Below are 288,358 nucleotides of genomic sequence, written 5' to 3'. Positions count from 1 at the left end.
ATAATGTCTGTCTCTGGGCCAGAGGTGAAAAAGGCTTACTGTCCACTATAGAAGACGCAGGTTCCCTAACCTCAGGATTCCTCTCCTGTAATGCAACTCACTGTGTGTGTAGACATCACCTGGCCCTCATTAATCGCCTTCTGGGAATGATGGTAGGGTAACTGGTACAAATGCTGATCCTCTGGCTACTGCTATTGCAGACAAAATTCTTTGTCTTTCTCCCAAGGTGTTCATGTCTTTTTCTATGAATCTGTGGTGGGCTCACTTGTTGTCTTGTGATTAGGATAAAAATCTCAGACCCTTCATGGTTCTTGACTGTCTCTACTCAAGAGTATGTGATTATCTCCTCCCATAGCCCAGCAACACTATCCACCCCCGCCCCCCCAAAAGTGACCTTATAAGAGAGGACTCATTGATTTCCAATGATCCAAACATCTTTGATGATGTATTGGATTGGTCAAAAATTTGTTCAGGCTTTTCCATAACATCTTCCAGAAAAGTCTCAGTGAACTTTTTGGCCAACTCAATACTTCTAGGTAATAAATCCCAGGTAGTGGCTTCTCTTCTCCCCCTCTTAGATAACAAATCAAGCATATGAGAATCTGACTCTCATTTGTTGTTGTTCAGTCACCCAATCATGTCTGACTCTTTGCCACCCCATGGACTGCAGCATGCCAGGCTTCACTGTCCTTCACTATCTCCTGGAGTTGGCTTAAACTCATGTCTATGGAGCCAATGATGCCACTCAACCATCTCATTCTCTGTCACCCCCTTCTCCTTTCCTTAGGTAACCTAAAAGTGTCGCTCAGATTAAGAATATCTTGAAGCAGAGCTTCCAATTTAAGATGGCAGAATAGAAGGATAGTTTCCTGGGTTGCCTTGCTCGGTGCCCTTAAGGAATATGAACTCATTTTGATCCAAAAAAAATAAATAAATAAACACAGAGAAAAATCATTCAGTCTGGGTTGTTGTCATTGTAGAGCTTGATATGCCTCTATCAACAGCAGACTGGTCTAGTGTCAAGAGGTACAGGATTTCAGGAAAAGAGCTGTTCTGGAATGAATAACACTTACTTGAAAAAATCTTAGAGATTTATTGCTGAAGCTATGCTTTTAGTTTGTTCAGAAAAAGTGATCAGTAGAGTGTACAAAGGATGATAATTTTATTTTTACATAATGACTAAAATACTGTGCATTTTCAAGTTTGGGGTAGAAGAATTTGGGTTTTCAATAGTTTTCAGTAGATTTTAGGAGTGTTTTCCTAAGTTGCATACAAGAGATATAACTCTTGAAAGGTTGAACCCAAAGGTTTTATTCAAACTATTCAAAATTTCATGCACATATCTAATCTCTCCCAAATTTTCTGCTTAGCTTACTTGGGACACTGTGTAAAAAATAGCCAAAGTATGCAGGCTCCCAGGCAGGGTCTGGTCAGTGGCGCGTTGGAGCACAGATTTCAAATATGGGTGCGTGAATTTCCTTCTAATTTTGCAATCAAATTAATGGTGATGGATGCAGAGAACGAGCTGGTAGATGGCTAGGAATAATGGAAATATTGGCTGCAGCTGGGCCGTCCTGGCCGATTTGCTGTAGAACCACAGACCAGTGAGCTTCAGAATTTCCAGAGAGCTTGCTGTTTTTGTCTCACACCCCACCTCTAGAGTGTCTGGGGTGGGCCTGAGAACTTCATTGGTGTTAGTAGTAATTAGTTCCTAGATAGTGCTGATACTGCTGGTTTGAGGAACACACTTTGAGAACAGCTGTCTTACACATTTTCTGAGGGACAAACAGCGCCTCTGGTCTAAGATGGAGGAGGGAAGAACTCATTAGAAAGATTAGTCTTACAGAAAAACCTGAATGAATATTTTGGCCAATGCAGTATTTAGTTTTTTTTCATATTTGCCTTGTCCTTGTGTGCCTGCTTAGTCAGGTCCGACTGTTTGCAACCCCATAGACTGTAGCCCACCAGGCTCCTCTGTCCACGGAATTCTCCAGGCAAGAATACTGGAGTGGGTTGCCATTCCCTTCTGCAGAGGATCTTCCTGACCCAGGATTCAAACATGCATCTTCTGCATTGGCAGGTGGATTCTTTACCAACTGCGCCACCTGGGGGACATATATTTGCCTGAGGAAAGATATCAAGTGTAGTTTCCCAGGGGACTCTCCTTCTGCTTCACGCTGATTTTTGTTTTCCATTATATTTCTCGAAATGAAAATGAAATCCTGCATAACATATTCTGACTTTAGTTGCAACTGTTTATTCCTTTTTTCTGCTTTTCTTCCATCACCTTTTTCCTTCACATGTGAAACCATACACACTCATCGTTAGGTGATTTTTCTGGATAAAATAAATGCCTATGATGCAGAACTACTCTGAACAGCAAACAAGTGACCACTTTAATTTCTTATGGAGAAGAAAGGAAACTGTCTCCCGTTGCTCTTAGTTTTTATTTGTTGGATTTCCGAGTGTTGTTCATCAACAAATTGCGTGGTATTTAAGGCCAAGCCCCCATCTGGATTCGTACTTCTAGTAAGTGTTTGCTTTTTCTATAATAACAGTCTTCTACTTGGCTGTTGTGTTTTTCTCATCATGATGAGAAAAGTTTTCATTCCAATGTAGCCATATTTGTCATATTTGAAATTTGTCATATGAGGCTCAGTACACTGTAAGTCCCCTACATACGAATAAGTTTCATTCTGAAAATACATTTGTAAGTACAATTTGTTCGTTAAGTCCAACAAAGTTAGCCTAGGTGCGCTACTAACACAATTGGCTATATAGTATAACAATAGGTTTATAATATATTTTTTCCACAAATAATACATAAAAACAAACAAAAAATAAAGAAAACATTTTTGATCTTATAGTACAGTACCTTGAAAAGTACAATAATATAGTACAACAGCTGGCATACAGGGAGGGGCTGGCATCAAAAACCAGCCAAGAAGAGTTACTGACTGGAGAAGAGTAAGGAGGTGGGAGATGGTAGAGCTGAAGAATTGTCAGCAATGGGAGATGGAGGGCAAACTGCAATTTCACTCTTGCCTGATGTTGATGGGACAAGTTCTGGTTCCTTGTTGGAACCACATGCATGTTCCCATCTTTGAAAGTTTGCAACTTGAAGGTTCATATGTAGGGGACTTACTGTATTCTTATTTATTTTTTATTGAAGTACAGTTGATTTACCATGCTGTGTTACTTTCTGGTGTACAGCAAGGAGATTCAGCTTTATATAGATATGTATAAGCCCACCTTTTCACTTAACTATCCTGTATGCTTAATCTTGCTGAGTTTTATTTTCCTAATCTATAAAATAGTCATGAAATGCCTATTTCACAGGGTTTTGATAATTAAACGAGTTAATAGATATAAAGAACATGGCTCATGATAGGTATTCAATAAAGGAGGCCATTATAAATGAATTACTGGTATTTAGGATGGGATATTTGGAAGAACCATTGTTAAAGATACTTGAAATTGGATGAGAGAATATTTTGTGTGTGATGAGTGAATTGGGGCCAAAGGATGAAAATTATACCAGGGAGAATTACAGTCAGTGAATATAAGGATGAACCCTCCAAGAACCAAATCTAGGCAAGCAATGGGATGGGCTTCTGCATGAGGCAGTGAGTTACCTAACCCAGAAAATATTCAGAGAGAGGCTGCAGAATTTGGATCAGATTGTGCAAAATGATTCCCACTTTAGACAGGAGGTTGAAGTCTATGATATGAGAAATTCCTCAAATTCAGTTATACTGTAAATTCACCCCAGTGTCTTTTGGAAAAGCACCCTCTGTGCTCCTATTTCATTTACATTACAGCCAGTGATGACTCTGGGATTCCAAAGAATTTAAATTTCCACAAAGATCCAAGGGGTTTCAGAGATTACCAGAAGGAAACTCATCAATGTCAGAGTTTAAAAGCCAACACACAAAATGAGACAACAGGTATCCATTTCTTTTCTTTGCTTTAAAAAGAGTAATAGGTGCTTTGCTTACCCAAGGGCCCAAGCATTGAACACACCCAGTTAAGCAGTCTAGGGTTGACAGTGCTAACAAGAGCACTTTTTCTGAAAAAGCACATCAGGACATGGCAACTGAGTCCGGCAGCCCCGGGAAGACGCACATTACTGTGGCTGGAGGTTTCTGGTACAGTGATCAGCAGTGAAATGATTAACAGTGTTGGCATTTAAGTGATCATAATTAGGTTTCAAAGTTAACAGCCCATTGAGATAAATAGTGGAAGTTCACACCTCTCTCAGTGCTATTGTTTATCAGGCTGTCAAGTTGCAGATTCAGGAAGACAACATTAATGTGGCTTTGGACACTAATTGCCCAAAGCCAAGTTACATCCACCTGGGAGGGTCCTTTGGGCATTTGTTCAACTAAAATGTCAGGCAATACGCAGTGCTGGGGTTTTGCACTGCCTACCAGCGTACAACATCGCATGGATATTTTGATGCATAGAAGGCAAATGATATGAAAATATGTTGGAATGTTTGAGAGGAATCTCCTTTCATGGTATATTTTCCTCAGTTTCTCCTCTCCAATAATAGTGAAACTACTCACTTAGACAAAATGGTTTCTGAGAGAAATTTAATGATTTAAACAACAATGGCAAAATCCTTTACTCACATGAATTAGATTTCTTAACCCATGTTATTGTCCACAAGGAGTTATAGGCATATTCCATCAATACAAAGACATGGTGAGCATAATTAAATGAATTTTCATAAAATTCTGAACTATTTGTTCACAATTCAGTTTCCACGCATGATTGCATGCTGCCCAAGTCTCAATAAGGGTGGAGATTGTACAGGTTCAGTTTGCAAAGGACTGATTTTCTTTTTTCAAAAGACCTTCAGTAATTAAAGACAGAAAAACTGGGCAAAAAGAACCCCTAAGGCTTAAAAAAGAATAGCATTGGTTGTCTTTAAACTTTCTTAAAAGATCAAAGTCATTGGTAGTTCATTATCGTCATCAACATGAAATAATTATTTAACTAGTTAAAAAATTACACCATCAAATAAGCCAAAGGAAAACTGAAGTTTAAAACTTCCCACTTCTTACCGTTTCACCTTGAACAGAGTTTTCCTTTTTTATTTTTTTTGCTTTTTTCCCCCATCCCTCTACTGACAAGTTAGAAAATGGATCATGGTATGCCCTTTAGCTGAGGCTGCCATGGGACTTGACAGTGACCAAAGACATGAGGAGGGGGGTCCCAGGCTTAAAAAGGCAGGAGAAAAGGAAAAAGAAGAGAGGAAAAGAGAGGTAGAGGGACTTCCCTGGCAGTCCAGTGGTTACGATTTCACCTTCCAATGCAGGGTGTGCAAGTTTGATCCCTGGCCAGGGAACTAAAATCCCACATGCTTCATGGCCAAAAAACCAAATATAAAATAGAAACAATATTGTAACAAATTCAGTAAGGACTTTAAAAATGGTCCACATCAAAAGAAAAAAAGAGAGAGAGAGGTAGAAAAGTAGAGTGGAAGAGAAGCTCAGGAGAAAGAATATAGAAGAAGGGATTAAAAGCAGTTACACTGGAGGACAAGGAGAGATCATCCATTAGCTCAGGTGCCGGGCCTCTTGTTTTCTTATGTCTCAGAAACAGTTGTCTCGCTTCTGCTGCTTTCAAGGAGCTCTTCTTTGGGAAGTGTTTCATGAAAAGAATTACACCAAATGGCTCTACTCTTTCTGAAAGAATAGGAGGTGTTTTCATTTCTTACTATTTTCCAACTGTTACACCCTGCTCTGAGGTTGGTCAGTACAGGCAATTTATACAGACAATTGAACCAGGGTGAGCTGTCCGGGATGCTCAGATTCACACTGGCGTCTCTCGTCTTGTGACTGGGGAAGAATCATGTTTTCTTGTTTGTGGAAATAGGAATAAACTATGAACTCCCTGAGGCCAGGTGTTGCGCCTTATTAATTTTAATATCCTCCATTTAAGCTCAATGCCTGGTACATGGATTCTTTTAAAGGGTAAATGCAGCATTTATGACAGATTTTCCTGGTGGCTCAGATGGTAAAGAATCTGCCTGCAATGTGGGAGACCTGGGTTTGGTGTCTGGATTGGGGAAGATTCTCTGGAGAAAGAAATGGCAACCCACTCCAGTATTCTTGCCTGGAGAATTCCATAGACAGAGGAGCCTAGCTCGCTTCAGTTCACTGGGTTGCAAAGAGTTGGACATGACTGAAGTGACTGACACTTTCTCTTTTTCACTTTAAAATATTTACATTAATCCTCATCTTTCATTAGGAGAGATGAAAAGCCACTGGATAATTATTATATTAATACTTATACATGTCACTGTGTAGTCTGAGGGGTCGCCAAGAGTCGGACGTGGCTGAAAGGGTTTCCCTAGTAGCTCAGCTGGTAAAGAATTTGCCTGCAATGCAGGAGACCCCAGTTCGATTCCTGGGTCAAGAAGATCCCCTGGAGAACAGATAGGCTACTCACTCCAGTGTTCTTGGGCTTCCCTGGTAGCTCAGCTGGTAAAGAATCAGTCTGCAAGGCAGGAGACCTGGGTTTGATTCCTGAGTTGGGAAGATCCCCTGGAGAAGGGAAAGGCAGCCCACTCTAGTACTCTGGCCTGGAGAATTTAATGGACTATAGTCCATGGGGTCGCAAAGTTGGACACGACTAAGCACCTTTCACTTTTACTTTTCATACATTTCATACCACACGTTATATATAAAAAAATTTTAATTTTTTTTTCCAAAATGCTTCCACAGTACTTTGGGACGCTATTGAATGTCTTGTGATCTGAATGCATGTCTGTGTCTAGAATAGGAAGAAGGTGCACGCACAACATAAGCCATGATGTGATGGTCAGTTTTGTGTGTCAGCTTGCCTAGGATACGGCCAGTTATCCAATCAAGCACTAATTTGTGTTGCAGTGAGGGTATCTTGTAGCTGTGACTAAAATATATCATCAATTACTTCAAGTATGAAAGATTATTTTATATATTCTGGGCAGGCCTAATTCAATCTGGCTGTTTTTTTTTTAATCGGAGTATAATTGCTTTATAATGTTGTGTTAGTTCCTGCTATACAACGAAGTGAATCAGATGTGTGTATATATATACACACATATCTCCCCTCCTTCTTGGACCTCCCTCCCACCCACCGCCCCCCGCCCCCCCCCCATCCCATTCATCTAGGTCATCACAGAGCAGCAAGCTGAGCTCCCTGTGCTATACAGCAGCTTCCTACTAGCTATCTTTTACACATAGTAGTGTATATATGTCTAACCTAATCTCCCAATTCATCCCACCCTGCCATTCCCCTATAGCTGGCTGTATCCTAACCAAGTTGACACATAAAATTGACCATCACATCATGGCTTATGCTATAGCTATCCACACATCTATGTCTCTATTCCTACCCAGAACTAGTTTCATCAGTGCCATTTTTCTAGATTCCACATATTGTGTTAATACACGACATTTGTTTTTCTCTTTCTGACTTACTTCACTCTGTGTGACAGACTCTAGGTCCATCCACATCTCTGCAAATGACCCAATTTCATTCCTTTTATGGCTGAGTAATATTCCATTGTACCACAACTTCTTTCTCCATTCATCTGTCGATGGACATTTAGGTTGTTTGTAAATTGTAAAAAGTGCTGCAGTGAACAATGGGGTACCTGTGTCTTTTTGAATGATGGTTTGCTCAGGGCATATTCTCTAGTGGGATTTCTGGGTCATGTGGTAGTATCATTTTTAGTTTTTAAGAAACTTTCATACAGTTCTCCATAGTGGCTGAGTCAATTTACATTCCTACCAGTCAGGCTTTAAATGCAAAACAGGCTTCCCTGAGGGAGAAGAAATTCCCCTTGAGGATGTGGTTTCAGCTCCTGCCTGATGGTTCCAGCCTGCCCTTCTTGGTGGTCTGCCCCAAGATGTCCAATTTGCCTAGTCAGCCTCCATAAATGCATAAGCCAATTGCTTTTGATACATTTCTTTCTTAAAAAAAGCCCATTATTGAGATATCATTTACATACCATATAATTAACCCATTTAAAATATTCAGTTCAATGGGTTTTGATTATTACATTATTAACTTTTGAAAATTGTGGCTGAGTATATATAACATGAAATTTGCTGTTTTAACCATTTTTAAGTAAACATTTTAGTGCCATTAATTACATTCACAATGCCATGCAGCCATCATCACTATTTTCAAAATTTTTCATCACCCCAGAGATTCTAAACATTATGCAGTTACTTCTCTTTCCCTTCTCCTTCCCAACTCCTGGTAACCTCTAATCTACTTTCTGTCTCTATGAATTTGCCTATTCCAGATATTTTATATAGTAGAATTATACAAAATTTGTCATTTTTTGTCTGGCTTATTTCACTTAGCATTAATTTTCAAAGTTCATCCCTGCTGTAGCATGTATCAGTACTTCATTCCTTCTAATGGCTGAATAATATTCCTTTGTGTGTATGTATATACTGCATTTTGTTTTTCTTTTCATCAGTTGATGGACACTTGGGTTGTTTCCATCTTTTGGCTGTTGTGAATAATGCTGCCATGAATATCAACACTCGAATATCTGTTCAAAAGTCCTTACTTTCAATTCCTTTGGGTCTGTACTGAGGGTCATATGGTATTTCTATACAATAAATCTATATATCTATATCCATCTCCTCTATCTATCAATATTTCTCTCTTCTAGTTTTCCTCCTCTAATTGAATCTTGGCTGATACAAAGGCATGTGAATGGGGGAAAGGAGAGAAAGAACACAACACATTTGCAGAAGTGAAATTAATCTCTGGGTATGTTTACTATATTTGCTCCAGTTAAAATATGTTTTCAGATGTAACAGGTACAGTTAAAGCTCTTACAATCCCATCCTTCACTCTCTCACTCCCCACCTCTCCTCTCCCAGGGTAAAGAACATTCTACAGCTGGTGTGTACCCTTCTCTGCGTGGATACATTTTCAGATACATGTAGATGAACATAAACTGCTGAGTATTATATTTTGAGTTTTAGAAATTTACATAAATTTCATAGTACTTTATCTTTTTAAAAAAAATTATTTTTAAATGGAGGATAATTGCTTTATGATATTGTGTTGGTTTCTGATGTAACTTACTTTTTGTGCTACTATAATATATTAAATATTCATACAAATATAAATCTAGTTCATTTATTTTAACTTCTGAGTAACATCCCATTGTAAAAATGCACCATTATTTTTCATACCCTTGCTTATTGGTTCTAATTTTTCACTATTTCATATGATGCTAAATGGATCCTTTTGCATGTTTTCTTATAAAACTGTGCAAAAATTTAGCATACAATGAAAGATGGAATCTTGATCTTTTATCTATGTCTAATCTGAAGTCTCAGAGAAGGCAATGGCAACCCTCTCTGGTACTCTTGCCTTGAAACTCCCATGGCCCGAGGAGCCTGGTAGGCTGCAGTCCATGGGGTCGCTAGGAGTCGGACACGCCTGAAGCATCTTAGCAGCAGCAGCAATCTGAAGTTTGGGCTTCCCCGGTGCCTCAGCTGTAAGGAAGCCACCTGCAATGCAGGAGATGCAGGTTCAGTCCCTGGGTTGGGAAAATCCCCTGGAGAAGGAAATGCAACCCACTCCTGTATTCTCACCTGGGAAATCCCACAGACAGAGGAGCCTGGCAGTCTATAGTCCATGGGGTCACAGTTGGATGCAACACTAAACAATTGAATGTTTATGATATCTGTTGAGTTAATTCTAAAACTACTTTTTTTGGCAAAAATTTTATTTGGCTCCTTTTTCAAATTCACCTTTCTTTATTTTATAGATTTTCCTGTTCTATCATTATGCTGTTTCCTCCATTCTGGGCAAAGGCAATTGTATGAAAAAAGAGCGTACATTAAAGAAAAGAAAGTTGTATTGGAGGACTTGGTAACTGACTAAACATAGGAAGTACAGAAGAAAGAAAAGTACACGTAAAACAATGAACATTTACTGAGCGCTTAGCATGTGTTGGGTTCTGGGCTGAACATATCACATGCATGAACTCATTCATACTTCATGCAGTAAAAGATTTGACCCTTGACAGATGACAGATTTAAGGATAATAAGAGTGTATGTTTACTGGGAGACCTTGGGCTATGCGAGATAAGCTATGCTAACATGTGACTCATGGTCAGGGTTTGGGCTTCATAGTATCAGCCTGGGGTTTTCCCCAGTGGCTCAGATGGTAAAGAATCTGCCTGCAATGCAGGAGACCCAGGTTCAATCCCTGGGTCGGGAAGATCCCCTGGAGAAGGGCAATGCCAACCCACTTCAATATTCATGCCTGGAGAATCCCATGGACAGAGGAGCCTGGCAGGCTATAGTCCACGTGGTTGCAAAGAGTTGGACACAACTAAGTAACTAACACTTTCACTTTCTTTCACTTGACATTACAAGAATGAATGTCATCACCAAGGTTGAGAATATAGGGAGAAAAGATAGAGGCTGAGAACAGAATCCAAGATCTACTGATGTGAATAGATGAGATTGAAAAAAGGAGCCAGTTAAGGATACTGAAAAAGAAAAGTCAGCAGGAAAGGAGGAAAACCAGAGAATTATGCCAAGAACACCAAGGGTGAAGAGTCTTTCAAGGAGGAAGGCGTGGATAATAGTGTCAAACTTACAAAGATATCATGAAAGTTCGTAAGTAAATAGTGTCTACTGGATTTGGGAACCAAGAGGCTGTGGCAAGAGCAGTTTTTTGTTTTGTTTTGCTTGCTTGTTTGTTTCATTTTGTTTTGGTTGGCTGTGGCACATGCAGGATCTTAGTTCCCCAACCAGGGATCGAATCCTTGCAGTGGGAGCGAGGAGTCTTAACCATTGGACCTCCAGGGATGTCCCAGGAGCAGTTTTAGATGAGTGGTGGGGGCAGAAGCAAGGCTGCAGTGAATGGAGTAGAAAGGAGAGATGAGTGTGGCAGTGGGGAGGTAGACAGCTCTTTCTTTGTCATTTGCATTGTTACTTGTCACTTTCTTGATTCCTTGGAATGTGAGTTTTTGTCTCCGGGGGGACTGTTGTCTTCATCAGGATGCACAGTCTGTCACTGATCCCTGGGACTGGCTCAGGAATGAGCCCAATGCAGATGCAAGTTCCTGTTTCGTAAGAGTTGGTGTGCTGAGGAGCAGAATCATGGTGGGGTGGGTGGGGCAGCTATACCAAGGGATCGACGTTCCTGGTGGCGTTCAGAGCAACCCGGCTAGGCAAGGTTCATGGGATACAATTGTGCTTGGCAATTAAGCTCTGAGTTAGACAGACCTAGTCTCAAATCTTGGCTCTGGTACTTTCTGTGTGCATGCGTGCGTGCTAAGTCACTTCAGTTGTGTCTGATTCTTTGCAACCTCATGGACTGTATACCTCCAGGCCCTCTCTGACCATGTGATTCTCCAGGCAAGCGTACTGCACTGGGTTGCCATGCCCTTCTCCAGGGGATCTTCCTGACCCAGGGATTGAACCTGTGACTCCTGCGTCTCCTGCACTGGCAGGCAGGTTGGTTCTTTACCACTAGTGCCACCTGGGAAGCCCTTTCTGTATAACTTTGAGCAACTAAGTTTCCACTTTCTTATCTATACAAAAGGTGTATTAGTTTGCCAGGTGGTCATAACAAAATCCCCACAGTATGGGTGACTTAAACATGTTTATTTTCTCACAGTTCTAGAAGCTAGAAGTCCACGATCAACGTGCAGGCACATTTGACTCCTGAGGTCTCTGCCTCCTCTGCTTGTGGACGGCCGCCTTCTCGCTACATCCTTGCATGGTCCTCCCTCTGTCTGTGTTGCCTTATGTTCTAATCACCTCTTCTTATAAGATACCAGAGACATTGGATTAGGGCCCACCCTAATGACCCCATTATAACTTAATCACCTCTTTAAAGTCCCTATCTCTAAATATAGTCTCATTCTGAGGTATTGGGGATATAGATTTCAATATATGAATTTGGGTGGGGGACATAATTCGTAACAAAGAGGATAATCTTACAACCTACTGCATATAGTTTGAGGAAGAATAATTGAGAAAATATATAGGATATATTTAGTACAGTATCAAGGGCTTGTGCTCAGTCACTCAGTCATGTCTGACTCATTACAACCCCATGGACTGTAGCCCGCTAGGTTCCTCTGTCCATGGAATTTCCCAGGCAAGAATACTGCAGTGGGTTGCCATTTCCTACTTCAAGGGATCTTCCCCACTCAGGATCAAACCTGGGTCTCTTGCATCTCCTGCTTTGGCAGACAAATTCTTTACCACTGTGCCACCTGGGAAGCCACTGCTGCTGCTAAGTCGCTTCAGTCGTGGACGACTCTGTGCGACCCCATAGACGGCAGCCCACCAGGCTCCCCCATTCCTGGGATTCTCCAGGCAAGAACACTGGAGTGGGTTGCCATTGCCTTCTCAATGCAGGAAAGTGAAAAGTAAAAGTGAAGTTGCTCAGTCGTGTCTGACTCTTAGCGACCCCATGGACTGCAGCCTACCAGACTCCTCCATTCATGGGATTTTCCAGGCAAGAGTACAGGAGTGGGGTGCCATTGCCTTCTCCGTGGGAAGCCACAGTGACTAATAAATAAATGACCTAGATGAAAATAAAACATGCAGATTTATCAAGGATGTGCTTGCCTAGCTCCAGAAAGAAGTAGAGAGGAAAATCCAAAGTTCACATTCTGAGTCATTTTTCCTGGAATACAGCCCCCTAGTCCTCTTGTCTCAGAGAAGGCAATGGCACCCCACTCCAGTACTCTTACCTGGAAAATCCCATGGGGTCACTAAGAGTTGGACACGACTGAGTGACTTCACTTTCACTTTTCACTTTCCTGCATTGGAGAAGGAAATGGCAACCCACTCCAGTATTCTTGCCTGGAGAATCCCAGGGATGGGGGAGCCTGGTGGGCTGCCGTCTATGGGGTTGTACAGAGTTGGACATGACTGAAGTGACTTAGCAGCAGCAGCAGCAGTCCTCTTGTCTGTAGGTGGGTCTCCTCTCAGCTCTGGTCCTGTCTGCCTGCTTCCATTATGTCCCTCCTGTCATGACTGTTTTCCCCCTTGATGATGAATTCTTCAAAGGCAGAGATAAAGTCTATCTTGTCTATATCATGAGTATAGAAGCAAGACAACCTGCACAAACATATTTATTGAATAATGAATTGAATAAATGAATGACAACATTTTTCTGAGATAATGCAATGACTCACCTCCCACCCCCCTCCCAGCCCCCACCCCAACCATCTTTACAGCAAAGCAGTACATTAAAAAAGCGAAGATTTAAAAAGAGTAAAAACATTGCTTTGATTCATGGGTGTTTTGAATCTCTTTTATTGAGTAAAGTTGCTGTTTAAGTTTCCCCCTTGGAATAAAGGAAACCCTGATACATTTGCAGGGCACGCAATCCAATCATGGTTATGCTTTCTTAATATTTAGCTAGCTTTCTGTCTTTCTTGCCACCTCACTGGAGCCAAGGCTGAATTTTAATTTTGTCATTTTAGACCTAAATTTTAGCTATAGCCTTTACACAATTATAAGTATGTAGAACTACCCCCCACCCCACCACCACCAAAAAAAAGAGAAACATCAAAACTCAAAACACGCTCTATGTAAATTTGCCTTCTCAACTTCGGCACCTGAGCTCAATGAGGCTCAGAAGAATGGTTGCAATTTGGTTAATGTTTTCCTTCTGACATAGAATTTTAATTTGGAATTGTATTTCTGAAAAGGTGGTACAGTTTAGGAGGCTGACAATTTAGGAGGCCATTTACAATGATGCCTTCTCTATTAAGGGTCGTAGGAGGGCTTCTTCTCAGGGATTAACTGGGCTGAAAGTTCACCAGGGTCAGAGAGCAACAAATGTCCTTGACATTGAGAAGGTCTGTTTGGAAATGTGAGAGAGATTCAGAGCCCCAGTTGTTGTTTTTAATGCTGTTAATGGGAGACAGAATGCTAATTAGTCAGATTCACTAAGTGGCTGAGTCATGCTGTAACCCTTCTTAAAAAAAGAAGTGCCCATTTTGAGATGCTAAATGAGGCCATAAAGGCAGCCAACCATACTGTTCCTAAAACAGAAGAGAGTACCAATGAGGCTGTTAATGTAGCCAGTGAATTGAGTTTTTTGTGTATATCTGCACCTATATGCATCTCTATCTATCTCTGGGTCAGTTTTCACATCTAGGGTCAACTCTAATAAGCACTTAAATAAATCCTGTAGTAAACTTGGGTTTCCAAGACATTTAATCAGAATCAATTTATTCTTAAAGAAAATCTACTCACAGCTTTTATTTGAAAAAAAAATCCTAAAGCTTAAGAATTTAACAATTTTCTTCAAATATGAACACATATACATGGAATCTAGAAAAACGGTACTGGTGAAGCAATTCGCAGAGCAGGAAAAGAGAGGCAGATGTCCAGAATGGACTTGTGGACACAGAGCGGGAAGGGAAGGGTGGGATGAGCTGGGAGAGTAGCGTTGACATATATGCACTGCTATGGGTGAAACAGACAGCTGGGGGAAGCTGCTGCATAGCACAGGGAGCTCAGCTCCATGCTCTGTGACGACCCAGAGGGAGGGACAGGGTGGTAGGAGGGAGGCTCAAGAGGCATACATGTGGCTGATTCACCTCATCGTGCAGCAGAAACTAACACAACACTGTAAAGCAATTATAATCCAATTAAAAATAAATTAATTAAAAAGGAACTGAACAATTTTATTGAAAATTGTGGGTTTGGGGTTATCCAAAGAGGGGTCAGAAGGGTAGAGCCAGAACATTCTGAGACAGACAAAGGAATGAGACATGGGACTTTCAGGATTCAGCCACAGTTTCTTGGGAAGGATTTCTTAGATGGGCTTTTTTTTTCACTTCTTTCAGGAGAATCAGATTTCCAAGCTAATTATTTGCTTTTTTTTTCCTTAACAGCCTCTTGCTCTCTCTCTTGGTCAGTTCAGAGGTTACCAAGATAAAGTATTTGAACTAGAATTCTTTCTAGAGGTGTTGATAGGCAACCCTGAGTGGTGTTTGTTTTTCACAACCGAGACTATGTTTCAGTGTCTCCTATCCCTGGTGCCACAGGATTGCTAACAGGAAAACCAATCCAGGGTTACCGGTGCTTGCTAACCAGAAACAAAATACACTGGAGAACGTGCAAAAGTGTAGCTCTGAGGAGACAAGCAGATCATCAGGGGTTGTCATTTCTCCCAGCACACTGATTAGTGACACCGAGAAAACAATGGCTTTTGCTTGGGATGATCTAGGCGAAGGGTATGATTAAGAAATACCATTTCACACTGGCCAGAGTGGCCATCATCAAAAAACTACAAACGATAAATGCTGGAGAGAGTGTAGAGAAAAGGGAGTCCTCTTGCACTGTTGGTGGGAATGTAAATTGGTACAGCCACTGTGGACAACAGTATGGAGGTCCTTAAAGAACTGAACACAGAACTTCCATATGACCCAGCAGTCCCACTATCGGGCAAATCCCCTGAGAAAACCATAACTCAGAAAGACACATGTACCCAAGTGTTTGTTGCAGCACTACTTATTAATACAAAGCCAGGACATGGAAGCAACCTAGATGTCCTAGATGAATGGATAAAGATGTGGTACACATATACAATGAAATATTAGTCATAAAAAGGAATGAAATTGAGTCAGTTATAGTGATGTAGATGAACCTAGAGCCTGTCTTACAGACTGAAGCAAGTCAGTGTTGGGGGCCAGAGTGAGGTACTCCGCCCGTGACAAAGGTCATGAGGAAGGAGGCTCGACATACGCAAAGGCGGGATCGAGCCTCAGGAGTCCCCCTGGAACTCCTCGAGCATCTACCCCCATAACCAGAGCCTGCCTACTTTACTACTTTGTGCTCTTACCTACACCTCTGACTTTACGGGGGGCTGTCCCCCACCACCTCTTTTGGAGAAGGAGTTAACTTAGAGCTCCAGTTTATAATAATTCCTGGGCGTGATAAGAGTGTTTTAACCTACAAACTCCTCTGAAGGTTCTCTGGCCTGCCTGACAGGCTTGTCCGGCCACATGTGATCGCTCACAGCACAAGATGCTTTAAACCTTCTAAAAACAGGTTCCTTAGAAAAGTTAGAAAACTATTAGTATAAGTATAATGGGCTAATTAGAAATTGTGTTGGTGAAGGGTTTTTCATTTGTTGAGCCAATGTTTGTTGCTAAGTCTCCACATCCCCTGCCCTTACACACATTAATGAATATATAGAATTAACCTTTGATATTAATCACGTTAGACCTTAGGCTAAGTAAATTCTTTCCTTAACTAAAACCCACTACACCCTCACCCTGTAGGAATGTAACTTTATTTGGGTGGCGTCTGTTTTGAGAATAATCAGCCCTGGAGAAATAAGTGTCCTGACTGACTGACCGCTGTCACAAGGAGAGGGTCGTAAATTGTCAGCAGGCCCCCCTGGCCAGAAGATGATGTAACACCCCTAAGACCTCTGTATACATTTGTGTGAAGCACCTGACTTTAATAAAAGTCAGGACTGCTGTCCCCACGTGACTTTTGTATAACATCTTAGTGTATAAAAACAGACTCTGGAAAATAAAGAATTGGGATCAGTTTCTCGAAATACTGGTCTCCCCATGTCGCTCTCTCTCTCACTCTGGTTGAGTCTCCATCTGGAGCGCGGAACCCACCATGCTTACTAATTTTGCCTGGGCTTCTAAGATCCGACCGGGGAGGCCTCAGTGTCTCCTCTCCTTCGGGAGTACGGAAGGATGCCTGTGGCCTACGTAAGTGGTGCAAGCTTCTTGTCTTGAAGTTTTATTGGTCCCCCGCGTAAACCAAGCTACTCAGCCTCTTTTCTCCACTGAATTTTCCTACTGAGCTATCCTTATTCTATTACTCTTTATATCTTTAATTAATATCTAATTGAAGCTATCGTATCCTGATCCTCGCCTACGCCGTCTCTCCTTCGAATACCCTGGATCAGCCGGGGCTGGTCCCCGGCAAGTCAGAATATGGAATCTAGAAAAATGAACCTATTTGCAGGGCTGGAGTGAGGCGCAGACATAGAGAATGGACTTTTGGACACAGAAGGGGAATGAGCGGGGGATGAATTGAAAGAGTAGGACTCACATACATACACTACCATGTGTAAAGCAGATAGCTAGTGGGAACCTGCCGTGCAGCACAGGGAGCTCAGCTCTGTGATGGTCTAGAGGGCTGGACTGAGGTGGGAGGGAGGCTCTAGAGGGAAGGGATGTATGTATTCATATGGCTGATTCACAGTGTTGTACAGAAACTAACACAACACTGTAAAGCAATTATATTCCAATAAACATATGTTTTTTTCCTTTCTCCCTCTGTATCTTTAATGCTCTCTTGGGAAAGGATATACATTCATTTTATCAAAAGCAAGAGAAGATAAAAATATGGAGCTGGGACAAGCTAGCTTTAGTGACAATAGATGGGGGCCTGTGCCGTGGGGAGCTGATTTCAGGAAATCACCCAGGAGAGAGCCTCCAGTTGGTGTCACCACGCTGACCTCCTGCACCGACCACCACTTGGTGTGGTCCTGAGCATCTTCAAGTTTCCTCTGATGGGAAAAGAATGCCTGGAGAGATGAACCTGCGCTGGCACAACTGGGGATGAAAAAACAAAGCAAAACACATTGGGCCTATTATACTCTGTCCTTGTATAAACCATTTGGGTTCTGTTTAGAGTTAACTGAGGTTCACAGTCAACATTATTCTGAGTGAAGAGTGATATACTGAAGTTTCAGAAACATCATTTAGCAGCCAGTAGAGCAAAGAGGCTGAGGAGGGAACACAGAGGGGGAGAGACTGAAACAGAGCAGGACCCCATGGTCCTTCCCCTCCCATGTCCTCTGCCTGCCTCTTGTCTGTGGAAAAATCTTAGCCAAAGAATAAATTTCATCAGAGAAGTGAGAACATGCAGAAACAAAGAAAAACAGTCAAAGGAGAGCAAATTGTCAAGGACCTTTGGTTCCTCCTTAAGGGATGTTGAAGCTGAAGTTCCAATACTTTGGCCTCCTGATGTGAAGAGCTGACTCATTGGAAAACACTCTGGTGCTGGGAAAGATTGAGGGCAGGAAGAGAAGGGGGAGACAGAGGATGAGATGGCTGGATGGCATCAATGACTCGATGGACATGGGTTTAGGTGGACTCCGGGAGTTGGTGATGGGCAGGGAGGCCGGGCATGCTGCAGTTCATGGGGTCGCAGAGAGTTGGACATGACTGAGCGACTAAGCACACAGCACACACACACAGGCCCTGCCTGACTAGTGCATCCAAATCTCTGGGGGTGGGGTCCAAGAAACTCTTCACATGCTTGCTAGTAGATTCTTTTGCTTTGTTTTTTTTTAAACTTTTCCATTATATGTATTTTACATTGATACATCTATCACATACAAAGATGAAAATTATCCTCCACTGTCATCTTTTCTATACATTCAAAATACAAAGAAAAGGACTACTTCATTCAAAATACAAAGAAAAGGACTACTTCAAAATAAAACAAAGCAAAACTTAAGTAAATTATGTCTGTTTTAGCATTTAAGAGGTCAACCTTTCCTCTCTAGCTTAGCAAGTTCATGGTTAAGCTTGGGCATGGAGTTCTTCCACAGTGGATTATGGTTCTTAATAAGTCCTCCACCACGTGCCGATGGACTGCAACCCTCCACGGACATAGCAATTTGTGATTCAGGAGTGAAATGAGTCTGGGTTAAAATCTCTAGTAGATTCTGAGGATGCTGCTGGACAAGAAACCATGGGGGAAATGCCAAGTTCTTTGGTCACCTGCTTGGGCACCTGGATGCAGCCTGGCCTTCCTGCCCTGCAGACGTGTACTCTGTAGGGTTAACTTTCCATTCTAAAGCAATGAGGGAATGCCTTTCAACCATCAGGGTTCCACTTGGAAAACCACAACTTCCAGGGAATAAATCAGGCCACCTGGGAATAGTTTAGTCTCTTTACTTGAGAGGAGTGTTTCATCAGCTTCATTTCATCAGAGGATCTGGCCTGCATAGTAATAATAATCATTTTGATGACAACCAGCATTTGTTTAAGGAGGGATGGATGATGGCAGGGTATGGAGGACTTAAGTGTGGAGCAGCAATAAATCCTCTCTCTTTGTCTTTGTGGGCTAGGATAGTACTAATCATTTTCTTCTTTCCTTCCTCCCAGGGCTCTGCCTGGGCAGAAAAAAGCAGGCAGCAGCTTAGTGGGGGTGATTTTGGCATACCACAAAGACCTCCGGGAAGGCCATTATCCTTCCTGTCTGCCAGTATTCCCCATGTATGGGTCCCTCTGAAATTCTATTGCTTTCTTTTACCCATCAAAAGCTTAGTTGCTTAAAATATGAATTTCCTCTGAGTGGGTTGTAATTGAAGAGTATCCTTTAAATGACTTTGAAGAGGAACCCAAATATATTTATCTTAAAATATACATGTTCTATACTTGTTGTTGTTTAACCACTAAGTTGTTGTCCTACTCTTTTGCAACCCCATAGACTGTAACCCACCAGGCTCCTCTGTCCGTGAGATTTCCCAGGCAAGAATTCTGGGGTGGGTTGGCCATTTCCTTCTCCAGGGGATCTTCTCGACCCAGAGATTGAACCCGAGTCTCCTGCATTGGCAGGAGGATTCTTTACCACTGAGCCACCAGAGAAGCCCACATGTACTATAGTACCAGCATTATACATATTATACTAATGCAAAAATAACAATGAATATATAATTGCATATGAATAATACATTTCCCCCAATCTCCAACTGACTGAGTGGCAAATCTTGCTTCACAGAGTCCTGCTGTAAAACTGAAAGTCTTAATCTGAGGAAATCCATGAATGGGCTCCAAATGGTGAATCAACTACATAACACATATGCAAGTCAATGGGCGTTTCTTTTCTGGAGAGGTGTACCTATGGTTTTCCTAGAGGGATTTTTAAACTCAAAACATGTTATATAGTCACAGGTAAGGGAAAGAAGGATCTCCAAATAGGATTTCACATGGGGTGAGGAGGGAGAAAGACAAGAATGGAAGAAATGGAGTTATTTTTAATGAGCAGCTGCTGTAAGTTAAATACTGTCTCTGAAACCCTGATTTCCCTTCTCTCACTTGATTTTCACTTTTCTTGCTGAAGGAGTCATTGTTATCACTATTTTATAAATAGGCAAACTAGGACTCAGGGAAATTAGATGATTTTCTCAGGTCTTAGGATGGATGGGATGGATGTGAGATTCAAGGAGGGAGAACAATGGGTTAATGAATTCAAAGGGCTTCAAACAGGGAGATCAGGGATCTCAAAGAGACACATCCCTTCTTCTGGCCTCTGAGACAGATGCAGCGCTCCCCTTATCCGGGGCCAACTCTTCCAGATACGCTGCAGGTTCTTCCCTGTCCTGTCTCTTCTGGGACCATCTCTATCAAATGTTTTCTCTCCCTTGTACACCTTCAGTCTCTCCTGCTGCCCTGAGGATCCTCAATAAGAATAGAAGCACAGATGTAGTGAACGGAGGGGTGGACGCAGGGTAGGGAAGGTGGGATGAACTGGGAGATTGGGATTGACGTCTGAACACTGCCATATGTAAAACAGATAACTGGTGGGGGCCTGCTGTGTCGGGCAGGGAGCTCAGCTCGGTACTTTGTGGTGATCTAGAGGCGTGGGATGGGGCTGGGGTGGGAGGGAGACCCAAAAGGAAGGGGATATATGTATACACATTGCTGATTCACTTTGTTGTTCAGCAGACTCTAACGCAACATTGTAAAGCTACTATACCCCAATGGGGGGAAAAAGTGTCAGAAAAGGGCAAGGAATGGGTAATGAAAATAAAACCAAAACCTCTCCAGGTAATTCTACCCTCTCTGTTTCACTGTCCCCTCCCCAACTAAGAACTTTACTCTCTATTTATTCTTTACCCTCCTGCATCCCTGATTACAAAAACTTTCCCTTGAAACTGACATGCTTTTCCTTCTCTCAGTTTCCCTCTTCTGTCCTCTAGTACTTTTAAAGCACAGCTCTGTTCCTGTAGCTTTGGTGCATAAACACCTTCAATGAAAGTACATACGGTAAGATTCGTTGCCTACCCCTCTTTCTATCATGAAAGTCTGTAGTAGAATGTCATTTTGTCTTCCTGGGCCTGACAGAGAGCTGGGAACCACATGATAATGCAGATACGGTGAAGGAATGACTGGTTTCCATTGTCAAAATTCAGAGATTAAACTCCATGCTTTATATGGTGAACGACTATGGTGGTCTTTCCAGAGCTAAGGGGTTTCTTAGGATGCAGAACTTTTTGCTCGAAAGCTGGGCCAAATTGGTTGTCCTATGCCTTGACTTGATGGTCCAGACCAACTTGATTTGGCCCCAGGAAGCTTTTCCAAGCTGAATGGTATTAGTTCCTCACAGACATCCTGTGTTTCTAAAAAGAAAACAAAACAAAGCATGTCCTTGAAGATGGATCATTTGCTAAACCTGCGTTGTGAATGCAGGGCCTCAAACCAAGTAGCTTGAGAAGCCCAGGGGTGGGGGAAGAGAGGCTATTTTGGTTGTACTTGGCTCTGTTTGCAACTAGAGGTCATGGGAATGGAACTGACCCAGAGGGATATTTGGATAGGAGTGGGGGTGGGGGAGGGATGGTGAGGAAGGAGTCTGCTGTGGTGCGGGAGTTATCCACGTGTGGTCCCTGGGACAGCAGCGACGGTCTTGCCTGAAAGTTATCAGAAATGCAAATTCTCAGCCCTGCCCCTCCCCCTGCCCTCCTGAATCAGACATTCTGGGGGTACGCCCAGCAATCTGTATTTTAACAAGTCACCCACGGCACTGTGATGCACATACAGATGAGACTGCCGCTGTCAGGAGAAATGAACACTTCCAGGATTCAGAAACCTGGATGGTAGTGCCAACTGTCACACAGATGATCTGTAGCACTGGGGGGCTTCCAAATCTCTTGGTATTAACTGAGGGGGTTGGCATGGATGCTCTCTAAAGTGTGAGGGAAAGTCCTACCCTGCAATAGCTCTAACTTCCTCTTTTAGCCTCTGAGCAACTATCGTCCTATCACATCTCAGCCTGTGTCAAACCTTGATTTAATTAACTATTGTCTGCCCACTGCTCACTGATTGTCTATTGCTACGTGGGGTGCTCTCCTGGAGGAATGCTGTGAAATGACTTAAGCCGATTTGATCAACCCTATTAAGGTATTTTGGGGAAATATCAGAGGCCTGGCCTGGGTCCTAGATCTCTCTTGGATTGGGACAATCATGATACCACGTTCTTTTTCGGTCACGCCACACAACTTGCAGGAGCTTAGCTCCCCAACCAGGAACTTAATCCGTGCTTTCTGCAGTGGAAGACTGAGTCCTAACCATAGGACCATCAGGGAATTCCCAACACCAAGTTTTAACACTATTGTTTGTTGTTTCTAAATCATGTCTGACTCTTTTGTGACCCCATGGACTATAGCCCACCACGCTCCTCTGTCCATGGGATTTCTAAGGCAAGAATACCAGAGTGGGTTGCCATTTGCTACTCCAGGCCATCTTCCCCATCCAGGGACTGAGCCCGTGTCTCCAGCATTGGCAGGCAGATTCTTTACCATTGAGCCACTAGGGAAGCCCCTTCGATGATAGCAAGGCTCAGATCTAATGCTGCCACACATAGAAACATTTAAAGTCAGGAGACACAAAGGAGTCACATAAGCTGTTCTATGAGCTTGAGACAGTCCCAGCTCTGGGTCCCTTTGAGTGTTCCAACAGCAGTTTGCCTGGAGGGTTCACTAGAGGCAAAGAGGCAGTCATTGAGCAGCAGGGTTCAGCTAACATTCCAGCCCAATTCAGACAAGGAGACTCCTCAGAATCAGCGGCTAGACCCAGGACAATTTCCGAATCAAGCCTCAGGCTGGGCTCCTAATTGCACAGGCTATCAGGCTCAATGGATTCTTAGCCTCGTTCACGCATGACTGGGATGCCTGTGTACTATTTCAGTCAATACACACATCTTGATCACCACTCATTTCACCAATGAAAAATCATTTCTCATATCCATTACTCTAACAAAGAAAGCCTCTGGAGTCTATCAGCCATAAAGATAGCTGAAGTGTTGCTGGAGCCTCATATGGGAGGTGAAGTTTCCATTAGAGACTTTTAGATTCTAACCACCCCAACAGAGAGAGCCAATGAGGGGGCTGACTCTGCCTCCAGCAAGATAAAAAGTACCTAACAAATACTGCTTATGGCTAAATATGCAGAGAAACACAATGTTATAAATTTCAGAACATGTGAAAATGCTGTGTTTTTAGGTCCGCAATCTCTGGTTAAGGTTAGGAATTTTCTATGATTCAACCTAAGGACAAAGTCCTGGAGCACTTGAATACCTTGTGTTGTCTCTTTTTGTCTCATCCTGGCTTTGCTGGTCTCCTTGAGTATCCCACCTTTATCTCTTCCCCAACATTGACCTTGGTTCTCTGCCTGAGATGGTTCCATCTCAATCTTTTTTTTCTGCAAAATGCCAATTTTATCTGAGATATCAACTTATAAAAGGGACACTAGACTCCTCAAATATACCAGTGTTCTCCTGGGATATCTTTTTTAAAAAATTATTTTATTTTTTGGCTGTGCTGTATCTTCTTCGCTGAACATGGGATTTCTCTAGTTGCAATGCATGGGCTCCTCATTGCAGTGGCTTCTCTTACTGTGGAGCATAGGCTCTAGAGTGCTGGCTCAGTAGTTGTGGCACACGGGATCAGTGATTCCGCAGCATGTGGAGTCCTCCTAGACCAAGGAATCAAGCCTGCATCCCCAACATTGGCAGGCAGACTCCCAACCACTGGATCACCAGGGAAGTCCATCCTAAACATCCTGTGCTAACTGCCTTCTGAGCACCATATTGTATTAATTCCTTTTTCCTGGCCTGTATAGTCTGTATAGTCAAAGCTATGGTATTTCCAGTAGCCATGTACAGATGTGAGAGTTGGACTAAAAAAAGGCTGAGTGCCGAAGAACCGATGCTTTCAAACTGTGATGCTGGAGAAGACTCTTGAGAGTCTCATGGACAGCAAGGAGATCAAACCAGTCCTAAAGGAAATCAACCCTTAGTATTCACTGGAAGGACTGATGCTAAAGCCGAAGCTCCAATACTTTGGCCATCTGATGCAAAGAGCCAACTCATTGAAAAAAACCCTGATGCTGGGAAAGATTGAAGACAAAAGGAGAAGAGGGTGGCAGAGGATGAGATGGTTAGATAGCATCACTGACTCAGTGGACATGAATCTGAGCAAACTCCGGGAGATTGCGAAACCTGATGTGCTGTAGTCTATGGGGTCCCAAAGAATCAGACACGACTGAGTGACTGAACAGCCTGGCCTGTAGGTGGTGTGCTCCCCGACAGCCTGAGCAGGACCCAGCTGGTTGCCAGGACAGAACACAAAGGCAGCAAATAGTGCCTTATGTTCCACAGAAAATTGGAGAAGTTTTCTTGGGAGGAAAAATGAGCTTAACCTGAGTGACAATAATGTCCCCAGTGGACAATATAAGGCAGTTTACAGTTGGTGCTAAATGTTGAGATATGGTCTGTAAGTGCCATAAGCAGTTAAGGATAGAAGATTGAAGGTGAGGCTAATGGAAAGCCAATTGAAGACATTTAGGAGATGGAGATTTGGGCCCTTGTCCTAAGTTTCCTGGAGACAACACAGGCCACTCTGATATCATCCACTGGGCTCACCCTGGACCATTCGCTGTGGGGCAATGAGGCTTCCATGCACTGAGAGAGAACTTTCGGCATCACCAGATGTATGCAAGGGCGACAGAGAAGGGGGTAGGAACAGCAGTAGCAGTTACACCAGTGACACCAGAACTGATATCATCTGGGATCGCTCAACCAATTAGCATACAATCTAGTGTAATAAGAAATCAGAGAGAAGAGAGAGCATGAGAACACAAACCCATGCGCCTATCAAGGATAAGCGAGGAAGCAAAAGACCGAGACTGCTGGCTTTGCCTGTGGGTAGATCTCTCTCATTTGCCAGCAAGAATTCCATCCAAGAAGGAAGATGATGTGTCCCAGCCGTTTTGGAGTCCGGCGTATTATCTGTTGCAGATTTTGATATCTTACTTAGGCTTGTGCCAGTCTGATTTTAGGAAGAGTGTACATTATTTACATGAAAACAAATATGAGCATTCGGAGGCATTTTTTCCCCTGCGTGCAATTCCTACTAAAGAATTTACATTCTTCTAATTTGCTGCTTTACTGCATCACTTAGTATCCGCCTGAGATGAGCACAATGTCCCCAGTTGGGAAGGTGCGGAGGAAATTCACCCTTTTTGCACCGAATCACTTGCTCTTCTCCTGGAAGCTACCAAACTCTTGCTCACTTGAAATGCCCTTTTCTAAGCACCAGCCTCTGCAGATATCAGCTGACCCCCAAATTATAATGTAGGCTGGGGAAGACGTTTGATTTTAACATTTCATCTTGAGCGTCCTGTGCAGTATTTCTCCTCTGATTGAAAATGGTCTTCTCGATAACAATGCAGAGGCATGTGTTTTATCGACGCTGCAATTGATGGATTCATCTTGCGAATGGGGGTTCTGAGTGAATTTTAGCAACACACAAAACGTGAATACCATCTGGTGGGGCTGCTTCCTGCAGAGTTAGGTTAAACATCATGAATAGCATTAATGTAAACCACATGTATTAGTGGTACCCACCCTACCAGCTCAATAGACTTACAGACTGAAACTGAACCAGAAACGGTCTTCGGAAACCAGACACTGAACTTCTGAGTTCCTCTAGGAAAAGGAAGACGCATTTAGAATCTTGGTTTAAACACACTGGAATTCTAACACCCATGCTTTTGCTTGCTGCGTTTTGATTTTTAGGACTAAGAGGAGTCCAAGAGGCCAGCTCTGAAGGCAGCTTTTGATGTGATTGTGGAGGTCTGTCACTTACCAGTTCAATTAAAATTGAAAAACATACAGAAAATCCTTGGAAATCTTTGTGGCATCATGGCCCCAAGCATTTGCAGCTGTGCCCATCGAGCTTAAGCTGAAAGAACACTGGCTCGTGACGAGTTTTTGGGTTTACTGAGAATAAATTGGTGGTGTTGATCATCACTGGGACAGAGCAAAGGCAATGGAGAGCCTGCTGGAATCGTGTTCATGGAGACTGATCTTTGTAGCAGTGTTTTATTTTCAAGTATCAGTAGGGAACAAACCTCTGCTGTGTGGTTTTTGCTCAACATTTTCTTGATATAATATAGCTTGGCCAGATTATTATAATCTCTGAGGACTGTATGAATGACTGCAACCTAGAATTTGAAGTCTTTTCCAAAGGGTTTGTTTTTAACCATTGTGTCTGTCTCCTGCTGCTTAAATCCCTCACAGATGCAGGGAGATGGGAAGAGGATATTCTTTGCTCTCCACTGTCTATCCCTCTCTGCCTTCTTATTTATTGTCTTTACTATATACCTGCGATGCAGGAGACGCAAGAGATGCAGGTTCGATCCCTGCTGTCTAATCCCTGGCTCAGGAAGATCCTCTGGAAGAGGAAATGGCAATCTGCTCCAGTATTCTTGACTGAAAAACCCCATGGACAGAGGAGCCTGGTGGGAAACAGTTCATAGGGTTGCAAAGAATTGGGCACGACTGAAGTGACTTAGCACACACACAAGCACAGAGGTCAGAAACTCTGGGTTGTTGGCCCCTGCCTGACTCTCTCTTTCTGCAAGGCCAACATTCATGCTTTATTTCAGCACCAGATGCCTGGAATTCCATTTTTTTCTTTCCTGAACCCCTGCAATGACCTTTGGCTAGTCTCCTTGCCACCATTTTTGCTCCCCTAGGGTTCGTTCTTCATGCAGTAGAGAGAATGAATGTATTAAAATGAAATTCAGGCTTCCTCTTCTCCTCTTTTGCCATTTCAGGGATGTTATGAATGCTTTAGTATGAAATTCTGCTCATCTGCTTTTGGCAGAGCTAGCTTCTTGTCCTTCAAATCTCACCTCAGTGGACACCTTCTCAGAGGGGTCTTCTCTGATCAGCCTGAAGTGTTTACATCCTCATCTTACTGTTTGTCTCAGGCCCTGTTTTTGTCCCTTGTAGCTTTTATTGCAGTTTGTACCTGTTTTATTTGTCTTCTCCTATAGTATTCACCTTCTACAAAAGCAGGGATTCCAGTAGTTTTTGCTTCCTCCCCATTAAATCTCTCCTACTTAACATGGAATCTTGCTCGTGCTCAATCGCTTTGGGGTTGTGTCCGACTCTTTGTAACCCCATGGATTGTAGCCCACCAGGCTCCTCTGTCCATGGGATTCTCCAGGCAAGAATGGGGTTGATTGCCATTCCCTTCTCTAGGGCATCTTCCCGACTCAAGGATTTAACCTGAGTCTCCTGCATCACAAGCAGATTCTTTACCATCTGAGCCACCTGGGAAGTCCTAGGGAGATGATCTAAATGAGAAGCAAAGGGAGAACTGCCCTTCTCCAGGGACTGCACACAAACCCAGGATTTGGAGCCGCATCTGGCTGCTCTATCTCTGACTTATATGTGAGAGGGGTGGAACCACTAAGCGTTCAGGTCCGCAGACCCAAGATCACAAAATATTCATGAAGTCTCCCATTCTATGCACTTCTACCATCTCTGCAAGCAGCACAGATCAGAAAACTCATCCCCTTCTTATACCCGGAGAACAGAATAGATGTAGAGAGAGATGAAATCGTTTGCCAAAGGTCACAGAGTTCATCATGCTTGAGGACAAGGACCAGGAACTCAAACATTTCTTTATTCCAAATTCAGAGCTTTCTCTAGCAGATGCTTCTGCCTGAAAAGCTGGTGTTTCAGTTCTTGTATGCTAAGCTCTGTTGCAGCATTTCTTCTGATGTATGGCCCAAATTCTGCTTCAGTGGGTCTTGCTCAAAACTCATTTCTTTGGTGAACCATCTTCTAATCTCAAATGACCACAGGCTCTCCTTAGATGGAAGCTCCCAGACATGGTCTTTGAAAAATTACATCATAATCCTAAAAAGAAATGAAGGAAATTGAAACCAATCTTTGTGACGTACTGTTTTTATTTGGTTGCTTGTGCTATTTAGATGAGGGGGTTACAGGATAAGGACTATATCTTTTCCATGTTTTATACCATGCTTAATAAGTTCTCAGAATATAATAAATGTTTCACAGGCCAATGAAAAATTCCAATGCACATAACCTACCAGAGAGGTTATAAAATTATTCATGGCTGACATTGATGAGAGGATCAGAGCTTTTACCCTACAGGGAGAGGACTGTGACTGAGAATCCAGGAGTTATTCTCAGGAAAACCAGATATAGCGTATTTCAATAAAACCAATTTCCAGCATGAGTTTATTAAGACATATAGAAATGTACATAATAATAAAGTGCTAATTTATGTTACCCTACGATAAAAATAATAATTGGTGCTGGTTATTTATCACATGATGCACTCATTTTGGAGAAGGAAAAGGTGACCCACTCTGGCATTCTTGATTGAAAAATACCAGAGAGGAACCTGGTGGGCAACAGTCCATGGGGTCAAAAGAGTCAGACACAACTGAGCGGCTAAGTACACACACACACACACACACAAACACACACTAATTTTAATATGATTTTCAAAAGAGGATAGATATTACTGATTGAGCAAGATAACACATGGGGAGGAGAGCATGTATATAGTAAATATCACATATATGTAAATGGTTATCTTGATGGAATTATTTCAGATGTCTGAACAACCGAATAAGCATTGTGAAATTAGTGGAAAATAAACTTTCAAAGATGTTGGACAAATAAAATTTGAAATGGAACCATCTACCCTCTATGACAGTTGCATGGAATGTCAGAGAAAATATTACCTGGATTGAGAGGTAGGAGAAAAGATTATCTGGAATAGGAGGGAGGAGAAAATCCTTTAGTAATTTCTGAACATTTGCTTCCTTATTAGCTGTATTTTCTGGAAGTCAATTTTCATCGCAAATAAAACCAATTACTCATGTGCGTGTTACTGAAAGGTTTATGTGCTTATGTGTCCTGTAATAGTTCAAGAATACTATAGAAGGTGAATGCAAAGAAATTTGGGGGTCAAGGAATGAGTATATAGAACCACTGGGAAGCAGAGGCTGTGAGGGACTGAAGGTGAGGTCAATGGTCAAGGCTGGTACAAGTGGGTGAGAGCAGACTGACCTGGAGGAAGATGTCCTCAAGTAAGAGCGAGGTAGGGGCGTGGACTCTCTCAGTTTTGTGAGAGAGACTGCTAAGTTAATAAATGTAAGGTGCTAGAGGGATGATTGACTTGTTTGATCATATATTAGGTGTCAGGTATATATTTCACCTTGGGGCTCCCCAGGTGGCTCAGTGGTAAAGAATCTGCCTGCCAATGCAGGAGAAGCAGGAAAAGCAGGGGAGTTTGGTTTGGAGTTTGGTTTGATCCCTGGGTCGGGAAGATCCCCTGGAGGATGAAATGGCAATCCACTCCCGTATTCTTGCCTAGAGAATCCCACGGACAGAGGAGCCTGGTGGGTTACAGTCCATAGGGTCACAGAGAGTCGGACATGACTGAATGACTGAGCATACATACACACACACATTTTACCTGCATTTCTGTGTATCAAAACACCTTATGTGAACACTCTAACAGACAGGAGCAATTATAAGATGCTCTGAAATCACATTATGAGGGATCTCTAACCTAGTCCAAGAGGATTAGGTTAGGTTTCCAGAAGAAGGTGAATGTCTTAAATCAGAGTGGAGGGGAGGTGGGGAGTAGGCTGGAGAGAGGAGGGCATTCAGAGGGCCCATCAGAATGGCAGAGAAATAAGGTGAATCCCTCTCCCTCAGACTGTAGTCCTTCTCATCAGGGTTATCTTCGAAGTAATTGCCCAGCGAGAGAGTCATCCCATACTTAACCAGAAAAATTGAGTGTCCCCTCCAAAGTTAATGGTACCTATTGTTCTTGGTCATCAATATATCTGGTCTCCTCTCCAGCCACAGAGAAGGCTAAATTTCCCTTATCCCCAAGACATAGCCGTGGAATTTGCTTTGGCCAATGACATGTGTGCAGAAGTCAGCTGGGTGGAGGCACATAAATGATAGTGTGCTGTTCTCCCTAATTCTCCTTGTGTCACCGAACCAGGAGATCACGCGCTCCAGACAGTACAGTGACAGGAGGGCAGAGCCTCTGTCCCTCTGGATCGTCACTCAGTGTCTCAGAGAGGCTCTGGGGGGTCCCCTTGACTCATAGCAAGTTTTGAGTGAGAAATAAATTTCTGTTCTGCTAAGCTGCTAAACTTTTTTTTTTGGAGAGGGAATGTTCATGACTGCAACATAACACTGTCTGTACTGTTTGACTTTATCTCTGTTTAAAACCTTTTTGTTTTTAGATTTGTGTCTTGTTTTCATATTCTTTGACTCAGTTTTTGCCATAAAGTATTGTCTAAGGGCTCTTCACAGCATCTAGATTTTTGCTGGAATTAAATGACTTTCGAAAATAGCATACTATTATTTACAAATCTTATGGTAAATTTCAGATGGATGTGGAAGTGTCAGTTGCTCAGTTGTGTCTGACTGGACACCATGGACTGTAGCTCACCAGACTCCTCTGTCCGTGGAATTCTCCAGGCAAGAATATTGGAGTGGGTTGCCATTGCCTTCTCCAGGGGATCGTCCCAACTCAGGGATTGAATCTGGGTGTCCTGCATTGCAAGCAGATTCTTTACCAACTGAGTCACCAGGGAAGTACAAATTTCAGATGGGAAATGCTTCTATTAAAATCCTAAATGGGGGCTTCCCTGGCAGTCCAGTGGCTAAGACTCTGCAGTCCCAGTGCAGGGGGCAGAGGTTCGATCCCTGCTCAGGGAACTAGACCCCATATCCTGCAACTAAGAGTTCACATGCTGCAACTAAAGATCCTGCATGCCACGACCAACACCTGGTGGAGCAAAAAAAAAAAAAAAAAAAAAAAATCCTATATGGATAATATACTGCAAAAATACTCAAAACTATACTGTTACTTTCTATGTTTTCATGCTTGTTTTTTAGTTTTTGATTTTGTTTTACTGGTACAACACATTCTACATTTTTCCTGTTGTCACTAATTAAAAAAGAACTTAATTTTCAAGTAACATGACAGTCATATTTATTAGGAAACGTGAGTTAAATCCATATATCCTTCTGGAACTATTTTTCTTTTTATAGAGAATGTTTCCACTACATTGCTAGATCTCACAGTCTGCATTAATTAAAATATGCATTCATACACTTCACTGAAGCCAGAATTTCAATGTTAGACTCTTTTGGATGGTGTGAGAAGGCTGGACCCAAACTTGCAAATTTGGCTCAGTTTATTACCTAGAATCTACTATCAGTTTTGTTTCTCAAAGTAATTCAAATGCAAAGTTAAAAACAGGTTAATGAAAATTCAGGTGCAACTACATCAGTAAACTAGATGATTAAGATGGGTTGTTGACCTGAAACAAGGGCAAAATTTTCAGTGAAATTCTGTTATTATGTAATTTGAGAAGGATAAAGGGAGCATAATCTTTTCTGGGGTGTTTTAATTTGGAGACCCAGAGAAAGAGTAGGAAATTATAAGATTTCCTCCTTCCTCTGTCCAAGGGATTCTCTAGGCAAGAATACTAGAGTGGGTTGCCATGACCTCCTCCAGGGGATCTTCTCATCCCAGGGATCAAACCCACATCTCTAATGTCTCTTGCATTGGCAGTAGGGTTCTTTACCACTAGCGCCATTTGGGAAGCCCATAGAAGAGCTTGCTTGCCACCAAACATAAAACAGATTGCTCATTCGACTTTTTCTTTCTTCCTTCCTTTTTTTTAGAGGAAAAACAAAACTACTTTTTATTGTAATATTTGATGGTATCTTATTGTAATTTGAAACATATCATGGGATTTATAAAGTGAGCTGCGACCCCTGATAACTTTTAGGAACCTAAAGGACTTGTTTGAGATATCTTCAAACCTTTCTGTGACAGCATTTACATAAGAGCTGTATTTCTTATTATAATGTGTTTATCCTCCTGGACCCAGAGAGTTTACTTACTAAGAGATGAAGTGATTTGTGTGCTTTATTGATGAGACTCATCTTATCTATGTTCTATGACGATTCAAGGATAGTATTCGAAATAAATTTCCAGTGTACCTTTTTTTAGTACTTGTTTATGCCTTTCTGTTCCATTTATTTGCAGGCTCACTTTCTAATTTTAAGAAATCCATTCTTTCCTTTTTTGGAGGCCCTGTCCCATGATTAAGCACAATGCTATGTTCTATAGGAAACAGTGGAGATAAATGTTGAGATGACCAAGATGGTGAAGAAATTGGCTGTGTATCATAAACTGGAAAAAACAGTCTTTGTCCTGAGTCTGTCTACACTTTTTGTTCCAGATTCTGTCACATTTCTGCACGTTAGTTCTTCACCTTTCTCTCCCACCCCTATTCCTGCCCTCCCCTCCCTACTTCTCCCTCCTGATACAGCCCTACCTGACGTCCACTATCATGCTCGTTCTGCCTCTTAGCTTCTTGACGGAAATAAGATGAGATGTTTTAAACTTCTTTTGACAGAAAGAGGCATACTGATCATCCTTTCCCAACTCTTTGTCATGCAGGTTACAACATTACTTCTCCAAGTCAGGCGCTGACTGAAGAGAAACAGAAAATGGGAATGATAAGATCTACTCTGGAAAAACAATTTAGCACCAGACTGTTTCACGTAGCACATATAGCTTACTGCTATATACAAATGTCTAAATTACGTGGTGAGAGAACTAGAGATTAAAAATTGTGCCTCAGAGATAATAAGTGAAAAATAAAGTAGAATAAAGATTCACTTGAGAGCAGAATTATGCCATTACCAGAAAAATTAAATTCTGTATCTTGAGATTCAGCTTTCCCTTGTGGGGTTCATCCTGAGCGCACTTGTTTCCCTTTCGTTCAGTTTCTCTTTCCTGATCTGTGTCCTCTGAGAAATCAGTGTCTTCAGGTAGCTTGCTAGCAGAGCCACTGGCACTCTGAGCAGGAAATCAAAGTCAAGCACACAGACTGGATTGTCGAAGATGGAGTTTGTGGGTGGTCTCCGCAGTTCTTCTCCAGTGATCATTTCCAGTGCATCATGCGGTCTGTAATAGCTACTTGGTGGAATAGAATCAAAAGCTTCGAATGCATATATTCAGTTATTTCAGGGTCTATGCATGTTTACTTTTTTGATTCACATATATATATAAACACACACACACATATATATGTAAACACATGCACAGTACCCTGTTATCAGGATACTGTACAGGGCATGCTTGAATTAAACAGAGCGAGATAGATGGTCCTAGTGACAATGAACACTACTTTCAAAACATGGGCAACTCACTTACCATTAACATGGTTGATAGAAATTACTCAACTATTGGGGTAAGTCCCCAAATGAGGACACCTTGTATGTTTTCTTTCTGTTTTCACCTTTGCATACGAGTTGTTTCAATATGCACCAGGACAACAGAGCCATGAATCCTCTCAAACAAGTTATATTGGGGTTTTTATGGTGATGGGGTTTTTGTACTTGAAAGGATTCTTGGCTGTGCTGTCCTATATTGGGGTTTAGAATGTACTATAAAAGTGTACTTATTTGTAAATGTTAGGTAGTGTATTTCCTATTCTATTTTACTTTCACTGATGGTGAAAATTTATATTTCTTGAGCACAGCTGAAATTGGAGAAAGGTAAGGCTTCCCAGGTAGCTCAGATGGTAAAGAATATGCCCACAGTGCAAGAGACCTGGGTTTGATCCCTGGGTCAGGAAGAGTCCCTGGAGAAGGGAGTGGCAACCCACTCCAGTACTCTTGCCTGGAGAATCCCATGGACAGAGGAGTCTGGTGGGCTCCAGTCCATGGGTTGCCAAGAGCTGGACACAGCTGAGTGACTAACACACACACATTGAATGCAAAGGGAAAATGAGGTGGAGAAAAATTTGCTTTGGACAGAAATTTCCATTTTTTTGGTCATGGTAGAAAGGAGACCAAGAAGGATTATGAGCACATGGATAACTTACATCTTTTATTATGACCATGAACTTATCCACCTTATTTTTTTATAGGAACATTCAGGACTTATTTTTTATTAGGGGAGTAAAATATGTTTTATAGGAAAAAAATACAAATCAGCACATCCAAAAATTCACCTCAGTTTAAAAATAGATTGGGATTAGATCTGCACTAAAAGATCTGTGCCACATATTAAGAGTTATCCCTGAGGAAAGATTGTTAGTTCAGTCATTTCATTTTTATGATTCCTTTGGAGAGAACTAGAAACTTGCTTTAAAAAGTTGTATTAGACTTGTGTCAGAGATAACTGTAAATTGCTTGAAAAAGAAGAAAAACAACAACAAAAAATTTCTATAAGCTTTTTTTCCCTTTAAAGAACCACACTGGAATGGTAGACAGCATGACATGGGTGTGTGTAGACACACCCAGCTCTACTGATATTTGATTCTCAAGGAAGAGCCTATAGCAGCAGATTAGCAAATAAATGTGCATTTGTATATTTTAAATTACAATAAAATCTTTAAGGTACTTTGTGTCTTTTTTCTTTTTAACTTTAATTGACTGGGACAACTTGTCCTAATCTTCTTTCTACCTTTCATTCTGTGCATGATCAGTGGCTCAGTCGTGTGTGGCTCATTGTGACCCTATGGACTGTAGCTCAGCTGGCTTTTTTTTTCCCTTCTGGTCCATAAACACGATACAGCTTGCTATGTATTTAGAACTTTGATATCTTTTATCAGTGTTTTGTAGTTTTCAGGTATGTTTTGTTAGATTTAATACCTAGTGTTTTATCTTTTTTGAGTGACTGAAAAAGTATTAGGTATTTTTTTCTGTGTCCATGTGCTCATTGATGGTATAGTGGGGTAGTGTGTGCTCAGTCCTGTTTGACTGTCCTGTTTACAACCCCACCAGGCTCCTCTGTCCATGGGATTTCCCAGGCAAGGATACTGGAGTGGTTTGCCATTTCCTTCTGCAGGAGATCTTCCTGGCCCTGGGATTGAACTTGAGTCTCTTGAGTGACCTGCTTTACCATTAGTGCCTCTTGGGAAGGTATATAGAAAAACAGTTGTTTTTTGTTATGTTTATCTTTTCCTGTTATCTTGCAAAATACACTTATATGTTCCAAAATTTTGGGGGGTAGATTTTTGGAATTTTATCCATAGACAATCATGTTTGGTACAAACAAGGACAAATCTATTTCTTCTTCCTATCTTTGTCTTTTTCCCTCCTTACTTGCTTTATTGCAAGAGTTACCATTTTCAGCACTATAAAGAGAATGGTGAGAGCTGATATCCTTGCATTGTTCTTGCCTTAGGAGAGAAGCATTCAGTTTTTCATCATTAAGTACAATGTTAATGGTAAGTTGTTGGTGGGTTTTTTTTTTTTTTTTTGGTACTGTTCCTTCTTAAACTGCAGTGTTACTATTTCTATTTTTCTGAGAGTTTTTATTATTAATGAGTGGTAAATTTTGTCAAATCCCTTTTCAGTCTCAGTTGATATGATCACATGAAGTATAAGTGGTTGTTTTTCACCCTCAACTACTGGGAGGGAATTCATTCTTTAGGACCATGGCATATATATGGCTATTGCTGTCTGCCCTAAAGCTGACAGTCTTGCAATAATGTCTGGTCATCAGGTCCTTGCAACTCATTCTGTATCTTTCTTAGGACATTTTCTAATGATGTTCTTTCAGCTCCTTTTGCTTTTTAAGCTCTCTTGGGAGTATAGAAAAATCTAGAGGCTCTTCTATACGAGTCTTGGGTGTTTATTGTGGTAGCATAATAAGGGTGGAGAAACCAAAATTATATTGACAAGTCTCAATTCAGGCCTGTTCTTGACATATGTGGGACATGAGGTGTCTTAAGTCCAATTATAAAAAAGCTATTAAAGAAACTAGCAAACTCTTAAAGATATGTCCAAACTCTTACCTTAATAAAATAGCTCTATAGTGACAAAAAATGAATACAAATGTGGTTTGTATATAACTGAAAGTCAGCAAAGTATCTAAGGTCATTGAATTTAATTATTATTTTGCATTTACGTGTGTGTGTGCGAAGTTGCTTCAGTCGTGTCCGACTCTGAGACCCTATGGACCATAGCCCATCCAACTCCTCGGTCCAGGGATTCTCCAGGCAAGAATACTGGAATGGGTTGCTATTTCCTTCTCCAATTTTGCATGTATGTGCGTTTTATTGATAGGCTAGTGAGGTTTACATAAGTAAAGATAAAAGCATACATATTTATATATTCAGTTTAGTTCAGTTCAGTCGCTCAGTTGTGTCTGACTCTTTGCGACCCCATGAATCGCAGCACGCCAGGCCTCCCTGTCCATCACCAACTCCCGGAGTTCACTCAGACTCACGTCCTTTGAGTCGGTGATGCCATCCAGCCATCTCATCCTCTGTCGTCCCCTTTTTCTCCTGCCCCCAATCCCTCCCAGCATCAGAGTCTTTTCCAATGAGTCAACTCTTCGCATGAGGTGGCCAAAGTATTGGAGTTTCAGCTTTAGCATCATTCCTTCCAAAGTATATGTTTATTTCATAAAACTTGCTTTTTGTATGTTCATTTCAGTAAAATCACTAGTTATGTTGCTATTATCAAGATTTTCAAGTAACTTGTATTCTGTTGATAACAAGGATAAATTTTACAGCATTTGCAAATGCATAGTGCTTCTTATGTAGTTTTTTATTAATTTCAATTTGTATAAACTTATGCTGAGACAATAGTAAATAAAATCAATAAAAATTTTAAGGACATATCTATATTTCTACTTCTGTATTTTGGTGGAACCCTACCTTTTATGCTGACAAAAATAACAAATTGTAATATGCAATGTTATTGCCATATTTAAAGGTGGTTATTGCCATATTTAAATTTGTGTTTACTGCCTAATTGGGTTGTTTTACCCCTTGAAGTTTAGCCCCTTTGAAATATGCCTTCAAAGAGGCTAAACTTCAAGACTCGGGTGTCAATGCTTTTTACTCTAAGGGGAAAATATATCACGAAGGGCTATTTTTGAAACAGTGGAGGTTACTAGCAAGTGAAATCCATACACAGGTGGTCAAGAAGGGCAGGCTGGAACTGTCCAGCACTAGCTGAAGATGAAATCCACAGGTGGAATTTCTTATTTTTCTTCTTCCTCCTTTTTTTAAAAAGCTTTTTTTTCTTTTTTTGATGTGGACAATTTTTAAAGTCTTTATTGAATTTGTTACAATATTTCTTCTGTTTTACATTTCTGGGTTGTTGGCCACAAGGCTTGTGGGATCTTAGCCCCCTGGTCAGAGATTGGACCCGCACCTCCCTGCATTGGAAGTCTTAGCCACTGGATGCCAGGGAAGTCCCTCTCCTTTTCTTATGGTATTTCAACTGATTGAATCAAGTCCAGTCCCATAACTAGAATAATATTTCTTACCTAAAATAACCTGACTATAGACTTTAATCACATCTACAAGATACCTTCACACAACATGTAGATTAGTGGTCGGGTAACTGGAGTCTTCTTGACCTCCATAATTGTACGAGCCACATCCCGTAATAAGTCATCCTGTAATAACTCTTCCTGTAGTATATATAATATATATATATGAGAAGAGTATATTTATATATTTTTCCTCTTGATATATATATATATATATTTCTCCTCTTGGATCTGTTTCTCTGGAGAGTTCTGACTAATACAGCAGTTTTTAGAAAGTATATATATTACATTTACTCTATAAAGATTCTATGGAAATACAGAGTACATCGCACCAAAACCCAACTTTGGAAGTGAATTCATTGAGTCTCATTTGTGCACTTTTTTTGCTAATCTCTGTGCTCTACAAGGGAGACCCTGACTCTCGTTCACCTTTGTACTTGAAAGTTCAGCACAGTCTTGCTGATAGAGAATGAATTCAAATGTCAATAAAAGAAAATGACAATAGTTAACATTAACTGAATGCCTAAAATATTCTAGGCAAATGTACTAGGAACTTCATATGTAGCCGACTCATGCAGGTTTGCTTGGGACTGAGGGGTTTCTGAGATATGACACTTTGAGTGGTAAAACTGTAAAGATCCTAGTCAAATTGGGATAGTTCATCATTCTGCCACATGTATTAACTTGAAGCAAACTGTAGAGTAATGAAGAGCCATTAAACAATAAAACATTGTGCACTTATGAAAGTATTGTCCTTAAAGCACAGGAGTACTGAGAAAAGTTCACTAGCTGTCTTTAGTCCCACTAAATTTCCAGGTCTTCAGTGAATTCCTTATAAGCTACAAGTTCTTTACAAATGGCTTTTATGGTCTTCCCTTGTGGCCCAGCTGGTAAAGAATCTTCCTGCAATGCGGGAGACCGGGGTTCAACCCATGGGTTGGGAAGATTCCCTGGAGAAGGGAAAGGCTACCCACTCCAGTATTCTGGCTGGACAATTCCATGGACTGTATAGTTCATGGGGTTGCAAATAGTCAGTCATGACTGAGCGACTTTCACTTTTTAAAAACAAACTTTTTATTTTATATTGGAGTATAGAAGAATTGATGCTTTTGAACTGTGGTGTTGGAGAAGACTCTTGAGAGTCCCTTGGACTGCAAGGAGATCCAAGCAGTCCATTCTGAAGGAGATCAGCCCTGGATTTCTTTGGAAGGAATGATGCTAAAGCTGAAACTCCAATACTTTGGCCACCTCATGTGAAGAGTTGACTCATTGGAAAAGACTCTGATGCTGGGAGGGATTGGGGGCAGGAGGAGAAGGGGACGACAGAGGATGAGATGGCTGGATGGCATCACCGACTCGATGAACGTGAGTTTGAGTGAACTCCGGGAGTTGGTGATGGACAGGGAGGCCTGGCGTGCTGCGATTCATGGGGTCGCAAAGAGTCGGACACGACTGAGCGGCTGAACTGAACTGAACTGATAGTTGATTAACAACGATGTGTTAGTTTCCGTTGTACAACAAAGTGATTCAGCTATACATGTATACATATTTATTCCTTTTCAAATTCTTTTCCCAATTAGGTTGTTACAAAATATTGAGCAGAGTTCCCTGTGCTTACTTGTGAAATCTAAAAAAAAAGGTAAAAATGAATTCATTTGCAAAATAGAAACAGACTCACAGACTTAGCAAATCCAGCGTTATCACTGGGAAGCAGGGTGGGGGGACAGTTAGGGAGTTTGGGATAGACATGTACACATTGCTGTATTTAAAATGGATAACCAGTAGGAATCTACTGTAAAAGTGCTTTTTTAACATAACAAAATCTGTGTTTCCTCAAAATGTACAATAGGACAAGATTACAGAGCACTCACTTTATTTCGTTATTTGGAAATATAGTTACTATTGGTAGAGGTTTCTCAAGCTGTTACATTATCTCATTTAACTCTGACAACAGACTTTTTGGGTAGAAATTACTATTCTTTTTTATAGATGAGGAAATGGAGGCTTGGAAGAGTGAGATAATCTGCTTCAAGTCACAGACAAATAACAAAGCCATGAACAGTACAATTGTAGCCTTTGCTCTTTCTAAGGACTTGCCTGATGGCTCAGCAGTGAAGAAGCCGCCTGCAATGAATGAGACTCAGATTCAATCCCTGGGTCAGGAAGATCCCCTGGAGAAGGAAAGGGCTACTCACTCCAGTATTCTTGCCTGGGAAATCCCATGGACAGAGGAGCCTGGTGGGCTGCAGTCCATGGGGTCGCAAAGAGTTGGACACGACTTAGCGATTAAACAACAACAAAGGCTGCACAAACTGGATCTCAAATAATAAATCTGATGTGAAGAGGGAATGCCCAAAATGTATATGTCAGTGGTTCTCCAACCAGAATCCCACCTCCCGGCTCTGCCAGCATAAAGGAAGGCGCTGTCTGCTCCCTGGTCCCTAATCAATGGGAACACATATTAGGTTCTCCAAAGGGTGCTCTGGATTGTGCTTTGGAAGCAGGACAGAGCAGGCTCAGTGTTCTAGAGCAGGAAGGTATTTTTGCTAGTTAGCAGAGATCTTAGCTTCTACTCAGTCAAATAGCTTTGATTTCCATGAGTGTCTGGAGAGTAGTAAAGTGCCCCAGCACTCTTGAATTCTACAAATTCCCTTTGAAAATCTCTAATAAATTTACAGTCTTTGCTTCAGAAGTGTTGGAAGGTTTTAAGTTACTGGACCTTTTTAACCACTTCAGCAAGTCCTCTGGGAATATGACCCTCACATAAGAAGACATGCACATCCAGTGCTCAGATTTCCTGCTGCAGGGAGCTCGCTTGACTGACAGCCCCAGTGGCTGAGCTCTGAATTGGTCACTGTGTCAAAGCCACTGTCCTCATGGATTGCTGCCAACCAACAACCGAGTGGGTCACGCGTACTAATACAGACCTGTTCCCTCCAAGTAGGGGACTTTTCTGATGAGTGATGTTGGTTTTAGAATTTCTGACTGACCTCCTTCAAACTTTAGAGGCTAACTGGAGGCTAAGATTCTCCATGTCCAACTCTCCTTTCTTCCCTTCCTTCTTCACTATGGTCAGACCTGAATTGCATTTTTTTTTTTTGGCCACGCTGCGTGGCATGTGGGATCTTCATTCCCTGACCAGGGATCGAACCCCCACCTCTTGCATTGGAAGCTTGGAATCTTAGCCACTGACCACCATGGAAGTCCCTCGAATTGTATTCTCAAAGTTCTTCTTGTCTCTGCTACTGCCTCCTCCATCTCCCAAATAGGCCTTTTCCTCAATACATGTTTTTTTCACGTCTATACCTATCATGGTGTTTGCTTCTCAGAGGACCTAAACTAACACATATTGGTACTGAATACCCACTGTCTTCAGTTTTGAAGACTTAGCCAAAGTTCTAACCTGAGACAATAGGAAAAATTGCATTTAATATCCTGCTATGTATGCCATGAGTTCAAATTTTAGAGTATTGGATTTCATACCAGATATCTGAAATCAAAGCATTTTGGGAGGAGGTAAGAGAGTAGACTTGTGTCAATGGAGCACTTGAAGACCAATCATTTAGTCTGGATAATTCCCCAGGCTTCCGGCTCAGTTTACTTGTATAAATGGAAATCATACCAACCGTAAAGAAAAGGGAGTAATGCTAGAGGATGGTTGACTTGGGACACTGAAGCGAGTTATGTGGCTTCTGAATTTCTCCTTCTCTTACGAATAATGGTCTTGAGTACAACCCTTCTGCATTATGCTGTCTTCACCTGAAATGTGTAAAATTTTTTCATTCTACTCAAGAGAAAAATATCATCACTCCCATTTTGCAGATAATGAAACTAAGGCTGAGAGAGAAGACTGTAACTTGCCCAAATTAACCCAGCTAGGAAAGAATTGGATCAAAGTTTGGATAGGAGGATCAGTGGCTACAATCTTTACTCTTTTCATCCATTTTAAACCCTATTCAGCAATCTTTAAGGTGTTTCTAGTTATTAATTTTATGGATTTGTGCACCTGAAATTAAAAGGTAACACTTTGCCTAAAAGCACATTTTAACTGTGCATGGGTTTTTTTTGTCAGTGAAGGGAACTACCTTATTGGACAATTGTAGTTTATTTTTCATTGGCTGCTTTACTGAGCCTCATCAAATGTATTTGCTTTGCAGAGCTGCAGTGGATTAATCTTGAATAAGTAATTTGGAAATGTTTTTATTCATTTCTATGGAAACCATCTATCTGGATTTTCATATATCAAGATCATAGAGATTTGTCCCAGTCCAATTGCAATCTTAGTTACAGCAGTGTCGGCTTACATATTAAGGGCATAGTTTTGCTCTGATGGCCCTTCAGAAATCTGTAATTGGTGTGGAACACAAACACGAACAGAATGTGTCTTAGGAGGTCCTGTGAGTTAGGCTTCAGCAGATTAGCTGAGTCTTTCTTGATGGAACAAGCCCTTTGGAATTTATTAACACTCTGCTTCGTCCATTAACTACTCATGTCTTAAAATCCACTTGGTCTGCGTTTGCTAGCGTTTTAAAGAGTCAAACCTGAATCTGAGACTTAATTGACATCCATAGTGATATACACCAGACAAATTCCTTCACTTTTTATCCCCAAACAGGACATTTTTTTCCCCCCACTTTGGGATAACAATACTACTTTTATATATTTTCCTTCAGCAGAGAAAGCATATATATATTTTTTCATTCTTAGAATACATCATCCTGCTTCTAGTTTGACTTTACTCCCTACCCCTCAGTGGTTTTAGGGCTTTTGGAGCTATATTATCTCCTTTCTTCTGAAGATTACTGAGAGAGTTGTGTGTTTGTGTGGGGGTAGAGATTGGAGGCTGTGAAGGGCAGCCTGCCTGGAGATTATGAACCATGTTTAAAGAATCATTACTGTGAGAGAGGGCCTATAAAGCTAGGAAGTATGGTAGAAATTCAAGCCAAAGATGTTAATCCTGGGAGAGTGTGTAACAGATATGCAAAAAGATACGTCTCTTATCTATTTGCTATCTATATATCATCTACCTATCAATCTTTTTATCTATCATCTATCATGTCCATTTGCCTATTTATCTGCTTTTTCTGTTTTTTCTTTTTCCTTTCATGTCCGATAATTTCTTAAATTTCTTAAAATATTGATTAGCTACAACTGATTTATAATATGTAAAGCAGCACCTAGTATGCAAAAGTATTATCAACCTAGAAATGCTAGGCTTTTAACATAGGAAGAAGTCATACTCATTTTCATGAACTCTGTTTATATACATATTTTTAAATTTTTACCATACTTACTGCTATGGTAGCTACATCAGCTTTCTTTTGGTATGTCCTTGTATTTAATTTTTGTCTCCTGTTAGGATCATATCGGAGAAGGCAATGGCACCCCACTCCAGTACTCTTGCCTGGCAAATCCCATGGACAGAGGAGCCTGATAGGCTGCAGTCCATGGGGTCGCTAGGAGTCGGACACGACTGAGCAACTTCACTTTCACTTTTCACTTTCATGCATTAGAGAAGGAAATGGCAACCCATCCAGTGTCCTTGCCTGGAGAATCCCAGGGACGGGGGAGCCTGGTGGGCTGCTGTCTATGGGGTCGCACAGAGTCAGACACGACTGAAGTGACTTAGCAGTAGCAGTAGCAATAGCAGGATCATATAATGAGCTGTTTTTAAACCAGTCTGATAATCTTATTCTTTTATTTGGAATATTTAGTCCATTTATTTTTAGGTGTGTGAGTGCTCAGGCATGTTTAACTCTTTGTGACTCCATGGACTGCAGCCCACCAAGTTCCTCTGTCCATGGAACTTTTCAGGCAAGAATACTGGAGTGGGTTGCCATGCCCTCCTCCAGGGGATCTTCCCAACCCAGGGACTGAACCCACATCTCCTGTGTCTCCTGTATTGGCAGATGGATTCTTTATCTCTGTGCCACCTAAGAAGCCCCATTTATCTTTACTGAGCTTACTAATATATTTAGTTTTATATCTCTCATCTTATTTTCTTTTAATTTGGTCTGTTTTACATTTTCTTTTCTCTTTCTTGCTTTTTATAGAATTATTTTCATTATTCTATTTTCCTCCTATTTATTTGTTAATTTTACATTTATTTTTAAAAATTTATTTATTTTTAGTTGAAGCATAATTGCTTTACACTGTTATGTTTGTTTCTGCCATACTACATTTATTGTCAGTGCATGCTAAGTCTCTCCAGTCGTGTCCGACTGTTTGCGATCCTATGGATGGTAGCCCGCCAGGCTTCTCTGTCCATGGGATTCTCCAGATAAGAATACCTGAGTGGGTTTTCATGCCCTCCTCCAGAGGATCATCTTGATCCAGGGACTGAACCTTGAGTCTCCTGCATTGGCAGGAGGGTTCTTTATCACCAGTCTTCCCTGGTGGCTCAGTCAGTAAAACTGACTGATCTGCCTGCAGTGTGGGAGACCTGGGTTTGATCCCAGGGTCATGAAGATCCCCTGGAGAAGGAAATGGCAGCCCACTCCAGTACTCTCACCTGAGAATTCCATGGATAGAGGAGCCTGGTGGGTTACAGTCCATGGGGTCACAAAGAGTGACTAACACTTTCACTTTCTTGATCACTAGTGCCACCTGCTAAGCGTGTTGTTATTATTAGCAGCAGTAGTTTAATGGTTAACCTAGAGATCACAACCTGACATGACTTATTAAAATTATTTTTTATCTCTTCTCTAATACTGCTAGAAACTTAAAACATTAAACTCTGCTCCAACCCTGGGTCGGGAAGATCCCCTGGAGAAGGAAATTTCAACTCACACCAGTATTCTTGCCTGGAGAACCCCGTGGACAGAGAAGCCTGCCAGGCTACAGTCCATGGGGTCTCACAGAGTCAGACATGACTGAGTAACTACACCACCACCACCTGTCTTTCAAATTATTCTTGTTATACATTTTAATTATCTCTACATTTTAAATTTCACAATAATTCCCAATTATTTTTGTATGGCCAATATTTATTTATAGTTACCCACATATGTATCATCTTCTGTCTTCTTCATTGTTTGTTTTTTCCATGTTTCCAACTGTGATCATCTTCTTTTTCCTGAAAATCTCTCTTTGGCATTTCTTTTAGTGTAGGCCTACTAATGATAAACTTCTTCAGTTTTTATTAGTCTGAAATTCTCTACTGTTATTTTCAATTTTGAGAGGATTTTTAAAATCAGATATAGAAATCTGAGTTGGCTTTTATTTTCTTTCAGTGCTTAAAAATGTTATTATAAATTCTTTTGGCTCCTATCATTTCTGTTGAGAACTAAGTTGAAAATCTCATTGTTGCTCCTTTGAAAACAATATAACTTTCATCTCTAGCTGTTTTTAAGATTTTTTGTATAAAATAGATAACCAACAGGATGACTTATATCACACAGGGAAGTATACTCAATATTTTGAAATATCCTATAAGGGAAAAGAATCTGAACTATATTCAATATTCTGTGATAAACCATAATAGAAAATAATATAAAAAAGAATATATATATGTGTGTGTATAACTGAATCACTTTGCTGAAACTAATGCAACATTATACATTATACTTCAATTTAAAAAGAAAAGAAAAGCATACAATGACAAAATATTTTTGCTTTTCAGGAATTTCACTCTAATGTACCACGTGTGTTGCTTTGCATTTATCCTGCTTGGGGTTTGCTGAGCTTCTTGTAACTGTGAGTTGATGTTCTTTAACAGTTTTGGAAAATCCTTGGCCGATATACCTTAACATATGGCTTTTCTGTCATCTCTCTTCTTTCTTTCTAGAACTTAGTGATACATATGTTAAACATTGTAAGTGCTTACCAGAAGTCTCTTTCTCTTTGTCCTTCCTATTCTTTTTTCTCTTTATGCTTCCTTTTGAATGTTTTCTATTAATCTTTCTTCAAGTTTATTAATCTTGTGTTCTGCTGTGTCTAATTTTCAGTCAACTCCATTGACTGAGTTCTTAATGTAAGATATTAATTTGTTTTAGTTTTAGAATAACCATTTGATTCTTTTTAAATTTTTATTTTATATTGGAATAGTTGATCTACAATGTGGTGTTAGTTTCGGGTGTAGAGAAAAGTGGTTTCGTTATACGTATACCTATATTTATTCTTGTTCAGATTCTTTTCCAATGTAGGTTATAACAAAGTATTGAGTAGAATTCCCTGTGCTCTACAGTAGGTCTTTGTTGATTATGTAGTGTATATATGTTAATCCCAACCTTCTAATTTATCCTTCTCTCTAACCTTTTCCCTTTTGTAACCATAAGTTAAAAAGCAACATAGATCCTAGTACTCTGGTGAAATTCTTCATCCTTTCATTTATTTTGTTCACTTTTCCTATATTTTATTTAACACATTGATTACAGCTATTCCCTTGCTAACTCAAAAATCTGCATCAGCAGGTCCATTTCTATTCTGTTTTATTCTGTTGGTTATAATGCATATGGAGCTGTACTTTTCTCAAGTCTAGGAATTTTTGACTAAATGCACTGTTTTGTGTATTAAATAATGTACTATAGTGGCTGGATATAATTTTATCTCCCATTGGAGCATGTGTCCTCTTTTTCTGTTATGCAGATAGAATGAGGAGGTGGCTATCTCAATTCAGTCATGGATATAGCTTGGCTAGGGTCCCTCTTCCTAGGACAGGCTCTCCCAGGCTTTTGCTTGAGAGCCTGTTCTTGTGTCCTCAACCTTGAAGTCCAAAGAAAATCCAGCTCTTCCCTTTAGCCATTTTCCATGTAACTATTCTTCCAACTCATAAAACTTTAAAATTTGCAGATGTCCTAAGGGAGTGAGCAGTCATATATTTGAAGCAATTCTTTTCATCTGGCAAGTCTTGAGATCGTGGGAAGTTTTTCCTGCTTTCTAGAAGTTTTGACCTAGTTCCCCATCTTTCTGTACAACACCAGAACTCCAGAAATTTCTTTCCAGGCAAAGTTGGCTATGTGTTTAGGGCTCCTTGGGGTTTTCATTGTGTCACTTCAGTTCTGTGTGACAGCTAAAGTTGGCTGGTTTCTCTTTCCCATTGGATTGATCCTCTGCCTGGGCTAGGGTTGATCAACATGTGGCCAGGACTTGAAAATGTCCCTAGAGAAAAAATACTGGCCATCATAAATTCACCTCAGAGCATGTTTCCCTCCCTAGAACTTGAGTTCATTTAGTCCTAGTTGCTTTTATAGCTCTCTAATGCCTTGAAAAATATGGAAGTCTTGGCCTGCTGTGGCTTAATTTGCTCTATCTAAACATGAAAATTCCTTGACCTCTCACTATTTCATTTTCTTCATCAATTATTTATTTATCTAGTAGTTTTCTATATGAAACTGGCTTAGTTGTTATTTATTGTATTTTCAGAGATTGTCTTTACAAACATTAACTGAAAAAAGATCCATTCATTTTCTACTTAGTACTGACTTTGTATACTTCCTTTGACCCAGCCTGACTCCCTGGTTCTCCTAGTTGGACATCAACTCTTTTCTGGAATTCCCACTTTGCCTTATGTGTATATCTTTAGAGGATGAGATGATTGGATGGTATCATTGACTTAATGGACATGAATTTGAGCAAACTGTGGGAGATAGTGAAGGACAGGAAAGACCGGCATTCTGCAGTCCATGGGGTTGCAGAGTCGGACACAACCACGTGACTGAACAACGACATTGCATGTATACCTTGCATTGTAGTTACTTAGGGATGTGTATATCCTATGCAGGGACCATCACAGAGCTTTGTCCATGGTGGAAGGAATACATGAACAAAACAACAACAGCATAAAACATAAAAATGCTCTAGGGATACCAAGAGAATTCTTACATACTTGTCACTGATGAAGAGATCACCCAAGAAGCAGTATTTGTATTGTTTTCTGAGCCGGGGGCCAGAATTACACCAGTACCATCCCATTTGTGTACTGGGGCAAAGATTTTCATAATAATGGGATGTTTATATGAAGAAACAAGAGTTTCTGCATACAAATTCTGGCTTTCACAGTCATTAAATAGCGGGGACATGGTTAAAATGACAAAGGCAACTAGCTTGCACACACACAGACCAAGACTGTTTGCAGGGTTTGTCATATTAGCAACGGTTAGATTGTCTTTAAGAAAATCCATATACAACTTACATTTTCAATATGAGGTGGAAATAACTCCACTACTCCAGGGATTCTAATACTTCTAAAGTCAACCACTGCTCATTCATGGAGCACCACATTGGGAAAAGCATTGTGGAGAAACATACCATTTCAGGCATTGTCCATTGTCCACCAAGGGGATTAGTTAAAACAAGCCACAAATACATCATAATACATCATCAATATAATAAGATATGTGATAGGTAAACTATGTGAAAAATATAGATAGTAAATATTATAATAAATACTGTAAGGATTTAGAAAAGAAGATGACCACCCTAGTGATGATCTAGGGAGACTTGGATTATATTTTCTCATCAGACACATAGCCTTAAGGCCTTTGGCTTTAAACTTCTTTCTTTCCTTAGAGTTGGTTTAACATGGCCAATCATGTTGGAAAAGAAATGAATAAATTTGACATGGCATCCCATCCCAGCTGGTTTTAATAATCTGAATTGCTTTTAAGACAAACTTGTGAGAACAAGTAAAGAACTTCCTGCCAAACTATATGAATGTCATCTGGCCTGAAGTGAGAGCTTGGTGGTGGTCTAAATCCATTCACAAGGAGGGTACAATTTACCACAACTATTCTGGCAGAGCTTGGAGGTGGGGGAGTTGCAGCTTTGCTCATTACATGTTAATTGAGGAGAGGGATCAGAGATGGCTGAATAAACAACATCTCTGGAGAGCTAGAAACTTTCATGTATTTCAAAGAGTATGTTATGGTGAAACCATATTAGTAGTTGAGAAGAACATGAATTGTGGAGTAAAACTGGTTTGAGGAATCAGAAAGAACACAAAGGAATGTTTGTTTGAGGATTACACGTGACACCAGTACATAAATCGAAATTTGCCAGTGTTTGAATGTTTGTTCAGCATACTATGATTATTAAAAATTAGTATAGAGACCCCCTTGTCACATGGAAACATGTTTATGAAATGTTGAAGATTTAAGAGATCAAGATATAAATTCAGGGACCTTCCTGGCAGTCCAGTGATTAAGACTTCGCCTTCCAGTATAGGGAGTGTAGGTTCGATCCCTAGTTAGGGAGCCAAGATCCCACATGCCTTGTGGTCAAAGCCCCAAAACGTAAGCCAGAAACAATATTGCAACAAATTCAATAAAGACTTTAAAGAAAGATATAAATCCAGTTGTACAGAATGCAAAAGTGCAAATGAAAAAGATGGGGAAGAGTCTGGAGCCCAAGAGACAAGTCATTGTGTTAAACGTAATTTTCTTTCATCCCTCCGTATTTCCCAAAATGTCCATAACTCGATTATATTAATCATTTAAAAACACAGGACTTTTATTCGAGAAATATTTCATGACTTCATGGTTTTTTCAAAGACATATTGCTTATTATCTCTACCCTCAAGGAACACTGAATCTAGTAAGGGGGTAAGACATAAAATCTTATAAATAGTATGGAGTATAGAAAGTAAGAGAGCCAAGGGAAGTCAGATGAAAACCATCACACAGGACTGTTGTGATCACGAAGGCTTAATGAAGGCAGTGAAGTTTGAACATGACCTTTAAAGACAGGATGTTAATAGATTGTGTTGAGCATGAAATGGCATTCTCTGTGGAGAAACTGCACAAGCAAAAGGCAAAGATGGGAAAGCATAGCTGTGTATGTGGAAAAGCAAGGATTCACAATGCTCGATGAGCAGAACAGCAAAGAAAAATGTGACTGGAAAGCGAGACTGAGGCCATATTTTAAGGTATCATTGCCAGGCTAGAAGTTGGATTTAGTCATTGCATCGTAATAGCTGATTTGTGTGTTTTTATTCAGGGTTTACAAGGTGCAAAGTGTTTTCACATTCTTTACATATGATTTTTTCAATAATGTTCTGAAGATGAGATTATCACTCTATCTGCAGATGACAAAACTGAAGTTGGAGGAACTGGAGGATGCCCCAAGTTCACAGAGCAAGTTCCTTCTGCTCATTCTTCCCAGTGGTTCATTCTCAACAACCATATAGCATTTGCCATAATGCACGATTGTTATTCTTCATTTTCCCCTCCAGCACATCCTAGTCACTTATGAAAAAAGCAGCCAGTTCACCAGGATTTCCTACATGATTTAAATGATTGATCTAAGAAATTAACTTTGTTAGCAGGAAAATATGATGGTTGTAGGATGGGCTTAGATTAAAGCCTTAGGTTGAATCCTAGTTCTGCTGCCTATGAGCCGTATATCAAATAGTTTATCCCCTCTGAGCGTGTGTCCTTACTTTTCATATATGATTAACATTTGCTTTATAGAGCTGTTTAGAGGAGTAAGTAGGAAAACACATGAAATGCCCAGTAGTGTGCCTGACCCATAACAAACACGAAGTCAGTGGAAGTGTTATGTTGTTATAATATTGCTCATATAACTTTGAATCAGTAACTAAATCCTATTCCTTTATTCTACTTTCCTAATTTAGTTCAATCAGTTTCCAGATGACCCAGATTTGAGGGTCTTGACTGGGAGTCAGGAGCCTGCCATCTCTCTAAATGTAGGGTGACTTCATCCTGCAGCCAAATGTTCCCCTTCCCCCTTGCCTTTTCTCATATGTCACTTTGTTGTACAAAGGGGATTTGGAAGGTCAGAGAGAAAGAGTCAACCTAATAAGTGAAAAATGGAAGGAGAGATCACAATCAAGGACCACTTTACCTGAAGTGATACAATTATTCTGAGCCTGAGTAGACAGTCCTAAACGTCAAGTCACTCCAACCATCTTGTTTTCAATAATATCAGTGAGCTAAAAACATTAAGGTAATGCTACTTCTGCTAATGTTAAGAATTGACATTTACTGAGTCTTTAATATATACTAGGCAACAGCCTCAGAGAAGGCGATGGCACCCCACTCCAGTACTCTAGCCTGGAAAATCCCATGGGCGGAGGAGCCTGGTAGGCTGCAGTCCATGGGGTTGCTAAGAGTCGGGCACGACTGAGCGACTTCACTTTCACTTTTCACTTTCATGCATTGGAGAAGGAAATGGCAACCCACTCCAGTGTTCTTGCCTGGAGAATCCCAGGGACGGGGGAGCCTGGTGGGCTGCCGTCTATGGGGTTGCACAGAGTCGGACATGACTGAAGCAACTTAGCAGCAGCAGCAGCAGCAGACAACTGCCTAGAATAGAATAGGCCACTCAAGCTTCAATTTGTAGACGACTTTTTCCTTAGTCCTACCCCATTGTGTTGTATTCTTGACACACATTCTCAGTCTGCATCTCTAGATAGAACTGAACATTTTGTTTATGCACCAAACCTGAGAGTCAACCAGTGTAGGAAAACTTTATTAAGAAACCCAACCCAATATATGGCTTCTCAAGTGATGCGAGTGGTAAAGAATCTGCCTGCCCATGCAGGAGACATAAGAGATGTGGCTTCGAACCCCTGGAGAAGGAAATGGCAACCCACTCCAGTATTCTTGCCTGGAGAATCCCATGGACAGAGGAGCCTGGCGGGCTACAGTTTGTGGGGTCACAAAGAGTTGGACACAACTGAGTGACTTCACATGCACATACAACCCAATATAAGGCCCGTATCTAATGCGCAAGGCACAGTAGTGCTCTACCATTGTACCAAACATACTAAGTATTTGGATATTTTCTCCTCATATTGACCTTTCTTCTTTTTTCTCACTGCCATTTTATTTTCCACCAAAATTTCAGCATTCTCTAGGTCAGGTGCTTCTATGGAAGTCAGGCTTGATCAGTCATGTTCTTCCTTCTACTTCATCCACAGGAACTCAGTCTATTAAGATACTCACCAGTGTGTATTAATTGGCTTTGCTATGCTTTACTAATCCAATTTTAGCTGGTTTGCTTGTTCATTTAAAAATATTTTGACCTAGAGAACCAAGTTTAATCAGGATCCTGGAATTTATAGTGATGCCTTTGAGGATATGCTCAATAAATACTTGATACTTACCATGTTGATAGTGATAAGTGATATGTCAGGCAGCTGGGAAATTGGAAATTTGGCCCTCAAAGGGGAGAACAAACACAGATACTAATTTTAAGACCACAGACACAGCCTAATTAATTTTTAAAAATCTGGTCCTTATGTTTTCTCTTCCGGTTTTAGTCTAGTCATGGACTTAAGGAGAAGGAAATGGCAACCCACTTTAGTATTCTTGCTGGGAAAATTCCATGGGCAGAGGAGCCTGGTGGACTACAGTCCATGGGGTTGCAAAGAGTTGGATATGACTGAGCACACACACATGGTCTTAAAGTAGGTGGACCCTGGGATTAGGAGAAAGCCAAGTATAATTTCTTAACTGATCATGATAACTGGTCAGCACTAGAGCTTTTGAGGCTTCAGACTATTGGAAAGAAGTTCTGCAACAACTGGGCATTGGCTCAGGAGGAGAGGAGGCTGCTATAGAGAAGGGCCTTTCCTGCTATGCTACAGTAGCATGGTGAGCTGAAGATTCAGTGGGTAAAAGAAAGTCTATTGCTTTTGCTTCTGTGGAATATTGGGGAGAGTCAAATGGCCCTTTAATTACCAGTTTAGTCATCAATAATGGAAGATTTGCCAGGGAAGGATTAAATACTAGTTTGCAGGCTCTTTGCCTGGAAGTTTGCCCAAACCTGCAATCACGTGCCTCAGTTTCTCCTACTGTCTTCCAGAGCCCCATCCTTTCCTTGCCCTGCATGACTTCCGCCTCCCCCCCCACCAGATTTCTAAAAATAAAATGAACCACTGTATATTTAGAGAGTTGACTTAATTAAATATGTGATTCACTTAGGGTTAGGGTTTAGGGTTAGGGTTAGGGTTTCTAAGGGGTTACCCTTTAGAAAGTGTGCAAGTATTGCTTCATGCATAAGGTGCTTCTAATAATTTCTATAAGTACTGTTATTAGATCTTGGATAAGTATGCCTCATTGTAACATTTTTACAATGGAAAAACCAGATTCAATTCATGATTTATAACTCACAACACTTTTTCTGAAACATTCTGTAGTTTTTAGCATTAATACTACATACATATATGTAGGGCCAGGAAGCTAAATAAATTGATAAAGTGTATCTGCAGAATAAAAATATTTATGCATTTACAAATTACAAACCCTCAAATAACTTAGTGGGTAGATTTATACACATGCTTTATAAGTCAGAATATGAGAGACAGTTGAATTAGTACATAAAGTTTTTATTTAAAGTTTTCCCCTTCCAAGCAAGCTTCATTTACACATTCTAATACTGTACAAAATTTACATTCTCTGTGATTTATTTATTTATTCACTCTTCACTTTCTAATAGCTTACGCCTTTCTGAAATACAGAAAGCTTTGCTTATAGTTTTCATAAATGCTTTTATTTATTTTGGCTAGAAATAAAAAATAAATGAAGAACAAGTCCAAGGAAAGCAAATACCCTTGTATAAACTGACTTTCGGAAGAGATGGGGACTATTGACAATAAAAGGTTTTGAAGGAGACCTTGTATTCTTCATGACATCAGCTGGGAATTTTATCACAAAGTACTGTAACCTTTCTTTCTATGTATTCATATGTGATCAAGGAAAAAGAAATGAAAAGCTGATTCCACTGGATATATATATTTATATATATATATTTTTACAACGGATCCTTTGGATCTGAACATACAAATAAATACAAAAACAACAAGGATTGCACTTTACTGTAGAAATGGCATTGGATTCCAGTATACCCATCCATCTTGACATGCTCCACAGTGAAACCTTGTCACCAGGGCAATTTTAATTGGTGGCTTCCCTATGTGGTTATTTCTGAACGACATACTTTTTGAGGGATTTGAAAACATCTCTGGGTGATTCACAAAATATTTTAGGCTTTGATTTGTTCCTAATTATTGTTGTGGCAGCTCTGAAGAGCTTGAGAATCAAATCCACGTTTCTGCTAGTTTTTCTCTATTGTAGGTCACACTGATATTGTCTCATGCTTTTCTGACCTTCTGCTCCTAAATTCCTTGTGCTTCTCAAGACAGCTAGTGATGGCTCGCTTCATTGAGCCCAGGCATCTCTGCTGACAACAAAGAAATGTAATGAGTTGAGGGGAAGGAGGGTTCATCAGGTGCTTTTCTAGAGCCACATCTAGAGTCTTTTCTAGAGCCAAAGGTGTGGAAGAGGGAGAGTATTGTTTGAGGAGTTATAGTTAGCTCCTTAGGCTCTTTGCGGCCCCATGGACTGTAGCCTGCCAGGCTCCTCTGTCCATGGGATTCCCCAGGCAAGAATACTGGAGTGGGTTGCCATGCCCTCCTCCAGGGGATCGTCCCAATCCAGGGATTGAACTCATGTCTCTTAAGCCTCCTGCATTGGCAGGCGGATTCTTTACCACTAGCTCCACTTGGGAGGCCCTGTTCGTTCCTTATATGCTGCCCCAAATGAGAAAGCCTGAGACTCTATAAACTGAATAGTGCATTTTGTTTTAATCTTTTGGATAAAACTGAGGACACAGAATTTATGACTCTGGTTAGCCTAGAACTGACAGGGCAGAAAGAAGTTGCTACAAGAGCCAATATCTTTTTCTTCTCCGTCCCCACGAGGTGCTGTAAGGGGCAGAAGGTACATAAAATGAAGTTCTATGGAAACAAAAACATTCCTCTTCAGTCTTACATGATTTTCTATAACTGTGTTGCCTACAGAATCTGTGAAGCTGCCACAGGTTAGGAATATAGAATCAGTGGCCATTTCTGTAATGTAGTATGAGTGTTTGGGTGGGTCAAATTTGGAATCATTCATGAACACAATATCCCCAAAACTTCAACATAGATCACATGCAGGTAAACTACAATGCACAATACTGATCTCAGGTCTCTCGGGGGGCACTCCTCTGTATTTTCTTTCTCCTGTTGAAAGTCGAGATCCACGTGAGGGATTTCGTAAAGCTGAGACAAGTTAAAACCAGTCTGCAATGGACGAGTCTGTCACCACAGGAAGTTTGATGTGATCCGAGTTACAGACAGAGTTTCCGTTCAAGAACAGGTCTTTTCCTTTTGTAGCTTCTTGTAAATCACCAGACACTAAAGTGGGTTTCGGCAGATGTACCATTAGAATGCATTGTTCTGGCTACAATAGGGATGTCACTTGTCACTGCTTCCTGGAATGTGTCGTTCCGGGGTTTCCTGGTGTTATTTGTTGTAAGGTACGCAGGCGGGCAGGATAACTGTTGCACAGGCTGGCCCTGCCAGCGGTTCTGCCACATCTCCTTCGAGTTCTGTCCAGCTGCCTTTTTCTGGACAATAGCATATTGTGGATGACTTGTAGGCTCCCTGGAATAGAGAGCAGAGAGCCTTAGGGAAGGCTATTCAGAGAAGTGCCATGGCAACCTTATTTATCACATCTACATTGGGATGGTTTACAAATCCTTTATGATAACTTAGCCCATGTTGGAAATTATCCCTTGTTTAAGTTTAAAAAAAGAAATAATTATCTTAAATATTCAAGTAATTGAAGTAAATTGGATTTTAGATTATCACCTCACTTTTCCATTTCTTATCTTACTACTATAGAGAATCAGAGACAGAGGGTTCAAAACCAGTTTAAAATAAACTGGAAATGAAGGTTTGTCAACTTATTCACATGTTGATTTATTTGTTTTCAAGGGGCCACACGAGAAATAAAAAAATGTCTTTGATCCTCTTTCCTTTGTCAACCTCAGCGGCTAGTGCTTGTATAGTTCCCTTTCTTAACCAAAGCAGCCTTTTTTTTTTTTACCATAGGCAAGGGAAAAAACCCCAAAATCCCAACCAACATAATCATTTTCTGGTTCCAAACATACATACGTTTGCAGCTAGCAATGTACGCCAGCAAATAAGGATGTAGATGAATATCTAATGATATATGTCAGTACAGTTCGCTTCCACAAGACTATAACTTTTAAGGCTCTTCAAGACTTTAAATAACAATCTTGTTGGATGCAAAAGAAATGAGGCTAATTAATATTATTAAAACCCCAAATTAATCTTATAAAACCAACACATATATATAGGAAAATACAGTCATCATTTCAAAGGTGGCTGTGTAGACCATTAGACTTATGTGTCTTCTGATATGTCATTTGAATTACATAGCCCCCCTCCTGTATATTCTTGCTATTAATAAAATAAATAAATAAATAAAATTTTTTTAAAAAGCTGAACTCAGGTCCTTACCAATAACAGTCTATAGGAACTATGGAGACAGAGGACTGTTTTAAATATCAACACAAGGAAATCATTAGCCAATATCAGAACGTTGGGTATTCTATAAGATAACTGACCTTGCTGTTTCAACAAGTCAACGATATAGGACAGAACGAGAGGCAGGCGTAATTCTCCAGATTGTGGGGGATGTATGAGATATAATAGCAAAATATAAGTGAGGCCTTTTGAATCCTAATTTGAACACGTCAATTTGAAAAGCAGCTTTTTTTTTTTCCAGATCAACGGGATAAACTTGAAAATGGATAGGATATAAAGGAATTACTGTTGATTTTATTGGGTGTAATAATAATAATGTGTTTATATAAACAAGTGATTTTTTTAAAAAGAAATACTGGAGCATTTAGGTTGAAATAATATGTCTAGAATTTGCTTCAAATTGCTTCAACCACATATTTTTAGAAGCAGGAGAGATAAAGTCAGCATTGCAAAGCACTGATAGATGTCGAAGTTGGATGGTGCACTGAAGAGGGCCCACTGAGCTCTCAGTTCTTGTGTATGTTTGGAAATTTTTATGGTGAAGAGGGGGCAAAGTGGAAAGCAATGGCAAATTACATAATCCTAAGGAGAATCTGCAGATAACCGAACAATTATTTTCCATTTTCTATGCTTTGCCGGTCAGAAACTTTTCAGACTTTCCTAAACAGATTTAACAGACATCTGTAAAACCACTTCAGCCCGACTTTTAACTGGAAAGCATGAGGATGGGAGAGAAGCAGAGACCTACCGCATTTTGTGATACAATTGACCAGAGAGCAAGCCAGTTCTACAGCAACCACACTGATTCTACTTTACTGCTTAAAGTAATTTACTGTGTGCATATAAACATGATGCTCGTAAAAGGTATTTGTGTGGGTGGTAACACATTTGGAGGGACATGAAAAGTAAGCACAAGCAAAAAGGAGGAAGAGGAGGTGAATGTAGACACGTACCATACTCCAGCTGTAGCCTCCCACCAGGTAAATGCTGTCATCAAGCACTGCACAGCCAGGACCACTGCGACCCTCTAAAATGGGTGTCTGGAGAATATTCCACTGGTCACCTTTTGGGTCATAGCATTCCACCAGCATTACATCGAGATGGGAGAAACCTAAGTGACATAGCAAAATGGAATCATCAAAGAATAAGCTCTTGGGGTTCCAATTTAAGGCTAGGGCTTCTTTTAAAATAAATGACCAGAGCCAAGAAATAGACAGCTATACCTTTGAAGACGTATGTATAAATTTGCGGGTGAAATCAGGAGTTGTCAGAAAGATCTAACAAGCAAACAAATAAAAAATCCTCCCAAACCCCAACCTTTGATATTTTGGATTAATTTAAAGCAAAAATGCCTGGCTAGATGTCGTTGGAAAAGGTTGATTTACCTTGGAGTATCAGTAAAGATTTATTTAAATCTTATTAAAAAGCTTTAGCAATATGTAAACTGTGAACTTCCAGATGTTCAAGCTGGTTTTAGAAAAGGCAGAGGAACCAGAGATCAAATTGCAACATCCGCTGGATCACTGAAAAAGCAAGAGTTCCAGAAAAACATCTATTTCTGCTTTATTGACTATCAAAGCCTTTGACTGTGTGGATCACAATAAACTGGAAAATTCTGAAAGAGATGGGAATACCAGACCACCTGACCTGCCTCTTGAGAAACCTGTATGCACATCAGGAAGCAACAGTTAGAACTGGACATGGAACAACAGACTGGTTCCAAGTAGGAAAAAGGGTTCATCAAGGCTGTATATTGTCACCCTGTTTATTTAACTTATATGCAGAGTACATCATGAGAAACGCTGGGCTGGAGGAAACACTGGCTGGAATCAAGATTGCCGGGAGAAATATCAATAACCTCAGATATGCAGATGACACCACCCTTATGGCAGAAAGTGAAGAGGAACTAAAGAGCCTCTTGATGAAGGTGAAAGTGGAGAGTGAAAAAGTTGGCTTAAAGCTCAACATTTAGAAAACTAAGATCATGGTATCCGGTCCCATCACTTCATGGCAGATAGATGGGGAAACAGCAGCTGATTTTATTTTTCTGGGCTCCAAAATCACTGCAGATGGTGACTGCAGCCATGAAATTAAAAGATGCTTACTCCTTGGAAGGAAAGTTATGACCAAACTAGACAGCATATTGAAAAGCAGAGACATTACTTTGCCAACAAAGGTCTGTCTAGTCAAGGCTATGGTTTTTCCAGCGGTCATGTATGGATGTGAGAGGTGGACTATAAAGAAAGCTGAGCGCCGAAGAATTGATGCTTTTGAACTGTGGTGTTGGAGAAGACTCTTGAGAGCCCCTTGGACTGCAAGGAGATACAACCAGTCCATCCATAAAGGAAATCAGTCCTGAATACTCATTGGAAGGACTGATGCTGAAGCTGAAGCTCCATTACTTTGGACACCTGATGTGAAGAGCTGACTCATTAGAAAAGACCCTGATGCTGGGAAAGATTGAGGGCAGGAGGAGAAGGGGACGATAGAGGATGAGATGGCTGGATGGCATCACTGACTCGATGGACATGGGTTTGGGTGGACTCTGGGAGTTGGTGATGGACAGGGAGGCCTGGCGTGCTGCGATTCATGGGGTCGCAGGGTCAGACACAACTGAGTGACTGAACTGAACTGAACTGAAAAAGCTTTAAAATAGTAATAGTTAAAGCAAGCATTTTATAGACTGCTTATAATCTGGTTCTTTCCTAAGTGTTTTATATGAAGGAACTCATTTAATCCTCTCAACCACCCTATAGATATTCTACATTATATTCATTTTATAGATGAGAAACTGAGGAACAGATGGAATTTTAACCTAAATAAGTCATATAGCCTGTAGCTAGGCTGAGATTTGAAACCAAATCAATAGGCTTCAAAAGTCACTTTTACAGACTAAACTTTATTGCTTTTCTTAAGTGAATATTCAATTCTCTCAAAATCTTTTACTTTTTTTAACAGTCTAATTATGTAAACACCTGTGATGATGTGCTTTAACTATTATAAACTTGAAAATACATACTTAAAAATGACACTTATCCAGTACTTATTACATTTAGGGGTAGATATGTATTGCTAAATAGCACAAAAAATGTCCATATCTAACCTGTGGTTTAAGAAGGGTATATGATTGGAAAATAAATGCATGAACAAAGGTGAAGTTGCTTAGTCATGTCCAACTCTTTGTGACCCCATGGACAGTAGCCCACCAGGCTCCTCCGTCCATGGGATTTTCCAGGCAAGAGTACTGGAATGGGTTGCCATTCCCGTCTCCAGGGGATCTTTCCGATCCAGGGATGGAACTCGGGCCTCCTGCATTGCAGGCAGACTCTTTACCATCTGAGCCACCGAGGAGTCCCATATATGGGTATATGATTGGAAAATAAATGCATAGAATGGCCTTGTGTGCTATGCCCAGATGGCCTGCATTTCATTTCATCAGTTTCAAGAATCATGGAAAGTCAGAGCTGGAGGAGATTTGAGAGACCAACTTGACCGTCTTCTTCATTTACAGATGAGAAAACTGAAGCTCAAAGTGATTCCACAGTGTTCTCAATATCACAGCTCTCTCTGCTTTCCTGTGAAATTTAGTGCTACACACATGCACACAAACTACAAAAAACTTGCTGCAATATACATAATAAGGAGGGAAAAGAGCCATATGTGGTTCCAAAAATACTATGTTACTTATTAAGTAAGCAAATGGGAAGAATTTGAGGATCATAGATGGTTTGATATTCAACTCTTCAAAGAAGTAATTCTAAATTTAGACATGAAATTCTGTTTTCTTTAAGAAAAATCACATTCATTTCTTTGTGCAGCTCTAAATTAAAAAAAAAAGTTCTTTACGATGATTACAAAAACAATTTTCTGGAAAAAAAATGCATTACTATAATTTGGTGATAAGGGATAATTTATTTTACTGAATTCATTTTTACAACCAATTGTTTGTGCTTTTCAGTTATTAATGCTCTTGTTTTTTATTTTCTGTAGACATCATTATTCATTTCTTTAATGTGTGTGGTAACTTCAAAATAATCCTATCTGCAGGAGAGCCAAAATAAGTGCTTGCCCAAGGGTACTGCTAATTTGCAAAGAGTAGATTTTATTTGGTCAACATGTTTTATACTTGGTTAGCTATGATTATCTAACAAGAAACCCCCTTAGCAAGAAACATGAGATGCAAATGTTATTGTGATTTAAAAAAAGAGGACCTTTCAAATGATTTCCTCCAATTGCATATAAGCGATCATTCATTACAGCCAAAGTGTGGATGGCGCGTTTTGTGTTCATATCTTGTTTTCGAGCCCAGACATCCATGACGGGGTCATAGCAATATAGCCACGGGACATACTCTCCGTTGTGTACACCCCCTGTGAATTAAACATAGACACACAAGTCAAGAAACTGCCTTGGAACTGAACTTTGCAGCAGAAAGTGGAGGAATGACTTGCCTGAAATGTATATTTTCCCATTGTGCACTGCTCCTGCATGAGCCGCCAGAGGCTGTGGCAAAGAAGACACATAACGCCATTCATTTGTTTCCAGGTTATAGCACTCCACGCTGGACAAGTAACCAGTTTCATTCCGTCCACCAATCACATATAAATGTTTGTCCAACCGGCATGCGTAGAAACTGGCTCTTCTACAATGAAAAAAAAAAAAAACAACAACACCCCTCTAAATACAAAGTAGCCCAATCAGTCAGGGAAAGTGGGGGCGTCCTGCTTCAGAAAGGGGTGCTGTGTGTGCTCAGTCACTCAGTCGTGTCTCTGTGACCCTTTGGACTGTAGCCCGCCAGGCTCCTCTGTCCATGGGATTCTCCAGGCAAGAATACTGGAGCGGGTTGCCATGACCATCTCCAGGGGATCTTTCTGACTCAGGGATCGAACCCTTATCTCCTGTGTCTTCTGCATTACAGGAAGATTTGTTACCTGCTGAGCCATCAGGGAAGCCCCAGAAAGGGTACAGAGCTTTGGACATTACACATATGACTCCTTGCGAAATCAGAGACCTTGAATAGTAATCATCCGTAATCCCCATCCTGGTTAACATTACTGACACTAAACTCACAGTAGAGGGGAAATTTACAACTCTTTGTTTCAGCTCTTTTTATCTTGCTTTTATACACTATTCAAGTGTTCACTAATGTTTGGGATATTTGGTACCTTGTAAAGATATCACAGCTCAGTAAGACAAAGTGAAAAATGAGGTAGATAATGTAACAATAATAAATTGTCTTGACATTCACTTTCTTTATGGTCCTTCAAGGGTCATTGTTCCCAATTTATAAGAGAACTACATCATCAAAATTTTTCTTCAATTATCTTTTTTTTTCTTTTTTCCCCCAGTATGACTGCAAGTAGAGAAACTTTTCGGACTGAATATAGTGTTGAAATTTTGCTCTTAGGAATTTCATCTGTGTAGCTTTTGATGTTCTTACAAAGCCATAGAATATTTTTAAATCTCTTTTCAAGAAAGACTATTTATTAAATTACCCCACCTTCCCTCAAAGGCAAAAGACACGCAAGTTGTATTGAAAGGACTGGAGACAGGAAGGCCTTTCTGGGGAGAACACAATCTAGGAGTCAGAGACTGAGGACCTGAAGTAGAGTTCTAGCAGAAGACACGGAAAGTGGGGATGCGAGATATAGGAGAGGAAGACGTAAAGCTTAGCAACTAATAACATACAAGAGCTGAGGGAGAAAAGAAGTTGGAAGAGGACTCAAAAAGTTAGAGTTAGGATGACAAGGTCGCAATCTTAAGCAACACTTTAATCTTCAGCTTCTTTTTTTCTCATTGATGCTACTGGAATAATATACTTCACAAGGATAACATGTGGGTCAATACTGGAAAAGGATAATTGTGACGTGCCAAGCCCTTCAGAGGCTTCCCAGGTGGCTCTTCCCAGGAGGCTTCCCAGTGGTAAAGAATCTGCCTACCAATGCAGGAGACTCAGGAGACACAGGTTTGATCTCTGGGTTGGGAAGATCTCCTGGGGGAGGGAATGGCAACCTGCTCCAGTATTCTTGCCTAGGGAATCTCATGAACACAGGAGCCTGCACGGTTATGCATGGGGTTGCAAAGAGTTGGACACAACTGAGCATGTGTGCACAAGCCCTTCAGAGAACATAACTTATGTTTGATGAATTAATGGTCTTTATAAAATTTTATAAAAATTATTTATAAAATTTTATAAAAATTGATGCCAAGACTCTTGGACAAAGTCAATAGCAAAATAAAGAGTCCTAGAGGTTTTGAATCAGGTAAACCTGTATTGTTTGAAGATTTTCCAAGCTGTGTTTATAAAGTGTCAAGACCTCTGGGAAGCAGTATATAGCATCTTGATGAACAGTTAGGACTCTGGAATCAGATTGCCTGGCCATATGACATATTGTAAAGTGCTTGTCATAGTGTCAACATTTTGTTCACTCTCATGAACTGTCAGTTGACATTATCTGGATAAAAATTTTTAAAAAACCAGCCATTGTGATGTTTGCATGTAAACTTCTAATAGCATTTTCAGTGATGACTAAATTCTTTAATTTTTAAACACAATTTAGTACCATATACATGCACACTTAGTCGTGAGGTCACGTCCAACTCTTTGCCAGCCTATGAACTGTAGCCTGCCAGGCTATAGTTCATGGATTTTTCTGGCTAGAATACTGGAGTGGGTTGCCTTTGCCTCCTCCAGGGGATCTTCCTAACCCAGGGATCAAATTTGCATCTCTTGTGTCTCCTGCATTGCAGGAGGATTCTTTACCGCTGAGCCACCGGGAAAGCCCATATACATATGGCATATGTTATAGATGGTGATGTATTCAGTTTTTTTTCCAGTTTTATTGAGGTATAATTGGCAAAACTATAATAAATATAAAGGGTACAGTGTGATGATTTGGTACATGCGTACATTGTAAAATGACTTTCACAATCAAATTAATTAACACTTCATCAGCTCACATATTAACCTCTATTTTTGTTTGGTGAGAACACTTAAGATCTACTCTCTTACCAAATTTCAGGTAAACAATAACTATTATTAACTATAGTTAGCATGCTGTAATTAGATCCTCAAAACTTACTCATCTTGCAATTGGAAGTTTGCATCCTTTCATCAATCTCTCCCTATTTCCCTCACCCTTATCCCCTGGCAGCCACCATTTTAATCTCTATTTCTTTACTTTTGACTTTTAAAATATGATTCTACATATAAGTGATATACAGTATTTGTCTTTCTCAGTCTGGCTTATTTCACTTGGTGTAATCACCTTCAGTCTCATCTATGTTTGTCATGTAAATGGCAGAATTTCCTTCTTTTCTGTGGCAGAATAATATTCCAGTATATATATGTGTGTGCAGGCTTCCCAGGTAGCACAGTGGTAAAGAATCTGCCTGCCAATGCAGGAGATGCAAGAGATATGGGTTTGATCCCTAGGTTGGGAAGATCCCCTGAAGGAGGAAATGGCAACCCACTTCGGTATTCTTGCTGGGAAAATTCCATAGACAGAGGAGCTTGGAGGGCTACAGTCTATGGGATCACAAAGAGTTGGACATGACTGAGCGACGAGCACATACTTGCATATTTATATACATACCACATTTTCTTTATTTGTGTGTCAACAGACAGTTTGTTTCCATATCTTGGCATTTGTGAGTAATGCTGCCATGAACATGGGAGTGCAGGTGTCTCTTTTAAGATCTTGATTTTGGTTCCTTTGGATACACTGTATATGCAAGAATGGGATTGCTGGAATATCAAGTTCAGTTTTTCTGGATAGTCCTGGACTTGTTAGCATCATTGTTTATTTGAGAGTAGTATTTTGGCTATTTTTTTTCCTATATTTTCTTGACAGAAATGTGTGCTGTAGAAAACTCAGAAAGATGATGAAGAGAGCAATAATGGAAAAATAGAGAATGTTCCAAAGGAGAACGAAGAACAGGTGAGTTGGATTTCACTAAATAAAGTTTGCTGCTAACCTGGGCCACGTCTTCTGAGGGGTATGTGAAGCTCTGAAATTATAAAAAAGTCTTTTAAATAAAATTTTATATATATATATAGTGAATATGCACACACACACACACACAATGCTTTTGTTTAGTTGTAAGTCATGTCTGACTCTTTGTGACCCCATGGACTGTAGCCACCAGTCTCCTCTGTCCTTGGGATTTCGCAGGGAACCATACTGGAGTGGGTTGCCATTTCCTTCTCCAATATATTATAAATATGTATACATATATGTTGTGAATGTGCAGTTTTTTGGAGGCATATGTTTGGAGAAAAAGATTTTGAAGGGAATTTTTAATCAGATTATTATGGGAATTGAAAACCTGAAAATTTGAAATTTCTTGGTATAAGGACGTAAAAACTCATCTAAACATAAAATTAGGTTTAAAAACAATAGCAAAATTAAGTGCACATAGGTAGACCCCTAGTTCCTTCCATTTTTCTAACCAGATTTCAATTGCTCTCATTGAATATGATGGGTCAAGGTTGCTTTACTAGTGCTTTTACCTTCTCAAGTTAAAATATTTTGTTGAGAAGACTGACATGTCTATGAAAATTTGTGCTAAACAGATATTTCTTTGCATCATTGACACAGGGTAGGTCAATATCCCTCTTCTGTATGAATCCATTGCAAGTTTTGGAGCCTCTGAAACAATTAAGTTAGTAATCTTACTAACAAACCATCATCAGTGGGCCAGTTCCATAATTTGGACCATGTTAGTTGCAATATACTATATTCTAAGTTCTTCTGTGTATTATATGTACTATATTCTGGTCTAGAAGAGAAAAAATGCTAGTCATAACAAGCATGAAACTCTCTATTAAATTAAGTTTAGGTAGTGGAGAATCAGAGAAAGATCTTCTTCTGGCAGTGTGAACTCCTTTTATCTTGTCCACAGTTTAATTTCTCCCTCTTTCTGATCTTGCTCCTTCCTTCCTCTCCTCACCCGAGGGAGCTGTCAGAACTGTCTTTCTATCCCCGACATTCCCAATGTGATGTTCCGTGTGTACTCCTAGCTTTATCCACACAGTGTCACTGTTAGGTTCCGAATGGGGGGAAAAAAAAATCAGTAGGTTTCATTTCCTGATGAAAAGTGCATTTTTGTGTAGAAATTTTAATAGCTAAGGTTCTGAGTCTCTGACTTATTCCCTTGCATGCCCAAAGTGAGAATTCATGAAATGCATTATAGAAACACTGGGTAGTTAATGGTCTATCAGCAACTGTGAACATTTGCTTGCGGCTAAAATTTCACCACACCAGGTCTCTCCTGGGAATGCTTCCTGCCCCTCCTCCCCACATGAAGAGCACACCTGATTAGGCTACGTTATTTGGGGGCAAAAGGAAGCTTATTGAAGACTTTTTAATGGAATGACACTATCTGTATTTCAAGTTGTTTCTCTCTCCCTCCTCCACCCCGCCACCTCCTGTCCCAATGCCAGAGACGATATTCAATGAATTGCGATAATTTTAAAATGACTATCGATGCCCTCTACAAATACACTTTGAACCTGTGTATAGGACAGATTTTTACAAGCTTTTTCTGAAGCATAAGGTGGTCAGTTCATATCCTCAAGAGTCATATTGAGAGGGCTTCCCTGGTGGCTCACTGGGTAAAGAATCCATTTGCAGTGCAGGAGACATAGGACATGTGGGTTTGATTCCTCAGTTGGGAAGATCTCCTGGAGTAGGCAGTGGCAACCCACTCCAGTATTTTTGTCTGGAGAATCCCATGGACAGAGGAGCCTGGTGGGCTTTAGTCCATGGGGTCTCAGAGTCCAACAGGACTGAGCCACTAACACTTTCTTTCACTACCTCTGTTTCAACTTTTTTTTTGCTTTATTTATTTATTTATTTACATTTTATTTTTTTTAATTTTATTTTATTTTTAAGCTTTACAATATTGTGTTAGTTTTGCCAAATATCGAAATGAATCCGCCACAGGTATACATGTGTTCCCCATCCTGAACCCTCCTCCCTCCTCCCTCCCCATACCATCCCTCTGGGTCATCCCAGTGCACCAGCCCCAAGCATCCAGTATCCTGCATCAAACCTGTTTCAACTTTTGACTTTTACCATCAGGTTAAAAATACCAGATTTTGTCAAACAGAATATTGTTTCTCATTGTTTCTTGTAAGGCTGCTAGAAACAAAATATTTAAATTTGGAAACTTCTTTGATGTACATGCTTCCTGCTTTTCACTTACTCTGTGAAACTTAAGCTTTGTTAATGGTGCCTCCCAAGTGGTTTTCCTTTCTCCCGAGCTCCCTCTATCCTTCCTTCCCTCCCCACCCTCTCTTTTTTCTCTTTTTTATTTCCTAGACTAGCTGCTGCTGCTGCCGCCAAGTCGCTTCAGTCGTGTCCGACTCTGTGTGACCTCATAGACGGCAGCCCACCAGGCTCCCCTGTCCCTGGGATTCTCCAGGCAAGAACACTGGAGTGGGTTGCCATGGCCTTCTCCAATGCATGAAAGGAAAAAGGGAAAGGGAAGTCGCTCAGTCGTGTTCAACTCTTCCCGACCCTATGGACTGCAGCCCACCAGGCTCCTCCACCCATGGGATTTTCCAGGCGAGAGGACTGGAGTGGGTTGCCATTGCCTTCTCCGCCTAGACTAGCTAGCAGGTAGTATTTCCATAAGAATAACACCTAAAATGTCTACTTTTTTTTGAAAACAAAATTGAAATCACCAAAGCATTTTTATTGATCCAATCGTTCATTTTTGCCCTCTTCTTACTGAAGAATCAAATCCTAAATCTGAGACCAAAACAACTCTTGAGCTTTACATTTATCTTTGTACTTTGTCTAACCCCTTCTGTCGGCAACCTCTTGGTAGCACACATACAATTCATGAGTGGACCTATGGCTGAGTAAGCCTGGAGGTCATGTGCCCATTTCCTTGATGAACTGGGAGGGTGTTCTGCACGTTCATTATACTCCTTTGGAAGTTCTGATTAGGCAAGATATCTGAGGAATTTGCCCAGCCAGCTCTGTAAGAGTGGGTGACCCTAGAGGTGACTTTCAATGTGTTTCCATTATTCTTAATCTGTTTGGTAACTTCTCAGCACAGTAACAACTTCTCAGCAGTTTGGCAGCAGCTGAGGGTATGAGGGGGAATTCCCTGGTGGCTCAGCAGTAAAGAACCCGCCTGCAATGTAGGAGATACAGGAGACACAGGTTCAACCCCTGGGTCGGGAAGATATCCTGGAGGAGAGCTTAGAAGTGCACTTCAGTATCCTTGCTGGGAAAATCTCATGGACAGAGGAGCCTGGCGGGCTACAATCCATGGGGCTGCAAAGAGCCGGAGATGACTGAAAGGACTGAGCACACGAGCAGAAGGGAAGGAGGGAGGTGGGGAACTTCCGGTGAGTCTGATTCATGATCTATACAATGCAGAGCTAACTCAATTAAATATCTCAAGAAATCTCTTTTCTAATCTGAAGAGCATCTCATATATTTTCAATTTTTTTCCTTCTTTGTTTAATCACCAATTAAACCACACTGGTAGCTAACTGTACTTGCTTGGGTGAATGGAAGCTTGGCAATGACAGAAGAATTTCATTTTAAGTTATGGATTGCTGCCCAGGTCAACCAACCCATAGGAGATATGGAGCTAGAAGATTGACTGGGCATTTGTGAGGTCTGCCTTTTCCCATTCAGCTCGGGAAGGAGCTCTTTATTTGGTCTATCGAGTTGATTGTTCGAAATCTAAAAAAAAACTTCTTTTACTAGGGACCTGACATGATATACCATAATGACTTGGAAAGAAACGTTAAACAGTCCATCCTGTCAACGGTGGCTGCCGGGCGCCGACAGACCATGGCAGGTCTTTTTATCAGGTCAATGAGCTGCTAAAAATTGTCTAAGTAGGACCCTGCCCTGATAGGCTATAGTGCCTCCGAGGAAGTCATTATAGAATATCAAGTAAACAATACACATTTAAAAAAATTACTAATTAGGTTTTGCAGCAATACTTCTCATCCTTAGGGGCTCTACAGTGAGATAATTGACCGCGACGTGAGTTATGCCTCCCAAACCCAAGGCAGGAAGGTTAATTATTGTGGTGAACAGCCCCCAGCAAAGGAGACCATGGTGATGAGAAGCTGACATCTCAAACATGTTTTGATGTATATTTAATTTTTTTTAAATAAAACTTTTGGAATAGTTTAGATCAAAGGTTAAAATGATACAGCTAACAATAACAGCAACCAGAAAATAACCCCAAAAGGAGAGAAATAAGGTATGTTGGAGAAAGAAGCTTTCTCCAGGAAAGAAGCTCTTCTCTTAGGAAGCTTTTATATATACATGTATACACAACAGGAGGATTGAGAAATTTGTCAAGATATTAACTGAGCCAGAATAATCCCTTGAGGTACCTTTGAATTAGACAGTCCTCTCTGTGGTTCTTAGACTATATTGTGCCTTGAAAATGACTAAAATGTCGTTTTCAGTGTATAATGTTTAGTCCCTTGAAAGAGAGTTTCAATATCCTTATATGGAATGGGACATTAGATACTAAGTTTACAGCAGAAATTCTTACTCTCTTTTGGCAGTAATGTACCTTTTTGAGTGAATGGTATGATTTGAATTTTTTTAACTTGGAATTCATGATTAAGGATTTAACTTGATCTCAGTGTAATCTGTGGTGCTGGAGAAGACTCCTGAGAGTCCCTTGGACTGCAAGGAGATCAAGCCAGTCCATCCTAAAGGAAATCAGTCTTGAATATTCATTGGAAGCACTGATGCTAAAGCGAAACTCCAATACTTTGCCCACCTGATGCGAAGAGCTGACTCACTGAAAAAAACTCTGATTCTGGGAAGACTGAAGGCAAAAGGAGAAGTGGGTGGCAGAGGATAAGATGGTTAGATAGCATCATCGACTCAATGGGCATGAATTTGAGAAAATTCCAAGACAGTGGAGATAGTGAAAGACAGAAGAACCGGTGTGCTCCAGCCCATGGGGTTGCAAAGAGTTGAACATGACTTAGTGACAGAACAACAGTGTAATCTGATTGAATGTTTAAAAAAGGGGATGTTAAGGTTATGAAGGAATAAGAACAAAAATTATTTCTTGGTTCAATTGAGAAGAGAAAATACGTTGCAGCTTATTGTTACTATTATATCAGAGAATTTGCTCATGAGGATGTTGAGACATTATTCGAAAAGAACCAAGTGTTCAAGATTTAGTATGTGATTTGCATGTATATATTACGACATGGCCTCCTGCCTAAGTAATAGTCAGGAGAACTGAATGTGTACAAACACAGTTGCCTTATTGTCCTTCGATGTTAGAAAACTTTGGTGAGATAAACACTGCATACATTAGAAATGAGAAGACACCTTGCAAAACTGACTTTTCATTAGATAGCAAATCACCTATTTTTAAACGTCTGATGGGGAGATGTTTGAGGAAGTAGACATAAGGAATTCGAGGTAGTGAGACTTGGAAACTTTAATATGGAAATATCTGCATCAAAATACATACATTGTGAGAATGGTGTTCTATATTTCAGTGATAAGATTTGAATAAATTACAACTGTGAAGAGTGGAATAGCCATGTAATTGTAGCTCTGCTTGTCAAAAAAACTAGTGCAACATGGAAAAGGAAGACAAGCCATGGATAGGCATTATGCTAAGTGAATAAGTCAGACAAAGATAAATGCCATATGATATCATGTACATGTGGAATCCAAAAAATGCAACAGACTAGTGGATATAACAAAAAAGCAGCAGACTCACAGATACAGAGAACAAACCAGTGGTTACCAATTGGCAGAGAGAAGTGGGGAGGGGCAAGATAGGGATAGGGTATTAAGAAGTACAAATTATTAAGTATAAAATAAGTTACAAAGATCTATTATACAACACAGGGAACATAGCCAATATTTTAAAACTACAAATGGAGTGTAACCTTTAAAAATTGTGATTTTTTTATATTGTACACTTATATAATATTACACAGCAACGATACTTCAATAAAAAAGTAAACTTTAATGTGAAAAAAAAAAAAACCAAGGAAGACAAGTTATATAAATTCTTTCTTCCTACATTGGAACAAATACTTGACCTATTATTTTTCTCCATCGAGTTAATGAGGCAGTTAATCACAGTTGGCCAGGCCAGTTTTGTATTTCGCCTCCAGTGTCATTCATTGGCTTTGCTTAGCATACCTTATCATGGGAAATCATTCAGTATCCTTCCTTGAGGTCAAGCGGCCACAAATGTTTCAGACACAAGAGATAAACACTTACCGTTCTTGCATGGGCGGAAGTTGTATCCAGCTATTAAATCGGGGGTCGTATCGGCTGACAAAATTCGTACTGTGTTTTCCTGTAAAGATATATTTGAGACACTTAAAACTTAAGACTCCTTTGTTGTTTTGCACATTGAATAGTGTTTTATAAGATGCCCCTGTTCTCTGGTTTAACAAACAGATGAAAGTTAGGGGGACTATCTAACATGGTATGAGAATGAGGAGTCAGAACAAAAATCTATGTGCCACTTTAAATATTTTTCTCCTTTTTCTTCTTTTCTCCTCTACTTTTTTTGGGGGGGATGAGTTAGTATAAAAATAGTGAAGTGAAAGTAATAATAAACATAAGTCAACCATAATAATAAAAGCAGATATGTTTATCAAACTAGTTTTATCCCAAAGTTAGGGTAAAATTTCTGTGTTTCTGTATTTGCGTTTTAAAAACATGAAGTTATTATCTAATCATAATCAGTTCCAGAGACTACCTTGAGTGATATCTCTGGTTAAAGTCTTTTTGATTTTTTTAAAATCAAATTTAAGAATTCTAGCAGTGGTAGAGACCACTCTGTCTCCATGGAAATGATAGCTCTCACTACAATAAGAGTTTGCACACGAAATCAGTTGTAGCCTATGTGTGTCAAGTAAGTTCTGCTTTTGCATTTGGGGAGCACACAGTTGCTGTAGCAGGTAGGTTTGCTGAAATGTGAAACATGAGACCTCAGAGCTGGTTATTTAATAACCAGGTTATTTCCTCTGTTGAGCCTAAGAAGCATAGTAATGTCTCCAATGTGTCAAAATGAACCTTATTGTACATACAGATTGACACCAAAGCAAGAAATACAAGCAAAGAGTGTGTTACATTTTCTTTGTACCATTTGAGATGATAATCATCTAAAATACCTGAGGTCTTAACTCTAAAAGTCTGTTTTTTGTTAATATATGTGGAACTAACCCTTGAAATATAGGTACTAAAATTCACTGCAGGAATAAACAGATAGGAGTGTGTGTGTGCGTGTGTGTGTACATGCACTCACACAGGCATGAATACACCACACAATTATTAATTGCACAAATACACACTGAGTACCCACTATGTGTCTTATCTATTCTAGGTCTGGGACTATATTGGTAAACAAAAAAGACAAAGTTCCAGTACTTACAAGGAAATAAATACAAACTTGTAAATTCATCAAGTGAAGATGAATGTTATAAAGAAAAATGAAGGGGGGATCGATAAAGGGAAACTCAGTTTCAGTACTATGGGCACCTGTTCACAGATACACTCTGAAAGTCATGCAAATATCTGCAGAATTAGAGTCTCAGACAGTAGGCAAAGTGAGCATAACCTCTCCCTGGGCTGGCCATGGGTTCAAAACCAGCAAGACTGCAGGGGCTACTTGGACAGAAGTCAGAAGTATATGAAGGTCTGGACACAGTGTGCCTTGTGGACTGATGTTGATTTTTGTCTTTTCTTCTAAGAACATTAGGAAGTCACTGGAAGGTTTTGAGCCAACAAGGAACGTGGCCTCACTTCTCTCTTACCGTGACCACTCTGGCTGCTGTGTAACAGAAAGACTGCAGAAGGGCTGCTCTGGAAGTGGGTGCCATCACAACAATCAAGGCAAGAGCTGGCTTGAATGAAGGTGGAGGCAAGATATGGCCATATTGGGATCTACTGTTTGGGCACAGCCAATACAATTTTCTGATAGACTGAGCATTGGTGTAAGAAAAGGTGAATAATTAAAGATGACTGTCAGAATTTTAGCCATAGTATCTGGTCAGAGGGGTTTCTCTGGTGGTTCAGTGGTAAAGAATCTGCCTGCCAATGTAGGAGACGTAGATTTGATCACTGATCTGGGACTATCCCCTGGAGAAGGAAATGGCAACCAACTCCACTATTCTTGCCTGGGAAATCCCATGGACAGAAGAGCCTGGCGGGCTGTAGCCCATGGGTTTGCAAAAGAGTTGGACGTGACTTAGCAACTAAAACAACAACAATAACGACAACTGGTTGGAATGTCATGCAGTTTGCTGAGGTGGGGAAGACCAGGCAGGAATAGTTGAGGGCTAGGGAGGGAAGCCATGAATTTTGTTTTGGACTTAATCTGCAGAATCCTATGGGATCTCCAAGTGAAAGTGGCTCATAGGCCACTGGCTAACTGAGACTGAGTTATTGTTTGAAATCATAGAACAGGATGAAAATCTTTAGTGAGAGGGTATGGAAATGGAAGATAAAGAGTCCTGGAAATGAACTCTGGGGGAGAAGAAGAAAAATCAGCAAAGGAAAGGAACTGTCAGAAGTAGGAAGGAAAGTGTGGTGGGAGTTTGGAAGCCATGTCAGATAGAGGAGTGAGGAATGGAGAACTGACCATGGGATTTGGAAACTTGGCAGTGACCATGACAAGCCTTGTTTACACAGTGGACAGGAGGGGATGAAAGCCTAAGGGGGGACTCCTCAGGAGAGGCTAAGATATAAGAAAGCAGAGGCAAGAGGACAGGCAAAGCTTTTAGGGCTTTTGGCATAAAAAGATGAAGATGATAGCTGGAAGATGCAGCATCAAGAGAAATTTTTATTTGGTTGTTGGTCATGTTTTTAAATTCAGAAGTACTCCAAAGTACTTGAGGAGGCAAAAGGGAATGAGGAGTAGACTTCAGGTTGGAGCAGAAATAATAATAGGAGGGATGGCTGCTGCTGTGCTAAGTCGTGTCCGACTCTTTGCCACTTCATGGACACCAGGCTCCTCTGTCCATGGTGTTATCCAAGCAAGAAGACTGGAGTGGGTTGCCATCTCCTTCTCCAGGGACTCTTCCCAACCCAGGGATCGAACCCAGGTCTTCCACATTGCAGGCTGATTCTTCTACCATCTGAGCTACCAGGGAAGCCCAATAAGAGGGATATATTTACCTAAAATATATGGGTAGTGGGGCTTCTCTGGTGGTCCCATGGTCAAGATTCGTCTTTGCATGCAGGGGGTGGTGGGTCAATCCCTGGTCGGGGAGCTGGGACCCCACATGACTCGAGGTCAAAGAACCAAAACAAAACAGAAGCAGTATTGTAACGAATCCAATACAGACTTTTAAGATAGATCACATCCAAAAATCTTAAAAAAAAAAAATCTGGGTAGCAATGGATTTGGTAGTAGCAAGATGAAGATTTTACTGTTTGATTGCTTCTATTCTCATTGGACTATGAAGCAAGGCTATCAGCTGAGAGTCAGGAAGGAGATTTTGGAGAAAGAAGTATCCGAGGAAAGAGAAGGTGTCAAATAATTAACCCAGAGGGTGGAAGAGTGTATTGACCAGGGAAATTTAGTAGTGTTGGCTAGTAGCTAGCATGGCTGTATGATTTTCTATGTCTCCATTTAGTTGCTCAAGGGCAGGAGAGAGATGGAAAGAGTTGGGCTGAACCAGGACCAGGGCTTTACCAGGCAAGAATAATAGGAGAGATGGACACAAGGGCTGCAGGTTTGTGCACTAATGTGACTATAAGGGTGGGCGATAGACTATAAGCTCAGTGAGGAGGGAAGTATGGACATGAGGAACTTCCCTGGTGGCTCAGATGGTAAAGAATCTGCCTGCCATGCAGGAGACCTGGGTTTGATCCCTAGGTCGGGAAGATCCCCTGGAGAAGGGAATGGCTACTCACTCCAGTATTCTTGCCTGGAGAATTCCATGGACAGAGGAGCCTGGTGGGCTACAGTCCATGGGGTCACAAAGAATTGGACATGGCTGAAGTGACTTAGCACGCATGGACATGAAGGGATGATGGACAATGAAAATGTGAAGGAGGTGGCATCTCCGTAATAATACTGGGGAGCTGCTACATACAAGGGCAGCAGGAAGTAAAATCTGAAGACACCCTTTAAAGTGGTGAGTTTAAAGCATGTGAGAGTGAATAGAGAAATAGAAAAGCTACCTGCCTCCAATAATATGGAGCATAAGAGCAAAGGTGGGGGACCGAACACAGTCCTCATTGGACAGAGTGGCTGGACTAATAGTCCTCCCAGAGAACAGTCATACTTTGATTAGAAAAGAAGCTGAAGGGACATGTGGGGAGAGTTTAAGGATTATAGGGATATTGTTGATATGCAATCATGAGTTCCAAGGATTGCATGGCAGGGTTTGGATTGCCTGGTTGGGGGTCAAATCAAGTTTTATTTGGGGATTACAGAAAGAGTTGGGGATTACAGAAAGATCTAAGAGTGCCAGAAGTAAGTATGACTCCAAAGACTTGGATTTCACAAAGGGAGGCTCCAAATCAAGGAAGGATTATGTCTAGAGTTGGTTTGTAATCAAGTTTTTGTAGAATTTACAATCATTTCCCTGTAGAAAAAGTCATTCTTGATAGTCATGTTCCAAGATTAATTCCCAAATATATCCAAAGATGAATGTTTTTAAGAGGAATGTAGAATACACCCACCACGAATAAGAATGTTTCTCTGTGATGCTTGGTTTAGAATTTCCATTTGGAGGAAGACATGTGTCTCCTTTCAGCAATGGGGCGTAGGACCTGCACACGCTGAGCACTGGTGGTAGAAATCAGCAATCGGCTTTGCTTATTAGTGGTAAATGGTAGTGACCGTCACTCAGAGAAAAGGCTGAGCTAACCACTCGTGTGATGTTGATGGGAACCGAAGAAAGAGCTTTCAGAGGCAAAGTCAGTGGTATGGAAAAGAGGCTAGGATGAAGGATGAGGAGATAAAAAGAAGAAAGATGTTCTGAAGTTGGCAAAGGCTGTGCAGAGGGGATAATAAATCTCAGAAGGAATGAGTGAGGTAGAGTGAGGAGAGTGAGATAAAATGAAGACAGTTATTCCCTCCTGTGCCTTTCATTGACCCTACTTAGACGCCTGAGGGGGTGGCCACAGGCAATGGGATTCTGGATTACTCTTCACTTCTTCAGTTTCTTCTCATCTTTTCCATTTTCTTGTAAGTCTTCCATTTCTCTCTCTTTTTTTCTTACGATGTCCAGTCACCAGACATGATTGCTGTCTATCTCTGGAGTGATAAAGTGGGGGCAAGGAGTGGCAGTTTTTAGCCAGTGGTAGAGGGGAAGGAAGAAGAAAGGAAAGGAAACCTCCCATGGGCAGTTTTTCTGGGGGAGTTAATATTGGTAAGTGACAAATGTAAACTGGTTCTCTGTAAGTTGGGGCATGACAGAATATAGGCATTTATATTAGAGTATTACAAAGCAGTCTATCACTAACGTCATTAGGAACAAGACCCCCCAGCCTTCCCTTGTCATGTGTTAATTTTCATCTGGCTTTCAAAAAACAATTCTGCACGTTCTTTCTTAGATAAACCTGCCTGCTGTGCACTCTTTTCTCTTACAAAAGTTCCACTCTGTTCAAATCACTTCCAGGGAAGAAGAGGTTAAACAGGAGAGTTCATCGTGGATTATATATCTACCAGGGCTTTTTTGTTTGTTTGTTTGTTTTTGGTAACATATGGAATCCGTCATTGCAAAGAGAAGTTAGAAAAGACATAATAAATAACATTTTTTGTTCCTGATCCAAATCTGTTTCTCCCCAAAGCCCAGAAACTGTCTTTCTAACCCTGAAAGATATGAGCCAACAAGGCAGATCTTGGGAAAGACTGTCCCTTTCTCTTCAAAGAAATATTCTTGGAGGGTAGCCTGGGCTGTTTTCCTTTAAGATTTTCTAGAATGAACAGATGTAACAATTTTCTATAATTTGCCTTGGTGCAGATGCTAAAAGAGAACATTCACCATAAAATATATGCAGTATATGTAATTTCAGCTGGCTGTTCTGGGGTTTTAAAGTAAAAATGTGTACCTGCAAGCTGTTTTATGGTTTCTCAGTCATAATGATCTCTGTTACAGAGAAGGCTACAATGCAACCCCTCCTTCACCTGCAAGGTTTCCAAAAATATCTTGATACTTTTGCGTGTTCTGCAAGGCGCAGCAAGGTGCAGTGTTCTCCCCATGTTGGGTTTGGGAAGGGTATTCAAATGTTTAGTTTCTCTCTTTGACACAATTACAGAGTAATTGCATCAACAGGGAAGATGGTGGATAATCTGTGGACGAAGCCCTTGCAAAAGATGCTGTAGCCCGAATAGGCTTTAAGTAATAAAGGCTGCAGAGGAACTTCAGCTAAGGTTATCTTCAGCACGATGGCAGATGATGTTTACTTATTGAAACTGTGTGTTATTATCCTGATAAAACGGGAGAAAATTGGTGGAGAAGGTGGTGAGCATTCTTCATAGCTGCCACTTGCTACCTGCCTCCAGGGAGTCTGGGCTTATGCTGGGGGCATTCCTCAGGGGATGGATAAGGAGATGGGGCTGGGCGTCACGGCGAAGCCAAATCCCCAGACAGTCCATGAGTGAACGCACTGCTGCGTACCGTCCTCTGTCAGCTCAACGGTTGACCCTCCCTCCAATCGTCAGCCCCCATCACCGACTACTTCATTTGTCCCTGCTGCACAGAAATATGTTTTCCACGGTAATTACAAGATGGATTGCCACCAGCACCTCTCATCACATACTTGTTGAGCATCTACTACTAAGTGGTTCAATAGTTACCATTAGGGTTCCATTGGTCCTCTCCGCCCAACACAAACAGGAAGTTTTCCACCTCCACGACGCAGTGATGGGCACTGTTGTAGGGCATGACTAGAATTGAGAAAGGAAAAAAAAAGGACATATGAAAATTTTCATCTTAGGACTTGGTACCCTGGATCATGAGTTATGTGCTTTCACCAAAATGCACAAAACATGAGACTAAGTCAGAAGGGAGAAGAGCACACAGACAGCAGAGCGGGGCACCCCCCAGTCCACAGGGCTCAGCAGTGTGTTTCCAGCAACTGCCAACCCCACCCCTTTGGATGAATTTTACATAATATTATTCCGCAGATCAATCAAGAACAACATGTCGGGCTGCTTTCGATTCTTAAGTTCTCCTCACCTGCCTGCTGATGGGGATCGCAGTCTAAAACCATGAATGACACTCCCCAACGGTCAGGGCTGGGGGTTCCGTCTCGGAAGAAATCCCCCAGCATCCACTCAGAGCCATTAAGCTGCTCTGCCCAAACTTGGCTTGCTGGCAATCTTTCCATAAACAGACTCAGGGTGCTTGGCTGTTTTCTATTCCACAGCAATGAGCAAGCTGAATTTCCATACAGTTTTAAGTTTTTAAATTAAGGTCCTGCTGATTTAATGCCTTCTCCAAATGTATACGCTTAATTTCCTGTACAATGTCATTAGCAGCACAATCACACATTTTCTATCTATCTGCTTAAGAGCTCTTCTGGAACAAAGATAAAAACTGTCAGGAATGTCACAAATATCCATTCCCCTCGTCTTGCCCTGCTCTGCCCCGAATGCAGTGCCTGTAAAGAGGGGGAATATGATTCAGAAAACCCACCAAAGCCAGGTTGCCCTGGATCTGTTCTCATGCACGTGTTCGTTGGGGAGACACACAGGACCAGAATGGGACACCCCTGTTAGCCCGTGTGTGCAGTGCTGTGTTCGTCTCTGCTATTATTATATCACATGGTGACTGTAAACGTGCATGGCATTAGCTGTCACACCACCGGCAGTGTGGTTTGGGCCCAGTGACACCAGTAGGAAAAATGATGTCCTTGTTCAGCTCATCATATGGGCACCTTAAATCTAGGTGAGGACAAATGGGGAGGTGATATGCATGTTCAGCCAGGGAACTTATTGCTTGACACGGATCAACAGAGCACTTAAGAAACCAGTGCAGTGGGAAATCAATATGAGTCAGGGCCAGCTCGTACTCTGTACTCTTTTGCCAGTGGTGGGAGAAAGATAGGGAGACAGAGAGAGAGAGACAGAGAGAGAGAGAGAGACGGAGGGAGAGAGATAGGGAGACAGAGAGAGAACGAGCCTATCTTATAACCCAGTTTATCTGAGATGATACATATCTCTCATTTCACTTTGTTTTTAATATCTTCTATTTGTCTTAGAATGTACTTATGCTGGCTAAGATATGTATACAAAAATAAGGAGAAACTGGCAGAGCTTTGAATCCTTATAACACAGCTCCAGAAAGAGCAAATCAGATAGCTTAAGCCTCTTATTAAAGGATTTTAGGAGTTTTTCATTGTTTGTATTAGTTATTCACTTTTACTGTGAATATTCACTGTTTCTGAACTAATAGCCACAAGGGAGATGGCATTGGCATGGAAATCCTGGATTTCTGGGATTGAGTAAAAATTGGGTGTGCCCTGGATTTTCATGGCCCATGAGTTAAGTCAAATGATTTAGGGAGTTATCTAGGGAAATGTCCTTCTGTCCCTCAACCTTCAGTTATCTCATTGGAAAACACTTTAAACCACACAGCTCCTGCAGGCTCCACTCCTCAGAGTCCATCGGGGCAAAGTATATGTTGAGTTTGTGGAGCAACTAAAATTGGGTGACTGGTTATGCACTGAACACCTTTTTTTCTTTTCTTAAATTAATTCATCATTGTTTTCATTATGCTGCTGGTTCCAAAATACCAAGCACAAAACTATGCTACTCATATCTTATGTATACCGTGTGTACTGTGAATGACCTGGTACTATTCTGGTTTATCATAATGTCATCTGGTCAGGGTACACTCAGCACAGCTTGTTTCACCTGGATGCATCTATTCATATGAAACATAAGTGTAAGAACAGAGGCCACTGGGAACTCCCTGGTGGTCCAGTGATTAAGACTCCGCACTCCCAATGCCGGAGATCTGGGTTTGATCTCTGGTTAGGGAACTAGATCCCGTATGCTCTCATGTTGCAACTAAGACCCTGAGCAGCCAAGGGAAAAAAAAAAAAAGAACTGACTATAACCAACTTACTTACAACAATATTTATTTTACAGTTTTGGTCAATTCAATGCCCACATTTTATCAATAATAAAAATTGTATTATCTTCTTTTTAACTGGAAGTCCAGCTTTATATTAATAATAAAGCACAGACTCTGAAAATAGAACACTAGTTGTGTTTTGTTCTTGTCATTTACTTGCTCCCATTCAGGCAGAAATTAAGTGAAGGAAATAATACGTGATTTATTCTTAAGCCTCTTTCTCATTTGATTACCCCTATTGTTAAGCTTTGTGCAAACAAATGAAATTATTGCACTAAACTATTGAATCCTTCAAAATAAGGGAAGACAAGGTCTTTGAAATGCTCATATAAAGGCTACTTGAAGATATTCTCATTTATCTACCCAGTTTTTTACTCTTGTTTTAAAATCTTGCATGCTATATTTCTTGGCTCTTTCAGCATCTTCATTCCTGAATTATTGTTGTGAATCAAGAAACTATACATACACACAGAAAGTCCTTTGAGATGATTATCAATGTAAAACTCCAAATCTATTAGAAAAATGTTGCCATGAAATCAGTGTTTGAGTTTTGCAGAAGATCTCATTGCTTTGACTTCTGATTAAGCCCGAAGGAAAGCAAAATAAAGAAAGCAGTGAGCAAGACAAAACATCTGTTTAAAATGACACCGGGTACGGCAATTATTGATTATCTTAAATAACAAGAAAGACGTGCCCACTTCCTTCCACATTTCTCTAGGGGTGGACACTGGCCTCGCCCTGCCAAGCAAGTATCATAAGAGAAGTTTGTACTCCCTGTTCATATACAGCCCGGTGTGAGTTTTTAGCGTGTCAGTCAGTGAGTTAGAGGGAAAGGGTAAAGAGAAGCTAATCAGGATGAAATGAGATTAAAGGCTGTCTAATTTTACAGCGACTGTGATCCATCAGCCACTGTGAAAGTGACAGTGGAAATGAATGATGGAGACAGACAGGTGGGGCTGTACATTTCACTGATTTATCCTCAAATGCACTGGGCCTTATTTTATTGAGTGAACATGACCGCATTTATCATTACTGTCATCTAAACCCACTTCCCTCCATTTAAAAAGGTCACTTTACTCACAGGGAGTAAGAGAGAGGCACTTTCAAATCAGATTTAAAATCTAATAACACGTGTTTATAAGGCCCTTTGTGAGAAGTCTCAACTTCATTAAACAAACTCAAAATGCTATAAGGAAGGAGAAAAACAGCCAGAAAACTGAACAAGAAGAAACCTCTGGTCATCTGAGGGGTTCATTCAGTCTCTAAATGTGAAGCAGTTTGTATCATTTTTGTTTTCTCACTCCAAACCCTTGCTATTCTATTCTAGTCTGGGAAATTTCATAAACCATTTGCATTTAATATTTTTTCATTAAGAAAGTAGGAAGCAGGTGATTCTATAAAATAAACTTGGAGAGGATATTAAGTCAGACTATTTACTCTGAAGAATGACTGCTCAGCACACACTGAATAGATGTTAGTCATTGTTACAAGTTGAATCCTTGCCACAATTCACTTACATACCTGCTAATTGTTTTCTCATAATTTTAAAGCCAGAAAAATCTCAGTAACACAAATTCTTTTACCCTTTTCTGTGCAGTGCAATGAAATGTCCTGGGATGTTATTCACAGAATTGGTCTTTGTGGATGTGAAGATGAAAGTCAAACTCTCGAGTATTTCGTGTTACTTTTCACAGCAGGAACCACCATTAACCAAACTTTGCGACGTGCCAGGCATTGTGCGGGTTCTCTATACGTACATGTATATATAATTATATTTATATATGTGTGTGTGTTTGTGCTCAGTCATGTCCGACTCTGCAGCCCCATGGACTGTAGCCCACCAGACTCCTCTGTCCACAGGATTTTTCTGGCAAGATTACTGGAGTGGGTTGCTATTTCCTCCTCCAGGGATCTTCCCAATCCAAGGATTGAACCCACATCTCCTGCATTGACAAGCAGATTCTTTACCACTAAGCCTCTGGGGAAGCCAATATTTGTGTATAGTTACCTATATTATATTTCTGAAAACATAGCAAAACTTGTGTTTTGTTATTACTGGCTCTTATTCAGGCAGAAATTACATGAAGGAAATAACACATATTATAATACATGATAAAATATAAGACATGATAAAATATATATTTTATTTGCCTATAGCTTTCATTTAATACAGCTAACTACAAGGGTCGCATTAGTGATTCACTTTATTTCTGTAAGAAATACTGAGGCCTTGAGAGGTTAAGTCACTTGTTGAAGGTCAGACTCAGCTAATGAATGGCAGAGATAGAATCCCAACACAGGGCTATCTGGATCCCAACCCACGCTCTCATCCATTTCACTCTACTGATTTTCAATAGGTATGTTCATCCAACCAGCAAGTAATTACCGAGTACCTGTGTGTTCAATGATGGTGTTCCTGAAAGTTCTGTATAATTTTTTGGTATCGAATCATATTTTAAATATTTATTCTTTTCTTATTTAAAAGGATCCTTAATTAAAGCAAGTTGACACTCCTTTATATTTTTTCCCTATAAATCCACATATTCAAAGAGTGGATTTTCTGAAAGTAAGATACATATTTTTGATGGAGCCAGAAAAACACTGACCGAATCAGCCAGGCAAGGATGGGGAGAGTCTATTGGCAGAGGGTTTTTATCTTTTGAACAAAAAGGGCATATTTCAACCTTGCAAGCAGATTCAAAGTACCGTGGGCCCAGAGGCCCTTTTCCTGGCATATAAAATGCACAGGGATCTTGTTGCCTTTATGAAGATCTTAATCTGCTAGAGATCCACATCTCGGTTTTCTCTCATATTTTATATCTAAGGAACATATGCCTCTTTGAACAGTAGGTATCCTTTGCAACCACAGATTTGCATGAACATCCAAACAAAAGACTGCATAGGGCTATGCCAAGTTTATAGGATGACTGAAGGTGTGCTTATTGAATGTTTATCATTTCAAGTAACATTTATGAGCGCTTTGATTTCCTTTTGGCCTCAAATACATAAACTTGCAAAACCGTCAAATATGACATAATTTTTGGAAAAAGTAATTATTGGCCATGTTTTGTAAAAGTACAGTCTTGTAAAAACTAATGATCTGCAGGAAGAATAAGTTTTCCTCAAATCCCTCTCAACCTTTCAGTTCCCTACTGCAGAGGCCAGCCTTGTTGTTTTCTTGGATTTTTCTTCCAGAGAAGTTATATATATGGGTCATTTTCTTTAATACAATTGGCATAGCATTCTATGGGCATACTATTCAGTACTTTGCTTTTTTTGCACTCAAGAATACACTCATTTATTCATTCCCCACCAATCAAAGATCTGTTTGGCTGCTACCCTATGCCAGGCAATGCTCTACTTGTTGGGGAGGTCATGACAAACAGGATCAAGGAATATTGTGGTCAGGGAAAGCATGTAACCAACATGGACACAAATAAACAGGCACTTCTATTTCAAAAGATAAGTGTGTTGAATAAAACTGGGTTTCCCTGGTGGCTCAGATGGTAAATAATCCGCTACAAATGCAGGAGACGAGGGTTCTATCCCTGGGTTGGGGAGATCCCTTGGAGGAGGAAACGGCAACTGACTCCAGTATTCTTGCCTGGGAAATCCCATGGACAGAGGAGCCTGGCAGGCTACAGTCCATGGGGTCGCAAAAGAGTCAGACACGACCTAGCGACTAAACAACGACAACAAGGAAGAAGAATAAAGCGGGGTCCATGGAGAGGAAGGGAGAGAGTGAGGAATTTTGACAGTGGTCAGAGAGGCTCTTTCTGAGCAGATGACTTTTGAGCAGAGACCTGACAGAGTGAGCAAGGCAGCCACAGGGGTGGATGCAGGTATAGAGGCAGGAATAACAAATGTGGGGTACAGCAAGTACACCAAGAAGCCCAAGGACAGAGGATCTGAGATAAGGTCTGGGAGGGAGACCGAGGCCAGATCTGTGCGATGGTGCAGCCTTGGTCAGAGGATAAACCCTGGATTGCCTACCATCCCCTTCTTTTCAACAGCTGCACTGTGCTCCATCTGAAGGGAGTCCTGGGATGTGTTCCATCCCCTTCTGATTCACTCACTCAACGAATATTTACTAAACATTTATTATGTGCAGGCACTTCTCTGCTGATAATAAAGCAACGAATGAAGCTGACAGTACCCCTGCTCTCCGAAACTTCACTGACAGGAGCAGAAGAATCTGTACAAATACACGATGGAACGCCCAGGAACACAGCCAGGTGAGGATGGACAGTGTAAAGAGGAAAGCTAAAGGGACCAAGTGTTAGAAAGTGAGTGCTTGGCCGTGGCTCGACCTGGGGTCATCAGGGAAGGCCACTCGAGACTGTCACGGAAGGTGAATTTTGAAGGGTGAGAAGGGGTCATTGTGAGAAATCTAAGGGGAAGGGGTTCAGTCAGAGATTCCAGAGCATTAATGAGCTGGACGTGCCTGAGTAACCTTGAGAAAGCCTTCATGTCTAAATACGCCAAGGGTGAGGGCCAGAGAGGCATGGGAGATGTCGGGGGCATGCAGAGGCAGGGTAGGTGGGTCTTTACAAGCCAGATTAGTGGTGTTGATTTTATTTTTAGCATGATGGAAAGGCACTGGAGAGGTTTTAGCAGCAGCAGGACGTTATCTATGTTTTGAAAACATTGCTCTGGCTTTTATGATGTTGTGAGAGTGAACGAGGGAAAGAAGAAGATGAGGCAGGATGCTCCTTCTGTGGCCCAGGTGAGAGAAGATGGATGCTGGGTGAGAGAGGGGTGAGAGGGCTGGAGAGTAGGGGCGTGGTGAAGTTTGCCGCTATTATTACAAGCAGGTCTCTGCTGAGTGTCCATGTGGGTACACAACACGCATACACAGGGTTTATCTGTAGGATTAATTCTTCCAAGTGAAATTTCTGAGCCAAAGGATGGGTGTCTTACTTGTTGATGGATGTCATTATATGGTACCCCTTTTAACATCTGTACCTTTGCCAACATGGTAGGTGAACAAATTGCTATCTAGTTAAAATTTAAATTTCCATTTGTTTAAATATGAAAGAGCTTTTCCCATATATTTCAAATCCATTTGTATTTTACACATTTCTCTATTGGTTTTTGATTTCTTGATATCATAAGTTGCCTCTAAGTATGTGATTTCTGTTCTTAAAGTGTTCTATGGAATTATCTAAATTGGCAAAATAAATGATATTTTGGAAGTATGGCATTGCTGGAATATGTATTTGTGTGATATTTACTCCTTGAAGCAAATTCACATAGCAGTTACATGCTGTTGATAAAAAATATAACCTGAAAGAAAGATGCCTCATTTTAATGACACTGAATGAGTATTTCTTGCCATTGGATTGTAGAAAATTTTTTTTTACATTTTCTTCATTTTTATAGTAAGTGTAATCAAGAAACATAAATCTTTTAAAATTCACTAGTTTAATCCTACCATCCTGTCTTTCTGCAAAGATCTAGCAACTTAGCCAGTGCTTCTCTGGAGACAGAATCAGACACACAGTCAAACTCTTGCATTAAATGGAGCACATGCCTGATAGATATTATTGAATAAATAACACATGAAAAAGGCTCTGCTACTTTTTTCTATTGTATTTGGATTGTATTATCCCTGCTTTATTGTTTAGTCTCTAAGTTGTGTCTGACTCTTTGCGAACCCATGGACTGCAGCCCACTAAGCTCCTCTGTCCGTGGGATTGCCCAGGCAAGAATACCGGAGTGGGTTGCCATTTCCTTCTCCAGGGGATCTTCCTGATCCAGGGATCGAACCCACGTCTCCTGCATTGGCAGGTGGATTCTTTACCACTGAGCCCTGCAAACTACCAATAAATGGACATGGTTTGTGTATTGGGGGATGATTTAATTATGGATGGTCTGTCTGGAAAATTAATCCCGTAAGAAATTCACATGGTCTGAATCCTGTGATGAGTTGGTGGAAGTTCTGAATTAACCCAAAGATGGCCAACACTTTCTCCCTCACTCCCAATCTGTTCTGCACACAGAGATTCGGGTTCCCATAGTCTCACTGGAGACAAACTTGTTGACGTGAGTTTGAGATATATCAATCTGAAAATAAGGGTCCATGTGTTAAACTTTGGAGACTATGCAAGAACCAAAAGAGTCTGTTTCTCTTTCATAATTAAAAAATGTATCTGAGGGAGAGTTTTCCTGAGTATTACTTTGTGATCTTCTCCTCTGTGCCACTGCTGTAAATGCATGACTTTATCCTACACTTGCCGAGTCATGAAACAGTGTATTAGAGACATGGATGGACCTAGAGTCTGTTACACAAAGTGAAGTCAGAAAGAGAAAAAAAAATCATATATTAACACATATATGTGGAATCTAAAAAATAAAACAGATGAACTTATTTGCAAAACAGAAATAGAAACAAACGTGGAGAATAAAGGTATGGACACAAAGAGGGGAAAGGGAGGGTGAGAGATTGGGAATTGGGAGATTGGGATTGACATATATACACCATTGATACTATATATAAATAGATCACAAACGAGAACCTACTCTATGGTACAGGGAGCTCTACTCAGTGCTCTGTGGTGACCGATGGGGAGGAAATCCAAAAGAGAGGGAATATCTGTATCAGATAAGATCAGATCAGATCAGTCGCTCAGTTGTGTCTGACTCTTTGCGACCCCATGAATCGCAGCACGCCAGGCCTCCCTGTCCATCACCAACTCCCGGAGTTTACTCAGACTCACATCCATCGAGTCAGTGATGCCATCCAGCCATCTCATCCTCTGTCGTCCCCTTCTCCTCCTGCCCCCAATCCCTCCCAGCATCAGGGTCTTTTCCAATGAGTCAACTCTTCACATGAGGTGGCCAAAGTACTGGAGTTTCAGCTTTAGCATCATTCCTTCCAAAGAAATCCCAGGGCTGATCTCCTTCAGAATGGACTGGCTGGATCTCCTTGCAGTCCAAGGGACTCTCAAGAGTCTTCTCCAACACCACAGTTCAAAAGTATCACATATAGCCAATTCACTTCACTGTACAGTAGAAAGTAACACAACACTATAAATCAACTATACTCCAATAAAAATTAATATAAAAGAGTAAAATAATTTTTTAAAATGTCTTTTGTGTGTCACTCAGATCTGTGAGCTCCTTGAGGCTAGACTGTGACATCCCTATAGCTTTATGGCCACACCAGTGTCCAGTACATGGGATAATACAGCCTCAAGCATTGCTAGGGCTTTTATGCCTATTGCAGAAATTAGAAATGTTAGTGAATCAATAAATGTTAGTAGCACAAAAGCGTGAATATTATGAGAGAATGTGGCAATTACTTCTTTGGCAGGTGTAAAAAATGTATGAATGCGAGAAGATGTGAAGGAGGGAGGAAGTGAAAGAATTAAAAGGAAGAAAAGGAGAAAGATACATGCCTTAGATCAGGATTTTACATTGTCTAGGAGGATGTCACCCTACACCCAATACACATGTTAAACAAAGGAAATTTGTAAGTTCTTCAAAGACTGTGACATATTTCTTTAGGAACTATCATAAGCCTAATTGTGCCAAGGTCAAAGGTTTTTCAATAAATGTTGATTTACAGTTTTAGTTCTGAGTGCTTTAATGGAGGGAAGTGCTAATAACCAGCAAGACTGAGGAGTCTGAAAAAATCAGGCTTCTCTTAAGCTATTCAACCAAAACTAACTTTTCAAATTATGACTCTATCGTTATAATATTAACTACTGTATTTTGAATAGTTCTTGATATGTTAGTTAGAATAGTTTTATTTTTACTTTTGGAAGGTAAAACATCTTTGGGAATGAACTCTGTGTGCATACGTGCTCAGTCACTCATTTATGTTTGACTCTTTGCAAGCCCATGGACTGTATCCTGACAGGCTCCTCTATCCATGGGATTTCCCAGGCAAGAATACTGGAATTTCCTCCTCCAGGGGATCTTCCCAACCCAGGGACTGAACCCAAGTCTCCTATGTCTCCTGCATTGGCAGGCCTGCTCTTTACCATTGAGCCACCTGTGAAGACCTGGGAATGAGCACTGCAATAGCTTCAAAATATTAGTTTTTGCCCCCCTGCATTTCTAAAGTGTGTTTTCAGAGGCATGCTAATGAAACATGCTAGTGCTTTGACGTCTCCTTTTTCCTAAGTGCCAATAAGTGTCTTCCTGATTTTGTCTTTCTGGAGGACTGAGAAATTGCACTTTTCTTTGGTCTACACCCAAAAAGACTCACTAAAAATAGAGTCAACTCTATAAATGAATTAAAGCCATAGAGCAGCTTATATTATTTAAACTTGTGCAAATACTTGATGAAGGTCAAAGGAGCCAGGGCTATTTATACTGTGGATGATATGGCAACAGGACAGCAAAAATGATTGTGCAACAGCTTAAATTCTCTTGGGTGATGGCTCTATTGTTGTTCCAAGTTATTGATGGCAAGAGGAAGGAAATGGATACGGTACATATAATGAGAATTTGTAAGGACGTATTTTCTGATGTGGATCACACACACTCATTATTGGAAAGTGAACTCTGGTCAGTCAGTTAGTCAGTTCAGTCGCTCAGTCGTGTCCGACTCTTTGCGACCCCATGAATCACAGCACGCCAGGCCTCCCTGTCCATCACCAACTCCCGGAGTTCACCCAGACTCACGTCCATCGAGTCAATGATGCCATCCAGCCATCTCATCCTCTTTCGTCTCCTTCTCCTCCTGCCCCCAATCCCTCCCAGCATCAGAGTCTTTTCCAAAGAGTCAACTCTTCGCATGAGGTGGCCAAAGTACTGGAGTTTCAGCTTTAGCATCATTCCTTCCAAAGAAATCCCAGGGCTGATCTCCTTCAGAATAGACTGGTTGGATCTCCTTGCAGTCCAAGGGACTCTCAAGAGTCTTCTCCAACACCACAGTTCAAAAGCATCAATTCTTCGGCGCTCAGCCTTCTTCACAGTCCAACTCTCACATCCATACATGACCACTGGAAAAACCATAGCCTTGACTAGACAGACCTTTGTTGGCAAAGTAATGTCTCTGCTTTTGAATATGCTATCTAGGTTGGTCATAACTTTCCTTCCAAGGAGTAAGCATCTTTTAATTTCATGGCTGCAGTCACCATCTGCAGTGATTTTGGAGCCCCAAAAAATAAAGTCTGACACTGTTTCCACTGTTTCCCCATCTATTTCCCATGAAGTGATGGGACCAGATGCCATGATCTTCGTTTTCTGAGTATAGTGAACCCTGGTAGTTCACTATAAAACTTAGGAGATAGCAGCTCATTCATTCACTTTTTTCATTCAAAAATACGTATTGAGGAATTAGTTATTCTGCTACACTCTGGGATGCCACTCCTGTATTTCAGAGCTCACAGTGCAGAGAAAAAGAGAATGTGTAAATAAAGAAGTAAGACACACGTGTTCTAGGAGAAGAGAATGGAAGAAGTGGGATGGAAATAAGTATAACCTCAGGGAGAAAGTGAGACTTCAGATAAATCATAAAACCAGGACTGTTGGGGTAAATTATTTCCTTCCCTTTCTGTGCAAAGCAGCACTTTGTAGGTCAGTGTCTGGCAGACAGTTGTTCAATAAATGACAGCTTTGTGTTAAAAAAATAAAAGACCTATCTCAGGCCATTGATGCAAGAGTTTCTAAAAGTGGTTCCTAAGCTGGGTCCTGGTGGTGGTATGATTTTGTGCACATACATACATTTTGCCTATGTATACACAATGACATGGAAGACTATTAGTGAGTCAGGATTTTTTTAAACAGAATGGTTGTGGAACCACTGGGCATTTTCCATCCACAGAAGAACAGAATTCTCCCATCCGGCTCCCCAAAGACAAAGCAAAGGCTGGTGGAAATACTTTGGGCCAGTTGTTCCTGTGTCTCCTAGGGATTGCTGGGGACAAGGAGAAGTCTGAAGACACAAAGCTGGCAGACGCCGTCAGTGCTCAGAGTGCTGAGAAGAGAGTGGGGGCAGGAGTAGCCCATATTTCTGGATTTGGTGGAAAAAATAGCACCCAGGACCTCCCTGTGGGCTGAGCTGTGGGCCTGCTTGGCTAGAACTGCCATGAAAGGTTTCCCAACCAAGAAGATTAATTGCTAGGGCAAGGTGACCCTAACAGAAGCCATGTGGTGGACAGTGGGACACCTTCAGCAGGTTCATAACTGGGACTTCCCTGCAGGTCCACTGGTTAAGACTCTGCACCTCCAAGATAGCGGGGTGGGTTACATCCCTGGTCAGGGAAATAAGATCCTGCATGCTGCATGGCTTACAACCAGAAAGTAATAATGATCATAATAAAAGAAAAATAAATAAAAGTTTTTTAAATTAAAAAAAATAAAAAAATAAGAAAGAGGTGTACAACAGTGTCTGTAAAGACAGCTCATGAGAAAACAAAGTCAGCTTTACAGCATTTACCTCTTGAAAGTCAGGTTCTAAAAACACCAGGCAAATAAGAGCTTTCCTCTGTCTTCCTCCCCTTCTGCTCTATCTCTGGTTGAACCAGACTACTTGCATGGTTGATTTCCATCTAAGGGTGAGTCAGTCTTTCTCACCTTCATGTCAACCTCAGTGTGCAGGAAAGATTTAACACAGCAGGCCTGAAACTGCTACCCTTGGAAAAGTCTGGCCTTTCCTAGAAAGGTTGCTGCTGCTAAGTCACTTCAGTCGTGTCCGACTCTGCGACCCCATAGACGGCAGCCCACCAGGCTCCCCCGTCCCTGGGATTCTCCAGGCAAGAACACTGGAGTGGGTTGCCATTTCCTTCTCCAATGCATGAAAGTGAAAAGTGAAAGTGAAGTCGCTCAGTTGTGTCCAACTCCTAGTGACCCCATGGACTGCAGCCTACCAGGCTCCTCCATCCATGGGACTTTCCAGGCAAGAGTACTGGAATGGGGTGCCATCGCCTTCTCCGTTGGCTAATGTTAGGGAACTTAGATTTCAAGAGCAGTTCACTACCCTAGCTAAGAGTGGCTATCTGTGCCCAAATTGTACAAACAATGAGATTTATGCTGTTTTTCTTTTGGGAGTATGGAATTTTGGTATGTGCTAGGCATACGTCTACCTGACTAGTCCCCAGTGAAAGCTTTGGGCACTCAGCCTCTAATGAGCTTCTCCAGTAGACAACGTTTCATAGGTATTGTCATGATTGTATGCTGGAAAGAATGGGTGCAACTCGTGTGTCTCCACTGCGAAAAGCCTGGTTTCCTCTGGACTTTGCCCCATGCATCCTTTCTTATTGCTGATCCTGCCTTCTATTTCCCCCCTGCAATAACTCATAGCTATAAGTAAGACTATATGTTGATTCTGTTAGTCCTCCCAATAAATCACTGAACTTGGGGAACCACAGGAGACAGAGAAACTTCAAGTATATTTAGAGAACAAGGTTTTGATTGACTGTCCCAAGACACCTGGGGTTGCTTTAAGACCTTTTCCTGTAGCCACAGGGAGAGATGAGGCATCCAATACAGAGGTTTTAAAAAATCAGTGGTTGGGATAAAAAGTTGTTTTTGGTTAGTCCCATATGTGAAGTTCTCTCAATAAACTGCAGATATAGGTACGTATGACACGACTGCTTCTGGGCTCTGGGGAAGTGTGGTCAAAATCAATGTGCAAACGCAGCACAGTCTCATTATAGGTACTAGATTTATCAGAGCTTTTTACATTATGGCCCTTTTTATTTTCTTGGGGAGCTTGCAGTTGCTATATTATTTGAAACACTAATACAGAGACACAGGAGACCATCTGTAAGGAGTGCACAGTGGTCCAGGAGCTTTGTGGCAGAGAAATCCAGAGAAGGGAGAAGTCACTGGGGCTTGCCTCCATCAGGTAGTGATACACCATCTTTAATCTCTCCCTAGCCATTCCATCCTTCTGCTGTGTTCACAGAGTGCTTTGCCTTATCTTAAAAAATAAAAAAAGTGACAGAAAATGAATACTTCTTTATCCTGCTGCTCCTTCCAGGTATCCTTAGAGCACCTCATCCCCTGGGCCATAAACACAGAGGTGGACACAGTGAGTGACTGGTCAGTCTCAAGATGGCCCCATGGTCCAGCCAGCCCCCTCAGCGGGAATTTCACCCTGGCTCTAACAAGAAGAAATCTTTCCTTTCTGGCCACAGATCCTGGAGTTTCTTGTGAAAATGGAGAAGCAAACCTGAGTAAGGAGAAATGAGAGGAGAACAGGAGCCAGGAGAAATGAGACCAAACTTTGACATTTTGTTTCTGAGTTATCCATAAGGTCAGAGCAGCTCTCCTCTCCTGTTTAGATGGTCTATAAACCCCTTTCCCCACTGGCCTTTTAAAAAGCCTTCCAACAGTCTCCTTTACCCCTTTTAGTTTAAGCTTCACAGGGCTCCCGGAATGATCCTTCAAAAACCAAGTCAGATGATGACATTTATTTCTGGTCAGTCTTTTCCTTACTTGTCATTGACCTCAGTAAAGTTTGAAGTTTTTGAAATGACCTACCAGAACCATAAGGCCAGGCTGTTGGCCACCTTCAACCAACTTTTCTACCACTGTCTCCTTCCCCAGTGGTGCTCCAGCCACACTGATCTCCTTGGGAATTTCCCCTATGACCCCAACACATTCCTGGTTGAGGACTTTGCTCTTGCTGTTTGCTCTGCCTTATATGTTTTCCCTTCATGCATTCCCATGGCTCACTCCTTCACTTCATTCAGTGTCCCTAGAAAGTGAGACCTTCCCAGGTAACCATTAAAAAAGGCCTCCTCTGTTATTCATCACTCTTTTACCCTCTTGTAGTATTCTCAATAGCACTTGGAAATGTTTATCATTAGACAGATCTTTTGTTTATAAAGTATTTCCATACTAAATATATTAGTTGCATAGACAGAAAACATACTAAAATATTCGGTTCCTGGCTGCATTAATGCCTTGCTCATCACTGAATCCCTAGTGCCTTGAAAAAATATCTTGCACACAGAGAACACCTGATAAACATTTGTTAACTTGATACAAATCATTAAGTTATATTGAATTGGATTTCTGTAACTTTCAACCAATACTTTTACATTTCAGATGAAGAAAGTAAAGCAATTTAGTTAAGGCAGACTAACAATGCAATATGCATGTGGCTTTAGCTCCTAGGTTCAGTCTTGGAGACTTATGTGCAATCTGCCTTTTAAAATGGAAGGCAGTAAATTGTCATACAGATCTAGGTTTGGTATCATTTAACTGTGTGAGTTTAGAAGTCGTGGTTTTCTTCATCAGTAAGATGTGAATTATAATATCTACCTTATAGGGCTATTGTAAGAATTCAATTAAATTGGATAACTTACAGAATGCACCAGGCTCATTACAGACAAACGATAAAAGTTAGTTCTTTTATTGTCCCCTTTCCTTAGTTCTTCCTTCAAATATTCTTACATTGTTTAATTTTATGAAGGACACAAAACCCCAAAGAAGCAAAATTCCTTCACTTGTGATAACTAGTTGACAAAAGCATGAAACTGTTAGAGCACGAACTTGATAGAGAATGGACTTTAAAACACAGTTTTGGTTTATTGGGGGTAGAAATGTATGGTCCTCAAAAGATTCACATTTGGCTGTGACTAGGATGAAGTGACACAGGTCCCCATATTATCAACAGGTATGCTGATGATCCTTGTGTGATTTAGCCTAGCTTAACATGTGTTCCGTGAGGATAAGAGATTTCATTTAGTTTTTACCTAACATATATCACACATGGACATCACCAGATGGTCAATACTGAAATCAGACTGATTATATTCTTTGCAGCCAAAGATGGGGAAGCATGATACAGTCAGCAAAAACAAGACCAGGAGCTGACTGTGGCTCAGATCATCAGCTCCTCATTGCCAAATTCAGGCTTAAATTGAAGAAAGTAGGGAAAACCACCATGTCATTCAGATATGACCTAAATCAAATCCCTTTATGATTATACAGTGGAGGTGACAGATAGATTCAAGGGATTAGATCTGATAGATAGCGTGCCTGAAGAACTATAGATGGAGGTGCCTAACATTTACAAGAGGCGGTGACCAAAACTATCCCCCCAAAAAAGAAATGCAAGAAGGCAAAGTGGTTGTCTGAGGAGGCCTTACAAATAGCTGAGAAAGAAGAGAAGCAAAAGCCAAAGGAGAAAGGGAGAGACATACCCAACTGAAGGTAGAGTCCCAGAGAATAGCGAGGAGAGACAAGAAAGCCTTTTTAAGTGCACCATGCAAAGAAATAGAGGACAATAACAGAATGGGAAAGACTAGAGATCTCTTCACGAAAATTAGAGATCTCAAGGGAACATTTCATGCAAAGATGGGCCAAATAAAGGACAGAAATGGCAAGGTCCTAACAGAAGCAGAAGAGATGGTAAGAATACATAAAAGAACTATAAAAAAAAAGTTCTTCATGACCCAGATAACCATGATGGTGTGGTCACTCACCTAGAGACAGACATCCTGGAGTGTGAAGTCAAGTGGGCCTTAGGAAGCATTCCTAAGAGCCAAGCTAGTGGAGGTGATGGAATTCTAGCTGAACTATTTCAAATCCTAAAAGATGATGCTGTGAAAGTGTTGCACTCAACATGCCAGCAAATTTGGAAAGCTCAGCAGTGGCCACAGGACTGGAAAAGATCTGTTTTCATTCCAATTACAAAGAAAGGCAATGCCAAAGGATCTTCAAACTGCCGCACAGTTGTGCTCATTTCACATGCTAGCAAGGAAATACTCAAAACCCTCCACGCTAAGCTTCAGCAGTATGTGACCGAGAACTTTCACATGTATAAGCTGGATTTATAAAAGGCAGAGGAACCAGAGATAAATTGCCAACATCATAGAAAAAGCAAGGGAATTCCAGAAAAACATCTATTTCTCTTTCATTGACCACGTTAGAGCCTTTGACTATGTGGATCACAACAAACTGTGGAAAATTCTTAAACAGATGGGAATACCAGACCACCTCACCTGTCTCCTGAGAAATCTGTATGCAGATCAAGAAGCAACAGTTAGAAGTGGACATGGAAAAACGAACTGGTTCAAAATTGACAAAAGAGTACATCAAGGCTGTATATTGTCACCCTGTTTATTTAACTTACATACAAAGTACATCATGTGAAATGCTGGGCTGGATGAATCACAAGCTGGAATAAAGATAGTCAGGATAAATATCAACAACCTCAGATATGTAGATGATACCATTCTGATGGCAGTCAGAGAAGAGGAACTAAAGAGCCTCTTGATAAGGGTGAAAAAGGAGAGTGAAAAAAACCTGGCTTAAAACTCAATATTCATAAACTAAGATCATGGCATCCAGTCCCATCACTTCATGGCAAATAGATGAGAAAAAAGTGGAAACAGTAACAGATTTTATTTTCCTGGGCTCCAAAATCACTGTGGATGGTGACTGCAGCCATGAAATTAAAAGAGGTTTGCTTCTTGGAAGAAAAGCTATGGCTAACCTAGACAGTGTATTAAAAAGCAGAGACATCACTTTGTTGACAAAGGTTCATATATTCAGAGTTACGGTTTTTCCAATAGTCATGTACAGATATGAGTTGAGCACCAAAGAATTGATGCTTTCAAACTGTGGTGCTGGAGAAGACTCTTGAGAGTCCTCTGGACAGCAAGGAGATCAAACCAGTCAATCCGAAAGGAAATCAACCCTGAATATTCATTGGAAGGACTTATGCTAAAGCTGAAGCTCCACTACTTTGGCCACCTGATGTGAAGAGCCAACTCACTGGAAAGGACCCCGATACTGGGAAAGACTGAAGGTAGGAGGAGGAGGAGGTAACCAAGGATGAGATGGTTGGCTGGCACCATCGACAAATGGCCATGAGTTTGAGCAAACTCTGGAAGATAGTAAAGGACAGGGAAGCCTGGCGTGCTGCAGTCCAAGAGGTTGCAAAGAGTTGGACAGGACTTAATGACTGAACAATAACAACAACAATATATATTAGACACCTACTTCATGCTATGTATAAAACAGAGAAGAATGCAGTGGCTTATGTCCAATGAAGGAAAAATTTATGTCACATGAAAATATAATGCAAAGTAGAATATCAGTTCAGTTCAGTTCAGTCACTCAGTCGTGTCCGACTCTTTGCGACCCCATGAATCGCAGCACGCCAGGCCTCCCTGTCCATCACCAACTCCCAGAGTTCACTCAAACTCATGTCCATCGAGTCGGTGATGCCATCCAGCCAACTCATCCTCTGTTGTCCCCTTTTCCTCCTGCCCCCAATCCCTCCCAGCAGCAGAGTCTTTTCCAATGAGTCAACTCTTTGCATGAGGTGGCCAAAGTACAGCTTTAGCATCGATAAAGGACAGAAAAAGTAGAGGATAGGTAATGACATAAATCCAAAGTACAGAGAAGGATGAGGCAAATGAGTAATTTTTTTTTAAGTTGTCTTGTAAAATAAGAGCTAAAGGAGATTTGTGATGGGTCTTTAAGGAAGGATGGGAAATGGAGCGATGCTGAGGAGCTCAGGGAATTCCAGTCAATGCCATCTGTGTGCAGAAAGGCACGGTGGCTGGGGAACTGTTAGGGAGCTTGGTTGGGTTAGAGTGTAAAGCAAGGTTTGAGAAGCAATGGGATGTCAAGTTGGGAAAGCAGAGTGAGACAAGGTCATGAGGGTGCCTAAATACCAAAGAGTCAACTACTCTCAGTAGAGAGGCTGTGAAGATTTCAGGAAGGGAGTAAAGCCTTAACCAAGTGAACAGGGAAAGGATCTTGTCCTTAGATCATGTTAACATTCTTTCATCACCTGGGCATGTTTCTGCTAAAATAATAGTAAGTCCCTTACACTCGAACCTTCAAGTTGAGAGCTTTCAAAGATGCGAATGTGTATCTGGTTCCAGCAAGGAACCAGATGCTGATGTTGTGCCAACAACATTAGGCTTGAGTGAAACTGCAGCTTGTCTCCATCTCTTATTGCTGATAATCTTTCAGCTCTACCATTACCTACCTCCTCTAATTCTTCTCGTCAGTAACTCTTTTTGCCTGTTCACTCAATGCCAGCCCCTGTATGCCAGCTATTAAAATGAAAGTACTATTGTATTTTTCAAGGTACTGTGCTGTAATATTAAAAATGTTTTATCTTGGGGATTTGTTTTTTATGTATCATTTGTGCGAAAGGTAAGTATTATAAACTTATTACAGTACAGTACTATATAGACAATTGTGTTAGTTGGGTGGTTGGGGTAAGAGGTACCCAACTTATGAATGCACTCTTGGTACAGAACTTGTTTGCATGTAGTGGACTTACTGTAATTAAAAAAAATAGCCATCATCTTAAAGATCATAAATGCAACAAAAGAGATAAAGTCTAAAGGGAGCAAAAAAGAAGAGTGTAAGCATCTTCAAGTGTCAACCCAGAAAATGTAAAACATAACCACATGTAAAGGCTAAGAGCTGAAGACCAAGAAAAAGGGAGAAATCAAGAGAGGGAAAAAAGACCATTAACTTAAACATGACCATGGCTATTATTTGTGGACAGGGAATAGGCAAGAAGAGTTTTCATAATAACATAGGGGAAGAAAAGAGAGAGAGTAGTCCTCATAACTAAAAAAATTAGTTATTACTGTAAACAAGACTGTCCTTCAAGCATTCAACTTACTGTGGCTTCTCCTTTACTTCAAGTTGATAAAATGGAAGTGGCATAGTATCTCTTTGGCAGAATGATAACTACTCTAAGCATTGTCACTCTACAAAGTATGAGCCACAGTTTAGTTCTTACTCTCCAATAAAATAGCTAATGAATCGTCGTCGTCCCTCAGGAAAAGCATGTGAGCATCTAAGGCTGGCAGTGAGGCCTAAAGCCATTATTAAGCCTTTCTCTTTTCCACTACCCCCTAGCTGTCAAGTCCTTGCTTCCCTCCTGACTCAGCTTAGATACCAATACTTGCCTTTTAATAATTTCCTGGCACACACACACTCAACTCTCTTATTCCTTTCTCCATTCTTCATACTTGTGTAGAAAAACCAAATCTTGGTTATATCCAGCCACACACAACTCCAGCATGTGGCTGGAGATATATTTTTATGACAGCATTTAAAATTCACGTTATTGTTGCCTGAAATTCCTACTGTGTTCCCCTACACCATTTATTATCAAACTAAGGTCTCGGACCAAACTGGGCCTACCACCTGTTTTGGTAAACAAAGTTTTATTTAAACACAACCATAACCACCAGTTAATATATTGTCTGTGGCTGCTTTCTTGTTACCATGGCAGAGTTAAAGAATTGCAACAGATACCTAATGGCCTGCAAAGGATGAAATATTTATAACCTTGCCCTTTAAAGAAAAACTTTTCTGACCTTTGTCCTAAATGACTATTTTGTAGCTTGCTCTCTCTCAACTCTGTAACATCTGCTCCCTGATTTACTTTTAGCTGATAACATTGCTTTCTATTTCACTGAGAAAATGGAAACATTTAGAAAAGAACTCCCACAGGCTTCCAGCATTGTACCTATCAAATTACCTGCATCAGTATTATCTATACCCTACCTTTCCTTTTGCTTCCTTTTGTTATTAAGGGTGGATGGACCATCCACACTCATTTCTAAAGTCAGGCCCTGCATTTGCATCCCATTCTCTCTCAACTATTTGAGGATATTTTCTGAGCAATCTTATCCTGTCTTGTGTCTTTCATTGCCCTCCCTCCACCCCTGACTCCCGCCCCAGGCTCTTTATCAGATCTCTCCTACCAGCAGAGAAACAAGGGCTGCTTTGCCACCTTAAAAAACATTCTTGGATCAATATCCTTGTCTTCCTCCCTATCCCATTCCTCTGTTTTCCTTTATATAAATAATTATTGAAAGAGTTGCCTTTACTCCAGGTTTCCAATTGTTCCCCTTCCATCGTCACTTGAGCCTTTTCAATGAGGCTTTTATGAATAGCTTCATCATTTCACTGAAGCATCTGTTGTCAAAGCCCATGTTGATCAGTGAAATGTCATTTCCCATCGCTCATCTCATGAGATCTAGCTGCGTCAATTTGCATCGACCACTCTCTCCTATACCTGTGTCCTTCCTGGAGACCATTCTCTCTGGATCCTCCTTCAACCTAAGCGGCTGCTTTCTAGTTTGACTCACGACTGGTTGCTGCTCATCAACTCAATCTGTTAACGTTGACATGCCCCAAGAGCATGACGTTGAAATCTCTTCTCACGTCCATCCACCTCACTGTCTTGGTGATCTTCCAGCCACATGATTTTATTCACGTCAATACAGCTCCACTTGGGTACCAAATGTGCTCTCAAACTTAACATGCCTCCAAATAAACCCTGCCTTTTCGCTCCAAATGTTTCCATGGAAGTCAGTGTCAATTCCATCTTTCTACTTGCTCGGGACAAGAACTTCAGAGGCATCCTTGACGCTTTTCTTTCTCTTGTAATAAGCTTGGTAAAAATAAATTATTCATTTCTCATGGGATAAAAGGTATCCTTTTAGACTTTTTCTTTGCCTTCTCATAAACACATAAAAATGGTATGCATATGATATATCTGCTTTTCTAATCTTCTCCTGTCACCTTAAATGTATGGTATTTTCATTAAGAAAAATATAGATTTTTCCTTAGTAGTTTTTAACAGTGGTATGTATATATTTTATTTTATATTATTTATATATAATAATATAATATATATTATTTATATATATAAATTATATATATATATATTTTTTTTTTTTTTTCCGGTATGGATAAACTAAAACTCACTCAACATCCCCTAATTGTCAAACACCTGAGTTTGGTTCTTATTAATTGCTCTTATAAACAACACAGATGTGAATGTCTTTGAATGTGATATGTAAATGATTATTTCCTCAGAACAAATCTTAGAAGTAGTATTGCAGACATCAGGACCATTATGTTTCTTAAATGTTTATTTTTTTGTAATTTATATATAACTGTATAAAAATAAAGAAATAAATTTTCTGGATTTCTAGATGAGCATAATGTACTAAGATATAGTGATGAAAATTACCCACCAAACTATGGATGATTTAATAATGTTCTTTCACTGACTACATTTGAATTGCAGTTGTGAATCCAGTGCATGTAGAAGACGTTATATATTTGATTTCTAGAAAATGTTCCTTGTGGCTGTGGATTCAAGGTCCTTGTGGTAGCTCCGTGGCTCCCTAGGAGTTCATAGACTGGCAAACCCAGCTTTGGTTACTGATTTAGAGAAGCAATTCTCTTAGCATGTGATCATAAATGGAACCTATTTCCTCTCCCATCCAAGTTGCTCACTTCTTGACATAACAAACTGTTACAGTAGGAATATTAATTCTGGTACTAAGCAGGCAAGTAAAAAGAGTTCTCATTAAAGCAGAGTAATTATACCTATGTAGTCAGAATAAAGTAGGATTTTAACTGAGGGCTGTTTAAGTTAACTTCCTCGATCGAATCTTTTTATGTGCGGTGAGGGTTTCCCTCTGGAATTCATGGCAATCGCTTTAGCATTCCTCAGGCATTTGAAGACATGTGGAAGGAGTGTCTGTGGACTGCCATGGCGGCAAACGCCCACCGCCGCACTCTGCTCAAACACTTCTTGCACTGTTGCAATTCTGAACTCAACCACTAGATGGTGTACACTGTTCTCTGCTGGCCCCCCAGAAAAGCATCAAGAACTCTGCTCAAATATGGGGCTCTAAGTAAAGCCAACAAAAACAAAGAGGAAAACCAACATCCATACAACAAGATTTGGGGGATCTCTTTAAAACTCTGGTGTCCTTTCCCCACCCCGCCCCCCACCCCCCTATGCAGGCCATGCTGAGTTAGAGAATAATATCAGTGTTATTTTCTTTACTTCATTTCTCCTAAGTAATTCCAAATATCTGAACTGGACAGAATCTATCTCTGATTCTCTAGCTATTTGTGGAAACCTCCTTTTGAACTTCATACTTCAGTGCTGAAGGCAATCTAAATAGTTTATTTCCTCTTTTAGAAACTCATATGGACCAATACTTAGCAGAGACATCCTATGCTGTTATTATCAAAGACAGATTTTTTCACATAGATCAGATTTTTCAGTAACTTAAAAGATCTTCAGGTTAAGTCCTGTGGTGTTTATGTGGCAGAGATGTAATAAACTAGAATTTACTGTTGTTCTGTTGTCTATAGGAAATTTTGACCCAGGCATCAACATAAACTTGCATTTCTATTTACAGTATACACACAATTGGAAAAATGATTTGGCGTTCTTTGCTTTTTAGGGAATAATTCCATACAAGAGGCAAACATTTTTAACTGGTAAATTACTTTAAGAAGCAAACATTTTAAAGAAGCTGAAAGAATAAATAAAATCCTCTTCCTTAAATTTCTGCCAGGTTTTTACAAATACGTAGGCATTTAACTATTGATATTTTTTTAGTAGCTTCAACTTATCTTTTATTCTTTGGTGAATTTACCTTGAGTGGTCTTTGAGCTGTGGGTTGGGATCCCAACTCTACTGTACACGGTGAACATGCTCATTTGCTCAGTCGTGTCTGAGTCTTTGCAACCCCACAGCTTCTCTGTTCACAGGATTTTCCAGGCAAGAAAACTGGATTGGGTGGCCATTTCCTTCTCCAAGGAATCTACCCAACCCAGGGATTGAACTCAAATCTCCTGCATCTCTTTCATTGGCAGGCAGATTCTTTACCACTAAGCCACCGGGGAAGCAATGAATTCATCTTCAATACAGTAAGTTGCCTTCCGTTAAGAAAGCAAATATTTTAGTGAAGAAGTTGATGGAATAAAAAAGTCTTTCCTTAAAGTATTCCCCCAGATTTTGTAAATAACACATGCATTTAAACTATGGACGATCATTTTAAAAAGATTTTTATTGGAGTATAGTTGCTCTACAATACTGTGTTACTTTCTGCTGTACAGCAAAATGCATCAGCTAAACACATATTTATCTCCTCTCTTTTTTGGATTACGTTCCTATTTAGGTCACCACAGAGCACTGAGTAGAATTCCCTGTGCTATACAGAAGGTTCTCATTAGTTATCTATTTTATACATATTAATAGTAGTGTATATAAGTTAAGCCCAATCTTCCAGTTCATCCCATCCCCACTTCCCCTTGGAATCCATGTTTGTTCTCTATGTCTCTTGGATGACCCTTTATGGATTAAGTAATTTCAACATATCTTATACTCTTTCTTGTCATATTAACCTGGGTCCTATGAATCATAGCTCCTCATCTCAAGTGGAATTTAGCTTTCTGAATCCTTAATAGTCAGAGATGCCTGTAACAAATCAATATTATCATCCTTTGCGGGGAAATACCATTCAAACCAACTGGGGCCTCTGAGCTGACAAAAACTGCTCCAAGTTCATGTCCACTAGCCAATAATGAGGCGAAAAAATGTCCATAGGTGTAACTTCAGTTGGAGAATCTAAAAAGTCAGTGAAATGACAAGGCTTTAATGGTGCTTCTAAAAACAGTTCTAATTTTATATTCTCATTTTTTGAATTATATTCACTTGACATTTAGAAGCAATTTTAACAAATTTTTTTATTAACTGAGAAACAAGAATTCTTGGGCTCTAATGATAAATGATGACTCTTTTAAAAATACAGTCAACTCTTGATTACTCAGTGATCTGGTTCATATATTATTTTAGTATTATTATTTCTCCTGTTACGTTACCTCCTTTAATCCTGCTCTTTGGTTATTTAATTCTTCAGGGAGTAGGTGAAGCCAAAGGACAGTGGTAAATGCAAGTAAATTGGTCATGTATCAGCTATGAAAAAAACTGATTAGTGTGCGTGTGTGTGTGCTTGTGCGGTAAGGGAAAGGGATGATAAGGCTAAAATTTTATAAACTGTCAGGTATGTAGTTTGCTTGAATTCTAACAATCAATTTTACCCCTTTACTCATACAATTTAAACTTCCCCAGTGGCTCAGATGGTAAAGTGTCTGCCTGCAATGCAGGAGACCCAGGTTCGATCCCTGGGTCGGGAAGATACCCTGGAGAAGGCAATGGCAACCCACTCTAGTATTCTTGCCTGGAAAATCCCATGGACAGAGGAGCCTGGTAGGTTACAGTCCATGGTGTCACAAAGAGTTGGACATGACTGAGTGACTTCACTTTCACTCATACAATTAATATTTAGAATTTGGTTTTTGTTTTACATTATATTTTAAAATTTACTTTTTATTGGAGTACAGTTGCTTTACAACGTTGTGTTAGTTTCTGCTGTACAGCAAAGTGAGTCAGCTCTATGTAGACATATAGCCCCTCTTTTTTTTGAATTCTTTCCCATTTAGGTCACCACAGTACATTGTATTTTGTATCTAGTTTATATTTTTAATATTTTTCAGATATCGCTTTTGTAGATATGAACCTTTTACACTAAGACTCCTAAAGCTTTAGGTTTAATTTCTTTTTATTTCCGTATTCTTATTCACTCTGCTGTCCTCATTTGCTAGTCTAGGCTGGGCCTATAAGAGCAAGGCCAACTCTGATTGAAATGAAGGGTCTCTCTCTCCAGATTGGCTTTCCTAATTCATGATGGTCAGTGTGTGAGGCCAGCAGCTCCAAAACCTCTCAGGCAACATTTGTGTATACGGGTCACAGTATATGAAGTGAATGCACTAAATATTTCGGTTCTATTCGGCATACTTTTAGTCCATGAAAAGTATTATCTGTTCCTATATTGTTGTATTATGGGAAGTCTTAAGGAAAAAATAATGGTATTTTTAATTTAATGGTACAACTACAGTTTGATGATAGATTTAAGTCATAAATTGAAATGGAAAAAAAAAAGTATGGAAGTGAGAAGACCAAGCTGCTAACACTTTTACTTTTTTCACTTTCTTCTTCCTTTCGGATCTCAATTTGCTTACACACTGACTTTAGAATTTGTACTTCTAGCCATTTCTCCTCTGTCATATAGACCAATATTTTCCAGTCCTTTCTGGGTAACTTCCCTTAAGTCTCTCCTAGTCTTTAATTCTTCCTTCTTTCATTGATATATTCACCAAATATTCACTGATCACCTACAACGTGCCAGGCAGAAAGCTGCATATGATGAATACAGACACTACAATTCAATGTTTAAGACTAAATTTATCCCTTCCTTCTGTAAGCTTGTTCTTCTTAGCTTCTTCTTTTGAGCAAAAAGGCATTAGTTCAGTTTAGCCAATCAAGCCAGACTATCTCTTACCTCCTACTGTCCAGCACGACAAATGAAGTTTAAATTCTACTTATGAAATGAGATTTAATTTTGCCATTCTTTCATTGTTTTCATAGCCATTGCAGTAAATCAGGCTCTAATTATCCCCTGCGTGGGTTATGTAATAAATGGTTACCCTGTCTCCAGTCTCTCCTTTTCTAATTCACCCTAAATTAACTTTTAAAACACAGATTTAATTATGTTATTTCCCCGCTCAAAGATTTTTGGTGACTCCCCACTGACTACAGAATAAGATCTAAATGGTTTTCACCTGACCCTTTACACCGGCTCTCAACCCACTTTTCAGCAGTTCCCTACTCTTTGCAATTTCCTAGTTTAAAATGTTTCGTTATGTTCTGCTTTTGTTTTGCTGTCCTGTCTCTGCCTGGAGTAATAACTCATCATATTTGTGTGTCATTTTCCAGTTTACAAGGGACTTTTTCCCAAGCACCTTCCATTAGGTGGGATCATATCCCAGAATTTAAAACTGAAACAGCCCGGGCTCTGAAGATGTAAATAATTTGATGAGGGCCTCATGATTAGTAAGAGAGCCCAGATACTAAACGTCAAGGGGACCCAGCACCATAAAGCAAACTAGATTGAGGTGCAGCATTTTTACTGAATAAAATGAATTTGAGACCTAGATTGCCCTTGGTATTTGGTGCATATATTTTATCTAAGAGCTTCATTTACACAGAAAGCCAATTCTTCCTTTCTTCCTTTCTCTCTTCCGTCCTTTCTTTCTCCGGCTGCTTCGGGTCTTAGTGGTAGTACAGGGGCTCAGCAGTTGTGTTCAGGCTTAGCTGCTCCAGGGCATGTAAAATCTTCTTGGACCAGGGATTGAACCCGTGTCGCCTGCAATAGCAGGTAGATTCTTATCCACTGGACCACCAAGGAAGTCCCAGAAAGCCAGTTCTTAATTGCCATACATCTTTGGATTTATTATACTCTAACAGAGTTTAAAAACAATTTTAACTTTAATTTTCTAGTCACTATGGTAAAACTCTATCCTATTTTCAATCTCTGTGTATCTTTATAGTGATATAAATAAACTCACAAGATTGGTACTGCCTAGATTTCATGAACATTTTGTAAAAAGGCAATGGCACCCCACTCCAGTACTCTTGCCTGGAAAATCCCATGGATGGAGGAGTCTGGTAGGCTGCAGTCCATGGGGTCACTAAGAGTCAGACACAACTGAGCGACTTCACTTTCACTTTTCACTTTCATGCATTGGAGAAGGAAATGGCAACCCACTCCAGTGTTCTTGCCTGGAGAATCCCAGGGACGGGGGAGCCTGGTGGGCTGCCGTCTATGGGGTCGCATAGAGTCAGACACGACTGAAGCAACTTAGCAGTAGCAGCAGCAGCTTTCATGAACATTTTGTAAAAATAGCACCTGCTAGTTTCATCAAAATGTATAACACACTGTGCTACAATTTGATGGGGTTGCAAAGAGTCAGACATGACTGAGAAAGTACCTGTTTCATGCCACTATGGTAGTCCCTTGATAAACAGTCCATACAAAAGAATACATTTTAAAAGCGTGCCACAGTATTTGAATGTGAACTATAAAATATGAGTCTAACCCAGAAGTCCACTATTCAAAGACCTGAATGAATTGGAATTTCTCTCATCATTAACAACGATAAGTACCTTGAAGCCTCACCATATAACATTTTATGTATATCTCAAACAGCTTGAAGTGACTTTTATTCAAATTGATCACTGTAGGAATAAGATGTAAAGGTAAACTGGCTTTGTTGACTGTCTGTTTATTGATTTCCAGGGCTCCTTAAGCTGCTATTGTAGTTTAGGTACCACTCAGTCATTTCTTCAATAATTATTACATGTACTTGACATAGTGGCTATAAAGATACATGAGGGACAGATGCTTTCAGTCTAGGAAGATAGACTAGACTAGGTATTTATTTATTTTTGTTTCATATTTGTACCTTTTAATTTTGTATAAAATATGTTAATACAAATAATTCTTTAAAAAGTGCAGTATATTTTACTTTTATAGATATTATTGACTTTGTTGCTTTTAGAAGAAACTTCATATTAAAATAAGTATATTTGGGAAATGTTAGAAAACATGAAATACACACACACACACACCCTATAGCTTAGTCGCATGACTGGGTTTTCTCTTCTTTTTTTCAAAGTTTATTTTACTTTATATTGGAGTATAGTTGATTTACAATGTTGTATTAGTTTCAGATATACAGCAAAGTGATTCATTTATACATGTACATATATCTATTCTTTTTAAAATTCATTTCCCATTTAGGTTATTACAGAATATTGAGGAGAGTTTCCTGTATTATACAGTAGGTCTTTGCTGATCATCTGTTTTATTTACATGTAGTAGTGTGTATATGTCATCCTAAACTCCTAATTTAACCCCCCCACTCCAGAAGGCAGACATTTAAGCAATTATAACACAAACAAACAAAAAGCTTTCGGAAGGTAGGTCTGGGCAGGGAACTGTGACAACACAGAGGAGAAACCAATGATTTGTTAGAGGGGGGTCAGGAAGTACCTTGGCACTTGGTCAGAAGGACATTTATGGCCATGTGGGTGTAACACTATATGCTTTTGTAGTAATCAGTCGCTCAGTCGTGTCTGACTCTTTGTGACTCCATGAACTGCAGCACGCCAGGATTCCCTGTCCTGCACCGTCTCCTCGAGCTTACTCAAACTCACGTCCATTGAGACAATGGTGCCATCCAACCATCTCATCCTCTGTTGGTGCCTTCTCCTCTTGCCCTCAGGGTCTTTTCCAATGAGTTGGCTCTTCACATCAGGTGAGCAAAGTATTACCTAATTTTATCTTGACCTAGCACATTATATAGAACTAATTCCTGTATGTTTCCTGGGAAAACTGTGGCAACCTTAATAAGGGCGATGTCCTATTTGTATCCTAAACTCCAAGCACAAAGCTCGAAACAGAGCAAGTGTTGCATAAAGTGAAAGTTGCTCAGTCGTGTCCAACTCTTTGCGACTCCATGGGCTATATAGTCCATGAAATTCTCCAGGCCTGAATACTGGAGTGGGTAGCTTTTCCCTTCTCCAGGGGATCTTCCCAACCCAGGGATCGAACCCAGGTCTCCTGCATTGCAGGCAGATTCTTTACCAGCTGAGCCACAAGGGAAGCCCAAGTGTTGCATAACTTACATGGAATTAGAACCAAGAGCATTCTGTACAAGCAATGGCCTAGTGTCAGAAGGGCTGCATCTCAGGGATCTGAGTGTAGTTTGGAGAAGCTGGAGGAAAGGAGAGGGATGGGAGAACGAACATACAGTGAATCCAAGGAGGCAGGCTTTAGAAGCTGTGCTGGGTTGAAGCTCACCTTCGGGGAATCTTGTTTTGGGAATTTGCTGAAGGTTTTGTGCTAGGGATCCACAATGTGAATGGAGATTAAGAAATGGATTAAAGTGGATACAGAAGATAAAAGTGACAACACGCTGGTAAGATGAAAAAGGGATTGGAGGAGAGGGACACCTAGGGATGTCTCTTAGGTTCCCAGGTTGGGGAGATGCAGATGTCATTCACTGCGATGGAGAACAGCGAAGGCAATGGGTGTGAAGGCAAGATAACAATTTTAAGGCTAAGTGGAGATGTTCAGGAAGCACTTGGAAATACAGTTATTGGCTGCAATAGAGAAGTCTGGGAAGGAAATGCAGATTAGGGTTAGGGGTAGGGTCAAGGTCAGGGTTAATGGTCTATCATGAGCTGTTACGGATGCCATGCTGCAGGAAAGGTGTTCAGGATGAGAAGAGGGCTCAGGATGATAGTCTGGCAAACATGAGTGCTTACAGAATAACTAGAAAAAGTGGCATCCAGGATTACCTGAGAAGGCACATTTTTTTTGCAAAGTTACATTTTTGAAGTCAGAAGATGACTTAACCAGATGGATACAGTTTTCATTTGAGATGAAGGACATATTAGAGGCACTAGGAAAGTGGTACCGATGAACCTATTTGCAGGGCAGGGAGAGGGACGCAGACATAAACAGACATGTGGACACGGAGGGGAGCGGGGACAGGGGGCTGAATTGGGAGGTTGCATCAGCACGTATACACTACGATGCGTTAACTAGATAGCTGGGGGGAAGCTGCTGTACAGCACAGAGTGCTCAGCTTGCGGCTCTGTGATGACCTCAGGGGTGGGATGGGGGAATGGCAGGGAGGTCGAAGAGCGATACATGTACACACAAAGCTGATTCACTTTGTCGCACAGCAGAAACAAACATACCACTGTAAAGCAATTTTTAATTGGATTAAAAGTATATCAAAATGAAATTAATTTTTAAATTAAATTAAAAAAAAATCCTGCCAGCAGGAAACCTGGGCATTTCTTAGTACAGCTGGCCCCTGAGCAACGCGGAGTGTTAATCCAAGAGTAATTCACAACTGGCCCTTTGTGCCAAGATCACTCCACATCCATGAGTTCACCCAAACACCAAGGCGCAGTACTGTGATATTAGTATTTACTCCTGAAAAATATCTGAGTGTAAGCGTTTCCATGCAGTTTGAACCCACATTGTTCAAAGATCAACTGTAAGTGTGCAGAGTAACACACCCCTTGGGAAGTTTTCAAGAGGCAAAGGGATGCCCCAGGTGTCTGCCAACCCTGATGCCCTGTTACCACAGATCATATGAACCTGCACAGGTAAGAGATCAGAAGCAAGCCATGCATTTAAGGGGTAAAAGAGAGGGGGAAATGGCTTTCAAACTAGATTTATATTGGGGTTAATAATACTCATTATAAGTGATGCGTTTCTGACATCCACATTCCCTGAGCATTGGTTAGGGCTTGATGTCCACGAAATTTACAGTTTTACCTGTTTTTCAATGAGTCAGCTCTTGCCCACCTGATGTGAAGAGCAAACTCATTGGAAAAGACCCTGATGCTGGGAAAGATTGAAGACAGGAGGAGAAGGGAATGACAGAGGATGAGATGGTTGGATGGCATCACCGACTTAGTGGATATGAGTTAGAGCAAATTCTGGGAGATGGTGAAGGACAAGGAAGCCTGGCATGCTGCAGTCCATGGGGTCACAAAGAGTCAGACATGCCTTAGCAACTGAACAATAATTCACTTCAATAAGGGCTCCTCTTCTCCTACCCTGGGACATTTGTTTTAAATGAATTATTAATCAAACTCCGCTTTTTCGCATGACTGGTCTTCCTCAGTTGCCAACCTGAACATCTCTGTGTGACGAAAATGTTAAAACACCTAATGCCCCAGTGGAGACAAGTTTGGGGACACCTTCTCCAGAAGTCCCTTTCTGCCTTCAGATCTCAAAAACAGTGAACCCACTCGCCTGATTCACCCATTTTGAATCTGCAAATACCCATCTGACCTTGAAAAACAGACAGTGTGACTCACACAGGGCCCTCCTGGGAAGGCATTTTCTTTTATCATTTAGTGCCCTTCAGAGGCCCCAGCTCAAACCAATGTCATCCCGCAGACATGTAGCACCTTTTCTTTATCAGCAACGAGCCTCAAGTCTAATGCGACATGGACCACAAAGACGAAAAAGGGAGAGAAATGTAACTAAAAGGAACTTGGGAAAAGGGAGAGGAGCAGTACAGTACATGGGCAGATGCGCACAAAGCCCGACAGGGATCTACACCATTGAAGACAGTGGTCTCATTCTCATCTCAAACACACTTGTGCTTTCTGCCAATGGTGAACCAAACCATGAATTTTCACTTTGTCACATAATGTGTGCAAAGCACAAGATTGTACCATGGAGATTGTCTTCAACGTGGCAAAGAGAATCACAGGGAAGACAAGACATCCATCTTCAAAAAGGTAAACAAATCCTCACAGTCATTCTTACTGTGGGGGATGGACTTAGGATAACACTGGCTTCAGGCTTGGCCTGTACCTGGTGGGTAGGTTTGGGGGGCATCTTGTCACTGTCTCCTTGTTACCAGCCTCCATTTCAGTTTCTTTACTTGATAGTGGTCCAGTTTGACTCAGAAGAAAATATAATATAGCTCAGGTTTTAAGGAACTCTGGTAAGCCAAACTAGGTATTACAGTTACAAAGAACTGAAAAAATGTATCTGTATTTTCACACCGTCAGTTGAAGAGCTTGGTGTCTACTTAAAGGGGGCTTCATGAATGCTGAGCATCTCCTGACTGCCCTGCAGATCCACTCTCCATGTCTGGGGACCCTCTTGGTTCTTTTGAGTGCTGATGCCCCTGACCACATCTCAGGGCTCCCTTTCCTCTGGCTTCTGACTGGATTTGGTTTCAGAAGACTGAGGGAGGAAGAAGAGAAAGGTCAGGGTATTTCTACCCCTAGCTTCCTTCTTCTGGGTCAGTGTGGGCTACCTTCCTTGTTGGAACGAAGCTTCTACTGAGGTCGTTTCAACATCGCCCTCTGTCTCTGGTTCTGGAAAGTTCTCCCTCCCTTTGCCTTTCAGCCCTAAGGCTGGTGTCAGTGTCCCACTGTCTTAGCACTGGCAAACAAGGAAAGGGGGTACACTACTCCTTGAGATGCTCTTAGCCCTTGCCTACATGTCTCTAAGTAGCTCTCGTAATTAAACATCTTCTGTTTCCTGGTACTCATCAAATATGCCTTAGCTTTAATATGGCACCTGTGAGTTCTCACCTCTGCATTGTTTGCAAACAAGGAATTCATTATTTTCCATTCAAAATGGCCTGAGTGAATGAAAAGCTTCTGACATATACTTTTCTAAAAAATCCAGCTGAAAAAAAAATACCATGTTAAAAAGAGTTCGAATAATGTCAGTTACAGGTCAGAGAACTCCTAATAAGGTTTCATGGAACATGGCTTAATAGAAAGAGCACTAAACTAAATTAGGTCAGAAGCCACAGGTCTGAGTCACAGATTCATCAATTATTGCATGACCTTGACAAGTAACTTAACCACTCTGAACTTTAGTTTTCTCATATATCAACCAGTGATAATAATGTCTGTCCTGTTTATCACACAGGGTTATTGTGGGGAATCCCATGACTGACCGATGTGAAAATGCTTTCCAATTGTGAGGACTAGATAGGGATATAACCCAGAATGTTTCTGAGGATAAAATTTATCCAATACAAAAATTTATTCAATAAAGAAACACATAAAGTTCCATTACACTAGAAAGTCCACAATACCTGTCCATTTTTATCCTTAAAATCACAGTGACAAGATAAAAGCACTGTCCAGTTTAAGAGGCAGGTTCTGGAGCTAACTGGTCCCTAATTTGACCCCATCATGAATAACCTTGGACATACTCCTCGCATATAAGTTAAATAAGCAGGGTGACAATATACAGCCTTGACGTACTCCTTTTCCTGTTGGGAACCAGTCTGTTGTTCCATGTCCAGTTCTAACTGTTGCTTCTTGACCTGCATACAGATTTCTCAAGAGGCAGGTCAGGTGGTCTGGTATTCCCATCTCTTTCAGAATTTTCCACAGTTTATTGTGATCCACACAGTCAAAGGCTTCGGCATAGTCAATATAGCAGAAGTAGATTTTTTTTTGGAACTCTCTTGCTTTTTCAATGATACAGCAGATGTTGGCAATTTGATCTCTGGTTCCTCTGCCTTTTCTAAAACCAGCTTGAACATTTGAAAGTTCACAGTTCACGTATTGCTGAAGCCTGTCTTAGAGAATTTTGAGCATTACTTTACTAGCGTGTGAGATGAGTGCACATCATGAGAAACGCTGGGCTGGAAGAAGCACAAGCTGGAATCGAGATTGCCAGGAGAAATATCAATAACCTCAGATATGCAGATGATATCACCCTTATGGCAGAGAGTGAAGAAGCACTAAGGAGCCTCTTGATTAAAGTGAAAGAGGACAGTGAAAAGGTTGGCTTAAAGCTCAACATTCAGAAAACTAAGATCATGGCATCCAGTCCCATCACTTCATGACAAATAAATGGGGAAACAGTGGAAACAGTGGCTGACTTTATTCTTTTGGGCTCCAAAATCACTGCAGATGGTGATTGCAGCCATGAAATTAGAAGACGCTTACTCCTTGGAAGGAAAGTTATGACCAACCTAGATAGCATATTCAAAAGCAGAGACATTACTTTGTCAACAAAGGTCCATCTAGTCAAGGCTATGGTTTTTCCAGTGATCATGTACGGATGTGACAGTTGGACTATAAAGAAAGCTGAGCACAGAAGAATTGATGTTTTGAACTGTGGTGTTGGAGAAGACTCTTGAGAGTCCCTTGGACTGTAAGGAGATCCAACCAGTTCATCCTAAGGGAGATCAGTCCTGGGTGTTGATTGGAAGGACTGATGTTGAAGCTGAAACTCCAGTACTCTGGCCACCTGATGTGAAGGGCTGGCTCATTTGAAAAGATCCGGATGCTGGGAAAGATTGAGGGCAGGAGGAGAAGGGGACGAGAGGATGAGATGGTTGGATGGCATCACCGACTCAATGGACATGAGTTTGGGTGGACTCTTGGGAGTTGGTGATAGACAGGGAGGCCTGGCATGCTGTGGTTTATGGGGTCACAAAGAGTCGGACACAACTGAGCGACTGAACTGAGCTAAACTGAATACTCCTCAACTTGGTTGTATCATCAATAAAATTGGATGATAAGGATCTCAGCCTCACATTGCTACTGCAAGTATTGAATGAGATCATCGTGAGAGCATGGAGCACAGTGTCTCCCACAGAGAATTCCTTCATCTATGTTAGCTTCAGCCACGAGATGGAGAAGGAGTCCCTCAGTAGAGACAGGATGAGACAAGGTGCAGTATCCAGCTTCTGAAGTCAAAATTTCATGTCTTGGAATATTATCTCATATATTTATTAACTGTAACTTTGAACAAGTTATTTAGTCTTTCTAAGCTCTAGGTTTATACACACACACACACACACACACACACACACACACACACACACATATTCAATAGGCTAATTCTATTTGCCTTAAAATGGAACCTTGTGAACACCAAATAATAGATACGTAATGTGCTTAACTGGTGGCTCAGACAGTAAAGAATCTGCCCACAAAAAGGAGACTTGGGTTCAATCCCTGGGTCGGGAAGATACCGCTGGAGAAGGGAATGGCTACCACTCCAGTATTCTTGCCTGGAGAGTTCCATGGCTAGAGTAGCCTGTCGGGCCACAGTTCATGGGACTGCAAAGAGTTGGACGTGACTGAGTGACTTACACACACCATGTGCTTAACACAGTGCTGGATACATAATACAATGCTCAATTAAAACTGTCATTACCATTTTGGTGTTGCTAAACTCAAAACCCCTCCTTGTCTTTTTAGCTCTTACTTCTTTTGGATGAATAGTCTGCAAAGAGGCTGGTTTACATAATAGGTATTTGCAAGTTCAAAGATAGAATTGAGATAAGCAGAGAAACCTAACTACACATATTTAAGGGCTGGACATGTCTTTGAAAGGCTGATGTCTTGGCACAAGCAGTATATGACCTCGTGGAGAAGGGAATGGTTACCCACTCCAGTAATGAGCCAATGTTTAGCCGCTTTTGGTACTTGTCTGCGGCCCTGGAAAATGAGAGTTAATCCCCTGATTCAGGATTTGCCCAGTGTCTGTGGGGTGTACCTGTGAACCAGGTGGGGAAGTGGAGGTAATTAAGAAGGCAAATATAATATCTGCCTCCATGTTGCTGCCTGAGAAAGTGTTTCATTTATTTTCAGAACACAGTCTGTCTTGAAGTTAAAAATGAAGGTCACAAAATATTCCCTTTGGGAGTGTATGGCTTGCGACTTAAGAGTGTGATCTCTGGAGTTCGAACTTTGGCTTTGTTTTTTATTCATGCTTTTGGACAAGTTATTTTACCTGTTTATTCCATGGTTCCTCCTCTATAAAACAGGAGTTCAGAGTAGAACTTGCATCATTGGATTGATTGTTGAGAGGACTAAATGAGCTAATACATGTATAAATGTCTTAGGACAATAAATGTTAGTTATGCTTACCAAGATAAGTATTGCTTTATTACAAAGTGGTGTGGTTTGTGAATAAAATAGAAATGTCCTTAGATCAGAGTGCAAGAGCTAGAAAATTATGATTTGCAGGTCATATCCACCCCTCCACCTTTTAATTTTTTTTCCTGTAAACCTAACTTCATTGGAAACCAAGTGAAAAAATTATTTGTTTGGCTCTGCTGGTCTTAGTGCGGCATGCAGGATCTTGGGTCTTTGATGTAGCATGTGGTACCTAGTTTCCTGACCAGGGATTGAACCTAGGACCCCTGCATTGAGAGCGTGGGAGGCTTAACCACTGGATGACCAGGAAGTCCCTCTCCACTTATTTTTATAAATAAAATTTTATTGGAACACAGTTGCAGTTATTCATTTACTTACTGTCTATGGCTGCATTCATGCTATGTTGGTAGCTGAATATACCTGTGATGGAGATCTTATGGCTACAGGCCCTGAATATTTACTATCTGGCTCTTGATGGAAAAATTTTGCTGACTCCTGGACAGACAGCTACTACTAACATATTCTTCTCAAAGGGAAAATTTGGCATAGAAATTATTTATTCTGTGGAAATATGCTTATATTCACACATTTGCACTCTGTCAAGTGACATATTACGCACTGCAAACAAGCAGCTCGGAAGACCTTGGAAGGTCCGCTTTGTGCTCTCCCTGCCCCCACCAGTTCTGCTTAAGGAAGCAACGTGCATGAGGTGATGCTACTAACCTACTTTGAGCAGAATAAATATCCTGTTATTTTCCAGTAATGTTAATGAGTGTTCACGCTTCCAGCTGCAATTAGGGAATTGAACTCTCTCTCATCCTTGACTTTTCTCAGACCATGATAGAATCAGGCATTGGCTATCATTTCTGTAAATAACTGAACTTTATTTGGTAAAAGGAACAAAGTTGTTCTTAAAAAAAGAGATATGTATTTCATGTTTCTGTTCCTTTCTTAAAAAAAAAAAAACAAACAAAAAAGAATACATCAACATATAATAAACGCTGGAGAGGATGTGGAGAAAAAGGACCCCCCTCCACTGTTGGTGGGGGTGCAGCCACTATGGAGGTTCTTTAAAAAACTCAAAGTATAGTTACTCTATAATCCAGCAATCCCACTCCTGGGCATATATCCAGAGAAAACTCTAATTCAAAAAGATACATGTACCCCCAGTGTTCATAGCAGCACTATTTACAGTAGCCAAGACATGGAAGAATCCCAAAAGTTCACTGAGATGAATGGATAAAGAGGAGGTGGTATATATACACAATGGAATAGTGCTTAGCCATAAAAAAGAAGGAAATAATTTCATCTGCAGCAATATGGATGGACCTGGAGAGTATCATTCTAAATGAAGTAGGCCAGTCGAAGACAAATATCATCTGATGTTGCCTATATGTGGAATCTAAACAAATGATCCACGTGCACTCATTTACAACCCAGAAATAGACTCACAGACACAGCAAACAAACTTATGACTACCAAAGGGGGCAAGGGGAAGGGATAAATTAGGAGTTTCAGATTAGAATATACAGACTACTATATATAAAATAGATTACTAACAAGGAAATACTGTATAGCACAGGATACTATACTCAATATCTTATAATAACCTATAGTGGAAAATAATCTAAAAAAGAATGTATATCTATATCTATATCTATATCTATATCTGAATCACTTTGCTGTGCTCTTGAAACTAACACAGCATTATAAATCAACTATGTCAGTCACTAAGTCGTGTCTGACTCAGAGACCCCATGGACTGTAGTACGTCAGGCTTCCCTGTCCTTCACCATCTCCTGGAGTTTGCTCAAACTCACGTCCATTGAGTTGGTGATGCTATCCAACCATCTCATCCTCTATAGACACCTTCTCCTCCTGCCCTCAATCTTTCCCAGCATCAGGGTCTTTTCCAATAAGTCAGTTCCTCACATATTTTAATAAAAATTTAAAAAACAGACGAAAACATTTCTCCTAGGGAACAGAAATCATTAACAAATGTTTCATGTTCAAAAGGATGTCGATCTCAGAAAAGGTAATATGGTTAACTCCATGGAAAAAAAGGCAAAATAAAAAGTTTCAGTTAAAAGATAAAATAATAAAACAGAATGTGGAAAATTTTAAAATTTTCCAGAGGTTAAGAAAGGTTATTCCCGCCAGTGAAAGTGCTGGATACTGCCACACTTCTGGCTTCATCTTTTTTTTTTTCTGGCTTCATCTTGTACCCACATCCACTCAAGCTTTTCAGTTCAGAGCTGAAACCAGCTGGAACAAGGCATGGAAGATGAATGCCCAATGCTGAGATTAGCAAGTGAACTGGATGTTAAAGATACATATAAATTATGAGAACTATTGTTGATTACTTTCTGAATTAGATCAAGAAGTCTATTTACATGTATTTGTAACAAACACAATATAGGATATCAAACCTTACAAATTGACTACTAAGATTGAAAGCAAATAACCATTACACGTCTCCTTAATTCATCTGCACATGTATCTTTTTGTTATCATGCAGGTGGGGAAAATGATTTGGGTTTTTGACAATAATAAAGACAAAAAATGATGCCTTATCATTTTGTTTTTTAAATGCAAGCTGTAACATGGAAGAAGTAATTTAATCCTAGGAAATTTTATGCACAGACAAGAACAGCTACTGATATTTGGTAAAGTTAATGATTTCGGTAATGAAAAACTTCAAGCAAATTTATGAATGAATAGGAAACAAAGATCTGAGATTTACCAATGCAGCCAGGCTGAGGAATACCTTAGCGTCATTAGTACAAGATAAATCAGACGACCACGCTGAGAGAGCAAAATGCACAGCCTTCCCCTCTTTAGGAAACTGTGTTTTGACACACAGGCCTTATAATTATAATTTTTGCAAGTGAAGGAATTGCAAGACCCCAGGAAGTATAAATCACCTCTTTCTAAAGTAATTTTCACCTAAAAATAACCCAATATGTATCATATTCTTTCTTCAATCTTCCATTAACAACAAAGGGGGCAGTGGAAATCTCAAGAAACAAACATACGTATTTAGGATATTAATATATTCTGCTTGGGCAGAGAATATCCCATTTTATTCTGTATAAAATGCAGAAGTCTAGTCTTGCTTCACCTTTAACACTTTTTCCAGTTTGCACTCGGTCATTACTACTGTAATGAGGAAGAGAAAAGGGTACAGGCTCTGGAGCTTTATTTGGGTACACATTTTGGCTCTGCCATTTACCATCTGCGTGACCTTGAGCAAATGGCTTAATGTCTCTGTACCTCCATTTCTTCTTCTGAAGTAGAAATAATCACAGCGCCTAAAACCATAAAGTGCTGTTGTGAGACTCAAACAAATAATGCAAGTGAAGTGCCTAGAATGTGTGCCTTGCACACAGCAAGTGTTTAACAGTTCTTTGTTTTCGTATGTGTTCTCCTGATATGTATCACTTGTCAACGACAGTGAGCTGAACTGTGTCTCCCCAAAAGATATGCTTACATTCTAACCTTATTTGGAAATACAGTTTTGGCAGATGTAATCAAGCTAAGGTGAGGTCATAGCAGATTAGGGTGAACCCTAAAGCCAGTGACAGATGTCTTTATAAGAGAAAGAAGAGGAAGATTTAGACACAGACGCGGAGGAGTGGCATCGGGGAGAAGCCCAGGGAAAGACCGAGCACAGACACAAGTGATGAAGCTGCGAACCAAAGAATACCAAGGACTGCCAGGAGCCGCCAGGAACAGAAAACGCAAGGAAGCATTTCCCCTAGCATGTCTGGACACTTAGATTTTGGACTTCTCGTCTCCAGACCTGTGAGAGAATAAGTGTTTATTATTTTAAGCCATCCAGTTTTGGGTACTTTTTACAGCAGCCCCAGGAAATGAATGCAGCAGGTAACCTCTGTGAAAAAGTAGGGACTCGTAGGAGAGAAGGAGGTGAAGTCACGGCACCTAGAAGAGAACCCACAGGTGGCTCACTGGGTGTCCTTTGAATTGAGTTATTTCATGGAGTCACCTCTTTTTAACCTTGCTTAGAGGGGAACAGCTTTGGGCCAGTAGAGCTGGGGTGGCAGACAGCTCTCCTAAGTGACGGTGACCACATCATACAACTTTATCTAGAGCTGTGCTGTTGATACAGAAGCCATTCGTCACAAAGGGCTATCTAAATTTAAATTCATCAAAATGAAATAAAATGAGAAATTCAGTTTCTCAGTTGTATCAGCCACGGTTAACCCGCTCCATAGCCACACAGGGCTCCTGGCTGCCATATTGGATTGTGCAGTTACTGAACATTTCCATCAGTGCATAAACTTGCATTACACAGCACTGGATGACATTGGCACTATAATAGGATTTATTTAGGAGGCAAATACAACAAGCAGACAGGTTGTGTAGAAAAAGGAAAGTGTCATACTCTTGTAATAGAGGTAGGCAACCCCATCATTTATGAAGGACAAAAGAAGTGAAGATTGTAGAACTGATACCCGGACAACTGCTCACAGGATATCTCTCTTGTTGAATGGTCTATTGTTTTCTTCTTAAAGTCACCTACATCCCTGCTTTTCTGTAATGTGGACAAAGGATATTTTATTCAATTTTTGTAGACTGAAAATTAGTACCATACAAAACTGGCCTATACCCAATGCCAAACATCACTATAGTAGAGTATGGCTTACTTTACCTGCATCTGGCTGAGATACACCTTACACGGAATTGGTTAATTTTTTGGTCCCTCGACACTGTGAAGGAGGTAAATGCTACAAAGCGACAAATGAGATCAAGAAATACGTGAGCTACACAATCTCTCTCCTCCTCTTCTGATCTAATCATACAGTTGAATAAATTGCTATAAAAATACCAAAAATAAAACTAAAAACAATGACTGAATCATTTTTTTTAAATCTCATGTACTCCGTGTTCAGGTAGCAAGAAATTTAATTCCAGTCCAACCAGTCTCCTGTGATTTTTTTTTCCCTTTCATCTAAGATATTTTTAATGCTCAGAGGCATTATAATAGAAAAGCATGTATTTTTGCCTGGTTTATACCCATCATCCTTACCATTACAACAAGACAAAAGCATTAAAGTAAAATTAATCATGTCAAAAGATTTTAGCAAAAACAAGTGAGACCATGCATAAAGCATCGCTTTGTCTAGTGTGAAGTCACGCTCTGATTAAAAACATATAATGAAAGTGAAAGTGATACATCATTGCCTTAGCAGTAGGATTTTCTGAAAGTGCTTTGCAGTTCTCAACATAAAAATGTGGCAAGACTTTTGTCTTTGAAACTCACAATGATTATTGTTCTAGCTAAATAACTGGGATTCAATCTTAAAATATTTTCTTTAAAGAAATTAAGACTTCATGACCAAAATACGGCCTGTCAGTAGGATTAATAGTTAGTACACACTGAAAGGAGTAGTAGTTTGCCTTGACATCCAGACACAGTGATCAGAAAGTATCTGCTCAATATTCCTTTTTTACAAAGCCATCTTTAATGCCAGCTAATATGGTCAGGCCTTTAAGATATCTTCTGTGAAGCACAACTGTTTGCTTCATCAAAAGCAATCTCACTAGTAAGTATTAAAGCATGGTCACAGAGTGATCATTCCCCCATAATGGAGTCATTTTCTGTATGCCACACAAAGCCAAAAATTCTACCTGACCAGATATTCACAAAATATAGATTTAGCTCCTTGATGCCACCAGGGTTATGTTGTAAGTGTGTTTATTTGCCCTTTCCTTAGTTACTCGTTTATTCTGACAGAGTTACTTGCATATAATAAGCTTTCTTTTCATTGTTTTGTTGTAAGTTTAAAAGTCATTTCAATTCCCTTTTATCATCTCTATTGATGATAAAAACCATTCTGTCCTATGGGAATTATGTGTATCTCTATGATTTATATTTATATCTGTTTTGTATAAACTATATAGATGTATATTAGTTGGCATATAATAAACAGAATAGTAAAATTACATAAACTCAGACATACTTAAACTATTTGTGGGAAGTCAAAATTAGAAAAATTCCCTTTCAAATGCCTTATACTAATATTTGGAGTATACTTTAAATTTTTTCCTTTAATATACATGTTTGTAATCTTCTGTGAATAAAGATCTGTCCCAACAATAAAAGTCACACTGATGCAGGAAGAGATAGAAAGATGCATGGAGCAGCTGACTTCTGACAGATAACTGCTCATAAGAGAAATGAGAATACTTTGATTGAAGAAGATGGAACCAAATACTTGTTGAACATAAGGATGCACTGTTGTAACCATTCAGGCTATTAAACAAGTTTTTGGTTATTCTTTATTTGAGAGCTTGGGAGGATTTCATTTCTCTACCTACTTTGAAGTTAGGCATGGCCAGGTGATTTGTTTTTGCCAATAAAATGTGTTAACTCTTAAAGAGTCAGTGTGACTTAAAAAGCTCAAAGAGTCAGTATGAAATTTTTCTCTCCCTTGCCTTGGCAACCATAATAAGCCAAATAGTAGTGGAATTTCCATCAACATGAGTACCGGAATGAGAAGAAATGGAAGAGAGCCCTAGGTAACTTATCACAGACATGTGATATGGAAAGAAATAAATCTTTACTTACAGAAGCCACTAGGATTTAGGGATCGTTGTTACTGTCTAACCTAGCCTAGCCTCTAAAAGATACAGGCATTGGTACTAAGAGGACCCAGGAGCTGATGACAAGGAAACTGACCCTGGAAGGTGGAAAGATGGGAATGCACGTTATGATATGGAAAACCACTTTGTGGGCACTCAAAGCCAGTGCTCTGGGACAACCCAGAGGGATGGGGTGGGGAGAGAGGTGGGTGGGGAGAGAGGTGGGTGGGGTTCAGGATGCAGGGGTACAAGTGCACCTGTGGCTGATTCATGTCAATGTGTGGCAAAAACCACCACAATATTGTAGAGCAATTATCCTCCGATTAAAATAAATTAATTAATTTTTAAAATTTTAATAAAAATATAACATATCAAAAAAATTGTTGTTTGCTTTTACTTGGGTGGCTCATGTGTTACTTAATAAACATCCACCTCCAAGAGAAGAGGTTAAAAAACAGATAAGAGAGATATCAAAAATGTTGATAGTGTGTATTGGTTGCTGTTGGCTGCACTTGGCTAGATCTACAAAGAAGAGATGATCTCACACAAAAAAAGTCTGCATATTTATAAGTAGGATTGAAAGAAATAGTCTCGAAAACCAGGAGTGTGCAACGTTAGAAGAAGCAATGCTTTTCAGACCCATCTAGGAAAAGGTGAAATTGGAAAGAATTTTGAGCAAAAGACATAAATTCAAACTCAGCTTCTGTCTATCAGTAGAGGAATGGATAAGGAAGATGTGGTACATATATACAACAGAGTACCACTCAGCCATGAAAAAAAAGAGAACAAAATAATGCCATTTGCAGCAACTGGATGGATCTAGAGATTGCCATACTGAGACATGTAAGTCAGACAGAGAAAAACAAATATCATATGATATCATTTATATGTGGAATCTAAAAAAAAGGTACAAATGAACTTATCTACAAAATATAAATAGAGTTACAGATATAGTAAACAAATTTGTGGTAAGGGGAGGAGGTAAAAACTGAGAGATTGACATATACGGAGTACTATAGATAAAATAGCTAACTAAAAAGAACCTACAGTATACCACAGGGAACTCTGTGATGGCCTCCATGGGAAAAGAATCTAAAACAGAGTGGATATAGGTATATGTATAACTAATATGCTTTACTGTACCCTGAAAGTTACACAATATTGTAGATCAACTATACTCCAATAAAGATTTTAAAAACCTCAGTTACTGACAAAAAAAAATTAAAAGTATGGCTTTAGAGTTCAGGGTTTCTGAGCCCAAGCCACCCATTTTCTTTGCTTGGCCTTACAATAAACCTTCCTTTGCTCCAAACTAAAAAAAAAAAAAAAAGTGTGGCTTTCACTGTAATTTTACTACTTTAGAGTATCTTAGAAGAAAGTTTCAATGAAGGGTAAGACATCCAGTAAACTCTTCTAACTCAGGGAAAAGAGTAAAAAGGGAACTTCCTCAGTAAAGCCAGGTAGATATCCAAATATATACAGTAGTAGGAAGAGAAAAGAAAGAGAGAGATGAGAGAGAGAAAAGGGGGTAAGAAAAAAAGGAAAAAGCAATATAAGAATATATCAGAAAAGTGCATATGGTCATTGGCCATGGAGTAGATGGAAATATAAGAAGACAGCTGAGTTTATTTAGAGGATGAATTACCCAAAGACTCCCAGTCTGGACTACAAGAGGCTGTGACCATTAGTGACTTAAAATAATCATCATCTGCTACATATCTTAGACATGAAACGCACTTAGAAAACTCTTCCACTCCTAGGAAGTGCAGAACCCTCAGGTTGACTTCAGATAAGGAAGGACCTCCCATACAGTGGAGCCATGGCCACGGAGAGCAAAGGACGGTGAACAGAATCAGGGAGGACTCTCATCAAGAACATACATTTGGATAGTCAACTTTCCAAATGCCTATTTGGTGGGGTTGCTAAAGTGCTATGCTCTTTCTAAATTAAAGAGTCTGTTGTGCTCAACTTGTGCCTAATCCATCACTGTGCATTATGTGCGAGGGAGCCAGAAAATCTGTCTCTTTATTTGGTTTCCAGGTCAAGTGAAAGTGTGAAAGTGTTAGTTGCTCAGTCGGGTCCGACTCTTTGTGACTCCATGGACTATAAGCCGCCAGGCTCCTCTGTTCATGGGATTCTCCAGACAAGAATACTGGCATAGGTTTCCATTCCCTTCTCCAGGGAATCTTTGCAGGCGGATTCTTTACCATCTGAGCTACCAGGGAAGATCAAGAGGTGTCTCAAATAAACCCCGTGACGGAGCTGAAATGACAAATGTCATTTTTAATTGCCAGTGCAAGATGCTTGCAGCTCATTCTTGGCTCTGCTGCACTGATGGTTGTTACATGTTAAGATGGAGCCCTGTAAGCCTGGATCTCTGAATGACGCCCTCTGCCAACATGTGCTGGCATGTAGCGTGAGTGAGAAATAACTTTTTTGCTGATTTAAGATTTTAGGGTTGTTTGTTACCACAGCATAATCTAGCCTGTCCTGATTGACACACAGATCTTCAGGCTAGAAATAGAAATTTCATTGTGAATCAAAAGTGTGTCTTCTTCAAATGGCCAATAGACATATGAAAAGATGTTCAAAAACCACTAATTATCAGAGAAATGCAAATCAAAACTACATCAAACTGGTCAGAATGGCCATGATTAAAACGTCTACAAAGAATAAATGCTGGGGAGAACATGAAGAAAAGAGAAATTTCCTACACTGTGGGTGAGAATTTGGTAGCTGCAGCCACTTTGGAAAACAGCATGGAGGCTCCTAAAAACTAAAAGTAGAGTTTCCATATGATTCAGCAATCCCACTCTGAACATATACCTAAAAAAACTATAATTAAAAAAGACATGTGCACCTCTATGTTCATAGCGGTACTATTTACAATACCCAAGACATGGAATCAACCTAAATGTCCAACAGATGAATGACTAAAGATGTGGTATATATACCAGGGAATATTACTTAGCCATGAAAAGGAATGAAATAATGTCATTTGTAGCAATATGGATGGACCTAGAAATTATACTAAGTGAAGTAAGTCAGAAAGAGAAAGCAAATACCATATGATATCATTTATATGTGGAATCGAAAATATGACACAAATTAACAGATCTACCAAATAGAAATCAGACTCAACAAAAGTAGAGAAAGTGGAGAACTGACTGTGGTTGCTAAGGAGGAGAGTGGTGGGATAGGGTTGGTGGGGGCGGATTGTGAGTTTGCAGTTAGCAGATGCAAACTATTATAAATAGGATGGCCGAAAAACAAAGTCCTAGTGTATAGCCCAGGGAACTATATTCAATATCCCATAATAAACCATAATGGAAAATGATCTACATGTATATTATATATACAATATAACAAAGTTACTTTGCTATACAGCAGAAATTAACATTGTAAATCAACTATACTTCAAAAAAATTAAGAAAGATATGTAATTAGATTAAAAAATAAAAGAAAATGTATACCTGTTACAGAAAGAAAAAAAAGCATGTCTTCTTTCTCAAATCTTGGATCATAAGAGCAGAAGATTCACTTCTGTCTAGTTGTAAAACAATACAAAATCCAGTCAAATGGAATAAAAATATATCAGGGAACAACTATATTCCAGATACTGAGCCCAGAGCTTATATTATTTTTATTTAACTCTCACAATAAATCTAAGAAGTGAGTACAATTATATCTACATTGTGGGTGACAAGGATCAGAGAGGAAGCAGGGGGTCTATTTCAATTTAGATCTGTCTGTCCTGAAAGATGTGGCTCTGCGTGCGTGTGTGCGCATGTGTGTGTGTGTGTGTGTGTGAGTGTGTGGTTTCATTTTTGATACTGCTACCAAGACAGATTTAAGCTGTCAAGAAATCTTCATAGAATTATGGCTTGTCAGTAACCTTACATGTAAATTTCATCACTTGCACCTCCTAATTTGCAGATTAGTCCACAAACCAAGATTATATTCTTGACCTCTAGGAGTAGGGGATTCATTCAATTAACCTGCAACAGTTCTACTCTCTGAACATGGAACTAATCCCAGTGCCTTGGATCCGTTTAGACTGTCATGGGTGCGATGGGTCAACACAGATTAAGTCCCATTCATCTGCCTGGAGTCTTGACTAATAGTACCTGTTGGTGAGATAGAGAGGCAGCCCCGTCTGATGAAAACCCAGAGACCAGTATTCTGTTCCTCATCCTACCACTAAATCGTCATGTGACTCTGGGTGCAACACCTCTGCTCCGTCAGTCATTTAAAGTGAAAGCCAACATCGTGAACATGCTGTAGAAAGTGCCTACAGGATCTGGTTTCTGCTAATCTCTTTAGCCCCATGACATGTGTTTCTTTCCCTCACTCTGAGTTTAGCCAAGCACCTTCTTTCTTCAAGGTCTTAAGTGTTTCAGTGGCTAACTTGTGTCTGACTTTCTGTGACTCCATGGACTGTACCCTGCCAGGCTCCTCTGTCTATGGGATTTTCTTAACTAACCTGGGGGAATCATCTCTCACATCTTTACTTGGGTAGCTGGCTACCAAATTCTCACCAACAGTGTAGGAAATTTCTCTTTTCTTCATGTTCTCCCCAGCGTTTATTCTTTGTAGACGTTTTAATCATGGCCATTCAGAGCAGTGTGATGTAGTTTTGATTTGCATTTCTCTGATAATTAGTGGTTTTTGAACATCTTTTCATATGTCTATTGGCCATTTGAAGAAGACACACTTTTGATTCAGCATGAAATTTCTTCTGTTCTCAGCTCACATGTCACCTTCTTTGGTGATATCATTCATGACTCCTACACTAGATCTGATCTCTTCATTCCATGATCTTATATATTTTATACCCTTCCTTCGGAGCACATAACGTTTTGTTATTATATACTGCTATCTGAGATTATTTATCTAGTTTACTTTTTGTTTTATATTGGAGTATAGCCGACTGACAATGTTGTGACAGTTTCAGGTGAATAGCAAAATGACTCAGCCATACATATACATGTATCCATTCTCCTCCAAACCCCCCTCCCATCCAGGCTGCCACATAACATTGAACAGAGTTCCCAACAGTATGCCCTTGTTGGTTATCCATTTTAAATATAGCAGTGTGTACCTGTCGATCTCCAGCACCCTAATGGGATTATTTATTAATGCTGATTCCTCCAGTAAACTCGAGGTTTGGTGAAGACATGATGCTATTTGCTTTGACTCAGCACTGTTTTTTCTGCATCTAGAGCAATGCCTGCTACACAGAAGGTATCAACTATATTTGCTGAATGAATGAAATTAATGTGCAAGATGAGAGGGTTGAGTGAGAAGATCATTTAATTTTTCAGGGCTCACATTCAGTGGTTTGCTAGACTTTGTCTGCAATTTGCCTAGGATTGACACAGAGCAAATCTGAGCAGCCTGTATCACTCATACCTCCTTCACGCCAGATTCAGTAGCAAATACCACAGCTGGTGTGTAAAGAAGGCATCATCGGAATTATTGGTACCCATTCTGTCCTCTGGAGAAAAAGCAATTGCTATATTCAAGGGAGGTATATATAAACCAGAAATAAAGCCAACTGGTTTTTCTAGGCACCCAACTTACCTGAAATACAGTATTTGGAGTGACCACGACACATATTTTTTTTAAAAAAATCTATGAAAAATCCACTAATGCACTGGTGCATGAATACACAGCAGCAAATAATTCAAGATATATAGCAATGTGCAGCCATGGGTCCCAAATTAGAATTGAGCTCATTGAAGATAAAATTAGATGCTAACATATTTTAAAAGTCCAAACAGAACTCTGTCTCCTTTTTCTTTGTCCAAAGTCCTAGAAACCGTTATTCAATGAACTGAAATTCAAAATTCCAAGCTAATAGAGAACAACTGCCATGCTACTTTTTTTAAAGTAGCATTTTAAATCACTGCGTTTCGATCACTGTGTTTTCACTAACACAAACAAAAATGAGAGGCGTATCTCTCCTCTCGGTTCTTTTTCTTCAGCCTATCTTAGCAATTCTTTGAAATGGTTCTGTATAATATGGTTCTTGGTTAACTCTCCAGTCCCACCACATAATTCCTCGACCTCAGGCTCTCCTATAGATACACAAATTCATTTCAGTTTCTAGAAGGTACCAACTGTCTCTTGCTGTTTGGCACTCCCAGTATGGGGCCCTCTTATTAAAATACTTTATCATTCATCTCTTGTTAAAAATATTTGTTTATTCATTTATTTATTCAGTCTTAGTGCAGTACTGGGGGGTCTTTAGTCACAGCATGCAGGATCTTTTTAGTTGCCACATATGGGGTCTAGTTCCCTGACCTGGGATTGAACCCGAGCCCTCTGCAATAGGAGCTCTGAGTCTTAGTCACTGGACCACCAGGGAAGTCCTGATCATCCACCTCTTTGCATCAATAATTCCTAGGCATTTTTCTCAGTTTTGCAGAAGGTCACTTTTACGGAAGCCTTCCTAACCTCCCGTGTATAGATGAAGGGTACTTTCTGGGCTCCCATGTAAGCCCAGCTTCTCCTGTTTATTTCTCAGCACAATCTTGCTTTCATTGCCTCCTTGGGTTCTTGAGAGGAGATTTGATCACCTTCTACCTTACCACCTAGCACAGAGTAGGTATTCAATAATTGCTTGCTTCATAAAGGAATAAGGTCTGCAGTTAAGTTTAAATGCTTCCCAGGCATTTAGAGTCATTCTGGAAGTACCTAGTTCTTTTCCGAGGTTCTCTTGCAATGCAAAACGCACTATCCACAGACTCTACCTACCTGTCTAGAAATTAAGCTAAACAAGTGGGTTTTCGTTATGGGTAATAAAGATAACCCGAATAAAGGGAACATAAAGGTATAGAACCCTCAATTAATTTTGTTTTTTATTTCTTTCAAAGCAAATCATCATAAGAAGTGATTGTTTTCCACTAACTTGCCATCTCCACCTCTCCAATATATCCTCAAAGAACAGAAATGAACTGAAATCAAGAAACAGAAGCCCAAGAAAGGAGTCCAATTAAACTGTCAATGTGCAGGTTTATTATTCCCTGAGTAACCAGCAATTAAACCATTCTCCGCTGCTCAAATATTGGCTAAATATCAAATCTACATTTATCTTTTGGAATTGAAGTTCAATGTCTGACGCAAGATGTGTTTTCTCAGTATTGTTTCTTCAACATTTATGGAAAATATGTTTTTTTTTTTTTTAAAATCAAGCATTCACCAGCCTCTCATCTCTGCGACTCTCCTAAAAGAAATTGATGACACCCAGCCCCCAAACTATTCCTGCATGGACAGGATCAAGTTCAAGGTCCTCCACAAACCAGATAGGAAGCCCAAGAAACCTCTGTACAATGGTTCCCTTTATTTTCTATGACTGAAAAAATACAAATTCCCAAATCCTTGCACTTCCAAGTAGAGGGCAGAGTTGTAAATTGAGAGGAAGAGGAACAAAGGCGGTTCTCCACCTGCTAACAGAGGCATCTGAAAGCAGCCAAAAGGAGGAACACACCTTTCTAACTCAGCTCTTCTAATTTTCCTTCTAACCTTACTGAAGGGAAATCATTATTGGCACGTGGAGAGGGAAATCTATATTTTGAAATCCCTCTTCCTGGAATTGCTCAAGGAAAACAATAAGAAGCCCCGAATAAGTAGAATCTCTTATCTGGAATGTCAGCAAAACAAGGTCAATTTCAGGGAAACACTTTACCCACCAGTAAAGACAATGGTCAGTGGGGAACCCAAAGAATTGACAGCCCCTCAGTACCATCTTGTGAGAAGGAAGGCAAGCTGCTTCCACACGAGGACTTTGTGAAAACTTTGAAATGTCAGTCATACATTACAGCAGTTCACAGCAGCCGCAGGGACCATTTTCCTTGATCTTTATGGGAAGGATTTAAGGCCTGCAAAGTGCAAGAGGCACGCTTTTCGCATTGGCCATGTTAGTATTCATGTCTCCTGTACCACTTCCTAATAAGTTAAGAATGAAACGGGAGACTGCATGCAGGAGTGAGAAATGCAAGAAAAGCAGTACTGTAAAATAAAAATGAACAAAAGTGCATTTCAACTTCCCTTTCATTATTAACAGTCAAGAGAAACAACAATGCCAATTTTCTTGTTAATATTTCACACTTACAAAAGGACTTAACCTTCATTTTTACAGGGTATTTCTTAGAATGTTGCTGATAGAGGCTGGGGAGCTCCGTTACAATTCGTAATGTTAATTTTACAATGTTATATAAGTGATTTTTTTTTCCCAAAGAGAAAGATAAAAATGAAGGCTGTGTTAGCATGTTACCAAAACAATTTTTTTTTAGAAAGATAAAAATGAAGGCTGTGTTAGTATGTTACCACAACAATCTTTTCAGGGAGAGTAAGTGTTCCCTTTGCTGTTTGGGTAGACCAATCCACTGGTTAGCTAGACTGTTGAATTTTGTTTTCTTTATGTTAGGTAGAACCACCTTTTCACTTCCACTGACCTCCACCATATTCAATTTATTGTTATTTGTGGACCCCTTCAGATAGTGTTTCTAAAACATAAATAAAACAACAGAATAAGAGGTAAAGAAAGTTGTGACTGACTTTCCTCTTAATTCTTCTTTTTCTTCTTATTATACATGTGCAAGGGGTATGACTCCCATAAGTGGGCATCTGTGCACCCACCTGGGGATGACATCCTTCTAAAAAAAAAACACGCTTGTGAGACAGGCTAAAAATGCTCAAGTCAAGTGGGCAAAGGATTCTACGATTCACAGGCTCTAGGCAATCTCAGATTTTAGGTTTCCGCTGGTTAACTTATTTGTTAGTTCTTATGAAGAGAGTCATTCAATACATAAACAGACTCCATACCAGGAACTGTCTACAAGCATTAATTAGCATCTTCAACTTCCTGTCAACTGTCTTAGCAGTTCTTTGGGGTCAAAATAAATGACCATGAGCAGTTCTGCAATCCCTAATATTTCATTAGATTTGGGGAGAATTTGGACACCTTCTTATCCACTAAGAAACACTTTTTCACTTATTATTGGGGACTTCCCTGGTGGCTCAGCAGTAAAGAATCTGCCTGCAATGCAGGAAATGCAGGTTCAATCCCTGGATCAGGAAGATCCCCTGGAGGAGGAAATGGCAACCCACTCCAGTATTCTTACCTGGAGAAGTCCATGAAATGAGAGCCTGGAGGGCTACAGTTCCATGGGGTTAGATGGCCCCAACAGTGTGGAAATTGATCAGTTAACTGACATATTTATTCAATTTGGCCAAATGAGATGCCTTAATTAAAAAATACAAACCAGCAGCAGAAATCATCTAAATAGACTGTCTATATTTCTCCCATAAACCTGAAAAATATGCTTTCACATGGGACCATGTAGTCACAGCCCAGAAGGTAATAAACTTGATTTCTTAAAGTGCAAGCCCAGTGAAATGGAGAGTATCAGTAGAGTAGACATTTATTTTAGAGTTATGAGCCTTCCTAAGTATAGGAAAAAAGATCCAAGAGTTTTGAACATGTTTCTATTAGAGCTTTTCTATACATTAATGTCTTTATTTCCTTCCAATTTCAAATCTGATGAAGTCAACAGAACCCATTTGTCTTTACTTCTTAGTCTGAAGACGTCTACGCTCAATGCACGAAAACTAGAGAAAATGGTCTCCGTACTCCAGGATGGTGGATTTAGTACTGGATCTGTTACAGCGTAATTTGTCTCCCCTCTGCTTGGAGAGCTTGAGTTGACTGATACCTCGAAAATACAAAGGTACACACAGTCCTTGTGCCAATATTGGTGGTAGTGTTACAACAATAGCAGTAACATTTGCAATTTTTTGAGTTCCTGCTGTGTGCTTGATGGTTTACCAACACAATTTTATTTTAAAAATACTGAAAGGATGTTGACAGAATGAATAAGCCATGATTCAAGACATTTACATGACTTGCTCAAGGTCACAGACATGGGTTCAAACCTAGGTCTGACCAACTCAAGTTCATGCTTTCTTACTGCACTTCACTAAGTAAAGAGTTAATCAGGCAATATAAGGAATTGAAGTAGGGTGACCCTATGTTCTGGTCCTACCTGTTGTCCCAGAAGAATTAACAGATCCCCATTTCAGACTCTAAGCTTCCCAGGTTGAACAATAAATTAGATGAGCACTCTCTTTCTGAACAAGGCTTGAAAGGAACATAAGACTTTTCATGAGTTGTTCATAATGTTTTAATTAATCTTTTTGCCTTTAATGAAGGCCTTCAAACCACTAGATAATTGGACACTGCCTGATGTACCTGGGAAAAGAGATGTATTTGTGAATGAATATCATTTATTGTTTGGGTCTAATATCTCCCTGTCCCCTGGCCTCTGTTTTTGTCCTTTTTCATCAAGAATCTCTTGTCCTTCCTCTTCCCTCTCACCTCCTCTGGGTATCCACATCTCATTCTGTGTAGACATTCTCTATTGATCAAGTATCAGAAAATTGATTCTTTGGTTTTACTTTAGCTTGAGTTTCTGATGCATCTTGAAAAACACAGCTTGGGCACTCATTGTGGTTGTTCAAGTCATGTCCAACTCTTTGCAAGCCCATGAACTGCAGCACGCCAGGCTTCCCTGTCCTTCACTATCTCCCAAGTCTGCTCAAACTCATGTCCAGTGAGTTGATAATGCCATTCAACCATCCCTGGTCACCCCCTTCTCCTCCTGCCCTCAATCTTTCCCAGCATCAGGGTCACTCATTCAGATGTTTCAACTACTGTGAACAGTATTTTGTCAAAAAGAGAATGAATATCATTTGAGGGTATCTCTAACTTACTTTTGTTTTTTCCTTCCTAATCTGGCAGCTACCCTCCACTACTTCATTACTACAGCCAGAGTGTGTAGGTGTCCAGGGAGCCTTCGCATTGCAGTTTCTGGACAATGCTACTACAGGTCTGCAGGTTTGCTGGAGTAAGCCAGCTGCGAAATGTATTATTCCAAGCACCACCTCATATGCCTCTACTCCTCTCTTGCATTTGTGGGCAAACTGTTGTCCTCTTTCTGTTATTTTAAAGGGCTTTCCATAAGAGGAGAGGAAACGACTTTTTAAAAAATTTGCTAAAATATATAACTGCTTCAAAAGACACATGCAACAAGGAAATCTAACTTTCACTTTGGCGGGTTTTAAATGTATGGCTTTGATTTATGGATCAAAATTGCTCATTTACTATTTTATCTATACAGCTCTGGGCAATTTTGACAGTTAAAATTTAGTTTTATTGACCAGTGCAGCCACTGTGCCCACGAGGGGACTGGTGCACACAGCCTGCTGCACTCAAGAAACGATGATTTTTGATTCCATGACCGAGTCAGATTGGGAATCATAACCGATGTAACAATAAGTTCCAAATCTCAGTGCCCAAGGCAAGAGGTTTGCTGTAAAACACAATCACCCTTTAAGGAAGGGAGGAGAAAAATCTTGGGTGGAAGTCTGCAAGCACAATTTAATGCAGTCAGGCTTGGACTGGGGTATCTCTGTCCATTTGAACAGTGGACATGGGAGCAGTGGAGCATGGGAAGGGGGTGGTTTTCTAAAGACTGGAGACCACAGCCTAAAGGTTAAGGAGCAAAGAGGCCTCTAAAGCAAACCCAATGTTAATTACAGAGACAATGAACTCAGTAACCATTTGGACCTGAGGAAATTTACTAGCTGACTGCTGTTCAGCAAGCTTTCCCTTTTCAAAGAGCAAAAACATAACTGAAGAATTTCTCTTGAAAGAAACACAAGCAGACACAGCAACTTGGTGCAGTGATTTTAGGCCAGTTTTTCGTTTAAGCGTCTTCCCACTACCCAGTTGGCCACCTCTGCAATGTCGATTTAGTCTTTTACTCTAGACCTCTTGTGATACATTCACAGACTTCCAAAGGGTAACAAATCAATAAAATGTCTAATTTGATTAACCATGTTTTCGAATCCAGATAGCTCTATGTTGAAATAAATAGGTGGGTAAATAAAGAAAGAAAGGCACTCACTTGTGAGGATTTTCCAGGTCTTCTTTTCATCATCGTAGTACTGAACCAGATTGCTGGGGAGCCGGTCCGGCCCAGGAGGCAATCCACCGACCAATAACAGCATTTTCTTGTTAGAGCGAATTCTTCACCCAAAACAAAAGAGGAGATGAATAACCACATTATTGTAGAGCCTTTTTAGTGGCAACAAAATCATAACCATCAAAAGAATGTTCCCTGCTTGCAGATTTCTATTTCATTTTTTTCGTGTTTCTTTTCCCATTCATTCTCAACAAAAAAAAATTTTTTTTTGAACCAAGCAAAGAAATGATCAGAAGCACGGCATATCCCCATACTCAAGGAATAATAAGCTCCTTTTATGCAATTTGTTAGAGGTTCATTCTAGAACGACCTTTTTCTTATATTATCCCTTTAAATCATCACTCTTTACAGCTGAGTACACATGAAATGCTCTGGAGTTGTACTAAGGTTAAGCATTAAAGTTGCATGTCAAAAATCGTATTAGTCAAAATCATTATTATAAACCATTCTCCACTCAAAGAACCTTGAAAAAATTAAGGTTATGCAGAGAGTTTGTGAGCCAACTCTTTAATCACCCGGCGAACTTCAAATACCAGTTTGGTACAATTAATAGCACAGGGGCTAACTGGGGTGGGTTCACCAGCGCCAACAGGACTTTTTGTTTAATTTAGCTGAGACTTCTGCCTTCATGCTCTTCCCAGCTCCTCCTCCCCCTTCCCCCATCCCTGGGCACCACTGGCAACACAGCAGCACCAATTGGTAAAAATGAGACTGTGAGGTTGTTCTGAGCCTCCCCGGAGCGGAGCCCTGCCAATGCTTGCCACTGATCCAGCGGCATGAACTTGCTCAACTGTGCAAAGTCACTCTAATTCCCTCCCTCTGTTTTTCTACCTTCTCCCCCCAGGGGGCAACCACTGAAAGGAGTGACTACCCACCCATCAAGAGCTGGCAATTCGCTGCTATTAACCGTGACTGTGATTCCCAGGCTGCCTGGCAGTTCCTGAGAACAGGCCTGCAACATCTCATATGCAGTAAAAGCTATAAGATGCACCCTGCCCTGCACACTTGACCTGATGGATGTACGATCCTGGGAACAGTAATGGATTGAGCTCACTTGCGATTGGAGGGAGAAGGGGAGGCCCAGACCCCCACAAGGGCCCTGCTGATTTAACGGTCACTTTACATATAATTGAACTTCTCATTTACCTGAAAGGCTGAAGGTGGTGGTGGAAGAAATGCAACAACTATGATGGAGGGAGTAAGTCAATAAATGTAAACGGGTTCCTCTTAAATATGATCACCACCCACTGTGTGGCTCCGAATCTATGCTTACACGTTCATCACGGTTGTTATGATTCAAGGATGCTTGGCGAAGTATGCCCTTGTGGAGAAGTGCTGTTTGTTGGTTAAGAACCTAACATTCAGAGAGTTAACTTAATACAGTTAACGACATTTCCATGGGAAGGAAGGGAACAAGAGAATTCCTTTAATGAAACTCTGGTGCCATTGAATGCTTCATGTATGGCTCATCAGAAAAAAACACTTTCTGGAGAAACTCGTATCAGGGACTCATGCCTGGGGGCAGCTGTATTTGTAGAATATTTAATGTGACATCAGCTTATGATATTAATTTTGTCACAAACAAAAATAAACTCAACTATTTTGAAGTTGAAGTACTTTGGAACTCTACTCATATATCTTATAGATCAGTAGTGAAAGTGAAAGTCACTCAGTTGTGTCTGACTCTTTGCAACCGCATGTACTACACAGTCCATGGAATTCTCCAGGCCAGAACACTGGAGTGGGTAGCTGTTCCCTTCCCCAGGGGATCCTTCCAACCCAGGGATTGAACCCAGGGCTCCCACAGTGCAGGCAGATTCTTTACCAGCTGAGCCACAAGGGAAGCCCATCATACAGGCTATATGTATATGAAGGTGATCATATAGATCAGTAGTTGGAAAACAGAAACAATATAATAGTAAAAAGCTCCATATTTTGAGGATTTCAGTCATTAGGGAGGTTTGTTGAGAAGGGTTAAGGAAACTCAGTGCAGTACATATCTCTCTTTTACTTGCAAATAATATGTAACTCAAGTGCCATATCATCTCCAAAATATCTGTTTACAGAACTAACATAAGACTATTTTTTGTTGTTGTTCTGTAGTTTTAGCTGAAATAACCACTCTGTGAGTACAGGATGACAGCAACTGTATTTTTAGACTGCTGTCAGTTTCCATGTGTAGACACACCCGTTCAACCAGAAGTCGCGATTCTGTGGCTGTCGTGATCTGACGCATGGACATGCTCTAGACTGAAAGTAGGGGTGGCTGTGCTTTGCTGCTCAGTCGTGGCCGACTCTTTGAGACCCCACGGACTGTACACCGTCAGGCTCCGCTGTCCAGGAGGATTCTCCAGGCAAGAAGGCAAGAATACTGGAGTGGGTTGCCGTGCCCTCCTCCAGGGGATCTTCCCAACCCAGGGATCAAACCTAGGTCTCCCACATTGCAGGCAGATTCTTCACCGTCTAAGTCTGCAGGGAAGCCCAAAAGTGGGGGTAGATGGACTAATGTCTACCCATTAGACATAGAGGCAAGGATTCATTGGAATGGTATGACCAAAGTCAATTATCAAATGTTAATTCGGTCTCTGTTTTAATATTTAAATAAATGTACAGCTTTAAAAAATGTGTTTCAGGAGCGACAAAGGGAGATAAATGCATGGCTCAAATGATGCTCAAGTAAGGGTGTTTGATTCACTGATAAGGCCAATTTCCCTGGACCAGTCCCACTGGTGATTTTCAATATCTCCTGAGACGGACCATCTCTCCAGATGAGGAGAGGATCAAGGGTCTTTGTCATTTCTGCCCAAAGAGCCAAAGAAGATGCCCAAAGAAGATGGAGAGTCTTTGTCCTTTCTGTCCCCTACAAACTGGACTGGGATTATCAATACATAAGCCACTGATCAGCTGGCAAACAGTAACAACTGCCGTCCTGGCAGCAAAGACACGACTCAAAGGGTTAGCTGGCAAAGCAGCTAGGAGAGACTCCGCATCAACTAGGACATGTCTCTGAACCAGCCAGGCCTCCTGAAGAATTACATGGAAGGAAAGGAAATCCCCCATTGGTTGTGTATTTTCTGTAAGAGAACAGTGCTCTGAGGTCATTACGATGACTTCCCTGGTGAGTGAAGACACATTCTAAAGCTTTTGCATTGTTACATTTATATCATCATTCATTCAATTTATGGCATTCTTACATGGAGTATTTTGTTCCTAAAGCTTATGTTACTCCATGTTCCAACCTGATATTAATGCTATTCAATTCTAAATAAAGTTCAATACTCTACCTTGTGAAGGTGAATCATACAGAAAGCAAAAATGGGATAAAACATGTGAGAAGTAGCACAGCACAGAAGAAAGAACACATAAAACAACAAAATGCATTTGAGTGGTTTTCTTGGCAATTTCTCCATCGATTCTCCAAACGGCACTGTCTTAGGTATAGTTCACTCAACAGGGGAGTAAGAAAGTTCTTAGAGTCAAATAAAGTGGCAGAAACAGTGTTCAGACTTAGGTCTTCTAAATACCAAGTCACTGATCTTTTTAAAATTCAAATCACTTAAAAATTTTTTATTTTAACATAAATTCTGGTTAAGACCCAGGTGACCCGGATTCTAGGACTAATTTTGTGATTTAGCAGAGTGACTTTGTATAAATTACTTGGCTTCTTAGAGCCTATGTTTTCTTATCTTTAAATAGAGGAGTAATATCTGATCTGCATGAGGATTATATGAAACAATGAAGTGAAATGTTCTATGTAAACTCTAAGGTAAATGATTTTTAAATCAATCTTTAGTATTCACAGTACAATGTGGGCTTTATTTCATTATGCCAAACCTGATTAGTTAAAAAAGAAAAGTGGTATTTTTCACTGAGATTCTTGTTGAGTTCATATATATAAATACAAGCTAATTAAGAGGATTTCACTACCTAGCTGTTATCTTATAATTGTATGTCCTTAGAAAATTATCAATTAGATTATAATGGGTGTCTTTGAGCCTTGTTATAAGAAAATATACTTTGGACATGACATAAAACTGTGAACCTTTAAATAAAGAGCCAAATAAAGAGACCTAATAGAGATTACTCTACATTTCTTATTTCTTAAGAATAAAACACATGAGAAAAACCAACACATATTTTACTTTGATATAAACGCAATGTCAACTATTCAATTACTCCTAGAAACTAATATACGTGAATAATTCCTGTGGAAAAGCTCCCATTCTTTTTACAGTGTGCAATTATAATAGTGACAATCACAATAATGACAGATAATAATGAATGCATATCAGATATTGAAACCTCTGATTATCATGCCATTTATTTGATGTGTGTGAACTTCAATTTGAAAACATGAAAAAAGATACCTTGTGAACTAGAAAAGTAAAATTAGAAGGATCTGAATTAACTTGCTGAGGGGGCTTTCCATTATTCTCTTCTAAACAATTCCAGTAGAGCTTTACAGGTTTAATTTTAGATTAGACAAAATCTACAATATTGCAATAGAGTTCCTTTATATGGCAACATAGTATACTTTTTAGAAGCTCTTTACATAGGAAAGTAATTTAGCCAAACTTAATCTATTCTCTTTAAGTCTGTTAATATTTTTAAAATATTTATTTTCACTCTTCATCTTTGCACTTCCTAGACCAAAGTAATACATTTAAAAGGTAAGTAATTAGAGAAACTTAAAGAGCTGAGAATGTCGTGATTAATAATACAATTTGCATGCCTTTGGGTTCTTAGATTCCTGCTTAGAAAAATATAAGGTTAAAAAGGCAACGGAATTTGAAGGTCTCCTTTGTTCCAGCTCAGTAATCACCCAACATTTACCATGTGTCACATTTGTACGTGTGTGTGCGTATGTATGCGTGTGTGCTCGTGCGCATAGGTACTTTGGTTCCGGGGATGAATGATTGAAGAATAACCTAAAATCTCCTGGTATAAACAAATTTTTCATCATACTGGTGTTCTAAGTGTGGTAAAGTCTCATTTATTTATATTTCAGTGATTTGGAACTTTAATAATTGGGAAACAGGCCAGGTAAAGTTTTCCTTCGCAGGATACATATAAAAAGTTTTTATTAACTAGGTTGCAAGAAGAGTTTTAACCAATTTAAGAAGTCAGTTGGTCTGCTGGCACTTTAGAGCCACCCACCTACATTTAGGCTGTTTTTTTTACAGATAACAAATTATTCTCAACTATTTATTAAATAAAATGTTCTGCAGTATTCTGAAAAATCATTAAGTCAGAGAATTAAAAGAGAAGTTTAAATTTGTCTTCTTCAGCAATTCCCAAGCCTGGAAAGTCATCAGAATCACCTGAGGGGATTAAAAAACTCAGATTTTTGAGATTAAATTCTTAGGTCTCAATTTCCAGAGGTTATGTTTCAGTGGGATGAGGTCTTAAAAATCAATAATGTTACAGTTTTCTGGTTGATTCTGTCACACAGGCAGACTTCAGGCCACTCATTTGGTTCAGTTCTCCATATAATGTAGAAATCCTTTCAATAGTTTTTTTTTTTTTTAAATAAGTAAACATTATTATTAACTTGGAAATTTATAAGGAAATGGATCTTAGTTTTTCAAATGCACTCTACTGTGGAAAGCTATTGGACACTTGTGTTAAATCTATTTTTTCTTCTCCTGATGCTGAGCTGAAAAGTCTTTCAGAGAAAAAGAACAAGTGCCCGGCTCTTTGTCATGGCACTTTTCCCATACTGGAAGACAGTTGCTATGTGTCTTCTCTTTTCCATGTTGAAAATTTCCCTTTCTTTCTGAAAAAGTTTTAATTTTCTTTACTATGCTGTTCACCTTCTTGAGTGTATTCTAGACAATCACTGTCCCTTTAAAAAATGTGAAGGTCAGAACTGTACACATATAACAAATACAATATGTGATGGACATACTTTTTTTTAAGGCTTTCCAAAATGACAATGGTCTTTCAGCTGGCATGGCACAGTGTTGGTTCCTGTACAGCTTCCAGCTGACTACAAATATAGATTTTTTTTTAAAGCAAGACAAGCCAGATATTCAAGTCAGTTTTTCCCCTATCCTGTATTTCTTTTAGTTAAGTATTTTAAACACCAATGCATGACTCTTTTTAAATGCTTGTATGTCCTCTACTGATTGAGACTTTGTTTCATCTGTCATTTAACAATTACTGAGTTTCTACTATGTTCCAGTTTCTACAGTGTTTTAAACACTAAAAATCATAGTGTGAACAAGAAGAAAAAATCCCCTATTCCTCATGGTAGTTACTTCCATCCTAGTGGGGACATCCATCAGAAACATCATGATTCTCCAAGTAGGACAGCCTGGTTGTTAAGGGTGTAGATCTGACAATTAGGGAGACGTTTTGCTTCCACTATTCTGAGATGGGGCTTCCCAGGTGGCGCTAGTGGTAAAGAGCCCAGCTGCCGATGCGGGAGACTTAAGGGAAGCCAGCTGGACCTCTGGGTTGGGAAGATTCCCTGGAGGAGGGCATGGCAACCCACTCCAGTATTCTTGCCTGGAGTATCTCATGGACAGACGAGCCTGGCGGGCTACAGTTCATAGGGTTGCAAAGAATTGAAGACGACTGAAGCAACTTAGCATACACACATTCTGAAATGAGTGACCTTGGGCTAGCCTCTTTGCCCTCTTGAATCTCGTTTGTAAAATTGGATAAGAATAGATCTAAAGCATAGGTTTGTTTAATGCTCAGGGCTAAACACACACACACACACACACACAAACACACACACACACATATACATGTAAGCCATTTATAACAGTGCCAATCAAATGCTATCTATCACCATCACTTTTCTCTTTGTCCTCCTCCTTCCCATCACTGCCGTATCATCGATGTAGCTATTCTTTTGTGTAATATGCAGGTAGATAAGTGAGTATCCCATATCCCCATCAAAATTTTATTACTTAAAAATAATAGCATCACATTTCCATTGTTTACATATTTTAATTATCCCAACTCATTCTCTCTGAAATGATACATAAATATTTGGATTTTTACTCTGTAGCTCCCCATATACGGTCTTTAGAAGTGTGTGTGTGTTTAAACAAATGTATAATGAAAAAACTAAGCAGTTTTGAAGTGGCAGTGTAAATGGGGGTAAGTCTGTGCATGCTCAGTCATGTCTGACTCTTTGCGACCCCATGGACTGCAGCCTGCCAGGCTCCTCTGTCCATGGGATTCTCCAGGCAAGAATACTGGAGTGGGTTGCCATTTCCTTTTCCAGGGGGTCTTCCCGACCCAGGGATGGAACCTGTGTCTCCTGCATCTCTGGCTTTGGCAAGCAGATTCTTTACCTGTAGATAAATATTACCTGAGCCACCTGTAGATAATAATTATTCCATCCTTCAAAAGCCAATTTTAATATTTTTACGATTTATTTATTTTTGGCTGCATTGAGTCTTCGTTGCTGCATGCAGGCTATTCTCTAGTTGCAATAAGCGGGCTTCTCAATGTGGTGGCTTCTCTTGTTGCGGAGCATGGGCTCTATGTGGGCAGGCTCAATAGTTGTGGCTTGAGGGTTTAGTTGCCCCGAGGCTTGTGGGATCCTCCCAAATATCGTACATGTGTCCCCTGCTTTAGTAGGCAGATTCCCAACCACTAGACCACCAAGGAAGCCCCAGGCTAAGTTAATTTTAAGAGTCAGCCAGATCTGGATTTAAGTTCTCTTTTTTACCACTTCATGTATTTTCTATCCTTAGGCTGGTATTCAACACCTTGAAGCCTCAGTTGCCTCATCTGTAAAGTGGGAATGTTTTGAGTGTTAAAGTCATCTAAGTGTAATGTTTGAAAAGAAATGGCTGCAACTCATAAATAGAGCCACCTTCTACAGCCAGTCTCTTAAGCAAAGGAAAGGCATTTTGTGCTGCTCTTGCCTTTAAAGACGATGCCTCTGCACAGTGAGGAGAGACAAAATTGATGCCCCCAACATAATCCAGTAGAGAGAGGCTGGAGAAGACAGGAAGAAGTTTTAACTTTCCCATGACTTTCCAACTTCAGTGAACTTTGCTAACCCTAGTATTAGGCTTAGTATTTTATACAAGCATTGAGTCAAGGAGGCATTTCGTATCTAGTGATACAGTAGTGATGTATGGTAGTGACCTGAGAGGCAGGAAAAACTGGGAAGATGTAAAAACCACCTCTGCGCCCCCAGGATTCACAGAAACAGACAGGTTTTGAATTTCCACAGGCCGTGGGATTGGAGGGGTTTGTAACAAATTTACCAGATCTTTAGCAGATCTGAAAATCCACCAGATGACATCTGAGTTGCATATGGAAAATACTTATATAGTCCCATAGTAATCAGGGTTTCCCAGGTAGTGCTAGTGGTAAAGAATACTCCCGTCAATGCAGGAGACTCAGGAGACATGGGTTCGATCCCTGGGTCAGGAAGATTCCCTGGAGTAGGAAATGACCCCACTCCAGTACTCTTATCTGGAAAATTCCATAGCGGAGCCTGGCGGGCTACAGTCCATGAGGCTGCAAAGAATAGGACACGAATGAGTGACTGAGCACTGAACACATAGTAATCAATCGATAAATGGCAGCTATTATTATTATGCATCATTTATTAACCTTTGGCATTTTGTTTTATTGCTTAGAAGTCTTTTCAGATACCATAGGTGCACTGTTTATAAGCAGTCAGAATATTTACTAAGCAAGTTTAACAAAAATATAAAAAACCACTGGGCTTCCTGCAATGGTATTGGTCTAGATCTCATTCATAAATTTAACCTACTCACTCACTCCTGGCTGGGAGCTCCTTGTTAAGGAAGTCTCCAAACCTTATGATATCCAAGTCACCACATTTTACAGTAATCCTGACTCTTCTCTCATTTTCCTGTTATAGTCAATGTTCTATCAAGTCCAATGCTCTATGGATTCTGGAGCTGTAACACGTACAGACCACTATATTTAAGATGAATAACCAATAAGGACTACTGTAGAACACAGGGAACTCTGCTCAGTATTCTGTAGCAACCTAATTAGGAAAAGAATTTGAAAAAGAATAGATACATGTATTATGTGTAACTTAATCACTTTGTTGTACACATGAAACTAACATAACATTGTTAATCAACCAATATAAAAATATGTATCTCTTCATTTCAACCAAACTGCCAGTAACCTGATTCAGCTGGGTTGGCTTTCTCTGGAGCTGTTTTAACTGTGATGTCCTTGCTTTGTGAGCTTCTGCTCCCCTCTAATCTAACCTACATGCTTTGTCAAATGAATTTCAGCAAAGCCTGACATTAATGATCAATTACATTAGTCCTTTTTTTTTATAAATTATCAAGGAATTCCCCATCGCTTATCCTCTGTAAAATACATATATCCTCCACGTTATAACCTCCCTTTTTCTTTCTTTGTCTCTCTCTTTTTCTCATAGGTAAGTGCCTTGCTTGAGATTCTTTTCAGGAATAAAGTGTTTCTGAGTTAAGATCTGAAAAAAACATGAAAGACAAATTTAAGGAGGAAACTGCTTAGACTATGGGGAAAAGTAAACAGAAGAAGATCCTGTATCAATGGCCAGAAGGAGACTTTTTTGCAAATCAGCTAGCCTTCCCTAAACTTCCAGCTAGAAGGGTACCCAAAAGTCCCCAGAGGAGAGCTGCTACCTTTTCTTAAATTTTTCCAGAGAAGTAAACTCCCCGGAGAACGTGTTCCAGCTGATTTGATGTTGTATTTAGGTTTCTTTATCATAGCTGTTCTTGGTAATTACACAGCAGCTTTCCTGAGAAGAGCCTTTAAATAGACCTGCTAATGCCTCTCTGAGGCAGGAAAACACAGAGAACCATTATCCCCATTTAACAGATGAAAGAATAGAGGAAAAGGGGCTTGGACACCTTTTCCAGTGCCTCAGGATGGGCTTTATTTCCTCCATTTCACAGAGGAAATATCTCCAGGGCTTTCTCACACAACCCTTCTGTGATTTTCAGGTCTGGCTGAAAATGCCTTCACTTCTCAACTTCTGACACCAGGGTCACCCCTTTTCCCCACCAGCTACATTGTGACTGGAGAATGTCAGCCATGTACAGTACTTTCTGTGCTTAGTCGTTCAGTCATGTCCGACTCTTTGATGCCCTGTGTAGGGACTATAGCCCGCCAGCCTCCTCTGTCCATGGAATCTTTCAGGCAAGAACACTGGAGTGGGTTGCCATTTCCTACTCCAGGAGATCTTCTCGACACAGGGATGGAACCCGCGATTCTTGTGTCTCCGCATTAGCAAGCAGATTCTTTACCACTAGCTACCTGGGAGGATTATACAGTATTTGTTGTCCTTGTTCAGTTGTTGTGTCCGACTTTCTGCAACCCCACAGATGCCAGGCTTCCCTGTCCTTCACTATCTCCCGGAGTTCACTCCAACTCACGTCCAGTGAGTCAGTGATGTTATCTAACCATCTCATCCTCCAACACCCCCTTCTCCTCTTGCCCTCAATCTTTCCCCTGCTGCTGCTGCTGCTAAGTCACTTCAGTCATGTCCGACTCTCTGCGGCCCCAGAGATGGTAGCCTACCAGGCTCCCCCATCCCTGGGACTCTCCAGGCAAGAACACTGGAGTGGGTTGCCATTTCCTTCTCCAATGCATGAAAGTGAAAAGTGAAAATGAAGTCGTTCAGTTGTGTCTGACTCCTAGCGACCCCAGGGACTGCAGCCCACCAGGCTCCTCCATCCCTGGGATTTTCCAGGCAAGAGTACTGGAGTGGGGTGCCCTTGCCTTCTAGAATCTTTCCCTTAGTTTTCCTAAAATGGAAGTGACTTTAAAATTTGTTTGATCATAAAGACAACACATGCTTATTGAGAAAAATTCTAAGTTTACTTAAACACTTAGTAGTATATAGTAGGTACTCAATAAATACTTGTAGGAATGAAAAAATGATGAAGAAAAGAACGAACTGGTGAAAGGAGTCAAAGTCACTTGCAATCCCACTATCTAGTAACCTGTCATTGTAGGTTCTTATCATCCTTTTTCCCCTCATCTGTTTTAAGGTCCAATAAGGTGGGTGTATTGATGGAGGTGCCAAAAGGCAAAAGGGAAAGAATAAAAGTTAACATTTCTGAACCAAAACATGGAAGAGTCAGAGGGTGACATATTGGAAAACAGACAGTCTTATTGATTAGCCCCCAAATCTAATGTGCTACCTAGGATCAGTGTTGCCTCCCAGAATGAGAGCTACCCATGACAGAGATAAGTTACTGAACTCCAGTTATTAGCACAATATAGTATCTTTATGCTCTCTGCCATATCTGTATATTATTTACTTAATATTTTATTTAAAACTGATCACTTTGAAATGCTTAATTCTAGTCTATTCAAGCCGTTCCCAATGGTGGCTGCTCTTTAAAATCACCTGGGAGAGCTTTCATGAAATATTTAGGGTGGGAGCACCTCTCAGAGATTCTAATTTCATGATCCACTGTGGCACCAGCATTGGTGTTTCTTTAAAAATCTTAAGCATTCTGTATGATTCTAATATGCAACCAGTATTGAGAATCATGGTTCTAGCAATTACATTTATGAATCATGGGCTTCATGGGTTGCTTTTCTCTAATACATGTTAAGATATAGTAATACCTAATGATTAAAATAAATTAAAAAATGATTTCTCACGTACCCTCTGAAATGTTTCACATCCTACCAGGGGCAGGCAAACTATAGTTGAGAACATACCATAATAAACAGAAGAAATTAGGACTTTAAAATATGAACTTCTGAAAAACTAGTCACATTCCAATTCAGCTACTTCTTATATGTTTGACCATGAGAAGCTCGATATATTTAACGACTGGAGGTTTGCATGTTACATTTGTAATGAACTATCTTCCCATCCACTTACTTCTTACTCCTGCCCCTGTAGCACACTAGTGAATTCTTCCTCAAATCTTCACTGATACATACTGATCTCAGAATGTCACCATTATTTTTCCTAACAATTAAAATAAATTAAAAAATGGTTTCTTATATGCCATTTGAAATGTTTCACATCCTACCAGAGGCAGGTAAACGATAGTTGAGGACACATTGTAATAAACAGAAGAAACCAGAACCACATTCTCTGACAGGCAGGGTGGGGTAGTTTGCTAATGTTTTTGCCACATTTCTCCTGATACTAAAGCTGTACACTGGTTCATGATGGCAGAGGCACGTATGACAAAAGTGTCTTAAGGTCTTCATCTGAATCCATGAATAGTAAGTCTCCCCAAGGCTTAGTTCATAAGGCAGTTGGGTCTATCTTTATACTGTACACAGCATTTCACACTGTAATCCTGGACCTTGGCATCATGAGGGACATCGGCTTTCACCCAACTTCATATTTAATACTCAGCGTTTTCCCCGCTTCACCCCCCTCCGCCCACCCCCAGATTAAAGTTTCCTTTAGTAGCTAGGAACAGTTGAATATCTTCTTTGCTTGATTACCTATATAATCCCTATCTCTAATACCGAGTACTTAGTGACTTTCGTCTAAAGAGCGTGAATTGCAATGGGAATGGCATCTCATTAATCCTCCCCATTCCTGGGTGGAAGTTTCGTGGCAGGTATGACCTCTGAGATTAATCTGTCTGCCTCCAAGTGAGTGGTGGGGATCTCCCTGCTCACTATCACAGATGCCACCAACACGTTGGGAGGGACACCAAAGTTTGTGTAACAGGAGAAAATTCTTCTTCTTGCCCAAGAGAGATGTGGTTCTGTGCAACCTGTTGCCAAGGAGAGATTCAAGCTCTTAGTGACAAAGGCAGATAAAGCATCCTTCTTATGCCAGGGACAGACACGTAAGTAATGCCTATGTCTAAACCTCTAATGGAGCTTCCCAAGTGGCACTAACGGTAAACAATCCACCTGCCCATGTAGGTTAGACATAAGAGATGAGGGTTCGATCCCTGGGTTGGGAAGATCCCCCAGAGGAGGGCACAACAACCCACTCCAGTATTCTTACCTGGAGAATTCTATGGACAGTAGAGCCTGGTGGGCTACAGTCCATGGGGTAGGACATGACTGAAGGGACTCAGCATGCAAACCCCTGCTGCTGCTGCTGCTGCTGCTGCTGCTAAGTCACTTCAGTCGTGTACAACTCTGTGTAACCCCGTAGACGGCAGCCCACCAGGCTCCCCCGTCCCTGGGATTCTCCAGGCAAGAACACTGGAGTGGGTTGCCATTTCCTTCTCCAATGCATGAAAGTGAAAAGTGAAAGTGAAGTCGCTCAGTTGTGTCCAATTCTTCGAGACCCCAAGGACTATAGCCCACCAGGCTCCTTCACCCATGGGATTTTCCAGGCAAGAGTACTGGAGTGGGGTGCCATTGCCTTCTCCACGCAAACTCCTGATAAAGGCCAATTATTAGACTATGCTGCCTCTTGAAAGCCAATCTCATTATTGAGACTTCTCTCCCTCTTTTCCATCTGGTTGCTATTTTGAAGAGAAAAGAATGACTTCCTTTTCTTCCAAGAGTTCTTTCTTGGAAGAGTTCTTTCAAGAAAAAGTACAGAAAGACCCAAAATCAGAGAATGACATTGAAAATAAAAGTTCAGGATGTTACATATCTCCCACTGAAGTCATTTGTATCTGTCAAAGACCTAACAGTAAAGATGAATATTTTAACAAAATCACGTTTCTCCAAACAGAAGTTCAATCATTTAGGATAAGAGGACAACGGCCTGATTCCACATCAAGGGTCTAGAGACTGATTTTATCCATTCCTCTGACTCCAGGGAGAGACTTCTCGCGGGGAAAGTAGGAGGCTCCTTCTGAGAACGGGAGCCAGCCTCCTGCCAGGCAGGCTGTTTCCGGTTGGAAAGTCACTGCAGGAGTGGCCATGCAGGGAGACGGGGAGAAAAGTTAGTTAGTAACTGAATATATTACGCCAGGCTTCTCTTGGACTATTCACGGCAACAAAGAGGTATTCCTCTTGGAGATGAGAGATTCGCAGCCGACACCTTTCACATGGGCTCAGAATTTATTTTTAGAGGAACAATAATGTTATGAAATCATCCTGGGGTTCAGAGAAATGAAGAAGGTTATCCTTACTTCGGGGTAGATAAGCAGCAAGGGACTGAGGCAGGCCTGGGGGCTGTGTGCTGTGGAGACAATGAGGTGTGGCTTGTGGGAACCAGCTTAGGGACACCCTGCTGCGGTGGGTGAAATAGGAATTTCTTATCCTTCTCTTCTTTTCCTCTCCCTCCCTATAGGGAGCCAGTTCTTTCTGTTCTTTGCTGCTTCACCGCGGCTGGAGGGGCTAAATGCTAAAGAAAACCCTAGCTCAAGGGCCCGGTGGGGTCTAGGAGGTCTTCCAAAGGCGCCAAAGGAAAGCGCATGCGCAGAAGCCTCTGCGATCCCCGGATCAGCCAATCCCCACAATATCCTTCTCAATCATCAGATCTCTGATTGGCAGAAACAAATTATTCTGGGAAAATTCACCACATCTCTGAAGCTGCATTGTGGACTCGATACTGTGTGGCTTTAAATTATTCTGAAAATTCTCTAGAGCAGCAAGTACCCAAATTTTATCACCAGGAAACAAATCCCCATAGAGTCTGGTCATTCCAATAACTTGCCCTATGACTTATATCCTTTTTACTCATGTCAGTGAATCAAATTTCTTTTAATGCAACAAATTTTCCTTAAACTTATCTTCCAGTAAATGACGACCCTATTTTCTTCCATTGTCTATGGAGCAAACAGGAAAACAGAAGCGTCTGTTTAGTCGCCTGATTTTCACATGAATGCACGCTAAGTTGCTTCATTCGTGTCTAACTCTTTGATACCCCATGGACTGTAGCCTGCCAGGCTCCTCTGTCCTTGGAAATTTTTCAGGCAAGAATATTGGAGTGGGTTGCCATGCCTTCCTCCGGGGGATCTTCGTGATCTGGGAATCAAACCCGTGTCTCTTAGGTATCCTGCATTGGCAGGCAGGTTCTTTACCACTAGCGCCAGCTGGGAAGCCAACCACTGGTAGCAAAACAGCCTGGGGTGTTGCTGAAAATGCAGATTCCTCAGTCCACGCTCCAGATCAATTTAGAATCTCTGGAGTAGGACTGGGGAAGACTTGTGTTAGAACAAAGTTCTGTGGTTGGTTCTTCAAAGAACTATTGATTTAGACATGATTTTTTGGGGTGGAGGAAAGCAGGCCTACATTTTCTTTCTCTTCTAGGTTTGTATTATTGAAAGAGAGATATATATACACATACATACATACATATATAGATATATATATATATTACTGACTTGGATAATTGCTCAGCTGCCTAGATAATTTTGCCGGTACAGATCTAGTTGAAAAGTAACATTTCAATTAGTTTCTTGAACCTGTTTCATAAGTCCTTCTGTCCTATTCTTGGCCCCTGTTATGGACTGAATGGTGTTGTCTGCAAGTTTATATGTTGAAGCCCTAACTCTCAGCATGATCATGTTTGGTGATGAGGCTTTTAGGAGATAGCTACAGGTAAATAAGTTCATAAGGGTAGGGCCTTTGTCTAATAGAACTGGTGTCTTATGAGAGAGATTCCCAGGTGGTACAGTTGGTAAAGTCTCTGCCTGCCAATGCAGGAGACACAAGAGATGCAGGTTTGATCCCTGAGTTGGGAAGATCCCGTGGAAGAAGAAATGGCAACCTGCTCCAGTATACTTGCCTGGAAAGTTCCATGGACAGAGGAGCCTGGCGGGTTACGGTCCATGGGGAAGAAGAGGAAGAGACCCCAGAGCTTCCCCTCCCCCACTCCTCCTCCCACCCCCCAGCTCTACACACACAGGAAAGACGACTTGAGCAGACACTGAGAAAGCAACTGTCTGCACACCAGGAAGAGAGCCTTCACCTGCATCAGGCCCTGCCGGACCTTAATCTTGGACTTCCAGCCTCTAGAACTGTGAGAAAACAAATTTCAGTTGTTTAAGCTCCCTGGTCCCTGTTATTCTGCTATGACAGCTCAAGCGGACTAATGCAGTCCTCATTAACACAACTGCTTGGAGGAAGGATCTTCCAATTTCACCACACAAGAGCTACACTTTGTAGCAGCCTACCACCCGCACACCGTGTGGGGAATTTGGAATATGGGATAACACTCCTCATCTCCTCCTCTGCTTGGTGCTCGACTACTTATGTGCATGTGTGCTAAAACGCTTCAGTCACGTTGGATCATATGGACCGTAGCCTGCCAGGCTCCTCTGTCCATGGGATTTTCCAGGCAAGAATACTGGAGTTGGTTGCCATGCCCTCCTCCAGGGGATCCTCCCAACCCGCGTCTCTTTATTCTTCTGCATTGTCAGGTGGGTTCTTTACCAGTAGAGCCACCTGGGAAGCCCATGCGGTAAATATTAATAGTTAACCATGTTCCATGGAGAAGGCAATGACACCCTACTCCAGTACTCTTGCCTGGAAAATCCTATGGACGGAGGAGCCTGGTAGGCTGCAGTCCATGGGATACCTAAGAGTCGGACACGACTAAGCGGCTTCACTTTCACTTTTCACTTTCATGCATTGGAGAAGGAAATGGCAACCCACTCCAGTGTTCTTGCCTGGAGAATCCCAGGGACGGGGGAGCCTGGTGGGCTGCCGTCTATGGGGTCGCACAGAGTCGGACATGACTGAAGCGACTTAGCAGAACCATGTTCCAATGAAGAAGAGCAGCTAGGAGGGATAATAACAGGTACAGAGAGTGGGGAGCCATGATTCCCATCAGCGTTTGTGGCACTCTAATTAATGTATATAAAGCCATAGACAAATTTCTTTGTGCTTTCAGAAATTTTAAATGTTTCTCATGCTCTCAGATTCTAAAGTTTCCTTGCTGTAAAAAACAAAAAAAATGGGAAGGATTCTCCAGAAAAATCTTTCTCAGGTGAGATCATGCTTTCTAGGTCAAAAAGACTATTGTGTCTGGAACCTGGGCTCTCAGTTTGATGAAGCTGCTGCGAAGCTTGAGGGGCTCTTTCCTATACAGGGGGTGCCCCTTTCTTGGAACGGGTTTTTACTTGCTGCTGGTTTTGTTGGCTGCTTCCTAACTCTGGAGCAATCACAAATCTTCAGTTTATTTGAGTGCAACAAAGTGCTGTTTATTTCAGTTTTCCTTTGTCTGCTTTCTCTTCTAAAATTTTGAGTATAAGAATGTCTGGGTGACAGCTGAAATTTGCCAGGTTTCTCGGGGTTCTGAAGGGCTTCCCTAGGGCTCAGTCAGTAGATAATCTGCCTGAATGCAGAAGACCTGGGTTCAACCCCTAGGTTGGAAAGATCCCCTGGAGAAGGAAATGGCAACCCACTCCAGTATTCTTGCTTCAGAAATTCCATGGACAAAGGAGCCTGATGGGCAATAGTCCATGGGGTCTCAAGAGTTGAACATGCATGACCTAGCAACTAAAGCACCACCACCACTCAGGGTTCTGAAGTGACTACTTTGAATTAGGTAACTACTATACTTCTGCCGAGGAAAGGACGTGTCTGCCTTCTTGATACACAAAGTGACTAATTTAGGTGATGCTCTGCTTTCCTGAGATCTGTTGGTAATGCTACTAAAAACTATAAAGTTGTAAGTTTGATAACACTTCGTCCCTTTGAATAACCAGATAAGATATCTATGTTAAAATTTCTACTGCTTTGCACTCAGATCTATGATGGTGGTCTGGAGTCTCTTTGTTGTGTAGTAGTCATGTAAATCTTTTAACAGAAAGCAAGAAGTTGATTGTTTGAAGCGATCGATAATCAAAGTAGAAACTGTTCCATCCAGAAGCATAAACATGAAGCTTAGGAAACAATTTGCCGAACATTCTGCCGTATCCACACACTCAAAGCAAGAGCTAGTGCAGTAACCTATGGGAGTTGCCTGGCGGCCCACTGCTTAGGGGTCTACTCTTCCACTGCTGCGGGCCTGGGTTTGATCCCTGATCAAGGAACTAAGATCCCATGTGCCTCCAGGCATGGCCAAAAATCAAATGAATCATTTTTTAAAAATAAAGAGTGGAGTAACCTAACCTACTAAGAGTAGCAAAAGTAATTTCTTGTTAAGAGCAGTAGATATTTTTTGTCCCTAAAGAGAACTGCAAGGACACTGTAGCAAAGGAAGATAAAACAGGACAAGTTATTCTCCTGATAAACTTAGCTTTTCCATGTCAGAAACTGCCTTGGTGATATGAGGAAGGAAGCCTGAAGGTGCATGTCAGCCATGACTGAAGATTCTGGACTCGCTGTTTCCTGCTGATCCCCACAAGGAGCACTTCTGAATCCCCTTTCAAATGAAAGCATCTGTTTTTCAAAGGTTTTTTTTTTTTTTTTTTAATTTTCTCCTTCTTCTGCAGCAGTTCTAATGAATTATCACTGTCTTGGCAGTCGAATTTTACCTCATTTCCTTAAAATACTTATTGTATAAACACAGTTTGAATAAAAATTCTGATCTGCCTTTTAGATAATGGAAATTAATACTTGAGTAATAAACGTTTTTTCTTTGAATAAAAGATTTGCTACACCAAGGAATCTTCCTACACTTGAGGAATATAATGCCTGAAACCACACAAAGCCAAAATAATCCCATGAAGAAGAAAACAAACAGCATCAAAGTCAATCACAGACACTGTCTTCTGCCACACTAAACACCCAGAATTTTACACACTAGACATATGTGCTACATAAAAGTACTCGTAGAATTTTCCACTGTACATCTGCATGCATTTGTTTTAATTTTTGTCAAATAGGACACCCAATTTCTGCAGAAGGTGGCCCCAGCTTGACCAAGGAACCATAAGAAGCCCTCCTAAAAAGGTCAAAAAGACTTCATCTACTCAGTAAGAAAAAGAAAATAGCGCAACTTAGAAAGTGGCCAAAGGAGTTGATAAACCTTTTTTTCCAAAAAATATACAAGTGGCCTATAAGCACATGAAAAGATGCTCAACATCATTAGCCATTGCTGCTGCTGCTGCTGCTAAGTCGCTTCAGTCATGTCCGACTCTGTGCGACCCCATAGACGGCAGCCCACCAGGCTCCCCCGTCCCTGGGATTCTCCAGGCAAGAACACTGGAGTGGGTTGCCATTTCCTTCTCCAATGCATGAAAGTGAAAAATGAAACTGAAGTCGCTCAGTCGTGTCCGACTCCTAGCGACCCCATGGACTGCAACCTACCAAGCCCCTCCGTCCATGGGATTTTCCAGGCAAGAGTACTGGAGTGGGGTGCCATTGACTTCTCCGCATTAGCCATTAAGGAAATGCAAATCACAGTGAGATAGCACTTCACATCAATCAGGACGGCTATAGTCAAAAAGACGGGTGTTAAGTGTGGGTGGGGATGTGGAGAAATTGGAACTGTAATGAAAAATGGTATGCCCATGCTGCTTTGGAAAACAATCTGATGGTTCTCTTGTTCAGTGTTAACTGTGATACAATATGACCCTGCAATTCTACTCCTAGGTATATATATCTAAAAGAAATGAGAAACATGTGTTCACAAAGAAACTTACACACAAATGCTCACAGCAGCATTATTCACAGTAGCAAAAAATGGAAACAAATCAAATGTGCACCCACTAATGGATCAAGTGTGGTTTATCTATGCAATGGAATACTATTTAACCATAAAAAGGAACGAAGTATTGTTACACGCTGCACAGATAGACCTTGAAGACATGCTACATGAGAGAAGCCAGCACCAAACACCACATGTTGCATGATTCCATTTGTTTGAGATGTTCAGAATAAGAAAATCTATGGATTTATGGAGACAGAAAGTAGATAACTGGTTGCCTAGGGCTGCAAAAGGCAGGGCCAAGTCGGGGCTGATTGCTAATAGGTCTTTAGGGCTTCCTTTGGCTCAGCTGCTAAAGAATCTGCCTGCAATGTGGGAGACCTGAGTTCAATCCCTGGCTTGGGAAGATCCCCTGAAGAAGGAAAAGGCTACCTACTCCAGTATTCTGGCCTGGAGAATTCCATGGACTGTATAGTCCATGGGGTTGCAAAGAGTCAGACAGGACTGATCAACTTTCATGGGGTCTTTTAGGGAAGGAGTGATTAAAAAATGTTCTAGGTGAAAGGCTTGTCTTTGTTTTTTTTTTTTTTAATTTTATTTTTAAACTTTACATAATTGTATTAGTTTAGTACCCCTGAACTTGGTGATGGACAGGGAGGCCTGGCGTGCTGCGATTCATGGGGTCACAAAGAGTTGGACACGACTGAGCTGTGTCAGTTCATGAACTGAACTGAACCCCTGAACTTGCAGTTAGTCTCAGAAGTGAAGGTGGTCTTGGGGAATCCAGGACACACAAAAATAAATAAATAAATAATAAAATTAATTGTGGTGATGGCTGCCAACACCACAAATATACTAAAAATCATTGAATTGTACACTTTTTAAAATGGGTGAATTGTGCTGGATGTAAATTACATCTCAGAAAAGCTGTTCAACCTGAATCCACAAAGGCTTTTCTAACTTTTTTCAGTTGCTGACGTGGATATATCAAAAGGATGGACCAGACTCAGGACGGGCCTCAGCTCTGCAGTCTACTCAGAGGTGGATAAAACAAACACTGTCAAGCTAAACCTCATCACTGTGAGAGCAGCACTTGGAACTCAGGCTGTGAGAATCCGGTTCTAGAATAAACATCCTGTATGGAGTTAGGAGTCCTAACAAGTGAACAGAAGGGCAAATTGATATAAACAGAATTATGTCTATAAAAATAAAAGCTATCAACAATTATGCATTTACTGTCAGGCACTATGTCAAGTTCAGTACATGTTTTCACCCAACATTCAGGATTGCCCTGAGGAGGTGGGTATCATTACTGACATTTCAGAGATAAGCAATCTGAAAACAAGTTAAGTAAACTGCCCAAGGAGAGCCAGCTTATATGTGGTCAAGGTGGGATTTAACCTGAATCTGTCTGACTTTTAGGTCTTAATTACTATGCAATAGAACTGTTTAAGATATTTGCACTATAGCATAACATTTTTATCTGTATCTCCTATTATGTCATATTCTCTTTCTCTCCATACACATATCTCCTAGCTTTACTCTGTAGTCCGTGTCTACGGATGTCATTTTGGAGTGAACCCTTGTGAAAACCTTAAGACAGGGAGTTTATAGGAATTGCCACTGACAGTAGCGATACTGTTGTCATAGTAACCAATCCACCAAACTGGTCCCTGCAAGGAGCCGCACACTTCTGCCTCTATAAGGCACCAATACTGGCTGAACTCCCTCACAGCATCAAGGACCCTCTGTTCATGCATATGGGGTAGAAAGTACTGAGGTTCTGGTGTGCATCTTAAAGCATGAAAGTTCTTTCTTCTAAGTTTCGCTCTCTGACTCAAACATTTTCCATTTCCTCTTCTAATCCTTTCCATTTACTCAGGATGTCCCAGGGACGCTGGTTCTGAGGGGTGTGAAAAATCAGGGCTAGTCAGTATCCACAGCTTTGTTCTAAGCAGGAGTTACAAATATGACTACTTTCTGTTTGGTGAAAAAGGCACACTCCCAACCCAGTAATTCTTCACTCAGTGCTGACTCTGAATCTTTGTCTCTGCCCCAAACCTACACACAAGACCTTTAGCTGATTAAAAAATAAAAAACAACAAAACCTCTCAGGAGCCACTGTACAGAAAATTTCAAGTTGACAGCCGACGGTGCACACTATGTCAGGGGGCTACGCACACAAGACATCCACACGCATCCAACCATCTGCATTTTTCAACAATGCCCCTACATTTTCAATAACTCTTTTCTTCTCTAACCTGGGTCTTTCTCTCTTCCTTCTCATCTCCATTTCACTGGCCTCGCCTGTCTTCAGAGGCACCTGAAGGCACATAAGGCAGGGAAGTGAAACCGACTATAATTCTTCAGTTCACTTCCCTGCAGCCTCCAGTGAGCCAGTCTCCATACGGTGGCCCAGCTGAGCTCCGAGGAAGCCTGGGTCCCTGCGCAGGTGCAACCCACCAGCCCGCTGGCAGGCGCCCTGGGAAAAGAGAGCCAGTCAGGGACACCAGAGGCCTTGCTAGCCGCAGAAAACCAAGCTTTACATCGAATATATAAGATTAAAAAGAAGAGGGCCTCTCCTCTGTGAAAGAAAGAATAGGCGACTCTTGTAGTATCTAAAAAGGCCATCATTTTCCCTTTGAGGAATTAAACATAAATTGCTGGGAGCAATCAGAAATTCTGATTTCCCCATTTTCTTCTGATGCCCTTGTGATCACCTTCGGATCCCTCCAACTTCACTCTTAAGTCCTTACAAGTCTATTTCTGTGCTATCAGTGAAATCACAAATCTGTTCAAGAGTGTTCTTGATGGGCAAAAATGTATTCAGGTAAATCTGCTTAGTGTATCTTTTAAAATTAAAAATCAATTACAAATAGCACTTTCTGTTCGTAAGCATGTTGTTTCTTTTTTCCATGTTCTCAGCTGATCCTTACCAAAACCCTGGGAAGCTGAACTATGTAATTCTTAACCCATTTTACTCAGCTAAAGTGGAGCCAAGATACACACTTAGGTTTATGAATTCAAAGGTGGCAGTGTTTCCAGTATAGTGCTGTTCATTTAGTCAGTTCAAACAGAAAAGCCTGCTGATTTTTTCATATGGGATTCATCCATGTAGTGGTTAATCCTTAGCAGGGCTGACAACTTCCTCTATGATTTCGACAACACTTCTTCCATAGTCTCTAGCCACTCATTTGTTTTTCCAGCTCCTGCAAGGTACCAAAAACTCTTTGCTGCCTAGTATTCTCTCAGCTTGTAACTCCCCGCTTCCAGATCCTGCCTTCCTCCAGACCCATTACCCTGGCCATCTCAATTCTCAAAGCTCATCTTTCTTCTCTTTTTTGGAATGTAATTTCTTTACAATATTGTATTGTTTCAACTGTACAATGAAGCGTATCAGCTACATGTATACACATATCCCCTCCTTTCCGATCTCCCATCCCACTCATCTAGGTCATCACAGAGCACCGAGCTGAGCTCCCTGTGTTATACAGCAGCTTCCACTAGTTATCTATTTTGTACATGTGGTGGTAGTGGTATAGTTGCTCAGTCGTGTCCAACTCTTGTGAACTCGTGGACAGTAGCCCACCAGGCTCCTCTGTCCATGGGATTTCGCAGGCAAGAATACTAGAGTGGGTTGCCATTTCCTTCTCCATTTTACACATGGTAGAGTATATATGTTAATGCTACTCTTCCGATTTGTCCTAGCCTCCCCTTCCCTCCCTGCGTCCACATATCCATTCTTTACATCTGCATCTCTATTCCTACTCTGGAAATAGGTTCATCTTAAACTTCTTCTGTAGAGGAAGAATTCTTTGGCCACTGTGACAAGTTACAGCACCTTGTTATACCAGCTCTCAGAACATAGCACTTTTCTAATCTACAGCATGTATTATCAGTGTGATTAACTTGTATCATTATTCACTCTTTTTTCTTATATGCAAACTACATGAAGTCATGACTGCGTCCATGTTCTTTACCCTATATCTCAGAGCATAGCAGACTTTGGTGTGTTATACCTGTTTGACACATGTTTGGGGGCTATTCCACAACAGAGGTTCTTGTTAGCAGTCAATTCGATGCATCACCCTGAATTCCCACCGTGCGCATGGCACGGTCATTGGCCTAGTTTAGAAAAGCTATCCAAGGTCATGGAAGTCCCCCCGTTTCTCAGGTCTGCTAATTATACTGGGAATTAAGATTCATGATGGAGAAGGAAATGGCAACCCACTCCAGTGTTCTTGCCTGGAAAATCCCAGGGATGGGGGAGCCTGGTGGGCTGCCGTCTATGGGGTCGCATAGAGTCGGACATGACTGAAGTGACTTAGCAGCAGCAGCAAGATTCATGAAGAACACACTCAGATTTTCTTCTCCTCCTGTTGGCATAACCTTGAAACTCACACTTCTGAAAGTACTACATTATCTAGCAAAGAACAAAGAGTTATTTATAAACATTTTAGCTAGATTACAAATATATAATTGTTGAACTGGATCAAGTTATAGGAGTGAAGGTTCCATGACTGACCATTTTCTTCTTGCTGAATTTTTTTTCTTTTGAGGAATGAGGTTATTTTCCCTTTTAGTGGAACACTGTAATTCTGTAAATTATATGTTCATTATGTAGTGACTTAAATGCTTCTTAATTTGTGCTTATGAGTCCAACAAATATTGAATGTGTCCACTCTCCAAACTTTAGAATTTTCTTGCTTATCCTCCCTTACTATTAGTTCTCTTTTTGTTTCTTTTTTAGATGGTTTATTTCTTAATACTTTCTTTGATTTACTGTATTTCCATGTACTTTTGTTACTGCTATTTTTTTTTCTTTTACTTTCCTATGATTTATTTTTTCTTTTACTTTCCTATGATTTATTTTCTTTCTATCACAAATATTTGCTATTTCCATTCCCCAACTACTGTAGGTTTTCTCTAGTACCTTTCTGCTTCACTTCTAATGTTGCAAATAGTTCTAACATGATTGTCATTCACATTTGTGAATAAATAAGCCCTTCTGATATTTACAGCAAAATAGACATATTTACTATATGCTACAACTGAAAGTCCTTCCCCTGGTTAACTTACTCTCCTGTCCATATCAAAATAGTGGTTATTTGGTATTTCATTAAAGAGAAATCATCATTAGTAATCCATGCATCATGAGTTATCTTGGATGTTAATGGAAAGGACACAGCACTGAATATATTTTCTGGAATTCTAAATGAATGAAAGAAGGCACAAACACTATGGTGTAGCAATTCTTAAGATGATTTTTTTTTAATTGTCAAGGATTTTTTTGTTTTAATTATTTTTTTTATTGAAGGATAATTGATTTGCTTGAAACAAAATATAAACAGAATAAAATCTCAATTAGCATAATCTTATTTTTTGTAAATGAAACATACAGGTATTTTTATAATTCGGGCTTCTACCTGTTGTATTTATCAACTGTAAATATTATCAACATGCGCTTTCTATTGTTTTCACAGAAACAAAGCTGATAGTTCTCCAGGACTCCAGTGCACACAGAGGAGGAAAATCTCTTGGTTCCAATTCAAGCTTCAAGGCTTTGTTTCGGTTTGTTTTATTTTCACAATTAGTTTTCATAGTTAAACTGTAAAGTTCTTTGTTTTTTTTTTAAAAGATTTTTTTGGATGTGGACCATTTTAAAGTCTTTGTTCAATTTGTTACAATACTGCTTCTGCTTTTTTTATGGTTTGGTTCCTTGGCCATGAGGCATGTGGGATCTTAGTGCCCTGACCAGGGATCGAACCTGCATCCCCTGCCTTGGAAGGTGAACTTTTAACTATCAGACCCCTAGGGAAATCACTTTTATCAATTTATTTAAAATATATCAGCTCACCTTACTTTTAGAGTCAATAATCATAGCACTAAATCTCAGCAAACTCATTATTTAGCCCCTTAGTCTCAGAACTAGTTAACTGAGTATGTAGACCAGTAGGAAAGAATTTGAGCTTTCTACTCTCTTCCTCTCACTTGGTGGTTTGAAGATGAGTTAGAAAATTGCAAATTTTAATCACTACTGTGCTGTGGTAAAACAAAGATGTGGAGGTGTTGATTGGAGTTTCCTTTTCCTAGAAGTCATATGTACAATATTCACTCATATTCATTACAATATTCACTCAAGAGGCTGTACTTCAAAGGATGACAATTACTTCAACTCACCATTATTCAGATAATTGGACAACTTATTTTCTCTGAGCCTCAATTGTCTAACATTTAAAAGACTGAAAGGACTAGAAAGAATGTAAGTAATATATTAAGCACACTCATGCTCAACTAGTCAGTGCTCAACTAGCGATAGGTATCATTATTATTGATAAACAGCAGCTGTGTGCAGGTGTGTGTGTGTGAGCATCTTTAAAATCATCTCCACTTTTATCTTCTGTTGGCTTTGTCAATTCATATGAAACTGAAACAAATCCTAAGTGTCTACCCACAATTATGTTTAAGACCAATACCAATTCATATTGAACTCGTATTTTGGGGTCAAGGCTGATCTAGCTGGGAGATAAACACATAAGCCAAACCCACACCAGCACACATGCTCTGCTAGGGGTTACCCACCTTGGAGAAGGCAAAGAAGTTCTATAGACATACTCAATCCAGCTGATTCACTTAGAAATCAGAAGTCCTGACAACAGTGCCCTTTGATCACAGCAGCTGGAGATACAGGTTGGCATTTAGAAAAGTAATTGTTCACGTGTTCATTTATATGTCTAGATTAGTTCATTCAATATGTGCATGTTAATCTCAGAAAGCAGTGCATTAAATGTACCTGGCTCCTCTAATTTCCTACCAGAAATCATTAAAATACCATATCAATGATATTAAAGCCTATCCTGAATAATGACCAGTCTATGTTAGCTGGGTCTATATCCAGTATGTTTGTGAAAATGAGTAGCTCATTCACTGTTTTAATTAATCACCATTTACCTTCCTGGGATCACTGTTTAAATTTTTAAGTCTTAATATGGAAAGCTGAAATTTTAACTTGGCAGGGTAGAATTATTTAGATGTGAACTCTTTCCGAACAGAAGCAAGAAGACCAGTGGGATTCTCTCTACTAGAATAAGGATAAAGTGTTGTGTCCATTTTGTTCACTGATGTAGTCCAAGTGCCTAAAATGGGTTTTGGAATACTAGGACTCACAGAGCAAACCCAGCTTGCCTCTTGTTTTTATATAGTCCCCCCTGCCACCCCTAGAATGGTTGTTACATTTTCAAAGGGTTGAAAAGAATCAAAAGAAGAGGAATATTTCATAACATGCGAAAATCACATGAAATGTTGATGCTCACAAATGTTTTATTGTAACACAGCCATGCTCATTCATTTATGTATTATTTTTATGTTACCATGGCTGTTTCTGTGCTACCAAGGAAGAGTGACGTAGTTGCAACAGAGTTAATATGACCCTGAAGCCAAGTATAATTACTATTTGATCTTTAACAGAAAAAAAAAAAAGCTGACCTCTAGTCCAGAGTAATACCCCTCCTTAACTTCTTTTAAAATCAGATACATTAAAATTTAAGTTTACTATATAGCACAGGGAACTCTGCTCAATATTCTGGAACAACCTAATTGAAAAAAGAACTCGAAAAAGAAGAGATAACGTGTATACGTATAACTGAATCGCTTTGTCATACATCTGAAACTAACACAACATTGTCAATCAACTGTACTCCAATGTAAAATAAAAAGTTAAAAAATAAAATAAAATTTAACTCTCACAAATGTCTTTCCAAAAGAGAAGTCTTAACTTTACATTTAACTCTAAGGCTAATCAGCAGATTATATGATAGGATAGAGAGGCTCACAGTAATAAGTAGAAACATCATCGATGAGAATACAGGCTCAAGAGCCAAGGTGCTTGGCTCAGACTTTGGCTCTACCACTTACTAGCTGTGCCGCTGTGGGCAAAATGCTTAACTGCTCTGTGCACCAGTTTTTCCATCTATAAAATGAGGCAAATGATGGTATCCATCCCTGAGGGCTATTATGAGCATTAAATAAGTTTGTGTTTGTAAAATGCTTAGAACATTATCTGGTATGAAGTAACTACTGTAACATATTTTTCACTGAATTTTTAAGGTAGAAAGTTGAGATAACTTAGAAATTAGCTAAGGTAATGAGCGAGCCCAATGTGTTTAAAATGGGGAAAAAGACAAAGGTGAGTTGAAATTTGAACATGTCCATTGTGGTCAGTAAGTACTCTGAGCCAGTGCAATGCAGTAAGATCTACTCTAACTGCCTTTTGATTGTAGGATATAACTATTTGTCTCCCACACCTGTGACACAATTCTGTAATCAATGGTCCTGTTTGAGATAATAAACAAATTGTATTCTGAATGGCTGAGTGACTTCTGATATGAAACTCTAACTACCTAGCAAGTTCTTATCTGAGGGTACCAAATTGACATAAAGGGAAGCAATGATTTAAAGGATTCATGGATACAAGATTAGTTTGCTTTGTTGAGGTTTTATTCAGGTCTTAGGAAGGGAACCAATGGAAAATATTATCCTACATTTAAAGAAACACTTTCTAAGCATCAAAACCAGGAGGCAAAACTATGCCTTAAGGAATTCTAATGGCTTTTTAATCATTGCAAGTCATTTTAGCAAATAGATAATTAGTACTCCTGATGTTTAAATAGATTTTTATATCAATTTATGTGAAATCTTTAAAAAGACTGAAGAAAGTGAATTCTTTATAAAGTAACCTTTTATCTTCTATAAAATATAATCTCTTGAAAACTGTACTTCAATACAGGACTGTATATGGGACTGCAATAGCTTGTAATTAAATATTAAAAAATATAATTATTTTTACAAATGCTTTTCTGTCACAGGTGTTTTCCTGGAGGAGGTTCAGTGAATTTTTGCTATGTGCAATAGGAATCAAGATTAAAGAACATATTGGGAAAACGTAATACTGAGGCTTTCTTAATTAATAATTTCCATTCCTTTAACTTTCAGTAAATGTTTATATAACTGTTACATTGTGGGAGGTGCAATGAAAATGTAAGAGATCCAGTCCAATTTGATTTACTTGGGCCAATAACTAAATTATGCATAACAACTTAAAAAATACAAATAAAAAACTTTTGGGGGTTTCTTGCACTGAACTTGCACTCTAAGTTTTTGATATTTACTTTTTAATGCACTAAATGTTGCAAGTCATGCCACTTTATTAAATCTTTGTGCTTTAGAAGCCTTTAATAATAGCTATTCTAGAAACTTTTCCAAAAATTTCTGTGTCCCATTTCTTGCAATAAAGCGAAATAAAAATAACTAAGGAATAAGATTTCAAAATATTTTAATTTTTGTCCAATCATGTCCTGTGATCTTAGTTATGTGTATATTTGAATATAAGATAGTAAGTCTTATTTTTTAATATCCTCAGTGCTCAGTTCGCTAAAATAAAATAGAATCTGAGTATAAATGGTATAATAAGAAAAACTAACATCTAAGACAAAATTAAATTAATTTGCATATTTATAAAGTCTTTATGCTTGGCTTACTTTATTTTTTAGACTTAAAAAATTCCAAATTACTCAATAATTAAAAAATTTTAAAACATATATAATTATTATATTAATATTCCTACATTCTATAGAAAACATGTACTCTTAAACAAGTAAATTCCTTTGAAGTTATTCTATTTGCTTGAATTTTGAACTTATTCCAATAGATTGGCCAGTTTTAATTTTTCAACTCCTTCTCTGAATTTGAGGAGCTCTTTCATACTTAAGACTTTAAAAACTAAAGGTGGATAAAAAGTAGTAAATACAATGCCCTTCCATCCAATTGCCTTCAATAAAACTGATGCAATTTCAAAAATAATTGTTTAACACATTTATCCCTCTGTTAAACTACATGTAAAGCTGAGAGAACATTTTTATATTATGCTGACACTGTAATAAATGGGCTGATATCATACTATTGGTTGCAACTTACAGCATTTTTGTCTACATTAAAGCTAAGGTCTTGGTGATTATTCCCGCATTCTTTCTGTGAATTAAAATTAGAATAATGTAATTAGTCCCCCAAATTAAAATGCTACAGTTCCTAATAATGGAACAAAGTCCAAAATTATATTACTTTGAGATCAACAATAGGTTCACATGAACTGTTTTCCAGATCTGCTTTTTAAGGAAAATACAGTCTCCTTCCTATTGCGGAAGTATCAGATTCTTGCAGCATCCATGACACTTGTAAGCATTCAGTGGTCAGACGGCACTACATATCCTTCAAATGATATGGCCCAGTGAAGCTGGACTGTGTGGTCACGGAGCCAGGCAGCCTGGTATCTCAGCCATCCACCACGACAGAGCCAGAAGGCCCCAGCTGGCGTGCTGAATCCAGACTAAGGTGAGAAATGGATTTTTCATTTTGAAAGTCAACTCTTCTAACACTGAAACCTAGGACGTATTTATCAGGTAAAAGTGCATTGAGGACTTTAGGCTTATTTATTGGATCAAATGTATAATTCTCATTTTTTCCTCCAGTTACGCTTAGGACAAGTTAAATCTTATTTTCCTTCTGGGTTTCTGAATTTACACTAGATAGTACATTTTAAAACATATGAATACATGTGTGTTCAGGACTATAACTTAATATGTAAGATATATGCTAAATTAAGTATACCTGTAAGTGGTTCAAAAGTCATAAAAGTTAAAATAACAGAATGTTGATCACCAATGTTCCTTGGTGTGATGACATTTGCCCATCACATTAAATTTACCAACTTGATCTTTAGACAAATGGGAACTCTTACAAAATAAAAATACATTTCAAGTCCTAGTTGTCATTTGGACTTCTGTAGTCACTATTCAAGCACAAGAGTTTGGATTCTTGCTTGTGTTATTGTCTTTCTTGTGTTATTTTCTGACACTACAAGTTATTAATTCATTTCTTACCAACATTAGAAAAAGCAACTTACAAGATTTCTAAGTTCAAGATTTCCCATGCCTCCCGTGGGCCTCACATGACCACCAGTGCTCCCTAAACAACAGTAGAGAATATCTTCCAGTTTCCTAAACTTCAGTTACCCAGGTCTGGTAGAAACATCATGATGGAAAAAATAAACCTTTAATTCCATAAGGGTGCAGAAAGTGGACCCCATCTTCCAGACATCCTTCTGAGTGGGAAAAGGCCATGATGGATTCTTAAACCATGTACTTTCTAACACAGCACTTAGTGGATAAGACTGGGATACTTGGCATCTGGACTCATGATGTTTTATCCTCAGAAACTGAGAAGAAGACACTGCTTCTTTTCTAAAAAGAAAAAGCAACCCTCTGCGAGGGCTCATTAAAAAGGGTTTTAAAATTGGAGCAAATAAAACAGGATTGTCAATTCTTATAATCTTTTTTTTTTTTTTTAATCTCAGCAGCATTTTAAAAAGGCATTGTTTTTCTCTCTCCCCTTGGACAGGAAATCCCACTTTCAATACACACGTGGGACACATTCCAAATAGCAACAACAACAATTCTCCAACTCCTTTGTGACTTTAGAGCAGGCGCACAGACCTAACTGCAGCTAGATTAACTACTCCTCTTCTCAGTTTTCAACTGTGCTCCCCTTTGACATGGGAACTACTAGGCAGGATTCACTCTGCCTCCTGGAAATCTCTTGCTCGGCTCTCCTTTAAAAGTGAAAAGGATAAGGTCTTCTTTTTTACATACAAGACAGAAAAGTTTGTGTGGGTGATGCCAGGATTTCCAACAGCGACCCTAAAAGACAAAGCCTTTTAGAACTCTAACCTCCAACGGGAGCAAACCTCAAACAAACAAACAAAAAAATAACTTGAGTTGTTGGAATGAATGAAAAGCTTGTCTTCTGGAGTTGTCCCCTGGCACTTCTGCTCGCCCGAAGCAGGGAAGGGGTGGAGTGGGCGGGGGTACTTCTCATCACAGGAACCTTTCCTTAAGCCAAGTCTATTTTGAGAGGTAGAGGAGGACTGAGTAGGAAGACTTCTCAAGCTGTACTTCCAATGGCCCGGACATTTGGTCCCACCTGCCTGTCAATTTCAGCTCAGGAGCCCATTTTCCTCTCTGCAGATACTGAGAACGTGGACTTTCTGGCAGTCGGAGATGCACGGAGGCCAGTTTCCCGTTGACCTTTCAGGGACTCTGAAATCAACTTTCCCCCTCACAGTCTTAATTGTTTGTTTTCGGTTGTTTTCAGCCTGCAGGAACCTCCTGTTCAGCACACCCCTCTCCCCTCTCCTCTGCCCTCTCCCCTCCCTCCGGCCTCTCGGGCTTCCCCCACCCCCCACCCTACCCCCCACCTTTGTTGTCTCATACCTGCTGGCCAGGCTCTGCCTGCAGTGCTGCCTGAAGGGCATCAGGTGGTAGTTCATGGCGTCCAGCAGCAGCTTCTGGCAGACCGGGTCGGTGCGCATGAAATCCACCGACTGGACCCGCTCCACCAGCTCGGGGGCCGGGATGAGCGCGAAGCGGAGGCGCTTCATGAGGTCGGGCGCGTACTGCATGCGGGTCTCGCGGTCATGCTCCAGCCAGAGCACGGACATCTGGAAGAGCGCCAGCTCCGACTCCACGGGGGGCGGCAGCGAATCCAGCAGGGCGCGCATCTCCTCGAAGTTGAGCAGCAGCACATCCTCCACCAGGTACTTGTTGGCCAGCTTCTTGGTCTCCTCCAGGCCGTGCAGCGCGGCGATCTTGCACACCTGCTTGTAGTTCTGCACCGAAATCTGGTCGTTGAGGAACTGCACACAGAGCTTGGTGACCTGGGGGATGTGCAAAATCTTGCTGACCGACAGCACCTCCTCTACCGTGTCCAGGGAGAGGGTCACGTTGGCCGTGTAGAGGTACTCCAGCACCAGGCGCAGCCCGATGGACGAGCAGCCCTGGAGAACCAGGTTGTTGATGGCCCGGGGACTGGTCAGCAGCTTGTCGTCGGGGGAGGAGGATGGAGTGCCGGGCTCCTCCTGCGCTGGCGGCGGCGGCGGCTGCTGCTGCGGCGGCTGCTGCGGTGGGTCCTTGGGGGCCCCCAGGCCGTCCTGGCCGCCGACCCCTCCCCCGAGAGGGGGGTGACTGGAGAAGAGCGATCGGAAATACTGCGAGCAGGAGGCCAGCACGGCCTTGTGGCAGTGGAACTGCTGGCCCTGGGCCGTCAGGGTCACGTCGCAAAACAGCTGCTTCCTCCACAGCAGGTTGAGGCCGTGCAGCAGGTTGTCGCTGTGGCTGGGGTCGAAGGTGGAGGTCCGGTCCCCGGATCTGGACATGGCGAGCTGCCTCGGCGCACCTGGCTTTAAACCCGCCTCCGACCTGGCAGACAGGGGTGGGGGATGGGAGGGAGGTGAGCAGGGTGGTGGAGGGGGGTGGGGTGTGGTCGGGGTGGGGCAGGGTATGGAGGGGAGGGGAGGGCGAAGAACCACGGTCAGTGCTCAGCTCAGGTCTCCGGACGGACCCGACCCTAGGAGGCAGGTCTGAAGGTGCTGGATCCGTGAGCGCCACCCCCCGCCCCCCGGGGCCCTGTCTGGGGGTCCGGGCGCCCGCTCCTCTCCCCGCTCCTCTTCTCTCCGCGACCCCCACACTTGGTCCCTCACTTTTCCTAAAACCACCCGGGCTCGGCTCTCGGCGGCGACAGCGATGGCAGCAGCGACGGCAAAGTGGCGGCTGAGGCCGAGACACCTCGTGGGCTCGTGTCCATGCCGGGCCGGGGCGGGAAGAGGCCGGGGCGTGGGGAGCCCGGCGGGCCCCCCCAAAAGCGCAGAGGCGACCGTCGACGGAGCTTCCAGGTCACCTCGGCGCCCGCAGCTTTGCGTTTCGCAGTTGGTCCAGTTTTGGGGGTGGGTGGGTGGGCAAGGGGGCCCGACAAGCGTGCGGGAAGGGGGGTGATCCTTAGCCCTCCAAACGCTGGGAACCCCTTCGATTATCCGCGCTGCCCCGAGAAACTCCCGGGCTAATCGTCTGCGGGAGCAGATAAAGCCCTTTCTTCTCCCGGGAAAGTGCAGCGGAGCGCGGTGAGGACCAGCTCAGTGGACTCGGCAGAGGCGGGAGCTGTCCTTATCAATTCTAGCTCATTTCCCTCACCCCGGCCCTGCCTGCTTCTCTGCTTTCGCAAACTGTTGGCTTTCCCCGTCACCACTCAGTTTTGCTAATTTTTCAGAGACGCCTTTAAACCTGGCAGGAGAATCCCTTCAGCCCCCCACCCCCGAGATCCCCCCAACCCCCCTGGCATTTTTAAGCGCGCAAGTTCGGGCGTGTGTCTCCCTTTCTCCGCCTGGGCGGCCCCGAGGAAGATGAGGAGGGAGGAAGTGGGACCACTGGGATGGATTAAGAGCCAGAGCCCGCAGGCCCGGTGGGATTCGCGTGGACGGTTCTCCCTCCCGGGCACGAGGCGCAGTGGCTTTAACTCCTGGAACTACGAGAAGTTCAAGTGTACGGGCAGGTGTTGGGGGAGGGGTGGGGGCTGTCCGATGGTGGGGGGGGCGGGGTCTCTGCCTCCCACCCAGCATCGCCGCCCGAAGCCGCCGCTTCCTTCTGAGTCCCTGGGTGCAGCCCCCGGCGGCCCCCTACTCGAGCACCCCCACTCCCCGCCCCACCCCCGCCAACCTGGCCCTGGAACTACTTCTGTAAAAAGTCTGAGCCGCCCGCATCTCGGCGGAGGAGGGCAGGAGGTGAGGGAGGCGAGGCGAAGTCGATACGCCAGGTCCTTAACCTGTAATTGCACCTTCTAGGGCTGAGCAGAAAGGGCTCCTCTCTGTCCACATCCCGCCCGCGCGCCCGGGAGACCCGCCGCCGCCGCCGCCGCCGCCGCCCGGCTCCGAGGGATCCCGCCGGACCGGCCCCTTCCACTGCGGCTCACTCTGCCCTGCCTGGTGCCAGTCCTGGATCGCCGGCTTCCTATTTCCACCGGACTGGGCTGCTCTCCACTCACTTTATCATCCCATTCCAGGTGGACCCTAACCTCCCGCGAGCTCCCTCCCCCAGCAGCACCCGCCCCCCACCAACGATGCGCCCCCCCAAAGCGCAGGCTCTCCGAAACACCTCCCAGAGTCTCTCCCTTGAAGTGGACCCGGTCATACCTCCCTCTCGCTGTCCCCGCTTCGTTGTCTCCCCCCCGCCCCCCACCGCCACATCTTTTCCTGTTCCCCTTCCTTCTTGCTCTCCTCCTTTGCCTTTCCCCCTCATCTGCTTATTTCTTGCAATTGGAGTTTTATTCTTTATGAGCGTTTGCCACACAGCCATCCCCCCCACCCCTCTGAAAGACTCCCTCCCCGGCCCTCCCCCTCGCCAACAACCCAAAAGACAGAACAAAATACACACAAGGCAGACACAAGGCCAGAAACTTACCTGCTTTCAACCAGCTGCAAAGTCAAGGCTCACTTAAGCTCCCCCCCAAAAATCAATTGTCCTTCCTTTTTAAAGGTTTGCTCTCTCCTTGGGAGGGGGGTGGGAAACACCTTCTGGTTCCCAACTCCAGGCAGTCACTCTTTACAATTTATTTTGTCGTACATCATTTGATCACCATGAATTAGCAACAGCAAGAAAATGTAGGAGAGGGAGAAAAGAGAGAAAGAGAGAGGGAGAGAGAGAGGGAGAGAGAGGGAGAGTGAGAGAGGGAGCAGAGCTTTCTGCAAGAGAAGAAGAAGAAAAAATGTACGTGTGACAAATTATGCTACCAAGAAACAACACATCATTATCCTTGGGCCTGGGGCTCAGTGAGTCGTAACGAGAGTAATAGGAAATCCACGGTTGGGGAGAGAAACGGTCGTGCTTGGCCAGTAGAGAGAGACCATACAGGGGGATGGATGCTGGAGAGACTCGCAAAATTATGGCTCAAGGCTATTGTAAAAATTGTCGAGCGTAAATGACTGCGATTTCAAACATCTTTGGAAGAAAGAAGGGGAAAAAGCGAGCCCCCCCTCCCTCCGGCTCCCTCTCTCTCCCTCTCTCTTCTCTCTCTCTATAAAGAACCGTCAAGTTTTAGTGCGCATTGCTAATTAGTCAATTTCTCTCTGCCTTCACAGGCTGGCGACTTCGCTGCTGAGCTGAAACTGCTAATTTCTGTGACCAGCTTTTTTCTTAGCTGTGATCTGGATGAATGAGTAGCTGTCTCACAGAGATGACAAAAATAAACTCTAATCCCCCCCAAAATTTCCACTACATCTTTCTCATGCATAGATTTATGATCTTCAAGCGCTCTGTGCAATATGCAAACTTTTTGTGTCTGTAGATGTGCTGTTTGTTTCCAGATTTATCTACATTCCTGCTTTTCCCTTTCACTCTGCCCCCCCACCCCACCCCCCTACACTGGGAAATGCAGAAACCGTCTCATCTCAAAGTCTGCCAAGATGCCACTTTATAGTATCTTGGTGTTTGGGGTTTGGGTCTGACTTGGAAGTCAGGAGTCCTTGCCTAAGAACTGAGTGGCTGAGTGTACAGCGGGGGTGGGGGAAGTAGAGAGAATAGAGGACAGCTCTTCGCTTTACATTTGCTTCTCTGCATTATTCAAGCTTTATGATCTTGTTGGAAAACATATTTTCTCCATCATTTTGTCTGGTTATACAACCATCTCGGAACCTCTCTGTCAGCTCTTCAGCAGGAAGGGTTCAAAAGTCACTTTATTTTTTTAATTGGAAAATTATCCTATTGTCAGATTTGCCTTTCAATTAGGAGTCTTTGATTTGCAGGAGCTAGAATCAAGTGCTAGGAGAGCCAGCTGCAATTTCACAAATGTAACCTTTAAACTTTGGAGCTCATCTGATATATAAGGTCGATCTCAGAGAGCTCACATTTTTGACCCTGCTTAGCATGCAAAATGAACCCCAGCATGACTCTGGAATTTCAGCTGTACCAAAGATTCATGTGCATTTTGGTAGAGGACGTGTTCTCTTAGACTTATCTCATGATGTATTGCGCCCTTACATTTATAGCCCTGCATTTTGGTTGTCAATGGGGGCTGGAGGTGTCCAAGAAAGAAAGGGGAAAAAAAAGAAGAAGCAGGAAAAGGAAGGTAGGTATGCCCTTGAAGAAAATGAACATGGAAGAAAGCTGGATCTGAGTTAAATTGAGTTTTGCTGGCTATTAAATATATGAACATGATTCATTCTAACTGATATGTGCTCTGATTAGTAAACATATTAAAATACACATCAGGGTACCACTGAAATCCTGCCTTTTAATCTTCCCCTTTGATTGGTAAAAGATGAAAGACACCTGCTTAAGGGAGGGGAAAACCTGAAAATTCTTTGGTTCAGAAATCAGGAGTTTCCCACTTACAATGATCAACATTAATATGCATATGGGATATTTACTCTTAAATAGACTAGGCAGGATCCAACCCAAGCGTTTATCCCTCACAATGGTCTTTCTTTATCAATATCCTAGGTTATTTGAGAGCAAGACTACTTTATTCAATCTTGCTGAGATGCTGTGTTCTCAGTCATATTTATAATAAAAAAGCCCAAATACATGATAAGATAATAGAAAAGGATTTTTTTTTTATTAGAGCAGGGAAAGGAAAGAACAGATTATCCAAATCTTCTGGCCTTACTATTATTTTTTTAATTTCTCTTATTTAGTAGATCTTGAATAGGAAGACTGTGTAACTGTAATATAGTGCCTTTTTGGGGTTCTGTTTCATTAGCAGTTAAAGTTATCAAGTGTGTGAAGTGTCACCCAACTCTCAAACACTAAAAGTACAATTTTTATGGTATGCTTTTGATGTTGATCTTTTATGAGCTTCCAATGACATATTTGGAACTAAACCCAAAGGCAAATTAAGAGTATTGATCACTTAAATTATTGCCAGCTTTCCATTTTATCATAAGGGAATTAGAAATTAAGGTATGTTTTCTAGACCTTGCAGTATCTTAATTTTGAATTTATACATATATGTATACATATTTACTGGTGGGATATATTGATCACTAATTATGATTACTAGGACTTCTGTCATTTCCAAACAATAGAAAAGTAACATTTCAAAAATTTTAACTACCTATAATTTCAATGCTTATTTAACAACTTGGGTAGAAGGGAAAGGGGTGGTTAGAGATTGCAATTCTTAAACAGCTGTTGAAGTGGTTAGGCTGCTTTCTTCTGGATTTTGAAGTTACACTATTTGAGAATGTTTTAAATTCAGAGAAAAATTACAATTATGGCTCTTTTGTAAGCAATTAAAAAAAAGAATATTGATAATAATAAAATCCGTTCACAATCTGTATGTAAACTAGTGTTTCTATCATGTACATTACACACATCCAATATCTTGCCCCGGCTTTGACTGAAATTATTGCAGAACTCACAAATGATATGACACTATTTACAATAAATCCCGTTATGAGAGATTCAATTTGCAGCAATCAGATGCTAGCTACTAAGCGATTGTAAGTATTTGAATTTTATCCTACTTCACTGTTCAACGTACAGAAATTGCATCTGTGTGTTTGATCTGTCCTGCTGAGCACTACCAGCAGCTTGCATCTCTGCCACTATTGTTTTTAAAATGGCAGGAAGGACGTGACTAGTCAAGAGCACTCAGCAGGATGGATTCCACATGGCTTAAGAGGAGCCAGAATTGTCTTACAAAAAAAATTAAATATGATCGTGTAGTCATCTAATTCAAGCAGTCTTCATACTTCAACAGAATTATCAAATTTATTCATCAGTGAATCTGCATTTAAACTATGTACAGTGGAAAGATGCTGAGACTGCTGGCACTGAGCAGTCTAACGAGAGCTACCACCAGCACTGTGCAGGCTGGTCAGCCTTTATGGTAGCAGGGACCCAGGTGACTTTGTGGTTCCTGTTGCTCAGGGTGATTTCACCTCACTGGGTGAACTCAAGTTTCTCTTCAGAGCAGATCAAGAAGTATTTTGCTGCCTAACAGGAGGGGACATCCACATTGAAACTTTCTCTCCTTGACTTTTTTGCTTAAGATGTGTATGAGCCATCTTCCAATTTTTTAAACACCAAAATCTGGCCTCTCTGGGGTATCTTTTGGTTAATAAATACTACTTCCTGTGACCTGACCTTTCAGACTGCCACCATGGGAAGACAAGTAGAGATACTATTCCATTGTATAATAAAACTGAGGAGGGAAGGACCTCTTGATTCCCCAAAGTCAAGGAGTGGGAAAACCCAGACAAAACTCGTAGGTTTCTATTATTTTGTTTTAAATCTCTGGTAGATGTGGCCAGAGATGTCACAAAACCATCAGCATCAAGAAGCTTATTGAAAAACAAAAACCGAAATAACAATAAAAGACAAAAAATAGTGCTATGGACTAGCACTTAGTCAAAAGCCAACGGTTTACTATGGCCCCACGGTCAAACCCAGCACCTTGGCCAGCATCCTGAGATCCAGAATCTAGTTCTAGGACTGCTGAGAAGTCTGCTAGCTGTTCTGAACACGACCTGCTTTCAACCATAGTGCCCATACTTAGGTTGTGTCCTTAAAAGAGACCTTGCATGCTAAGTTGCTTCAGTCGTGTTTGACTCTTTGTGATCCTATGGACTGAAGCCTGCCAGGCTCCTCTGTCCGTGGGATTCTGCAGGCAAGAATACTGGAGTGGGTGGCCATTTCTTTCTCCCGGGGATCTTCCTGACCCAGGGACTGAGCCCATGTCCACCTGGAAAACTGTTGGTTCTCTACATACAGAAATTCTGCCTAGTTCTCAAAATTAAACTCAGGTTTCTGTCTGAGGCGGAACTTTTTTTGGCAACCTCAAGCAGAATAATAATAGCTAATACTTACTGAGCTTATTAGGGGCTTCCCTGGTGGCTCAGTGGTAAAGAATCTGCCTGCCAATGCAGGAGATGCAGGTTTGATCCCTGAGTCAAGAAGATCCCCTGGAGAAGGAAATGGCAACCCACTCCCATATTTTTGCCTGGGAAATTCCATGGACAGAGGAGCCTGGCAGGCTAGAATCCAAAGGGGTGCAAAGAGTCGGACACGACTTAGTGGCCAAGCACAAATACACACATTGAGCTTATTACTTGTGTAGTGGGCACTAGTCTAGTCTGAATCCTTTAGATGTTTTATTTTCTTAATTCTCTTGCTAATCCTAGGACAGTATGGTAGATTGTAAGATTGGCCCCAATCTCCATTCTTCCCTGTATAAACACCCCATAAGAATGTGGCTTGGCTGATCTTCCCATCAAGAGTGGAGTTTATTTCCCCACCGTTTGAATATGAGCTGGACCTGTGACTTGCTTCAACCAATAGAATCTGCCAGGAATGACTTTGTGCCAGCTCCATATCTGAGCCTCAAGAAGCCATGTATTTTTATATATATATATATATATATATATATATATATATATATATAATTGGAGAATAATTGCTTTACAGTGTTGTGTTAGTTTCTGCTGTATAGCAAAGTGAATCAGCCATATGTATAGATGTATCGCGTCCCTCTTGAATCTCCCTCTCACCAGCCCCCATCCCACCCTTCTAGGTCATCACGGAGCACCTAGCTGAATTCCCTGTGATATGGCAACTTTCCACTAGCTATCTATTTCACTCATGATAGTAAGTATGTGTCAATGCTACTCTCCCAGTTCGTCCCACCCTCCCATTTCCCCCAGCATCAACAAGTCCGTTCTCTACATCTGCATCTCTATTCTTGCCTGGCAAATAGGTTCATCTGTACCATTTAGAGACCCTGTATATTTCAAATCTCCCTCTCTGAACCCTGACAGCTGCCATGTGCAAAAGCCCAGGTTAGCCCATGGCTGATGAGATACCACATGGATGGAGCCATTCCCAGCTGACCTGATGACCCAGCTTAGCTGTGTGGCTGAACTCAGCCGAGACGGAAGAACTAACATAACCCAAATTACTGACCCACACAACACTGAACTAAATGAATGACTGCTGTTCAAGCCATTAGTTTTGGGGGTGATATACGCCATAGTAAAATTAGCTGATAAAAAAAGTTTCTATTACCACAATTTTACCAATGAACAAATGAATTGTAGAGAAATCAAGTGAAGTTTTCAGGCTCATAGAACATTTCAAAGGTAGTGCTGCAATTCAGACCCCACAATCTAACTCCAGAGATGAACCAACCCGCGTGGAGTGTTAGTCACCTGGTCGTATCCGACTCTTTGCAACCCTGGCCACAAAAGAAGTGCCTGCCTCTTGTGACCTACATTTATTCATTCATTCATCAATATTTATTTGATGTTAAGTATTTATTATACACCAAAAAATGTGGTAAACATTGAAGATACAATGATGAATAAAACTGAATCCTTGCCCTCAAGGGGCTGATGATCTAATGGAGGAGACAGGCAGGTAAATTACTCACAGCCAGTGAATAATTACAATGTGATAATTGCTCTAATAAGGGTATGTGTAATGAACTACTGGAGCAGAAAGGAGCAGGCTCCTAACTTCCTTATAATACATGTTATCTGTAATATTCTTTTGACATTTATTATTTACTTCTTTGTGTTCTTAGTTGCTAATTTAGGAAAACATATTTTATGATCTCAGCTGGATTATAAGTTTCTAGGGTAGAAATAGCCTAGTGCCTGACAAAATCTCCCATGGTGCATGGCTCTGTATCTTGCCCATAGTAGATATTCAATAAATATATTGATGGACTATGAAAGGTAAATTTTCAAATTTATCAGGGTAACAGAAGAAAGAACAAGGAGGTATTTCATAATCAAAGACCGTGTTGAGCATTTAACTGAAGTGGTGCCTCTCAATCTCTTGATTATACTGATCTGTTGTCTAAATATTAATAAAATCTTTATAATATTGTGAAATAAACAATTTTCTCAGCACATAGATAACCACTTGATGTGACCTTAGTGAGTGCTTCTCTCAAATCCTTTGCCTGTGGCAACCATCACTCAACAAATTGCTCTAAATACTTGAAGAGAGTTGTTACTTGCATGAAAATATCTAACTACTAAACATAGGTAGGGGCTGCCCTGGTAACTCAGCTAGTAAAGAATCTGCCTGCAATGCAGCAGACCCTGGTTCAACTTCCGGGTCAGGAAGATCCCCCGGAGAAGGGGTAGGCTACCCACTCCAGTATTCATGGGCTTCCCTGGTCGTTCAGATGGTGAAGAATCTGCCTGCAATGTGGAAGACCTGGGTTTGACCCCTGGGTTGGGAAGATCCCCTGGAGAAGGGATAGGCTACCCACTCCAGTATTCTTGGGCTTCCCTGGTCGTTCAGATGGTGAAGAGTCTGCCTGCAGTGTGAGAGGCCTGGGTTCGACCCCAGAGTTGGGAAGATCCCCTGGAGAAGGGAAAGGTTATCCACTCCAGTATTCTGGCCTGGAGAATCTCCATGGACAAAGGAGCCTGGTGGGCTACAGTCCACAGGGTTGAAAAGAGTCGGACATGACTGAGTGACTAAGCACAGCACAGTACAGCAAACACAGGTAGGAAAACACCTATCTTTAGGAAAACACCATTTTCCTAAGTCTAGATTCTGGAAGCAAATCACCTGTGTTTGAACCCTAGCTCTGTCTCTTTCCATGTGTGCCACTTTGGGCAAATAACCTCCCTCTGCCCAGTTTTCTTATCTTGAAAATGGGGATAATCTATGTAGCACTTCCCTTCTAGGGTTTTATGCTTAACTTCTTGTAAATATTTGTGAAAATGCTCACTTAGACACATAGTGTCATGTGAATGTTTGTTAAATAAAAATAAGCATATGTAGCTAGAGACTTTTTTCATTTCTTTTATTCCTTTATTTTTCCTTTTTACGTTTTCTCTTCTGCATACTATGTCTAGTGTTCCACAAATACTAGATAGAAGAAGGAGTAGAAAAAGATCAACTTTTCTAAGGCAATGATTGCAATGATTCATGATGCTATTCAAGAAGCTTTAATGAAAGAACTACTATTTTTGACTTTTCATTTTAAATGTTTTATGTAACAGTTTGTTTACCTGTAGTTTTCAAAGTCATCATTCTTTAATCTTTGGGGACGTTTGTCATTTCATGTACATGTTTTGAGTAATCGAGATTCTAAAAAACTAAGGATATTCACTATTTTTAGTTGCTCAGTCACTAAGGTGTGTCCATCTCTTTGTGACCCCATGGACTGCTGCATGCCAAGTTCTTTTGTCCTCCACTATTTAATGATTGGTGGCAGAATATATTCCTGATTCTGAAAAGTAGCTTTCTGGTGATAGGTTTTTATGCCAGTGACTGAGATGAGAGAGGATGTTATTGCACTTCAGGTTCTGTGTTTGATGTTACCTGTGACTCTGGACAAATCACTTTTCTTCTCTAAGTCTTAGTTTTCTCATATTTGGAGAGAGAAAGCATTTCCTGCATTTAATTACTGTGTAGGTTTGTAGTGAGGGGAAATAACTAGAGTGAATGGTCCCCAAAGAACAATAGGGAATGTTCCTAGTGACTTGTGGAATAAGATGAAGATTTAGATAATAGGAGAATAAAAAATTCTTCGCCCCCTCAAAATTACCCAAAGGCCTGGAACCAGAGGCATTTACTCATCATCTTTGTGGAAGTAGTCAGATGAAAACAACAAGTCAAAAATTGAATGTATTTTGAGTGTATGAACAAAAATCATATTAGGTACATTCACAAATTCTTTTGTATGCATCAAAAGTTTTCAAAGAGTTGGAGTTTATGAACAAGTGTTTATTTTTCTGTAGAAATGTTGTATTCTGAATGTTCATTAAGGAAAAGCACGGAACACTTTCTTTATAAGCAAAACAATGCATCTTTATCATAAAGAGTTATTATACAAATTTGCAAGTTATTCTAATCACCTTTTCCACCCTAGTTTTTCTTTTACTTGTGGCAGTATTTTATTTTCTTTCTCTTATTAATTCTTAAAAACACAGGTATGTATTGCTGTGTTGGAATATTTACCAGCCCACTGAAATTTTTTGTAGTTAATAGAGAAAAATGACCTAAGTTTCTTAATCATATACCTTTATGCCTAATCATTAATTATTAGTGTATCATTTCAAGGACATACTATCTTGACTGAGTCCAGGTTTTCCTAAGAGATGAGCTGTTTATATCTTGAAATATTTATTCTGCTCTCAGCTTCTTTGATATCAGTGTAAATTCCCCCAGTTTTCCATTTTCAGTTTAGTATTTCTCTATTGCTTTGTCTAACCCTTTTCTCTACACACTCCTGATTCCTCCATCCCACCCTAGTATACCCAACCCTATTTCTAATTATATTATGTTTGTTTTATAATAAAGCATTTCATTGTATTTCAGTAAAACTGTTCAAATTCTATGAATTAATATTGTTTTGTTGTTGAAGAACTGTCTGACAGTTTGGATAAACTTAGGGAGTCTGTTGGCTTAGGTGACAAATAAAGAATTCTGCTGGGTATTTCATTTTATTTGTTAAAGAAGCTAACTAACTAAAGGATATGTTTTCTCAAAATCTGATAAAAACATGCAGCCATTTCTAATAAAGCCCAATAAATCTGAATTGGGATTCACTGGTGGCTCAGTGGTAAAGAATTTGCCTGCAATGTAGGAGATATGATTTGGTTCCCTGGGTGGGGAAGATCCCACAGAGAAGGAAATGGCAACTAATCCAGTATTCTTGCTTGGGAAATCTCATGGACAGAGGAACCTGGTGGGTTACTGTCTATGGGGTTGCGAAAGAGTTGGACATGACTTGATGAGTAAGCAACAGCAACAAATCTGAATTACAGTCTTTTCATTTTGCCTTTACATCTTATTGAGCTCAACAATAGAACTAATTTAAATTCTCTGTGGGAATTTAAATCCCACCTGCAATATTTTGTCCAGTTTTATCATGTTTTATGTGAACAAAGTCCACAGTTAGTTCAAAGTTCCTCTTACGTCCTTTGTCCGTTCCAGGATCCTATGTAGGATACCACATTACATTTAGCTGTCATATTTCCTTAGGTTCTTTTTGGCTGATTGTTTCTCACACTTTCCTTTTTTTTGATGACCTTGAAAATTTTTCAGAACACTCATCAAATAATTTGTAGAATGTTTCTCAAGTGGGAGCTGTCTGATATTCTTCCTGTGATAATACTGGGGTTGTGGGTTTAGGGGAGGAGGACCACAGAGGTAAAGCCCCAATTACTCACAGGATACCTAGTTGATGTTAAATTTGATCACTTGGCTAAGGTGGTATTTACCAGGTTTCTGCCCTCTAAGCTGCTAAGTCACTTCAATCGTGTCCAACTCTGCGACCCCATAGACAGCAGCCCACCAGGCTCCCCCGTCCCTGGGAGTCTCCAGGCAAGAACAGTGGAGTGGGTTGCCATTTCCTTTTCCAACACATGAAAGTGAAAAGTGAAAGTGAAGTCACTCAGTTGTGTCCTACTCTTAGCGACCCCATGGACTGCAGCCTACCAGACTCCTCCGTCCATGGGATTTTCCAGTCGAGAGTACTGGAGTGGGGTGCCATTGCCTTTTCCTAAAGATACTCTTTATTATTTACTCCTCTTTCCATACCACACTTCTTGGATATGTTTTTGTTTACAGTCACACTTAAGGGGTGAAGAGTTATGCTTCAGGTTCCTTAGAGTGGAGACAAATCTCAAGTCACACAAATGATTTGAGCTTTGTCTGCAATGGAGATTTGTGTATTCTCCTCTATCTATTTACTTAATCACTTATTTACATCAGAATGGCCTCATGGATATTTATTTTGTACTTCGGGTTATAATCCAATACTACTTTATTTTGCTGCTCAAACTGTTCTGGTTTTGACCACTGGGAAGTCTTTCAGTTGGCTTCTGTATTCCTTGACATACTTCCAGCATTACCTCCCTTCCTTCCTGGCATGGCAGAATACTGCATGCTCATCTTGTTTCTTTCTTTCCATAATGCTAGAATCAACCATTTTCCCCAGGAATGCTGCTTGCCTTTTTGAAGAATGGTGTTAGGAGGCAAGATCTGAACATTAGATTGCTAGTTAATACAGGGTTTTTCACTTAGACATCCTCAGCTGACACAGCAAGCTGTATGTACACGTCTATACATATTTCTATGTATAACCATCTTTATCTATAGTAAGCTAAACATGAGTTTACACTGATGTCTAATCCACTCCAAGCCACTACCAGCCAACTTAATTTTAACTAAAATAGTTTACATGGGAGAAACAGGAGGAGAAGCAAAAGCAAGCCAAACAGTGTCCCTCCTTTGGGGTAGCTGAGACCAGAGACTACACTGAGCGCCTAGAGGATGTAAACAAGGGCTCTACTGGGGGAAGAAACTACCACCCTTAGTAACAATGTTCAGATTTACTATTAATAGTGTCAAAATTCAAACATTTTTAGGGTAACATGCAGCAAATAAATACTTTGCAATTGAACTCCAGTATCTTTTTCAGCTGGACTTTTGAAAGTCCAGTATCTTTTCAATATTTTTCCAATAGGAGATGTGTCAGGATTCTGTAACCTGAAGAGAGACCCCAACCACAGGTCTAGTGAGAAGAGGCTATAAGAAAAACCATCCCAACCCAGCCCTATCTGGCTTCTAGAGGGCAATGATCCTGCTGATGACAAAGTTCCTATATCAGGGATGGTTGTAGCTACAATTCACCTAATAATTTAATGCACAGAGGGAGTAAAAGGAAGGAGCATAGGATTTGGATAGAAAGGAATGGATTTGAGGATCACTTCCAGCATTAATAATATAAATATCCTAGTATCCCTAAGCCTTAGCTTTCTCATTTGTAAGACATGAGAAAAATAATTCCTGCAATATTTCTTTTTTAGGGGCAATGTAGGGGCTTCCCAGGTGGCTCAGTGGTAAAGAATCCGCCTCCAATGCAGGAGAGGCAGGAGAGGCCTGGGTTTGATCCCGGGGTCGGGAAGATCCTCTGAAGGAGATGGCAACCCTCTTCAGTATTCTTGCTTGAAAAATCTCATGGACAGAGGAGCCTGATGGGCTGCAGTCCAGGGAGGCACAGAGTCTGACTCAACTGAGAATGTGTGCATGCACACAGGGGGAATGTAATGATCAGGAAAGCGAACACATCTGAAAGCAACTTGTGAACTGATTTTAAAAAAATGCCGAAGTATTGTTACTTAAATTGTCTTTAAGGAGGATTGTAGGAGGACATCATATTGAGTTGACCAAAAAGTTCATTTGGGTTTTTCTTAACATCGTGCAGAAAATCCAAACAAACTTTTTGGCCAGCCCAATAGGTAGCTGGAAATGATATAGCATGGCAGTCAAGTGAATTCTGGAAGGAAATTGCTTAGGTTAAAATTTCAATGACACAATTTACTAATTGTTTAAAAGTCAAGAAACTTAATTTCTCTGAAATTTCAGTTTTTGCCTAGGTAAATGAGATTCATCTATCCCATAAATATCCCATAAATTTAAATTTATCTATTTATATTTATCTATCCCATAAATTTAAATCTCATTGTGAGAATTTGATGGGAGAATGCCTTGCACACAGAAAACACTCAATATCATTTTGGTGAATCCCAAATAATTAATTCACAAGAGAGCTGAGAAATAAATCTATCCCCTATTAACTTCTCTTGGATTTTAGTTTGATTATCTATGGAGTGGGGAGGGGAATATGCAATTGCTAACTTCCTTTTTTAGCTCTAAACCTCAAATTCTGAATCTCTATTTCCTTAACTTGCTGATTGAGTCATGGGAAATGGGCTCTCAGCTCATAATGCAGGACTGGGTAAATTTCTTGAAATAAGCTAGAGGGATGGGCCCCTCAACTTAGCTATGGGGCATCTTCCTCTATTCAGTAATCAGAGAAGGCTACAGTTGGAAGGGCCCTCACTTACACAGGCCCTTTCCAAGTCTCTGGGAGGGGTGCTTTAAATGTGTAACATTTGCAAAAGTAAGACATTTTAATGGCAATTATTGTTGATGTTTGGCAGAAACCAACACAAACCAAAGCAATTATCCTTCAATTAAAAAAATAAATAAATTTAAAATTAATTGTAGTCAGTTATTTGTTATTTCCATGTTGGCTTTTGCTCATGTCAGATGGTGTTGGAGGGACCATGAATACTTACTTTTGAGAGATGGTGAAAGAGAAGGTGATCCAGGAATTTAGTGCAGATTGAGGTAGAAGGATGTATTTATGTGTTCACAATTACAGAACTTCCTCCACTTACAGTGGGGCTGTGTCCCAATAAATCCACTGTAAATTGAAAATACCTTAAGTTGAAAATACATTTAATACACCAAACCTACCTCATATCACAGCTTAGGTTGGTCTACCTTAACTGTGTTTGGAACACTTACATCAGTCAACAGTTGGGCAAAATCATTTAACACAAAGCCTATGTTATAATAAGGCATTGATTCTCATGTAATGTACTGAATGCTGTGCTGAAAGGAAAAACCAGAAGAGTCATTTGGAACCAGCGTGGTTCTAAGTGTGTTGGTTGGTTACCCTCATGGTCACCTGGTTGACTGGGAGCTGCAGCTCACTGCCTTTGTCCAAAGTCACCAGAGAGTATCCTACCAAATAGCACTAGTCTAGAAAAAGATAAAAATTCAAAATTTGAAGTAAGGTTTCTCCTGAATGCATATTGCTTTTGTATCACTGTAAGGTTGAAAAACTGTAAGTCGAACCAGCATAAGTCAGGGATTGTCTGTACCTCCAAGCAGAGCTGAACTGTTGCCAGCCATGCTCACCCCATGACCTCCAGAAATATTCTGACTTCCCACCATTCTGACTCATACAAAATAGAGATAAGAAAGTTTAAGATTGGAAGTTATTTGTCATATGAATGTGTACTATTGCAACAGTCCCTGAAGAATGGGGGTGGGGGATGAAATTTAAATGGTTTTCTGCACAAGAAAACTTGAAATCTTACAGCTCATATATGAATGAACTTATAGAGTTTCTCCCAAATATGTCATATTACCCATACATACCAGTTGGGAAACTGAAAAAAAGTTTCCATGCTAAAAGAATAAAAATAAAAATAAAAAACTTTGATCAATCATGATAAAAGAAAGACTGACTAGAATAAACAAGTCCAAGTCTCCTAGCTCTGGTGGTGACAAGTCAATTGCCTGAGTGGCTCCAGGTAGCAAGTTGAGCCCTTGGAAGCCACAGGATTCTTCTAGGGCAGTACAGAAGGAAACTCTAAGAGGCTCAGCTCTTCATTTCGCAGAAGATTCCTGAAATACAAAAAACCTAAAATGAAATCTAGGGACTTCCCTAAGGTCCAGTGGTTAAAACTCCAGGCTTCCAAGGCAGGGGATGCAGGTTTGATTCCTAATCAGGGTACGAAGATCCTACCTGCTGCATGGTGCGAGCAAACAAAATAAATAATAAAAAAGTTTTGATAATAAATAAGAGGAAATCTAAATTCAGTTCTGCATCTCTGTGCATCAGAGAAATCCATCTACTCCCACAGCTCCTTCTAACAGGCTAGGCAGGACCATCAAAGAAGCAAATGTGGGGTATACACAGGAGCAGATACACATTCTCTGGTGCATAAAATTATAAATTTTAAAAAGCTATCAATACCACAAACATAAATAATCCACCAAAATCACGTTTTTGTTGCTGTTTGGTAGCACAGTCATGTCTCTTCCCTGTCCTTCACTGTCTCCCAGAGCTTGCTCAAACTCATGTCCATTGAGTCGGTGATGCCATCCAACCATCTCATCCTCTGTCATCCCCCTTTCTCCTCCTGCTCTCAATCTTTCTCAGCATCAGGGTCTTTTCATCTCTTTGCATCAGCTCTTTGCATTAGGTGGCCAAAATACTTGAGCTTCAGCATCAGTCCTTCTAATGAATATTCAGGGTTGATTTCACATAATTTTAACTAAGTAACTGATAAGTGCACACCTCTCTAATACTCTTTTTCCCTGAAATCTTGACTTCATAGTCTTCAATTTGCAAAATGGCAAAGATTTTGCAATACTCTTTTCTAGAGAAAAAAATACATATATATCTATTAGAATTTCTACTCTTTCTTTTGGGCTTCCCTGATAGCTTATTTGGTGGGAAAGATTGAGAGCAGGAGGAGACGGGAGGTGACAGAAGATGAGATGGTTGGATGGCATCATTGACTCAATGGACATGAGTTTGAGCAAGCTCCAGGAGATAGTGAAGGACAGGGAAGCCTGGTGTGCTGCAGTCCATGGGGTCACAGTTGGATACTACTGTGCTACGGAATAGCAACAAAATTGTGATTTTTGTGGGTTATTTATGTTTGTGGTATTGATAGCCTTTTAAATTTTGTAACTTTATGCACCAGAGAATGTGTATCTGCTCCTGTGTGTACCCCACATTTGCTTCTTTGATGGTCCTGCCTAGCCTGTTAGACGGAGCTGTGGGAGTAGATGGATTTCTCTGATGCACAGAGATGCAGAACTGAATTTAGATTTCTTCTTATTTATTATCAAAACCTTTTTATTATTTATTTTGTTTGCTCACACCATGCAACATGTGGGATCTTCGTTCCCTGATCAGGGATCAAACCTGTGCCCCGTGCATTGAAAGCCTGGAGTCTTAACCACTGGACCTGTAGGAAAGTCCCTAGATTTCATTTTAGATCCTTTGTATTTCAGTCATCTTCTCCTGTGAAATGAAGAGCTGAACCTCTTAGAGTTTCCTTCTGTTTGTACAGCCCCTTCCCTTCTGGCCTAGAAGAATCCCATGGCTTCCAAGGGCTCAACTTGCTACCTGGAGCCCTTCAGGCAATTGACTTGTCACCACCAGAGCTAGGAGACTTGGACTTGTTTATTCCAGTTTTGCTGATGAATTCCATTGTGGATTCATCATTCATTCATTCATCAACAAAATGTTTATTGCTATGTGGAAGGGGACATCTGCACTCATATATTATGTACTCAGAACAAATGCATTGAGGTTTGTACAACAGAAGGACTGGCACTGTATGACAATTTGATCATTTAAGCACATTATCACTTATCAATACGGTTCTGAATCTGCAGACACTTAGAAACTTTTCTTGTGTCTTACCACCTAACCTGACTTTTATTGAAATCATACAGAGCCACTATCACTGTTTACCAACCTCCACCCCCAATTTTTATTCCAGTGACAGAATCTGATGGTGTATTTGTGCTAAATGAATCTCCTAATAAAAATGCATTTCATTAAAGTGATTTTAAAACTGCCAAATTATTTTGGAAAATAATATATTGCTGATCAAAACATCTGAACAACAATTTAAGTGGCCAAGTTCTCTGTTCCAAGGTAGACATTGCAATCTTGTATGTATGCATGCATGAAGCTGAAGCTCCAATACTTTGGCCACCTGATGCGAAGAGCTGACTCATTTGAAAAGACCCTGATGATGGGAAAGATTGAGGGCAGGAGGAAAAGTGGACAACAGAGGATAAGATGGTCGGACGGCATCACTGACTCAATGGACATGGGTTTGGGTGGACTCCAGGAGTTGGTGATGGATGGGGAGGCCTGGCGTGCTGAGGTTTATGGGGTCACAAAGAGTAGTACATGACTGAGCAACTGAACTGATGCGTGTACATATGTATGTGCACACATATATGTATTCATGTACACATGTTACTATTTATATACATACACACCTATATACATAGGTATATATATGAAAGTGAAAGTATTAGTTGCTCAGTCATGTCCAACTCTTTGTGACCCCATGGACTGCAGCCTGCCAGGCTTTGCTGTCCATGGAATTCTCCAGGCAAGAATACTGGAGTGGGTAGCCATTCTCTTCTCTAGGTGATCTTCCCGACCCAGGGATCGAACCTGGGTATCCTGCATTGCAGGAAGATTCTTTACTGTCTGAGGCACCAGAGAAGCCCAGATGCTGCTAAGGCGCTTCAGTCATGTCTGACTCTACACGACCCCATAGATGGCAGCCCACGAGGCTCCCCTGTTCCTGGGATTCTCCAGGCAAGAACACTGGAGTGGGTTGCCATTTCCTTCTCCAATGCATGAAAGTGAAAAGTCAAAGTGAAGTTGCTCAGTCGTGTCCGACTCTTCGCGACCCCATGGACTGCAGCATACCAGGCTCCTCCGTCCATGGGATTCTCCAGGCAAGAGTACTGGAGTGGGGTGCCATCGCCTTCTCCACCAGAGAAGCCCAGATATACATACATAGTATATCTAATTACTCTATACATACACTTTGTAAAACTTAAGAACTACTGGACCCATCCTTAGACTGAATATTAAAGCATCATTTTAGGACCAAAGTAATAGCTATAGAAGAGAAGGAAATATTACCTGTGTCCCATGACCTACGTGGGGCTTCCCTGGTGAGTCAGTCATTCGCCTGCCAGTGCATGAGATGCGGGTTCAATTCCTGGGTTGGGAAGATCCCCTGGAGAAGGAAATGGCAACCCACTCCAGTATTCTTGCCTGGAGAATCCCCACGGACAGAGGAACACGTCAGGCTACAGTCCATGGGGTCACGAAGAATCAGACACTACTTAGTGACTTGGCAACAACAACAATGACACCTCTGTGGGTTTTACTACTTAAGAATACATGTACTTGTTTGCTCAGTGGCTCTGTATAATTCCCCAAAGTAGGGCATCAGGTGGCAGATGCCAACAGTAAGCAAAACTTTGTTCTCCTTTGTAAATGTTTCAAAGGGGACAGCATCAGTTCCCACTCTTCAAATTCTTGTCCAGGTCCACCCCTGAGCAGGGAATGAATGGAAAGCATGTGCTTTAGGTAAAGGCTGTCAGGGCCCTTCTCTGGCATCCAAGGCAGCAAATGGCGGCAAATGAGTCTGAATAGTAGATCAGTTAGGTCAGCAGTAGTTGATCATTCTACCCTCTGACCACTGCAGGACATCAACCTGCAGTTATCACAATAGCCTGGTCAGAAATAAATGGAAGCTGGTGCCTGTCTCCCAGAATCCCCTACACATTGGAGATGCCCCAAGGTTTGCTCTTCCATATACCCTACTGAGAAGATACGCAGTTCTCCTATGAAGGCCCAAGGGTAACTTAAATAATTTCTGAAGTTATAGCTTACTGTAAGCTTTCATGCACTTACTCTGCTGAAGAAAATGAATTTACTACATGGAATCACACTCCTCTTAAAATATCCGTGGCTCTCCACAACCTACACATATATAACAAGCCAAAAACTACTAATAGACACTGATCTATTAAAGCAGTTGCCTAAAACACCTATAGTCTTTTCCTATGAAACAGAAAAAAAAATCATTAAAGCTATGGTTTGCCAGACAATTACTTTGTCAAATCTCAAGAAATTGCATAATAAATTGTATACATGCATCAAACATGAACAGCAGAGTATAACAAGCTATGTCTTTCCAGTCCACTTGCTCTTTCATCCAAACAATAGCTTTTGTTTTCAAGAACAATTCTATATCCTTTTTGAAGGCTTTCATAAAATATGGCTATACATTTATCTATCAAACTAAGTAGAAATAATTGAAACACTTAATATGCACAGTAATAGGGAAATGCACGAATAACTTCATTATTAATGTCTATTGATTATTTATGTTTTCAAATCAGCAAATGTAGCTGCCAGTATTTTGATCATGTAAATCTCTATGTGTATTTTGGTTTTACCTGTTTATTGGCAAATTTACAATCCACGTTATGGGCATTTTTATTGCTGTACACACTCATCTGACATGTGTATGACCCAGGTTAGTTTACCAATGACTAGTGTTTACTCAATTTGATTCCTATGTTACATTTCTGAGCTTATTTCCCATTTGGAAAATTAACTGTACAAGGAAGCCCAGTAAATCTTTACTTAAAAATTCCAAACTTTAGATTGATTTCAGCAGTGAGTTTGTATTGATCTCAAAAGCTTTGCGTTCCTAACTAAAAACTAATCTTTATTTCACCCTTTAGTGACTGCAGTCATAAATATGCTCACTCCTACCCAGGAAGAGTGGATTAATGGTTATTGGAGATTGGGGGCTTCCCACTGAGTCTGGGAAACCTTAACCTTTGGAGGACAACAGGAAAGCACTTACCCCTTGTCAGCTATAATCCCTAGGTCCATTTTTGACATTTACCTGAGTGTTAAACAGGAAGCTGAGCAGGGACTGGGGAATAAAGCTCTAGAGATTGTGCTTGGCTAGTAATCACTCACAGTTAGATTGACTGCCGTGCCTGATCCAACTGCTTCCAGGCACTAGAGTCACCCAAAGGCATGGCCCTGCCCCTCCACTTTGGGACCCAGGTTAACTCCTCCTGGGGGAGACTTTTACCACCTGCCTTTGAAGAGGGGTTTTGCATTGTTAAAAACCCATCTGTTAATATCCTTCCAACTTTGCTGCACTGTTGGATGAAATATTTGGGGGAGTGTGTCTAACCTATTTGTAAGAGCTAATTATAGAGAATAAAAGAGTTAAAAGGGAACAGAACAGATTTTGTTATCAAGGGATGGTCAATAAGATTCCAGGCAGTAGTGGACAGATGGCTGACAAACGGTAAGGAGCTGGAAGGCAGGGTTTCTCCAAGTGTGGTCCTTGGTACCTCTTGAATCCCAATAACCAAATCAGAGTCTCCTGGGTGCCAGCATCTGAATTTCAGCAAGTACTCTAAGGAGCATTTATGTTCCAAAAGTGTGAGACTCACAGTTGTAAGGTGGGTGTGTAGTGTGGGTGTGTGGCCGTGCTCAGTTGTTCAGTTGTGTCTGACTCTTTGTTACAGACCCATGGACTGTAGCCCGCCAGGGTCCTCTAACCATGAGATTTCTCAGGCAAGAATACTGGAGTGGGTTGCCATTTCCTTCTCCAGGGGATCTTCCTAACCCATAGATCAAACCCACATCTCTTTTATCTCATGCATTAGCAGGTGGATTCTTTACCACTGAGCCACCTGGGAAGCCCCAGTGTGGGTATGTTTTATCCCTTTACCACTTTCTGTGGTGGGAAGTAGGAATTTTGATTTTCTGGTACTTGATGGGAAAAATTACTATGAGCTAACCCAATATCCATATTTTTCTTTCTTTTTAATGATGAAGCCCTAATTTTCACCCATGCTCCTTGCTGCCCAGTTATCATTTCCCATACTTCCTCAAGCTAGGTGTAAGAGGGGCTTTTGTGTAGGGCTTAAACTCCTTTAAAAGATGGGAATATGCTCTTTTTCTTCCTTTTCTCCATCAGCTGCCTGAAATGTGCCTGTATTTGCTAGAGCCTCAGCAGCACAACCTGGCCCCTGATGACAAGGCAGGTGGGATTGGTAAATCAGATAGCTTGTCAGAGCCTGCATCTCAGATGGTTTTATGAAGTCAGCACACTGGTTCAGGACTGTCTGTGACGGGATCCCTTTTATATGATACTGAGTTGACCAAAAAAGTTTGCTCAGTTTTTTCTATACTATCTTGATCACTCAGCAGAATAAAGCCTGCATGTTCAATCCCTCACTGTAATTCGTAGCTGAATGAGATTACTAACTGAAACAGACCCCATTTAGGATTATGGGTTAACTTCAGGCAGAGTCTTCCCACTTGCAATGACTCCAACTTCCCCTCTAAGCATGACTTTTGACTGTGAGGGTAAAAGTTGTGTCTGAATATTAATAGTGACTTTGTTATGTTTGTATGAGTTGAGGAATGAGAGGAGATACCCCTAGTCCTGCTTAGAATTTCATAAAGGTATGGGTATTCCTGCTTCTTGTCCACAGAAAGGGGAGAGGTTTGCAGTGGCTAGTTGGCCACAGGGGTTCTAAGGAGGGTGGCGGCCCCAAGGACAGATGTGTGTGCAAGAAGCCAGATTGTCTGTTAAAGCAATTGATCACTTAGTGGTGCCCTCCATGCTCCATGAAGCTAACCTTTATCAGACTTAAGGCTAGGACTGTTACATATGGATGAAATGCAGTGTCTTAAAGACATTCAAAGCTTACTTCAAGTGTCCCTTTTACCTTGAGGAAGAAGCGATTGTATTTCTTTCCTCCTGTTAATGTTATTTTTTTTCTGTTTCCAAATCTGATGCTATCAAGTCATTGTCTTTGAGTAGGGATGGCATTTCCAACACTTACTCTTATGAGTCTTCAGACAATATGCAAATACTGCAGGCAACGTAAGATTCTCTTTCACTGATGCTGGCTCAGCTACTGAAATGATTTTTACAGGGTTTTCCCTGTTTTCCTTTTCTTTCTCATTCTGCTACAAATTCAGCTGCAACTTTTAACACTATTACTTTTATAGATACATTGATTAATGGGATGGCTACAGATTTACTTGGGCTTCCCTGGTAGCTCAGCAGTAAAGAATCCACCAGCAATGCAGGAGACCCAGGTTTGATCCCTGGCTTGGAAAGATCCCCTGGAGAAGGAAATCGCAACCCACTCCAGTATTGTGGCCTGGGAAATCCCACGGACAAAGGAGCCTAGTGGGCTACAGTCCGTGGGGTTGCAAAGAGTTAGATGCAACTTAGTGACTAAACAACAACAGTAACAGATTTACTTGCAAGATCATTTGTTATTAAGTTTTACACCTAACATCCAGTGTGCCGCTGGTTATGTTAGGACAGGGATTCTCAGAGTGCAGTCCTTGGGCCAGCAGCAGCAGCATCACGTGAGAACTCGTTAGAAATGCAAAGTATTGGACTTCAACCCAGATCCACTGAATCGGAAACCCTGGAGGTGGGCTTGGCAACTGGCATTTTTATAAGCCTTCTAGATGATTCTGATGCTCATTCAAGTTTAAGAATCATGTTTCAGAGTGAGCTGTCTTGTCTTCAAATGCGTACACCAAGAATGCTTAGAGGTTAATATTCCTTAATATTTCCTCACAAGTGAAATCACAGGGACTCCTGTGTGTTGACTGGTGAGTGTTTAATTATATTTCTTTTATCTCATCTATCTTCAGTCTACAGACAACTGGGCCAGGCAATAAAGTGACTCAATTTTGTACTAAAATAGCACTAATAATAACACCTTACATTGCATAATACCTTTTCAGTCTTCAGCGTGCTGACATAAAATATGATTTGAGTATGCAATGGATTCAAATATACCATACCATTCAAATATACTATATACCATGGTACCAAATATACCATCTGAGTCGATGCAATTTAATTGCAGGTAAAAAAGAATAAACATAAATTATTGCAGGACTACATTTTATTTTTTTCTCTGTCTCTACAGCTTTGGTTCTCTAGCATTAGAAACATACTGGAAAACAATATTATCTAATGAATTAACATCTAAGTGAACAATATTTAAATGTGATTTGCTAAGGAATTAGGGGGGGAAATCTATGGAGTTTTAGGGTAAATTCACTTGAATGAAGAGGAAACTTTATGAAAAACATTTCCATTTTCTGATTATTTATTATATGCTAATAAATAAACATTTGACAAAGGTTAATACCCACTGACTTACAGATGTGCTCCAGAGATTGACTTACTGTCTTCATTTTAAGAGAAGACACAAACTCAACATAGTTATTGGGTCAAAGTCATGAGGCCAATCTTCCTGTGTTATTATTAACTACTATTAGATGGGAGAATATAATTTTTTAAGGATGTAAATATAATATTTAGGAGTTATTTAAATAATTCTTTATTCCATTTTAAAATTATACCTATAATCTAAGTAAGGATATTATGCTTCATTAATTTACTGAATATAGCTTAAATAGTATATTTTAAATTATATTAAAAATTAAGTAAAAATTATCTTTAGAAAATGAGAGAAAATAAAGAACGTCTAAAAAAACCCTAGCACCTATATAAGTATTAAGTTTATTAAGGGCATTAGCCAAATACTTTTACTAATATTACAGGATTAGTAACCAAATTATTACAGGATCCTAACCAAATATTTCAGGGTTTGATAATATTCTCTCTCAGCTCTGAGACTTTTAAAAACTAGCATCAATCTTAAGACTCTTAATCTTTTCATAAGCTTTCCAAAAAAAGAAAATCCGAAACCACAGTGTTTTCAAGCAAACTTCTGATAAAGAATTTGGAGTATTTTCAATAAGAATAACTTAAAATTAAATTTCCAGGAGTGTGGTTTAGTGGAAAGGACTCTGAAGCTTTGGAGTCAGAAAATCAGGCTCAAGTTCTACCTCTGTTATTTATCCCAATGAATCTCAGTTTTCTCATCTGTAAGTTGGGAGTGATTTTAATACTTGCTTCATAGAGTTTTTGTTAACATCAAACAGAACTATGTGTGTTGATTTTCCAGCCTGTGCACATGCTAAGTTGCTTGTTATATCTGACTCTTTACGACCCCATGGACTATGGACTGCCAGGCTCCTCTGTCCATAGGATTCTCCCGGCAAGAAAACTGCAGTGGGTTGCCACGCCCTCCTCCAGAAGATCTTACTGACCCAGGGTTTGAACCTGAATCTCTTATATCTCCTACATTGGCAGGTGGGTTCTTTACCACTAGTGCCACCGTGGACACCCTTATATAGATTATCTTTCATTATTATGAAAGAAAATGCAAATGTCCATGAAATAGCTTGCAAAACATAATATAATGGATATATGTTGGTTGATATATTAGTTTTTGCCGGAAATAAAGTAAAACAATATTAGTGAGAGGAACACTCTTTTCAAGGATATAGTTGGGGAATTCAAACCAGTTTGATTACATGACTTTCCTCAGTTAGCACACTAAAGACTCATACCAAATCTGAGGAAATACCAAGGTCCTATATCACCTGGTAAGAGAAAGTAATTCGTTACACAATTCCCTAGTAATTCAAAGGAAAGCTGTTCTTGAATTCTGGTGTGCTATAAGACAAGTAACTAGACAGGTACATTCAGACAGCCTGTAAGCTCAGCAACATGAATGTGGCATTGAGGTTTTTAAGAGAAAAATAAAGATGACAAAAAAAGTGCATGACAGGGTCCAAAACTGATCCTGCCTTAATTTCCGCATCACCATCTGCTACTTCCCCTAAAGAAACAATAATAAAATAAGAATAAACCAATATCATCCTGGGAGACAACTGCCCTGTCATCCTTCAATTCATCAAACCTTCCCCAACACTTCCAAAGTACAGTATGCTAGGAATTTGAAGATGAAAAAAAAAAAATACATCTGCTCTGGAATTGTTTAGCAATCCAACCTGCAGGACTTAAGAGAAGGAGGGAAAGTTTTTGAATTTAGTAATCATTAAATACAGAGCCAAAAATCAGGTGAGTTAAAATAGCCAGCAGACAAAGCGCTAACTGAAACACACTCACCATGAAGAACTTTCATGACAAACTCATACAGTTATTCATACTTTATAGCACCATCACAGGCAAGCCATCAGAGAAGGCTTGAAGGCAAGCATTCAGAGTTCCTAACGCCTTCAAGGTCCTCAAGATTTTTTGTACTTGTAAGCACAAGAGATTAACTATGAAGAGTAGCAGTTCTTAAAATGTAATTCATAGATGCATGGGGGTGCCTGAAGACCTTTCAGAAAGCTCATGGGGTCAAAACTAATTTTATAATAATAATAAAAAATGTTATCTGCATTTTTCTGTGTTAATATTTGTACTGATGATGAAAAGCAATGTGGGTAAATCTGTTGGTGACTTGAACCAAGGCAGTGATGTCAAACTGAACTAGCAATTATTATATTCTTTTTTTTTTTTTTGCCACAGCATGTGTGGCTTGTAGGATCTTAGTTCCCTGACCAGGGATCAAACCTGCACCCCTTGCATTGGAAGTGTGGAGTGTGGAACCACTGGACTGCCAGGGAAGTCTCAGTTATTATATTCTTAAATGCCATGTACTTCCAGTTTAAAAGTATTGTCAGTTTCACTTCACATATTTGATGAAGCAATAAAAATATTAATTGTATTACATCTTTACCTTACGTACATATCTAAGATAATATATATGACAAAATGGGAATTTCTCCTGTATACCAAAGTATAGTGGTTGTCTTAAGGAAACATTCTTGTGCAGCTGTTTGAGTTGCAAGCTAAACTAGCCTTTTCTTTTTCATGAAACATGATTTGATTTGACAGAATGACTGACAGGTATTTTCAGACTTGGATATATAGCAAAAATTCTCTAGATAATTAACAACATAAACCTGTCACTTCAAGAAAAGCAGCTTACTACTTATTGCCAAGGGTGAAATTTGAGCTTCTCAGTGAAAAATAGAATTTTGGAAAACCTGTATTGACCATATAAATTTAATTTAAACACTTACCTTAAGCAATTGATTATATTATTAATGGATAGTATTTTTAAAAATGTTGTATAATAATATGTGTCAACATTTAGAAATTTTGTATAATTCAGTGAGGCAATATTTACCCGATACTAATATTTGATGATACAGAATCATACAGGGGTAAAAGATTCATGAAAAATTTGAGGCTGGCCAATAGATTTTAATGTAACAGAATACAAAAGTTAATCAGCATAACTTCATATACTGCAACTGATTACAGGGAACTATCACTTGTTGAGTTTTGATGTAATATCAAAAAAGAATATTCAGGGCTTCCCTGGTAGCTCAGTGATAAAGAATCTGCCCGCTAATGCAGGAGACACAGGTTCGATCCCTAAACCAGGAAGATCCCACATGCTGTGGAGCAACTAGGCCCCGTGTGCCGCAACTACTGAGCCCGTTTTCTAAGGCCAGGGAACCACAACTACTGAGCACATGTGCCTCAACTACCGCAGCCTGCACACCCTACAGCCTTTATTCCACGACAGGAGAAGCTACCAACAATGAGAAGCTGGTGCACGGAGACTAGAGAAAAGCCCGTGCAGCAGCAAAGATCCAGCACAGCTAAAAATAAAAATAAATAAACAAAATTATTTTAAAGAAAGAATATCTAAAATTAGCTGAAATGGCCACAAAAATGCCCTCTCTTTTTTAACTATGTGTCTGTGTAGGTCTGGATTTTCATATGTTCCTATCAGAGCAACACATTATAGCAAGTTGAATGCAGAAGCAGTCATGAGTCCGGTTGTCATCTATTAAGCCAGACATTTGTATATGATTTGCAAACATATACAAAAATACCACAATTCTAATTTTTGTTTTTGATAATACAATTACTTCTCCTAAATTGTGATTTATTCTAATATGTAGCAGGCTTATCTTTTTTAATGAATTAACAGATACTATTTTTAAGTGTCTGCTTTTTCATTTCTAATTATCAATAGGTATAAGCCATGTAACTAAAATCTCTTTGGAGTATTTAATATTTTTTTAAGAGTGTAAAAGTTTCCTGAAACAAAATGTGTGAGAATCACTAATGTGGAGTGTAAGAAAATGACTCTTGGTAAAATTTTAATTTCTCACTCACACTGTCTGAGGCAGATCTCACAATCATGGCCAAATGTCACACTGGAGCACAAAAGACAAAGGTTAACCTTGCTGTGTTGAATGTCCCTGGGAATCCCTGTGGATGATGGTGGGGATCATTAATGGACTTCCTGGAGATCCACAGAAGTCCTCTGGTAAAATTCTCAGGGCATGTATTTTCTGAAGGCCTAAATAGTTCTAGAACTGGAGCATAAGTTACTTTGATTTTGTAATACTCCAGGATGTCAAAAAATGTCTCAATGGGTGATTATTAACAAATTACCTTTTTATCCATTAATTTACTTCAGTTTTTCAGAAGTTTATAAATAGTGAACTCATGATTCCTTTTTTAGAGATGTGTGTGTATGAGTACATATATGTATGTGTATAAATGTGTCTAAAATTTACTAGCTGAGGAGTACGAACCTTTAAAACATTAAAAGGCCTTCCAGGAAAAAAAAAACAAAACAAACCTTCCCTGGCTATAGGGACAATGCTTATGATAGGAACTAATATAATCATTACTGAAGCACACCTGTTACACTTTCCCTTCGGTTCTACCACTTTATTCTTTTGTTTTTCCTCTTCCTTCTCAGTGAGGTTCTAGCTCAGTACTCTTATTGTAATTGACCTCTTCAGGCTCTGTCCATCTTTATTATGCGCCAAAATGTCAGCTAGTTAGCCAAAAGATGTTGCTGAACTCTGCATGGAGCATTGCACACACATGTAAAGGTATTCAGGAGGAAGGGAAGCCTCATACTGAGCCAGGAGCAGGTAACAAGGAGTCAGAAAGCCTCTCTTTTTGTCACTCCCTGCAGACTCCTGCATTTCCTTTTAGAAAAAAATGCCTTCGGTTTCAGGCTGAAAATAAGGGAGGGTGAAGAGCGGAGATCCAAATACCTTCCATGTGATACTAGAGTGTTGGGATCTTACTGTGAATGAAGAAATCCAGGATCAGTTCAGTAGGGATCAGGGAGAGGCTGGCAGAGCCCCCTTCTGTGGAGAAGGGAGGTGAAGGATTCAAGGGCCAGAGACACCAACATCAGTTTGCCCAGGCGTCTGCGAACGGTGGAGGAAAGTGTGGTGCCAGTTAGCAGTGGGTTTGAATCCCCAGTCTCCCACTCACTTACCAACCGGGTGACTCGAGGCAATCTACCTAATCTCATGAAGCATCAACCTGCTCATGTAGCAAATGAGGACAGTCGTACCTCCCTCGCAGGGTTGAGTGAAGATTCAGTGAGAGCAAGCGTGTGACATGCCTGGAACACAAACGGTGTCCAGTAAGTGCCAATTTCCTTTCTCTATTTTAGTGGTTTTCACGTATGTTTTCACATAAGTAAACTTTTGAATGGACAAATGGACCCATTTAAAAAATTTTTATTAAACTTTTTATAAGATCCTCTGGAGAAGGGCATGGCAACCCACTCTGATATTCTTGCCTGGAGAATCCCATGGACAGAGGGGTCACAAAAAGTCGGATATGACTTAGTGACTAAGAAACAGTAACAACATAGCTGATTAACAATGTTGTTAATAGTTTCAGGTGAATAGGGAAGGGACTCAGCCATACCTATGCATGTATCCATTCTCCCCCAAACTCCCCTCCCATCCAGGCTGCCACATAACATTGAGCAGGGTTCCTTGTGCTATGCAGTGGGTCCCTGTTGGTTATCCACTTTAAATATAGCAATGTGCACATGTCTATCCCAAACTCCCTAACTCTCCCTTCCCCCGGCAACCGTAAGTTCCTTCTCTAAGTCTGTGAGTTTGTTTCTGTCTTGTAAATAAGTTCATTTGTATCATGTCTTTTTAAGTTCCATATATAAGAGATGTCATATGATGTTTTGCTTCTTTGTCTGACTTACTTCACTCAGTGTGACAACCTCTAGGGCCCATTTTATCAGGGAATAATGGGACATTTTCTAAACTCTTCCCCACATCCTAATGAATTTACCTGTTTGAAGATGTTTCATAGTGTCAAACAGAGACCACTATGAAAAGCTTTCTTTAAATGGGTAAAGAATAGAGCGTTCATTCTCTTCTCCTGTCTTCACGGTCAGTTGTGTCTTCCAGAAATTCCAACAAGTTAGTGAGGCTTGACCTTCCTCTTTTTCTTCTTCCCTCTCTGTAAAGCATGCCAGCAATCTTTAATCATGCTGCGATTTCTAAATGCCACCCAGGTTCGCTTCAGAAGCAGTTTCAAACAAAGATTTAACCCACAGACACACAAATGGCTGATCTGTGTGTTCCAGAGACTCAGAAGCTTTTTGTTTTTTAAACATTAATATGTTTCAGTTTTCTCTTTTTACTTTCATATTCATTTCCAGAGAGAGAGAGAAGCATTTTCTTTTGTTAAAGACTTTCCTAAAAATTCAGTGCTAATTATAGGGGGGGTTTGGTACTGACTCTTTGTTGAGGTGATTAACATGCAAAGCATTTTATAACATTGTTTTCTTCTAAAAGAAGCGAGGATATGTAAAGTAAACAGAGTTGGCCACTTAGCTCCTTCCTAGGTCACCCAGTTTTCCCCTGATTAAAACTAATTTGCTGGAAAAGTTCACTGTTGGAAATGAGATTTGGAAAGGAAGATTAGTAAAGAGAAAAGGAGCTGAAATATTGCTCTAAATACTGTTAGCGATCTTGCTGTTGACCCACCTTCTTCCCACATGCTGAAAGTTAGACATCCAGTCACTTTTGTTAGAAGACGAGGACAGTTAAGAGAGTTAGAACCAGTCAAATGCATGCGGACACAGCCAAGACGAAAACATCCAACAATCAATCACCAAAAAGTCTAGAGGAAGCGCTTTCAGAAGAAACAGGAGGAGACCTTAGAAAAGCAAAGTGCCCATTAGATTGTGTCTGTCAACATTTCTCTGCCCTACCTGCTTTAATGTGGCGATGATGATACCAGAAGTGATGGCGAGGAAAGACCATCAGGTAGAGATGGTGGCCGGTCTCTATAGTAAATTATAGTAAATTGAGCTGCAGAATAAATACAGCAACCCCAGAGATGTATAGGAAGTAAAAAATGGAGAAAGTATCACTGAAATGAGTTCTCTATTTTTGAATGGTATTTGTTGACCAAAAGAAAAAAAAATCCAAAAGCAAAAAACAAAACTGGATCCTTTTATTTGATGAAATATTTACAACGAGAAGCTCTTTATCATTGAGACCCAAGGGTGGCTAGTCCCTTTTGCTTTACACGCTGCCACCCCATCCCACCACCACTTTCCTGAGCATTTGATGATGAAGGCATAATCAGATGGACTTGGTGCCTGATGTGGCCAATTTGTTTTTCCTTTCTTTTCAGATCCCCAGTGCTTGCAGTAGAAATACCCCTCAAGCATTCCTCTCTCTTTCTCTTTTTTCCCTCCCAGTAGGTTGCATGCCTCTTTCACCTTGGGAGAAAAAGGTCTGTCTGCTTTGATGTGGCTTCCCAAAGTGTAGTGGGAATATCCTTTTATTTGTTGAACTTTCAGGGTTTCTTCTTCATCCCGCCCAATACGCTGTGTGAAAATACATACTGCAAATAGCCATCCATCACTTTACCTCGTCATATCATTGTGTCTTATTTCTTGTCATCTAGGTCAGTGAAAATGATGATCTGACCGAGACCATAATCATTGCTGATCAGTACTTGGCCTCCTGCAGAGGTCCATGCAAGCGCATAGGCTTTTTCTAAGACGCCACTGAGCAGATATCAGATGGAGCTCCCTCCCCCATCACCTTCTCGCTGCTGAAAAACTTAATAACTTGGTATTGTTCAGTGAGTCATTCAAGCGAGCAGAGTGGAATTCTACCTGTTCCTCAAGGTAAAATATCGGCTAGGCTGCTGCAAAGACTGTTAGCCATTCACAGCTCTTGCTGTGTGTAAAACTCACATGGTTAGGTGAATGCAAACCTTGAGTGAAAGCTTGGTAACTTCCTGTGTTTGTCTGAAATCATGCACTAATGAAGCCAGTGTACAAAGCGAGCTCTTTTCAGTGGCCATTTTCTAATGCTATTTTTTTTTCCCCCACCAGGAGAGAAATGATTAGAACAGATTAGAAACACAAAGAGCTGAAAACTTTAAAGGAAACTTTCCCAGATGCTACACAGTTTCATAAATGATCACAGAAAGGTTTTTTTTGCAAACATTGGTTGTAATTTCTACCAGGTGTCACAACCCAGTGAACCATTAAAAGTGAACCGGCTCACTGAACCGAACTGAACAGATGGAATTCCACCCTTGCTCTGCTTGAAAGGCTCCACGAACAATACAAAGTCTTCTTTTAAGTCCCCTCCTCTTAGACCACCTCACCCATGAGAACATGTGGGGAGCGCTCAGGATGGGACACAGCCTCTGGGCTCTTAGTTCAAGCAGAAGGGAAAGCAGTCCATTTTGAAACCCTCAGGGCCACCCCCATCATTTTCAAAATCCCAATGCTCCGTTCCATTTGTCCCCAAATGTATGTTAGTAGCTGAATGTTTTGTTCCCTTTTAATTCTGCCCTGAGTTGTCATTTACTTTCCTCTGTCCAGATATAGATATACTTTGAAAGACTCTGTGTGTGTGTGTGTGTGTGTGTGTGTGTGAGAGAGAGAGAGAGGCCTGAACAACATGGACTAGTGTGTTATTCTCTTTGCCTGACTTTATTATTTAATTTTCATTTCTTTTCAGGAAGTGAAGATGCATTCCAGACCACAAAACAGATTTCAGTCCTTTCTTGGCTTCTCGAATCCTGACAGCACAGGCAAAGGAAATTGATATAGATGGTTATAGACATGCCCTGCTAGTCAAAGTGCCAAAGATCTTCTTAAGGGACCAAGAGATCAAAAGACTATTTGCAGTCAATTCATTAAGCATCAGTCAATCAATTAGTTAATTCAATATATATGTATGAGGACTAACTGCTGTCAGATATTATATTGCATGTTGTGTGGGATCCAAATTGGAATGAAGTGTCTGCTTTCCAGAAGATGGTAATTTAGAAGCGATAAGCTAGTCAGAGACTCTTATGCATTTGAAAATACATGCCATCCAAGTGGCTCCTTGATTTCTATACTCCTCCTTACTGTTCTCTTTTAACTCATAACTGATGCCATGGTCTGTTGACACGTGATCAGCATGTCAATATCTTTAGTATTGGGATTTCGTAGTTAACACTATTTTTCAAGGCTCGTGTTTTGTAAAGCTTTGAACTGATTTTGCTTCTTTGAAAATCAGACCATTTCTTCAAAGCATGTTCTAATAGGGTTGAGGAGACAATGGACCAGAGATAAAGCCAGAGGGGCCAGGACTGGGAGTTTGGGTAAGCACAAAAGGTACTGGCAGGTGGATTGTTGATTAATTCCAGAGAGGTCAGCTGAGGGAGAGATTTGCAAGTAAGAGGACCAGAAACCAGGGAGATAGGCATTAGCGATCAGAAACTGAGGTTAGGATTCCGGAACACACAAGGTCAGGGGGTGAAAAAGAAGTTTTTGGCAACATGGGGTCATGAGTCCAGGTCAAAAACCCCCAACAACAACAGATTAGGAGCCATTCAAAAGGTCTGAATAATAGGCATAGGATGTAAACAGAAAGCATGAGTGTGACGCTGAATGAGTCTGTAGCTCTCTGCCCTTTGCATGGCTCTGAACTAAGGCTAGAGTTGGTTAGAGGGATAAGCATGTCTGAGATGAAGATAAAGAGGAGAGCTGAGAATTAAGTATTTTGTGAGAGCATTAAAATCCAGTGTTGGGAAGCCATTGGCAAAACTGAATTTCTGAGTTTACATATTCCTAGAGATTAAATTTGCCATTTAATGTTTATATAGTAAAACACAGTACCGAAGTGCAGTCTTTAGCATTTGCATATTTGAGTTTCAGTCTCTTGTGCTACTTATTAGCTACATGAACTTGTACGAAGTACTGAACCTCTCAAAGCCATGGTTTCTTCAAGTGTAAACTGAGAATGACTCCTATTTCGAGTGTAAAATATTCAACATTGAGAAATAACAGATGCAAAATGATTACTTGTAGACATTATTTTTATTATCACAATCCTCATTAGTATGGACCTGGATTTTTTACTCAGGAATTTAATCCTTTTCCCTTTCAGAATGCAATATTATATTCTATAAAGTTAATAGTTTGACTATTCCTGTTGATTTTTTCTTCCTAGTGACTCGATCTTCTTCAGAAAGTCTTTGGTTGTTTTGTCTATTAGGTCTGAGAAACAGCAGTAATACTTATGAGGAAATATATTTAAATGTCCTATATAAAATGTGTAATATACTTTAAAAACTCTATGTAAAATGTTTCTAAGTTCACACTGACAGGTGCCCATCTAGTAACATTGACTAAAACACCAGGAGTTGGATAGTAAGTCTAGGGATAAGAAAATCTAAATTTTTCTCTATCTTATTCTAAGTATGACTCATTGTGAGGCAAACATTTTACTTGGTCACTACCCCAAAACCACACAAAAACCCTTATATTATCCTATGGGTTTCCTATGTGGAAACAAAATTAATTAGGTTTTCTTCTGTGTATGTACATGGTCTGGACTTAAAACAAACAGATGCTCAGTTGTGGAATAGTTCAGAATGTATTCTGATTTAAATCCTATTTTAACTATCTCCATGAATTATTATGTGCTTAGTCATTCAGTTGTGTCTGACTCTTTGCAACCCCATGGACTTGTAGCCTGTCAGGCCTCTCTGTCCATGGGGATTCTCCAGGCTAGAATACTGGAGTGGGTTGCCATGCCCTCCTCCTGGGGATCTACCCAACCCAGGGATCGAACCCAGGTCTCTCACATTGCAGGCAGATTCTTTACTGCCTGAACCACCAGAGAAGCCCATGAATACTGGATTGAGTAGCCTAGCCCTTCTCCAGAGATTCTTCCTGACCCAGGAATCGAAAGAGTCTCCTGAATTGCAGGCGGATTCTTTACCAGCTGAGCTTCCTTGGTAAATTGAATTGTTACAGAAAACACACACACACACACAAACAACAAAACAGCTCAAAGTGGAAGACTCCTGAGGCAGAAACTGATGGATACCATTATACAGAAGAAAAAAAATCAGTTTTCTTCCCTCTTGTTATTGAGCTTCCATAATACTCTATTTAAAATATTAAAGCCACATCCAATAAAGGGCAAAATCATTGATTTCTAGCCTAGATCTGAGCCTTCATTTCTTCAGGAAAAAAAAAATGCTTTTTTGGCTGCACTAGTTCCTCCTTGTGGCTCACGAGCTTTCTCTGGGTGCGGCTCACGGGATTAGTTGCCCCACAGTATGTGGGAATTTAAGTTTCCTGACTGGAGATCAAACCCAAGTTGCCTGCATTGGAAGGCGGGTTGTTAACCACTGGACCACCAGGAAAATCCCCTTGAGAAATGGTTTTGAATGAAACTTTCTCTTTTTCTATCATATTTGCTTGCATTCTCATTCTTGCTACTTATCCACTCCCACCGCCAGATCTTCAAGAGCATTATTCAAACCCAATTCGGAAGTACATTTCTTATTTGTATTGCCTAGAAGTTGATGTTACATGGCATGTGAGATTAACTTGGATGCTGGTGACCACTATCCTGAAAGGCCATTGTCATGAAAGTTACCATTGGTCTGTGATTGGCCCCACAATCAGACAGAGCTACAAAATTCACTTATGTATTGATTAACTAAGGTGATCTCAGAATTTTCTACGTGGAGCGCAAGGGAGCTGTAGTAAACTGGTTGCATGGGTTTTTTCTCAGTGCTTGAGTCGGCAATATTTTGGCAGTGATAGATTTTCCCCACCCCATGGACTTGGGACTGAAGGGCAGAATAGTGAGAAGTCTCACGTCTACATTCAGGTTTGGTGCGGCTACTGCAAGGTCTAAGGGTGGATGGCCATCTATGAGGGAAGGAGCCAGTTGCACTGTGCCCAAGCCACACTCTACACATCTTACAGATGCAACAGTATGCTAGACCCATGATATTGTTTCTGAAATCTCTACTTCTTTTTAAAAAATTTTATTTACTTAATTTCTAGCTGTGCTGGGTGTTCATTGCTGTGCAGACTTTTTTTTCTCTAGTTGCGGCAAGTGGGGGTTACTCTGTAGTTGCGGTGTGCGGGCTTCTCGCTATGATGGCTTCTCTTGTTGGGGAGCACAGGCTCTAAAGTACAAGCGCAATAGTTGTGGCACGTGGGCTTAGTTGCTTTGCAGCATGTGGGATCGTCCCAGATCAGGGATTGAACCCATGTCTCCTGCACTGGCAGGTGGATTCTTCACCACTGAGTCACCAGGGAAGCCCCTAGAATCTCTGCTTCTAACCCCTCATTTACTTCCTTCAAGTTCAGATATTGTCTCTCTTACAAGACTTTCTCATGCACCCATTTGCTTCAGCTCTGAACAAATTTAATTGCACGTTTCTCTGTACTTTCATAGCAGTTATTTATGAATCTTTCTCCTCCACTCATCCGTGAACCTCTTCACAAAAGGTTCTATCTAATCTTATTCATCTTTGGAAGGCAGAGTAAGTGAGTGGTTAAGAACATGGACTCTGGAGTTACAAGGTTTGGGTAAAACTTCTGCTTCCTCCGCTTACCATGTGATCTTGAAAAAGATGTTGCAGCAACTCTGAGCGATAGTTTTATTACCTGTAAAATGGCTGTTTGTTACCCTATAGAAATTGCTTTCATAATTTAAAGAAATCCACATAAAGCAGCTGGCGCATAATGGCTCAACAACCATGAGCCCTGATCCACCATATTGTTCTGCATACTTAGTGCTCAGCCATGTCTGGCTTTCAGCAAGCCTGTCGTGCATGTTTGTTTCCCTTAGCTTGTATCATCCTTAAACCACATGCTAAAAACATATGACTTCAAGAGGCAGCTTAGAACTTCCCTGGTGGTGCAGTAGATGAGAATCAGCCTGCCCCTGTGGGGGACCTGGGTTCGATTCCTGATATGGGAAAATTCCACATGCCACGAAGCTGCTAAGCCAGTGTGCCATAGCTACTGAGCCTGCACTCTAGAGCCAGGGAGTCACAACTACTGAGCCCATGTGCTGCTACTACTGAAGCCTGAAAACCTAAAGTCTGCTCTGCAGCAAGAGAAGCCACTGCAGTGAGAAGCCTGCGCTCTGCAATGAAGAGTAAACCCCACTTGTTGCAACTAGAGAAAGCCCAAGCATAGCGATGAAGACCCAGCACAGCCAAAATTAAATAAATATTTAAAAAAAGAGGCAGCTTATGTATTTCTTTCACCAAAGGATGGGAAGGACTGAGGACAGAACATTTCTGTGAAAGACAGTGGAAAGAAAGTGAAAACTGAGCACTAAAATTGAACTCATATTTAATACTGCCATGAATATTACCAAGCTAAGAGATTAGGAAGTTATAGGCCCTCAGTTCCAACTTTTGGATGGCTTCTCATTAACTATAGGAATCTAGAATCATCTTTTGACTTTTTTTTTTTGGTATCTCAGTTTTAATACACACAAAAACAGACAGTGAGTGCTAACCTGCCTTCTCTAGATGTAAGAAAACAGAGCACCACACTCAGCTACCTTTATTATCAGGGCTCTTGCAGCAGGGAAACTGAGATACAAGTCTGGGGACTTGATCAAGGTCACAGTCAGTGGCAGAGCCAAATTAAAATTCATGTTCTCAGAGTCCTTTCCATGCCATTGCTTCACCTACTGACCCATGGTGCTCCACCAAGAAGTACTTCTGATTAAGTGAACTTTCAGGTTTCAATAACACAAAACCTTGGCAAGGACTTTGGGTAAAAAGCTCATATCATAAACTCTGGTTACTTTTTGGCAAGAACTGGCTGTCTCACATATATGTTGACTTGATTGCCTCATACAGGCCAACACAAGAAAGTGGTGTGCTTTCAGTGTTGAACCAAGACTGCTGCCGCTGCTGCTGCTGCTAAGTCACTTCAGTTGTGTCTGACTCTGTGCGACCCCATAGACGGCAGCCCACCCCAGGCTCCTCCATCCCTGGGATTCTCCAAACAAGAACACTGGAGTGGGTTGCCAGTTCCTTCTCCAGTGCATGAAAGTGAAAAGCGAAAGTGAAGTCACGCAGTCGTGTCTGACTCTTTGCCACCCCATGGACTGTAGCCCACCAGGCTCCTCCATCCATGGGATTCTCCAGGCAAGAGTACTGGAGTGGGTTGCCATTGCCTTCTCCGGAACCAAGACTATAAGAGCTTAATAAAATCTTTCTTTGAAAAATAAGGAGGGCAAGTGAAAATGGGGACAGATGACTTCCTTATCAACTGTACCATCCACTATGAGGGGCATAACTCTTTTTGGTCATTGCTATGGTTTCAGAGCCTAGCACAGTGCCCATGTATGATAATTCAATTGATATGGAATAAATGAATGAATACATAGCAACCTCAATACTTCAGATATTGTTAAATAACTTCCAATACTCTAGTGCAACATTACTCTAATGCTAATATGGTGGGTTTTCCTGTATCCAATGTTTTTCAAAAAATTTGGTGTGTTTATATGTAATAGGGTGTTAAAATTTAAGTTTTGAGCAAGGCTCCACAAGACAATAGATGTGGCATAGAAGTGAGGTGCTGGATCAAAATGTGTATGTATTAAAGCAGGAGGTTAAGAACTGGTTTCACAAATTTGGAACCTATGCCTACGGGGACACCGACCCACATGGAAGATGTAACAATCTTAAGAGAGAGGACAGGAGAAAGTATTTTGAGGACCATTTCTCAGGCAACGCTGCACTGACAGCCTCATCTTTTCCTAAGGGAAGATGGTTGGAGACACACCTGTCCTCATGCAAACAGAGTAAGGGAGAATGTCCAAGAATTACTTGGAGAGCTTGCTATGCTTCCTCTGGGTTTGAGCTCAGAGTGGACAGAATCTGACTTCAGCCCAGGAAATTGGAGCGCAAACAAGATGTGTCAGAGAGATGGGTTGGCAAGTGAGCAGAGGTGTCTCTGCCACCTCTGGAAAGTAACTTCTTTCTCTTGCCAGAAGTTCTAAGAGGCAAACCCCAGGGTCCAGAGAGGGATTAGATGTAGGAATGACCTGAAGCCATTTTATGTCTTGGCAAAAAAGCTGGCTTATAAGAGGCAATGGGACTCCAGCAGAGAAAAATCTTCTCTCTAGAATGGACCTTCTGAGAACTGGGGCCCAGGTGGGGCACTGAGGGAGAGGAGCTCAAGGCGAAGCATAAAGCAGAGTTAGAGCTGGAGGGGATCAGCTGGGGACTTGCCAAATTCAGTTACCATTGCCTCCATGAGAAAAGGGGTTTGCTTAGACATCTTCCAGACAAAGGTAGCATGAAGTCAGATTTATAGCAACTCCCACGCATGTAACAAACTTCCCTACTACTTCTCTGCTTTTAACCCCCAGTGTTTCAATCCAAGAGGAGTTAGAAACCATAGCTAATGAGCAGGTATACAAGGAGCAGAAGAGCTATTCTGGACAAGGAAGAAGTGCCCTGCCAGTGGACAGGTGGAGCTGGGGCGCTAGTGGTAAAGAATTCTCCTGCTAATGCAGGAGACACAAGAGACTCAGGTTTGATCCCCGGGTTGGGAAGATCCCCCCGAGGAGGGTACGGCAACCCACTCCAGTATTCTTGCCTCCATAGAGGGGCCTAGGGGCTACAGTCCATAAGGTCGCACGGAATCAGATACGACTCAAACAACTTAGCACACATGCCCTCCAGGTGCAGGCAGCTCTCCTAAGACTGGTGGATGGGTGAGAATTTAATTCTAAATCAAGTTCAAAATTTTTCTAACTACCCCCGATGGGCATCTGACTTTTGTTTTGAGACTGTGTTTTGAACCTAAGGTGCATCTAGAGGCATCTATTTCTAAACAGCAAACACACAAGTAAAGGGAGGTGTTGAAGACAGAATTTAATGGCCAGGGAAACCTCTGCTTCAAGTATATTTTAAAGAAGGAGGGAAGATCAAAATAAAATTACTCTTCGGTTATACGTCATAAGCTGAGCATGGTAAAAAATAGCAGGTAGAGTTCTCTTCATTTCATTTTGTATATCCTTGTGTAAGCTTGGACAGACCTTTCACATTAAAAATACACAATTTTAGTAGCACCCATGGGGCCGCTGCCTGCCTTTTGAGGGCACAAATCTGAGTAGGCTGCCATGGTTTACCCATGGTGTATCTGGATGCTAGATTAGTAAGAACATGTCAGTTTGGCTAGAATCAGAAGAAAGGCTTAGAAGAGAATTAGAAATCATTTGGTCTTACCCATCTGATATCTGCATTGTTGCCATTTTATACTGGAAAAAAGAGAGCTGGTAGCATTCTTGGACACAAATAAATATCAAGATGAAACTTTTTGTATGAGTACTCCTTGAAATAAATCAAAGGGATTTAATTTGTAAAAATCTTTTTTGCTCAAATTTCTATTTTACAAAGTCAGTACTCCTTTTGAATAGTGACTCATTTTTCTTTTTTTTAGACCCTGTAACATGACAGTCTTTTTTTTCCCACACTGATTGAATCATGCTATTTTATTTTTTCCTTAACTTTGTCACTTTCATTATCATGAATTAAGAAAATACTTATATCAAAATGATTTTTTATTTACATCAATGTACTAATTTGCTTTAACAAGTATTTCTTACTGTAAAAACTTTCTTCCCAGTTATTGTAGAATGAACGAGCAAAAGATAATTTGGTTCATAAAAAGGTCAGGTCCACATTAAAAAATCACTTTTATCACTTTAATAAAATAAAAAACATGTATTAAGGAAACTCGCTGAATATTTCTGACTTAGTGTTCACTATGTTTTAAACTGGCTAGAATAAATTATCAAAAATCTTACTGTTTGCACTGTTCATATTTGTATTACACTTTTTTCTCTGTAATTGTACTTAGAATTAGTGCTATATTAAAAGTATATAGGTTTAAAATGAGACTTGCCTGGTGGTTCACAGGGTAAAGTGTCTGCCTACAATGCGGGAGACCCAGGTTCAATCCCTGGGAGGAAGATCTCCTGGAGAAGGAAATGGCAGCCCACTCCAGTATTCTTGCCTGGAAAATCCCATGGTCAGAGGAGCCTGGTAGACTACAGTCCATGGGGTCACAAAGAGTCGGACACGACTGAGCAACTTTCTTTTTCTTCCTTTTTATGTTAAAATTCATGTAAAAAAGTGGCCAATCTGCAGCTGATCCTATTTAGTATTTAAGAGGTACCCTAAGCCAAATCAGTGCTTATCAGTTGGTGAAAAGCACTTCCTCTGATGCAGTTTGTGACATGTCTTATTCACTCAGGATTTCTCAAGTCCATTTCTATTCCTCCATCTTTCCCACTGGCCCATCAGACTTCAAGAGTTGACCTGTCAGGGGGGATACTGTCATCTTGGTAGAAGTAAGAAGAAGGTGAGAAGGGAGAACTAACATCTGATACACCATTGGTCATGGAAATGAAGGGGGCTCAAGGGAGTGGAGGTGATGTTTACTGGGCATCTACCCAATGACTTGCAGCGTGCAAGTGCTTTCACGACTGATCTGACTTTCTATGAACAACAGTTCCATGAAACTACGTATTCTCATACCTACTTTAGATAGGAAACTAGAGAAGTGACTTGCTTAGCACTGTGAATTCAAGACAGACCCAAAATTCCTATGCTTTCTGCAATCCATCTTCCATTGATAGTAGATTTTAAAATACATTTTGAAACTGGCTTGTGACTTCTCTCATTGTTTTTAATCTCCACAATCTAATCCCACATCAAAGCTGATAGTATTTTTAAATAAAGGAATTGTTTTTGATTTCCATTACTACATTTTTTGAGACTACATTGACTTCTGTTATTAGAATTGAATTTCAGGATAGCTAATGTCATATGTTCTTTCTCAGCGCTCTATACCTTTCCATTATAGTGCACAACCGTTGACTCCAATCAACTTTTTTAAAAACTCATTCCACATTTCCAATATTTTTAGACTTATATTACCATTCACAAACATCCTCAGAACTGTGTTCCAATCTTGTGTGTGTTTCGATATTATGATAACTTTCCCCTAGGGGTTTATTAACTTCCATGTTGCAGTGTTCATTTTACCTATTTTCATTTCCCTGGACTAAGTCCAGAATAGCCCCTGGTCCTGTTGATTGCCTCACAAGCTATGTGAGGGAACATTTTTGCAATGTACTCGGAGACAAGCAACCATCTGATTCCATTTCTGTGATCTATCAGTCATTGTCAGGGGATTGAAATCATATCACGTTGAGTACTTTTATTTCTCTAACACCTCCCCATTCTTTTTCCTGTTCATTGCCTAGCTTTCTGTTATAGGAAAACATCTCCTCTCATTAGTATCTGTTTTCATGAATTTGATTCTTTTTAGAAAAGTGGCCTTTTTAAAGTGGAATGACTTCTTTTTTTTTTAACCAACTGAAACCTCAACTTAACTCCACAAGTGTTTACCAAGATTTTGACATGCCTCTGGGGATGTCAAGGGCTTCCCTTATAGCTCAGTTGGAAAAGAATCTGCCTGCGATGCAGGTGATATGGGTTCGATTCCTGGGTTGGGAAGATCCGCTGGAGAAGGAAATGGCAACCACTCCAGTATTCTTGCCTGGAGAATCCCATGGACACTGGAACCTGGAAGGCTATAGTGCATGGGGTCACAAAAGTCAGACACTACTTAGCGACTAAGCCACTGGGGATGGAGCTGCCAAAAGCTGGGCTATTGGCTTCTAGGACAAAGTAATTCTCAGGGGAGACTTCTTGAGGAAATTCAATGGCAAGAGGTAAATTTCAAATCAGAAGAGAAAATCTGAATATGGCAATGCTTTCTGTCATGTGAAAGGTTCAATAGGCTAGCTGGGGACATAAATTTGAGTCCTTAAGATGAGGGACATGAAAAAAGAAGACCAAGGGAAAATAAAACATGTAATCTCTCTACTTCCAAGGGATAGTAAGAACACAGGCCATAAGCAGCATGGACATCGGTGGCCATGGTGTGGATAGCCATGTGTTGAAGGAGGAGAAGTTGTACCGTCCTAGGGGTGACAGCGCTGGGGACAGTAGTTCAGTGGAGCTGGTGGTAGTGGCTCTGATAACAACAGTCACGGTGTCCTTCTAGAATTCTCAGAATTGGATACTGGAAACGGAGTGGCTCTGATAACAACAGTCACGGTGTCCTTCTAGAATTCTCAGAATTGGATACTGGAAACGCTGCCACACACACAGGCGTCAGTGATGGCAGAGCTTCTGATGGGCAGCAGCGGCACCGGAGGTGATGCCATTAGAATATTAAAACCTTGAGAAAGGGAGAGCGTTGGATATCCTGATAACCCAATGAGAGTACCTGGCAATTTCCAAAACTATTTGGTAGCTTGAACAGAGGGCAAAATTCCTGAAAAGCAGGTGGGGTAGAGTCAGAGAAGCACTGTTTTGTAGGCTTTATGGCCATTTTCTTAGGCCTAGGCTTATATGGTTTAAGAAACACAAGAAGGAATAAGAGTAACCCCAACAAGAAGTAACACTCTGTTTCAGGTGCTGTTCGACTCCTCACAACAATACTTCAGGGTGATACTATTATTGCCCCCATTTTAGAGATGATACATTTGAGGAACTGAGAAATCAGGTAATTCCAACCCTATACAAAGAGTAAGTGCTGAGCTTCAACAGGACTTAGGATATCTAGTTCCCGGATGGCTGTCAGTTCAGTTCAATTCAGTCTCTCAGTCATATCGGACTCTTTGCGACCCCATGGACTGCAGCATGCCAGGCTTCCCTGTCCATCACCAACTCCCAGAGCCTACTCAAACTCATGTCCATAGAGTCAGTGATGCCATCCAACCATCTCATCCTCCAGGATGGCTACACTTTTAGTCATTTTACGACACTGTGTGACCTTATTATTTTAGTCTCAAGATTTAAATACAATTTTAAATATGATTTTTTGAAGACTTTCTCGAGGGCTAGTGAAATTACTTTCCGAAAAACCACTGATTCAAGAAAAAAAACTGATTCAAGTTTGAAAAAGGAATATTAAACTTAAGAAATATTGCATTTAATAACTAAAATATCTTTATGATTCTTTCTCCTCCTATTTATCTTAGCCTTCCAATTATCTTGCTTTTTTTTTCTTGAATTTCTGTTAGATTTTTCTTTTTATTACTGTTGCTGCTCTAGACGAGACCCTCATCACACCATGCCCAGACAATTATAATGATGCCCCAATGAGATGCCCTGACTCTTGTGTCTCATTTCTCCAGTTTATTTAATACTGCATTAGATAAATGTTAATAAAACAGCAACCACATGTACCCTGTTCAGAAATATTTGTTGACTCTGTGTACATGCATGCTAAGTCGCTACAGTCATGTCTGACTCTTTGCGACCCCATGGACTGCAGCCTGCCAGGCTCCTCTGATGGGATTCTCCAGGCAAGAATAATGAAGCAGGTTGCCATGCCCTCCTCCAGAGGATCTTCCTGACCCAGGGGTCTAACATGCATCTCTTAAGTCTCCTGCACTGGCCAGTGGGTTCTTTATCACTAGTACCACCTGGGAAGCCCATTTGTTGGCTCTGCTGCTGCTGCTGCTGCTAAGTCGCTTCAGTCGTGTCTGACTCTGTGCGACCCCAGAGACGGCAGCCCACCAGGCTCCCCCGTCCCTGGGATTCTCCAGGCAAGAACACCGGAGTGGGTTGCCATTTCCTCCTCCAATGCATGAAAGTGAAAAGTGAAAGTGAAGTCGTTCAGTCGTGTCCGACTCCTAGCGACCCCATGGACTGCAGCCTACCAGGTTCCTCCATCCATGGGATTTTCCAGGCAAGAGTACTGGAGTGGGGTGCCATTGCCTTCTCCGTTGTTGACTCTACATAGCTATAAAATAAATCCTATACTTTCTAGTCCGAGTACAAGACTATTCATGTATACATCTTCCCTATATGCTTTCTTGGCTCAAAATACTCCCCCCACACTAGTCGTCCCCAAACCTAGCCTTGGTACATTTCATCCGCAAAATTACAGAAATTATGGTCAGACTCCAAGACTTTATTCAAATCTTACATCTTTATAAAATGCCACTCAGTTAGAGCCTCTTGACACTTTCTATATATCTGTGTGAATTATAAATAAGCCTCTCCTCTGGTCTGAAGCAGGCTGCATGAGGGCGGAGGGCTTGGTGCGTGGACCTGGGTCGGATTTCCGCTGCCTCGCCCCTACTCCACCTGGGCTTTTTGAGCAGAACACAAATGTCCTTCCCCTAGTGGTGGCCCTATGGCTTCCCCTCCTTCCCAGGTTCACCCTGGCTCCAATTCCTAAGGCAGTGACTGCTGCTACAATTCATTAGGCAATTAATCATGTATTATTTGGTGACATCTCTTCAATTGCAGTTTTTAAAATTCCTTTACCAATATTTTAATGTTTAATGTGTTACTTTCTTAACTCTTCAGAATATTCCCTCTTGAGGGCATTCATATATTTCTTTGTGGTTCTCAGAATATACAGCACAGTGTCTGACACTGTAGGAACTCAAACATGATGCTTGTTGATTTTACTTGAATTATTTTTATGCAAATACACACAGCTAATTACAAATGAAGCATGAATTTGTTGGAATTAATGATCAACAATTGGCTGTCCATTTTTAGCTGAAAAGGGTTATATTTCCAGCAACACCCACACACCCCCCATAATTGTAGTGATTATAATTCACCTTTATTTTTATTATTTATCTTTTAAATTTTGGTATATTAAACTATCCACAACTACAAGTGGAGAGAATTATTCTTGTTCTTTGATTTACATTGAATGCCATATGGCCGTTCATTATAGTTAGGCTTTTCAACATAATTATTTCGCCAACAACTATTTATAAACTCAAAGTACTTCAGGGGAAACAAAGATGAAAACATTTCTGTCTCTGCCATCAATGAAATTTAATTCCGAGTGGGAGAAAACATTTATTAAAAAGTACAATGTTCGTAAAACAGATGCAAGTTTCATAAAAAGCAGTACCAAAAATGTGAATTAAGGGCTTAGAGAAACCAAGCAGCCCTAGAATTTCCATTTGAACTGATCCTTGCAGTAGGGCAGACAGGTTAAGCACTCCAGCCAAAGGCAAGGTTTGGAAAAAGGTAAATTGAAAAAGTGTCCCCGGAATCACAAAACTTTTTGTTTGGTGTAAAGTATCATTGCATACCACTTACACAATGCCATCTATAGTCCCCAATTCCTACATCTCAAATTTTTGAGGTCTGCCTGAAGTGAATTATCACAGAAATACCTATTTCAATTTTCAGCAATGATTCCTATAGAATTAGAAGCATTATATACTAGTTATATGTTTTCTAAAACTCATTATGCTCTAGAAGCAAAATCTCCAGATGGAAAGAGATGGCTATGACATCAATACTTAAGTTTCACTTAAGAGATTCCTTTTTAGTTTTTCTCACTTGGACTGAATTTTTCATCACCTTATCCAGATTTTCTGCAATACTATTGAAAAAAAAATGTATTTTCCACTCACTTTAGCACAGCTAAAGGAGTCTGGAATTTTCTGAAGGAATGTTATTTCAAAAGGGTGTGAGTGGTATTTCTGCCTCTGGTTATAACAGACTGCCTTGTATTAAAATAGCCCTCTCACTAGGTACAAATAGAAAAGTTGGAAGGGGCTTTAAAAAAATCTCTGATCGGAGGCAGTAATCTGCCAATTGGAAGGTAAGAGTTAGTGTCTGGTGTTCAACAACAAGAATGACAAATGACCAAGAAGGAAAAAAGCAGGAGGCAATACCAAATTGCAGAAAACCAAGAGAAAAGAAGAAACAAAATAGGGAGACTGACAGGCAATTTAGATAATGAGAATTCAGGACATGGACTTTAAAATAAATGTGATTATTATACCATGCCAGTTAATCAAAAAGCAAATAAAAAGAAAGTTACAGTGTTTATATTAATATCAGCTGAAGTGGACTTTAGGATAAAAGTACTAGGGAGACTTCACAATCAGGGTCAATTCACCAGGAAGAAATAAGAGTTCCAATATGTATGTGTTGGATAGCAAAGCCTCAAATTATATAAAGCCAATTTCACAAAATTAAAAGGAGAAATGGATACTTCTGTAATCACAATGATAGATTAAAACACCTTTCTTTTAATAACTGAGAGAGCAAGCATAAAGAAAACTTAGTGAAGATATGGAAATTTTGAATGACATAATTAACACTCTTAAACCTTATAGCAGAAAGCAAAGAACTAAAGAGCTTCTTCATGAAAGTGAAAGAGGAGAGTGAAAAAGTTGGCTTAAAACTCAACATTCAGAAAACTAAGATCAAGGCATCTGGTACCATCACTTCATGGCAAATAGGTGGGGAAACAGTGGAAACAGTGACAGACTTAATTTTGGGGGCTGCAAAATCCCTGCAGATGGTGACTGCAGCCATGAAATTAAAAGACGCTTGCTCCTTGGACACTGTAGAGGAGACAGGGGTCAAGACCATCCCCAAGAAAAAGAAATGCAAAAAGGCAAAATGGCTGTCTGAGGAGGCCTTAAAAATAGCTGTGAAAAGAAGAGAAGTGAAAAGCAAAGGAGAAAAGGAAAGATATAAGCATCTGAATGCAGAGTTCCAAAGAATAGCAAGAAGAGATAAGAAAGCCTTCCTCAGTGATCAGTGCAAAGAAATAGAGGAAAACAATAGAATGGGAAAGACTAGAGACCTCTTCAAGAAAATTAGAGATACCAAGGGAACATTTCATGCAAAGATGGGCTCAATAAAGGACAGAAATGTTAGGGACCTAACAGAAGCAGAAGATATTAAGAAGAGGTGGCAAGAATACACAGAAGAACTGTACAAAAAAGATCTTCATGACCCAGATAATCACAATGGTGTGATCACTCACCTAGAGCGAGACATCCTGGAATGTGAAGTCAAGTGGGCCTTAGAAAGCATCACTACGAACAAAGCTAGTGGAGGTGATGGAATTCCAGTTGAGTTATTTCAAATCCTAAAAGATGATACTGTGAAAGTGCTGCACTCAATATTCCAGCAAATTTGGAAAACTCAGCAGTGGCCACAGGACTGGAAAAGGTCAGTTTTCATTCCACTTCCAAAGAAAGAAAATGCCAAAGAATGCTCAAACTACCGCACAATTGCACTCATCTCACACGCTACTAAAGTAATGCTCAAAATTCTCTAAGACAGGCTTCAGCAATATGTGAACCGTGAACTTCCAGATGTTCAAGCTGGTTTTAGAAAAGGCAGAGGAACTAGAGATCAAATTGCCAACATCCACTGGATCATGGAAAAAGCAAGAGAGTTCCAGAAAAACACCTATTTCTGCTTTATTGACTATGCCAAAACCTTTGACTGCGTGGATCACAATAAACTGTGGGAAATTCTTCAAGAGATGGGAATACCAGACCACCTGACCTGCCTCTTGAGAAATCTGTATGCAGGTCAGGAAGCAACAGTTAGAACTGGAAAAACAGACTGGTTCCAAATAGGAAAAGGAGTACGTCAAGGCTGTATATTGTCACCCTGCTTATTTAACTTATATGCAGAGTACATCATGAGAAACGCTGGGCTGGAGGAAGCACAGGCTGGTATCAAGATTGCTGGGAGAAATATCAATAACCTCAGATATGCAGATGACACCACCCTTATGGCAGAAAGTGAAGAAGAACTAAAGAGCCTCTTGATGAAAGTGAAAGAAGAGAGTGAAAAAGTTGGCTTAAAACTCAACATTCAGAAAACTAAGATCACGGCATCCAGTCCCCTCACTTCATGGCAAATAGATGGGGAAACAATGGAAACAGTGGCTGACTTTATTTTTTTGGACTCCAAAATCACTGCAGGTGGTGACTGCAGCCATGAAATTAAAAGACGCTTGCTCCTTGGAAGGAAAGTTATGACCAACCTGGACAGCATATTAAAAAGCAGAGACATTACTTTGTCAACAAAGGTCTATCTAGTCAAGGCTATGGTTTTTCCAGTGGTCATGTATGGATGTGAGAGTTGGACTGTGAAGAAGGCTGAGCGCCGAAGAATTGATGCTTTTGAACTGTGGTGTTGGAGGAGACTCTTGAGAGTCCCTTGGGCAGCGAGGAGATCCAACCCGTCAATCTTAAAGGAAATCAGTCCTGAATATTCATTGGAAGGACTGATGTTGATGCTGAAACTCCAATACTTGGGCCACCTGATGCGAAGAGCTGACTCATTTGTAAAGACCCTGATGCTGGGAAAGATTGAGGGCAGGAGGAGAAGGAGACGATGCAGGATGAGATAGTTGGATGGCATCACTGACTCAATGGACACGGGTTTGGGTGAACTCTGGGAATTGGTGATGGACAGGGAGGCCTGTCATGCTGCAGTTCACAGGGTCACAGAGAGTCAGACATAACTGAGTGACTGAACTGAACCGAACTGAACTACTCCTTGGAAGAAAAGTTATGACCAACCTAGACAGCATATTAAAAAGCAGAGACATTACTTTGCCAACAAAAGTCCATCTAGTCAAGGCTATGGTTCTTCCAGTGGTCATGTATGGATGTGAGAGTTGGACTGTGAAGAAGGCTGAGCACTGAAGAATTGATGCTTTTGAACTGTGGTGTTGGAGAAGACTCTTGAGAGTCCCTTGGACTGCAAGGAGATCCAACCAGTCCATCCTAAAGGAAATCAGTCCTGAATATTCATTGGAAGGACTGATGCTGAAGCTGAAACTCCAATACTTTGGCCACCTGATGCGAAGAACTGGACTCATTGGAAAAGAAAAGACTCATTGGGAGTTGGTGATGGATAGGGAGCCTGGCTTGCTGCAGTCCATGGGGTTGCAGAGAATCAGACACAACTGAGCGACTGAACTGAACGGAACCTAGCTGACATAAATAAAACACAGCTCAAAGCAACTGCAGAATATACCTTTTTTTTTTTTAAGTTCATGTAGAGCATTTACCAAAATGGAACATATGTTGGGCCTTAAAGCAAAACTCAATTAAACTGAAAAGTCTGAAAATATATAGAATATATTCTATGGTTAACATTTAAGTATTAAACACATATTTGTTAAGAGGGTAGATCATTGCTAAGTGTTATTACTACAAAAACAAACAAAAAAAGAAAGGCTAGCAAGAACTTTTGGAGGTGGTAGATTATATTTATAACCTTGATTATAATGATGATTTTATGGATGGATGTTAGAGATCCAAATTCAGTAACTTGTTTACATTAAATATGCCCTTTTCTGTACATCAAGTATCAGTTCAGTTCAGTTGCTCAGTTGTGTCTGATTCCTTGCGACCCCATGAACTGCAGCACACCAGGATTCCCTGTCCATCATCAACTCTCAGAGATTGCTCAGAATCATGTCCATTGAGTCGGTAATGCCATTCAACCATCTCACCGTCTGTCATCCCCTTCTTCTCCTGCCTTCAATCTTTCCCAGCATCAGGGTCTTTTTCCAATGAGTCAGTATACCAAATATACCTCAATAATATTTCAATAATGGTTTTTGGAAAGAAAATCTCCAATTGTTCAGAAATTTAAAAATTTCTTCAAGAATTACAAGGAAATACTTAAAGTGGAAATTAGAAATTATTTTTAATTAGTGATAATACAAATGTGATATATTAAGATATGGATTGCAGCTAAAGCTGTGATGATGAGAGGGAAATACTAGTATTAAATGCATGTTATAGAAAAGAAAAGGTTACAAATTAATGATCTGAGCATCTATTTCAAAAAGTTAGAAGACTGGCAAATAAAACATAAATAATACAGAGAAGATAAAGATGAGAGACAGTAAACAAAGGTACAAATAGAGAAATCAAAGAAGTGAAATGTTGGCTATTTGAAAGACTAGTAAAATTGATAAAAATCTAGCAAGACTGATCGAAAGAAAAAAATGGAGAATAAATTCAATCTATCAAAATAGCATTACAGATATTAATGCATCACCTTCAGACATTAAAAAATATAATAAAAATATATTAAGTAAAGTTTAAAGCAATGAATTTGAATATTCAGATAAAATGGACAGAACCTTTGAGGAACACATTTTAATAAACCTGATGTAAGAAGAAATAGAAAAGCTAAACAGTCCTACATTTACTAAGGCTGATAAATCTACAAAAATTATCGTTCCATAAAGAAATGTCAGAACAAGATGACTTTGTCAGTAAATTCTTTCATACATTTATAGAAGAAATAGGATGACTTTTATTCAAAAAAGAAAAACTCTCTCAATTACTTTTTACTAAAAAGCAATAATTCCAGCAGATATTTAAGACAGCTGTATGTGAGACAGGAATTTCTCAAAAGTCTTTTTTCAAGAACAAAGTATCCTCTTGTGTTTTCTTTTATGTTTTTCTCAATATAATCTTTTTCTTTTTCTGAAAAACTAGTTTTTTTTTGTGATGGAAGCAAGAGTAAATCTTCTCTGAAAGAAAATAACACTCAAAACTTCAAACTGTCTGTATTATAGGCCAGGGTAATCTTGATACTAAAACTTGACAAAATCTTTACAAGAAAGGAAAATTGCAGACTCATCTTTTTCACAGTCAGAGGTGCAAAGATCCTAAAGAAATGATTGACAATTTAAATTTTATGACACTTAAAACAATAATACATCAACAGAAATTAGTGTATTCCTGGCACGCAAGATTGGTTTAATGTTTTTAAATTGATTTTAACAATAATAAATAAAATTATATTATCATTGCAAGGGATATTAAAAAAAATCTGACAAAATTCAATATCATTTATGACAAAAATTCATATCAAACCAAGAATAAAATGAAATTTTCTTATTTTGATACAGGAAACCAATAAAAATCTACATTAAATATCATAATTTAAAATGAAATGCTTTCCCTGCTGAGATCAGAATAACACTGCACATTACTATCATATCTGTTCAACTTTCTACCAAAAGTTTTAGCCAATGTAAATGGGAAAAAATAAATAGCATTAACACTGAATAAAAAAAAAATAAAATTGCCATTACTTACAGGACACTGTAAGCATTCAGAAAATATAAAATACTTTTCAAAAAGTATTAGAATAATAAGTGAATTTATCTAAGTAAATAGTATAAGCTCAATATAAAAAAAATTAGCTGAATTCCTGTATACTAGAAACTACTTAAAAAAAAACAGTTTTAAAGGAAAGATATTGTTTACAATAACATCAAGTCAAATACCTTTAATTAAATCTAAGATGTAAAAAAAACTACACTGAAAATCATAAAACATTGAGAGAAATTAAAGACTTAACCACATGTAGTCACATAATATAGTTAAGAATTAGAAGACTAAATATTACTAAATTTTCAGTATTTTCCAAATTGGTTTATAGACTTAACATGATCCCAATCAAAATTCCAGTGGGTTTTTTAGAGGGGTGAAAATCAACAAACAGATTCTGAAATGTGTACAAAAGTTCAGGAACAGTAAAAAACATCATGAAAAAGAACAAAATTGGAATCCATATCAGGACTTTATTACAGTAGCTTCGTAACAAGAAAGTGTGGAATTGACATAAAGATGGACTCAAACCAAGAGAACAGAAGAGAGTCCAGAAAACTCTACATTCTCTTGACAACATATGGCCTCTTCATTCATGACATTTGATGACACTGAGACTGTAGGGAAAGAATGTTTTTCTGATAGTAGTGCTGGGCTGACCGGGTATCATCTTGATCCACATTTAATACCGTAAATCAGCACTTCTTGGTGGGAGTGATTTTTGACCTCTCTGTGGTACCCAAGGACATCCAGAAATGTCTGGAGACATTATTGTCATGAGTGAGTTGGGGAGTGCTACTGGCATCTAGTGGGTACAGATTAAGGATGCTGCTAAACATTCTGTAATGCATAGTAGAGTCTTAAACAGCAAGGAATTATTTTGTTCAAAATGTCAACGGTGCCAAAATTGAGAAACTCTGTCTTAAACAAACAAAAATCAATCTCCAGAGTATTGTAAGCTTAAATACGAAAGAATAATAAAGTTTCTTAGAGGTAAGAAGACAGAAGATACTCATGATCTTGGCATTGGTAAAGATTTCTTTAATGTGACACACAAAAAGCAGTAAGCAAAAAGAAAAATACTGATAAACGAGATTACAATTTACCAAACATATCACCAACACAGTAAAATGTTAAGCCAGAGAAAAGAAGAAATTTGAAGTATATATAACCAGCAAAGCACTTATATCAAGAATATATAAACATTGCCTATGAATCAAGAAGAAGGAAAGAGACAACTCGGGGAGGGGATGGGGAATGGGCAAAAGAATAAAACTTGTGCTTCATAGTAGAGAATACCCATTTGATACTACATGTATGAGAAAGTGTCCAACATCACTAGTCATGAAGGAAATTAAAATTAAAACTACAATGAATTAACTCCACATACTCGCCAGAAAGGTGAAAATTTAAGAGACTGAGAAATGAAATGCTGATTAAACTGTGGAGCCACTGGAATTTTCATACACCACAGATGGGAAAGTAAATTGGGACAACCTCTTTGGAATACTATTGTGAGTATCAACTAAAATTTAGTATATTCATAGGCGAGAATACTGGAGTGGGGTGCCATTGCCTTCTCCGATTCATAACCATATGACTTAGCAATTCCATTCCAACAGAAATGTGTATATATATATATATATATATTCACTAAAAGATATGCATATACACACAGATACTTACATATCCACATACAAGTATAGGATCTATGTATCCATATATGTATGAATGCTTACTGCAGCATTATTAATAACAGTTCATAACAATTCAAAACTAGTTACAACCTAATTGTCCATCAAAAAAATAAGTAAATAAACTCTTGTATATTCAGACAATGGAATTCTTCACAGCAATGAAAATCATTGCTATATGCAACTATGTGAATAAATCTCATCAACAATGTTGAATCAAAGAAGTCAGACATGGAGGGAACATGCCACATCATTTCATGTATATAATATTGCAAATCAGGTGAAACTAATATATGGCTTCTAGGTCAGGATCAGGCTTCCCTGGTAGCCTAGCTGGTAAAGAATCCGCCTGCAATGTAGGAGACTCTGGTTCGATTCCTGGGTCAGGAAGATCTGCTGGAGAAGGGATAGGCTACCCGCTCCAGCATCCTTGGGCTTCTCTGGTGGCTCAGATGGTAAAGAATCCACCTGCAATGTGGGAGACCTGAGTTCAGGCCCTGAGTTGGGAAGATCTCCTAGAGAAGGGAATGGCTACCCACTCCAGTATTCTCCAGTATCCAGTACCTAGACAGCATATTAAAAAGCAGAGACAATACTTTGCCCACAAAGGTTCATATAGTCAAAGCTATGGTTTTTCCAGTAGTTATATATGGATGTGAGAGTTGGACCCTAAAGAAGGCTGAATGCCAAAGAATTGATGCTTTTGAGCTGTGGTGTTGGAGAAGACTCTTGAGAGTCCCCTGGACTGCAAGTAGATCAAATCAGTCAATTGTAAAGGAAATCAATACTGAATATTCATTGGAAGGATTGGTGCTGAAGCTGAAGCTCCAATATTTTGGCCACCTGATGCGAGGAGCCAAATAATTCAAGACCTTGAGGCTGGGAAAGATTGAAAGCAGGAGGAGAAGGGCCCTACAGAGGATAAGATGGTTGGATGGCATCACCGACTCAATGGACATGAGTTTGAGTAATCTCCAGGAGGTGAAGGACAGGGAAGCCTGGCGTGCTGCAGCCCATGGGGTTGCAAAGAGTTGGACACGACTGAGCGACTGAACAACAACAAAAGATCAGTATGGTGGTAACTCTGAAAGAGAAGTAGGGATGGGGATGAAGAAAAGGTTCATGGCAGGCCTCTGGAGTTTGGTGATATTTATTTCTCTATCTCATGGCGTGTTCATTGTATAAAAATCCATTGAGCTCCACACTTAAGATTTGTGCACTCTTCTGACATCTGCATTATTAAAAATTTATTTAAATATGTATAAGAGTGGGGTGGCGTGAAGGTAAAATTGATGTAGAAATAAACAAAATATACTTTTTAAAACCCACATTAGCATATGAGCTCTCAAGATAAAGATTTTGGCTCCTAAGTTTTCAGTACAAAATATTAGAGAATTGTAGTGGTTTCCTCAAATTCTCTTATTATAAAATAAGTTGGCCCCAACTGTTAGGTGTTCTTTTCTTGCCAGGTTTGCCTAGTTATTTGGGTTTTTTTTCAGTGTGTGTTTTTAAAATATGAATATGGGCCTGAAATGGCTTCCCAGGGGGCGCTAGTGGTAAAGAACCTGCCTGCCAATGCAGAAAACAGAAGAGACATGGGTTCGATCCCTGGGTTGGGAAGATCCCCTGGAGGAGGGCATGGCAACCCACTCCAGTATTCTCGCCTAGAGAATCTCATGGACAGAGGAGCCTGGCAGGCTACAGTCCATAGCGTCGTAAAGAGTCGGACATGACTCAAGTGACTTACCATCAGCACTACGGACCTGAATTAGACAAATTTTCTTTCTCTTTTCCCTCCCTCAGATTTTTCCATTCTGCCCTCAGAGCTGAGTCAGAGCTGTTGAACCAGAGTCTTGAGAGATCCGTCAGGTCTTCAGGAATGTTTTCCTCCTGAGAGAACCACTGGCAGAGCAGGGGACTTAGCAGAGATTACACACCTGAGTGGCAAAGGAAAGTCACATTCCCATTTTTTAGGGTACAACTTGGCACTTATCAGTTATTCTTCGTGCCTAACAATAGATGATTTCCAATATATACTGTTTCTGCTTAACAGCTGTATTAATTTCTTTTGTCAGTGCTCATCTAAGTGACCTTCACAAAGTAAATTTTCTGTTACATCTGTAACCTGTTCATCAAGAATCATTATTGTACTGGGTTCCTTTCTTTTATGCAATAGTCACATTATTTCAAGATAAGTTGAACACAGTACTTTTAATTCACTAAAGGAATTTGTTATCTTAGAGAATATAATAATCTGAAATTAACAAGGATTCTAATAATACACTCAAGTTAAAGTCTATGCATTTTCTTGAACTGTTGGATGGCAAAATTTAGGGTCTTTAGGGTCTGTTGTAGTCATCTATAGGCTAAAATTTAGTTTTCAAAACTATACTACAAATTTTTATATAAATATAAAATATTTAACTTTATATATATGTTTACATATGATATATAAATACTTTATATGTTTACATATATTAGAGAGTGTCTCAAAAAGAATAAATGGTATCTTTTTGAGACACTACAGTTTATTTTTTAAAAAGGGAGTCTAGAGATAAAAATGGAAAGGAGATTATGGGAGGAGCCTTTGTACCTTAAAAGAGCCTTTTGAGAAACTCCTGTCTCGAGATGACATACTGTTGTTTTAAACAAGCCCTGCTGGAATTATTGCTGCTAGTCCAGACGGTAGAGAAGGACTGTCCCTGAGGATGAAATAGTGCTCACAATTCTGCACTGCAGATGGAGTTGTGAACGCTGTAGGGAACCAGGGCAGAGGCGACGAGGAGGAGCGAGGCGCAGAGAAATGAGCGGAAATGAATATTCAACTTTTTTATAAGGTTGTACACTGTTTTTGCACTCTATTTCTTGCACATTGTACTTTAATTGCGGAAGGACTCCAGAAAAAAATAGTATTTCATTATATGAATGTATTACTCTGCCTACATGGAAGACCTTGGAAATAAGGTAAATCAGACCACTCTCTGAGAATCAAGCTGAAAAATCGGTGCACATGGAATGAAGCACATTTCATCACCTGAAAGAGACTGGTTCCTGTATCCGAGGGGGGCTTTCCAAGATGCTGCTTTATCTGTTCTCTGTATGCCTGTCTCTCACATTCCTCTACCCCGGCCTTCTCATTGCTGCTGCTGCTGCTACCTCGCGTCAGTCATGTCCGACTCTGTACGACCCCATAGACCGCAGCCCAACAGGCTCCTCTGTCCCTGGGATTCTCCAGGCAAGAATACTGGAGTGGGGTGCCATTGCCTTCTCCGGGCCTTCTCATTGGCTACCATACAACTACCTCTTCCATGACGGTCTCTCATTGGACAGTGCATCCGCTAATAACTGCTAACTTCACTGGAGGCTACTGCAACCCATCCTCAGGGGAGGATCATGGTTTTATTCTGCACCACACTGGGTATAGGCTTCCTATACTTCCTATAGTATTGTTGTTGTTCAGTCGCTCAGTCGTGTCCAACTCTTTGCCACCCCATGGACTGCAGCACGCCAGGCTTCCCCGTCCTTCACCATCTCCCAGAGTTTGCTCAACTTCATGTCCATTGAGTCAGTGATGACATCCAACCATTTCATCCTTTGTCATCCCATTCTCTTTCTGCCTTCAATCTTTCCCAGCATCTGGGTCTTCTCTAATGAGTCGGCCCTTTGCATCAGGAGGCCAAAGTATTGGAGCTTCAGCTTCAGCATCAGTCCTTCCAATGAATATTCAGGACTGGTTTCCTTTAGGATTGACTGGTTAGATCTCTTTGCAGTCCAAGAGACTCTCAAGGGTTTTCTCCAACACCACAGTTCGAAAGCATCCATTTTTCGGCACTCAACCTTCTTTTTGGTTCAACTCTCACATCCATACATGACTACTGGGAAAACCATAGCTTTGACTATATGAACCTTTGTGGGCAAAGTAATGTCTCTGCTTTTTAACATGCTGTCTAGGTTTGTCATAGATTTTCATCCAAGGAGCAAGTGGGTCTTTTAATTTCATGGCTGCAGTCACCATCTGCAGTGATTTTTGAGCTCAAGAAGATAAAGTCTGTCACTGTTTCCATTGTTTCCCCATCTGTTTGCCATGAAGTGATGGGACCAGATGCCATGATCTTCATTTTTTGTATGTTGAGTTTTAAGCCACCATGTTGGAAATTGAATGAGGTTATACTAAAGGTTTGGGAATAAAGGAATGGGGGTAAAATAAGGGGAAGAATTCATAACTTGTTCCTAAACCCAGACTCACTCCAGGTAAAGCTTAGGTGTGATCCCCCTTTCTCTCTCAGGCTACATCAGGGGGTAGCGGTCACTCATGTCCACTCACAGCCTGGCTGACCATTCTGGGTACTCACTCTGACACTTCTCATATCGGCATTTCTTCTGCAATTTGTTTCTTTGCATTTTTAAGAAACAGTGGGTGTGAAAGACTGGGCTTAAAAACAGTCACCTTCCACATGGCTCTCTTTTTTAGATCTTTCCTGGAAGCTTGCAGAATAGCATTTTCAGTACATTTTCATGTTCTTTTTCAAACATGTCCATACTACTCCTGACAGTTTCCAGTCATGTTTATTTTATGTCTGATGCTTTTAATGGGCTTCCAATTCTGTTATATTTAAAAATTTCTCTTTGATTTCTTATTTTTCTGCCAGCTCAGTTTTAGTTGATCTTTCTCTTAATAATCTCTTATTTGAATGCCTGTACCTTTTTTTCCAATTGTTTTTTTTTTAAGATATAATAATATCTCTAATTTTATTTAGTTTGTGGTCTTTTAGTTCTTCCATTTCCTTGATTGATTCATTTTTCAAGGTTATTCTTTGTATGCCCTTTGCTGATACTCTGCTTTTTTTTTTTGCAGTGTCTATGTTTATATTCCATACTGTCTCTTGTCTGATTCTTAGCTCATATTTGAATGGAGTCTAGTATTTATCATAAAATATTCTAAGGAGGGCAGAGATTGAGGATGGAATAAAGGCAGGGGGACAGGGGAGCATGAGGTGGGATAACTCAAAATTTCAGTTCAGACTTCCTTTTACACATAACCTTTCACCAAATCAGTTATGTCCTTTTCCTGATGGCTTGTTTCTTATCTGAATTTTAGCATCCATGAGGTTGCTTCCTCATGTTTCATCTCATACTGTCCCATGGATAGGAGTCCAAGCTGTCAACAATCAAAGGGATGGGTAGGATAAATCCCCCTTCATGATGGCCTTCCTCGGCTCCCAGACTCAACTATGGAATGTGCACTGATTCTCCTAGCTCATACCTCCCTATTCATGCACCCATTTTATTAGTATTTGAGGGTGTGATTATTCTTGATCAATTGATTAATTTAATAGAACTCAACTGACACAGTATTTGGCAGGGACATTTTGTACTTCAGGCTTTGGCACTGGGACTATTTCCTTGTTTCAATGAAGATTAATTTCTCCCTTTTTATTATTTAGTAGCTTTTGATAGGTGTCTTTACTCTGGCATCTTTTCCCATATCCCCTGACTATGCTTTTTTTTTTTTTTTAAAGAGGTTTCAATGGTACTTTAGAGGAAAATCAAACAGTAGATCAACATGGAGAATAAGATTCACCTCCTCAACTTGGATCATCCCTCATGTCTTGTGGCTGGCTGCCCTGTCCCTCACTCCCAGCCTCTTTCAGACAGCACGTGCCAACTACTGAAATGAAGTCACTCTGTCCTCCCAAACACCACCATGCTCTCAACCAAGCATTGCTGTCAACCTCTCCAGGATCGTATTTAGGATGAATAGACAAGAAGAATCCATTTCTTTCAGAGACCAATCTTGCTCAGACATGTAGGTTTATGGTTTAGCCTGAAAGTTCAACGAGGCAAACATAAAATAGTGTAATGTTGATACATCTCCAAATTTCTTGCTTATCCATTTGCTTCCAAATTTTCATACTGCATAAATAAAACATAGAAGGAATACCTTTCCAGCAATAGAAGGACAAAGAGAAGACAGTCAGAAAGAAAGCTTTTATTTTTGGCCATGCCCTCTGCTCTCAGGATCTTAGTTCTGGGGCCAGGGATTGAATGTGAGCCCCAGAAGTGAAAATGCTGAGTTCTAACCACTGGACTGCTAGGGAATTACTGGAAGGGCCGTTTTGTTAGGGTACTTTGGGCCCTGCCCTTGGGAGGTGCCCCCCTTTGATTAAGTAGCTACTTTGTCCCTCCCTCAAATAGCCATCTGCAATCCCCAGAACCGGTGCTATTAAAAATTAGAATCATATAATCCCCTTATTCTGATTCCATTCCAAGTTTTTCACAATTCGATTTCTTATGTGCTTTGTCTATAGGGAAAAACGTGTGCTTATTTAGCACTATTGATATTAAAATTTTCCTTGACAGTTAACTTTTAAATTAAAAATAAAAATTTGGATTTTTACAAGTGAATCCGTTAGAAGCTTTGATGCATGGTTTAGTGTTCCAAAGTTAGGTGATCTCTAGAATAAATATAAGACGGAATTTCCAGGCATGCAAGGCTAATGACAGCCCCTGGACTGTGGTCAGTGCACAAGAACATGTATCTGAAGGGGGTCAGTCTTGGAGGTGAGACTTACTTTCCCAGAGAGGCTGGTTCAGAGGACACGGGGTTTTCATTTGAACCCCCAAAGCGTGCACATTGCTGACCAAGAGGAAATCTCAATCTGACAAATCCAAACACTGGTAAAATTAGACACATTTAATGAATTTATGGTTACAACTCAGCCTTACAAACAACTCCAAGAAGGTTCCAAGCCTCAAATAATTCTAACCAATATACCATCACTTGTAGAGGTCAAACTTTGAAAAATTACATCACAGTTCACCAAGCAGAAATCATTTCTCATCCTGGGAAGGTGAGTAAGTGTTTATATACAAGATTACTTTCACCTATTTAAGTGAGTGTCAAGTGTAAGATACTCAGGAATATCTTAAATTTTAGCAAAACTTGAAATAATTTCCTAGCCTTTGTAAAAATAATCTTTTTACTCTCTCTCATTGAAATAAGAAGGAAACACATATAATGAGCATTTTCTATGTGCAAGGGAGTAAGATCAGAGATTAATATACATTATCTCATTTAATTCTTACCACTGCCTGATAAGTTATGATATTGTCCCATTTCACAGATGAGGAGATTGAGGCATTGAAATTTTGCTGTTTAGCGAGTTATAAAGTAATAATACATTTCAGAGCCAGAATTATAATAACCTAGGCCTGTGTCCACACTGGAGAAGAAATCAATGATAATTATTATTATGCTAACACTTTTCAGCCAAAGACCAGCAGGAACATACCTGTAGTTGAAATCTGGGTTTATTACTTCTTGCATGAAGGGAGAACACATACCATGGAGGACTGTAGGGTGTCTCAATAAGAGAGATTAGAAAGAGATTATTGGAAGATCTGGACTTTGGTTGGGGGATTTGGGCTTCCCTGGTGGCTTGGACAGTAAAGAATCTGCCTACAATGAGACCTGGGTTCAATCACTTGGAGAAGGGAATGGCAACCCATTTCAGTATTCTTGCCTGGAGAATTCCATGGACAGAAGAGCCTGGTGGGCCTACAGTCCATGGGGTCACAAAGAGTTGGACACAACTGAGTGACTAACACTTTTACGGGGTGATTTGGGGAGGGGTCCAAAGTAAGGCAAGTTCACTCTGGACTGGATAGAAAGCAGGACTCATTCTATAATTGGGCAACTAAATCTTACCTACAAGAAGGGTACCCTGAGTCAGGATAAATCCATAACGGTTGGTAAAGAAAGAATAGTCATTCATATTAGCCTATAGAGGGTTTGTCTGGTATTTCATGGGTGGCACAGTGACCTTGCTTTTATCTGTGTTTAGACAAAATTATGCAGTGGTCTTGTTTTATCTAAGTGACCTTGTCAGATGTTGGTGTTCTACAAGATAATCTATATTTAATAGAAGAATATACATGATCTGGATATGAGCACCAAGCCAGCTTCAAACAATGCTGAGAGTACTTGCTGTTAGGCGAAAAGGAAAGATATACCTATTTGAATGCAGAGTTCCAAAGAATAGCAAGGAGAGATAAGAAAGCCTTCTTCAGTGATCAATGCAAAGAAATAGAGGAAAACGATAGAATGGGAAAGACTAGAGATCTCTTTAAGAAAGAGACACCAAGGAAATATTTCATGCAAAGATGGGCACAATAAAGGACAGAAATTGTATGGACCTAACAGAAGCAGAAGATACTAAGAAGAGGTGGCAAGAATACACAGAAGAACTGTACAAAAAGATCTTCATGACCCAGATAACCACAATGGTGTGATCACTCACCTAGAGCAAGACATCCTAGAATGTGAAGTCAAGTGGGCCTTAGGAAGCATCACTACAAACAAAACTAGTGGAGATGATAGAATTCCACTTGAACTATTTCAAATTCTAAAAGATGATGCTGTGAAAGTGCTGAACTCAATATGCCAGCAAATCTGGAAAACTCAGCAGTGGCCACAGGACTAGAAAAGGTCAGTTTTCATTCCAATCCCAAAGAAAGGCAGTGTCAAAGAATGTTCAAACTACTGCACAATTGTACTCATCTCACACACTAACAAAGTAATGCTCAAAATTCTCCAAGCCAGGCTTCAGCAGTTTGTGAACTGTGAACTTCCAGATGTTCAAGCTGGCTTTAGAAAAGGCAGAGGAACCAGAGATCAAATTGCCAACATCCACTGGATCATAGGAAAAGCAAGAGAGTTCCAGAAAAACATCTACTTTTTCTTTATTAACTACGCCAAAGCCTTTGACTGTGTAGATCACAACATACTGTGGAAAATTCTTCAAGAGATCACTTTACCTGCCTCCTGAGAAATCTGTACGCAGGTCAGGAAGCAACAGTTAGAACCGGACATGGAACAACAGACTGGTTCCAAATTGGGAAAAGAGTATGTCAAGGCTGTATATTTCACCCTGCTTATTTAACTTATATGCAGAGTACATCATGCAAAATGCTGGGCTGGATGAAGCACAAACTGAAATCAAGATTGACGGGAGAAATATCAATAACCTCAGATATGTAGATGACACCACCCTATGGTAGAAAGCGAAGAAGAACTAAAAGAGCCTCTTGATTAAAGTGAAAGAGGAGAATGGAAAAGCTGGCTTAAAATTCAGCATTCAAAAAACAGAGATCACGGCATCATGGCAAATAGATGGGGAAACAATGGAAACAGTGACAGACTTAATTTTGGGCTTCAGAATCACATAGATGGTGACTACAGCCATGAAATTAAAAGACACTTGATCCTTGGAAGAAAAGCTATGACCAACCTAGACAGCATATTAAAAAGCAGAGATATTACTTTGCTAACAAAGGTCCATCTAGTCAAAACTATGGTTTTTCCAGTAGTCATGTATGGATGTGACAGCTGAGCACCAAAGAATTGATGCTTTTGAGCTGTGGTGTTGGAGAAAACCCATGAGAGTCCCTTGGACTGTAAGGAGATCCAACCAGTCAATGCTAAAGGGAATCAGTCCTGAATATTCATTGGAAGGACTGATGCTGAAGCTGAAACTCCAATACTTTGGCCACCTGATACGAAGAACTAACTCATTGGACAAGACCGTGATGCTGGGAAAGACTGAAGGCAGGAGGAGAAGGGGACGACAGAGGATGAGATGGTTGGATGGTATCACTGACTCCATGCATATGAGTTAGAGCAAGCTCCAGGAGTTGGTGATGGACAGGGAAGCCTGGTGTGCTGCAGTCCACGGGGTCTCAAGAGCTGGACATGACTGAGTGACTGAACTAAACTTGCTGTTAAGTTTCAAACCAGTTCCTGGATGTCAGGGCACTCTTTCTCTTCTAAAACCATGATATCACAGCAGAGTGGTAACAGTGGCTGAGCTGTGTAATTATGAAACCAAAGATTCTCTGACTATTGGCTAGAAGGGTTTTTAGGCTTTGGGAGGCTCAAAATGGGAAGGTAAGGCAGAGGCAATATAATTTTGATAGGGCTGCTCATAGGACATGGTTTCCAAGAAAGACGTGAGAAAGACAGAAGAGAAAAAGAGAGAGAGAGATCATTTTCAAGATGGAAACTGCAATCTGCCAAAAGCCCATCTCATCATATTTACCATATGCTATTTATTAGAAATGTGTTGCTAAGTTCAGCCCACACATCAAAGGGAAGGGTATTAACCTTCAATTCCTGAAAGGAGGAGTATGAAAGAACTTGTGAACATATTGTTTAAAACCCCCAATGTATATTTATTGTTTTAATCATTATTGTTCCACAAAATTTTATACTATGTTTTATTGACACATATATCATGGTCTTTTTATTATCATTAAGACAAATTGCATATTACACATTTTAACTTAATGAAGTTTACTTAAGTGCACTTAATATGAGACAGAGAGAAGAGAGAGAGGAAAGAGAAATAATACCTATCTAAATAGTGTAGGGGAAAGAAAATACAATGCATGCTGCTTAATTGGATTCATGTTCAAGTTAACTAGCTATAGAAGATCTTTTGAGGAATAAGTACTACAGGAAATTTGAATATGGATTGGATGTTAGATGATATTAAGAAGTTATAACTTCTGCTGGTATGATGATAAAATTTGGCTATGAAAGAAAATTTCCTTTTTCAAAAGGGATACAGGTTTGAGGGAAAATATAGCTTCTGTCATTTGCTTTGCATTTCAATCCCCACTGCAAAAAGGTGAAGCAGATATGCCAAGATTAATATTTTTCACAACTTAGTAAATCTCATGGATGTTCAGTATACTATCCTTTCTACTCTATGTGTTTGGATTTTTTGACAATAACAAGTAAAAATAAAGCCAAAAATCCACCTAAAACACCAGTGCAGATGAGCCTGGCTCCACTCAGACCACAGGTAGAGAATGAGGATGAGAGTGTGGGCTTTCTATTTGGTCGTCTTGTCTGTTGAGAGAAATTCTATTACAAAATGATATTGTATGAAAATGAATCCAGGTATACATGTGTTCCCCATCATTTGGCAAAACCAATACAATATTGTAAAGTTTAAAATAAAATAAAATTAAAAAAACAAAACAAACAAAAAACTAAAACAAAAAATGATATTGTATGTGGAAATGATATAATATTCTGTTATATGTTTGTATGTACAAAGTTGGGCTTCCCAGGTTTCACAACAGACACAAGAGATGCAGGTTCAATCCCTGTGTGGGGAAAATCCCCTGGAGGCATGCCTGGCAACCCACTCCAGTATTCTCACCTGGAGAATAGGAGTCTAGTGGGATACAGTTCTTAGGGTTTCGAAGAGTCGGAAATGACTGAAGCGACTTAGCATGCATGCATGTGTGTACAAAATTACCTGTATTATGCTTATGGGCTATTTTAGGGATTTAGGGAAATTACTTGGACCTCACTGAATGTTGCCCCTTTTGATGCTATCAGAACCCAGCCTGAGGTGCCTGTCCTCATAGGGGTGTTTGTGAATGCCATTCAAACTTGCATGGTTTTTGTTGTACATTGCAGGCAACAGCAGCCCAGGATACCCTCTGGTTTTTCACACATGTGATCCAGTCTGGTGTAGGGGGGTTAGAATGTGTGCAAAAGGACAGCATCCAAGTTGGGACAGTGTCAAAGTAATAGTTTGAGCTTCACAATGTTCTGAGCTTAAATCTCCCACATTGGAGATTTATCACTGAGTCCTTCCAGCAAAGGGAGCAGATTTGCCAGGTAACTGGATTTGACATGACAGTTTCAGTTTGGGTTGGGAAGGCTGAGGACTCTGGAAGAGGAGAGCCTGTTAGAAAAAAGTGTGTCGGGGGGAGCCGCAGCGGGGAGACTGGGCTAGAAAGGAGCAGAGAAGGAGAGGGGATGGCAATTGAGGGTGGGGCCAGAGACCATCGATGAATTTAGGGTCAGAAAAATCTGTCGTCTAGATAAAGAATTAAATAGAGCAAAGACAATGGTTGCCCCAACTCCAGGTTTCACTCATAAAACAACGTGAGGTAGGTCTGCAGTTACCGAGTGAAGGAAGCCTTGTGTCTAATTGATCCTTTTGAACATTTACCTGTAATGATGGAATTAAAACATGATCTGTACAGCGCTCCTGCTGAAATGCTTCGAGCATGCAGTGCATGGAGTGGGTGGGGGGTGGACGTCAGATCCCATGCCCCCTCCAGCCAAGGCAACATTCAAATCCATCATAACCACCCTCTGAATTCCGTTGTGGAGGGAACCCGTTCCATCTGTTGGTCACGATGGCCCATTTGCAGCCAAGTGGATTTAAGCCCTCTAAACATGGTTTTCCCTCAAAAACCCTGCCTTTGTGTGTGTTTGTGTGCGATTTCCCTGCAAGTCTCAGATGGAAGTTCACCTTGCCAATATTGCCACTTACTAATGAACGCTGTGCTTAAATTATGCTTCAAAATGCTGCTTGTGACAAAGCTGATTTGCATTCATTTTCCAAAATGCAGGAAAAGTCACCAGAACCTTGCCGTGGCCTTGCCCCCTCTGCAGCGGTCGCCTCAGATTTATCAGTGTCTGCCGGAGACCCAGGGTTCAAACTACTGGAGGTCCAGATGACATCTGGCTTCCCAGCTCCCCCGGAATACTGGCTGCAGTGCTTATCAGTGCATTATTCATCAAAACTGATGATGCAAGGTACAGCATGCTGTCTGCCGTTCAGTGTGTGAGCGGAAGAGAGTTGGCACAAATGCCTGGTGTTCTGTGAGCAGCATGTAATCAATAGTCTGGGTGCTTGTTCACTTCGTGTTGATGACTATTCCCTCTGGTACATCTCTGTATATTTTTGGGTTCACTGTACTACCAGCTGTGCAATTTTTCTTTCTCCTCCAATCAGCCCTGATAGACGGAGCAGAAGGAACCACCTTGGTGTGGGTTGGGTTTCAAATCCAATCATCTAATGACCAAAAACAGGGCAGCAGACACGGGCAAGAAGAGACTGAGCTAATAATATCCAAGTGGACTCAAAGGAGCTGTGTTTAAATTCAGACTTTCTGCTACTTGACTCATATGAAACAATACCAGTCATCCCACGTGCTCCATTTCAAATGGTAAACAGATCATTGGTACCCGCTCCCACACTCCCCTCTAAGTGTGTGTACGTGTGTGCTACAGCTTGGAAATCCTATTCTCTCTGCGTAGAGGAACTTTGTTCCCTTTGTTAATGACAAATGCTCAACATGGTCACTGAATTGCAGAATCTGAGAGGTAACACCTCTACCCCTCCTCCACTGACGATATTACTAGAAATTGTAGGGCATGTGCTCGAATCAGTACTGAAATCCATCCAGTTACATCTGAGATGAAGAAATTAATTTCCACTTGCAAGTTTAGAAGCAGTTACCCATCTTGTACAGCTTTTAAAATGTGATTATTTATTATTATTAAGAGAAAAGGTATCTATCTTTTTGAAGCTATAGAAAAAATATAGACATCCAAATGGAAAAAAAAAAGAGCTAGTTTTAAATGTTCATATCAGTCTCAAGTTTTTGTCAACTTCTCAGCAATCACCTTAGAAGCTCTTTAAGAGATGATACTTGCTGTAAGTTCAGGTTCTTAGGAGTTCCCGTTTTACGCAGCAGTGAAATCTGTTGTCTGGTAGGTGATTTGAAGACTGGATGGCCATGGCCGATATGCACTGTGGTGGTGGTCCGTGTCTAAGATTTGATAGCTACATCTATCACTTGAGAAGGGAAAGGCTTCCCACTGCAGTATTCCATCCTGGAGTTGGATAAGACTGAGCAACTTTCATTTTTACTTCCATGAATTTTAATGATCCCTGTGGGCCAAAACCATGGTGACTAAGAGTTTAACTGGTCACCTGACTCTCCACACATCTTCAGCATTTAGAGAAAAGAATTCTTAACTTTAGGATGAGGAAGTCTGGTTAGACTGATTCCTAGTGGTCAGTGGTATTATGTAGATGCAGTGAAGACCACAAATGGAAATTTCAAATTCTGGGACTTGCTTTGGATGTAGACCTGTGGCCCACACTGCACACATATAACATCCACCTCTTGACAAAAAGAATCTCTTTGACTTCTAGGTCCTGCCCTGAAAGAGAAAGTGTTAGTCATTCAGTCATGTCTGACTCTTTGTGACCCCATGGACTGTAGCCCACCAAGTTCCTCCATCCATGGAATTCTCCAGGCAAGAATACTGGAGTGGGTTGTCATCCATTCTCCAGGGGATCTTCATGACCCAGGTATTGAAACCAGGTCTCTTGCATTGCAAGTACAGCTTAAAAATAGGTAAGAACACAGACAATACAGCATCTCCAGGGGATCTTCATGACCCAGGGATTGAACCCAGGTCTCTTGCATTGCAAGTACAGCTTAAAAATAGTCAAGAACACAGACAATACAGCATCATGTAACATCATGGGCAAGACTGGAATAAGAGCAATTGTGACAAAATTTACAGTGGTCACAAAATTCAATGTTGGATAGTGTGATGGTTCACTCATGGGGCTGTGTCAATGCAGATGGCCCACGTTCAAATTCTGTCATTTTCTAGGGCTGTTCAGTTCAGTCCAGTTGCTCAGTCATGTGAGACTCTTTGCACCCCTATGGACTATAGCACGCCAGGCCTCCGTGTCCATTACCAACTCCTGGAGCTAGCTCAAACTCACGTCCATCAAGTCAGTGATGCCATCTCATCCTCTGTCCTCCCCTTCTCCTCTTGCCTCCCCTTCTCCTCTTGCCTTCAATCTTTCCCCAGCATTAGGGTCTTTTCCAATGAGTCAGTTCTTCGCATCAGGTGGCCAAAGTATTGGAGTTTCAGCTTCAACATCAGTCCTTCCAATGAATATCCAGGACTGATTTCCTTTAGGATTAACTGGTTGGAGCTCCTTGCTACCCAAGGGACTCTCAAGAGTCTTCTCCAACACCACAGTTCAAAAGCATCAATTCTTTGGTGCTCAGCTTTCTTTATAGTCCAACTCTCACATCCATACATGACTACTGGAAAAACTGTAGGTGTGACTAGACAGACTTCTGTTAGCAAAGTAATATCTCTGTATTTTAACATGCTGTCTAGGTTGGTCACAACTTTTCTTCCAAGGAACAAGCATCTTTTAATTTCATGGCTGCGGTCATCATCTGCAGTGATTTTGGAGCCCAAGAAAATAAAGTCTCTCACTGATTCCATTGTGTCCCCATCTATTTGCCATGAAGTGATGGGACTGAATGCCATGATCTTCGTTTTTTGAATGTTGAGTTTTAAGCCAACTTTTTCACTCTCCTCTTTCACTTTCATCAAGTGGCTCTTCAGTTCCTCTTTACTTTCTGCCATAAGGGTGGTGTCATATGGGTATCTGAGGTTACTGATATTTCTCTCAGCTATCTTGATTCTTGGAGAAGGCAATGGCAACCCACTCCAGTACTCTTGCCTGGAAAATCCCATGGACGGAGGAGCCTGGTAGGCTGCAGTCCTTGGGGTCACTAAGAGTCAGGCACGACTGAATGACTTCACTTTCACTTTTCACTTTCATGCATTGGAGAAGGAAATGGCAACCCACTCCAGTGTTCTTGCCTGGAGAATCCCAGGGATGGGGGAGCCTGGTGGGCTGCCATCTCTGGGGTCGCACAGAGTTGGACACTACTGAAGCGACTTAGCAGCAGCAGCAGCAGCATCTTGATTCCAGGTTGTGCTTCATCCAGCCCAGCATTTCTCATGATGTACTCTGCATATGAATTAAATCAGCAGGATGACAGCCTTGACGCACTCCTTTCCCAATTTGGAACCAGTCTGTTGTTCCATGTCCAGTTCTAACTGTTGCTTCTTGACCTGAATACAGATTTCTCAGGAAGCAGGTAAGGTGGTCTGGTTCCTAGGGCCAAGGGCACTGATAAAGTAACCTCCCTGTTGTTCAGTTCCATTCCATGTTAGATGTGAATAATAACATTTCCCAGGTCATAGGTTTCTTGTGAGGAATAAATTGAGATAGATCATATAAAGGATTAGCAAGTGCCTGGCACCTAATGATCAATGAAAGTTAGTTGTTACCAATGACTAGCTGACAAAGACCTGGTAGCATTATTTCCATTGAAGTCTCTTCAACAGCAACAACATTGGTGAATGTCTAACATGTGCAAGGCACTGTTCTGTGTGTTGAGGGGTAAAAATATGATGAAAATATGGCTCTGAACTAGTTTCTTAGGATCGATGGGGTAAACTTAGACACCTATAAATATAATAGCAATGAGGGTACAACAGGCATATGAGCCACGTCCACAAACCTTGAGGGTGAGGAGGAAAGTCTCTGATCTTTACTTGAGATGGGGAGGAGGGTGGCCCAGGAAAGCCAGGCCATCATTGGAGCTGGTCATGGAAGTATAAGTCAGAATTTAAGAAGAGATTGAAAGGGTGAGGGAATATTCTGATGGAATATCATAAATAGGGAGGTGGGAAGTGGTAGGGATGAAAGCAAACGGTCTCATTTACTTGGGAGATGCATGACAGGAAGAGGAACACATGAATTCTGAAAGTGGCTCAACCTGTGCTTGGTTCTGCCCTTATTCCATGGCTGTGTGACATGAAATCTCACCAGAGGTGAGACACGTGAACACTGTTTGAATATGTAAACCATTGATGAGGATAGTCACGTATACACTGTGGTATTGTTGTGGGGACCTAGAAAAATAAGTTATGTAAAGCACTTGGTTTGTGGAAGCCAACAGTAAATATTTCCTTTGAGGGGCAGAGAGTGGGAGGTTTATTCACTGTTGTTTAGTATAGCTCAGCTGGCAGAGGGAGCTCCCCAGTGCTTTGAGGCTTTGGGAAAGTTGACTCAAGCCCCAAATCCACTTTCCATGGTGTCGGCACATCACTGTGTTCCTCCTGGCTCTGAGCTTCCTCTAATTATCTGTCCTGTTCTTGCTTCTCTTCCAGAAGTAGCATTTGTCCTTCCAAGAACAGCTGGATGGATTGGTCCATGTAGAAGGAAAAGCAGATGCAAAGACCCTGATGTAAGAGTGAACCTCACTTACTCAAAGAAAAGCAAGGAAAGCCTAGGGCTTAAACAGAGTGAGGGGGAGGGGAGAGAGACAGTGACCAGAGATGCAGACAGAGCATGCATCAGGGCACAGATAATGGAAAGCACCATAGACCAATGAGAAGACAAGTCTTTGAAGAGTTTTGGTAAAGGAAAGTGAAAGTCACTCAGTCATGTCTGACTCTTTGTGACCCCGTGGACTATACAGTCCATGGAATTCTCCAGGCCAGAATGCTGGACTGGGTAGTATTTCCCTTTCCCTTCTTCAGGGATCTTCCCAACTCAGGGATTGAACCCAGGGCTCCCACATTGCAGGCAGATTCTTTACCAGCTGAGCCACCAAGGGAAACCCTTGGTAAGAGAAGTGAGATGATATATCTTATGTTGAGAAGGACCACTCTGGCAGCAAAAAAGGAAAACTGACTGAAAAGGTAAGAGAAGCACAGAGACCACTCAGGAGCCTCTTGAAATAATTCAGGTGTGAGCTGGTGGTGGTCTGGGTGAGAACTATAATGGCGGATGTGCCTGGAAATGCTCTAGGGACAGGGGAGATGATTCATTCATGGATGGGATACAAAGATGCTAAAGAAGAGTCAAGGGTGAGTCCAGAGTTTCTTTCTTTCTTTCTTTCTTTTTTTTTTTTTTACCAGAGCAACTAGAGGTTAGAGGTAGTTTACCAAGTGGGAAAGGACTGAAGGGACTTCACTTCCCTCAGTGGTGAACCCCGACTGCCAATGCAAGAGACACAAGAGATGTGGGTTTGAGCACTGGGTTGGGAAGATCCTCTGGAGGAGTAAATGGCAACCCACTCCAGTATTCTTGCCTGGAAAATATCATGGACAGAGGAGCCTGGCAGGCGACAGTTCATCAGGTCACAAAGAGTTGGATATGACTGACGTGCAAAGCACACATAGAGAGGACTGAAGGAAGAGCAGATTTGGGGAGGGAAAATCGAGAGTTCTGCTTTGGATATGTTACGTCTGAGATGTCTTTTTCTATTAATCACCCATCAGTTGGAAATGGCAATCAAATATTTGAATACATGATTTTTGGAATTCAGGGGCGGGCAAGCTTAGGACTCAAGATTCAATTTGGAAATGCTTCATCCTCCACAGTTACATGAACACATTACATTTATGGCTCAAAACTATGGCAATAACATGGATTTTAATTTGACCAAAAGAAAAAAGTTTTGCTTTGAGTCAGTTTGCCTTTAACACCATCAAGTACACAGTGGTGAGGGCTGACATGAGTGAATGTCAAGCACACTGGCCCAGCCCAAGAAGAGGAACGCAGAAATGAAGCTGCTGCAGAACATACCAGAGTAGCAAGCAAAACGCATCTTCCTTGATTTTCTGTTTTATATCACTGAGCAATTTGATTAAAACAAATCAGCAGGACAAAAAATGAAGTTGCTTTTCTGTAGGGAGACAAAATCAATGAGAAGAATCAAGGTTGAGTAAATGTCCTATGGATACTCAGGGGAGAGAATTCATTTTCCAGAATAAGAAGGGAACATGTTAGAATTAGAATTAGTTGTTTTCTAAAAAGCAAAGTTACTTTCAGTTAGTGCTTCCAATGGGGTTGGGGTCAAGTTGGGGGGTGGTGTCAGGTCACATCTAAGGAGAAATAGTCCATGATCTGAGAGGGTTTCATAAGTGTTCATGATATATTTTTAAAAAATTTTTTATTGAAGGATAATTTCTTTATAGAATTTTGTTGTTTTCTGTCAAACCTCAACATGAATCAGCCACAGGTATATATATATCCCCTCCCTTTTGAACCTCCCTCCCATCTCCCGGCCCATCCCACCCCTCTAGATTGATACAGAGTCCCTGTTTGAGTTTCCTGAGCCATACACCAAATTCCCATTGGCTATCTATTTTATATATGGTAATGTAAGTTTCCATGTTACTCTTTCAATACATCTCACCCTCTCTTCCCATGTCTATAAGTCTATCCTCTATGTCTGTTTCACCATTGCTGCCCTGAAAATAAATTCTTCAGTACCATTTTTCTAGATTCCATATATATGCATTATAATATATTTATCTTTCTCTTTCTGACTCACTTCACTCTGAATAATAGCTTCTAGGTTCACTCACCTCATCAGAACTGACTTAAATGTGTTCTTTTTTGGATGCAATCTCAAAAACTACAGAATGATTTCTGTTTCCAAGGCAAACAATTCAATATCACAGTAATCCAAGTCTATGCCCCAACCAGTAACGCTGAAGAAGCTGAAGTTGAACGGTTCTATGAAGACCTACAAGACCTTTTAGAACTAACACCCAAAGAAGATGTCCTTTTCATTATAGGGGACTGGAATGCAAAAGTAGGAAGTCAAAAAACACCTGGAGTAATAGGCAAATTTGGCCTTGGAATACAGAATGAAGCAGGGCAAAGACTAATAGAGTTTTGCGAAGAAAATGCATTGGTCATAACAAACACCCTCTTCCAACAACACAAGAGAAGACTCTACAGATGGACATCACCAGATGGTCAACACCGAAATCAGATTGATTATATTATTTGCAGCCAAAGATGGAGAAGCTCTATACAGTCAGCAAAAACAAGACCAGGAGCTGACTGTGGCTCAGACCATGAACTCCTTATTGCCAAATTCAGACTTAAATTGAAGAAAGTAGGGAAAAACCGCTAGACCATTTAGGTATGACCTAAATTAAATCCCTTATGATTATACAGTGGAAGTGAGAAATAGATTTAAGGGCCTAGATCTGATAGATAGAGTGCCTGATGACTATGGAATGAGGTTTGTGACATTGTACAGGAGACAGGGATCAAGACCATCCCCATGGAAAAAAATGCAAAAAAACAAAATGGCTGTCTGGGGAGGCCTTACAAATAGCTGTGAAAAGAAGAGAAGCGAAAAGCAAAGGAGAAAAGGAAAGATATAAGCATCTGAATGCAGAGTTCCAAAGAATAGCAAGAAGAGATAAGAAAGCCTTTCTCAGTGATCAATGCAAAGAAATAGAGGAAAACAACAGAATGGGAAAGACTAGAGATCTCTTCAAGAAAATTAGAGATACCAAGGGAACATTTCATGCGAAGATAGGCACAATAAAGGACAGAAATAGTATGAACCTAACAGAAGCAGAAAATATTAAGAAGAGATGGCAAGAATACACAGAAGAACTGTACAAAAAAGATCTTCATGACCCAGATAATCACGATGATGTGATCACTGACCTAGAGCCAGACATCCTGGAATGTAAAGTCAAGTGGGCCTTAGAAAGCATCACTACGAACAAAGCTAGTGGAGGTGATGGAATTTCAGTTGAGCTATTTCAAAACCTGAAAGATGATGCTGTGAAAGTGCTGTACTCAATATGCCAGCAAATTTGGAAAACTCAGCAGTGGCCACAGGACTGGAAAAGGTCAGCTTTCATTCCAATCCCAAAGAAAGGCAATGCCAAAGAATGCTCAAACTACCACACAATTGCACTCATCTCACACGCTAGTAACATAATGCTCAAAATTCTCCAAGCCAGGCTTCAGCAATATGTGAACCGTGAACTTCCAGATGTTCAAGCTGGTTTTAGAAAAGGCAGAGGAACCAGAGATCAAATTGCCAACATCCATTGGATCATGGAAAAAGCAAGAGAGTTCCAGAAAAACATCTATTTCTGCTTTATTGACTATGCCAAGGCCTTTGACTGTGTGGATCACAATAAACTGGAAAATTCTGAAAGAGATGGGAATACCAGACCACCTGATCTGCCTCTTGAGAAACCTATATGCAAGTCAGGAAGCAACAGTTAGAACTGGACATGGAACAACAGACTGGTTCCAAATAGGAAAAGGAGTTCGTCAAGGCTGTATATTGTCACTCTGCTTATTTAACTTCTATGCAGAGTACATCATGAGAAATGCTGGACTGGAAGAAACACAAGCTGGAATCAAGATTGCCGGGAGAAATATCAAAAACCTCAGATATGCAGATGACACCACCCTTATGGCAGAAAGTGAAGAGAAACTAAAAAGCCTCTTGATGAAAGTGAAAGAGGAGAGTGAAAAAGTTGGTTTAAAGCTCAACATTCAGAAAACGAAGATCATGGCATCCGGTCCCACCACTTCATGGGAAATAGATGGGGAAACAGTGGAAACAGCGTCAGACTTTATTGTTTTGCCCTCCAAAATCACTGCAGATGGTGACTGCAGCCATGAAATTAAAAGATGCTTACTCCTTGGAAGGAAAGTTATGACCAACCTAGATAGCATATTCAAAGTCAGAGACATTACTTTGCCAACAAAGGTTCGTCTAGTCAAGGCTATGGTTTTTCCTGTGGTCATGTATGGATGTGAGAGTTGGGCTGTGAAGAAGGCTGAGTGCCGAAGAATTGATGCTTTTGAACTGTGGTGTTGGAGAAGACTCTTGAGAGTCCCTTGGACTGCAAGGAGATCCAACCAGTCCATTCTGAAGGAGATCAGCCCTGGGATTTCTTTGGAAGGATTGATGCAAAAGCTGAAACTCTAGTACTTTGGCCACCTCATGTGAAGAGTTGAGTCATTGGAAAAGACTCTGATGCTGGGAGGGATTGGGGGCAGGAGGAGAAGGGGACGACAGAGGATGAGATGGCTGGATGGCATCACTGACTTGATGGACATGAGTCTGGGTGAACTCCGGGAGTTGGTGATGGACAGGGAGGCCTGGCGTGCTGCAATTCATGGGGTCACAAAGAGTCGGACATGACTGAACGACTGAACTGACTGAACTGAACTGAATATCCATTGTGCATATGTGCCTCAACATCTTTATCCATTCATCTGTTGATGGACATCTAGGTTGCTTCCATGTGCTAGCTATTGTAAATAGTGCTGCAATGAACAATGGGATACATGTGTCTTTTTCAATTTTGATTTCCTCATGGTATATGCTTAAGAGTAGGATTGCTGGATCATATGGTGGTTTTATTCCTAGTTTTTTAAGGAATTTCCATATCATCTTCCATAGTGGCTGTATCAGTTTACATTCCCACCAACAGTGCAAGAGCATTCCCTTTTCTCCACACCCTCTTCCATCATTTATTATTTGTAGACTTTTTAATGATGACCATTCTGACTGGTGTGAGGTGGTATCTCATTGTAGATTTGATTTGCATTTCTCTAATAATGAGCAGTGTTGAGCATGTTTTCATGTGTTTGTTAGCCATCTGTATGTCTTCTTTGGAGAAATGTCTGTTTGAGTCCCACTTTTTGATTGGGTTGTTTGTTTTGCTGGTATTGAGTTGTATGAGCAGCTTGTATGTTTTGGAAGTTAATCCTTTGTCAGTTGTTTCATTTGCTATTATTTTCTCCCATTCTGAGGGTTGTCTTTTCACCTTGCTTATAGTTTTCTTTGCTGTGCAAAAGCTTTTAAGTTTGATCATGTCCCACTTATTTACTTTTATTTTTATTTCCATTACACTAGGAGGTGGGTCATAAAGGATCTTGCTTTGATTTATGTCATTGAGTGTTCTGCCTATGTTTTCCTCTAAGAGTTTTATAGTTTCTTGTATTACATTTAGGTGTTTAATCCATTTTGAGTTTATCTTTGTGTATGGTGTTAGGAAGTGTTGTAATTTCATTCTTTTACATGTAGCTGTCCAGTTTTCCCAGCACCATTTATTGAAGAGGCTATCTTTGCCCCATTGTATATTCTTGCTCCTTTGTCAAAAAATAAGGTACCCATAGGTCCATCGGTTTATTTCTGGGCTTTCTATCTTGTTTCATTGGTTTATATTTCTGTTTTTTGTGCCAGTACCATACTGTCTTGATGACTGTAGCTTTGTAGTATAATCTGAAGCCAGGAAGGTTAATTTCTCCAGCTCCATTCTTCTTTCTCAAGACTGCTTTGGCTATTCAGGGTCTTCTGTGTTTTCATATGAATTGTGAATTTTTTTGTTCTAGTTCTGTGAAAAAATGCCATTGATAATTTGATAGGGGTCACATTGAATCTGTATATTGCATTTGGTAGTATAGTTATTTTCACAATATTGATTCTTCCTACCCAGGAACATGGAATATCTCTTCATCTGTTTATATCATCTTTGATTTCTTTCATTAGGGTCTTATAATTTTCTGTGTACAGTTCTTTTGTCTCCTTTGGTAAGTTTATTCCTAGGTATTTAATTCCTTTTGTTGCAGTGGTGAATGGGATTGATTTCTTAATTTCTCTTTCTGATCTTTTATTGTTAGTATATAGAAATGCAAGTGATTTCTGTGTATTGATTTTGTATCCTGCAACTTTGCTAAATTCACTGATTAGTTCTAGTAATTTTCTGATAGTATGTTTAGAGTTCTCTATGTACAGTATCATGTCTTTTGCAAACAGTGAGAGATTTACTTCTTCTTTTCTGATCTGGATTCCTTTTATTTCTTTTTTTTTTTTTTTTTTTTCTGATTGTTGTAGCTAGGACTTCCAGAACTATGTTGAATAATAGTGGTAAAAGTGGACATCCTTGTCTTGTTCCTGATCTTAGGGGAAGTGCTTTCAGTTTTTCACCATTGAGAATAATGTTTGCTGTAGGCTTATCATGTATGGCCTTTATTATGTTGAGGTAGGTTCCTTCTATGCCCATTTTTTGAAGAGTTTTAATCATAAATGGGTGCTGAATTTTGTCAAAGGCTTTTTCTGCATCTATTGAAATTATATGGTTTTTATCTTTCAATTTGTTAATATAGTGTGTCACATTGATTGATTTGTGTATATTGAAGAATCCTTGCATTCCTGGAATAAACCCAACTTGATCATAGTGTATGAGCTTTCTGATGTGTTGCTGAATTCTGTTTGCTAAAACTTTGTTGAGGATTTTTGCATCTATGTTCATCAGTGATATTGGCCTGTAGTTTTCTTTTTTTGTGTTATCTTTGGTTTTGGTATCAGGGTGATGGTGGCCTCATAGAATGAGTTTGGAAGTGTTCCTTCCCCTGCAATTTTTTGAAAGAGTTTTAGAAGGATGGGCATTAGCTCTTCTCTAAATGTTTGATAGAATTCTCCTGTGAAGCCATCTGGTCCTGGGCTTTTGTTTTTTGGGAGATTTTTGATCACAGCTTCAATTTCAGTGGTTGTAATTGGGTTGTTCATAATTTCTGTTTCTTCCTGGTTCAGTTGGAAGATTGAACTTTTCTAAGAATCTGTCCATTTCTTCCAGGTTATTCATTTTATTGCCATATAGTTGTTCATAAGTCTCTTATAATCCTTTGTATTTCTGCATTGTCTGTTGTAACCTCTCCTTTTTCATTTCTAATTTTGTTGATTTGATTCTTCTGTCTTTTTTTCTTGATGAGTCTGGGTAAAAGCTTATCAATTTTGTTTGTCTTCTCAAAGAACCAGCTTTTAGTTTTATTAATCTTTACTATTGTTTCTTTCATTTCTTTTTCGTTTATTTCTGCTCAGATCTTTATGATTTCTTTCCTTCTACTAAGTTTGGGGCTTTTTTGTTCTTCCTTTTCCAATTGTTTTAGGTGTAAAGTTTGGTTTTCTATTCAATGTTTTTCTTGTTTCTTGAGGTAGAATTGTATTGCTATAAACTTCCCTCTTAGAACTGCTTTTGCCATATCCCATAGGTTTTGAGTTGTGTTTCCATTGTCATTTGTTTCTAGAAATTTTTTGATTTCCTTTCTGATTTCTTCAGTAACCTGTTGGTTATTTAGAAATGTGTTGGTTAATATCCATGTGTTTGTGTTTCTTACAGTTTTTTCTTGTAACTGATATCTAATCTCATAGCATTGTGGTTGGAGAAGATGCTTGATACAATTTCAGTTTTCTTATATTTACTGAGGTTTGATTTGTGGCCCAACATTCTGGAGAATGTTCCATGTGCACTTGAGAAGAAGGTGTTTTCTTCTGCATTTTGATGAAATGTCCTGAAGATATCAATGCAATCCATCTCATCTAATGTGTCATTTAATATCTGTGTTTCCTTGTTAATTTTCTGTTTTGATGATCTGTCCTTTGGTGTGAGTGGGGTGTTAAAGTCTCCTACTATTATTGTGTTACTGTCAATTTCTCCTTTTATGTCTGTTAGTGTTTGTCTTATGTATTGAGGTGCTCCTATGTTGGGTGCATAGATATTTATAATTGTTATGTCTTCCTCTTGGATTGATCCCTTGATCATTATGTAGTGTCCTTCCTTATCTCTTGTAATCTTCTTTAAGGTCTATTTTGTCTGATATGAAGACTGCTACTCTGGCTTTCTTTTGCTTCCCATTTGCATGGAATATATTTTTCCATCCTCTCACTTTCAGTTTATATGTGTCTTCAGATCTGAAGTGGGCTTCTTTTAGACAGCTTATATATGGATCTTGTTTTTATATCCACTCAGCCAGTCTGTGCCTCTTGGTTGGAGCATTTAATATATTTACATTTAAAGTAATTATTGATATGTATGTTCCTATTGCCATTTTCTTTAATCTTTGGGGTTGATTTTGTAGATCTTTTTTCTTCTCTTGTATTTCTTGACTATATAAGTCCCTTCAACATTTGTTGTAAAGTTGGTTTGGTGGTACTGAATTCTCTTAACTTTTCCTTGTCTGAAAAGCTTTTTATTTCTCCATCAATTTTGAATGAGATCCTTGCCAGGTACTGTAATTTTGGTTGTAGATTTTTCCCTTTCAATACCTTAAATATATCCTGCCATTCCCTTCTGGCCTTCAGTGTTTCTGCTGAAAGATCAGCTGTTAAGCATATGGGGTTTCCTTTGTATGTTACTTGTTGCTTCTCCCTTGCTGCTTTTAATATTCTTTCTTTGTGTTTAGTCTTTGTTAGTCAGATTAGTATGTGTCTTGGCATGTTTCTTTGGGTTTATCTTGTATGGGACTCTTTGTGCCTCCTGGACTTAACTGACTATTTCCTTTTCCATGTTGCATAAATTCTCAACTATAATCTCTTCAAAAATTTTCTCATGCCCTTTCTTTTCCTCTTCTTCTTCTGGGACTCCTATAATTCAAATTGGTGCATTTGATATTGTCCCAGAAGTTTCTGAGACTACCCTCAATTCTTTTCATTCTTTTTACTTTATTCTGCTCTTCAGAAGTTATTCCCACCGTTTTATCTTCCAGCTCACTGATTCATTTTTCTACTTCAGATATTCTGCTATTGATTCTTTCTAGAGTAATTTCAGTAATTGTGTTGTTTGTCTCTGTATGTTTATTCTTTAGTTCTTCTAGGTCTTTGTTAATTGATTCTTGCATTTTCTCCATTTTGTTTTCAAGGGTTTTGATCATGTTTACTATCATTATTCTGAATTCTTTTTCAGGTAGTTTGCCTATTTCCTCTTCATTTATTTGGACTTCTGTGTTTCTAGTTTGTTCCTTCATTTGGGTAGTATTTCTTTGCCTTTTCATTATTTTTTTTAACTTATTGTATCTTAGGTCTTGTTTTCCCAGGCTTCAGGGTTGAATTCTTTCTTCCTTTTGGTTTCTGCCCTCCGAAGGTTGGTCCAGTGGTTTGTGTAAGCTTCTTATAGGGTGAGATTTGTGCTGAGTTTTTGTTTGTTTGTTTTTCCTCTGATGGGCAAGGCTGAGTGAGGTGGTAATCCTGTCTACTCATGATTGGGTTTGTATTTTTGTTTTGTTTGTTGTTTAGATGTTTGTTGCACAGGGTGCTACTGGTGGTTGGGTAATGCCAGATCTTGTATTCAAATAGTTTCCTTTGTGTGAGTTCTCACTATTTAATACTCCCTCGGGTTCATTCTCTGGTTGTCTAGGGTCTTGGGTCAGTCCTCCCACTCCAAAGTCTCAGGGCTTGATCTCTCTCCAAAGACCACCCTAGGTCCAATCTACCAAGAGGAATTTCACCTGAAATGAAAGGGCCTTTACTTGAGTTCCAAAAGCCAGTGCACAAGAACACAATGGAGATCTCTGACTCCGCGGAAACTGCTGCCCTGCCCACAGCCTGAGCCATGAACCCCTAGAAGTAAAGAGAAACGCTGAGAATGAGGAGTCTTGGAAGAACTTGGAAACTCTATGATATGTTTTTTGACTTGCTAAGATATGGAAATTTTTCACAAAGAGATTCCTATATGAATGTAATTGGGTAAGTCCTTGGGAAAGAGTGTGTATCTAAATTCAAGTTGGCAACACCTGATTGGCTGTTGTCAATTTCAGCCCATCGTACCACACTGGAAAGAAATCAATCAATGCCTGTAAGTGGAAGCCATGCTGGTACCACTCAGCCATCAGTTCAAGGGAAGACCTGCTTGCAGAAGTGTGTGTGGCCAACAGTCTCTAAGTGTAAGTGACCTTGGGGTCTGCCTCAGTTTTTGAGTTAACGCCAAGTACTTCCCTGGCAGCCCCCAGCAGACCACTGAGCAAAGCAGTGTGAGGGGACTTTCAACCTCTAGACAGTAGCAACTGGTCCCTGGAAGCTCATCATCTTGCTGCCCACCATTGGCTGACCAAGCTTCCTCAGAACTGCCCCACAGGCTGAAGTTTGCCCCCTCGCCCCCCTCCCCCCAACCCAACCCTGACTCTCCTTTCTTCTCTCCTACTTCCTCAGTCACCACACCTCTACATCAGAGTCTGAAAGTTTTCTGGAACTGCTCTTGCTTCTTTCCCCCTTTATCTGTCACAGCCATTATCCCCAATTAATATCTTCCACTGCTAGCTCTGGTCAAGGCATCTGTTTCTGGGAAGACTCACCTGACACATACCACCATTTACTTCATTATATCAGGAGCTTTTGGAAAATATATGGGAAAACAATGAAAAAAAAAAAAGCCTACTTGTATTTTTTTAATTTACTCATATATTCCTCATTTACAGCAATTTTTGCCTTATATAAAGGTATGACAAGGCTTCCCTCGTGGTCCAGTGGTTAAGAACCTGCCTGACAATGCAGGGGACATGGGTTGGATCCCTGGTCCGGGAAGATCCCACATGCCACAGGGCAACTAGGCCCAAGCACCGCAACTACTGAAGCTCATGTGCCTAGAGCCTGCACTCTGTAACAGGAAAAGACATTGAATGAGACGCCTGTGCCCCACAACTAGAGAGTATCCCCTCCTCACTGCAACTAGAGAAAGCCCACAAGCAACAACAAAGATCCAGCTCAGCCAAAGATTAATCAATTAAAAATGAAATTTAGAAAAAATTAAACATATGACATACTCTGGGATATTCCTTGTCTCTGATCCCTGATTTCCAGGTCTCTGCTCTGGTTGGGTCACATGGACTCTTTCTGAGATAGAAGTTGGCATTTTTTGAAAGCATGCTAATATTTTGGAAGAATCAACATTAGCAAATATGTACACTATTTAAAAGATAAATTTTTCTCGGACAACTAAAAAATTGTAAACTGTTATCAACTATTTTGCAATTTTCCTTGCAGCTGGTTGGCACAGAATTGTTCTATCAAATCTAAATGCTCTCTAATTGTAACAGATTTGGGGACAGATGACTTTGATGGCAGATCTGAAAACAACTGGGACCAAGTTGAGATGGGCTGAATCAAACCCAAAGCTCCCTCAAATGAACACTCTGGTGTGTTTCTAGCAAAGTGTTCATTTTCAATGCACACTCACCATTCCTAACTCCTTAGTGTCATGTGCGCTTTTGGTGTGAGAAAGTCTGTGAGATCAATTATCCATCTTTCTTATTTTACTGCCAAACTGGACCCTGATATGGGTTTTGGATCAGGTGCCCATGACCATGTGTGACCTTGGCCAATTCACCCAAGCTTCCAGGATTTTTTTTTAGGGTCCTTTCACATGTATGGAAGGAGGGGGCTGAACCAGAAATTCACTATGATCACTTTCAGTTCCTAATGTCTATAATCTTACAAAATGAAAAAGGAATAAAATATGTCAAAAAAAAAAAAACCTTCCTGTATTACTTCTTCTCTAAAATACAAAATGCTAAAACATGTTCAGTTTTTCAAAAACATTCTGCTTTTTTCAATCCTCTTTCCCTGCTTTGCAGGATGATCTCAATGAATTTCAGAGGAATTGAGAGGACCAATTTCCAGATCATCTGGAGTAATTAATTCCAGTGGTTGGAGTTAATTATGATGAGGCAATTCATAAAGTATACAGTAGAAAAAAGCAGCAATTGATGAGACAGTGGGATTTTTTTTTTCAAAGGCATTCTTCTGGCAAAACATTTCAAAGTTAAACATATGTGTGCTTCAGTGGTGGGAAAACAGTTTATGATGTTATCATTAGGTTTGGGTGTGAATTATGTACAAATGGCCCTATGTATATTTTTGCAGATATGATTCAGGCCTAATTGATGTATTACATGGGAGAATTAATTACTATAACAGAGATCTTAGCCCCATCACGCTTTTTATGTAGAAACTATGGTATATATTTACCAAAAAATCCATTAGTAAAAGTGACATGATATTGTGAAATAATATAAATATCAACATGAAAAATCAACGGGAATTTATTGAGTATAAAAATAATAATTTGGGAAGCACTCTCAAATCTGTATTATAAAAATAAAGAATTTGCAATAATGCAATAACAGACTGTATTTCTATTTTATGATTCTGATAATAAAACAGATTCCACTTTCCTGGTTTATGCTGTTATCAAACCCCCCTGATATAATTAGATAGCCTTGTTTGAAATAGTTATTTAGATTTTATTATTGCATAGCAAAAATCCCTTTGTTAAAAAAAAAAATCTTCAATATCTTAAATCTAAGAGCTATGTTGCTGAAATAAGCCTTGAGAACCCCAAATCAAGTTCCTTCAAAATAAAAGAGCCAGGGATTTCTGTAAACTGATTAATAATGATAATACCACTACCTTGCATTTTCAATTATTTTAATAGTTAACAAATCAATTTCACTTTCATAATCTCTCTCATTTTATTCTCTGGATGCCCCTGTGAGGTAGGTTCTATTATTCCCATTTTGCAGATGGAGAAATTTATAGTTGTATTAAATGGCAAAGCAGAGACTAGACTGGCTATCATGTTATTCAACAATTCCATTCTGCTCAAAACCCTGCAAACTACAAGCAAAACCATCTAGCTAAGAAACATCATGTGTGCGATGTGCTTTGCAATATTGTGTTTTAAAGCTGATTATTAAAACCTGTTCCAGACCCTTTCTCAGAAACTCCAATGTTTCACTTTCTACCTTAAAGCTGGGTGCCTGAGTTTTAAGCCAGGTTTTTGTTGTTAAGTGGCTTTGACTCCTTAGCTAGACAGCTTGCCATCTCTGAAAGGAGAGGGCGAAGTCTTCTAGATCTAAAGCACTTGTTTCAAAATTTTTAAAACTAAAATAAACCTTTTCCTGATTGATTGACCATGTCATTATCACTTACGTCACCATATTGTAATGGTTGTAGGATGAAATCAATGGCTCAGAAAGTTTTGCTTCTGTAAAAACAAGGTTAAATAAGCTTGCATAAGATATTTTCCTTGAAAATGATTATACTTGAAAAGGTTTTTCTCTAAAATATCTTATACGAATAAGGCAAAAATCTACTTTGTTGAGGTAAGAAGAAAAAAAAAGAAAAGGAAGAAAAATTCACAAATGGAGATTAGCTTAACAGTATCTTAATAATTTTCCATTCTTTACTGATTTAGGTTCTAGACTACAGAAATGTTTTAGTTGTTGTGAGGAGGAAAACAATCTCACCAGTCTTTTGATATTAAGAAGAGCATGCTGGGTCATATACGCTATGTTAAATTTATAGAGTTGTCTAAAAATGGGACAAATATACTTGCCCTTGAGAATGTGAGAAGAGTAAAATATCAGATTGTTAAAATGCTGGCCACACCAGATGAAAATATGAACTTGAAATGAATTTTCAACTTGATTATAAATAGAAGTATCTAAATTTTGTTTTGGATTTTTGCTGCATTTCAGATAAGAAGTTGTCACCTAAAACATCGCTATTGTAGCCAAAATGTGGGAGCAACTAAAGTGTCCATTGACATATGAATGTGTTAAGAAGATATATAATGGAGTATTACTCAGCTATAAAAAAGAATGAAATAAGCTATTACTGTAGTAACTGTAGTAACATGGATGGGTAACTAAGTTACTGTAGTAAAATGGATGGGTCTAGAGATTATCACACTAAGTGAAGCCAGAAAGAGAAAGACAAGTATCATATGATATCACATACGTGGAATCTAAAAAAAATCACACAAATGAACTAATTAACAGAACAGAAATAGACTCATAGACATAGAAAACAAACTTATGGCTACCAAAAGGGAAAGAACGGATGGGATAAAATAGGAGTTTGGGATTAAAATACATGCACTGCTGCTACTGCTGCTGCTAAGTTGCTTCAGTTGTGTCCAACTCTGTGCGACCCCAGAGATGGCAGCCCACTAGGCTCCCCCATCCCTAGGATTCTCCAGGCAAGAACACTGGAGTGGGTTGCCATTTCCTTCTCCAATGCATGAAAGTGAAAAGTGAAAATGAAGTCACTCAGTCGTGTCCTACTCCTAGCGACCCCATGGACTGCAGCCTACCAGGCTCCTCCGTCCATGGGATTTTCCAGGCAAGAGTACTATGCACTACTATATATAAAATAGGTAACAGGTACTTGCTGTATAGCACAGGGAACTATACTCAATATCGTGCAATAACCTACAGTGGAAGAGAATGTAAAAAAACTAACATATATTTTTATATATGTTTAATGGAAACACTTTGTTGTACACCTGAAACTAACAAAACATTGTAAATCAACTATATTTCAGTAAATAGTTTAAAAATCACTGCCAATGTATTGATGTACTTCAGTTCAAGTTACATATGCAGTTGATCTTTGAACAATGCAGAGGTTAGGGGCAATGATCCTCCATGAAGTGGAAAATCGACATGTATCACTTAGGATTGACCCTTGCATCCACAATTCCACATCTGTGTGTTCAACCAACCATACACCTGTGTAGTACTGTGCTACTTACTATTGAAAAAAAAAATTCCTTGTATAAGTGTACCTGCATAGTTCAAACCTATGTTGTTAAAGGAGCGACTGTATTCTTGTCTTACACATTTCCAAGTCCTCCCCAACTTCCCCCTCAAATCATGCCTCAACAGTAGATATTGTTTATTATGGACTAGGCATTTATGAGTATTATTTATTTTTATCTTGTAAACGACTGTATAAGTGAGGTATTGTTATCTCAATTTTGCACGTTAGGAAAATGAGTTCAGTGGTAAATCCAGGTATACCTGCTTCTCAAGGCAAGTTGGTTTCATTAACCACAAAACTTTCCATCCAGTTTGTAGCCAATTGCTGTAACATTCTATACACCCATGTGTTAGGAAATACGAATACTAACGTGGTGGAAATGTCTATGTAGTGGTTTTTCTGGAACATAGAAAAATTCTGGGAGTGTTAATGTGCAGTCCTTGGAAATAACAAATTTCCCCCTAAGAAGACAACTCCGAGTTTTTAAAAAAACTGTTATTGGAGTATTGATGCTTTTAAATGTTGTGTTATTTAGTTTCTACTGTACAGCACAGTGAATCAGCTATATATATATATATATATATATATATATCTCCTCTTTTTTGGATTTCCTTCCCATTTAGGTCACCAGAGAGTACTGAGTGGAGTTCCTTGTGCTATACAGTGTATATCAGATCAGTCTCTCAGTCATGTCCAATCACAGCCAGGCCTCCCTGTCCATCCCCAACTCCCGGAGTTCACTCAGACTCACGTCCATCGAGTCAGTGATGCCATCCAGCCATCTCATCCTCTGGCGTCCCCTTCTCCTCTTGCCCCCAATCCCTCCCAGCATCAGAGTCTTTTCCAATGAGTCAACTCTTCACATGAGGTGGCCAAAGCACTGGAGTTTCAGCTTTAGCATCATTCCTTCCAAAGAAATCCCAGGGCTGATCTCCTTCAGAATGGACTGGTTGGATCTCCTTGCAGTCCAAGGGACTCTCAAGAGTCTTCTCCAACACCACAGTTCAAAAGCATCAATTCTTCAGCGCTCAGCCTTCTTCACAGTCCAACTCTCATATCCATACATGACCACAGGAAAAACCATAGCCTTGACTAGATGAACCTTTGTTGGCAAAGTAATGTCTCTGCTTTTGAATATGCTATCTAGGTTGGTCATAACTTTCCTTCCAAGGAGTAAGCGTCTTTTAATTTCATGGCTGCAGTCACCATCTGCAGTGATTTTGGAGCCCAAAAAAATAAAGTCTGACACTGTTTCCACTGTTTCCCCATCTATTTCCCATGAAGTGATGGGACCAAATGCCATGATCTTCGTTTTCTGAATGTTGAGCTTTAAGCCAACTTTTTCACTCTCCTCTTTCACTTTCATCAAGAGGCTTTTGAGTTCCTCTTCACTTTCTGCCATAAGGGTGGTGTTATCTGCATATCTGAGGTTATTGATATTTCTCCCGGCAATCTTGATTCCAGTTTGTGTTTCTTCCAGTCCAGCATTTCTCATGATGTACTCTGCATATAAGTTAAATAAACAGGGTGACAATATACAGCCTTGACGAACTCCTTTTCCTATTTGGAACCAGTCTGTTGTTCCATGTCCAGTTCTAACTGTTGCTTCCTGACCTGCATACAAATTTCTCAAGAGGCAGATCAGGTGGTCTGGTATTCCCATCTCTTTCAGAATTTTCCACAGTTGATTGTGATCCACACAGTCAAAGGCTTTGGCATAGTCAATATCAATAATATATATATGTGTTAGTCCCAAATGGGATGAAGAGGACAATTCCTTGATGGCTGGGGAAAGACATCAGTTTTCCAAACGTATGGGCTTTTGCATTGTGTTATGTCTCTATATCTCTGTCCATTAGCAGACGTTTCCAGGCTTCCTTTCGCTTACTAGCACGTAATCAATTTTTCCTGGGAAGAGGCATGACCTAGGACACTTACCTATTTTATATATAGAACTATAAAGATAACGATACCCTCCAGCAAATGAGGAAAACTGTGAGCAGTAAATGCCTGTGTCTCCAACTAATTCACAGAATTTCCTCCAAGAGAGGGACTTATTTTGCATTTGAACTCCAAAACACCTTTCAAGATTGTTAAACTTAACACCAGCTTGAAAATCCCAGTCATGCTGGAGATCAATTAACTGCCTCCAGGGTTCTGCAGGCTCCCCTTCAAGGTGTCTGCATTTGAGAGTAACTTGGCCATTACCACATTTGCACCAAATAAAAACACATTATTATTTTGTATGATATCAAGTTGACTTAATAATACTCAAATGCATTCAAAGTTTGCTCCTTGAATTTCTTATCTGAACTAATAGTCAATGCCATCCTTGTCCCTCTGTAGCGGTTTCAAATCTCAGCTTGTCTTCCTCTGCACACTTGTTTTATCTGAAATCCTTCTTTCCATGACACAACTGCTTTCCTCGTTCTCAGCTTGGGATTTCAATGCACCGATACTCCCCTCATACATATTTCAAACCAACTTTCGCATATGGCATCAAAATTCATTCCTGTACTACTTAATTACCTATTTGCCTTTAGCTTTAATATTTCAAAATAATAATCTCTTATGACAGCAATCAGTGTTCACTGTAGAAGATTTATATGATTATAAATAGACAAGGGATAAAGAGAAAATAATAAACACTGCAGGGCTGTCAGTCAGAAATAACCTCAGTTGTATAGTTTTTCTTTATTTCCATGTATATTCTTATTTTAAAATGTTACAATCATGAATCATACCTTATAAACTATTTTGTAAGCTTTGCCCACAATAAAACATGACTATATCTCTCTTCCTAGATATTATTTTTCAATCTTATTCAAAATGGTTTCATAATTTCCCATTACGTGGGTATACAGAGTTTATTCAACCAATTCTCAAATGATAGGATTAAGGTTATTTCCATGTGTTTGGCTATTTTAAACAAGTGTATTGATAAATAACCTTGGTAAATAAATCTTTGTTACATTCTATAATCATTTTCTTAGGGTGAATTCTTAGAGGAAGAATTATTGTCTGTGCATAATTTTAGGATTAAAAAATGAATATATTTTTCCAAAGTTACATTCAGCATAGCTGTACCAATTTATACTAAGATTGTTGATGACTGCTAGTACCCAAGTACTATCAATTTTAAAGTAAATTTTCTAGGTAACAACTCTGATTCAACCAGCTTTTATTTGACCAGAAAAGGAATTGAACTTAAAATTTTCCTGGTCTCTATTTGGTTACGTGTGTGCACGTGTATATATCTGTGTCTTATTGCCAGTTCATGTTCTTGGTTCATTTGTTTACTAGACTACATACTCTTTTAAAAATATTAATTTGTAAGGACTCTCCATGTATTTAAAACAGTAAAACTTTAATGTCTTATATATTATAAATATTTTTCCAGGTTTTTAAAGTTTTTCAATTAATTTGCTTCAGACATTTAAAAAATGTGTAGAGTTCATTTTTTCCTTTAAAGTGTTTTTTGCTTTGATGTTATCATATACATTTTCAGTTACAGCACAGTTCCTAGTATTTTTATGATTTTAGTTTAAAATTTAGATTTGCACTACTTAAAATTACTTTGCCAACAAAGGTCCGTCTAGTCAAGGCTATGGTTTTTCCAGTGGTCATGTGTGGATATGAGAGTTGGACTGTGAAGAAAGCTGAGTGCTGAAGAACTGATGCTTTTGAACTGTGGTGTTGGAGAAGACTCTTGAGAGTCCCTTGGACTGCAAGGAGATCCAACCAGTCCATTCTGAAGGAGATCAGCCCTGGGATTTCTTTGGAAGGAATGATGCTAAAGCTGAAACTCCAGTACTTTGGCCACCTCATGTGAAGAGTTGACTCATTGGAAAAGACTCTGAAGCTGGGAGTGATTGGGGGCAGGAGGAGAAGGGGACGCCAGAGGATGAGATAGCTGGATGGCATCACTGACTCGATGGACGTGAGTCTGAGTGAACTCCGGGAGTTGGTGATGGACACGGAGGCCTGGCATGCTGCAATTCATGGGGTCGCAAAGAGTCGACACGACTGAGCGACTGAACTGAACTGAACTGAAAAGAGCAAAGCATCTAACAACAGAGTAGGAAGATCCTACAGGGAGAAGCAGAGGAATTTCCTTACCACTCTCCATCCCCAGGTCCCAAGGTTGGGAGATTGGAGATGGTGGCAGTACAGGAGGTTAGGATTAGATTGACCTGTAGGGTCACATGGAAAGACTTGCTATCAGCATCTGGAGAGGACATGCCAAGGGTAAGAGGTGAAAGCCTGGCAAGCACCACTTTTTCTGCTCTCCTGACTGTTCTTTAACACAGGGACACTATCCATCAACAGCCTTCTTCTAACGCTTACCTTAATCCTTTAAGGATCATCTCACATGCTCCAAATTGTGTGGAGTTCCGTCCAAATGCAGCATGAAGACCACACTTTCCAAAGGCCCCACTTGGAAAAGAAGGGCCCTGACACCCAGAGGTACAAAGTGGTATGAAAAGAAAAACAAGATGTTAACTGGGCCACGGTAGACCCATCTGGGACCATCTGTGTTTAGTGCGTGTCCCCTTAAACCTCTTCTCGAGACTGATCCTATTCAAAAAGGCTTGAGACTTCTGTGGAAGTCTAGTGGTTAAGACTCCAAGATCCCAATACAGCTTTTGATCCCTGGTGGGGGAACTAAGATTTCAGAGAACAGCCAAAATAATAATAATAATAATAATAATAATTTAAATGCCCTCCTTGGAAGGAAAGTTATGACCAACCTAGATAGCATATTCAAAAGCAGAGACATTACTTTGCCAACAAAGGTTCGTCTAGTCAAGGCTATGGTTTTTCCTGTGGTCATGTATGGATGTGAGAGTTGGACTGTGAAGAAGGCTAAGCCCCAAAGAATTGATGCTTTTGAACTGTGGTGTTGGAGAAGACTCTTGAGAGTCCCTTGGACTGCAAGGAGATCCAACCAGTCCATTCTGAAGGAGATCAGCCCTGGGATTTCTTTGGAAGGAATGATGCTAAAGCTGAAACTCCAGTACTTTGGCCACCTCATGCGAAGAGTTGACTCATTGGAAAAGACTCTGATGCTGGGAGGGACTGGGAGCAGGAGGAGAAGGGGACGCCAGAGGATGAGATGGCTGGATGGCATCACTGACTCGATGGACGTGAGTCTCAGTGAACTCCAGGAGTTGATGGACAGGAGGCCTGGCATGCTGCAATTCATGGGGTCGCAAAGAGTCGGACACGACTGAGCGACTGATCTGATCTGAAAACATAAATAAAAATAAAAAAATAAAAAACTTACCTTTTCTCAGCTGCCCTAAGATGCTTAGTCCTTCCAAGGAAGCAAGACCACATTGGGGTGAGGCCCCCACTTCATCCAAAGACTAGCACCACACCGTAGCCCTCGCCTAGCACTCAAAGATGGCCTCCATCTCAGAGCTCACCTGCATCTATTCAGCCCTCATTCTACACGGTGAGGTTCACGGAGGACAAGATCAATGCCTTCATTAAAGCAGCCGGTGTAAACATTGGCTCTTTCTGGCAGGTTGGTTTGCACAGGCTCTGGCCAGTGTCAACACTGGGAGCCTCACTGGCCATGTGGGGGCTGGTGGACCTGCTCCAGCCGCTGGTAGTCTCTCCTCAGGAGTCCGGCCCCCTCCACCACTGCTGTCCCAGCTGAACAGAAGAACACATAAATAAAGAAAGAAGAGTCTCAAGAGTCTGACGATGACATGGGCTTAGGTCTTTTTGACTAAGCCTTTTAAGTAACACATTCAATAGAAAGATAAGCGTGTTGCTGCAAATGGCTTGTATGTGAAATCTACAAAATGATATAAATGAACTTATTTACAAAACAGAAATGGAATCACACATGTAGAAAACTAACTTATGGTTCAGTTCAGTTCAGTTCAGTCGCTCAGTCGTGTCTGATTCTTTGCGACCCCATGAATCGCAGCACGCCCGGCCTCCCTGTCCATCACCAACTCCCAGAGTTCACTCAAACTCATGTCCATCAAGTCGGTGATGTCATCCAGCCATCTTCTACTTATGGTTACCAGGGGGGAAAGGAAGGGTGGGATGAATTGGAAGATTGGGATTGACATAATTACACTATTATATATTAGTTAAGTATATATAAAATAGATAACTATAGATAACTAATAAGCACCTAGGGTATAGTGCAGGAAACTCTACTCAATACTCTGTAATGACCTACAGGGAAAAGAAGTTAAAAAAGAGTGGATATATGTATGTGTATAAGTGATTCAGTTTGCTGTACACCTGAAACTAACACATTATAAAGCAACCATACTCCAACAAAAAATAATCAGAACAAACAAACAGAAGACTGAGCTCTTTGCTGCTATTGGTCTTACTGATAATAAATAAATCAGCTTACTCAGAGTTCCTACCAGCAAATTTCTGTTTATATATGATTGGTCAGCAGTAGGAACATCTCTTACTACCAGAGACGATGGAAATGCAGGTTTTTAGGTGGGCACTTTGGCACCCATAATCCAATTAGCATTCTCTTCGTAAAGAAAGAAGGAGAGACACACTGGATGAAAAATAACAGTCTCTGTTGTTTATGGGGGAGAATTTGACAAGCAAAATTCAAATAAAATGGGAAATTTCTAAATAACAAAATATTGATTAGAATATCAGTTATTGACTTCATTACTTCACAGAGTTATTGTGAGAATTAAATGAGGAAAGGCTCAAGAATTCCTAGCCATGCTTTTTACATTTAAATACATTTAAATTGAATGAGGTAACACCTGTAAAGTGCTGGACAGAGCAAAGTCTTGGGAAATATTAGCCATGATTCTTTGCTGTTACAAAAACATTTCATTCTCTGTGATTCTTTATTTCTGCTTCATAAATGATATGAATACAATTCTATGCAGAGGTTTTTATTTCCTATGTATATACGTGAGGATCACAAGTTTAACCTTAAGGGAGATGGCAGTGCTTTCTAATCACGTTGCATAGAACATCACTTATGAAGAATGTTTTGGGAAGCTGTAGCAGATGATATTATTTATCTACCGTACTGGAATGCTGTATTTTGTAACAGGTTGATTCATGAAGGTTTGTTGGAGTCAGGCTTGCTATAATGAACATCCAGTGTTTGTGAGACTATTTGAGTATACTTGGTTAATAGCAACTGTCATATTCTGAATGACATAACAAGAATAATGAATATAAAAGAAAGAGTATTTTCAAAAAACTGCATAAACCAATACAGTTCTGTAAAGCAATTATTCTTCAATTAAAAAATAAATAAATTTAAACCAAACTGCAGTGACTTAGACTTACAGGCTCATTGAATTTTAGAGCTGGGAAGAGTTTAAAAGGGGAACTGAGACTGGGAGTGTGTAGAGTGAATAAGGGGATTGCAGAAGTTCACAGATTGGTAATAAAAGCTATTATGTCTTGTCTTATGAAGTCATATCAAGTAGAACATAAAAAATCCCCTTTACAAGAGACAGTGCTTATGCTTTATTTTTCTAATGTGATCAGTATTATAACAGTTTAGTTGTGATCTCCACTACAGCAATGAAAATATATAGTTTTTGTTGGTGAATTGATAAAAATAATGATATGAAAATGGCTGTCTGGGGAGGCCTTACAAATAGCTGTGAAAAGAAGAGAAGTGAAAAGCAAAGGAGAAAAGGAAAGATATAAGCATCTGAATGCAGAGTTCCAAAGAATAGCAAGAAGAGATAAGAAAGCCTTTCTCAGTGATCAATGCAAAGAAATAGAGGAAAACAACAGAATGGGAAAGACTAGAGATCTCTTCAAGAAAATCAGAGATACCAAAGGAACATTTCATGCAAAGATGAGCTCGATAAAGGACAGAAATGGTATGGACCTAACAGAAGCAGAAGATATTAAGAAGAGATGGCAAGAATACACAGAACTGTACAAAAAAGATCTTCATGACCCAGATAATCACGATGGTGTGATCACTGACCTAGAGCCAGACATCCTGGAGTGTGAAGTCAAGTGGGCCTTAGAAAGCATCACTACGAACAAAGCTAGTGGAGGTGATGGAATTCCAGTTGAGCTATTCCAAATCCTGAAAGATGATGCTGTGAAAGTGCTGCACTCAATATTCCAGCAAATTTGGAAAACTCAGCAGTGGCCACAGGACTGGAAAAGGTCAGTTTTCATTCCAATCCCAAAGAAAGGCAATGCCAAAGAATGCTCAAACTACTACACAATTGCACTCATCTCACATGCTACAAAGTAATGCTCAAAATTCTCCAAGCCAGGCTTCAGCAATACGTGAACCGTGAACTTCCTGATGGTCAAGCTGGTTTTAGAAAAGGCAGAGGAACCAGAGATCAAATTGCCAGCATCTGCTGGATCATAGAAAAAGCAAGAGAGTTCCAGAAAAACATCTATTTCTGCTTTATTGACTATGCCAAAGCCTTTGACTGTGTGGATCACAATCAACTGTGGAAAATTCTGAAAGACATAGGAATACCAGACCACCTGATCTGCCTCTTGAGAAATTTGTATGCAGGTCAGGAAGCAACAGTTAGAACTGGACATGGAACAACAGACTGGTTCCAAATAGGAAAAGGAGTTCGTCAAGGCTGTATATTGTCACCCTGTTTATTTAACTTATATGCAGAGTACATCATGAGAAATGCTGGACTGGAAGAAACACAAACTGGAATCAAGATTGCCGGGAGAAATATCAAAAACCTCAGATATGCAGATGACACCACCCTTATGGCAGAAAGTGAAGAGGAACTCAAAAGCCTCTTGATGAAAGTGAAAGAGGAGAGTGAAAAAGTTGGCTTAAAGCTCAACATTCAGAAAACGAAGATCATGGCATCCGGTCCCACCACTTCATGGGAAATAGATGGGGAAACAGTGGAAACAGTGTCAGACTTTATTTTTCTGGGCTCCAAAATCACAGCAGATGGTGACTGCAGCCATGAAATTAAAAGACCCTTACTCCTTGGAAGGAAAGTTATGACCAACCTAGATAGCATATTCAAAAGCAGAGACATTACTTTGCCAAAAAAGGTTCATCTAGTGAAGGCTATGGTTTTTCCTGTGGTCATGTATGGATATGAGAGTTGGACTGTGAAGAAGGCTGAGTGCCGAAGAATTGATGCTTTTGAACTGTGGTGTTGGAGAAGACTCTTGAGAGTCCCTTGGACTGCAAGGAGATCCAACCAGTCCATTTTGAAGATCAGCCCTGGGATTTCTTTGGAAGGAATGATGCTAAAGCTGAAACTCCAGTACTTTGGCCACCTCATGTGAAGAGTTGACTCACTGGAAAAGACTCTGATGCTGGGAGGGACTGGGAGCAGGAGGAGAAGGGGACGCCAGAGAATGAGATGGCTGGATGGCATCACTGACTCGATGGATGTGAGTCTGAGTGAACTCCGGGAGTTGGTGATGGACAGGGAGGCCTGGCGTGCTGCGATTCATGGGGTCGCAAAGAGTTGGACACTACTGAGCGACTGATCTGATCTGATCAATAGCTAGGATATAGGCCTGATTTTGTATTTGTATTTTGTATTTGTCTCATCTCTGACCTTATGAGATTCCACTCCTTACTTTCCTTTCAACTAAACTGATAGAAGGGCTTCCCAGGTGGCTCAGAGGTTAAAGCATCTGCCTGCAATGCGGGAGACCTGGGTTTGATCCCGGAGTCAGGAAGACCCCCTGGAGAAGGAAATGGCAACCCACTCCAGTATTCTTGCCTGGAGAATCCCATGGACGGAGGAACCTGGTGGGCTACAGTCCACGGGATTGCAAAGAGTCGGACATGACTGAGCGACTTCACTTTCACTTTCAAACTGATAGAAGAGCATTTGTGTGTGTGTGTGTAGTCAGTCACATCCAATTCCTTACAACCCTATGGACTATAGCCTGCCAGGCTTCTCTGTCCATGGGATTTCCCAGGCAGAAATACTGGAGTTGGTTGCCATTACCTTCTCCAGGGATTCTTCCTGACCCAGGGATTGAACTGGCATCTCCTGCATTGGCAGGTGGATTCTTTACCTCTGGGCCTCTTGGGAAGCCCAGAAGAGTGTTTACTTTCCCTTATTCTTGGACTTATAATCTAGAAATAAGACTCTGAGAAGTAGTGACTAAAGAATGATTTCATTGTGACTTCAATTTAGACCCAAAGCACTTTGCAAATGGCTGTGACACTAGCAGATAATTTAACCAACTGAAACTTTGGTTGCATTATCCTTCAGTCAGTTCAGTTCAGTCACTCAGTCATGTGCCACTCTTTGAGACCCCATTGCAGTATGCCAGGCTTCCCTGTCCATCACCAATTCCTGGGGCTTACTCAAACTCATGTCCATCTAGTTGGTGTTATCCTTATACGAGAATAAAAGTGGTACCCACCTCATCATGTTGCTGAGCTTTAAATGTGGTAGTATGTTCAAAAAATATTACAGAATGCACACATTGTATGCATTCACTAATATTATTATAAGTAGGATTATGGGTATAATAAATGGCACCTGCCTGAAACTTACAAGAGATTTTGTTGAGTTGAAAAACAATGGATTTGCCACAGAAGTGCTCATGTTCTGGGGAAGTAGCCATTTTATTATTGTCTAATCTTTCAAACATCTTACTGGCTTCAGGCACAATCTCTCTCTCAAATCCTTTTTCACGTGGAGAGTCTCAATATACGAGTGATAGTAGTAGAACACACTCTCATGGCATCTATAAGAGTACAACTTACAGAGGACCACCTTAGCCTGCAGATTACTGATAAAAACAGCTGGAGCTAACATCTGTGCCTTACAAATCTTTTCAAGTCATAACAAAACCGGCCTGATTTCATAGCCACAGTATGAATTTCAACTAGTATAGAGAAGATGCCTGGGAAACCTGATAATGCTGGGCACCTAAGATAAAGCCCTTGTCCTTCAATTCCACACTGAGAAGCACCGATGAATGGACATAAAATGTGCACTTGACACTTTCCTAAGTGAGCATGGATTTCACAGTTCTAGGTTGATTGTAATTTGTTGACTTCATGAGCTTTTAATGATTCTCGCCACTTTCAAATCACAAGTTAAAAGTATGTTTGAAATTGATCACTCTGATTTATAGTCATAAAGGTACAAGGATAAGTCAGAAGACAAAAGGCAGGACTCTTTCTAAAATGTATTTTGTCTCTAGTTCCTTTGGCCAACCTGTAATTGTTAATAAGCTCTTCTGCCAGTTGCAAGTCACAGGTCCCGTGACAGATTTTCCTATATGACTTTCATTAAATGCTTTGGAATCCTGGGGTAGAAAGAAATTATGTAAATATAAGTTTTTATTACTGTTTTGTTTTTATTACTTTTCTCCTCTGGTTTTTATTGCCTCATATAATACAGGTAAATATGGCGATCCCACATGGAGATGGGGGTTTCTCATGCCTTTGCTCTCATGGTTTGCATTCAATCCATGTTAATTTAATTATCCATGATTTCTTAGGCAAAGAGAGGAATGTAGACTCCATGCTGTCTGCAACTACTTCAGTCATTCCTTTACTGCCCGTGACACCATGTGAGACCTGCAGATGCTAAAGGATCTCTCCCTGCACCAGCTCAAACAAAAAATGTTAACCATATGCAACTTCAACCTGTTTATCCTTAAGCAATGCAAAGCCATGCAGCGATACAGACGGGCAGTGGGAGAGAGCATAGAGCTGACACTTCACACACAGTTGTTTTGTGAAACAAAAGAGCTCAGAATCACAAGAATTTAGGGCAGAAATAGTTGAGTTGAACTCTTTCTTCCAACTTTCCTCACTGATAAAGACAAGGGCTCCTCAGAAATTCTGTTCATCCTAGTAGAATTGATCAACAGCTACTTAAGTATTAGCTCCTGGAGTTCAGGAGCTGTGAAGAACTGAGATATTCACCAGGAAAAAAATAAGGAGTTTTAATTAATGTTAGCTCATTTTGTTTAATTTGAATGATAATTTTCTGTAGTATATTATTTTTTTGGTGTAGATATTTTTAAAGCTCTCTTCAACTTGGCAGCTAAAATTTCTTCATACTTTCTAAAACAACCCCAGAAAACTATTAAATACAAAAATGTAAAGGGCATTGGGAAATATAAATCAGGAAATAGAAAAAAAGATTCAAAATGGTATTTGAATATGTTACAATTTCAGTCTCTTTTGTCTTTGAAATAAGCTTACTTATTCACTTATTTAATGTTTCTCCTTCCATGAATTGTAAAACAATATGATCACACCAAAGAGTATTTTGGAAAAAGAAAACCATGTTCCATCAATCCAAAATATTATTTCATTTATCTTTATGGCTATACACATCTTGCATATTCTCTTTAAGACTTTGTTCCTCTGAAAACTCCTCATTATTAATACATCTGTTACCTGAGAAACTCAAACATATCTGGCAAGACAACCTTAGAGAAGTCTTTCTAAACATCCTGACCAAATAATCATACAAATATTAAAGACAGTGAGTTAGGTCTTAGTTCTACATTTTAGAGAAAAGAGATTGGACATTTTCTAGTCAAGTCCAGTGTGTATTTGTGATCTAGTTTCAGTTATCCCACATACTCTCATCCCTTATAGATTATGGTGCATGGGTACCAAACTGAATCTAAATTAAATGAACCTCTGCCCCCAGAAACAACTTTGTCAGTCAGCACTGTTAATTCATCTTTAACGACTCAAACTGGAGAAGGCAATGGCACCCCACTCCGGTACTCTTGCCTGGAAAATCCCATGGGCGGAGGAGCCTGGTAGGCTGCAGTTCATGAGGTCACTAAGAGTTGGACACGACTGAGCAACTTCACTTTCACTTTTCATTTTCATACATTGAAGAAAGAAATGGCAACTCACTCCAGTGTTCTTGCCTGGAGAGTCCTAGGGACGGGGGAGCCTGGTAGGCTGCCATCTATGGGGTCGCACAGAGTCAGACACAACTGAAGCAACTTAGCAGCAGCAGCAGTAGCAATGACTCAAACCCTGAACACAACAGACGATGAAAGTGAAAATCCAAGGAAAGATACAGTTCTCACTTTAGGAAAGAGTATGCTTACTTCACCTGGAGGAGGAAATGGCAACCTACTTCAGTATACTTGTCTGGAGAATCCCATGGACGGAGGAGCCTGGCAGGCTACAGTTCATAGGGTCATAAAGAGTCAGACATGACTGAAGCAACTTAATACACACACACACACACACACAGGCATTCATACTCCTGGAATGGGTGGCCAAAAACTCAGTTATGGAGTCAAACTGTCTAGTTTAGAACATCAGCATCTCTACTCACTAGAACTATGATCTTGGGTAGGTTACATAACTTCTCTGGGAATCAGGTTTATAGTCTGTAAAATTAGGACAATACTAAGATCCAATTCATTGGGGTGATATGAAGATCAAATGAGTCAATGGATGTAAAAATGTCCAACACAGAGCCAAGCAAGCATATTATTATTGCTGCCATATTTAGTGTTTCACATTAGTGAAGTGAAAGTCTCTTAGTCATGTCCGACTCTTTGTGACCCCATGGATTATACAGTCCATGGAATTCTCCAGGCCAGAATACTGGTGTGGGTAGCTGTTTGCTTCTCCAGGGGATCTTCCTAATCCAAGGGTCAAACCCAAGTCTCCTGCATTGCAGATGAATTCTTTACCAGCTGAGCCACCAGTGAAGCCCTTCAGTCACCATTTTTCAAATAGTGTGCAGAGTACTGATAAGAACTGAAGTCAAATTTGTAGTCAGCAATGTACAAAAAAGATTATACACGATGGCCAAATGGAGTTCAACCCAGGAATGCAAGGTTGGCATAGCATCTGAAAATAAATCAGTGTAACACATCATGTTCATAGAATATAGAACAAAAATCAACGTGATTATCACAATGCATGTGAGTGTGCATGCTCAATGGTAAGTCATGTCCCACTTTTAGTGACCCCATGAACCATAGCCTGCCAAGCTCCTCCATCCATTTCCCAGGCAAGAATACTGGAGTGGGTTGCCATTTCCTTCTCCAGATTACCTCAATAGATCCAGTCAGTCAGTTCAGTTGCTCAGTTGTGTCTGACTCTTCACAACCCCATGGACTCCAGCATGCCAGGCTTGCCTGTCCATCACCAACTCCCAGAGCTTGCTCAAACTCATGTCCTTTGAGTTAGTGATGCCATCCAACCATCTCATCCTCTGTCGTCCCCTTCTCCTCCTGCCTTCAATCTTTTCCAGCATCAGGGTCTTTTCTAATGAGTCAGTTCTTCACATTAGGTAGCCAAGTATTGGAGTTTCAGCTCAGCATCAGTCCTTCCAATGAATATTCAGGACTGATTTCCTTTAGGATGGACTGGTTGGATCTCCTTGAAGTCCAAGGGACTCTCAAGAGTCTTCTCCAACACCACAGTTCAAAAGCATCAATTCTTCAGTGCTCAGCTTTCTTTTTTTTTTTTTTTAATTTCATTTTATTTTTTAACTTTACAATATTGTATTGTTTTGCCATATATAGAAATGAATCTGCCACAGGTATACATGTGTTCCCCATCCTGAACCCTCTCCTTCCTCCCTTCCCATACCATCCCTCTGGGTTGTCCCAGTGCACCAGCCCCAAGCATCCAGTATTGTGCATCGAATCTGGACTGGCGACTCATTTCATATATGATATTATACATATTTCAATGCCATTCTCACAAATCATCCCACCCTCTCCCTCTCCCACAGAGTCCAAAAGACTGTTCTATACATCACTGTCTCTTTACATGACTACTGGATCAGGGAAATCATTTAAAAAATCCAACACCCTTTCATGATAAAAAAAAACTCAACCAATAGCAATAGAAAAGAACTTCTTCAACCTGATTTAAAAAGGAATCCAGGAAAAAATGCACAGCTAATATACCCCTGGTAAATGACAATATGATTTTCTCTAAAATTAAGAATAAGAATTAAGAATAACACAAGGACATTTTGTCTCACCACTTCAATTTAACATTGTTGTAGAGGTCCTGGACAGGGCAACTAGTCAAGAATAAGACATAAAAGGCATATCGACTCTAAAGGAAGAAGCAAAACTATCTCTCTTCATAGATGACATGAGCTTATAGAAAAAATCCTGGGGCTACATAACAAAAATATTAGAACTAATAAATGAGTTCAGCAAGATTGTGGGACAAAAGATAACTATACAAAAATCAATTTTTTCTATATATTAGCAATGAACAATCTGAAATGAAGTTAAGGAAACAATTCCTTCTAATGGTATCATAAATAATAAAATGCTGCTGCTAAGTCACTTCAGTCGTGTCCAACTCTGTGCGACTTCATAGACGGCAGCCCACCAGTCTCTGCCATCCCTGGGATTCTCCAGGCAAGAACACTGGAGTGGGTTGCCATTTCCTTCTCCAAAATAATAAAATACTTAGGAATAAATTTAATGAAAGTGTAAGATGTGTACCCTGAAAACTGAAAAGTATTGCTGAAAGAAATAAAAGCAGACCTCAATAAACGGAAAGAAAACCTAGTTTGTGAATTGGAAGACTTAACGTTGTTAAGATGGCAACACTCCCCAAACCGATCTACATATTCCACACAATCCCCCTCAAAATCTCAGCTGTGTTTTCTGCACTATTTGAGAAGTGGATCTTAAGATTCATATGAAAGCATAAGGGACCCAAACAATTTTGAAAATGGAAGAGTCACACTTGCTAATTTCAAAAATTACTACAAAGCTATAGTAACCAAGACACTGTAGTACTGGCTTAAGAATGGACATATAGATCAATGAGATGAAACTGAGAGCCCAGAAATAAACCCTGATTACAAAAAGACTTGCATAGACATTTCTGCAAAGAAGATATTCGAGTGGCCAATAAGCACATGAAGAGATGCTCAACACTACTACTCATTAGGGAAATGCAAATAAAAACCATAATGGGATACTACTTCACATCCATGAGAACTGCATGAGAACTGTTTTAAGAAGGACAATAAAAAGTGTTGGTGAGATTGTGGAGAAATTGGAGCCCTTCTACATGACTGGTATTGTAAAATAGTACAGCCATTTTTGAAAACTGTTTGGCATTTTCTTAATATTTTAAATCTTACGGATTGCCATTTCACTTCTTGGAATATACCCCAAAGAAATGGACGCTTAGGTCTACAGAAATACATGGATGTTCTTAAAAGTGTTATTTAAAATAAACAAAAAGTTAAAGCAACCCAAATGTCTCTCAGTTGATAAATAGAAAAAGAAATGGTATAGCCACACAATGAAATATTACTGGTGACAGAAAGGAGTGAAATAGCAATCCATGCTATAACATGTATGAACCTTGAAAACATTATGCTAAGTGAAAAAAAACAGAAACAAAAGGCCAAATATTGTATGATTCCATTTACATGAAATGTCTAGGCAAATCCATAAAGACAGAAAGTGATTGGTGTTGCCAGTGGGTGGAGGAAAGGAGAAAGGAGAGTGACCATTAAGGGGTATGGAGTTCCTTTTTGAGATGATTACCAGGTTCTAGATGAAGAGTGTGATGACTGCACCTCTCTGAATATACTTCAACTCTCTGAAAAGTATACTTTAACAGGGCATATTTTATTTTATGTGAATTATATCTCAATAAAGCTCTCATAAAACAAACAACAAAACCAAAAGCACCAGTAATAAGTTTTCCCTTGTTTTTACCTGTGCCCTTCTATTTTATTTTTGCCAACAGTTTTTAAAATTTTTTTTAGTCTGTGGAGTCCTGGGGAAATCTCCAGTGATTACTCCTTTAGAACAGTGTAGCATCCTCCAGTGAATTCATTCCCAAGAGCCACCAGTTTCATTTGGCTTCTGAAATTTATCAAGGCAACTTGTCAGTGTTATTGCTTATCCTGCTTAATCACAGAGCTAAGGACAAGCTGAGATTTGCCATATTAGCTTTGCTAATTTTTTTTAAAACAATCTGTGGTCAGTGAGAGAAAAAAAAAAAAAAAACTCCAAGAGGAGATCTTTTTTCTTTCTGATGGCAAGATCTTAGCATGAACACTTCAGTGCCCTGAATCTCAGTGAACATAGGCCAGGCTGACCAAAGCAGGATAGAGGTTCCATGTGGGACTTGATATCATACAGTATTGTATAATCTGGTGGTAACTACTCCTGGGTCCACACAGGGTCTTTCAGCTAGACAACTCAAAGCAGTCTCCTATCAGAATGCTTATTTAACTTGTTTTAATATGGTTTTTTCAGAACTAAGGTGATTGATATTTATGAAGCTAAAAAAATTAATTAAAAGCCTCATAATACAAAAGATCCTGTTATTTTACAGAATGAGGAAGACACTTCTCATAGAGCCAAGGTAAAATATTTCCCTGATGATCTGCATTAGCTTGAATTCAATAATTGACCAGTCATTTGTACTGTAATCATGAAAATACAGAACTCTCTCATTACTGTCACTGCTTGTAAATAAATGTTTATGAGGAACTGCTCTGTTAGGGATTATTAATCAAAACAAAATATTATCAGATTTGTTATTTGTCAGTAAGGAAGTTTTAGAAAAAATATCAAAAAATGTTTAAAATCAAAATCACAGCTATAGATCAGAGATGTTGTCTAACCATACTATCTCCTCTCTCTCTAGGTCACTTCTAAAAAAGATAACAAAGAGATGAAATAGACTTATAAGAGCAGAGATAAAAGGAGAGAAGATAGCAGCAGAGGAGGGATCTTAATAGGAGGGATCTTAATATGTTTGGGAACATGTCAATTGATGGGGTTATGAGCATGGAAAAAGCTAAAAACCTAAAGGTCTTGAATAGTAACAACAAGTGAACTGACTTGCATTTCAGAAACTCTCGGGACTTGAGAGTTGGAGTTTCCAGTCTACTGCAGGGCATGGCTAAAGGCAATACCGAAAGTCAGGGGTGGTTAGAAATATATTAATTTTTAATAGTGTCAGATCCCATGAGTAACCCCTGAGGACAATCAGCATCCTTCACCCTCAGACCAGGTGGAAGACTGTGAGCTATTCTCTGAAAAAAGGGGAAGTGGAGCCTCTGGACTCAAGAATATTGTCTGCAAGTCAACAATCTTGTCTAATGACATAAAATGTCCAAACACACTTTACTACATGAATCTTAAGTATGAACAGAAACTGAGATAAGTGTAAGTCCATTTCTTATGAAAATATGAAAGATAAAATTTAAAAATAAAACAAAAAAAAAAATAAACTCAAATAGAATTCTGAGAAGAGAAGAAAATAGCACAAATCAACCAACTAACCAACCAACCACCACCACCATCACCACAACCACAACCATCGCCATTACCACTCCAAAATTAAAAATAAAAAATAAAGGTGCCCAATGAATATCCTCAGACTCAAAAAGGAGAATAATGAAGTAGCTATAAAAAGGGTGAAATATATCCAGAAGAAGTTAAAGATAAAACAAAAGAATCTTCAAAAGCAGGTTGAAAAGATTGAGTGTGAAAATATATTTGGATCAATCCCAAAAGTCTAAAACATCTAGAAAAGGAAGGCAGAAAGAGCAGAGTAATTAAGAAAAAGACAGTTTCTCTGCCTGAAGAACATGAGATTCGAGATTCAAGGTACTCAGCACAACAGATAGAAACGAAATCACCGTATTGGCTAAGCAATGGAAATAGCAGAGCCCCAGGGATGGAAAAACTTCAAATTCTTTGCACAGACACATAATTTTCAATCCAGAATTCTCTACTCAATCAAATCACCAGTCAAGAACCTGAGCATGGTTAGTCCATTTTTCGCACATCTCCTGTGTATCTTGGTAAAAAGGTTAATTAATTAACTAGTGTTTTAAGCAAACTGCAAGAGGATATGCTTTGGCAGAACCAAGAAATCATTGAAGAAAAGGAAGATATAGGATCCAGGAACAAAAATGTACATTTAACAAGAGTTGGGAAGGGAAATCCCAGGATGCTATCTGTCCCATAGACCTGAAGAGCAAATCAGACTCAGAATGAAGAAGAAAAAGTAAAGGGTGTAGGAAGGAAATTCTGAGAAAAAAAAGTGAGGCAGGGCAAAAAATGATGCTTGAGCTTGAACATTTGAAAAAAATATATAACTAGTTATAAATGTATGGTGGTTCCAAAGGAGTGTGCTGTGCTGTGCTTAGTCACTCAGTCACTTTGTGACCCATGGGCTGTAGCCTGCCAGGCCCCTATGTCCATGGGATTCTCCAGGCAAGAATACTGGAGTGAGTTGTCACGCCCTCCTCCAGGGAATCTTCCCAATCCAGGGATCAAACCCAGGTCTCCCAAATTGCAGGCAGATTCTTTACCATCTCTCTTCCCTGGTGGCTCAGTCAGTAAAGAGTCTGCCCGCAATGCAGGAGACCCAGGTTCAATCCCTACGTGAGGAAGATCCCCTGGAGAAGGAAATGGCAACGCACTCCAGTATTCTTGCCTGGAGAATCCTATGGACAGAGGAGCCTGGGGGCCTCCAGTCCATGGGGTCACAAAGAGTCGGACATGACTGAGTAACTAACACTTTCACTTTCTTTACCATCTGAGCCACCAGGGAAGCCCCAAAAAGGAGTAGTGGAACTTTTGTAATGTATTTGATTCTAAAAATCTATTTAGGTAAAAGACAAAGACAAAAATAAATTCCAGAAAGGAGCAACTATATGAGAATGGGAATGTAATCATAATAATGATTTCACTGCAGTAAGTAATAATGTGAACACTGAATTTTTTTCATTTAACTATTTTTTTTGCTCTAATTATACTGAAATAGGAATATTTGGCAGATATCAGAAACTCAAACGTGAGAGACAAAGACATGGCAACTTAGCAAATTATTTATCAATATAGATGTGAATGCCAAGAAAAGCAGGTAAAAAGGAAAGAATGATATTTTAAGAAGAACTGGGGAGAGGTATGGCAAGTTTCTGCTTGTTTTTTTTATTAAAACTCATTTAGTATTATTATTGGATTAAAATTTATGATAATATCAATAGATTTTTTTGGACACTGAAAAAATGGTCATAAAAGTCTAAAAATATCAAGAAAATTTTAATTTGTGAAACTATAGAGAATTAAATTTAAAAAAATTAACTACTTAGATTTTTATCTCAAGCTAGTCATACCCGTTTTTTTTTTTTTTTTGACTGCACTTCAGTACATGGGCTTTCTCTAGTTGCAGCATGCAGGGGCTTCTTGTTGGGGTGTACTCAGTAGTTGTGGAGCAAGGGCACTCTAGTTCCATGGTATGTGGGATCTTCTTTCCCCGACCAGGGATCCAACCTGCACTGGAAGGTGGATTCTTAACCACTGGACCATCAGAAAAGTCCCTGACCATATCCTTTTAATCTGGTACATGATGAACAGTTTGCTTATCCTGGCCACACATAACAGACTTGGGCCACATGAGAGACAGAGAAAAAAAAATCTATATTAACTAAAGCATGAGCATGTTGAAATTTTTTCCCAAGCCCTACTTCTATGAGAATATTTTAAAGCCAAAGTTATGTCAAATGCTTTCAAGTGCTTCCAGGCCGCCCTCACCAGGCAGTTCCTGTTACCTACCTGAAGACCCTCACATTCAGCTACAGCTCCTCTCCCTTGCTTACTCTGCTCCACTGACCTCTGCAGATTCTTCAAAAGGCTATGCCTGTGCTGCCTCCGGACCTTGGCATCTGTGGTTTCCATCTGCCTGGAACACTTTCCTTGAATATCCATGGAGCTTGCCACCTCACCTTATCTAAGTGCCATTTTTGTGACCATCCTATTTAAAATCACAAGCCCCCCTCTCAGAGGCATTCCCATTCTCCTTTCCTGCTTTATTTTCTTGAAAATATTTACTACTTACTTTACTAGATTTCAATCTTTGTTGTTGCTATTTGTCCATCTATTTCAACTGAAAATGTATGCTCCAAAAGAGACACAGGCATAGGGAACAAACATACACTCTCCAAGAGGAGGGGGAGAGGGGAGTGGGTTGAATTGGGAGATATATCTACACTGCCTGCTAAGTCGCCTCAGTTGGGTCTGCTCTAAGGACCATAGCCTACCAGGCTCCTGTGTCCATAGGATTCTCCAGGCAAGAGTACTGGAGTAGGTTGCCATGTCCTCCTCTAAGGGATCTTCCCAACCTAAGGATCAAACTTGTATCTCTTTAAGTCTCCTGCATTGTCAGGCGGATTCTTTACAACTAGCACCACCTGGGAAACCCTGTATATACACTACTATGTATAAGATAAATAATTAATTAGTACCTACTGTATAGCATGGGGGACCCTACAAAATGCTCTGTGGTGATCTAAATAGGAAGGAAATCCAAAAATGAGGGATATAGGTACATTGGGGCTTCCCTGGTAGCTCAGATGATAGAGAATCTGCCTGCAGTGTGGGAGACCCAGGTTCCTTCTCCCCTGGCAAAGGAAATGGCTACCCACTCCAGTATTCTTGACTGGAGAATCCCCATGGACAAAGGACAAAGGTGATCTAAATAGGAAGGGAATCCAAAAAAGAGGGATGCAGGTATATTGGGGCTTCCCTGGTAGCTCAGATGATAGAGAATCTGCCTGCAGTGTGGAAGACCCAGGTTCCTTCTCCCTTGGCAAAGGAAATGGATACCCACTCCAGTATTCTTGACTGGAGAATCCCCATGGACAAAGGAAGGCTACAGTCCTTGAGTTGCAGAGTCGGACATGACTGAAGCAACTTAGCATGCAGGCATGTATATGTATAGCTGATTCACTTTTCTGTACAACAGAAACTAATACAACAGTATAAAGCAACTATACTCCAATAAAAACTTAAAAATAAAATAAATAAAATGTATGCTCCGTATGGAGAGGTATTTTTTCATCTGTTTCATTAAGTGTTATGTCCCTAGAACAGTGCCTGTCACATAATAGACACTCTGAACAGATCTGTTGAATAAATGATGATAAATTTTCTCTTTTCCATCAAAGAAGCAGTAGCAAAGCTACCACCCAAAGTTTCTGTTTGGCCTCTATTCAATTTCATACGAAGAGATTTGTGTTTGCTTGTCTGAAGAAATTGAAGATAAAGATATGGAATGTTGCATGAATCTGTCCTTATAAAAGCTTTCATAAAATGGCTTCAGTTAAAACATGAAATTGACAAGTGATTAGTCTACATTATTTTTTTTTAGTTTACATCATTTTTCCCCATTTTTGAGAAAGACATCATGAAATTGGTTAAGACACTTCAGATTTGGCAAATATATCTAACAGTAATCACTACACATATGCTACTCTTTTCTACCTTTCTTCTTAAGATAGAGTGCTGGCAATTTTTGATACATTCTTTCACATAAACCAATTGTATAGTTTAAGATATACACAAAATACTGAATCTTAGTATAACAGTAAGCTTTCTAATTAAAAGTCTCTCCATTAACATTCATTTAGTGTTTTATTTCTTTTCTTGTTATAGTTAAAATCTCTGATGTACAACTTATTTAACCCTTTAATATATGATGATGGTTTAATAAATACTAGACAAAAACAGTGATGCTTCTTTATGGGGATTTAACAAATATTAAATTGGTGATGTTAATATGGTTTTTCTATTAATAGAAATTAATAGACTTAATAGGCTATACAACTTCAAATATAATAGTTCAATAACACAACACGACAAAAAACGCCATAGAGTTGGTAAGGACATGTTATATCCCATACCTGGAAGTCCTGGGAAGAGCTCTCGTGGTTGAATCAGAAATGTGCTTAGAACCTAGATTCCTTCCATCTTTATGCTCCATGATTCTGAGCATAAAATGTTTTTCTCTGTAAGATAACAGATTCAAACCTAAGTATACTAACTACCGGGTCTCCCTGGTGGCTCAGAGAGTGAAGCGTCTGCCTGCCATGCAGAAGACCCTGGTTCGATCCCTGGGTTGGAAAGATCCCTGGGTTGGGAAAGGAAATGGCAACCCACTCTGGTACTCTTGCCTGGAAAATCCCATGGATGGAGAAGCCTGTAGGCTACAGTCTATGGTAGGCTACAGTCTATGGGGTCGCAAAGAGTCGGACACGACTGAGCGACTTCACTTTCACTTTTACTATACTAACTACTGGACTTCCCAGGTGATGCTAATGGTAAAGAATCCACCTCCCAATGCAGAAGACATAAGAGACAAAGGTTTGGCCCCTGGATCAGGAAAATCCACTGGAGGAGGGCATGGCAACCCACTCCAGGAGTTATATATGGAGAATCCCATGGACAGAGAGCCTGGTGGGCTACAGTCCATAGGGTCACAAAGAGTCAGACACAGAAGTGACTTAGCATGCTTGCACACATATACTAACCACCTCCCTTTAACCTTTGTAAGAAAGTTCTGTCTCATGTAGTTTCCTCATGATTACGGTTGTCCCTGGATAGGCAGCCCTTCCAAGCACTGACAGGTGAGCATCCCTAGATCAAAATTCACAAAGAGGCAGTTTATACAGAGGTGGGGAATATGTGTGGCAGATTTAGTCTGCTGCTGCTGCTGCGTCACTTCAGTCGTGTCCGACTCTATGAGACCCCATAGACGGCAGCCCACCACGCTCCCTTGGGATTCTCAAGGCAAGAACACTGGAGTGGGTTGCCATTTCCTTCTCCAATGCATGAAAATGAAAAGTGAAAGTGAAGTCGCTCAGTCGTGTCCGACTCTTAAGGACCCCATGGACTGCAACCTACCAGGCTCCTCCGTCCCTAGGATTTTCCAGGCAAGAGTACTGGAGTGGGGTGCCATTGCCTTCTCTGAGATTTAGTCTGTCAGAGTTCAAACACTGGACCCACTGCTCATTAACCACGTTATCTTGAGTAATTAACTTCTTCATGTCTCAGGTTCCTTTATTTGTCAGGGAAGATAAGAGAACATGACTCAAATATATTTTAAGTGTTTAAAACTCTGCCTGTCATATGATAAGTGCTCAATAAATGTGAGCACATTGTTATTTGCCAGTTATGGTAGATCTCCCAAGTTCAATATCATATTGATAATTGGCCATTATGTGGACAACACAGATAATAGTTCAGGCCCAAATCATTGCTTCCTCAATTATATGAAGCTTTTAGGAATTAGATATGTCATTTGTTTAATTATTCTGGGTAGTACAATACACACTGCTATTGAATTAGCAATGAGGTTAAAACTAAGGTATAAAGATTAATAGGTATTTGGTAGACAAATGGATTGAGGTAATACCTAGAAGAGATACCTAATGAAACCATCAAATACAGTTCAACCCCATTACAAAGTTATGATACTTGTAGATCCCATGGCAGACTGACTTCAGAGGAAGTTTTATATTGTTTGGTATGTCATACACTTCCTGAATTTAAATTTCTTGCATGTACACATATCTGAATATGTGTGTTTAAATATTCATGTACAAGTAGTAAAATGGATGAGAAAGAAAATAATAGATCATAAGACATAAGATTATTGTTATTACATACTTTATCAGTTAAAGTTTTGGAGAGAACTACAATAGGTTAATATATTTATACAAAACCTCTGCAGCAATGGATTTTTTTTTTAAAGAGGCAATCCTGATCAAAGCAGCTTTGTCTTTTTAATTTATTTTTTCTGCTTAAAGTCCTCTACTTGCTATTCTTGTCCCTTGGACTCAGAAGTGGAGCTGATTTTACAAATGAGGATTGCCCGCATGTTTTTTCAAAACCACAGGACAATAAGTCAGCTTCTCGGCAATTGACATTAGAGCTTTCCTGAGAACAAACCCCACCTGACTATCTCTGATGAAGTAACTTTTCAAGCACTTTCTCTTCATTACAAAAGTGAAAGATGGTGTTATTATTACACATAATTATCAGGCTAGCTGCTAGCTTTTCCTATAAGAACAGAGAGCAGGGTATTCATCTTGCAAGTACCATTTGGGTTTTAATAAAAAGAAAAGTTTCTTTTTAAACGTGTTGGTAGATCTGATATGTACAGCCTTAAAACCACTCACTGGGAAATCCCCCGAAACCTAAGGCAGTGTGAAAATGGGAAGAAGGCAATATTTTTTAAAGCAGGTGGTTGCTTGTTTTGGCCACCTTTGTGCTGTGATCATGGGGAGAGAATGCCCCTCCTCCTCCCCTATCTCCCCAAAAGATTCTAAGAAAACGGTCTGGGGTCAGTTTTCAGGGGACAGCGGCACCAAGCCCTCTTCATTCTTACAGGAATGATATTAGCGACCTAGAAGGTTGTGAAAGTGTGTTTGCTTTCATCGTGGGGCAAAGAGAGATAGCCATGCAGAATCTGTGTATGTGTGTGTGCATGTACGTGGATTCAGGCAACCTCTGTGTGTGTGTGTGTGTGTGTGTGTGTGTGTGTGCAGAGATCGGATACAGAATTTGCCATGGCCTTTGTTAATCAGCAAATAAGCTGTGCCCATTTCGACATTCTATCAGAATTCTGAATTTCTGGTTAAAAATCTCTCTGCCTGAATGTGTCTGTCGGATATCAGGACCGTTGCTATTGCCAGGGGTCATTAAATGTACAGGGAAGGAGGCCAGGCCGAGATGCTCTTTCTTGTCTTAAATGAGCAAGGGTTAGTGCAGAACGCTGGCGGATGAGCAAGTTATATACAATCCCAGCCACTCCGGTCCCCCTCCTGGGGACTGCGAAATTCTCTGCCACTGTGAAGCGGCTTAGAAATGAGCCGACAAAGAAGTCCATTGACTTTAACACGAATAGGCTCGAATCACACAGAAGACGAGAATAAATCACCTTACCAATGTGTCTGGTGTAATTTTCTCGGATCCTTCCAGTTCCCCCACCCCCATCCCCTTTTGTTCTTTGCGGCTGTTTTTGTTAGCAGCCGCATCTCTGCGAAGTCGCCTTTTCCTCCGCGGATTTCTCTAAGGGTGACTAGGAAGGGTGCTCGTGGGGTAGGAAGCTGCGGCTGTATGAATCTTTTAAAAGCCGCCTAAGAAATATTTAAGACCTGGTCTAGGAGGAACTGTTCTCCCAGGCATAATTTTTGGTGCTGGTTGCAGCAGGGAGCGTATGCTGGGAGGAAAGTATTATTTTTCTAAATGGAAGGTGTCAGATGGTCACGCAATGTGACTGCATGTTCGAGATCACTGCCTCCCATCTGCAATTTGTGACGTGTGAAAGAGTCTGCCCAAATGTGCTCACCAACTGGAAATCCCCGGCACTTTTTTTCCTTATCAGGAGAGACCAAGATAACCAATGGTTTACAGATCAGGGATCCTATCAAATTAATATCACTGTAGGATAAAATCTGTTTTAAATACAACTCCTAAACTCCAGCAAAGTTAACTAGTACAAACAAGTTCATTCATCTGATTAAGAATGGATGCTCAGGAAACAACAACAAAATGAAATCTGCTTATCACTGTACCCCACTTCAAAAATAGGCTGGGTCGCCAAACAGGATATATTTTTCCTTACTAATTAACGCCGGCCATTCCCAGGATGGAAGGAAAGCGTGTTTGAGTCAGGATCGGCTTTTCCTGATCTTACACACCTGGGAGTCTCTTTCCAATTAACCGCAGCCAAACTCGGGGAGGACAGACTGTTTAGCCTTTGCCTAAATTGGGGTTCCACCTTTGGAACTGAACTTGAACCTTTGAGATCTGTTTATTCTTGGCTAGGCATCATTCCCTGCTTCTCAGATAAAAGGGTCATAAAAAGGCTCATAAGGTGCTCTGGACATCAAATAGCTCATACAAAACAATATCTTGATGAGTTAAGTGCAAATGAATCAGAAATGTAATAGGCTAAAATTCCCTTGCCATGCACCAAGAGAAAAGTGCTCGGTTTTACAAAGCACGTCTTGGCTTTCATTCCCACTAGACAATTGGGTGGGGAGTTTCCACGTTTGGCCATCAGAGGTGGGTTTCATTTGCTTTGCCGAACTCTCACCTGATGGACTGTGAAATGGGAAGGTCTTTCCTGGGTTTAGTTTCTCAGCCATGTCACATGGGGAAGGAGCAAGGGCTAGAAGGAAAGAAGGCCTCAGGTGAGTACGAAAGCCCTGTTCACCCCCACATCATTTTATACTGTATACTTTGCATCACAAAGCTCTTTACAATCAGTGACAAAATATAGAAGGATTAGAAATTCAACAAATGGATCACTATCACCTTTTTTTGTGAAGCTGCTGCTGCAGAGATGGCATGAAGGTCTGAAATCCCCTGAATCCTCTGTGCTCAGCACCAGTAGGAGCTCCAGAGGCATCTAGTGTGACACTGGTTCCCAGAAGAAGAGCCCTGGACCCCACTTCAGGGTCAGAGGACAACGTGGTCTGATGGTTCCTTATGCAAACCATCTCCCACACTGAATCCTGCCAGGCTTTTTACAGGGCAGCCCCCATTCCCCCCATAGGGTTGAAGACCACTGAGGCACCATGTGGGAGATTTCACAGGTGAATTAACAGAGGAGAAATTAGTACTGCTGAAAGAAACCCTCTGACAGCCCCAACTTCTCTTACTCAGGATGGCTACTGCTGCACACGCTGCCCCCCTCTGCCTAGTGATCCTAGTTGATCTTGGATCACCTGGTCTGGAGACTTTTTCTGGTCTAGAGAGAGTGCTTCTGTGGAGTAAGACCTAGAGAGTTGTTTCTCCTTTTGTGCTGTGTTGCTTTGGGAAGCCTACTGGTGATAAAAGTGTGATTTGAGGCTGAACTTATGATAAAAACAACGGAGCAACACACCAGATATGAGTCTACATCTTGGCCTGAATCTATTTCAGATTTTTCAGGGCCCAGTGCAACAATGGGAGCTGTTACATTTTCCCACCTATTGTCTCAGAGACACTGTGCTTGCAGGAACCTTCCACCCCCCTGTGCCTTCTGGGCCCCATGATTCTCCAACCAACATTTCCAAACTCTCAGAAACTCAACACAGAGGAGGGTGAGCTGATGTTTCATGTGGAAGCCATCTCTATAAGCTTAACACCCTCTTGTCTATAGAATGGATACTTTTGAACTGTAGTGCTGGAGAAGACCTGAGAATCCTTCGGACAGCAAGGAGATCAAACCAGTCAATCCTAAAGGAAAACAAACCTGAATATTCATTGGAAGATGCTGAAGCTCCAATACTTTGGTCACCTGATGCAAAGAGCTGACTCATTGGAAAAGACCCTGATGCTGGGAAAGATTGAGGTCAGGAGAAGGGGGTAACAGAGGATGAGGTGGTTGGATGGCATCATTGATACAATGGACATGAGTTTGAGCAAACTCTGAGAGATTGTAAAGGACAGGGAAGCCTGGCATGCTGCAGTCCATGGGGTCGCAAACAGTTGGACACGACTGAGTGATTGAACAACTGTTGTCTATGGAAGTCTTGATCCATGATAGACCTGTATGATAGGGAAGGCTTTCAGGGCAGCTCACCTCCCTGCTAATGCGGACTGCCAGAACTTTTTATTTGACTCTTCTCCTCTCCTTTTGACAGCTTTTAATGGTTTCAACAAGGAGGAAGATGTTGAGGTGATAGGAAGCAGGAGGAGGAAAGGTTTCTCAACCCTAGAATCTGCACCCACCCCATCAACTGTTGCATGTGATTCTTCTGAACAGTTATTATTTTCCTTGCTTTCTTCTCTCCTTGGAGATGCCAGTGACTCTCAACAAGAGTATTGGAGGTGGCACTAACTGGAGGTCATATAGAATCAGTCCTTTTTTAAAGATCAGAAACAGGCTGAGTAGTTACTAAGTCCAAGCCACAGGGCAGAGACAAAGGAAGGAATCAGGAGAGAAATAATAGGGGTCAGTAGAATAAAACAAGGCATTTCCCCTGTCTCTTTAGAATCTTCAAAGCTTTGCCTGGACTTAAAACATTGATTTTCCTTTGTCCTTGGGCCTTATCTCATCTCATTTTCCATACCCTTCCTGGCAGATTTCATATACTTTTTAGTTCACAGTACCTTTCCTGAGCTGCAGACGTGTGTATTCACCTGGCAGTTGACAGACTCACTTGAACTTCTCTGAGGCATCTCAAAGTCAGTGTGTCAGAAATTGACCTCATTATCCTCCTCCAGCCAAATCTGCTTCCCTGCAGTATCCTCTCTCAGAAAATGGACAGAGTTGAAAAGCTGGTGGTGTTAAAAAGCATGAGATTTGGGACTTCCCTGGTGGTCCAGTGGTTAAGGATCTACCTTGCAATGCAATGGATGCTGGTTTAATCCCTGGTCTGGGAAGATTTCACATGCAGAGCAACTTAGCCCGTGTGCCACAACTACTGAGCCTGTACCCTGGAGCTCGGGAGTCACAACTACTGAGCTTGCACACCTACAGCCTGTGCTGCACAGTAAGAGAAACCTCTGCAATAAGAAGTCTGTGCACCACAATTAGAGAGGAACCCCCACTCCTTGAAACTGGAGAAAGGTATACAGCAGCGAAGACCCAACACAGCCATAAATAAACAAATTAATCTTTTTTAAAAAAGAAAAAAGCATGAGGTTTTGTTCTCAGACTTCCCTATTTTCCAATATCCACAATCAACCAGTCACCAAGTCCTAATTCCACTCTTTGAATATCTCCCCAGTCCACCTACTTCTTCCAAGTCTCTTTTGGCTGCACGTTTTAAAGGACAAAATAACTCCACTCACAAAGATGTCCACATCTTCATCCTCAGAACCTATGAACATGTCACCTGACACAACCAAAGGGACTTTGCAGATGTGGTTAAGTATCTGGGTACATGCATTGTGTTCACAAGTCTTTATAAAAGGGAGGCAGGAGGGCCAGAGAGAGAAAAGGAGACGTGATGGCAGAAGCAGAGATGGAGTGACGTGAGATCATGAGCCAAAGACTGCAGAAAGCTTCTAGAAACTGGAAAAGGCAAGGAAGTGGGTTCTCCCCATAGGACCTCCAGAAGGAATGCGGTCCTCCTCATTTATTTTAGATTTCTGAACTGTACGAGAGTAAATTTATGTTTGTGATCATTTGTTACAGCAACAACAGAAACCTAAAACTGGCATCAGTGGCTTTCCTTCTCTCCAGTTATGCCTCTTCTAGCCAGAGGAAGTTTTCTAAGGCACAGATCTGATCATAGCCATTCCAAGCACGGGAATGTCCTGTGCTAGAATAAATCTTTTTCTTTCTTTCTTTTTTTGGCTGTACCGTGCCACATGTGGGGTCTTAGTTCTCCAACCAGGAATCTAACCTTTGCCCCCCCACATTGGAAGCATGAGACTTAACCACTGGGCCGCCAGGGAAGTCCCCCTCTTTTTCTTATTTTTTGTTCCTCTTCATCCACATTCTGGGACATACCACAACCCCAAATGCAGCAGCATGGGTTGTTTTCCTTTAACCATAAACATCTTCAGAAAGCATGAAACATCCACTCCCTTTTAGGACTAAACCTACAGGGATCACACCATGGTGCCTGTGCTGAAGTCTCTGTAATGAGATAGAAGGAGCAAAGGAACTCATAGCTCAATCACATTCATGGCAATGCTGTGACAATCTTCAGGATTTATGTCTTGTTTGGGGCCAGACCTTTTAAGATTACTTTATTTCCTGTTCCTCTTTCATCCATGAAGTAGAAGAGGTGGCTGAAGGAATCTAAGAGTTCCAGGAAACCTTAGATCTGGTGTCCAAGTAGGAGTAGGACCAGGAGATAAATAATTGGGAAGATGGTCCCTGTATAGTTGGGAAGCTAGTGGGGAAGATAAACAGACATCAGAAGCTAAGAATGACTCTGTGTAGACTGCACGGAATATTACAGCCTAAAATGAATTCTTTTCTTGAACATTTCTCTGACAACCTGCACGATAATAGTAAGACACTGTGGTGATGACTATTTAAGTCCATCCCTCTCCCTTTGATGGTAAGAGAGGATTAAGAAGAATCTTGCTTTATATTCTCTCCTCCCCCAATTTTATTTTTTTTAATCATGTAAGATCAGCACACAAGGCATTTCCTGTCTGGCTCCTGCTTATCACTCTCAAGCATTTTCTCACCACTCCTTAATTGTTTTCATCCTCAAAAATCTATCAAGTATGCAATTCTCTCTATTCCATGGTTTCAGATGAGACATCATGTCTTCTAATGCCGAGTTTGGCTGGTTTATTATTTAGCAGCAGCAGCCTACCCCTATCAAGGGGGAGTCGTGATTCTGTATTTTAATCATCTTTTTCTTTTCTGTCATTCTCACTAGACTTCAAACACTCTCAAGGGTAGGGAATGTGGCTTTCTCATTGACATATCAAACATAGCCCTATTACCTGGGGAATATTCACCGAATATTTGCAGAATAAATAAATGCATGAATGCATGGAAGCAGGGCAGGATCTGGGAGGTAGGAAGAATGACAGCAGACCAGGGACAGGGCTCTATATGCTAAATAGAGTGAGTGGAAAGGAAGTCTGGACCAACCAAGTTCCTAGAGGAAGACCCTCTTTGCTTTGCACAAAGGCTGAGATCTTGCTTTCCAAGGTTATGTGTTTTGTTAGTCTTCACTGAAATAATCTGACCCTCACTTGCATGCCCTTGATTCCTGTGTGTCCTGCTTCTCCTTTTAGTTAATGAAGGACTCAATGACAGGAATGTATGCTTTATGCTGTCTTTGAGAGTCTACTGCATTGTAAGTCTGATTTGCTGGCTGGATATAGACAGTGGTGGTTCATGATGAATGTGAAAACCTTCGACTCCTGTGGTTTGGAAGATCATCCATGGCTAATTCCTTGTTAACTTTTTTTTTTTTGAATACAGACCATTTTTAAAGTATTTATTGGATTTGTTAAAATATTGCTTCTGTTTTATGTTTTTGGCTTCAAGGCATGTGGGATCTTAGCTACCCAACCAGGGGTCAAACTTGTACCTCCTGCACTGGAAGGCAAAGTCTTAACCACTGGATCACCCAGGGAAGTCAGTCCTTGTCCTAATGTTTCTTTGAGACTGTCACAGGTGGAGGACTTCCCTGGTGGCTCAGATGGTAAAGAATCTGTCTGCATTGTGGGAGACCCAGGTCTGATCCCTGATTTGGGAAGATCCCCTGGAGAAGAAAATGGAAACCCACTCCAGTATTCTTGCCTGGAGAATGCATGGATAGAGGAGCCTCGTGGGCTATAGGCCATGGGGTGGCAAAGAGTTGGACACAACTGAGTGGCTAACACATACAGCAGGTCACAAGCGGACCTTCTCTGTACCTTGGAGTCACCCTATAGGTCATACACACTATGGTTTCCATTTACAGAATTCCTGTATTTCTTTCATTGTTGTTAGATACATTTTCAACAAACCATTTGTAATCTTTCTGATGTCTCTTTTGAAATGAAATGGTCTTTATATCTTTTTTTTTTCTGGTGCCCTGAACATTGAGATTTTCAAGAAGCATTATTAATGCTGCTGCTGCTAAGTCACTTCAGTCGTGTCTGACTCTGTGTGACCCCATAGACCGAAGCCCATCAGGCTCCCCTGTCCCTGGGATTCTCCAGGCAAGAACACTGGAGTGGGTTGCCATTTCCTTCTCCATTATTAATGCTAGTGCTATACTATTTGTGACTATAGTGCCTCATTCTGCTGGGGCCTAAATACACTATTCCTGTTTTGATTATATTTAATTGACATAGATTGAGAGCTCTGACATGTTTTATAAAGACTAATAATAGTCAGTTCCTGCTTCCTTGGTATTGTTTACAAGAGGAATCAGGATAAAGGATTTGGGTTTTATTCTTTATTCAATATAATATCGTCAAGAGAAAAAGAATATTGTGGCTAGAAAAACTCTGTCCTGGGAGTGCTGAATTCTAGAATAGTTTCTACCACCATTCAGCTGTGCAATGTTGGGGTAACTATCACTTCATTTCTCTTGGATTCTATTTCCTCAGTAAAAATTAAAGTACTGAACTTCTTCTGGTTCTAACAATTTATGATGAAGATAATTGTAATGCAATATATGTAATACTAACCTTTTTCCAGTTCTAACAGTTTGTGATGAAGATAATTGTAATTCAATATACGTAATACTTGCCCTGTGTTAAAAAAAAAAACAGGAAACTGCATTACATTGCAGTGCCCATTGATGCCCTCTGAATAGATGATCTTACATAGTAAAATATAGGAGCCCTAAAACAATACTGGAGCTATAACACTCTCATGATAAAAACTGAAGCTATAATCCAACTAAGTTCCTGTAAATAAGAAAGGGGCATCTACTCAGAGAACAGAGGAAAGCCAATTTCTCAGAACTATTTCCTGCAAGATTAGAACATGCTGAACTCAATTTGCTCTTGAGAACAGACTTTTAAATCAACACAATGGATTCCCACATGAATGAATGCGCATCTTCTAACCTAACATGAACACTGCAAGGGCCACTCTATGCTCGTTTCTCCCTAACGTTCTTATAACAATCTTGAACCTAAGTCTGCCAGGATTCTCTCGTTCTTAACCTTTGGGCATTTGGCATTGTTGTTGACCCAGAAGAGGACATTTTTACAGTTTTAAGTCAAGATAGAGATTGAAGGCGCCCTCAATACACAGGGCAGATGGTGAGATGTCATGGCGAAGTCAATTCAGCCTCCACATGGATTAGGTTGGATGCCACTGAAGCTGTGTCAGAGCTTCCAGGAAGATAAGGGTACTTGAAAACTGCTCAGTGAGAGAGAAAATGTCAACACACATTGAAGAGAGCATTTCAAGGTCTTGGGTGGAAATTATTTTATCAGTGGGAGTGTTTTCAACTCCATCCCACACTTCCAATCAGTGGCAATCTCAAAATCCCTCCAACTCTTTATGAGGTGAGGAGAGCCATCAAGCAGATGAAAAACAACAAGGCATCTGGAGCTGATGGAATCCCTGCTGAAATCTTCAAATCGGCTGAGGGAAGCTCACACTATGGCTCCACGCTCTCATCTTGAAGCTCGAGAATGATGAAGAAATTCCAGATGACATCAGCGATGCTGCAAGTTGTGACCATTTTGAGGCAAGGACACAAAGATAATTGGAAAAAGAACACCCTCACTGTTCTCTCTCAGGAAAGTTCTTGCTGGGAATGTCTTGCCTTCTTGTCACTTTTTGAAAGGCAGTCACTAGCTGAAAAATGTTTATTGCTTGACTTCAGTTGTTTGGTAGGGAATTTTTTAAAATTTCTTGTTTCATTTTTTAAAATTGTTTTGAATTGTACTGATACCAAACAGTGAGAGCCATTGCAGATACCCAATGCATCATTATTTTTTTTTTTTCCCACGAGTCTGATGACCTCTGTGTGCTGTGCTCAGTTGCTTTGGTCATGTCAGACTCTATATGATCCCATGGACTGTAGCCCTCCAGGCTCCTCTGTCCATGGAATTCTCCAGGTGAGAATACTGGAGTGGGTTGCCATTTCCTTCTCCAGAGGATCTTCCCAACTCAGCGATTGAACCTGAGTCTCCTGCATTGCAGGGGGATTCTTCACCTGCTGAGCCATTGAGGACACCCTTGAACATCTTTTATTTATTTATTTAGTAAAATTTTAAAAAAATTCATTTATTATTTGACTATGGGAGGTCTTAGTTGTGGTACACAAAATCTCTGTTGTGGATCCCTAGACATTTTTTAAGGCAATGATTGCCTTAAATATCTGTATCCACAGAACCTATACAGAGTAGGTGTTTGATGATGCTGAATAAATGAATGAATTCCTTGGAGGTAATGAAGAGTACGATTAGTTACATACACATAATATTTAACCAACGAATGAGAACAATGTTATCATACTGCCTCAGGCTCCTCTGGCCACGATGTCTGAGTGGTCACATGGAGGATGAGGACAGAGAACACGTGGGCATTCATGACCACTTTCCTTGATGGCCTTCATGAATGAAGGCAGGTGGTAGAAAAGCCTGGAGAGACTAGAGAGCTTGAGATTTGTAAAGGATGGGAAACCTTGAATGTCAACCTTTGCTTTGGCTGCTGCTGCCCTAGTTTCTAATCAGAATGGAGCAGTGAGTTTCTTCTGGACCATAATGAGCAGGACTAATATTCCCATCCTGCAGATGAGTGAGCTGAAGCCACCGGTTAATTGACTGGTCACTCCCAAATTCCGAGCCAAGCTCCCCTTTGGTTGTAAAGTTTGCATCTGTGTGCCCTACACCGAGGCCAGAGGTCAGACCGAACTGTCCCATGGATGCTACATGGGGCCTGGGGTGGGGACAATGTGGGTCCTCGCTCTGCTCCACAGACACAGATAATGCAATGCACTATGTTAATTACCACTTAAAGCTGATACAGACGAAAATAAACAAATGCGCACCCATTCTGGTTCCACTTCTAAGACCTCATCCTGAGACCGTAACACAGTTTGTTTTACGGCTTCCCCAGTCACGTGAGAGCCAGCATAATGAAACCTCTCTAATCTCTATTTTTCTAAAGTCTGTGTAGATACAGATGGCTCTGTTTTGGTCTCTGGGTTTTATTCTTATTTTGCCACAATTTTAACCTTTTATGTATCTCTTTCTGTGAGATATTCTCTCTGTTTCCTCACCACCTAGAGGCTCTGAGAGGCCTTGCTTATTCATTTTCCAAAGGTTGTATGTGTAGTTCTCCAGGATATTGATGGTTTTTTTTTTTTTTTTAAACCACAGAAGATGTACTGCCATTGTCACGGGTGGATTTTGATCCAGAGGGATGCTGTTCTCTGATTCACGAGGAAGTTCCCATCAACCCCACTTTTTAACAAGAGAGGTTGAAAATTCGATGTTTAATTTTCCAAGTCTCCATAATCAGGTGTGCTTGAAAGGTTGCTAATAGAGACAGAGGACACAGGAGGATATAACCTCCAGTATGTTTGTGGGAAGAAAGGGAGAATATGAAGGGAGGAAAAGAGCTTGAAAATGAACAGAGCTGGGGACTTCCCTGGTGGTCCAGTGGTTAAGACTTTGCCTTTGCATGCTGGGGGTGAGGGTTCGATCCCTGCTCAGGGAGTTAGGGTCCCTCATGCCTCATGGCTGAAAAACCAAAGCATAAAAAACAGAGGCAATATTGTAAAAAATTCAATGAAGACTTTAAAAAAATGGTCTACATAAAAAAAAAGAAATCTTAAAAGCAGTGAAAAGAGATGAATTTTACACAGGTTTTGAAAGAGGGGCTGGGAATCAAGACTGTTGAGTTTCTTATGCAGAGTCAAATTCAGGGAAAAAATGATGACACGTAAAGAGCCTGCAGAACACAATACTCAGGCCCGGCTTATTCTGAGCCCCAGCTTCCAGCTGCAGGAAGAGAACAGACACGGAAAGATGACCAAAGCAGACCCCCGGTTGCCTCCGCGAGGTAAGCAGCTCAGAGGAGGGATTTAAAAGAGGACTCTGCATTGTTCTTGGAGTCACTCAAGCATAGAAAGGGTGGAATTCCATCTGTTCAGTTCAGTGTGGTTCAGTGAACTGGGTCACTTTTAATGGTTCACTAAATTCTGACTATCTAAAAATGACAGTTAATGTGTTTTAAAAAATCTCTAGCTGCATAAGAAGAACACCTTATTACTTGTTCTTCCTTGCCCTTGGGTGGATCACCTCTGAGAACAGGTAAACTGGAGCAACTTTCCTGAGATGGGGGAATTAGGTCTAGGAATTAGGACTGAATCCCAAGTCAGGTCCCACCAGTGACTTGCCATGAGAAACAAGAAACAAAACCCTTTCTCTCTCCCTTCCTAGCCCTTCTCTCTGATTGGAGTTTGGAGGCTGGGGTGACTCTCACTCATGTGAGATCGAGCTGGGAACATCCTCTCTGAAGTAGAGAAAGGAGGCAAGCAGAGAACTAGAAAAGCAGAACCACTATTATAGAAAAATAATTACATGAGGGAAAAAAAATCATAATTCACGTTTCAGGTATAAGTTGGAAAGTCTCAAAGCATGGGATGCTGTCAGGAAGTATTCCCGGCTTGTGGCTTTTCAAGGAGGTGGTTTGTATCCAATTTCATAGGATGTAAAATTTTCCAGGCTGCTAAGGAGCTGTGTTGCTTCTGTGGGGTATACCTAAGAAAATAAAAGAACTGCATCTCCTGGGTTTGTGATGAGGGTGTTGGTTTTTCTCTACCTAACAAAACAGGCCTCCTATCCAGAAACCCAAGATTTTTTTTCTTATCATGGGCATTATTAGGGCATGGGAGGAGGACTGAGCTATAAAGGAAATACCTTTACAGAAAGGATGAAGATGTCAGGAATTAGAATGAGACAAAGAAGTGGAATAGATTTTTTTTCCCTACCATTGGATTTGAGGAGCCTTGTTTTATTCTTCATGACATCTTGCAAAAAATTAAACATATATCTTTCCCCTCCTGGCTATTGGTCTTGATGGCCTCTAGTTGTCAGGACCTGCTTGATCTGCCAGCATGACACATCAGGACAAGAACAGCAAGAATTGAAAGCCACACCTGAAGTTTTCAAATAGGAAATGTCACAAAACCAGACCAAGGACAGCTGCGAGTCTAAAAACAACCCTTTGTCCAAACACGTTTTTATTTTAAATAAAAAGTACAGACCCTACAACTGGGACCATAGCTACTGAATAACGAGGAAAATGAGCAATTACGTCTTTAATGCTGATGGTATGTTTACTTTCCTCCTCAAACATAACCAGCTTAGAGTTATTTGTTCACGATGAAATTCAATTTGGGGAGGGCTAGGTACATGTAGGATTAGAGGAAGCGTGCCTCATTTGATCTTAATGGCACAGATGTCTTTCCGAGGCATGGCGAGAGTTATTCGTTTCTCATCCGATAAGTGCCAAGCCCAGAGAGAGCCCTGAGCAGGTGAGGGCACTTCTCCTTCAGGTTTGTGTCTGCACAGGGCGGGGAGCCAACAGTGATTTGAGGATGTAAGTTCAGTCTTTTGCAGAAGGGCCTGTCCCCACCTCTTGCCTTCCTTTCCCACAGTTTTCACACCTGCCTGGGAGGGCATGCTCACGGGCCCTAGAGATAGCCCATTAACCTCTGAGCAAAGGCTCTGTACAGCTGTGGTCTCTTGTATAATCCCCTACTTGGGCTAATAGGAGTAGAGAACCTGGCTTCCCAGGGGGCACTGGTGGTAAAGAACTTGCCTGCCAATGCAGGAGACATAAGAGTCGTGGGTTTGATCCCTGGGTCAGGAAGATCCCCTGGAAAAGGAAATGGCGGCCCACTCCAGTTTTCTTGCCTGGAGAAGCCCATGGACAGAGGAGCCTGGTGGGCTACAGTCCATTGGGTCACAAAGAGTCAGACACAACAGAAGTGACCTAGCACTAGGGCTACCAGGAGAAGAGAACGTGGGTAAAGGGCCTCTCTCCTGTGACCTAATTACTTCTTTTTTCCTCTTATTTATTTATTTGGGTGCACTGGGGCTTCATTGCTGCAAGTGGCTTTCTCCAGTTGCAGGGAGCTGGGGCTCCTCTCTAGTTTTGGTGTGTGGGCTTCTCATCGCAGTGGCTTCTCTTATTTCAGCTCATGGGCTTTAGGGTGCGTAGCCTTCGGTAGATGTGGCGCACGGACTTAGCTGCCCTAGGCATATGGAATCTTCCCAAATCAAGGATTGAACCCATGTTCGCTGCATTGGTAGGTGGATTCTTAACCACTGGACCACCAGGGAAGTCTCCTAATTACCTCTTAACTACTCTCCCTGACTCTGTTCCTGATGGATGTAACCAATTTTCTGCACTTTCTTCATGGAGATCTGTCTCAAACATTGGTGTGATGGAACCCCCTCCTCTGCATACAAGTCACCGTAGCTCCCCATTGCCTGTGGGATAAACTGTAATTTCCTTAGCAGATATGCATCTCTT

At 40.4% G+C, this 288,358-nt stretch overlaps 2 protein-coding genes and 1 pseudogene across 2 annotated transcripts; 2 read left to right on the top strand and 1 right to left on the bottom strand.

Annotated features, from left to right (window-relative positions):
- Nucleotides 1-52,718: 52,718 nt before the first annotated feature.
- KLHL14 (kelch like family member 14) lies at nucleotides 52,719-164,448 on the bottom strand. Its single transcript, XM_086372850.1, has 8 exons — nucleotides 163,333-164,448; nucleotides 131,485-131,606; nucleotides 76,545-76,634; nucleotides 70,001-70,079; nucleotides 60,200-60,390; nucleotides 59,960-60,118; nucleotides 56,702-56,859; nucleotides 52,719-54,839 (listed from the first exon to the last, which is right to left on the bottom strand). Exons 1-8 carry the CDS (start codon nucleotides 164,271-164,273, stop codon nucleotides 54,699-54,701), a joined length of 1,881 nt encoding a protein of 626 aa, XP_086228976.1. The 5' UTR covers nucleotides 164,274-164,448; the 3' UTR covers nucleotides 52,719-54,698.
- Nucleotides 164,449-165,183: 735 nt separating this feature from the next.
- LOC147345964 (uncharacterized) lies at nucleotides 165,184-169,220 on the top strand. Its single transcript, XM_086372851.1, has 3 exons — nucleotides 165,184-165,432; nucleotides 165,732-165,949; nucleotides 167,025-169,220. Exons 1-3 carry the CDS (start codon nucleotides 165,294-165,296, stop codon nucleotides 167,100-167,102), a joined length of 435 nt encoding a protein of 144 aa, XP_086228977.1. The 5' UTR covers nucleotides 165,184-165,293; the 3' UTR covers nucleotides 167,103-169,220.
- Nucleotides 169,221-255,099: 85,879 nt separating this feature from the next.
- Nucleotides 255,100-255,434, top strand: LOC147345963 (large ribosomal subunit protein P1 pseudogene; annotated as a pseudogene).
- The last annotated feature ends 32,924 nt before the right edge of the window (nucleotides 255,435-288,358 follow it).

This window comes from Bos grunniens, chromosome 24 (genome assembly GCF_055505025.1).
Source record: "Bos grunniens cultivar Pamir isolate PY7600 chromosome 24, Bosgru_T2T1.0, whole genome shotgun sequence".
NCBI classification, from domain to species: Eukaryota; Metazoa; Chordata; class Mammalia; order Artiodactyla; family Bovidae; genus Bos; species Bos grunniens.
The sequence above is the reverse complement of the archived record's forward strand: the minus strand, read 5'-3'. Positions and strand labels throughout refer to the sequence as shown.

Excerpts from the sequence above, each read along its gene's own strand:
- KLHL14 (XM_086372850.1), bottom strand. The coding sequence starts at position 164,273 with ATGTCCAGATCCGGGGACCGGACCTCCACCTTCGACCCCAGCCACAGC. Across the intron at positions 131,607-163,332 it reads AGGCAGAGCCTGGCCAGCAG|AATTCGCTCTAACAAGAAAA; the intron begins GTATGAGACAAC and ends TTTTGGGTGAAG. Across the intron at positions 60,391-70,000 it reads CTTCCGCCCATGCAAGAACG|AAGAGCCAGTTTCTACGCAT; the intron begins GTAAGTGTTTAT and ends TTTTCATTGTAG.
- LOC147345964 (XM_086372851.1), top strand. The coding sequence starts at position 165,294 with ATGAGGAGGGAGGAAGTGGGACCACTGGGATGGATTAAGAGCCAGAGC. Across the intron at positions 165,433-165,731 it reads GAACTACGAGAAGTTCAAGT|GGCTGAGCAGAAAGGGCTCC; the intron begins GTACGGGCAGGT and ends TGCACCTTCTAG. Across the intron at positions 165,950-167,024 it reads ACTTTATCATCCCATTCCAG|GCTGGCGACTTCGCTGCTGA; the intron begins GTGGACCCTAAC and ends CTGCCTTCACAG.